Source organism: Halichoerus grypus, chromosome X, assembly GCF_964656455.1.
Source record: "Halichoerus grypus chromosome X, mHalGry1.hap1.1, whole genome shotgun sequence".
NCBI lineage: Eukaryota > Metazoa > Chordata > Mammalia > Carnivora > Phocidae > Halichoerus > Halichoerus grypus.
The window spans coordinates 40,727,733-41,016,090 of record NC_135727.1 but is presented as its reverse complement, the minus strand read 5'-3'; the positions used below and the strand labels follow the sequence as shown (position 1 = coordinate 41,016,090).

Sequence of the window (288,358 nt, the reverse complement as noted above, 5' to 3'; positions counted from 1 at the left end):
AGAATAGCATCATGGGAACTGGAACCTAATGCTAATGAAACTGGATTTGACACTGTGAAGGCTCAGACCACATTCCACTTCAGGGGGATGTTGTGCAGAGGTGCAAAGTCACTTTCTCTGGAAAATAAATTCAGCCTGAGGAATATTGTAGCTCTGAGAACTACACATTTGAACAGCCCAATTGGCCTTTCCCCTAAATTCATATATGGATAATTTCACTGTGTTCATTTTATTTCAGAGACCTGAAAACCTTATTCAAAAGCTGAAAACCTTATTCAACCTTCAAGTCAGAGATTTCTGCATGCCTTGTTTTAGATTATACATGACATCCATGAGAAAAAGTGGCGAAGAAATCAAGGAACAATAAGTCAGTTGAGCAATCTTACATTTGCATTTTCTTATTGTGTAACTTCAGTTGGAAGGCGAGAGAAGTTGTTGGTGGTAAGAGGCCCTTTTAAAACAGATTTTAGAAAAAAAAGATTTTGGAAAAATATCTGTAATCTTACCTCCCAGATAATTCATATTGGAAAAAAGAGTAATTTATATGCAAGGCTAGAAAGTTCAAACAGAAGAAGGTAGGTTATGATAAGTGGCAGCCTTCCCTTTCCCCTCCACCAGAACCTCTTCCTGAAAATACTTTTTATCAGTTTCTTATAGTTCTTCTCAGAAAAGAAGTATTTTATTCGACTTATTAGCACCATTTGTCTTATAGTTGCTTACTTCCTCCCCCTTAAAACATGTATTCACTTAGCTTCCAGGCTCCCAAGCCCCTGTGGTTCTCTTCCTCTCTCCTGGGAGGCATCTTCTCAGTTTCTTTTGTTGTTTCTTTCATCTTTCCCACACATCCTTGCCCAAAACAAACTTGATAATGTTCTGCTTCCTCATCACCCGGGGACTAGCAAATGGAAATATAGTCACATCCAGCTCTAACAAAGATAATTGGGTTCTGGGTCCAAAAGCTCACAATCTATCTATGGTACATTGTTTCCAAAGATGATTATGACAGTCCCTTCAATCCTGCAGCCTATTTGCAATGTGACTTTGCTGCTCCTCCAACAAGAAAAAGAGTCTATTTTCCTTGTCCTTGAAAATAGGCTGGCCCGGTGACTGGCTTTGACAAATAGAATGCCGCAGAAGTGATGTTGTTTAATATCTGAGACTAGGCCTGAAGAGGCCTTAGTAGCTTCTGTTTTTGCCTTTTGGAGAGCCACACTACTGGAAAGAGAAGCTACATGGAGAACCAAGACATGCCACTCAAGAATCAGAATCAAGATCCCAGACATGTGAATGGGGCCATCTTGGGTCCTCCAGCCTCAGCTGAGCTGCTTCAGCTGACACCATGTGGAATGTAGGCAGCTTCCTGAGCCCTGCCTGAATTTCTGAGCTTTAACATAGCAAATAAATGGTTATTTTGTCACTACATCTTAGGGTTTTTGTTATGTAGCAATTGATAACAGAAATAATAGTGCAAAGAACCCATATTCAACCAACTGAATATTAGTCTGATTCTTACAAGATACGACCTATATGCAAGTCCATACATTTTACCACAGCTAGCCAGATGAGCCCTGACCAAAGGAGGAATCATTAGTCCTATTTGTGTTGATACCAGCTAAACAGAATTATTTCTCTTTCAATCTCTGCTCTTCAAAGTAATCAAAGTCAAGTTCTTAAAAGTTAAAGATTTGAAAAGTAATTTTGGTGAGTTCATTGTATTCTGTTTAATCCAAGTGAGAGGAAAAAATAGCCCATTAATCAGGACCAGTGGTAATGCTGGGCATATTTCAGGTCCCAACTTATCTAACCCCCCAACAACTCACTTTATTTTTTTTTTCCTTTTTTAAACTTTATTTTATTATGTTATGTTAGTCACCATGCAATACATCATTAGTTTTTGATGTGGTGATCCACGATTCATTGCTTCTGTATAACACCCAGTGCTCCATGCAGTACGTGCCCTCCTTAATACCCATCACCGGGCTAACCCATCCCCCCAACCCCCTCCCCTCTAAAACCCTCAGTTTGTTTCTCAGAGTCCATAGTCTGTCATGGTTCATCTCTCCCTCCAATCCCCCCCCCATTTTTCCCTTCCTTCTCCTAATGTCCTCCATGCTATTCCTTATGTTCCACAAAGAAGTGAAACCATATGATAATTGACTTTCTCTGCTTGACTTATTTCACTTAGCATAATCTCTTCCAGTCCCATCCATGTTGGTATAAAAGTTGGGTATTCATCCTTTCTGATGGCTGAGTAATATTCCATTGTATATATGGACCACATCTTCTTTATCTATTCATCTTTGAAGGGCATCTCGGCTCTTTCCACAGTTTGGCTATTGTGGACATTGCTGCTATGAACATTGGGGTGCATATGGCCCTTCTTTTCACTACATCTGTGTCTTTGGGGTAAATACCCAGGCGTGCAATTGCTGGGTCATAGGGTAGCTCTATTTTTAACTTTTTGAGGCACCTCCACACTGTTTTCCAAAGTGGCTGTACCAACTTGCATTCCCACCAACAGTGTAAGAGGGTTCCCCTTTCTCCACAACCTCTCCAACATTTGTTGTTTCTTGCCCTGTCCATTTTGGCCATTCTAACTGGTGTAAGGTGGTATCTCAATGTGGTTTTGATTTGAATTTCCCTGATGGCTAATGATGATGAACATTTTTTCATGTGTCTGTTAGCCATTTGTATGTCTCCTTCAGAGAAGTGTCTTTTCATCTCTTCTGCCCGTTTTTTGACTTGATTATTTGGTTTTTGGGTGTTGAGTTTGAGAAGTTCTTTATAGATCTTGGATACCAGCTCTTTATCTGTAGTGTCATTTGCAAATATCTTCTCCCATTCTGTGGGTTGCCTCTTTGTTTTGTTGACTGTTTCCTTTGTGTGCAGCAGCTTTTTATCTTGATGAAGTCCCAAAAGTTCATTTTCGCTTTTGTTTCCCTTGCCTTTGGAGACGTGATTTGAAAGAAGTTGCTGTGGCCGATGTCAAAGAGGTTACTGCCTATGTTCTCCTCTAGGATTTTGATGGATTCCTGTCTCACATTGAGGTCTTTCATCCATTTTGAGTTTATCTTTGTGTACGGTGTTAGAGAATGGTTGAGTTTCATTCTTCTGCATGTGGCTGTCCAATTTTCCCAGCACCATTTATTGAAGAGACTGTCTTTTTTCCATTGCATCTTTTTTCCTGCTTTGTCAAAGATTATTTGACCATAGAGTTGAGGGTCCATATCTGGGCTCTCTATTCTCTTCCATTGGTCTGTATGTCTGTTTTTGTGCCAGTACCCAACAACTCACTTTAAATAATTAATGTTATTCCCATTTTACAGATGAGAAAACAGAGACTTAGGTTAACTAAGTTGTGCTCAAGGTCACACACAGCTGGAAAAAGTTGGAGGAGAGAATCATACTAGGTTTTCTAACTCCAGATATTTCACGCTCTTAATCAGTATATATCATACTTCTCATTCATTAAGAAGGTGTCTGATCTTGGTCCTTAGGATATCAAGACTGTGCTATGATGAAAGGTGTGTCAGGATAGAGGGAAAGAAAGGGTCGTAGCAGCCTCACCTTGACCCCTCTCCACTATTATTCTCACCTCCCTCTCCCATCCCAGATGACAGATGAAAATTTCCTCTCAGCTATACACACTCACAAGGCTTCTTTTTATTTGAGTTGACTCTGAGCTCACTCAGTGTGAAAAGCCTTTTCCCCTGTCGAAAATAATCAGTGGCAATTGTTCAACATAGCAGTTGCCTGAGGCAGTGACAATAGTTGGGGCAAACAACAAACTGTCCAAAAACTTAAAAGAAAGAGCTGGAGAATGAGATGTACAAGGGAGCTTTGAAGAGTGTCAACACATTCCTGGGAATCTATAAAGCCATGCACATGTTTAGGGCTGTGTGCATGCCCAGGGAAGACACGAGGAGGCTATAAGTTCTCACCTCTGGCTGTCCTTGAGGTTCTGTATAAGTAGGAAGTGAAAAAAAAAAGAAAAAAAAAAAGTAGGAAGTGAAGCCTAAGACATGGTTGTCAGTTGCCTGACTGAGTGTCAAAAGTTGCCCCAACATGCACAAAGAGCCCCATAGCAAAGACTGGGAAGCTTATTTATCCCAAGCATTTAAGGAAATCATTCTCTAATCAGTACCTGACCACTAATAACTAAGCAGAGACTTCATTGCCATACATAACAAAGAATACAGACCTCACAGAATCTGTTCAGAAAAGTCACTAAGCAAACAAACAAAACAACAAATACTGTGGAGTGAGGGATCCAATTTCCAAAGCTGTCACACTATATTATTTTAAATGTCCTCTTTTCAACAAAAATATGAGGAATAAAAAAAAAAGAGTATAGTCTATACATAGGGTAAAAAGCACTAATTAGGAGCTGTCCTTGAGGAAGCATAGGCATTGGATTTAATAGATGAAGACTTTAAACTATTTTAAATGTATTCAAGTAACTGAACTATGTCTAAACTAATGTATGAGAATGATGTTTCACCAAGTAGAGAATATCAATAAAGAGATAGAAATTATAAGAGTCAAATAGAAATTGAGTTGAAAATTATAATAAGTGAAATAAAAAATTCAGAAGGCTCAAAGTAGATTTGAGCATGTAGAAGGAAGAATCAGTCAACTTAAAAGAGATAAATTAAAATTATCCTCTGTGAGGATCAGCAAGAAAAAAGAATAAATAAAAGTAAACAGAGCCTCAGAGAAATGTGGGAAACCATCAAGCATACCAATATATAAATAGTGGAATTCCAGAAGGAGAAGAGAAAGAGAAAAGAGCAGAATATATATATTAGAAAATGTCAAAAAAAATCCTGAATGTGATAAAAAAAACAACCCAACAACATCTTAATCTACACATCCAAAAAGCTCAACAAACTCCCAAGCAGGATAAATTCAGAGATACATCATAACCAAACTGTCAAAAATTAAAGTCAAAGGGAGAATCTTGAAAGTAGGAAAGAGAAAAGTGACTCACACATACAAGGGAACTTCAGTAAGATTAACAGCTGATTTCTCATAAAAAACCATGGAGGCAAAAGGCAGTGAGATGACATATTCAAAGCAATAATGAAAAAAGATCGTCAGTGAAGAATTCTATATGCAGCAAACCTATCCTTCAAAAATGAAGAAGTTAAGACATTGCAAGATAAACAAAAATGGAGAGAATTATTTGCTAGCTGATCTGCCCTACCAAAAATACTAGAGGCTGAAATGAAATGAATAAATACTTCAGGCTGAAATGAAAGGACATAGACAGTAACTTGGTTCAACATGAGGAAATAAAAAGCATAGGTAATGGTAATTACATAGGTAAATATAAAAGATAGTATAAATTTTGCTTGTAACGTTTTCTCCTACCTAATTTAAAAGATATCTGCATAAACCACTAATTATAAATCTACATTAATGAAAATACAATGTATAAAGGTATAACTTATATGACAATAATAGTACAAAGGAGAGGGAGAGAGAATGGAGTTACATAGAGGCAAAGTTTTTGTAAACTATTAAAATTAAATTGGTATTAGTTCAAACAAGATTGTTATAAAATAAGATGTTAATTTTAATTCCCAGGGCAAAGGACACTATGCAGAAAATGAAAAGACAACACACAGAATGGGAAACATTTTTGCAAACTATATATCCAGAATATATGAATATGCAACTCAATGAAAACATGATAAATAACCCAATTTTAAAATAACCAAAGGATATGAATATACATTTCTCCAAAGGAGATATACAAATGGCTAATAAATGCGTGAAAAGATGCTCATATTTTTATGATTATTTTTCATCCCTAATTATTCCTGGGGAAATGCAAATCGAAATCACAGTGAGATACCACTTCACGCCCACCAGGATGGCTATAATGACAAAGACGATAACAAGTGTTGGTAAAGACATGGAGAAACTGGAACTCTCATATACTGCTGGTCAGAATGTAACAGGGTGCAGCCACTGTGTAAAAATGGTTTTGCAATTTCTCAAAAGGTTAAATATAGATTTGCCATATGACCCAGAAATTCCAACCCTAGGTATTCATACTCAAGAGAAATAAAAATATTTGTCCATACAAAAACTTGCACATAAATGTCCATAGCAGTGTTATTCATAATAGGCAAAAACAACACAAATGTACATCTACTAATGAATGAATAATCAAAATATGTTATATTCATACAGTGGAATATATTTCGGCTATTAACAAGGAATGAAGTTCTGATATATGCAATAACAAACCTTGAAAATAACATGCTAAGTGAAAGAAGCAAAAAAAAAAGACCACGTATTATATGATTCCATCTATATCAAATGTCCATAATAGGTAAATCTCTAGAGATGGAAAGCAGATGAGTGGTTGGTTAGAGCTGGGGTGTGGAGAAGGGAATGAGGAGGGGAATGCCAATTGGTATGGGGTTTCTTTTGGGGATAAAGAAAATGTTCTAAAATTGTGGTGATGGTGTATTAATTATATCACAAAAAATAGAACAATAATTACACAGGCAAAACTCTCAATAAAAGCAGGATTTCCTGGCATGCCAAAGTGAAGTCGGGGCCTTAGAGACCACAGCCTTCGTGCAACTGACTATGCCAGTATAATGTCGATTTCACCGCTACCTCCTTCGCCATCCCAAGAACGGAAAGAGCTTCTGGCTGAGGACAGGCTGATACTTTTTGAAATGTATTTCTGCTACTCACTCTAATGACAAAATAAGGTATAGAGTCCCACTAAGGAAGGGGGGAAGTAGCCCCTGTCACAGAATTGCAGTCAGTTCCCTGTTAATCCTAGAGCTGTAGGGTCTTTTGACTTTGCTGGACCAGCCCAGCCATTTGGCAGGTAAAGCATAGTCAGCCTCTTTACCAGTGGGGCTGAGGCCCAGGAGACAAAAACTTGCCAGAGTTAGCTATGTGCTATGGAGTGGAGATTGCCAGGGTTCAGTTGAGTCCAGGCTGAGCTAGGATTCAGATCTTGGTTGTCTGCCAGCTTCTTGGGAAAAATAGATGTTTTCAGCAGTTCAGTTAAAAATGGCCCCTAGGCGAGGAGCCCTATGGGAAATGAGAGGAAGCTTTCAGACAAAAATGGGTAAGAACAAAGGGAAAAAAAGCATCTCTTCTGTTGTAGCAGGAAGAAGCCTAGAGAGCTGGGAGACCTGAGTTACAGTCCAGTCATATTACTTCAGGAATGCCTCAGTACTTTTCTGGGCCTACTTCTTCATAGGTAAAGGAAGCAGGCTGAGTGAATTAGATTAGGTTTTTTTTTTTTTTATTTCCTCCAACATGTTTCAGGGAACCTTAGGGCATTGTTACAGACTAAATTATGGCAACAAAATCCTTATGTTGAAGTCCTAACCCCCAATGTGACTGCATTTGGAGATGGGGCCTATGAAGGTCTAATAAAGTTTGAATGAGTTAATAAAGGTGGGGCCTTCGTTCCAAGGACTGGTGTCCATATAAGAAGAGGAAAAGACCCAAAATATCATTCTTTCTCTCTCTCTCTCTCTCTCTCTCTCTGAGTGCACACAGAGGAAAGGCCATGTGAGGACACAGTGAGAACATGGCTATCTACAAGTTAGGAAGAGAGTTCTCACCAGAAACCAACCCTGACCGCACCTTGGTCTTGGACTTCTAGCCTCCAGAACTGTGAGAAAATAAATTTCTCTTGTTTAAGCCACCTGGTCTGTGGTATTTTGTTATGGCAGCCTGAGCTGACCATTACAGCTATAGTGAAGGTCCATCAGTTCATAACCTTTTATTTGACTTAATTTTTTAAGAGTTTATTTTAAAAGCTTAGTAAAAGTCATGAAGACATAGTGTCGTATGCCAAAAGTGTTAGAGACCACAGATTTTTGTTAAATTCTCCTGCCAGGTTAGCTCATTTTTAGAAAGCTCTTTGAATGAAGCTTCTTTTCCTATCAGCTTAAATGAAGAGTAAAGGCTATTTCGGGGTAAGCTGTTTTATTTATTTAAAGATTTTATTTTTAAGTAATCTCTACACCCAACATGGTGTTCAAACCCACAACCCTGAGATCAGGAGTTACATGTTCTACTGACTGAGCCAGCCAGGTTCCCCCAGGGTAAGCAGTTTTAAATGAGTGAGTTACTAAGCATAGATTTAAGGAGAGGGAGTATAGACCCTTCCTATCAATGGGAAAAATGTGAAGTAATTTGCACACATCGTTTTAAACTACCACAATTTTATAAATATTTATCTGTGTAAGTTTAGTATTTTTTCAATACTGTAAAACCAAATTCAATAATAAATTCAATCCTGCACCTGAAAAGAAAGAACTACGGCAATAGAACAATTTTGCCAATGAGAATATTAATGAAATCAATCCAGCAATGTATTCAAAACCATTATATTATGACGCAGAAAGATTTACACAATAAATCTGAGCTAATCAACACAAAGGAATCTACTTATGTTTATGGTAATCTCTGGATGGTAAGAATATGTAATTTAATTTTCTTATTTTTGCCCTTTTATGTTTTCTAATTTTACTACAATGCAAATGTACTGCTTCAATAATAACAAAAGATTATACAATTTTTTAAAAAGACAATCTGGGAGAAATAATTTACAAAGTTTATATCATAGTAAAAGGGCAATATTCCAAAAACATGAAAAATGTTTTAACAAAGGACTAAAAGACCAAATCTTCTATAAAAAATGATTCAAAAGACATTCATAAAAGAGATGTTAAAATGCCATTTAAACATATTAAAAAGTTTTCCACTTAACTCATAAGAGAAATGCATTTTGTTTATTTATTTATTTAGACTTTATTTTCTAAGAGCAGTTTTTGGGTTTGCAGCAAAACTGGGGGAAAGGACAGAGATTTCCTCTGTACCCCTGCCCCCACGCATGCATAATCTTCCCCATTATCAACATCCCACATCAGAGGGGTACATCTGTTACAATTGATGAATATACACTGACAAATAATAATCACCAAAAGTCTGTAGTTTGCAGTACATTTCACTCTTGGTATAGTACAGTAGACATCATCTTCAGTATTTAAGCGTCAGTGTTCTGAAATATAGCCACTCTAATAGGTGTGTAGTGCAGAGTGGCATCTCATTGTTTTAATTTGCATTTTCCTGATGAGATATGCTGTAAAGCATCTTTTCATATGCTTAATTGTCATTTGTATATCTACTTGGGTGAGGTGTCTATTGAGGTCTTTGGCTCACTGTTGAAATGAGTTGTTTTCTTATCCTTGAGTTTCAAGAATTCTTCATACACTTGGGGTTTTTTGTTTGTTTGTTTTCTTTTCAGTTTTTATCTTAATTCTAGTTAGTTAACATACAGTGTAATGTCAGTATCAGGCATACAATATAGTGATTCAACACTTCCATACATGACCCTGTGCTCATCAGGACAAGTATACTCCTTCATCCCCATCACCTACTTCAGCCCCCCCCCCCACACTTCTCCCCACTGGTAACCATCAGTTTGTTCATTACAGCTAAGAGTCTATTTCTTGCTTTGTCTCTCTCTATCTCTTTCCCCTTGGCTCATTTGTTTTTTCTTAAAATCCACATATGAGAGAAAACATATGATATTTCTCTTTAACTGCTTGACTTATTTCACATAGCATGATACTCCATAGTTCCATCCATGTCCTTAAAAATGGCAAGATTTTATTCTTTCTAATGGCTAAATAATATTCCACATATTGTCTCTCCATTCACGAATCAATGAATACTTGGACTGCTTCCAAATTTTACCTACTGTAAATAATGTTCTCTATTTTTTTTCTAATTTTTATTTAAATTCAGGTTAGTTAACATACACTGCAATATTGGTTTCAGGAGTAGAACTGAGTGGTTCATCACTTACATACAACATCCAGTCCTCATCATAAAAAGTGCCCTCCTTAATGCCCATCGCCCATTTAGCACATCCTCCCATCCTCCTCCTCTCCAGCAACCCTCAGTTTGTTCTCTATAGCTACGAGTCTCTTATGGTTTGCCTCCCTCTCTGTTTTTACCTTATTTTATTTTTTCTGCCCTTCCCCTATGTTCATCTGTTTTGTTTCCTAAATTCCACATATGAGTGAATCATATGGTATTTGTCTTTCTCTGACTGACTGAATTCACTTAGCAAAATACACACTAGCTCCATCCATGTCATTGCAAATGGCAAGATTTCATTCTTTTTGATGGCTGAGTAATAGTCCGTTATATATATATACCACATCTTCTATATCCATTCATCAGTGGATAGACATTTGGGCTCTTTTCATAGTTTGGTTATTGTTGATAATGCTGCTACAAACATTGGGGTGTATGTGCTCCTTCTAATCAGCACTTTTGTATCCTTTGGATAAATACCTAGTAGTGCAATTGCCAGGTCGTAGGGTAGCTCTATTTTTAACTTTTTGAGGAACCTCCATACTGTTTTCCAGAGTGGCTGCACCAGTTTGCATTCCCACCAACAGTGCAAGAGGTTTCTCCTTTCTCCGTATCCTCACCAAGACCTGTTGTTTCTTGTGTTGTTAATTTTAGCCATTCTGACAGGTTTCTTGTGTTGTTAATTTTAGCCATTCTGACAGGTGTAAGGCGATACCTCATCATGGTTTAAATTTGTATTTCCCTGATGATGAGTGATGTTGAGCATCTTTTCATGTGTCTGTTGGCCGTCTGGATGTCTTCTTTGGAAAAATGTCTGGTCATGTCTTCTGCCCATCTCTTGACTGGATTATTTGTTTTCTGGGTGTTGAGTTTGATAAGTTCTTTATAAATTTTGAATTCTAACCCTTTATTATATATGTCATTTGCAAATATCTTCTCCCATTCCAAAGGCTGCCTTTTAGTTTTGTTGATTGTTTCGTTGGCTGAGCAGAAGCTTTTTATCTTGATGAAGTCCCCAAAGTTAATTTTTGCTTTTGTTTCCCTTGCCTCCAGAGATGTGTCTAGTAGGAAGTTGCTCTAGCCGAGGTCAAAGAGGTTACTGCCTGTGTTCTCCTCTAGTATTTTGATGTTTTCCTGTGTCGCATTTAGGTCTTTCATCCATTTTGAATTTATTTTTGTGTATGGTGTAAGAAAGTGGTCCAGTTTCATTCTTCTGCATGTCACTGTTGAGTTTTCTCAACACCATATTTTTAAAGATTTTATTTATTTACTTGAGAGAGAGAGAGGGAGAGCACAAGCAGGGGGAGCAGCAGAAGGAGAGGAGGAAGCAGGCTCTCCACTGAGCAGGGAGCCCGATGTGGGGCTCGATCCCAGGAGCCTGGGATCATGACCTGAGCCGGAGGCAGACGCTTAACCGACTGAGCCACCCAGGCACCCCATCAACACCATTTGTTGAAGAGACCGTCTTTTTTCTATTGGATTTTCTTTCCTGCTTTGTCAAAGATTGGTTGACCATATACTTGTAGGTCCATTTCTGGGTTTTCTATTCGGTTCTATTGATCTATGTGTCTGTTTTTGTGCCAGTACCATACTGTCTTGATGATGACAGCTTTGTAATAGAGATTTAAGTATGGAATTGTGATGCCTCCAGCTTTGCTTTGCTTTTTCAGGGTTGGTTTGGCTATTCGGGCTTCTTGTGGCTCCATACAAATTTTAGGATTGTTTGTTCTAGCTCTGCGGAAAATGCTGGAGTTATTTTAATTGGTATTGCATTGAATGCATAGATTGCTTTGGGTAGTATAGACATTTTAACAATGTTTGTTCTTCCAATACATAAGCATTGGATGTTTTTCCATCTCTTTGTGTCCTCTTTAATTTCTTTCATAAGTGTCCTATAGTTTTCAGAGTACAGATCATTTACCTCTTTGGTTAGGTTTATTCCTAGGTATCTTATGGGTTTTGGTGCAATTGTAAATGAGATCTATTCCTTCGTTTCTCTTTCTACTGCTTCACTATTGGTGTATAGAAATGCAATAGATTTCTGTATGTTGATTTTATATCCTGTGACTTTGCTGAATTCATGTATCAGCTCTAGCAATATTTTTGGTGGAGTCTTTTGGGTTTTCTACATAGAGTATCATGTCATCTGTGAAAAGTGAATTTTTGACTTCTTCCTTGCTGATTTGGATGACTTTTGTTTCCTTTGGCTGTCTGATTGCTGAGGCCAGGACTTCCAGTACTATGTTTAACAACGGTGGTGAGAGTGGACATCCCTGTCGTATTCCTGACCTTAGGGGAAAAGCTCTCAGTTTTTCCACATTAAGGATGATATTTGCTGTGGGTCTTTCATGCATGGCCTTTATGATGTTGGGGTATGTTCCATCTATAGCTACTTTGTTGAGGGATTTTATCAAGAAAGGATGCTGTATTTTGTCAAATGTTTTTTCTGCATCTATTGAGAAGATCATATGGTCCTTATGCTTTCTTTCTATTAATGTGGTGTATCACATTGATTGATTAGGGAATATTGAACAACCCCTGCACCCCATGAATAAATCCCACTTGATCATGGTGAGTAATTCTTTTAATGTACTGTTGGATTTGATTTGCTAGTTGTTGAGAATTTTGTTGAGAATTTTGGCATCCATGTTCAGGGATAATGGCCTGTAATTCTCCTTTTTAGTGGGGTCTTTGTCTGGTTTTGGAATCACGGTAATGCTGGCCTCATAGAAGGAGTTTGGACATTTTCCTTCCATTTCTATTTTTCAGAACAGCTTCAGAAGAATAGGTATTAATTCTTCTCTAAATGTTTGGTAGAATTCCCCTGGGAAGCCATCCAGTCCTGGGCTCTTGTTTGTTGGGAGATTTTTTGGTTACTGATTCAATTTCTTTGCTAGTTATGTGTCTGCTCAAATTTTCTATTTCTTCCTGTTTTGGCTTTGGTAGTTTGTATGTTTCTAGGAATTTATCCATTTCTTCCAGATTGCCTAATTGTTGGGCATGTAATTGCTCATAATATTCTCTTATAATTGTTTGTGTTTCTGTGCTGTTGGTTGTGATCTCTCCTCTTTCATTCATGATTTTATTTATCTGGTTCCTTTCTCTTTTCTTTTTAATAAGTCTGGCTAGGGGTTTATCAATTTTGTTAATTCTTTCAAAGAACCAGCTCCTAGTTTTGTTGATCTGTTTTGCTGTTCTTTTGATTTCTATATCATCGATTCTGCTCTAATCTTAATTATTCCCCTTCTTCCGCTGGTTTTAAGCATTATTTGCTGCTCTTTTCCCAGCTCCTTAGGTGTAAGGTTAGAGTGTGTATTTGAGACTTTTCTTGCTTCCTGAGGAAGGCCTGTGTTGCAATATTCTTCCCTCTTAGGACTGCCTTTGCTGCATCCCAAGGTTTTGGACTGCCATGTTTTCATTTTCATTTGCTTCCATGTATTTTTTAATTTCTTCTTTAATTTCCTGGTTAACCCATTCATTCCTTTTTTTTTTTGTCTCTTAAGTATTTTATTTTATTTTTTTAATTTTATTATGTTATGTTAATCACCATACATTACATCATTAGTCTTTGATGTAGTGTTCCATGGTTCATTGTTTGCGTATAACACCCAGTGCTCCATTCAGTACGTGCCCTCTTTAATACCCATCACCAGGCTAACCCATCCCCCCACCCCCCTCCCCTCTATAACCCTCAGTTTGTTTCTCAGAGTCCATAGTCTCTCATGGTTCGTCCCCCCTCTCCGATTCCCCCCCAATCATTCTTTAGTAGGATATTCTTTAACTTCCTTGTATTTGTGGTCTTTCCAAATTTTTCCCCGTGGTTGACTTCTAGCTTCATAGCGTTGTGGTCTGAAAATATGCAAGGTATGATCTCAATCTTTTTGTACTGGTTGAGGCCTGGTTTGTGACCCAGTATGTGATCTATCCTGGAGAATGTTCCATGTGCACTCAAAAAGAATGTGTATTCTGCTGCTTTAGGGTGAAATGCTCTGAATATATCTGTTAAGTCCATCTAGTCCAGTGTGTCATTCAAAGCCATTGTTTCCTGGTTGATTTTCTGCTTAGATGGTCTGTCCATTTCTGTGAGTGGAGTGTTAACGTCCCCTACTATTATTGTATTATTAACGATGAGTTTCTTTATGTTTGTTATTAATTGATTCATGTATTTGGGTGCTCCCATGTTGGGGGCATAAATATTTACATTTGTTAGATCTTCTTAATGGATAGACCCTGTTATTATGATATAGTGCCCTTCTTCATCACTTGTTACAGTCTCTGTTTTAAAATCTAGTTTGTCTGATATAAGTGTGGCTACTCCAGCTTTCTTTTGATTTCCATTAGCGTGATAGATGGTTCTCCACCCCTCACTTTCAATCTGCAGGTGTCTTTGGATCTAAAATGAGTCTCTCATAGGCAGCATATACACAGGTCTTGTTTTTTTTTTTTTTTTAATCCATTTTGATGCCCTATGTCTTTTGATTAGAGCATTGAGTCCATTTATATTCAGAGTGATTATTGATAGATATGAATTTAGTGCCACCTATAAAGTTGGTGTTTCTGGTGGTGTTCTCTGTTCCTTTCTAGTCTTTGTTGCTTGGTCTTTTTTCCCACTTAAACAGTCCCCTTTAATATTTCTTGCAGGGCTCATTTAGTGTTCACAAACTCCTTTAGTTTTTGCTTGTCTTGGAATCTCTTTATCTCTCCTTCCTTTCTGAATGGCAGCTGGATAAACTATTCTTGGCTGCATATTTTTTCCTATTCAGCATGTTGACTATATCATGTCACTGTCTTTTGGCCTGCCAAATTTCTGTGGATGGGTCTGCTGCTAACCTCATGTGTCTACCTTTGTGGGTTAAGGACTTTTTGTCCCCTAGATGCTCTCAGAATTCTTTTTCTTTGTGTTTTGCACATTTTACTATGATATATCTTGGTGTTGACCTGTTTTTGTTGATTTTGAGGGGAGTTCTCTTTGCCTCTTGGTCTTGAATGCCTGTTCCTTCCCCAGATTAGGGAAGTTTTCAGCTATAATTTGTTCAAATAACCCTTCTTCCTGCTCTTCTTCTGGGACTGCTATGAAATGGATACGATTGTGATTTATGGAATGGCTGAGTTCCCTAAGTCCATATTCATGACCTAATAATTTTCTTTCCCTCTTCTTTTCAGTTTATTTATTTTCCATAACTTTATCTTCTATATCACCTCATCAATCCTCTGCTTCTTTCATCCTCATTGTGATTGCAACCAGTCAGTTTTACATTTCAGTTATACCATTTTTTAATTTAGCCTGACTAGTTTTTAGGTCTTTTGTCTCTGCAGCCTAGATTTCTCTGGTGTCTTCTATGCTTCTTTCAAGCCCGGCTAATATTCTTATGACTGCTGTTCTAAGTTCTTGTTCAGATATGTTGCTTATATCCATTTTAAGCAAATACCTGGCTTTGATTTCTTCTTGCTCTTTCTTTTGGGGAGAATTCCTCCATCTTGTTGTTATGTCTACGTTTCTGTCTTTTGAATCTTATGAAAGCTTATTATATTTTCTGCTCCTGAAACTAATACTATATTAAGAAGGGGTCATACACTGTCCAGGGCCTGGCACTTCAGAAGTGTTTCTGGTGTATGCTATGCACATTCTGCTGTTGTGTTTTAGCTGCTCTTTCCCACAGGTCAGTCCTCTACAGAATTTCCCCTTGCTTGCAGTGCGGAGTGTTTGGACCTTTAACTAGGTGTGCTTTGGTTTATTTGCTAAGATAAGCCTGATTAATGGCATCTGGGTGGCTCAGTCAGTTAATTATCTGTCTTTGGCTCAGATCAGGATCTTGGGCTCCTGAGATTGAGCCCCATGTCAGACTCCCTGCTGACCAGGGAGCCTGCTTCTCCCTCTCCCTCTGCCTTCCTCCTGCTTGTGCTCTCTCTCTCTCTGTCAAATAAATGAATAAAATCTTAAAAAAGAAAAGCTTGATTAAAAAAAAAACCTGATCCAAGAAAAGAGAAAAGGAACAAAAAAAGTGAACACACAAACAAAACACTATAAGCCTGATTCTAAAGAAAAACAAAGAAAAAGGAAAAAGGAAAAGAAAAAAAAAAAATGAAGCCTGATCCAGAAAACAAGAAAAGGAAACAAACAAACCAAAAAATGAACAAAAACTGTAAGCCTGATTCTGTTGCTTGCATACAAACAGGGGCACTGGTTGAGGGCAGTGAGCCTTGGGACCAGCTTTCTGCTGCACTTTGCCATAAATTCTGAGCCACTGCACAGCCATGTGGTTGATTTCTGTACAAACCGGCAGGTGTCCACAGTGCAGAGAAATTCTCCCCCAGGGAAATGGCGCAGGTCCGTGACCACGTGGATCTCTAAAATTTGGAGTTTGGGAACTCAGCCACTCGCCTGAGATAAAACACAAGAGTGCTGTGCTGCCTGCGAGGTGGACAGCTCAGATGCACGCAGGGTGAAGGCAGGGCTGTGATGGAGGCTGGGGACCCAGGAGAGGTGATTATTTTCTCTCTGTGAGGGCTTCCTGAATGGTGGTGGGTATGAGCTGCCTGCTCCTGGTCAAGAGAGCTGGGTAACACATTTTCACCCTGCCCATCCTGTTGAAATACTTCAGGGAGCAAAACACGACCACCTACTGGAGGGCAGAGCTGCTTATACCAAGGCCTGCCTCCCTGAGCCCCCCAGGTGCATCTCCACTAGGGCAAGTTGGCCTGAGAATCATTCCATCAGGCCATCCCCCAGAAGACCAGCAGAAACCCCTCTCATGCACCAAGTCTACTGATCATAGAGTGCCCCAAAGCTTCAGCTCTATGGCAAATAAGATCCAGCTTCTTTTTTATTTTTATTTTATTGGGTTTTTTATTATTTTATTATTTCTTTTATCTTACTTTTTCTTTTTTGTTTTTATTTTAAAATTTTTAAAAATATTTTTTGTTAGCTTCTTTTAACAAACAAACCAAAATACACCTAAGATCTAGCTTTCTTTCATATATATATATATATATATATTTAACTATTTTTTATTTTTTGGATCTGGCTTCTCTTAACAAGTGTACCAAAACACACACCTAGGATATAGCTTCCTTTTTTTTCTGGACAAAGTGAGAAGATGGAGGAATTCACCCTAAAAGAAAGAACAGGAAGAAATAATGGCCAGGGAGTTAATCAATACAGATACAGGTAAGATCTCTGAACTGGAATTTAAAACAACAATTATAAGGATACTAGCTGGACTTGAAAAAAGCATAGAAGAAACTAGGGAATCCCTACTGCAGAGATAAAAGAACTAAAATCTAGTCAGGACAAAGGTAAAAATGCTATAACCAAGATGCAAACCCAAATGGATGCCATAAAAACGAAGATGGACAAGTAAGAGGAACAAATCAGTGATATAAAAGATAAAATTATGGAAAATAAAGAAACTGAAAAGAAGAGAGAAAGGAAAGTAATGGATCATGAATATAGACTTAGGGAATTCAGTGACTCCTTAAGGTGTAATAACATTCATATCATAGGAGTCTAAGGAGATAAGAGAGAGTAAAAAGGGCAGAAGGTTTACTTGAGCAAATTATAGTCAAAAACTTCCCTAATCTGGGGAAGGATACAGATATGGAAATCCAAGAAGCACAGAGAATTACAATTAAATTTTAAAAGAGCCAGCCATCACCAGGACATATCAGGGTCAAATTCACAAAATAGAGACAAAAAAAGAATCCTGAAAGGAGCAAGTGACAAAAAATCCTTAACCCACAAAGGTAGACACATGAGGTTAGCAGCAGACCCATCCACAGAAATTTGGCAGGCCAAAAGACAGTGACATGATATAGTCAACATGCTGAATAGGAAAAAATATGCAGCCAAGAATAGTTTATCCAGCTGCCATTCAGAAAGGAAGGAGAGATAAAGAGATTCCAAGACAAGCAAAAACTAAAGGAGTTTGTGAACACTAAATGAGCCCTGCAAGAAATATTAAAGGGGACTGTTTAAGTGGGAAAAAAGACCAAGCAACAAAGACTAGAAAGGAACAGAGAACACCACCAGAAACACCAACTTTATAGGTGGCACTAAATTCATATCTATCAATAATCACTCTGAATATAAATGGACTCAATGCTCTAATCAAAAGACATAGGGCATCAAAATGGATTAAAAAAAAAAAAAAAACAAGACCTGTGTATATGCTGCCTATGAGAGACTCATTTTAGATCCAAAGACACCTGCAGATTGAAAGTGAGGGGTGGAGAACCATCTATCACGCTAATGGAAATCAAAAGAAAGCTGGAGTAGCCACACTTATATCAGACAAACTAGATTTTAAAACAGAGACTGTAACAAGTGATGAAGAAGGGCACTATATCATAATAACAGGGTCTATCCATTAAGAAGATCTAACAAATGTAAATATTTATGCCCCCAACATGGGAGCACCCAAATACATGAATCAATTAATAACAAACATAAAGAAACTCATCGTTAATAATACAATAATAGTAGGGGACGTTAACACTCCACTCACAGAAATGGACAGACCATCTAAGCAGAAAATCAACCAGGAAACAATGGCTTTGAATGACACACTGGACTAGATGGACTTAACAGATATATTCAGAGCATTTCACCCTAAAGCAGCAGAATACACATTCTTTTTGAGTGCACATGGAACATTCTCCAGGATAGATCACATACTGGGTCACAAACCAGGCCTCAACCAGTACAAAAAGATTGAGATCATACCCTGCATATTTTCAGACCACAACGCTATGAAGCTAGAAGTCAACCACGGGGAAAAATTTGGAAAGACCACAAGTACAAGGAAGTTAAAGAATATCCTACTAAAGAATGATTGGGGGGGAATCGGAGAGGGGGGACGAACCATGAGAGACTATGGACTCTGAGAAACAAACTGAGGGTTATAGAGGGGAGGGGGGTGGGGGGATGGGTTAGCCTGGTGATGGGTATTAAAGAGGGCACGTACTGAATGGAGCACTGGGTGTTATACGCAAACAATGAACCATGGAACACTACATCAAAGACTAATGATGTAATGTATGGTGATTAACATAACATAATAAAATTAAAAAAATAAAATAAAATACTTAAGAGACAAAAAAAAAAAGGAATGAATGGGTTAACCAGGAAATTAAAGAAGAAATTAAAAAATACATGGAAGCAAATGAAAATGAAAACATGGCAGTCCAAAACCTTGGGATGCAGCAAAGGCAGTCCTAAGAGGGAAGAATATTGCAACACAGGCCTTCCTCAGGAAGCAAGAAAAGTCTCAAATACACACTCTAACCTTACACCTAAGGAGCTGGGAAAAGAGCAGCAAATAATGCTTAAAACCAGCGGAAGAAGGGGAATAATTAAGATTAGAGCAGAATCGATGATATAGAAATCAAAAGAACAGCAAAACAGATCAACAAAACTAGGAGCTGGTTCTTTGAAAGAATTAACAAAATTGATAAACCCCTAGCCAGACTTATTAAAAAGAAAAGAGAAAGGAACCAGATAAATAAAATCATGAATGAAAGAGGAGAGATCACAACCAACAGCACAGAAACACAAACAATTATAAGAGAATATTATGAGCAATTACATGCCCAACAATTAGGCAATCTGGAAGAAATGGATAAATTCCTAGAAACATACAAACTACCAAAGCCAAAACAGGAAGAAATAGAAAATTTGAGCAGACACATAACTAGCAAAGAAATTGAATCAGTAACCAAAAAATCTCCCAACAAACAAGAGCCCAGGACTGGATGGCTTCCCAGGGGAATTCTACCAAACATTTAGAGAAGAATTAATACCTATTCTTCTGAAGCTGTTCTGAAAAATAGAAATGGAAGGAAAATGTCCAAACTCCTTCTATGAGGCCAGCATTACCGTGATTCCAAAACCAGACAAAGACCCCACTAAAAAGGAGAATTACAGGCCATTATCCCTGAACATGGATGCCAAAATTCTCAACAAAATTCTCAACAACTAGCAAATCAAATCCAACAGTACATTAAAAGAATTACTCACCATGATCAAGTGGGATTTATTCATGGGGTGCAGGGGTTGTTCAATATTCCCTAATCAATCAATGTGATACACCACATTAATAGAAAGAAAGCATAAGGACCATATGATCCTCTCAATAGATGCAGAAAAAACATTTGACAAAATACAGCATCCTTTCTTGATAAAATCCCTCAACAAAGTAGCTATAGATGGAACATACCCCAACATCATAAAGGCCATGCATGAAAGACCCACAGCAAATATCATCCTTAATGTGGAAAAACTGAGAGCTTTTCCCCTAAGGTCAGGAATACGACAGGGATGTCCACTCTCACCACCGTTGTTAAACATAGTACTGGAAGTCCTGGCCTCAGCAATCAGACAGCCAAAGGAAACAAAAGTCATCCAAATCAGCAAGGAAGAAGTCAAAAATTCACTTTTCACAGATGACATGATACTCTATGTAGAAAACCCAAAAGACTCCACCAAAAATATTGCTAGAGCTGATACATGAATTCAGCAAAGTCACAGGATATAAAATCAACATACAGAAATCTATTGCATTTCTATACACCAATAGTGAAGCAGTAGAAAGAGAAACGAAGGAATAGATCTCATTTACAATTGCACCAAAACCCATAAGATACCTAGGAATAAACCTAACCAAAGAGGTAAATGATCTGTACTCTGAAAACTATAGGACACTTATGAAAGAAATTAAAGAGGACACAAAGAGATGGAAAAACATCCAATGCTTATGTATTGGAAGAACAAACATTGTTAAAATGTCTATACTACCCAAAGCAATCTATGCATTCAATGCAATACCAATTAAAATAACTCCAGCATTTTCCGCAGAGCTAGAACAAACAATCCTAAAATTTGTATGGAGCCACAAGAAGCCCGAATAGCCAAACCAACCCTGAAAAAGCAAAGCAAAGCTGGAGGCATCACAATTCCATACTTAAATCTCTATTACAAAGCTGTCATCATCAAGACAGTATGGTACTGGCACAAAAACAGACACATAGATCAATAGAACCGAATAGAAAACCCAGAAATGGACCTACAAGTATATGGTCAACCAATCTTTGACAAAGCAGGAAAGAAAATCCAATAGAAAAAAGACGGTCTCTTCAACAAATGGTGTTGATGGGGTGCCTGGGTGGCTCAGTCGGTTAAGCGTCTGCCTCCGGCTCAGGTCATGATCCCAGGCTCCTGGGATCGAGCCCCACATCGGGCTCCCTGCTCAGTGGAGAGCCTGCTTCCTCCTCTCCTTCTGCTGCTCCCCCTGCTTGTGCTCTCCCTCTCTCTCTCTCAAGTAAATAAATAAAATCTTTAAAAATATGGTGTTGAGAAAACTCAACAGTGACATGCAGAAGAATGAAACTGGACCACTTTCTTACACCATACACAAAAATAAATTCAAAATGGATGAAAGACCTAAATGCGACACAGGAAAACATCAAAATACTAGAGGAGAACACAGGCAGTAACCTCTTTGACCTCGGCTAGAGCAACTTCTTACTAGACACATCTCTGGAGGCAAGGGAAACAAAAGCAAAAATTAACTTTGGGGACTTCATCAAGATAAAAAGCTTCTGCTCAGCCAACGAAACAATCAACAAAACTAAAAGGCAGCCTTTGGAATGGGAGAAGATATTTGCAAATGACATATATAATAAAGGGTTAGAATTCAAAATTTATAAAGAACTTATCAAACTCAACACCCAGAAAACAAATAATCCAGTCAAGAGATGGGCAGAAGACATGACCAGACATTTTTCCAAAGAAGACATCCAGACGGCCAACAGACACATGAAAAGATGCTCAACATCACTCATCATCAGGGAAATACAAATTTAAACCATGATGAGGTATCGCCTTACACCTGTCAGAATGGCTAAAATTAACAACACAAGAAACAACAGGTCTTGGTGAGGATACAGAGAAAGGAGAAACCTCTTGCACTGTTGGTGGGAATGCAAACTGGTGCAGCCACTCTGGAAAACAGTATGGAGGTTCCTCAAAAAGTTAAAAATAGAGCTACCCTACGACCCGGCAATTGCACTACTAGGTATTTATCCAAAGGATACAAAAGTGCTGATTAGAAGGAGCACATACACCCCAATGTTTGTAGCAGCATTATCAACAATAACCAAACTATGAAAAGAGCCCAAATGTCTATCCACTGATGAATGGATATAGAAGATGTGGTATACATATATAACGGACTATTACTCAGCCATCAAAAAGAATGAAATCTTGCCATTTGCAATGACATGGATGGAGCTAGTGTGTATTTTGCTAAGTGAATTCAGTCAGTCAGAGAAAGACAAATACCATATGATTCACTCATATGTGGAATTTAGGAAACAAAACAGATGAACATAGGGGAAGGGCAGAAAAAATAAAATAAGGTAAAAACAGAGAGGGAGGCAAACCATAAGAGACTCGTAACTATAGAGAACAAACTGAGGGTTGCTGGAGAGGAGGTGGATGGGAGGATGTGCTAAATGGGCGATGGGCATTAAGGAGGGCACTTGTTGGAATAAGTACTGGGTGTTATGTATAAATGATGAATGACTGAATTCTACTCCTGAAACAAATACTGTACTAAATATTAAGTAACTTGAATTTAAATTTTAAAAAAAAGTGAAATGGAAGGCTACTTTTTATTATTTATTATTTTTTACAAGACTCCATTACCCTTTTTACTGATTTATTTATTTATTTATTTATTTATTTATTTTAGGGAGAAGGAGAGAGAGAATCTCAAGCAGACTCCCCACTGAGCACAGAGCCTGATGCAGGGCTTGATCTCACGACCCTGAGATCATTACCTGAGTTGAAATCAAGAGTTGGACTCTTAACCAACTGAGCCATGCAGGCACCCCAAAAGATTTTATTTCTTTAGGGAAGGTTTTGGTTCACAGCAAAAGTAAGAAGGTGGCACAGGGGTTTCCCTTATACTCCCTGCATCCACACATGCATAGCCTCTCCCTTTGTCATTATCCCCCCCCCGACCAATAAATTTGTTATATTTGATGAACCTACACTGATACATCATAACCTGAAGTCCATAGTTTACTTCGTAATTCATTCTTGGTGTTGTACATCCTATGAATTTGGACAAATCTGTAATGACATATATCCATTATTATATTATCATACAGAGTATTGTCACTTCCCTAAAAATCCTTTGTGCTTCACCTGTTCATCTCTTCCTCCTCACAACTCCTGGCAACCACTGATCTTTTTACTGTCTTCATAGTTCTGCCTTTTCCAGAATGTTATATAGTTGGAATCATTCATTAGGCAGATTTTCTGATTGACTTCTTTCACTTACCAATACACATTCAAGTTTCCTCCATGTCTTCTCATGGCATGAAACTTTTCCTTTTTAGTGCTGAGTAATATTCCATTCTCTAAATGTGCCACAGTTTATTAATCCATTCACTTACTGAAAGACATCTTGGTGGCTTTCAAGTTTTGGTAATTATCAATTAAGCTGCCATGAACATCTGGGTGCAGGTTTCTGTGTGGATATGTTTTCAACTCATTTAGGTAAATACCAAGGAGCATGACTGCTTGATCACATGAGAAGAATATGTTTGGTTTCATAAGAAACTGCCAAACAATTCCAAATTGGCTATACCATTTTGCATTTCCACCAGCTATAAATGAGAGTTTTTGTTGTTCTACATGCTTGCCAGCATTTGGTGTCATCTTTTAATTTTTTTAAAGCATTTGTTAGCTAGGTTTTGGAGGCCAAGGGAGCTTCTCAAGAGGATTGTATTTTTGCTTTGAGATTATTCTCAGTCTCCCAACACTCAAGAAGAAAAGGTTAAGAATTCTCCTAGTGCTACTAATCTTTAATTCCTTGACACCTACATTTAAACCTTTATGATTTATTTGTTTCAAATGCTTGAGAGGCAATGTTCAAATAAACAGAATACTGATTTATAAATACTAATTGAGGTAAAAGATTGAAGAGACACTACAAAGAGTGAAAAGACAAGACACAAACTGAAGAATTCTAAAATCATAGACTAGATTTATACACAGAATATATAGAGAAAACAAATCAATAGGACAAACAGACCAATAGGAAATTGTGCCAAAGTTGAAATTTGTTATTTCATAGAAGATGCACAATGAGACAAGAAGCATGTAAAAAAATACTCAACCTTGCTACTAATTGGGTAAATGCATATTAAAATGATTGTTCATTTTATAGCCATCACCGAAAAAAAAAATGACTGATAACATCAAGTGTGGTGACCAATGTTGGGAAGTAGGAGCTCACACACTCCGTTTGAGAGTGTAAATTGGTTTGACCTCTTTAGAGAGCCATTCAGAAACACCTGATATGCATTCCTAAAGTTCAGCAGTTACACTTCTAGGGGTAAACACTCCTTAAGTCTCAGTATTTTTACTTTTAGATGTGTGAATATAATTTCTAGATTATAGACAGGGGATGCCACTGTGAAAAAGTGAGGAAAACAGAGTAGGCAATTACAACATAGTGTGATCAATACTAAAATGAAGGCAGTACAAGACGCCCTTGGAGTAGCCAAGAGGAAAAAAACCTCCATTTTACAGATGAGAACATTGAGATTTAGGTTAACTAAGTTGTGCTCAAGTTCACATAGATGGGAAGAGTTGCAGGAAGGAATTCCACTCAAGTTTTCTAATTCCAGGTATCCTACATGTTTAACCAGCATGCATACTATCTCCTATACATTAAAGGCCTTCTTTATTTAAAATAAGCCTGTTACAGTCTTATATTTTTCTCTAAAATCACCCAAGTGTGAATGCACCAGTTTCTTCTCGACTAAAATCTATTAATATGAGTATTTTCATTCTACCTTATTATGACTAAATTCACTGTTCTCTTGGTGTGCTCAAAGGGTTCCATACAAGATTTGATAATACAATAATCTCAGGTGGGGACGTTGGCGGAGGAGTAGGGGACCCTATTTCAACTGGTCCCCGGAATTGAGCTGGATATCTACCAGACCACTCTGAGCACCCACGAAACCAGCCTGAGATGTAAGAAGATCTGGATCTCTACAAACAGAATATCGCAGGCAGTTGGTTTTGAGGTACGAAGCAGGGAGCCGTGATTCTGCGGGCAGATATCGGAGGATAAACGGCAGGGGGAGGGAGCCTGGCCGTGGGGATCCTACACCGCCGGTGAGTGACAGCCTCGCGCCCTGGGGACGGGGCTCAGACTCGCAGCCCGGTAGCGGGGGGGGGGAAAGGACTTTAGGGCAGCCCCTGGGGCGGAAACCCGGACTGACGGGGTCGCGCCTGCGAACTGTAGCCCCCTGGACGGAAACCCGGAGCGGCGGGGTCGCGCACGCAAACTAGGAGCGGCTGGCGGTTTTAGAAGCACAAAGGGCAGAGACGTGCCCCGACCTGGAGGCAGGACTGGGGGCGCTGCGGAGGGGCGCACAACCCTGGCCGCTGCAGTTTATAGCAGCACGGACAGAAATGGAGAGTGTGGCCTGGAGAGCTCACTGAAGAACAGACTGCGGTCTCTCTGCTCTGAGGCAAAGGGTTGGAAACGGTCTCTTCTGCTCTGACTCGCGGAAGAGACGCAGAAAGCCGCCAGGGAAAGCCGCCAGAGAACAAAAGCCCCAAAAACTGATTCTCGCTGAGCCCATCCCCCGCCACAGGGGCTCAGGGCAACTCCGCCCAAACAGGGTTGCCTGAGTAACAGCGCGGCAGGCCCCTCCCGCAGAAGACAGGCTGGGAAAACAAGAGGCCAGCAACACTAAGGTCCCAAGAAAACAGGTGCATCTTGCTTGGGTTCTGGTCAATAATTTGGACTCTATACATTCCCTCAAACACCCATCAACAGAATGACTAGGAGGAGGAGTCCCCAAAACAGAAAAGACTCAGAGATTATGACTTATGCTGCAGATTTACAAATGGATGCAGATATAACCAAGATGTCGGAGATGGAATTCAGGCTAGCAATTGTGAAGACAATGGCTAGAATGGAGAAATCAATTAATGGCAACATAGAGTCTCTAAGGGCAGAAATGAAAGCTGAATTGGCAGAACTTAAAAATGCTATCAATGAGATCCAATCCAATCTAGATAATCTAACAGCTAGGGTAACTGAGGCAGAAGAGCGAATAAGCGACCTGGAAGACAATATAATAGATACAAAGGGAAAAGAGGAGGCCAGGGAAAAACAACTCAGAATCCATGAAAATAGAATCAGAGAAATAAGTGACACCATGAAGCGTTCCAATGTCAGAATAATTGGAATCCCGGAGGGAGTGGAGAGAGAGAGAGGACTAGAAGATGTATTAGAGCAAATCGGAGCTGAGAACTTCCCTAATCTGGGTAATGAAACAAACATTTGCATCCTAGAGGCAGAGAGGACCCCTCCCAAGATCAAGGAAAACAGGCCAACACCCCGGCATGTAATAGTAAAACTTGCAAATCTTAGAACCAAGGAAACCATCTTAAGGGCAGTTAGGGGGAAGAGATTCCTTACGTACAGAGAGAGGAACATCAGAATAACGTCATACTTATCCACAGAGACCTGGCAAGCCACAAAAGCCTGGCAAGACATATTCAGGGCACTAAATGAGAAGAACATGCAGCCAAGAATACTTTCTCTGGCAAGGCTGTCATTTAGAATGGATGGAGAGATGCAGAGCTTCCACGACCGGCAGAAACTGAAAGAATATGTGACCACTAAGCCGGCCCTGCAAGAAATATTAGGGGGGGTTCTATAAAAGGAGAAAGACCCCAAGAGTGATCTACAACAGAAATTTACAGGGACAATCTATAAAAACAACGTCTTCACAGGCAACATGATGACAATTAATTCATATCTTTCAATAATCACTCTCAACGTGTATGGCCTAAATGCTCCCATAAAAAGGCACAGGGTTGCAGATCGGATAAAAAAGACAGGACCCATCCATATGCTGTCTACAAGAGACTCATTTGGAACCTAAAGATACATCCAGACTGAAAGTGAAGGGATGGAGATCCATCTTCCATGCCAGTGGACCTCAAAAGAAAGCTGAGGTAGCAATTCTTATATCAGACAAATTAGATTTTAAACTAAAGTCTGTAATAAGAGACACAGAAGGACACTATATCATTCTTAAAGGGTCTATCCAACAAGAAGATCTAACAATTGTAAATATCTATGCCCCCAACATGGGAGCAGCCATCTACATAAGCCAACTGTTAACCAAAATAAAGAGTCATATTGATAACAGTACGTTAATTGTAGGAGACGTCAATACTCCACTCTCAGCAATGGACAGATCATCTAAGCAGAAAATCAACAAGGAAACAAGAGCTTTGAATGAAACATTGGACCAGATGGACCTCATAGATATTTACAGAACATTCCACCCTAAAACAATAGAATACTCATTCTTCTCGAGCGCCCATGGAACTTTCTCCAGAATAGACCACATACTGGGTCACAAATCAGGTCTCAACCAATACCAAACGATTGAGATTATTCCCTGCATATTCTCAGACCACAATGCTCTAAAACTGGAACTCAATCACAAGAAAAAATTTGGCAGAAATTCAAACACTTGGAAGCTAAAGACCACTCTGCTCAAGAATGTTTGGGTCAACCAGGAAATCAAAGAAGAACTTAAACAATTCATGGAAATCAATGAGAATGAAAACACATCGGTCCAAAACCTATGGGATACTGCAAAGGTGGTCCTAAGGGGGAAATACATAGCCATCCAAGCCTCACTCAAAAAAAGAGAAAAATTCGGAATTCACCAACTAACTCTACACCTTAAAGAACTAGAGAAAAAGCAACAAACGATGCCTAAGCCATGCATTAGAAGAGAAATAATTAAAATTAGAGCAGAAATCAATGAATTAGAAACCAGAAACACAGTAGATCAGATCAACGAAACTAGAAGGTGGTTCTTTGAAAGAATTAATAAGATCGATAAACCACTGGCCAGACTTATCCAAAAGAAAAGAGAAAGGACCCAAATTAATAAAATTATGAATGAAAAGGGAGAGATCACGACTGACACCAAGGACATAGAAACAATTATTAGAAATTATTATCAACAACTATATGCCAATAAACTGAGCAATCTGGATGAAATGGAGGCCTTCCTGGAAACCTATAAGCTGCCAAGACTGAAACAGGAAGAAATGGACAACCTGAATAGGCCAACAACCAGTAATGAGATTGAAGCAGTGATCAAAAACCTCCCCAAAAACAAGAGTCCAGGGCCTGATGGATTCCCTGGGGAATTCTACAAAACATTCAAAGAAGAAATAATACCTATTCTACTGAAGCTGTTTCAAAAAATAGAAACAGAAGGAAAACTTCCAAACTCATTCTATGAGGCCAGCATTACCTTAATCCCCAAACCAGGCAAAAAGACCCCATCAAAAAGGAGAATTTCAGACCAATATCCCTGATGAATATGGATTCAAAATCCTCAACAAAATCCTAGCTAATAGTATCCAACAATACATTAAAAGGATCATCCACCACGACCAAATGGGACTTATCCCCGGGATACAAGGGTGGTTCAACATTCGCATATCAATCAATGTGATAGAACACATTAATAAGAGGAGGGAGAAGAACCATATGGTCCTCTCAATTGATGCAGAAAAGGCATTTGACAAAATACAACATCCTTTCCTGATTAAAACTCTTCAGAGTATAGGGATAGAGGGAACATTCCTCAAGTTCATAAAATCCATCTATGAAAAACCCACAGCGAATATCATCCTCAATGGGGAAAAGCTGAGAGCCTTTCCCTTAAGATCAGGAACACTTCAAGGATGCCCACTCTCGCCACTATTGTTCAACATAGTACTAGAAGTCCTAGCAACAGCAATCAGACAACAAAAAGAAATAAAAGGTATTCAAATTGGGAAAGAAGAAGTCAAACTCTCTCTTTTCACAGACGACATGATACTTTATGTGGAAAACCCAAAAGACTCCACCCCCAAATTACTAGAACTCATACAGCAATTCAGTAATGTGGCAGGATAAAAAATCAATGCACAGAAATCAGTTGTTTTCTTACACACTAACAATGCAACTGTAGAAAGAGAAATTAGAGAAATGATTCCATTTACAGTAGCACCAAAAACCATAAGATACCTCGGAATAAACCTAACCAAAGAGGTAAATGATCTATACTCTAGGAACCACAAAACACTCATGAAAGAAATTGAAGAAGACACAAAAAGATGGAAAAATATTCCATGCTCATGGATCGGAAGAATAAACATTTTTAAAATGTCTATGCTACCCAGAGCAATCTATACCTTCAATGCCATCCCGATCAAAATTCCAATGACATTTTTCAAAGTGCTGGAACAAACAATCCTAAAATTTGTATGGAATCAGAAAAGACCCCGAATCGCCAAGGAGATGTTGAAAAAGAAAAACAAAGCTGGGGGCATCACATTGCCCGATTTCAAGCTATATTACAAAGCTGTGATCACCAAGACAGCATGGTACTGGCACAAAAACAGACATACAGACCAATGGAACAGAATAGAGAACCCAGATATGGACCCTCAACTCTATGGTCAAATAATCTTTGACAAAGCAGGAAAAAATATGCAATGGAAAAAAGACAGTCTCTTCAATAAATGGTGCTGGGAAAATTGGACAGCCACATGCAGAAGAATGAAACTCGACCATTCTCTAACACCATTCACAAAGATAAACTCAAAGTGGATGAAAGACCTCAGTGTGAGACAGGAATCCATCCAAATCCTAGAGGAGAACATAGGCAGTAACCTCTTTGACATCACCCACAGCAACTTCATTCAAGATACATCTCCAAAAGCTAGTGAAACAAAAGCAAAAATGAACTTTTGGGACTTCATCAAGATAAAAAGCTTCTGCACAGCAAAGGGAACAGTCAACAAAACAAAGAGGCAACCCACAGAATGGGAGAAGAATTTGCAAATGACACTACAGATAAAGGGCTAGTATCCAAGATCTATAAAGAACTTCTCAAACTCAACACCCAAAAACCAAATAGTCAAGTCAAAAAGTGGGCAGAAGACATGAAAAGACACTTCTCTGAAGAAGACATACAAATGGCCAACAGACACATGAAAAAATGTTCATCATCATTAGCCATCAGGGAAATCCAAATGAAAACCACATTGAGATACCACCTTACACCAGTTAGAATGGCCAAAATGGACAGGGCAAGAAACAACAAATGTTGGAGAGGTTGTGGAGAAAGGGGAACCCTCTTACACTGTTGGTGGGAATGCAAGTTGGTACAGCCACTTTGGAAAACAGTGTGGAGGTGCCTCAAAAAGTTAAAAATAGAGCTACCCTATGACCCAGCAATTGCACTTCTGGGTATTAACCCCAAAGACACAGATGTAGTGAAAAGAAGGGCCATATGCACCCCAATGTTCATAGCAGCAATGTCTGCAATAGCCAAACTGTGGAAAGAGCTGAGATGCCCTTCAACAGATGAATGGATAAAGATGTGGTCCATATATACAATGGAATATTACTCAGCCATCAGAAAGGATGAATACCCAACTTTTACATCAACATGGATGGGACTGGAGAAGATTATGCTAAGTGAAATAAGTCAAGCAGAGAAAGTCAATTATCATATGGTTTCACTTCTTTGTGGAACATAAGGAATAGCATGGAGGACATTAGGAGAAGGAAGGGAAAAATGGGGGGGGGGGATTGGAGGGAGAGATGAACCATGACAGACTATGGACTCTGAGAAACAAACAGGGTTTTAGAGGGGAGGGGGGAGGGGGGATTGGTTAGCCTGGTGATGGGTATTAAGGAGGGCACGTACTGCATGGAGCACTGGGTGTTATTCGAAAACAATGGATCGTGGATCACCACATCAAAAACCAATGATGTATTGTATGGTGACTAACATAACATAATAAAATTAAATAAATAAATAAATAAATAAAAATAATACAATAATCTCTATTTGTATGGCAGAGATCCATTCCATTGGACAATTATGTATTCAGGGAGTATCACAAACATGGCAGGTATTGTAGTAAATATATTTGGGTCTCAGTTCTAGAAGACTACATGGGATTCTCTAGAATAGAATGGCTCTTTTTATTTTGAGAAAATATAGTTTCCAACAAAATATACAGCTTTAGGAGGCACACAAAGAGCTCCTGATAAAGAAAGGGGATTCCTCCCTGGCCATCTACCGTAGCCAAATCTTGTTATCAATTGGGAGACACAGGTCCTCACCAAATCACCTCAAAACCTAATGGTCTAGTAGCTTTTATACTGAATTGACATGACCGTCATGTCCAAATGCCAGCTATGACACACTTCTAGAACTAGTCTCATTCCTATCATACCAACATGGACTGCTTAATTGTTTTGTGAGTTTTTCATTCGAATTCTCCTTCAGTTTTCCATTTAAAAACACATGAATCAATAGACAGGATGTGTTCATTAATTTTAGTTGTGGTTTCTTTTCCATATGTCAGTGATACCCAGACTCACTGAGTTGAGTACCTGTAGGTGCTGCATTATTGAAATTTGTAGTCAAATTTTTATTTGGTTAAAAAACATAGTTATGCAGGGCTCCATCTCATCTGACATGGGAATTACAGAGAAGATTTCTGAGTGTTTGATGTAGGAGGCCAAGGATGGTGAGTGAGGAATGATGCAGCTGTAGTTGTGGATTCAGGAAGAGGAAATAAGTTTGAAGATCCCATCTCTGAAACTGGTAATTCAGGTGGATGGCATTTTATTTATTTATTTTTCATATTATACTTGTAGGTTTTTTAAAAAAAGATTTTATTTATTTGTCAGAGAGAGAGAGAGAGAGAGAGCACAAGCGGGGTGGGGGGGAGAGCAGAGGGAGAAGCAGACTCTCCACTGAGCAAGGAGCCCGATGCGGGGCTTGATCCCAGGACCCTGGGATCACGACCTGAGCCGAAGGCAGACGCTTAACCAACTGAGTCACCCAGTGTACCAGACTTGTAGCTTTATTCAGGTTTGATTTTAATAAATGTGTTAGAGAGAGAGCCCACAGGAAATGGTGAGGCCCATGGCAGGTGGATGGAATTTTAAATCTTATTTATTAGCCTGTTATTTGCCAGAGTATGAGTGTCTTTGGAGAAAGGATTTCTAAGGTGTAAATGGACTCTTTAAGGTGTATGACCAGAAGAACCCTCAACACTTGCAATGTGGAACATGTTGTCTCTGTAAGGATCATTTGATTGGAACCAAGGAACCAAGACCCAATCAAGCTAGTTGTGGGAAGAAAGTGGCTGGCTATAAGGATACTTGTAGAGTCAGGGTTCAAATTCCATCCTTTTCAGGTGAGGCCTGGAGTACAAAGCCTAGAAAGTCTGCTCTTAAGTTCCCCATAACTCTCTCAGACTCAAATCTGTTCTTTAGTCCAGCATCCACTGTGTCTGAACCTATGTCTCTTTCTTAAGAGTCTGTCTTCCATCTGACTCCACTGCACCTTTGTGAACCTCTGCCTCTCTTCACAAAAGGAACTGACCTTGATGTAGGAATTGGCTCTGCTCCAAAGGCCAGGGCAGCTGTGTCACACCTCTGAAGGGAACACAGCCAGGTTTCCAGAAGATTTGTCTCGATTCAGTGTCCAAATACCAACAAAAACTGGCAATTCAGTCTAAGACATCCCTGAGAAGCTAATGGAGTTGGTTAGCAGATAGGCATCCACAGAAGTGTTTTGGAAATGTTGGGAACATGGGGTTTGTGTTCTAATTGTCGGTCTTCTTGGTCTCTTTTATTTTTTTTAAAAGATTTTATTTATTTATTTGAGAGAGAGAGAGTGAGAGAGAGTGCACGAGAGGGGGTAGGGTCAGAGGGAGAAGCAGACTCCCCACTGAGCAGGGAGTCCGATGCGGGACTCGATCCCGGGACTGCAGGATCATGACCTGAGCTGAAGGCAGTCGCTTAACCAACTGAGTCACCCAGGTGCCCTTCTTGGTCTCTTTTAGATTCAATCTAGAAGTATAATATGAATAATAGTTATACTTTCTATATGTTCTAATAGGCAAAGCACAGTTCCCAGTGTCTGGCACATAAAAATTGCCCAAAACTATGGGGTATCACTTATGCTTATGCACAACAATGGCCACAAACCAAGAAGGACATCTTTCAGATCAAGACTGCCAACTTTCTCTTCATCCTTCCCACTTCATATCCAGTAGCCAGAATCTACTTAGAATTTAGTCATACACATGTACCTAATTATAGGTCATTTCTCATCATTACTGTTTGTCTTGGTTTTGTGGTTTTTGGAATTGAGGCTGTCAGCTGTTCCTCAACAAAGTGCGAAGCTGACTGGTTTTCCCATACCTTTTGGAAGACTGTCCAAGGTCTTTATAACCTAAAATTGACCTTGAGCCCAGTGAAAACAGCCTGCAATGGCAGCTTTATGTGATCCAAACCAGCTTTCCTATCAGTGGAGCATCCTCTTCCACGTGCCAACATCTTACTTTTATAGACAATGCCCCTAATTACTACAACTTTACTGGAAATTCTAAAGCTGATCAAATAATAAAGTTACAGTTGGTAGGGACATAAGGTAGTTGTGGATTTCCTCAAGCTTGTGTGTGTGTGTGTGTGTGTGTGTTAGCAATTTTTTAATTGAGATTCAAATAACACAAAATTTATCATTTTAATGTGTACAAAGTTTTTAGTATGTTTACAGAGTTGTGCAATCATCACAACTATTTAATTACAGAACATTTTCATCACTCCAAAAAGAATATTTTTTACCTATTAGCAGTCACTCTCAATTCCTCCTACCCTCATTCCCTAGAAACCACTAATCTACTTCTTGTCCTTATGGATTTGCCTATTCTGGACATTTTATATAAATGGAATCATAATATGTGGCATTTTGCATCTGGGTTCTTTCATTTAACTTAGTATTTTTAAGGTTAATCCACACTGCAGCATGCATCAGTACTTCATTCCTTTTGATGGCTGAATAATATTTCATTGTACAAACACAACACATTTTGCTTATCCATTCATCAGTTGATGGACATTTGGGTTGTTTCCACTTTTTTAGCTATGAATAATAATGTTTAATTCTTTGTGAATACAGTCCTTTTTGCTCCCTCTGATATTGGGAATGTGGGGTGGTATTTTCAAGGCAACCTAGAGGATGAAGGATAGGGCTAGAGTAAGTTAAAACACCACAAAACTTGCTGTTCTTACTAAAAATCAGCTGTTTTTCTTGCATAAGTGCTCCCCATGTTGCTGAAAGCCTCTGGTTAGTTTTGAGATTAACTAAAAATTTGATTCTGACAGTTTTGCCAGTTTTATAATTGTTTTTATGGAGGGGCAAAATTCCAGTTTCATTTTTTGCTGATATGCCACATCACGTGTCAAATAAAAATAGTTCACTTCTACCTGGAGAAGATTTGGTAACTGGACAAGTCAAAGAAATCAAGTTCTTTTGTCCTCAAGGTGCAAATGCCCCAAGTATCATACTCCTTTTTACTGTTGGGGTTGGTAGTAAGTTCAGCTTCATCTCATGCTGGAAATCCAACTGGTACAAGCCTGCAGAGAACAGCCTTTTTTCAGCTGGCATAAAGCACTAGGAAAGGGATAACAAATATGACCAGCTTGAGAAGCCCCGAATCTCAACTTTCTTCAGGGCACAGTCTACTGCTGCAACCTGGCTGACTTTGAGCCTCTTAGGAAACTGCTGAGTCATAAAGTTGGCTCCATTAATAAGTGAATTTCGAGCAAATAACTGAGGAGATGTCATCAAGTCAGACAGGCAAAGCCACACAGCAACTCTGTGGGGATGATGAGGCATACATTTTGGACCCACACTCATATCAATAGTCTCCACAGAATTTATCTGGTATCAGCATTTGACTGAGAATTTATAAAACTAAAAATGTAGAGGGGATTTCTGTGGAATATACTGAGCCAAATTTAAGGATTAGGGCCCCAAAGTTCTTGGCTCTTCTGCAGGTTCTTTGAAAGTGAATTCAACAACTAAAAACTATAGGAAAAACCAGAAAGCTGTCCAAGTGTATTTCATGATTTGGGCAACTGATGCACTAGACATGGGGTTGACATTGGATCTGCAGAGACAAGAATATAACCCAGCAAACAACTTGAGCTATCACTGCTCAGTATTTAGATAGTCATCATAATGTAATGTTGGTTTGGGTTTTTAAACTTTAGAATCTACCCAGAAACAAAGCATGTAAGACTTAATCTGGTTATAAAGCAGAATATAATGTTATCAGTTTTGCCAAGACAGTTGGGGGGGCTGGGAAGGAGTAGTAGCAGGGAGGTAAGCACAAGGTAAGAGCCTGCATGCCAATATTTTCATTTCACAGAGTGGGGGTTAATAGGTAGTGTTAAGAAAAAAAATGAGATAAGGAAGGTCAAGTATATATTATTTACTTTACAAAGAACAAAAATAATAAAACATCAAAATTAAGAATGGGATTAAGGAATTAAATCATCTTCATAGGCTCATAATAATATCATAATTATAATATCATTATATCATAATATGTAAAATTGATAAAAAATAGAATAGATACAGCATTAAGAGTTATAAAATAGACACCAGAAGAAATAAAAAAGGAAAATAATAACTCTGGATTGTGCACCTGGGGTTACAGAGTGGTGGCTATTTCCTTAACTATGAATAAATATGTAGAAGTAACCTATGGATATGTTGTAAAAAAAAATCTTACGAGCACTTCCCAGTTGCTTTTAAGGTATAATCCCAAGTCTTCACTATGGCTTCATTCGTGTTTATCTTTTGCTAACTTCCTCAGCTTCATCTTTCTTCATTTTTCTCCTCCCAAGATAGTTCAGCCATGCAGAACTAGTCTTAACTTTCCCTAGCACACTAAGTGTCGCTCATCTTCAAGTTTGCAAGTCTGATGTTTTTTTTCTGCCTGAGGCGTTCTTACCTTGCTTTTCCTCCTCCTCACTAATTAACTACTCAGGCCGGTGGCTTTATTGTAGACCTCACTGCCTCTGAGAAGCACCCATGATCCAGACAGGATGGGAACCTTTCCTACATGCTCCCATAGAATCCTCAAATGTCATGCCCAGTGCTCAGGTGGACACCAGGAGTAGATGCACAGTTCCCTGTCCTACTGAAATCCCGAGGAAAGCTGTGCAAGGGCCAGATGCAGCTGGACACATTGAGTCTGTGCTACAGGAGAGGGACCCAGGCCCCTGTGGCTCTCCCTTTTTATAGAGCAATTGAGAGAGCACCTTTGCCAGAAGAGCAAAAAGAACTCGAGTTTTGACAACAAATGATCTGAGCCTGGGTGTCAATTTTCCTGGGAGTTGCTGGTAATGCCAACTTCTTAGTATCTGGAGGCCTTGGGAGAAGTTGACGTCAGGTGCAGCTCCTATCATTGAGGGCAGAGGGGTCCAATATAGCTCATCACCAGGCTATCCTGAGAGGACTCCTGGTGTCATTCATCTCACCACTATTTTTAGTAATTATCATACTACATTAAAATTGGGTATTTACTTCATCCTTCCAACTAGTCTGAGTGACTTTTGAGGCCAGGGACCTTGTTTATTGATCATTATGTCTCCAGCACTGAGTCAGGTTTATAAGCTTTGGTTCCTTTGAATGAATCAATGAATAAATGACATGCCTTCTGAAATTATGCTTGGAAAGAGTTGTCCAACTACCTTAGTTAACAGGCCCCTTCTGTTTACATGTATGTTACTGTCTAAGCCTTTAAAAGAATACCCTGGTGATTGGAAAACTTCCTTAAGAGCCAAGTGAGAAAATCTCAGAGTTGGCAGAACTCCTTGGTATTATTAAGATGGAGAATGATGTTCCCTTGACTCCTTACTTTGTGTATGTGAATAAACATGCATGCATCCATCATTCTCCACCAGCTCCCATCATAATCACAGAGAAAGGGAAAACACTTATATTAGAACTTGAACTGAAGTCTTTCTAACTCCAAGCATAGTCTCTGAAGACATAAAGATAATGTAAAACATTGGCCCATGTAATGCAATAGAATCTCCCTTATGAATAAATTTAAGACTTTTTTTTAACATCTCTAAACTTTTTTGGAACATGCTGCTGTCTTTCTAGATGTTTGTTGGGTAAATTATAAAGCCATAGCAACAGAGGAACTATTTATTTTAGTACAGAACAGGGTTCTGAATGGTTCTTCTCTTATCACCATGAAAGCTCCAGCCAGGTCTATTTTCCCTTTCCTTCTGGGTAAAACAGAATGGCACCCCCTCCTTGAAATAATGTAGGAAAGGAGTCTTTCATCTGTGCATTGCTTTGACTCTCATATAGTTTTCTCCTGATCCTGATGTAAACCTAAGAGTCCCCCAGGGAGCTAACAGATAATTCAAGGGCTATTTATGGTAAAAAAGGAAGCATAGATCAATAGTAATACTTGAAGTCTAGTCAACTGCAGTGAAGAATATCATGAAATTGCTCAACAAAAAAAGTAAGTTTGTGAATATTAAGGCCCACCTAAAAGAAGTGTCTCATTTGCAAATTGGCTAGTGGGGACCTACCCTACTTCATTGAAATTCAGGGATTAAAAAGGACAAGATTGGTTTTGTTCTCTCTTGAGAAAAATTAATTAGACATATTTTCAATTTTTGTTTAGTGTGGAGAAACACTAATTTAAAAGTAATGAAAAAATTCAATTTATTTTTTCTAAAAAACTATTTCATTATGAACTCAATTGCTTCTGAACTTAAAACTCAATGAAATGAACTTCATTGCTTTTAAGTCTCTGATAAAACTGTTCACTTGAAGAGGTTTTACCTTCACTAGTCAGATAGGCTTCCCACTGTAAATGGGCTGATTTCTACAATGTGTATCTTATCACAAACCTACCAAAAAAACCTACCGTAATTAACTTATACTTGGTAAATATTTTACTTGGGTAACATATGTGCTACTCATTGCAAATATGTGGATAAGATCAAATTGTTAAATAATGAAAACCCTATAAATAAGTTATTCTAATCAGGTAGTGATATCTCAAAGTACTTCTTGGTCTATGATTCATTAAACATCTAAATATGTCATCTAGAGACACATGCAGAAAATATCAAAATAAATCATGACTAGCACATGAGGGGTTATCTGGTTTGACATATATATATGCATCTATCATTGAATTAGAGTTACACAATGTTGTATGAGCCAGGAATCTATCTCTTACTCTCAGATACTTGTAAGAGGAAGTGACCAGGAGTAACTTACATAATGAAAATGTTAGGGGTTAGTTATACTTGATCTAGGTCTTTGTGAAGAATATTCTTCAGGAAGACACACATGATACTTAAGCACCACAGGGACTATTCTCTTTCAGCACAAATGTTAGCTTACATTCATCTCTTTCAAACTAAACCCTGGTTGGAAAAGGCTGAATACTCTGCAGAGAGAGACCATGAATTTCTCAATTTTACCATTGAGAAAAGGTAATGAACCATTCTTTTTCTTTACATTAGCTGTACACAAATTCGGGGGGCTTTCCTTCTGTGATCTACCTATAAGTAGCCAGAGAAACTAAGATATCTGGCCTGGAATAGGTACGTGTATGTTTTTCTTTTAATAACTGGAACTTCAATAGTTTAAAGTCACTTTTTCTAACCACTAGAAAATTCTAGAACATCAAAATGAAATAAATATTCTCTTTTCTGAATTATAAGAAATGCAACTTATAGTATTTTTTAATTTTTGTTAAAGATTTCATTTATTTATTTGACAGAGAGAGACACAGCGAGACAGGGAACACAAGCAGGGGGAGTGAGAGAGGGAGAAGCAGGCTTCCTGCTGAGCAGAGAGCCCGATGTGGGGCTCGATCCCAGGACCCTGAGATCATTACCCAAGCCAAAGGCAGATGCCTAACGACTGAGCCACCCAGATGCCCCGCAACTTATAGTATTAATTAAATGTTTACTTTGCCATCCATGCACAATGATTATTTAAAAATGGAAAGCACAGCTAAACAGTTAAGTGACACAGATCATATTTGGGTCTTGCAAAGTTGTTTGCCTTAATGAGCCTTGCTCTCCTTGGGAATAAGTTGGCACTTAAATTTCTTCTATACCACACTTCATAGGGCGTATAATTTCACACACAATCAGTCGTAGTTGTTAGTGTGTAATTTATCGGCAATTTTCAGAGCTGTTTTTGCTTTTTCCTACAGAGAGGAGAATGGAGCCCACTAATACATACTATTTATAAAGTACCTTTTTCATTCCCCAATGGACATTGCTATTTTCTGACTTTGTACTCTCCCTTTCCCTACTTCACTATATTATTCTGTAAGCTTCCTCTAATATTTCTATTTTGCACTATGTAATAGTACCACTTTACAACAACCTTGGACCCAGAATTGTCCCCCTTGAGCTCCTCTTGGCTACTTTCCAAGCACACAGTGAACCACTGTCATCAAATGGTCTCAGTTTCTTTTTTCTACCTTTTCTGCCATGTGTTTAATGCCAGTTGGTTTGTATCATTAAACTTGTAATTAAAACCCTCCTTCATTGAACTTATAACCTTTGCACCTCCCTGAGCAACACATTCTTTCTGATCCTTTGAAAGTGATTCTCCTGATCTATAAGTCTTGCATCATTTCTGAATTTCTTTGATCCTCAAAAATGGCTTTCAGGTTTAAGGGGAAAGGGCCACCTCCAAGAGGTAGGTTCATTTATTTCAATAATAACAAGGTTATAATACTTATTAAACATGGTGGGAATAATAACAGAACCACCAATGTGTGACAGGATCCCCATGGGCAGCCCTTGCTCTTACTCACAGTCTACCAGTGCAAATCCTAAATAAATGCAATCCCACACAGCATTAATAAAACCGTATTTCTTGTGGGAGTTTTCTTTCTCTCTCTTCTCTTTCCTCTTCTTGGGAGCTTGGGACAGGTAGCATGTTAGCATATTAGCGAACTGTCAGAAATATCAACTGAAGGTCTGTTTACTTCACAGACCTCTAAGGATCTAAAGCACCTACATAAAGTTATCACAGGTGAAGAACTCAAGAGTGAAAGGTAGGGGGTAAGAGCAAGACTTAAGGATCTCTTGGAAGTAGCGGAGGTGGAGGGAAAAGGTGGGATTCCCAAATGCCCATTAGAGGAAAATTTTGGATTGACTGATGATTTGATGGGGAAAAATAAAGCAAGGTTGGTTTCATCCCCTTGACTCTGCTCATGATGATTGGCTAGCAGTAAAATCTGATTTCTAGTAATGATCTTCCTTATACCTTCCCAAATGCTGTTTCAAAAAAAAAAAAAAAGGGCTATAGATTCTTTACCAAAGATATTGGGGGAACCAAAGAAATAGTTTATATCATGCATCTTTATGAGACTTCATAAAGATAGTTTTGGAACATTCTTTCAGTGAAGAATTCTTCTCATCTGTTAACAATCCTTCCTTCTCCTTCACAGAAATTATTTCTCAAAATTACACCAATTTTCCATAGATACCCAGCTCTTATCTTCATATTGGCACCCCACTTAGCTAAAAAAAACAAAACAAAAAAAACCTGACAGTCAAAAAGCAACTATCTACTCTTAGAAGCCATGCCCCATGAGAATCTTTCTCTAACCCAACTGGCTTTTCAAAGTACTTTATCCGGGAAAACCTACTCCCATTTACCTTATACATCATTTTATTGAAAGGTTACAGTAGTTCTAGTCCTTTTATATACACTTGTAATATTCACATGTTCAGATTTAGTACAGAATGCCAAAGTTGTACCAATTTACATTTTTACCAGCAATATATGAGAGTGTCTGTTGCCCCATATCCTATTATTTGCTGTTGTCACTCTTTAATATCAAGCATTCTGGTGGGTGTGTAGTGATATATCTTTGCAGATTTTATTTAAACTTCTGTGATGACTAATGATGTTGCATACCTTTTAATATGTTTAGTCATCGTTTGTGTATCTTCTTTTATTAAGTGCCTATTCAACTCTTTTGCCCATTTTTCTATAGGGTTTTCTCTCTTTCTTACTGATTTGTAGTAGTTCTTTATGCATTTTGTATACGAGTCCTTTGTCAGTTTTATATTGTGCAAACATCTCTTATTCTTTGACTTGCTTTTTCACTCTCTTCATGGTATAATTTGATAGTCAGACATTCTAAATTTTAATGTATTCCAATTTATTAATCTTTTAATTTAATGGTTAGTGTAAAATTTGTGTTCCATTTAAGAAATCTTTGATATTTCAAAGTCATGAATATATTCTATATACTATGTTATGTTCCAAAAGCTTTAGTGTTTTAACTTTCACTTTAGATCTTTCACATTTAGATCCACCTTGAAATTATTTTCATATAAGTGTGTGGTTGAGGTCTAGATTCATTTCTTCCTTTATGGCTATTCTATTGACTCAGATTATTAATTTAAAAGAATTCCTTTCCCCAATGCCCTGCAGTGTCATTTTTGTCATAAATCAAATGTCCATACATATGTGGGTTTATGGGTTTATTTCTGGACTCTACTCTGTTCTATTGCTTTATTTATCTACACTTTTGAAAAGACCAAACTATATTAATGTAGTTTTATGAGTCTTGCTATCTGATATTGTCAATCTTTCAACTTCGTTCTTCTTTAGGATTGTCTTGGCTGTTCTTGGCTCTTTGTACCACTCAGCATCTATTCTGTTCTTTCTTCCTTTTCTGGATCCCATTTGTCTGTATCTGCTACCATAAAGCTACTCAGAAAAGCATCACCACTGATATTATGTGTAGTCCCAAGTAGACTGTCTTTAGATGATTCTAAAATGCCCATCCTTGGGATATCAGACGTGTATTGGGTCCCATGAAAAGGCAAAAGAAAGGGCTTCTCTACTCTGTGTTGCCCTGTGTTGCTGGGTTCTAAAGCCAACTTGCTTGTGCCCAGAGTTTCAGAGACTTTTTTGAATGCCCCATCTCTCACCTTTCTCTAACTACAAAGGGTCACTCAGTTCACATGGCTGGGGACACATCCTGTATCATCATCTTCATTCTCTATTTTCATCTTTTTGAGTTCCTCTCTCCAGAATAAAAACAAAAACCTCTCCTAGTTTATGAATAGAAGCAAATGGATACTGGTATGTAGAGGGTGGAGGGTGGACCGGGACCTCATTACACTATCTGCAGACAACATAAATTTCCCGTTATAATTTCACAATAGTAAAATCTTTGTAGTCTCTTGATTTAACTGATTCTTTCTTAGAATGTTGTGTGTGTTTTGGTGAGGTATTGGGTACAAATACAGAGAAACTGGGATAATAGAAAGAGGCTATTTGAAATGCAACTGTAAATAGACTAAAGAGACAGAATTTTTAGCATAATATCTCATAGAAGTTATGTTCAAATCCAGACTGACAGGGGTAGCTGTTCTTCATCCCATCCTCCATCCACATGGATTTAAAGACCTTTCCATCTTTAATGAAAGAGTTAGATGGAACAAATGACAACCCACCTGGGTCAAAGACTGAAACAAGCAAAATGTAGGAGCTCAGAAGAGGGAAACAGAGGTTTAACAACAGGAGAAACCTGTGGAGGAATGAAGAAAGAGATAATGACTCCAAAGAGGGATGAGTTTCCCTAGGAGAAAGGTGACTATATAGGTGGCTCAGTAATGACAGAGATTCAACACACCTGCAGTGGAGCAGGCAGGATGAGCTGCAAAGTGTGGAAAAGTTACTTCCAGTTCTCCCACAAAGGTAACACTCTCTTGCACATTCTTATGGATTCTGAGCATGTGGCTGATTGGCGGAGAATAGGATTTGTCTCTTTGGGAATGCATTTTATTGTGCTCCATTTGGCTATTCAGGGCACAGTAAGGAGGCTACACTCTCTAACTCTCATTGTATTTGGCTTTGAATGGCTTCCAGGAAAGCTGGGTGTTGGCGACATTTTTTTTTAAATGCAAATTAGAAATCTCACATTTGACTTTGGTGCCCTTAGTCATCTTCAGCCCCAAAATAGATTCTGTGTATATAGTTCTTTCCTTCCCCAAACAGCTAATGCCACCACATAAAACTCTCACAACCATGGTAATAGCATTCTTGAGGTTTAACCAGTTGTTCCCATTGTTCTTGCACTGGGTATAATGTAATATACCATTAATCAGTTCTCATGCTATTCTTCAAGCAAACTTCAAGATAACATGTAGTTTCTTCTAGGAGGCCTTTAGTTTTTCCTTTAATCACCCATTTTAGCTTGCATTTTGTCCATTGTCCTTTCCTTCAGGTCTGACTTCTAGTTGGAACATTTGACAAGTTTCCATGACCACAGAGTTGATCCCCACCATAGACCAAGTTTCTGGAGGCAGCATCAATCTTTTGGCTATATTTAACTCAGGAAAGTTTCCTATACTTTGGCAACTACAGATAGCTTTGAATGCTTCATTGGGGATAGTTTCAATAGCTTGTTGGTATGTGTTATGAGAGACAGCATCAATATCTTAATCTTGATCCCAGGTTTATAGAAAATATTATATTGAATAATAAAATTAAATTTTATTAGTACTACTGCTGATAGTACTGAGCTTCATATTGGTAAACAGTACATCTGAAAAGGCACACCATAATTAAGGAGGGCACTTGTTATGATGAGCACTGGGGTTATATGCAAGTGATGGACCACTAAATTCTACTCCTGAAACCAATATTACCCTCTATGTTAACTAACTAGAATTTAAATAAAAATTTGAAACAAAAAAAAATGAAAAGGCACACCATAAATGTATTCTCTGTAAGAGCCCATTTTAAAGTCAAGAATTTTATTTTGCAAACAGGATATTGAGTCTCAGCTTCAGAAAGACTCATATAGCAATAACTATATGTATATATATATATATATATATATATATATATATATTATATCTTCATAATTTTCCTGACAAACCACAATATTTATTTTAAAAGGATGTTAAATACAGGGTTTGATGAGGCCAACAAACATTAGGACAGGAGCTTAAGCAAGTCTCAATGATTAAAGTACCTATATATAGGCTTTTCTAACCAATGTCTAATAAAGGAGTAAAATACCAGCCAACCCTCTGTCTGATCATTGAACTTTCCCACTTTTTAAAAATTTATTTATTTTTATTTCAATTCAATTAACATATAATGTATTACTGGTTTCAGAGGTAGAGGTCAGTGATTAATCAGTCTTATATAATACCCAGTGCTCATTATATCACATGCCCTCCTTAATGTCCATCACCCAGTTACCCCAATAAAACAAGATGAAATCAGAGAGGGAGACAAACCGTAAGAGACTCTTAAGCATAGGAAACACACTGAGGGTTGCTGGAGGGGACAGGGGTGATGGGGTAACTGGGTGAACTTTCCCATTTTTAATCTGACAACTCTAAGTTGGTTTGTGAAGGGGTTTCACAAATCTACAGTGCCCAATGAAACCCAAGAAGATCCTTAATTTCCTATAATTTGTGAACAGGGCTAGTTAATAAGAGTAAAACTCTTTTTAGAATTTGTGATCACCTCCAGTTATGGCAAAATATACCCTACATGATCCAGGACTGGTAGAATTGGCATTTGTCAATGGATACTTCCAGGCTTGCATCTTCCAAGTGGTCTCATACCAGAAACAGTCCTCATGTTTCTCCAAGTTCTTGGCTAATATGATTGTGCCTTCTAAATAAATTAACAACTCCAGGTAGTTCAAATTACCAGTCATTTTTTTTCCCCCATCAACTGCTGGAACATAGCAGCCTCTCTCCCAAGATAATTTAGGGCATCCTTTCATATTGGTAAAATCCCACAAGGCAGAAGAAATCTTTCTCTTTTTTGCTCACTTCATCCACAGGGGTTTGATAATACTTGCACCCCCAGACCAATACACATTAACTCATTACAGCCCTATGTGGTAGTTGTTAGATTAGGAAACTGAGGTATTGAAAGGTGAATGAACTAGCTCAAGCTCACACACTAGTTAATGGTGGAGCTGAGATTTGAACCCAGATCCAGAGTCTGCACTTTTAAGTTTGAACCCATTCTTTACTCCTCTCCCTCCCTCCAAGTTTTAGATATATGATGTCATACTTTATATCCTTTTATTTTGTAAATTCCTTGACTGATTTTTATAGATATACTTAATTTTACTGATTTTGTGCTTCCTACTTTTCTTACTCTTACTTATGGTCTTTCCTTTTCACTCAGAGTCCCCTTTAACATTTCTTGTAGGTCTGGTTTAGTGGTGATGAATTCCTTTAACTTTTGTTTGGGAAATTCTTTATCTCTCCTTCTCTTCTGAATGATAGGCTTGCTGGATAGAGTATTCTTGGTTGCAGTTCCCCCCCCCCCCCCCCGGCACTTTGAATATATCATGCCAATTTCTTCTGACCTGCAAAGTTTCTGCTGAAAAATCATCTGATAGCCTTATGGGGTTCCCCTTGTATGCAACTGTTTTCTTTGCTCTTGATGCTTTTAAATTTCTCTATCACTACTTTTTACCATTTTAATTACTATGTCGGGGCTCTCTTGCCTCCTGGATCTGGATTTCTGTTTCCTTCCCCAGATTTAAGAAGTTTTCAGCTATTATTTCTGGTTTTATGTTATGTTAATCACCATACATTACATCATTAGTTTTTGATGTAGTGTTCCATGATTCATTGTTTGCGTATAACACCCTGTGCTCCATGCAGTACATGCCCTCTTTAATACCCATCACCAGGCTAACCCATCCCCCCACCCCCTCCCCTCTAGAACCCTCAGTTTGTTTCTCAGTGTCCATAGTCTCTCATGGTTTGTCTATTATTTCTTCAAATAAAATTTCTTCCCCCTTTTCTCTCTCTTCTACTGTGGGATCCCTATAATGCAAATGTTATTATGCTTCATGGTGTCACTGAGTTCCCTTGGTCTGTTTTCATTTTTGTTATTATATTTTACTTTCTCTTGTTCAGCTTGATTGCTTTCTATTACTCTGTCCTCCAGGTCACTGATCTGTTCTTTTGCTTCCCCTAGTCTATTTATTCCATATGGTGTATTTTTAATTCAGTTATTGAGTTCTTCATCTCTGGTTCTTTTTTATGTTTTCTATCTTTTTGTTGAGGGCCCCACTGAGGTCCTCCACTCTTTTCTCAAGTCCAGTGAGTATCTTTATGACCATTACTTTAAATTCTCTATCAGTCATATTACTTATTTCCATTTCACTTAGGCCTCTTGCTGTGGTTTTGTCCTATTCTTTCATTTGGGACATATTTCTCTGTCTGTTCATTTTGTCTAACCCTCTGTGTCTGTTTCTATGTGTTAGGAAAGTCAGCTTCATCTCCTGCTCTTTAAAGTAGTGGTCTTATGAAGAAGAGGTCCTATAGTGTCCTTCAGTGCAATGTCCCCTGTTCACCAGAAACTGGTGCTTCAGGAATGTCTCCTACATGTGCTGCATGTGTGCTACTATTGTGGCTGAGCCACTTTTGCCTTCAGTCCAGTCATCTACAATGACCCTCTTTGTCTGTTGTGGGCAGTATCTATGTTGTTAGGGTGTTAGTCCGGGGCTGCCTTGGGCTTGAATTGAGTCAGGCCAGGCATTTGCCAGAGATGCAGTACCACAGAAATGCAGGGCACTTTCCTGTGTTGTCCCCTGAGAAGCTTTTGTTGATGGACGGGGCCTGCAGTCAGACCCAATGTATGCCCCCAGTCCACTGCTGGGGCCACAGTTGTACTGGTATTTGTGGTTATCTTCCTCTCTCTGGGGCAGAAGTCACTTTGGAGTGGTGATGGCCTCTGTCAGGGCTACTTGCACACTGCTAGGCTTGTGGCACCACTTTGGATGGGCTCCAGCCAAGGGTGTATTGGAGAGGGCAGGTCTGCAGGAGAAGCTGGGGCTGAGGTGCATGGTGCCAGCAAAGTCCATGTTGGTACACTGTGGGAGGGGATGTGCAGCCACCTGGGAAACTTCTGCCAATGTGGGCTGGTTTGGAGGGGGCAGAACCACAGAAGCAGGCAGAGGCAGGATGCACTGTTAGTAAGCTAGGTGGAGAGTGTTGGGTCTGGGCTGGTTCCTGCAGGTGTCCCTGTATTTAGGCCAGGGGTCAGGGGATAGAAATGGCACCCACCAGCTCTTTTGTTCTTGGAGAATTCTCCCAAAGATCCCTGCCCCTCCAGCACATGCTCTGAGATTAGTAAATAAATCTATTTCCTGTATACCTCAGGCATTTTTCAAACTGCTTCTGTGCTGTATCTTTGCTGTTTGTTTTGTTATCTCCTTAAGGACAGGACTCAGTTTCCTACCACCCTCCAGACTCTCCCAGAGCCAAGTTTACTGATTTTTAAAGTTCCAGGTGTTAAGCCACACTAATTGTAAGAACTCATGAAGCCAGGCCCCTCTGGTTTTCAAAGCCAAATGTTATGGAGATTTGTCATCTCCCTGCAGGTCCCCCATGTCTGGGGTGCCTGTTGTGGTGGTCTGTTTCTTTCCCCTCTCTATGTCTGCCACATCCTTCCCTCCTGTGAACAGTACAATGGGCCCTTTCAGCTCCCAATTGTTTCTTTGCCCTTCCTTCCCTCTTTAATGTGGCCTCTTCTTTACATTTAGCTGAGGAGAGCCTGTTCTGCCAGTCTTTGGGTCATTTCTTGGGTTATTTACACTGATATTGGTGTTATTTAGTTGTACCTATGGGATGAGGTGAGCTTAGGATCCTTCTACTACACCATCTTCTTCCTCACTGCTGAGTCTGCACTCTAAATATCTACTTTTCAATCTTTCTAAATAGTTTCTCACATGAGAAAAGATTCCTGTAACTCAATCTTATGCTTATCATCTTAAGCACAGCCCCCACCCAATTCACAGAGGGAGAAAATTCTAGATTTAGAACTTCCTCCTCAATCTCACCATTCTCTCTTTAGGTATTAGTAGGTCCTCCTAATTAAAATTCTGGATTTCATATCATGGAAAGAACCCAAATATCCATTGACTGATGAATGGATAAAGAAAACATGGTATATATATATATATATATATATATATATATATATATATATATATGCAAGGGAATATTACTCAACCATAAAAAAGAATGGAATCTTGCCATTTGCAGTGATGTGGATGGAGCTATAATATTGTGCTAAGCAAATTAAGTCTGTCAGAGAAAGACAAATACCATATGATTTCACTCATATGTGGAATTTAAAACAAATGATCATAGGGGAAAAAGAGAGAGGCAAACTAAGAAACAGACTCTTAACTGCAGAGAACAAACTGATGGTTAGCAGAGGGGAGGTGGGTAGGGGGATGGGTAGAATAGGTGATGGGGATTAAGAAGTGCACTTGCCGTGATGAGCACCAGGTATTGTATGGAAGTGTTAAATCACTAAATCATACATCTGAAGCTAATATTACACTGTATATTAACTAACTGGAATTTAAATAAAACTAAAAACTAACTAACTAACTAAATAAATAAATAATAAATAGCATTCTGGATTTAATTTAGGAGACCAGGGAGTATTCACTTCTAGGATAGAAACATGGGGTGAGGCAATGGGACAATGCCAGAAGAAAGTCATGAAAACCATCACTACACTCAAGCCAAAATTGGAAATGGTAAAGCCCTACACATCAATAGGCTTTGGCATATAGGCTTTGTCAAGTCTATCACTACTGGCCATATGGTTTACAAATTTGGTGTAATTGATAAAGGTGCATTGATAAGTTTGTGAAGGCAGTAGCTGAAATGGGAAAAATAAGCCTAGTTCCTAGATAACCTGAAGGTTAAGCATGAAAATGGTGGCACCGCTAATATCTTTCAGTGGAAATTTGAGCACATCAAACCTTATGTGATCTTCTTTGATGTTTCGGTACAGAAATATTTTATTTTAAATACACACACACACACACACCTCAGCCTGATGGAACTGCCCAGTATGAAACAACTTGTTGTCAGTTTTAATAAAATGGATCTTACTGAGGCACTCTACAACCAAGAAATATTTGAGGAAATTGTCAAAGGATCTAGCCTCTACTTTTCAAAAATTGGATACTGCCTAGACACTGTAGCATTTGTTCTAACTTCTGTTTAAAATGAGGGAAATATGTTGGAGTCAAGCTCTAACATGACTTCATCAAATGGATGGAAATTCATATATAAGGATAACATTGCTGGTGGAAATACACTGCTTGTTTTGTACTTCATATTAAAGGAGGAAATATCTCAAACTGTCTAATTTAGCCTAGCCATGGAAGTTTAAGTGTAGGACTAATTAATGATAATAGTACATTGTAAAAGCTTCAGATGGAAAGAAATGTTTTGTGGATCATTTGTTTCTGGAAATTTGCAGCAGATTATGTCAGCTTTCTAGTCAACATCCATTACTTCTGTTCTTTGGTGGCAGAGGTATCAATTATATATAGGCCAAAAAAATTATATATAGGTCAAAACACCAGATATTTATTTTTCTAACTTCCTTTGAAGTAGGTAATGAGCATGTGATTCAATTTTGATGAGGTTTTTAGTAAATATTCACTCCTATAAAAATTTATGCTTTGGATCATAGAGTAGCTCTATTTTTAAATTTTTGAGGCACCTCCACACTGTTTTCCAAAGTGGCTGTACCAACTTGCATTCCCACCAACAGTGTAAGAGGGTTCCTCTTTCTCCACAACCTCTCCAAAATTTGTTGTTTCTTGCCCTGTCCATTTTGGCCATTCTAACTGGTGTAAGGTGGTATCTCAATGTGGTTTTGATTTGGATTTCCCTGATGGCTAATGATGATGAACATTTTTTCATGTGTCTGTTAGCCATTTGTATGTCTTCTTCAGAGAAGTGTCTTTTCATATCTTCTGCCCACTTTTTGACTTGATTATTTGTTTTTTGGGTGTTGAGTTTGAGAAGTTCTTTATAAATCTTGGATACTAGCCCTTTATCTGTAGTGTCATTTGCAAATATCTCTCCCATTCTGTGGGTTGCCTCTTTGTTTTGTTGACTGTTTCCTTTGCTGTGCAGAAGCTTTTTATCTTGATGAAGTCCCAAAAGTTCATTTTAGCTTTTGTTGCCCTACTGGGTATTTACCCCAAAGACACAGATGTAGTGAAAAGAAGGGCCATATGCACCCCAATGTTCATAGCAGCAATGTCCGCAATAGCCAAACTGTGGAAAGAGCTGAGATGCCTTTCAACAGATGAATGGATAAAGAAGATGTGGTCCATATATACAATGGAATATTACTCAGCCATCAGAAAGGATGAATACCCAACTTTTACATCAACATGGATGGGACTGGAGGAGATTATGCTAAGTGAAATAAGTCAAGCAGAGAAAGTCAATTATCATATGGTTTCACTTCTTTGTGGAACATAAGGAATAGCATGGAGGACATTAGGAGAAGGAAGGGAAAAATGGGGGGGGGAATTGGAGGGAGAGATGAACCATGACAGACTATGGACTCTGAGAAACAAACTGAGGGTTTTAGAGGGGAGGGGGAGGGAGGATGGGTTAGCCCAGTGATGGGTATTAAGGAGGGCACATACTGCATGGAGCACTGGGTGTTGTACGAAAACAATGGATCGTGTATCACCACATCAAAAACTAATGATGTATTGTATGGTGACTAACATAACATAATAAAATTTTTAAAAAATTAAAAATTAAAAAAATTTTAAAAAAATTATGCTTTGGAGAAAATACTTTTCTTCTTTTTTGAAAGTGGTTATGTCTGCATGTGATGGGTAGAACTGCTGTAGCATTCTTGCAACCATGAAGGAAGATATCACTGATATACTTGAGGATGACAAAGCTTAAAAATGGAGAGCAACTGCTCTTTTTCCGGCTGGAACCATGGAGGGTGCAGAAGAGAAGCAAAAGAAGGTTCCTGCTGTGCCAGAAACCCTTAAGAAGAAGCGAAGGAATTTCGCAGAGTTGAAGATCAAGCGTCTGAGGAAGAAGTTTGCTCAGAAGATGCTTCGAAAGGCAAGAAGGAAGCTTATCTATGAAAAAGCTAAGCATTACCACAAGGAATATAGGCAGATGTACAGAACTGAGATTCGAATGGCAAGGATGGCAAGAAAAGCTGGCAACTTCTACGTACCTGCGGAACCCAAATTGGCATTTGTCATTAGGATCAGAGGTATCAATGGTGTGAGCCCAAAGGTTCGAAAGGTGTTGCAGCTTCTTCGCCTTCGCCAGATCTTCAATGGCACCTTTGTTAAGCTCAACAAGGCTTCAGTTAACATGCTAAAGATTGTGGAACCTTATATAGCATGGGGGTACCCAAACCTGAAGTCGGTGAATGAATTGATCTACAAGCGTGGTTATGGCAAAATCAACAAGAAGCGAATTGCCCTGACAGATAACACATTGATCGCCCGATCTCTTGGTAAATATGGCATCATCTGCATGGAGGACCTGATTCACGAGATCTATACTGTTGGAAAACGTTTCAAAGAAGCAAACAACTTTTTATGGCCCTTCAAATTATCTTCTCCACGAGGGGGAATGAAGAAAAAGACCACCCATTTTGTAGAAGGTGGAGATGCTGGTAACAGGGAAGACCAGATCAATAGGCTTATTAGAAGGATGAACTAAGGTATCTACCATGATTATTTTTGTAATCTGGTCAGTTAATAAATGGCTACACTCAAATGGAAAAAAAAAAAATGGAGAGCAACTGAATCTCTGATAAATCCACTGAAACAGTACACCAATCCAGGAACCATCATATATCTGTGCTTTTTGTTACGTGAGATAATAAATGCACTTATTATTTAAGCCACTTTAGATGGGTCATTATCTTATTTCCTTTTATGGGTTGAATTATGTCCCCCCCCCTTAAATTCATATATTGAAATCCTAACCCCCAGTACTTTAGAATGTGACTGAATTTGGAGATAGTATCTTTAAAAAGGTAATTAAGTGAAAATGAGGTCTTTCAGGTGAGCCCTAATACAATATGATTGGTGTCCTTTTAAGAAGAGGAAATTTTGACACACACAGATACAGAGGGAAGACCATGTGAAGACACAGGGAGCAGTCAGCTATCTACAAGCCAAGGAAAGAAGACTCAGAAGAAACTAACCCCACTGACACCTTGATCTTGGATGTCTAGCCTCTGAGACTGTAAGAAAGTAAATTTTTGTTGTTTAAGCCACCTAATTTGTGGTTTGATATGGCAGCCCTAGGAAACTAATGCATTACCCTCTAAATCCTAACTTGTATATAGTTCATAAGATTGACACTTTAAAAATGAAAACAACTTGACCAAAAGCCACCACAGATTTTTTGAGACAATTTAAACAAAGTTAATATAAAAACAAAAATAAATAGAAGACCAGGTGGTGGGTTTCTGGCCAGATTTACCTTTCCAACATGAACAACTATAAAACAGGACAAAACACACAAAAGAATGGTCTTCAGACATTGAACAATAGTCACCACAGGATAGTTATCTCCAAGAGAAGGAAAAAAAAAGAGGAGCCCTACAATTGCCCCAGATTTCTGCCTGGTAGTATCTGAGTATCTGCTCGAGTTGAAGATATAGAGAATTTAAGGAGGCTAAGACACCTAGAATTTACAAGGCAGATTACTGGAGGTAAGAGAGCTACAGAGAGAAAGAGACATTCATCAATCAACGGATACTTGGTCCAGTTCCGTATCTTGGCTATTGTAAATAATGCTGCTATAAACACAGGGGTGCATTATCCCTTTGAATTAGTGTTCTTGTATTCTTTGGGTAAACACCCAGTAGTGTGATTGCTGGATCGTATGTAGTTTTATTTTTGACTTTTTGAGGAACCTCCATACTGTTTTCTGGAGTGGCTGCAGCAGTTTGCATTCCCACCTGGGGACTCTCTCCACATCCTTACCAACACCTGCTGTTTCTTATGTTGTTGATTTTAGCCATTCTCATGGGTGTGAGGTAATATCTCATTATAATTTTGATTTGCATTTCCCTTATGGTAAGTGATGATAAACATCTTTTCATGTGTCTGTTGGTCTCTTTTGGAGAAATGTCTGTTCATGTCTTTTGTCCATCCATTTAGGCTATTTTTCATCAGAGACATTTAATTTTTCTGAAGTTTACATTGGGTCTTCCATGTCTCTTAACATATTCATGCTTTCTTCTACCTTTTTGAACAGATGGCATATAGCTATAATAGCGGCTTTCATGTCTGTGTCTAATAATTCTATCATATGTTTCTCTTATGTGTTTATCTATTGATTCAATTTTATTCTTATTATGGGTTGCATTTTTATGCTTCTTTGCATGCCCAGTAATTTTTTATTGGATGTTTTCCATTGTGAATATTTCATTGATGGGTGTTGGAGTTTTAAAAATTTCTTTTTTGAGCTTTGTGTAGGCTGATGTTAAATTATTTGAAAATCATTTGATTCTTTTGAAGATTGCTTTTAAACTTTGTTATGTGGAATGACGGGAGCAGCTTCTAGTCCAGAGCTAGTGTCCTCACTACTGAGGTAATACCTTTGTGGGTACTGAACCTGATGCTCTGGAATTATGGAGTTTTCCACTCTGGCTGGTGGGAATACAAACTATTCCTCACCCTGTGTGAGCTCTGAGAATTGCTCTTCATACTCCTTTCCATTGTTTCCTTAATCCTCCCAGGCACAGGTGGTTTCCTTACATGAATGTACTGATCAGTAGTCAGCTAAAGATTGACAGGAAACCCTCTGTAGATCTTGAGTGCTCTGCTCTCTCTTCTGTTCTCTCTCCTATCCTATCTTCCCTTTCTCCTCTCCACTCTCCCCATTTCTCTCTCTCTCTCTCTGTAGCTCTCTTACCTCCAGTAATCTGCCTTGTAAATTCTAGGTGTCTTGGCCTCCTTGAATTCTCTATATCCTCAACTCGGGCAGATACTCAGATACTACCAGGCAGGAATCTGGGGCAATTATAGGGCTCATCTTTTTTTTTTTTTTAATAAGGGAATTTAAGAGTGCTCATGTATACTGGGAAATTTGGAAAGCCACACACATGCCCAGGAAAAGACCATGCTTAGAGAAGACCTTACAAGACCCTAACTTTTCACCACTGGCTGATCTACAGGTTCTGTGAAAGTAGAAAACAAAGGCTGAGGCAGAATTGTTAATGGCCTAGCTAAGTGTTAAAGGAGTGTCCCAGCAGAGAGTCAATCATCTATAACAACTGGGATTGGGTGTTTTTTTTTTTTTAAAGCTCCTAGCATTCAAGGAAATATCAGTCAAACACTGACTGCACATAAGCTAAATTTTCAACAGTGAAGAAAAACAAACCCTGGGAAAGGGGAAGAATTTAATCTCCAGAGTTATCACACAATATTCAAATGTCCAGTTTGCAATAAAAAGGTACAAAACATATAAGGAAATAGGAAATTATGGCTCATTCAAAGGAAAAATAGAACCTGTTCCTGAGGAAGCCTAGACATTGGACTTACCAGACAGACTTTAAATCAATTGTCTTAAATATGCTCAAAGAGCTAGGAGAAGCTGTGGAAAAGAACAACAACAACAACAATAAAAAACCCGGGAAACAATGTATGAACAAAATGAAAACATTAATAAAATGATAGAAAATATTAAAAGGAGAAAATAAGAAATTCTGGAGCTTAGAAATACAATAACTAAAATGAAAAATTCACTAGGGAGGTACAACAACAAACTTGAGCAGGCAGAAGAAAGAATCAATGAACATCAAATAGGATGATTGAAATTATCCAGCTTGAGAAACAAAAAGAAAAAAAGAATGAAGAAAAATGAACAGCTCCTAGGGAACCTGTGGTAGACCATCAAGTGAGCCAAAGTATGCATTATGGGAGTCCCAGAAGAAGATAGAGAAAATGGGTCAGAAAGGATATTTGAAAAAATAATGGCAGTCAAAAACTTCCCAAATTTGATGAAAAACATGAATCTACACACCCAGGAAGATTGACAAACTCTAAACAGAAAAACTTAAAAAAGATCCACCCAGAGACACATTATAGTCAAAATTCCACAAGCCTAAGACAAAGAGTGAAGTTTGAAATCAGTAAGGGAGAAGCAGACTCTCACATACAAGGAATCCTCAATAATATTTACATCTGAGGAGCACCTGGGTGGCTCAGTCGGTTAGGCAGCTGACTCTGGATTTCGGCTCAGGTCATGATCCCAGGATCCTGGGATCCAGCTCTCTGTCGGGCTCCATGCTCAGTACAGAGTCTGATTGAGGATTCTCTCCCTCTCCCTTTGCCCCTCCCCCTGCTAGTGCTCTCGCTTTCTCTTTCTCTAAAGTAAATAAATAAATCATAAAAAAACCACTAATAGCTGATTTCTCACCAGAAACCACAGTAGCCAGAAAGCACTGGGATGACATTCTACATCCAACAAAACTATCTTTGAAGAATGAAGGAGAAAATAATAACGCAAAAGCTTGGGGAGTTTATTACTAGTAGACCTGCTATATATTTAAAAAAAGCTAAAGAGAGTCCTTTAAGCTGAAATGAAAGGAAACTAGACAATAACTTAACATCACATGAAGAAATAAAGAACACTGGTAAAGGCAACTACTCAGGTAAATAGAAAAGCCATTATTACTGTGCTTGTGGTTTGTATCTCCTCTATTTTTTCCTGTGTTATTAAAAGACAAATGCATAAATCAATATTTAGAAATTTACATTATTAGGCACACAGTGTATAAAGATGTGATTTGTGGCAACAATAAAGGGAAAAGGTAGAGACATATAGGAGTGGAGTGTTTGTATACTATTGAAATTAAGTTTGTAGTATTAAAACTGGGTTGTTATAAATTTAGGATGTTTACTGGAATCCCCAAGATAACTATTAAGAAAATAACTAAAAAGTATACAGAAAAGTAAACAAAGGAATAAAAATGGTACACTAGAAAACATCAACTAAATATGAGAAATGGGCAGTAAAAAAAAGAATTGGGAACAAAAAAGTATATAAGACATACATAAAACAAATAGCTAGATAACAGAAGTTCTTCCTTATCAGTAATTACTTTAAATGTAAATGGAATAAGTTCTTCAATTAGAAAATATTTGAAGATTGGAAAGAAACACATGATCCATCTAAATTCTGTCTAAAAGAGACTCGTTTGAGATACAAAGACATAAAAAGGATAGGAAAAGATAGACCATACAGATAGTAACCATAAGAGAGCCAGGGTACCTATATCATCATCAGACAAAATAGAATTTAAGTAATAAAAAGTAATAAGACACAAAGAAAGACATTATATATTGATAGAAGTTTCAATAATTCAAGAAAATATAATAATTATAAACATACATGTACCTAAAAGCAGAGCCCCTAAATATGAAACAAACATTGATATAATTGAAGGAAGAAATAGACAATCTACAATAATAGTTGGAGACTTTAGTATCCTACTTTCAATAATGGATAGAACAACCAGACAGAATAAGAAAGCAGAAGACTTGAACAACACTGTTAACCAATTAAATCTAGCAAACATATACAGAACACTTCACCAATATAAAGACAGAATTTGCATTCTTCTCAACTGCACATGAAAGATTCTCCATCATTGACCATATATCAGGCCACAGAAAATGTCTCAATAAATTTAAAAGATTGAGATTATAGAGTATATTTTCCAATGATAATGGAATAAAGCCAGAAAATTAGAAAACTCATAAATATGCAGAAGTTTAAAAATACAGTCTTACAATGAGTCAAAGAATAAATCCCAAAAGAAATTAGGAAACACCTTGAAGTGAGTAAAAATGAAAACACAACATAATAAACTTGTGGGATGCAGTGAAAGTAGTGCTTAGAAGAAAATTTATAGCTGTAAACATCTACATCAAAAATTGAAGACCTCAAACTAATAACCCAATTGTACACCATAAGTAACTAGAAAAAGAAGATTAAATTAAACCCAAAACTAGCAGTGGGAAAGAAATAATAAAGATTAGAGCAGAGATAGATGAAATTGTAATTAGAAAAACAATAAAGAAAATATGTACAGGATCTATATGCTGAAAACTGTAACATCTTTATTCACCTTATACAAAATGTATCTCAAAATGGATCATATAACTTAATGTAAAATGTAAAACTATAAAACTTTTAAAAGAAAGTATAGTAGGATTTCATAACCAGGGGTTGGGAAAAGAGTTCTTAGACATGATAACAAAAATAAGACCCATATGAGAAAATCTTGATACATTAAACTCCATCAAAATTGAAACTTTTTCTGATAAAAAGCAATGTAAGGAAAATCAAAAGACAAGCTAAAGATTGGGAGAAAATATTTGCAAATCACATATGTGGTCAAGGACTCATATAGAGTTGTTAGAAGGTGATCAAGATTAGCATCAACATTGATAAGTCTTGCTGATAGAATGTACCCTTGATGTGATGTGATGAAATGGTATTTTACCTCTCTAGTCTTCCTCCCCAAATTCTATTCTAATCATAAGAAGATCATTAAAAAAGTAAGTTGAGGGACAATCTACAAAATACCTGACTAGTACACCTCTAAACTGTTAAGGTCATTGAAAACAGGGAATGTCTAAGAAACTGTCACAGCCAAGAGGAGCCTAAAGAGACATGATGATTAAATGTAAAGTGTATCCTGAATCGGATCCTAGAACAGCAAAATGACATTAGGTTAAAACTAAAGACATCTGAATAAAGTGTGAATTTAATATATCAACATTCTTTCATTAATAGTAGCAAATGTACCAAACCAATGTAAGATGTTAATGATAGGGAAAACTAGGTGGAATATATGGAACTTCTCTATATCAACTTTGCATTTTTTTCTGTAAATCTAAATACAGTCTAAAATTTTAAAGCTTATTTAAATATTAAAAAATAAAATAAAAACCACAACAGGAAGAAAACCAAGAATCCAGTTTTAAAATAGTCAAAAAACGTGAACAAACACTTCACCAAAGAGGATATATGGAGAGCAACCGAGTACATGAAAAGATGCTCAACATCATTAGATTTATAGAAAAGTTGCAAACACAGTACATAGTTTCAGTTTCTCTTAATGCTATCACCTTACATTATTGAGGCATATTTGTCAAAACTAAGAAACCAACATTGGTAAAGAATGAACTAAGCTCCAGACTTTAATCATATTTTGCCATTTTTTCCCATTAATTCCATTTTTCATTTCCAGGATCCAATCCAGTATACTACACTGCATTTAGTTGTCATGCCTTCTTAGTCTGCTCTAGTCTGTGATAGTTTCTTTTCTTGTTTTTTCATGACTTTCACAGTTTTGAGGAGTATTGGTCAGGTATTTTGTAGAATATCCCTCAATTTGTATTTATCTGATATTTTAATCATGATTACACTTAGGGTTATGAGTTTTTGGGGGAAATACCATAGAAGTGATGTGCTCTTTTTGCACATCATCATATAAGGAGTACGTAAATAACATGACTTATCATTGCTGATGTTAACCTTGATCACTAGGTTAAGGATGTGCTTCCCAGGGTTCTCCTTACCATTTTTTCCCTTTCTAGTATGTATTAGTTTTATAAGATAACTAATAACATATTTTTTTTAAAGTAGAAAAATTATTCAAAGATCAAATGGTTCCTTGCAGATTAGTGGGTTCCCAACCTGTCCAGAGCCTTTTTCAGGAGAGTCAGACTGAAAATGTTATTTCCCAGAGAACAGAGGAATATGACTTACTGGAAATTTTCTTTTTTATTTACTTTACTGGCAAAATTAAATTTTACTCATATCCTTTCTATGCTTCCCCCAGGAATATAAGACTTGCTTTGTTGAAGCAGTTTGAGTAGTAATGGAAAAAGAAAGTTTCCACTTTGTTTTATAGCAATCTAAAAAGAGATGATTTGACTTGATTCTTGGAAGTAGCTTGAAGTGTTCTACGAGGATCCCAGGCCACAGCTGTGCTGAACGAAACTTTACACTTAGGGTATGGTATCATAGAATGTTTTTCTGTTACCTTCACAACTTAAAAGACATAAAAAGGCCTCATTCTGGTTGAAGTTTACATTTGAATAATTAATGCCTTTGTGGAGAAACTGCCCTGCTTCCCTAAAGAAATATAGAAAAGTGTCATTGTTCCTTGGATACTGCAATCCTTTAATTTCAATCATGAAGAGAAATGGTCCTTTTTTTAAATTTTTTAAAGATTTTATTTATTTATTTGACAGAGAGAGAGAGATCACAAGTAGGCAGACAGGCAGGCAGAGGGAGAGGGAGAAGCAGGCTTCCTGCTGAGCATGGAGCCCAATGCAGGACTCGATCCCAGGACCCTGGGATCATGACCTGAGGCGAAGGCAGACACTTAACCGACTGAGCCACCCAGGCACCACGAAATGGTCCCCCCCCTTTTTTTTTTTGCCAAAGAATACTATATAGTATTTAGAAGCATAAGCTTGTTCTGGACCCATTATTTACTACCTGTGTAAGTCCCACAATGTTTCTGTGACTTAGATTCCTCATTTGTAAAAATTGGAATAAAAAATAGTATCTACTTTGTAGTATGAGGACTACTGCCCTTTTGAAGGCATTATGAAATGTGTTTCTTTATTTCCAGTAATACTTCTTGCCTTAAAGACTATCTAACCTAACATTCATATAACCATGACAGCTTTGTTGTTGTTGTTGTTAGTGTTTGCCTGGCATATTTTCCATCCTTTTACTTTCAATCTATCTGTATCTTTATATGTAAAATGTCTCTTGTAAATACCATTTAGTTCATTTATATTAATGTAATTAATGATATAGTTGTATTTAAGCTGACCACCTTGCTATTATTTTCTGTTTGTCTCATTTGTCCATTGCTTCTTTGTTCCTCTTATCCTGCCTTACTTTGGTTGAATCAAGTTTCTCATTATTATTATTTGCATTTTGACTCTTCTATTAGCATTTTGTTTACATCATTTTCTATTGTTTTTGGTAGTTATTCTAGAGCAGTATTTCTCAACCAGAGTGATTTTGCTACCCTGGGGATATTTGGCAATGTCTGGAAATATTTTTGGTTGTCACTCATGGGGGGAAAGTGCTAGTGGCATCTAGAGGATGAGTGAGTCCAGGGATACTGTTTAACATCTTGCAATACACAAGAGAATCTCCCACAACAAAGAGTTATCAAGTCCAAAAAGTCATAAAGTTGAGATAAGGTTGAGAAATCCGGCTTCAGATAGCTAGAGGTTACATCACGCATCCTTAATTTATTACAGTCTACCTTAAATTAGTACTTTACCACTTCATGATAAGTGTAAAAATTATACATCAGTAAAACTCCATTTACCTGCTCCCATACTTTTAGCTATTATATTTCGCTTCTATATACAATGTAACTCCACAAGGCACTGATATTATTGTTATTTTAAATAATAGGCATTTCATCCATTTTGATATTTTTGTGTGTGGTGTAAGGAAATTGTCCAGTTTCATTCTTCTGCATGTGGCTGTCCAATTTTCCCAACACCATTTGTTGGAGAGACTGTCTTTTTTCCATTGGATATTCTTTCCTGCTCTGTCGAAGATTAGTTGACCATAGAGTTGAGGGTCCATTTCTGGGCTCTCTATTCTGTTCCATTGATCTATGTGTCTGTTTTTATGCCAGTACCATACTGTCTTGATGATTACAGCTTTGTAAAAGAGCTTGAAGTCTGGAATTGTGATGCCACCGGCTTTGCTTTTCTTTTTCAACATTCCTCTGGCTATTTGAGGTCTTTTCTGGTTCCATACAAATTTTAGGATTATTTGTTCCATTTCTTTGAAAAAAGTTAATGGTATTTTGATAGGGATTGTATTAAATGTGGATGAAAAACCTAAATGTGAGACAGGAATCCATCAAATCCTTGAGGAGAACACAGGCAGCAACCTCTTTGACCTCAGCTGCAGCAACTTCTTCCTAGAAACTTTGCCAAAGGCAAGGGAAGCAAGGGCAAAAAGGAACTATTGGGACTTCATCAAGATAAAAAGCTTTTGCATAGCAAAGGAAACAGTCAACAAAACCAAAAGACAACCGACAGAATGGGAGAAGATATTTGTAAATGACAGATAAAGGGCTAGTATCCAAAATCTATAAAGAATTTATCAAACTCAACACCCAAAGAACAGATAATCCAATCAAGAAATGGGCAGAAGACAGACATTTCTGCAAGGAAGACATCCAAATGGCCAACAGACACATGAAAAAGTGTTCAACATCACTCAGCATCAGGGAAATCCAAATCAAAACCTCAATGAGATACCACCTCACACCAGTCAGAATGGCTAAAATTAACAAGTCAGGAAACAACAGATGTTGGCGAGGATGCAGAGAAAAGGGAACCCTCCTACACTGTTGGTGGGAATGCAAGCTGGTGCAGCCACTCTGGAAAACAGTATGGATGTTCCTCAAAAAGTTGAAAATAGAGCTACCCTACGACCAGCAAATGCCCTACTGGCTATTTACCCCAAAGATACAAATGTAGTGATCCAAAGGGGCACATGTACCCCAGTGTTTATAGCAGCAATGTCCACAATAGCCAAACTATGGGAAGAGCCTAGATGTCCATCAACAGATGAATGGATAAAGAAGATGTATATACACACACACACACACACACACACACACACACACACACACACACACAGGAATATTATGCAGCCATCAAAAAATGAAACCTTGCCATTTGCAACGAAGTGGTTGGAACTAGAGGGTATTATGCTAAGTGAAATAAGTCAATCAGAGAAAGACAAGTATCATATGATCTCACTGATATGAGGAATTTGAGAAACAAGACAGAGGATCATAGGGGAAGTGAGGGAAAAATGAAACAAGATGAAACCAGAGAGGGAGACAAACCATGAGACTCTTAATCTCAGGAAGCAAACTGAGGGTTGCTGGAGGGGAGGAGAGTGGGAGGGATGGGGTGGCTGGGTGATGGACATTGGGGAGGGTATGTACTATGGTGAATGCTGTGAATTGTGTAAGACTGTTGAATCACAGACCTGTACCCCTGAGACAGATAATACATTATATGTTAATAAAAAAAATTAAATAAATAAATAAATAATAAATAATCTTTTATATTTACCCACATATATATCCCTTCTGGTGCTCCTCATTCCTTTCTGCAGTTCTGTTCTTCAAAGCAGTATCATTTTCCTCAGTCTGAAGGAATTGGTATTTCATATAGTTCATTTCTGATGGCAATGAATTCTCACAACTTTTACTTGTTCAAAAACACCTTTATTTTACCTTCTTTTTTGAAGGATATTTCACTGGGTACAGAGTGGAAGTTTTCTCTTATAACATTTTAAAGATGTGACTATGCTATATCTTGGAATCCATGGATTGTGTTGTGTTGAAGGGTATGTTGTTAGTCTTGTTTTCACTTCTTTGAAGGCAATTTGTCTTTTTCCTTCTCTGGCTGCTTTTAGGTTTTCCCCTGTATTCTTGGGTCAGAAGTTGGACTATGACATACCTAGGTATGATTTTGTTGTTTATCTTGCTTGGGCTTTACTGAGATTCTTGTATCTATGGTTGATGTCTTTTAAACTTTTTTTTTTTAAGCGGAGAGAGAAAGCACACGCAAGCAGTTGGCGGAGGAACAGAGGGAGAGAGAGAATCTCAAGCAGGCTCCATGCTCAGTGTAGAGCTCGATCCCATTACCCTGAGATCATGACCTGAGCCTAAATCAAAAGTTGGACACTTAACCAACTGAGCCACCCAGGCACCCCAATGTTTTTTACCACTTTTGGGTAATTATAAGCCATTACTTCTTCTAATATATTTTTCTGGCTTATTCTTTTGCTCTTCTCATTCTGGGGTTCTAATTACACAAATATTAGACTGACCAACAATTTCCCAGGTATTTCTTACACTTTTTTCTCTTCTTTCCATAATTTTTTCTGTTTCAGTTGGATAGTTTCTATTGAACTATCTGAGTTCTCTATTCCTCTCTTCCGCTGTATTCAGCCTGCTAGTAAACCCATTCAAGGAATTATTTTTTAATTGAGGTGAAATACACACCCATAAAATTAATAATTTTTTTCAGAGTAAAATTAATATTTGCTATGCAAAAAATCTCAAATATGGTCAAAAGAAAAAAATAGATACAGTGAGAATAATTACCCCTCTTCAGACATCCATCTCCCCTTCCACCCTTTTAGGCATATGAACAAATACAGTTGACCCTTGAAGAACATGGGTGTGAACAGTGTGGGTCCCTTATACAGATTTTTTTTTCATTATGTTCAATCATTGAACACTACAACAGAAACTTATATACTATATGTTGGTGAAAATTAATGATTTTAAAGTATAAAGTTCAGTGGCATTTAGTACACTTACAATGTTGTGCAACCACCACTTCTAGTTTCAAAACATTTTCAACACCCCAAAAGAAAACCCCATACCCATTAATTAGTTACTCTCTATTCTCCCCTCCTCATAGACCCTGGCAATCACTAGTTTGCTTTCTGTCTTTATGGATTTATCTATTCTGGATATTTCATACAAGTGTATTCAAACAATATGTGATACTTTGTGTCAGGTTTCTTTCACTTAGCATAATGTTTTGAGGTACAACCACATGGATCACCAGTGGGTCTACTTCTACTGATTATTTTTCCTATTGATTAAGAGTCACAGTTTCCTGTTTCTCCATGTCTCATAATCTCTGTATGCTGAACATTGTGCATAAAGTGACTATAAATTCTAATGTCAAAGTTTTTTTTTCCTCCAAGAGAGGGTATGGTCATTGTCAGGAAAATTAGTAAGGAGCTAATCATCTCAAGCCAAATAGGACTTGAGCTAGGTAACACTGGGTTGTGGCTTTAGTTGCCACTAACTAAGTCTCAAGGGCAAAATTTAAAAGCAGATCCTTCCCCTTTAATAGAGAACCTTTTCTCTACCTAGACTTTCTCTCTTATAAATCATGAGACTGCAATGGATCTGTCTCTGACTTCCCAATCCAATTTCTTAGTCTCCAATGTCATTCCAGCACTGAGCAAAAGCCTATAGAGACAAACCAAGGTGAGTTCTGAATGTGGATTTGAGGCTCCTCCAAATTCTGACCTGTCATGCCAACCAATGAGGCTGTAAAAGGTTCTGCTGCTTCCCTCCCCACCAGCAGAGTGCCTCTGTCTACAGCAAAAACAAACCTCACTTCATATCCAGACTTTCCAGATGCCCACAGAAGGAAAGAGGTTGTTAATTTCCACATACATATAGAGGAATCTTCCCTTGTTGGGTGATTGATAGATAGATAGATAGATAGATAGATAGATAGATAGATAGATGATAGATAGATAGCTCCTTTTTTCTTAGCTGCTACAATGGGAAGGAGGTTTGTTCCTACCTACTATATCCTGCAGGGTTGAGCTCCATCACATCACGTGGAGAAGAGTTTATGAGGATTATATTAACTGATTTTATTAATTTATTCAACTAATATTTATTGTTCCCTTTCTTTGTGCTATGTATTTTTCTAGACTCTAGATGTATTTTAAAGATTTATTTATTTATTTTAGAGAAAGAGAGAGAGGGGGAATGCAAGAGAATGGGGGGTGGGGTGCAGAGGGAGAGGGAGAATCTCAAGCAGACTCCCCGCTGAGTGCAGAGCCTGACACGGGGCTCGATCTCATGACCCTGAGATCATGACCTGAGCCAAAATCAAAAGTCAGATGCTTAACCAACTGAGCCAGCCAGGCACCCTTAGATGTATGCTAATGTACTTAGCTTTAGCAGTTATGTAAATGGTTATACCATTTAGGGGGATGTATCATTGGTAATGGAACCAGTTGTTGGATATGAAGTGTATCAAGAGTTCTGTTTTGTATAAGCTTAGTTGAGATTCCTATTAGGCATCCAAGTGGAAATATCATGTAAGCCGATGTATACACAAGTCTAGAATTCAAGGGAGAGAGCCAACCTGGAGTTATAAATTTTGGGGCCATCAGCATATAGATGAGATTCAAAGCCATGGGTCTGAATGAGATTATCCAAGAATGAGTGCCTATTAAGAAGAGTTCTATAGTACTTACACCTGGGGAAATCCAATATTTAGAGATGTGAGAAGAGGAATAAGTCAGTCAGCAAAGGAAGCAGTGAAGGAGCAGCCAGTGAGGAAGGAAGGAATCTAACAGTAAGGTATCACAGAAGCCAAGTGAAGATAACATTTTAAGAGGAGGGAGTGATCAATTGTGTCGAATGATGTGGAGAAGTTAATGAACATGGAGACAAAAATATGACCTTTGCATTTGACAGCTGGTGACCTTAACAAGAGCGGTTTCAGTAGAGTGGTAGGGCCTAAATCCTTGTTAAAGTGGAGAAAAATTGGAAATAAAAAAGTATAAACAATTTTGTGTGAATTTCACTGTTAAGGGGAGTGTAGAAATGGGATCATAGCTGGGAGGGCATCAAGAGATCAAAGGAGGGTTTATTTTTAAAGATGTTACTTATATAAACCATTTCGCATAGTAAAGGTAGGTAAATTATATTTATTATTATTATGTCAGTATGAGAATCCCTTGAATTTTTCTGTACTAGTCTAGATAATTTTAGGACTTTTATTATTCATGTTCTGATTCCTTAAGTTTGGAACAAAAAGGAAAGTCAAATCTTCAGAACAAGAAACTTGGAATTTTGTGAGCATACTTGTGGTGACAGACCACCCTCTCACTATACATGAGCTCATCCCACCAGAGACCAGAAGGCATCCATAGCTGCCCAGTTATTATAGAAGACATAATTTTTGGTGTGTGACTTTCACACTAGAATCACTGTAGTAAACAGAGAAGCTCTGAGAATTAGCTAATGTGTCAAGTATATCTTTTCATTCACTAATTCAATAATTACTTATTAAACAACTATGTGCCAGACACTATTCTAGATGCTTGGATCACTGCAATTAAAAAAACACACAAAATTTCTGCTCTCTTGAAGGTTATATTTTAATGGGGGGAGATAGGTAAACAAGTATGCAAATAATTGGTAAGATAATTTCATATAATGTGTGGTATGAAGAATATACCCAGGGTAAAGAGATAAGAAGTATCTAGGAGTAAGGTGAGTGAAATTCTCTTTAAATAAGGTAACCAAAGAAAGCTACTTTCAGAAAGTGACATTTGTTCTGAGAAAGGAAGCAGCCATGTGCAAATATGGGGAGGGAGGAATTTTCTAGGCAAAGGAAACAAAGATCCCTAGGTAAGGAGAAGCTTCAATTGTATGTAGAACAGAAAGAAGGCTGGCATATCTGCTGTATAATGAGCAAGAGCAGTGGTATGAAAAGAGTTCAGAGGTAGTCAATAACCAGATAGGGTATAGGGCTTTGTAGATAATGGTAAGGAGTTTGCTTTTTCAAAAATTGTGACAAATACACATAACATAAAATTTACCATTTTAAGAATTTTGAAGTGCACAATACAGTAGCATTTAGTATATTCATGATGTTATGCAATAATTACCTCTATCTAGTTCCAGAACATTTTCAATATGCCAAAAAGAAACCCTGTAACCATTAAGCAGGAACTCTCTATTCCCTCTCCTCCCAACCCCTGGAAACCACAAATCTTTTTGTCACTATGGATTTGCCTATTCTGGATATTTCATATAAATGGAATCATATAATATGTGGCTTTTTGTGTCTAGTTTATTTCACTTAGCATACTGTTTTCAAGGTTCATCCATGTTATAAAGCCTGTATCAGGATTTGTTCCTTTTCATGGCTAAATAATATTCTATTGTATAGATATACTATATTTGTTTCTTTATTCATCAGTTGATGGATATTTGGGTTGTTCTCATTATTTATCTATTACAATAGACTAGTAGAAACAGTAGAGTACAAATTTTGTTTGAACAACTCTTCATTTGGTCCAGCACATGTTAATTCTGTTTGAACAATGGCCAAACTATTTTTTACAGTGGTTTCACCATTTTACATTCTTTCCAACCATGTATGAGGATTTCAATTCCCACACATTCTTGTTTTCCTTTAATCATTTTCCTTTGATTATTTATTTACACTTATTTTCCTTTAATAATAACTATTATTACTTTTATATCCATCCTAGTGGGTGTGATTTAATATCTCATTGTGTGTTTTTTTTAATTATTGAAGTGTAATTGACACATGTTATATTAGTTTTAGGTGTACAACATATTGATTTGACAATTCTATACATTACTCAATGCTCACCACAATAAGTGTAGTCATCATCTGTCATCATACAACATTATTACAATATTATTGACTATATTCCTTATACTATACTTTTCATCTCTGTGACTTATTTATAACTGGACATTTGTACTTCTTAATCCCCCTTATCTATTTCATCCATCCCCCAACCTACCTCCCCTCTGGCAACCAGTTTGTTCTCTGTGTTTAAGAGTCACTTGTTTGTTTTTTAGATTCCACACATAAATAAAATCATATGGCATTTGTCTTTGTCTGACTTATTTCAGTTAATAAAGTACCTCTAGGTCCATCCATGTTGTTGCAACCTTCATGCCCTCATGGTGAGGGTGTAAATTGGTGCAACCATTGTGGAAAATAGTAAGGAGGTTCCTTTAAAAATTAAAAATAGAAATACCATATGATCCAGTAATTCCACTACTGGGCATTTACCCAAAGAAAACAAAAACACAAATTTAAAAAGATATATGCACCCTTATGTTTACTGCAGCATTATTACAATAGTCAAGATACAGAAGCAACACAAGTTTCTACTGATAGATGAATGGACAAAGATGTGAGTCCTCCAACTTTATTACTCTTTTTTAAGATTGTTTTGGCTATTCTGGGTGCCTTACAATTCCATATAAATTTGAGTATCAGTTTTTACATTACTTCAAAAAAGGCTATTTGCATTTTGACATGGATTGCATTAAATCTGTAGATTGCTTTGGGGAGCATTGCTACCTTAACAGTATTATGTCTTCTACTCCATAAACACAGAATGTCTTTCTATTTATTTAGGTCTTTTATTTATTTCAGCACTCTTTTATAGTTTAAATTTTACAAGTCTTGCATCTCTTTGGTTAAATTTATTTCTAAGTATATTATTCTTTTGGTGCTATAATAAATTGAATTGTTTTCTTAATTTCCTCTTTGGATTGTTCATTGCTAATATATAGGATATACAATGAATTTGCTAAATTCACTTGTTGTTTCTAACAGTTATTTTGTGTGTGGATTCTTTAGGGTTTTTTAAATATATAATACCATACCCCATCTGTAGAGATATAGTTTTATATCTGTGTTATACAGATGGTTTAACTTCTGTTCCATTTGGGAAGCCTTTTTATTTCTTGTCCAATTGCTTTGGCTAGAACTTCCAGTACATTGTTAAAGAGAAGTGGCAAAAACAGGCATCTTTTTCTTGTTCCTGATCTTAGAGAAAAAGCTTTCAGTCTTTCATCATTGAGCATGATGGTAGCTGTGGGTTAGGTTTTTTTTTTTTTTTTTATGCTATTATGTTGAGGAAGTTCCTTTCTATTCCTAGTTTGCTGAATGTTTTCATCATGAAAGTGTATTGGATTTTGTCAAATGATTTTTTTTTTTTGGCATAAATTGAGATAATCATGTAGTCTTTTTTCTTCATTCTATTACACTGGTGTATTACATTGATTTTATTTTGTTTTAAATATTTTATTTACATGAGAGAGAGACAGAGAGAGAACAAATGAGTGGGAGGGGAGCAGAGGGGGAGAGAGAAGCAGACTTCGCGCTGCACAGGGAGCCCGATGTGGGGCTTGATCCCAGGACCCTGAGATCATGACCTGAGCCACGGGCAGAAGCTTAGCCGACTGAGCCACCCAGGCACCCCTGATTGATTTCCACATGTTGAATAAGCTTTTGTATTCCTGGGATAAATCCCAGTTGGTCATAGTGTATAATCCTCTTAATATGCTATTGGATTTGGTTTGCTAGTATTTTGTTGAAGAGTTTAGCATCTACATTAATAAGAGATGTTGGCCTATAATTTTCATTTCTTGTGGTGTATTTTTCTGGCTTTGGTGGCAGGGCAATAGTGGCCTTGAAAAATGAGTTAGGAAGTCTTACCTCCTCTTCTATTTTTGGAGGTGTTTGAGAAGGATTGATAGGTGTAAATTTGTCTTAAATGTTTGGTAGAATGTATCAGTGAAACCTTCTGGTCCTGGGCTTTTTGTTGTTGTTGTTGGGAGGTTTTTACTTAACTGTTTCAGTCTCTTGGTATAGGTTTGTTCAAATTTTCTACTTCTTTTATTTTTTTATTTAAATTCAATTAGCCAGGGGCGCCTGGGTGGCTCAGTCGTTAAGCGTCTGCCTTCGGCTCAGGTCGTGATCCCAGGGTCCTGGGATCAAGCCCCACATCGGGCTCCCTGCTCGGCGGGAAGCCTGCTTCTCCCTCTCCCACTCCCCCTGCTTGTGTTCCCTCTCTCACTGTGTCTCTGTCTGTCAAATAAATAAATCTTTAAAAAAAAAAGAAAGAAAATTCAATTAGCCAACACAGAGTGTTCAATAATTTATCAGTTGTGTATAACACCCAGTGCTCATCACATCATGTATTTCTTTTAAAATCAATTTTGGTAGTTTGTGTGTTCCTAAGAATTTGTCCACTTCATCTAGATATCTGATTTGTGGTTTATAATTATTCATAGTATTCTCTTTTAATCCTTTTCATTTTTGTAAGGTCAGTGGTAATGTCTCCACCTTAATTTCTGATTTTAGCAATTTGAATCTTTTTTCTTAGTCTAGGTAATGGCATGTTAATGTTGATCTTTTCAAAGAACCATCTTTTGGCTTTGTTGATTCTATTGTTTTTCTATTTCTGATTTTATTTATCTTAACTCTAATCTTTTTATTTTTTTCCTTCTGCTAAATTTGGGTTTAGTTTTCTCTTCTATTTCTAGTTCTTTAATGTGTTAAGTTGGATTATTTATTTTAGATCACTTTTTAAAATGTAGGTGTCCACAGCTTATAATATTCCTCTGAGCACTGCTTTTGATACATCTGATAATTTTTGTTATGTTGTGTGTTTGTTTCCATTTGTCTGCATGTATTTCTAAGATTTTTTTGAACCATTGGTTGTTTAAGAGTTTGTTTAATTTTCACATATTTGTGGATTTTCCAGTTTTACTCCTGTTATTGATTTCTAGTTTCATTCCATTGTGGTTGGAAAAGATACTTGATATTATTTTAATAGTTTTAAATTTACTGAGACTCATTTGTGGCCCAATATATGGTCTACCTTTGAAATTTTTCAAGTGCACTTGAGAAGAATGTGTATTCTGCTATTGTGGAATGGGGTGTTCTATAAATATCTGTTAGGTTTAACTGGTTTGTAATGTTGTTCAAGTCTTCTATTTTCTTAATGATCTTTGTCTAGTTGCTATATACATATCATAGGTGCGATACTGAAATATCCAACTATTATTGTAGAACTATCTATATTTCCCTTTAATTCTGTCAACTTTTACTTCATATATTTTGGAGCTCTGTCGTAAGATGTATATACATATATAATTTTTATATCTTCATGAATTTATCTTTTCATCAGTATATAATATCCTTCTTTGTATCTTGTAACAATGTTTTGACTTAAAGTCTATTTTGTCTGATATTAGTATATCCATTCGAGCTTTCTTTTGGATATTATTAGCATGTAATTTCTTTTTCCATCTTTTACACTTAACCTATTAGAGTCCTGGAGTCTAATGTGAGTCTCTTTTAGACAGCATATAATTGAATCATGTATTATTATCCATTCTTCAAGTCTCTGCCTTTTAATTGGAGAGTTCAATCCATTTACATTTAATTTCGGATAAGTAAGGACCTTGCTGCCATTTTGGTATTTCTTTTCTATATGTCATACCTTTTTTGTTTCTCAATCCCTCCATTACAACTTTCTTTTGAGATTAACTGATTTTTTGTAGTGTACCATTTGGTTCCTTTCTCATTACTTTTTTCTGTATATTTTTAGTTATATTCTTAGTGGTTACTTTGGTAATTATAATTAGCATCTTTTTTTTTCTTCCCAGTATATTATAGCTTGATTGACACATAGTTCACATGCCATACAATTGCCCATTTAAAGTGTACAATTAGCTTCATAATTTTATAAAAACCTAGTTTAATAACCAAATTTTTTTATGATTAAACATTTTTTATATTTTTTATTGTTAAAAAATTGATGTAATATGTAATCACCATACATTACATCATTAGTTTTTGATGTAGTGTTCCATGATTCATTGTTTGTGTATAACACCCAGTGCTCCATGCAGAACGTGCCCTCTTTAATACCCATCACCAGGCTAACCCATCCTCCTACCCCCCTCCCCTCTAGAACCCTCAGTTTGTTTTTCAGAGTCCATAGTCTCTCATGGTTCGTCTCCCCCTCTGATTTCCCTCCCTTCATTCTTCCCCGCCTGCTATCTTCTTTGCTTCGATAGTATACAAAACTCTGCTCCTATACATTTTCATCCCACCCCTTTGTTATTACTGTCACAAATTACATCTTAGTACATTTGTGCCTATTAACATAAATTTATAAGTACTGTTTAAGCATTTGCATTTTAAATGATATCGGAAAAAAGAAGAGTTACAAAGCAAAATTACAACAATATGAGACTTATATTTATCTATGTAATTATTTTTCCAGTGTTATTTATTTCTTCATATGACTTTGTGTTGCTGTCTAGTATCCTTTCATTTCATCCTGTACGACTTCCTTTAGCACATTTTATAGGACAAGTCTATTAGTAACAAATTCCCTCAGCTTTTGTTTATCTGGAAATGTCTTCATTTCACCATCATTTTTGAAGGATTGTTTTGTTAGATCTAAAATTCTTGATTGATAGGGTTTTCCTTTCAGCACTTTGAATAAGTCATCCCATAACTTCTGATCTACATGGTTTCTGATAAGTAATCAGCCATTAATCTTATTGAAAAACACTTGTACCTGATGAGATGCTTCCCATGCTATTTACATGATTCTCTGTTTTTGAACAGTTTGATTATAATATGTTTCATTGTGGATCTCTTTGAGTTCATCCTACCTGTTTGTTGAGCTTCCTGGATGTGTAGATTCATATCTTTTATCAAATGTGAGAAGTTTTCAGGTGCAATTGATCTTCAAATATTCTTTCTGCCCCGTTCTTTACCTTCTAGGACTCCTATAATGCATATGTTGTCCACTTTGTGGTATCCCACAAGTCCTTTAGGCTCTGTACATTTTTTTCCATTCTTTCTTTCTGCTCCTCAGACTAGAATTTCAACCATTGTGTCTTTAAGTTCACTGATTCTTCTGCCTGTTCATATTTGCTGTTGAATCCTTCTAGTGACTGTACTCTTTAGTTCCCGAATTTCTATTTGGATCTTTGTAATAATTTCTTTCTCTTTATTGATATTCTCTATTTGATGAGACCTTGTTCTACTTGTTTCCTTTGGCTCTTTTTACTTGGTTTCCTTTAGCTTTTTGAGCATATATAAGACAGTTGTTTTAAAGTTTTTGTCATAAGTTTAATGTCTGGGCTTCCTCAGGGGCAGTTTGTATTATTTTTTCTCACACTTTCTTGTTTCTTTGAATGTCTTATAATAAAAACTGGATATATTTAAATATAACACGACAACCTTGTAGAGATTTCCCATGCACACATCAGTTTGTTGATGCTGTTCATTGTGTGCTGTTTATTTAGTGATTTTTCTAAGCTATTTTTTATAATGACTGTGTTCTTTGTCACATGTGATCACCGAAGTCCCTGTTCTGTTACCTTAGGGATTTCTTTAAACATCTAGAGCCAAAAACAAAGCAAATAACAAAAAAAATACTGTTTTGGTTCTTTGTAGATTGGCTTTAAATTGGAGCATTCCTTCAATATTTGGCCAGACATTTACAACTCTGACTTAACCTATATTTCCCATTTGCACAGAGGCTAAAGACTAATCAAAGGTGAAAACTTAGGGTCTCTGAAGTCTTTTCTGAGCATGAGTTTAGCTCTGAGCATTCACATGGTCTTCTAGGTCCTTCAAAATATGCAGGAAATTTTCAAAGTTCTTATTACCTTCTTGTACCTCATTCCCAAGTCTCTTCCTAGTCTTTTCAGTCTGTCTGCTAATTGTCCATTTGCCCCTGCTTCAAGCAACTGCAGGCTTTAAATACTTTCAAAAAGTGCCACCTAAAATAAAAACCACAATGAGGTACCACTTCCCATCCATTATGTGGACTATCATTAAAAAAAAAAAAGGAAATAAAAAAGAAAGTTTTGTCAAGGAAGTGGAGAAAATGAAACCCTAAGTACATTGTTGGTGGGAATGTAAAATGGTACAGCCACTGTGGAAAACAGTTTTCTGGTTCCTCAAAGAATTAAAAATGAATTATCATATGGTTCAGCAATTCCCCTTCTGAGTATATACCCCCCAAAATTTAAACTATTGCTTTGAAGAGATACTTTTACACACATGTTCACAACAGCGTTATTCACAATAGCTAAAAAGTGGAGGCAATGCAAGTGTCCATTGATGAATGAATAGGTAAACATAATGTGGTATATACATACAATGGAATATTATTCAGCCTTTAAACAGGAAGGGGATTCTAACATATGCCAGAACTTGGATGAAGTTTGAGGACATTACACTAAGTGAAATAAGTCTGTCACAAAAATACAAATATTTTATGATTCCACTTATATGGGGTACTTAGAGTAGTTAAATTCATAGAGATAGAAAGTAGAACAGCAGTTGCCAGGGGTTGGGTGGATGGAGGAATGGGGAATTATTGTTTATAGAGTTTCAGTTTTGCAAGATGAAAGACTTCTGGATATGAGTGGGTGGTGATGGCCCCACAATACGAATGTATTTAATACTACTGAACAGTATGATTAAAAATCGTTAAGATGGTAAATTTTGTTATGTGTATTTTTTACCCCAATAAAAAAATTGAGAAAAAATGCTGCCCAGGAGGCTACTCCATCCTGCGATAACTTGGGGTGAGGTGGGAAAAACAAAAGCAAGTTCCTGAGCTGATCCCTTAGGGAGCCACCAAGCAGGTCAAAATGCAAAACTACAACTCTTTGAGAACAAGGTCAGCATTGCCTCCTTTGGCAACTGTAAGCTGGCAGTTCCATGGCTGTCACTGAGCTATTGAGGGATGGTAGGCAGGCAAGTAAAAATGTCATAATGCTCTCTTACTGAAATTCAGGAGCCTCTTTCTTCATAATCACTACCCTGGTTGTTGTAAGTTGTTTTCTTTTTAATTTCAGAGTTCCAAAAATGTTGATTCTGACAGTTTTTTCCTAAACATTGCATTAGTGAAAGGATAAACCCCTGGCTTTCCCTACTCCTCTATTTTCAGTGACATCACTCTCTGGAGTTTGCTTTTCTTTCTTACTAATGTGGAAATTTGTTAAAGGGTTTTAAGCCAGTTAGTTATAGGATTACAATTTATATTTTTAAAAGATTCCTCTTGGGGTGCCAGGGTGGTTCAGATGGTTAAGCATCTGCCTTTGGCTCAGGTCATGATCTCTGGGTCCTGGGATCGAGCCCCACATGGGGCTCCCTGCTCAGTAGGTGAGTCTGCTTCTCCCTCTGCCTCTCCCCTCCCCCTGCTCATGCTGTCTCTCTGACTCAAATGAATAAATAAAAAAAACTTTAAAAAATTTTTTTAAAAATAGAAGATTCCTGGGGCGCCTGGTGGCTCAGTTGGTTAAGTGACTGCCTTCGGCTCGGGTCATGATCCTGGAGTCCTGGGATCGAGTCCCGCATCGGGCTCCCTGCTCAGCAGGGAGTCTGCTTCTCCCTCTGACCCTCCCCCCTCTCATGTGCTCTCTCTCTCATTCTCTCTCTCAAATAAATAAATAAAATCTTTAAAAAAAAAAAAATAGAAGATTCCTCTCCACACTCTTTGGAGAATGGATTGTAAAGAGGCAAGAGTGGAAGAAAGGACACCAGTTAGGAGGCTTAAGTGGTGTCCATCCAATTATAGGTTGGTCTAGGATGGATTGGATTGGTAGTAAAGTTTTTAAAAATGGGTGATTCTTCAGTCAGAATGGCTAAAATTAACAACTCAGGAAACAACAGATGTTGGCAAAGATGTAGGGAAAGGGGAACCCTCTTATACTGTTGGTGGGAATGCAAACTGGTGCAGCCACTCTTGAAAACAGTATGGAGTTTCCTCAAAAAGTTAACAGTAGAGCTACTCTACAATCCAGCAACTGCACTACTAGGTATTTATCCAAAGGACACAAAAACACTGATTAAAAGGGGCACATGTACCCAATGTTTATAGCGACAATATCCACAATAGCCAAAATTTGGAAAGAGCCCACATGTCCATCAACAGATGAATGGATAAAGAAGTGGTATATATATATATATACAATGGAATATTACTCAGCCATCAAAAAGAATGAAATCTTGCCATTTACAACAACATGGATGGAACTGGAGGGTATTATGTAAGTGAAATAAGTCAGAGAAAGACAAATACCATACGATTTCACTCATATGTGGAATTTAAGAAACAAAACAGATGAACATAGGGGAAGGGAAGGAAAAATAAGATAAAAACAGAGAGGGAGGCAAACCATAAGAGACTCTTAACTATAGGAAACAACCTGAGGGTTGCTGGAAGAGAGGTGGGTGGGGGGATGGGGTAACTGGGTGATGGGCATTAAGGAGGGCACTTGATGGAATGAGCACTGTGTGTTAAATGCAACTGATGAATCACTAAATTCTACCTCTGAAACTAATAACACACTATATGTTAACTAAATTGAATTTAAATAAAAAATTAAAATAAAGAAAAAATAGGTGATTTCTGATATATTTTTGGAGATCACCTCTAGGTAATCTCCAGGATTGCTTATGGATATATGTGGAAAGTGAGAGGACAAAAGGAATGAAGAACATACTTAGAACTTGGATGATAGTGCCATTTTACCAATGAGGGAGACTAGAAAAATGATGGGTTGGGGAGGTAAATATTCAAGTCTTCTATTTTGAAAATGTGACATTTGAGATCACTTTAGACATTCAACCAGCCTTGTCAGGAAGTCAGTTGGTATAAGAATCTGAAGCTCAATAGAAAGATCTGAGCTGGAAGCAGATTTGGTAGTCATAAGCCTATAGGTAGTAATATAAATTCATGAAACTAGATAAGAACTGTTAGGGAGAAAGTAAAATCAGAAAAAAATAGGCTAGGTAAGGAGCCCTGGGGCCCAATAACATTTAGACAAGCAGAGAAGGAGCCATGAAACAACTGGGAATTTATTACTGAAGTAGGAAGAAAATCAGGATTGTGGTGTTACAGAAGCCAAGACAATAATGTTTCAAGAAAGAGAAAGTGGTAAACTGCATTGAATGCAGCTGAGAAGTTGAGATATAATGAGGACAGAGAAATTACCATTGATTTGGCAAGATGGGGTGGGGGGTGTTACAAAAGACCTTGTCAAGAGCAGTGCCTTATTGAAACAGATTTAGGAGAAAATGGGAAATATGGATACAATGACTATAGAAAACTTCAAGAAATTCTGCTGTAAAGAATAGAAAAATGGAACAATAGCTTGATGGGAATGTGAAGTCATGGAAGTTTTTTTTAAATAAATAGGTTGTACAAGAATATGCTTATATGCTGATAGAAGTGAGACTAGTGATGCAGAAAGAGAGTACACTTATATGTGTTAGGTCCTTGAGAAATCAGGGGACTGGAATCCAAAGCACAAATGAAGGGGATGGCCTTTGATAGGAGCAAGGATATTTCATCCATTGTAATGATAATCTAATATCTATTGAGCTCTTACTATGTACCAGGTACTACTTAAAATACCTTATATATATTCACTTAATGCAACAAGACTGTGAGGTAGGAACTTTTACTGCCCTCATTCATTTTAAAAATGAAAAAAACTATAGCATAGTCAGTTTAAATAGCTTAGTCAAGTTCACACAACTAGTAAATGGTAGAGTCATGATTTGAACACTGGGAGTATGGCATTAGATCCCACACCCTTACCCACTATTCTATACAGTATATGGAGAAAGCTAGAGTGTAGACACAAATTAAATAGATGGTAGATTTGGTTATAAAAAGAGGAGGAAGTTCTCATCTGATTGCTTTTATTTTCTCAATGAAATATGAAACAAGATCCATATCAATATCTATAGATCTGTCTCATTCCTTTTAATGCCAACATAATACTTTATCATATAGCTGTACCACAATGTAGTTATTTAACTAATCAGTTCCCTATTGATGAAATTTTGTTTCCAGGTTTTTGTTATTACAATGCTGCAATGAATATTTCTGTGCATATATCTTTGAGCATATATATATTTCTGTGTAATGGATTTCTAGAAGTAGATTTTCTAGATCTTCACAATTAAATTTTTAATAGAGACGGCCAAATTGTCCTCCCAAAAGGTTACACTTATTTATACTCTTATCCAAAGTGTATGGGGTGTCTATTTTCCATACCCTTGGAAACATTTGCTGTTATCAATCTTTATAATATTTGATACTCTCATAGGTTATAAAAAGAACACCTAGTGCCCAGGTCTTTGTTTCTAAATACTATTTTCCCAATAAAATGAACTAGGGCTCCATGTAGAAATGGTTGATTCCAGTACTGGAATAGGAAAAACAAGATTAATCTTGAACAACTTGTGGTGCCAGAAAATAAGGAAGTAGTCAAACAATGGGGATCTGTCAAAATGATATAGAAGCTCTCAATGGTCAAAGTTGAAACAATTTGAACAACAAAATGATAGTATTAGGTTATAAGTCAGAATAAAATAAACATCCATTAGTCCATGCTGATATAAATAAATGAGTAAATAAATGGGGAAGATGAGATATCTTCCTTATAGAATTTCAATTAATACATATAGAAGGAATGAAAGAAAAAATCAACATTAGGTAAACACCACAGTAGTAACTGTCACTATCAAGAACAATTGATGAATGCTAAAATTAGTGGGCAAAAGTATGATGAGAAACAGGATATTTAAATAGTCTCAATGTACTTTCCTACAAGATATTTATTAATTATAAAGAGGAAAATAGTAACTTTATAGTGAAGCTTAGCAAACACCACCTTAACCAAGTGATCAAGGTTAATATCACCAGTATTAAGACATATCAGCATTAGCTATCTTCTGATATGATGCACTAAAAAAGGCAAATCATGGAGAGGAGTTGAGATGGCAGAGGAGCAGGGAACCCTAAGTTTGTCTGGTCCCTAGAATTCAGCTAGATAGTTATCAAATCATTCTAAACACCTGCAAAATCAATTGGATCTGAGAAAAGAAATGCTGCAATTCTACAAATAGAAAAGTGATCACTTTTTGGAAGGTAGGAGGTGCAGAGACTTGAATCTGGGGTGATATGTCAGAGGATACTGTGGAGGGGAGGGAGCCAGCTTACGGAGGCTACCGCAAAGTAATATAAGCAGCGGAGTGCAAAGTTGGAATTTTTAGAAGTCTGCTGGGGCGGGGGAGGGGGACATCCCTGGCTTAAAGGTGCTTAGGTGGCGAAGCAGGGTGGAATCCCAGGTGGGACAGCGTGGTCTCAGGATCCCCAGCGTCACAAGAACAGGGGTGCCCGAGTGCGGCAGAATTTCCAGGCATCGGAGCAGGGAAGCTGGCTGAAAACCACAAGTCTTGGTGCGGGATTTCTGCTTGGTGTTGCCATAAAATGCAAACTGCTGCACGGTCACGTGACTGCTTTCCTGGCAGGGGCCCAGCAAAAGGCAGAAGCCTGGTGAGACTCCTGCCTTCCCCAGGGAGGAACAGTGCAGGTGTGTGCTCCAGGAGTCCATGAAATTTGGTCTTGAAATTCAGTCGAGTGCCTGAGATTAAAACGCTAGGTCATAAGCTGGGTGAACAGAGTTAGGATGGAAACTGAGGAGACAAGAGTGATTGCTTTTCTATGAGGGCTCACTGAAGAGTGGGGGGCACGAACTTTCAGCTCCAGGGCTAGAGAGCGGTAGGCAGCCATTTTCATCCCGTCCCCCACAACAGTGCTGAAAGTCTTCAGGGAGCAAAACAGTGCCACATAGTGGAATCCAGAGCTGCTTACACTTAGCCCAGCCCACTAGCAAGAGCAAAGAAAGGCACCTGAGAATCAGCGGATCAGGTGCCTCCCCTAGAAGACCAGTAGGAACAACTGGCTAGCACCAAGTCTACTGATCATAGAGAACCAAAGCTTCAGCTCTTGGGGAAAACACTATATAGCATTTGTGGTTTTCTTTATTCTTTAGTCTCTCAGTATTATTTTCTCGGCAATTTTCTTATTTTTTCAATTCTTTCTAAATTCATTTTTAATTTTTGTTTATATATATCATATATATATTTTATTTTTTTATTTCCTTTCATTGTATTTTATCTTATTTCATTGTATTTATCTTATGTATATTTTTGAGTATATATAAGTTGTTCTTTCTTTCCTATTTGGGGATCCAGTTTCTTTAACAAGCAGACCAAAACACACCCAGGATCTAGGTTTTTTTTTTTGTCCTGTTTTGTTTTTTGTCTGCTTTTTTCTTATTTTGTTTTGTTTTGTTTTTCTGTTGTTGTTATTATTGTCTTTTCTCTTTCTTTCTTCTATTCTTTTCTGGACAAACTTATGAGATGGAGAAATTTACCCCAAAAGAAAGAACAGGAGGTAGTACTCACTGCCAGAGATTTAATCAATATGGATATAAGTAAGATGTCTGAACTAGAATTTAAAACAACGATTATAAAGATACTAGCAGGGCTTGAAAAAAAAGCATAGAAGACTCTAGAGAATCCCTACTGCAGAAATAAAAGAACTATAATCTAGTCAAGCTGAAATTTAAAATGCTATTACCGAGATGCAGTCCCAAATGGAGGCTCTAAAAGCAAAGATAAACAAGGCAGAAGAGAGAGTCAGTGATATAGAAGATAAAATAATGGAGAATAAGAAAACTGAAAAGAGGAGAGAAAGACAACTACTGGATCATGAAGGGAGACTTAGAGAGCTCAGTGATTCTATAAAGCAAAGCAATATCTGGATAATAAGGGTCCCGGAAGATGAAGAGAGGGAGAAAGGGGCAGAAGGTTTATTTGAACAAATTATGGCTGAGAATTTCCCTAATCTGGGGAAGAAAACAGGCATTCTAGTCCAGGAGGTACAGAGAGCCCCCCTCAAAATCAATAAAAATAGGTCAACACCTCGACATATAATAGTGAAGCTTGCACATTTCAAAGATAAAGAATCTTGAAAGCAGCTTGGGACAAGAGATCCTTAACCTGTTACAAGGGTAGAAACATAAGTCTTGCAGCAGACCTGTCCATAGAGACCTGGCACCCAGAAAGGACTGGCATGATATATTCAACGTGCTAAATGGGAAAAATATGCAGCCAAGAATACTTTATCCAGCAAGGCTGTCATTCAGAATAGAAGGAGAGATAATATCTAGGACAAACAAAAACTAAAGGAATTTGTGAACACTAAATCAGCCCTGCAAGAAATATTAAAGGGGATCCTTTGAGCAAAGAGAGAGCCCCAAAATAACAAAGACCAGAAAGGAACAATCTATAGAAACAGTGACTCTACAGGTAATACAAAGGCACTAAATTCCTATCCTTAAATAATTATTCTGAATGTAAATGGACTAAATGCTCCAATAAAAAGACATAGGGTATCAGAATGGATAAAAAACAAGACCCATCCATATGCTGCTTAAAAAAGACTCTTTTTTGACACAAAGACACCTCCAGATTGAAAGTGAGCAGTGGAGAACCATCTATCATGCTAATGGAAATCAAAAGAAAGCTGGAGTAGCTGTACCAACATCAGACAAACTAGATTTTAAAACAAAGACTGTAATAAGAGATGAAGAAGAACACTATATCATAATAAAGGGCTCTATCCAACGAGAAGATCTAACAATTGTAAATACTTATGCCCCAACTTGGGACAGCCAAATATATAAAGGAATTAATAACAAAATTAAAGAAACTCATTGATAATAATACAATAATAGTAGGGGATTTTAACACCCCACTCACAGCAAATCATCTAAGCAGAAGGTCAACAAGGAAAGGATGGCTTTGAATGACACATTGGACCAGATGGACTTCACACATATATTCAGAGCATTTCATCCTAAAGCAGCAGAATACACATTCTTCTTGAGTGCACGTGGAACATTCTCCAGAATAGATCACATCCTGGGTCACAAATCAGGTCTCAACTAGTACAAAAAATTAAGATTATACCATGCATATTTTCAGACCACAATGCTTGGAAACTTGATGTCAAACACAAGAAAAATTTGGAAGGAACACAAATACATGGAGGTTAAAAAGCATTCTACTAAAGAATGATTGGGTCAAGCAGGAAATAAAAGAAGAATTTGAAAAACTACATGGAAACAAGTGAAAATGAAAACACGACAGTTCAGAACCTTTGGGATGCAGCAAAGTGGTCCTAAGAGCGAAGTATATAGCAATACAGGCCTTTCTCAAGAAACAAGAAAAGTCTCAAATACACAGCCTAAACTTACACCTAAAGGAGCTGGGAAAAGAACAGCAAATAAAGCCTAAATCCAGCAGGAGAAGAGAAATAATAAAGAATAGAGCAGAAATCAATGATATAGAAATAAAAAAAAAAACAGTAGAAGAGACCAACGAAACTAGGAGCTGGTTCTTTGAAAGAATTAACAAAATTGATAAACCCCAAGCCAGACTTATTATAAAGAAAAGAGAAAGGAACCAAATAAATAAAGTCACGAATGAAAGAGGAGAGATCACAACCAACACCACAGAAACACAATTATAAGAGAATATTATGAGCAATTATATGCCAACAAACTGGGCATTCTGGAAAAGATGGACAAATTCCTAGAAACATACAAATTACCAAAGCTGAAACAGGAAGAAATAGAAAATTTGAACAGACCCATAACCAGCAAAGCAATGAAATCAGTAATCCAAAATCTCCCAACAAACAAAAGTCCAGGGCCAGATGGCTTTCCAGGGGAATTCTACCAAACATTTAAAGAAGAGTTAATACCTATTCTTCTCAAGTTGTTCCAAAAAATAGAAATGGAAGGAAAACTTCTAAACTCCTTCTATGAGGCCAGCATTATCTTGATTCGAAAACCAGACAAAGACCCCACTATAAAGGAGAATTATAGGCCATTATCCCTGATGAACATGGATGCAAAAATTCTTATCAAAATACTAGCCAATAGTATCCAACAGTACATTAAAAGTATTATTCACCATGACCAAGTGGGATTAAGGTCAGGAACACGACAGGGATGTCCACCCTCACCACTGTTGCTCAACGCAGTACTGGAATTACTAGCTTCAGCAATCAGACAACAAAAAGAAATAAAAGGCATACAAATCAGCATAAGAAGTCAAACCTTCACCCTTCACAGATGACATGATACTCTATGTAGAAAATCCAAAGGACTCCAGCAAAAAATCGCTAGAACTGATACAGGAATTCAGCCATTGCAGGATATAAAATCAATTCATAGAAGTCGGTTGCATTTCAGTACACTAACAATGAGGCAGAAGAAAGAGAAATCGAGGAATCTATTCCATTTACAATTGCACCAAAACCCTAAGATACCTAGGAATAAACCTAATCAAAGAGGTAAAAGATCTGTACTTTGAAAACTATAGAACAATTATGAATGAAATTGAGGAAGACAAAGAAATGGAAAAACATTCCATGCTCATGGATTGGAAGAAAAAATATTGTTAAAAGGTGTATGCTACCCAAAGCAATCTACATATTCAATGTAATCCCTATCAAAATTCCATCAACATTTTTCACAGAGCTGCAATAAACAATGCTAAAATTTGTATGGAACCAGAAAAGTCCCTGAATAGCCAAAGGAATGTTGTAAAAGAAAAGCAAAGCTGGAGGCATCACAATTCTGGACTTCAAGCTGTATTACAAAGCTGTAATCCTCAAGACAATATGGCACTGGCACAAAAACAAATACATCAATGGAACAGAATAGAGAACCCAGAGATGGACCCTCAACTCTATGGTCAACTAATCTTCAACAAAGCAGGAAAGAATATCCAATGGAAAAAAGACAGTCTCTTCAACAAACGGTGTTGGGAAAATTGGATAGCCACATGTAGAAGAATGAAACTGGACCACTTCCTTAACCCATACACAAAAATAAACCCAAAATGGGTGAAAGACCTAAATATGAATCCATCAAAATCCTAGAGGAGAACACAGGCAGCAACATTTTATTTTTTATCTCAGCTGCAGTAAGTTCTTGCTAGGCACATCTCCAAAGGCAAGGGAAACAAAAGCAAAAATGAACTATTGGGGCTTCACCAAGATAAACAGCTTTTGCACAGCAAAGGAAACAGTCAACAAACTAACAGGCAACCTACGGAATGGGAGAAGATATTTGCAAATGTCTTATAAGATAAAGGGCTAGTATCCACAATCTATAAAGACCTTATCAAACTCAATACCCAAAGAACAAATAATCCAGTCAAGAAATGGGCAGTAGACATGACCAGACATTTCTCCAAAGACATAAAACTGGCCAACAGACACATGAAAAACTGCTCATCACTAGGCATCAGAGAAATAGAAATCAAAACCACAATGAGATACCACTTCACACCTGTCAAAATGGCTAAAATTAACAACTCAGGAAACAACAGATGTTGGTGAAGATGCAGAGAATGGGGAACCCTCTCTTACACTGTTGGTGGGCATACAAACTGGTGCAGCTACTCTTGAAAACAGTATGGAGTTTCCCCAAAAAGTTAAAAATAAGAGTTACTCTACAACCCAGCAACTGAACTACTAGGTATTTATCCAAAGGATACATAGTGACTTAAAGGGGCACATGCATGCAAATGTTTATAGCAGCAATGTCCACAATAGCCAAAATTTGGAAAGAGCCCAGATGTCCATTGACAGATGGATGGATAAAGAAGAACTGGTATACAATGGAATATTACTCATCAAAAAGAATGAAATCTTGCCATTTGCAATGACATGGATGGAACTAGAGGGTACTATGCTAAGTGAAATTAGTCTGAGAAAGACAAATACCATATGATTTCACTCATATGTGGAATTTAAGAAACAAAACAGATGAACATAGGGGAAGGGAAGGAAAAATAAGATGAAAATTGAGAGGGAGGCAAACCATAAGAGATGCTGAACTCTAGGAAACAAACTGAGGTTTGCTGGAGGGGGGAGGTGGGCTGGGGGATGAGGTAATTGGGTGATGGGCATTAAGGAGGGCAGTTGATGTAATGAGCACTGCGTGTTAATGCAACTGATGAACACTAAATTCTACCTCTGAAACTATAAAAAAGGGGGGGGCACATCACTTCTCTGGTATTCTTAACAAACACATATAATCTCAGTCTAATCATAGGAAATCATGAGACAAACCCTAATTAGGGACATTCTACAAAATAACTACAATAATAAATGCAATGTGGGATACTGGATTTGCACCTGGATCATAAAAAGACATTAGTGGCACAAGTGGAAAAAATCAAATAAGGTCTGTGAGTTAGTTAATAGTACTGTAGTAATATTATTTTCCTGTTTTTGATAATTATACTATGGTTATATAAGGTGTTAATATTAAAAGAGGCTGGGTGAAGGATATATGGTAACTCTTGCTATTTTTGTAACTTTCCTATAAATCTAAATTTTTTTTAAAAAGAGAGCTCATTGTCCTAATTTTTATTACTACTCTGAATATTTATCTTAGTTTATTAGTCATTTATATTTGTTTCTATAAATTTTCTTTTTTACCCATATTTTTCTTGCATTATTGACTTTTGTATATTAAGAAAATTATATATATTGTATATTAAGGAAATTAGCTCCTTGTGCATGGCAAATTATTTTCTAGTTTGTCTTTTGACTTTTTTATGGTGGGTTTGTGTGTGTACGTATATGTAGATGTTTTTAACTGATGATTTCTGCTGACCTGTGTGCAGAAAATAAGGAATAGTAGCTAAGTGGCTTTAAGTCTTCCATGTAATTAAAAGACCACAGAATAGGAACAATACTTTATGACTTCTCTCCATTAAAAATTACATTTATTAAAAATTCACATATAGTAAAATTCATCCTTTCTGGCATATAATTCTAGTTTTGACAAATGCATACACTCAAGTAACTATAATCAAGACACAGAAACTTTCCATTATTAAAACAAATTCCTTGTGCTACCATTTTGTAATCAGTCTGCCATTTTTAACCCCTGACATCCACTGATTTGTTCTCTGTTCCTATAGTTTTGCCTTTTCCAGAATATCATATAAATGGAATCAAACTGTAAGTAGCCTTTTGAGTTTGGCTTCTTTTATTTAGCAAAATGCATTTGAGATTCATCCAAGTTGTTGCATGTATCACAGTTCATCATAGTTTTTATTGCTGAGTAGGATTCTATTGTATGGATATACTACAGTTTGTTTATGCACCAGTTGAGGGACATCCTCCATTTTTATTTTCCTCTGTTGTTAGTGATCTGCAGGTCTAGCAAAGGGCAGAAGTGAGATTTTCCACTCAACAGGACTAAGTTTCTTCTGAAAAGTCCAGCTTAGAAGTATGTCCCTGGGTAACATGTGCAAGAGGTTATACCAGGATAACTTACTTCTTCCCCTCACACTATATTTAAAATTGGAGAGTTAATCCTAATTGAGCACTATATCAAAGGAATGGGAGTTTGTCCTGAGTACAGTTAGATGATATCCTCAGAGCAGGCCTGACAAATATTCTGGAAGCCAAATCATTTGTAGAGTATTAAAAAAATTTTTTCTAATTAAAAAAAACTGAAAAAAGTAAAAATCGCCCCAAATCACACCACTTTAAAAATTTTATAAAGCAAAAGTCCCCTTTCAGTCTATCTAATCCTACTTCTAAAAGGTTTACAATTTGGTATATATATTTCCCAGCTTTTTCCTAAATTTATTCAGAAATACCTATATACACATGTATCATACATATACAAATGCTTTTGTTTACAAAATGCATTCACATTATACCATTTCTTGCTTTTTAAATTAATACAAAATTCTGTACATCATACAGATCAGAATGTATTCACAGATAATACGCCATTATTTTAATGGATGTATAGTATTTCACTAAATGAATGTGTCATGATTTATTTATTCATTTTCCTATTGATGGACAGTTGGGTTGTATCCAATTTCTTTTTTTGGTGACTCTGAGATATAATTCATAAAAATACAATTCACCTATTTAAGGTACACAATTCATTATTTATAGTATATTCATAGAGTTGTACAATTTTCACCACAGTCAATTTTAGAACATTTTAATCAACCTCTAAAGAAACCTCATACAATCCAGCTATCACCCCCAGCCCTGAGCAACCACTAATCCACTGTCTCTATATATTTACCAATTCTAGACACTTCATATAAATGGAATTACATAATTATATAGTCTTTTATGACTGGCTTCTTTCATTTAGCATGTTTTCAGGGTTCTTCCATGTTTGTAGCATATATTAGAAGGGTTCCTTCTACTTTTTGGAAGAGTATGCAAAGAATTTGTATTAATTCTTCTTTAATGTTTGCTAGAATTTATCTGAGAAGCCATTCGAGGCTAGGCTTTTTCTTGTGGGTATTTTTAAGAGTTATTAATTAACCTCTTTACTTGTTATAGACATTTTCAGATTTTGTTTTCCATTGGTTCCAGTAGTTTGTCGGTTTCTAGGAAATTTTCCATTTCATCTAAGTTATCTAATTTATTGTTATATAATTGTTCATAGGGCTCCTTCATAATACTTTTTATTTCTAGAAGGTTGGTAGTAATGTTGCCTCCTTCACTTCTGATTCTAGTAATTTGAGTCTTCTTTTTTCCCTGGTCAATCTAACAAAAGGTTTGTCACTTTTGTTGATCTTTTTTTATAGAACCAACTATTAGTTTCATTGACATTCTCTACTCTTTTTGTATTCCCTGTCATTTATTTATCTAATCTTTTTTATTTTCTTCCTTCTGCTTACTCTAAGTTTAGTTTGCTCCTCTTTTCCCAGTGTCTTAGGCATAAAATGAGGTTATTTATATGTGATCTTTCTTCTTGTTAAATATAAGCATTAGTATTTATAAATTTTTCTCCAAGCATTGCTTTTGGTGCATCCCACATTTTGGTATGTCATGTCTTCATTTTCATTCATCTCAAAGGACTTCCTAATTTCCCTTGTGATTTTTTATTTGACCCATCGGTCATTTAAAAGTGTGTCTAATTCATGTTTATGAGTCCTTCAACTTTATGTTATTGATTTCTAACTCTATTCCAAGGAGTCAGAAAACATACCTTGCATGATTTCAGTCCACTTAAATTTACTGAGGTTTGTTTCATGGTCTATGATATGATCTATTCTGGAAATATTTCATGTGCCCTTAAGAAGAATATGCATTCCATTCGTGCTGGGTAAAGTGTTTTATAGATCACTTTAAGGTCTAGTTCATTATGGCACTGTTCAAGTCTTCTATTTCCTTGTTTATTATCTAATTGTTCTATCAATGAAAATGGGATACTGAATACCCCAACTCTTATTGTAGACTTGTGGATTTTTCCCTTCATTTAATTCAGTTTTTGATTCATGTATTTTGGTGCTCTGCTGTTAGATGCATATATAATTTTGCTCTATCTTTCTGATGGGTTGATTCTCTTATCATTATAAGATGTCACTCTTTATGTCTAATGACATTTTTTGTTTTAAAGTCTATTATCTGATATTAGTATAGCCACTCCAGCTTTCTTACAGTTGCCATTTGACCGCTATTTTTTTCTATCCTTTTACCTTCAATCTGCTTGTGTCTTTAAAAATAAAGTGTGACTCCAACAAATAGCATAGAGGTGAATCTTGCTTGTTTTTCCCAGTCTGACACTCTCTGTCTTTGATTGGTTTAATCCATTCATATTTATTGTTATTATTAATATAGGTGGACTTAAGACTGCCATTTTACTGTTTGTTTCCTATATATCTCTGGAGTTTGTCTTTGTTTCTCTTCATCCTTTTGCACTGAATATTTTCTAATGAAAAATTTAAATTTCTTTAATAATATTTTCACTATATATTTTCAGTTAGTTTCGTAGTGGTTGCTCTAGGGTTTACCATACAAATCTTAACTGAATTGGCTTCAGATAAATACAAACTTAATTCCAATTATATAAACAACTTATTCCCATATAAACCTATTTCTTCCCCCACTTTTTTGTACTATTATTGTTACACATATTATTTCTACACATTATTAACCCAACAATACACTGTTATAATTATTACTTGGTATAATTTTATGTGTTTTAAAGAAGCTCAGAGAAGAAAGAAGAGCAAATAAATATTTGATGCTTTTTTATATTAACTTTCTTATTTCCCACTTCTTGTTTTCTTCACTTGTTCCTGTAGATTTGAGTTACCATCTGGAGTCATTTCTATAGTCCAATACAGCTTTGCCTCCACCCACCTCCTATGTCCTATTATTGGCAAATATACTGCATTTTTATATGTTATAAACCCAACAATGCAACTATGTACATATTGCTTTATAAAATTACTTTTTAAATCAATTAAGAGAAGAAAAATGCATTTAGACTGTCTCTTCTTATTATGCAATTACTTTTACCTGTGCTACTTTCCTATATGTGTAGATTTAAATTATTATCTGAGGTCACTGCTTTCTGCCTGAAGAACTTCCTTTAATGTTTCCTGTAAGTCAGGTCTGCCAGCAACAACAGTTTATGATTATGTGGGAAGACTTACATTTTATCTTCATTTTTTAAAACACAGCTTTATTGGATATAGGATTCTATACTGACAGTTGTTTTCTTTGAGCACTTTGAATATGTTATTCCACTGCCACCTCCATTGTGTCTGATGGGAAGTCAGCTGTTAATCTGATTGGGGTTCTCTTGTAAATGATGCTTCATTTTTCTCCTGTTACTTTCAAGAGTTTCTCTGTCTTTGAGTTTTAGCATTTTTATTATGATGTGTCTGTGGATTTCTTCTTTATCCCACTCGGCATTTGTTGAAATTCTTGGATGTGGGACATTGACATCCATTATTTATTGGAATATTTTTTCTGCTTCTTTCTCTTCTCTTTTTCTGGTCCTCTCATTACAAGTATGTTGGAGTGCTTAATGGTCCTACTCTCTGTTCAACCTTCTTCATTTTCTTCCTTCCTGTTCTTCAGCCAAAATAATATCATCTCATTTAATACTTACAACCCAATGAGGTAAGTAGTATTATTATCCTCATTTTATAGATGAGAAAAACTGAGGCTCAGATTAAGTGACTTGCCAAGGTCACGAAGTGATAAGTGTGGCTGTTAAGTTCAAACACAGGTCTGATTCCAAAGTTTGTACTACTTCATCCATGTATTTTCTTTTTATTCTCGAGCAACTACAAACAAACCGAGGGATTTGGGAATGGGTGGCTCTCTTCTAGAGAATGCTTTCTTCCCACCCTCCTTTTGTATTGTTTGCTAGTATGTTCCTCTTCTAAAATTCATATACCTAATATATAATATATATTAGATAGTCATTTAATGTTTATTGCTTTGAATTCAGTGATTACTCAATGGTAGCTAGCTTAAATGACTATGAGAACATCAATATTTTGACCTAAATGCTTTCATTAGAAAAATATATAGCTTTTTGAAGACACTGATAACTTTATGGGGAAGCATTCATTAAATATGTGGACTGACTTATGAAAATACATATTGTCACTGCTGATAGTTCTCATTCAACAGCATTTGTTGATGTTTAGGCCTGGAGTGGTCATTTATTTACTAGGTGGATATAATTAGGGATAAATGAGCTCTAGTAAATAAGTATTTCAACATTTAATTAGTGTTTTAGTTCTGCATATAGGAGGCAATCTTGGAAAGAATGTTATCTTTACAGACAAATATTGAAGACCCCAGATAAATTATAAAGATCTTAAAAAATCCTTAGAAATAATCATTTGTAATTTATCCTGAGAAAATGATACTCTTTGTACCCTATGCTTCATACTTGGCAGATGTCTGTCCTATATTGTCTTTGATTATAAAATATGTTTTCTACCAATTCATTCTGAAACTGAGAGGGATTATCTTAGTTTTTCTCTCCCTCAGTTAGTTTCTCTTCTTCAAATCCAAACAAATTGCTATCTATACACAAATTCTAGATCCAAGATTCTGATGCAGGGAAGACCTCCTGGGACTCACCATCTATATATCTTTTAGCTACCACTGATTTCTGCTGTGTTATCTGGAGCAGATGATATGAGAGAAGTGGCCTGGAGGTCTGACCGTTGCTTTTTGTTCTTTCCAAATTCTATCACCAGTATTTTCCCACGTAGTTTATATCCATTTACTAGATATAATGCTTGCCTTGCTATCTCCTTATCTAAAAGAGAAAGAAAAAAACATCAACTTACATTGGGCTTAATAATTCAATTCTATTCCAAGTCTAGTTTATGTTGTTTTGCCTTGGAGTTAAATATAGGCTATAAGGCTATATAGTTATTTAATTTTATTACCTTTTCCATAATCTCAAATTCGTACAACTCAGCAAGATTAAACTAATGGCTAAGAATAATGACAATAAAAACTTAAAATGGATGTTTAGAGTGTCTCCTAATTCAAAGATAAGGTTAAAGAAACAAGAATATAGACAGTGTGCCAAAGAAAGCTAAGCTATAACTAATAATATATGAACCTCTATCTTAGATAACAGATTACAGGTATTGTGATAATGAAATAATTTTCAAATTGGATGACATGAATAAAAGATGTTATCATGGTACTGAGGACACTGTTACTTTTTTCTTTTGATGGGAGAGTGGGAGCCCTCATTGAGATAAATAAGTTTGAGAATTCCTGTAGGCATATGGATGCTTGAGGTATGGGAGTATACAGTGTATAGCAGGAGTTTTCCATTTATGGGCCTCAGAGCCTGGATGTGGGAAATTTGGAAGTGGAATTATTGCGCAGAGTCTGTGAAATCACAGGTAGACAAGCACTGTCTTTAGACTAAACCAATTTATGTCTCACATATGTATATACTACAGATTTTCAAATTGTATACTACTGTTATTAGTAAAACAGCTGTTCACTTTAAAGTACTTCGTTTATAAAATCTTTTTATTATATAAAAACCACTAGTATAGAGGATCCACAAACCTTTAACATGATAGGAAAGATGGCATAAGAATGTATGAAAAAAGTGGAAGGGAGTTTTGGTACTGCTTACATGTAAAAGTACTTGTCTAAACATAGACTACTAGGCTATAAGTAATGATAGTTTAGGGATAATGAAAGGTGTAGCTCCTACCCAGCTACCACCAAAAGACAGTCTGGTCTGTTATAGAAAATGAAATTCCTATATCATTGTTCTCTTTTAATTAGGATACTGAAGTCATGTATTAAGATAGAAACAACTGTTAAAAGAATTTAACATCATTCACTAATTATGAATTACTAGTGAATTAGCATGTTAACTTATAGTCTCTTAGTCCCAAAGGAATAGGGCATAAGGCAAGTACAAGTATTCTGACCAGAATACCAATATATTAATAAGTAATATAATTATAACTTGAAATACTGTCATCAGCAAAGGGAAAAGGTACATTTTGATAGAGAGAAGGAAGTGCCAAGATTGGGGAAAACTGAGGACAATGGGATAAGGCGGTCAGTCAAGTATTGTCAATGGAGGAGAGGAAGCACAGAAGGGAGGATAGAGAAATACTGAAAACATAGTTTCCTTACTTCTCTTTCCTTCTTCCCATGCGCTTGTTCAAGCACATGCTTCTTATGTACTATGGAGAAATCAAAGGGCTAGATTTAAATTAGAGAGGGTATAAATAATCTCCAGTGAACTGATGCTACAACTGATTATCCAGAAGAAGCTACTTACTGGGAAAGGTGATAAAAGCCTGCCCCCTCATTCGTCCAGTCATCATTCGGAATTGAATTGGTGGTCCTTTTTTCTCCTGGAACCGAGCGAACAATGAGACAAGATCTCTTTCGGTCACCCGAGGGCTAAGGTTCTTCAGGTATAACACCTAATATAAACCGAGGATCAACAGAAATATCACATGAGGAAGGTAAGGCAACTATTTCACTTTGGTTAGAATTAGTTTCAGATAAAGATGGCAGACTGAATACATGCATCTAATTTCACTCCCTCCAGAAAACTCTCTAAAACTATAGGGACTTAAAAAAACCCACAAACCCACAAGATAAGAAAGAACAAGGAAAGGAGGCAATAGCAGCAATATTCTGGAAGCTGGAAAATAATTAGGTAAGTGTACTCGAGAAAGGTGAATCTTAAACCTGCAGTGGGGAAAGCCAGGAACCAACCCAGTATACACCTAAGAATCCTCAAACAGTTTAGGAACTGATAGCTTCAGGTACCTCTGAGAATGAATGTAAAGGGATAAGGTTAAGATAAGGTGGGTAGGTTGAAAGTTGTTTAAAAACCAACTAGATCTTAAATATCTTCCCCTAAAATTAGCTACCAGGTAAAGGCCAATCCCAATCCCGGTGAATAGTGGTAGTTCACTTTCTGAATATGGGAAATGCCAGACACAGATGAGGGTGTAAATACTATATCTGAACACAAGGAGATTAAGAGAAATAATGCACACTAAATATGATTAGCCCCTAGAGAAAAGATAAAAAAAAATACTGGTTTGGCATTGGGAATTTCTCCAACAAATGGACCAACCAGATGACTTTAAAATGAAGCTAAAAGTCAACAAGGGCCGCTCGTCTGCTTTTTGGCCCCTACTCATAAGTATGGGCACAGATTACCAGGCATCTGAGGAAAGCCTCTAATGTCAAAGAAAGAACAGAACAAACAGAAATGAAAGCAAATGGAAAAAAACAAAAACAAAAAACAGACCATGCAGGGTGAAGAAAACTTCAAAAAATCATCACTAATACTCTGAGGAATGAGACAATATTCTATTAGGAATGGGATGCTATAAAAAAAAGAACATTCAAGAAAACAACAAAGAGCCCTCAAATGCAATTAAATTTAAGTTCTTACCAGCTTAAAATAGATTTTTATAACTATAAGATGTTTTAAGGAAGCCCCATTGTAACCCTAAAGAAAATACCTATATAAGATAAACAAAAAATAAGAAAGGAAAAAAGCACATCACTACAAAAAATCAATGAAACACAAAGGAAAACTTCAAGAGAGGAAAAGAGGGACAAATGAGCTACAAGACAGAAAAGAAATAATAAATGGCAATAGTAAGTCCTTCCCTATCAATAATTACTCTACGAGTAAGTAGTATGTTAAACTCTCTAACCAAAGACAGAGTGGCTGAATGAATAAAAAAACAAGTTCCAACTATAACTCTCTACAAGAAACTCACTTTATATTTTAAGGCCACATATAAGCTGAAAATGAAAGGACAGAGAAAGATATTCCATGCAAATGATAACCAAAAGAAAGCAGGGGTGGCCATGCTTTTATCAGACAAAATAGACTTTAAGTAAAAACTGTCACAAGAGACAAAAATGGACATTATATAATGACAAAAGGGTCAATTCACCAAGAAGATATAACAACTATAAATATATATGCACCCAACATCAGAGCACCTAAATATATGAAGCAAACATTGAGAGAACTGAAAGGAGAAACAGATAGCAACACAGTAATAACTAGGACCTTTCAATACCTCACTTCCAATAGCAGAAGGAAAACTAGAAAATTCACAAATATGTGGAAATTAAACATCATACTCTTGAACAACCAATGGGTCAAAGAAGAAATAAGAAGGGAAATTAGAAAATATCTTAAGACAAATGAAAATGAAATGACAACATAACAACATTTATGGGATGCAGCAAGAATAGTACTAAGAGGGAATTTTATAGTCATAAATGCATACATTAAAAAAGAAGATCTCAGCGGTACCTGGCTAGCTCAGTCGGTCAAGCATGCAACTCTTGATCTCAGGGTCTTGAGTTCAAGCCCCACCTTGGGCATTGGAGACTACTCAAAAAATAAAAGAAAAGAGAAGAGAAGAGAAAAAGATCTCAAACAAACAACTCTACAACTTAAGGAACTAGACAAAGGATCAAACTAAGCCCAAAGTTAGTAGAAGGAAAGAAAGAAAGATTAAAGCAGAAATAAACAAAAGAGATTAGGGAAAAAAAAAACTAAGAGCGATTTTTTTTTAAAAAAAAAAAGATCAACAAATCTGACTACCTTTAGCTCAACTGAGAAAAAAGAGAGAAGTCTCAAATAAAATCAGAAATAAATGAGGAGCTGTTACAACTAATGCCACAGAAATAAAAAGGATTACAAGAGACTACTATGAGCAACTATATGCCAAAAAATTGGAAAACCTAGAAGAGAAGGATAAATTCTTAGAAACATACAACTACCAAGACTAAATCATGAAGAAATAGAAAACCTAAGGAGATTTAGAACTAGTAATGAGATTGAATTAGTAATCAAACACCTCCCAGCAAAGAAAAGCCCAGGACCAGATGGGTTCATGGGTGAATTCTACCAAACATTTAAAGAATTACTGCCAATCCTTCTCAAACTCTTCCAAAAAACTGAAGAGGAGGGAACATTCCCAAACTAATTTTAGGAGGCCAGCATTACCCTGATACCAAAAGAAAAAAAATGACATTATAAGAAAACTACAGGCCAATATCCCTGATGAATATAGATGCAAAAATTCTCAACAGAAAAGTAGTAAAATGAATATAGAAGCACATTAAAAGGATCATATACCATGACCAACTGAATTATCTCTGAGATGCAAGGATGGTTCCACATACAAAAATCAATGTGATATACCACATTAACAGAATAAAAGATAAAAATCACATGGTCATCTTAATAGATGCAGACAAAGCACTTGACAAAATCCAACACCCTTTCATGATAAAAATGCTTAAGAAACTAGGAATAGAAGGAATTTATTTCAACATAATATAGGCCAAATATGAAAGGCCCACAGCTAATGTCATGCTCAACAGTGAAAAACTGGAAAGCTTTCCCCCTAAGATCAGGAACAAGGCCAGGATGCCCACTCTTGTCACTTCTATTCAACCTAGTTCTCCTGGCCAGAGAAATTAGACAAGAATAAAGAAGTAAAAGGTACCCAAATGGGAAAGGAAGAAGTAAAATTATCTGTTTGTATATGACAAGATATTATGTGTAGAAAACCCTAAAGACTCCACAATTAATTGTTTTAACACAGGTAAAACTAATAAATTCAGTCAAGTTGTAGGACACATACAAAAATTAGGAGCAAAAAAAAAAAATCAGCAAAGTGAAAAGGCAATACACAGAATAGGAAAAAATATTTGCAGATCATATATCTGATAAAGGATTAATATCTAAAATATATAAGGGGCTCCTAAAGTGCAGTAATAAAAAAAAAAAACCTCAAATAACCCAATTTTAAAAATGCGTAAAAGACCTGAATAGTCATTTCTACAAAAAAGGCATACAAATGGTCAACAGGTATATAAAAAGATGCTCAATATCACTAATCATCAGGAAAATGCAAATCAAAACCTCAATGAAATATCACTTCACACCTGTTAGGATGGCTATTAACAACAACAACAACAAAAATAAGTGTTGGTGAGGATACGGAGAAATTCTGAACCTTGTATGCTGTTAGTGCGAATGTAAATGGGTGCACCCACTATGGAACGCAGTATGGAGGTTCCTCAAAAAATTAAAAATAGAGCTAAAATACAATCCAGCAATCCCACTTCTGGGTATATATCCAGAAGAACTGGAATTGGGATCTGGAAGAAATATGTGTATTCCCTTGTTCATTGCAGCATTATTTACAATAGCAAAGACATGGAAACAACCTAAATGTCCACTGACAGATGAATGGATAAAGAAAATGTGTATAAATACAATGGAATATTATTTGGCCTTAAAAAAGAAGAAAATCTTGCCATTTGCTACAACAAAAACTTGGAAGACACTATGCTAAGTGAAATAAACCAAACACAGAAGAACAAATACCACATGAGAATTTGTAGAATACCAAATGGGAATTTATATCAGGCATCTAACACAGTCAAACTCATAAAAGCAGAGTAGAATCATGTTTACCAGGAGGCTGGGAGGAAGGGTAACTGGGGAGATGTTCATCAAAGTGTATACAGTTTCACTTATGCAAGATGAATAAGTCCTATACATCTACTGTACAGCATAGTGCATACAGTTCTCAATACTGTATTAGATATTTAAAATTTATTAAGATGCTAGATCTTATGTTGAATGTTATTATCAAAAGAAAAAGGACGGAGGAAATTTCTAGAGGTGATGGTTAAGTTTAGGGCATTGTATATGGTGATGGTTTAACGGTGTACACTTATTTTCAAACTCATCAAGGTGCATACATTAAATATATACAGCTTTACTGAGTATTATATGTAAGTGATGAATCACTAAATTCTACTCTTGAAACCAACATTTCACTATATGTTAACTAACTAGAATGTAAATAAAAAATTGAGGCACCTGGGTGGCTCAGTTGGTTAAGTGTCTGCCTTTGGCTCAGGTCATGATCCCAGGGTCCTGGAATCAAGCCCCGCATTGGGCTCCCTTCTCAGCAGGGACCCTGCTTCTCCCTTTCCTCCCCACTCATGCTCTCTGTTGCTATCTCTGTGTCTCTCAAATAAATAAATAAATTCTTTAAAAAAACTGATACTAAAAAACCCAACCAAACAAAAAATATGTACAGCTTTTTATATGTCAATCATACTTCAATTAAAAAAAATTAACCAAGGAAGTTAAGGACTTGTACACTGAAGACCACAAAACATTGCTCAAAGAAATTAAAGATGCAAATAAACGCAAAATTGTCCCATATTCATGGACTGGAAGACAATACTGTTAAAATTTACACACTACCTAAAGTGATCTACAGATTTAATTCAATTCCTATCAAAATCCCAATAGTATTTTTATAGGGATAGAAAAAAAATCCTAAAATTCATACGGAACCACAAGAGACCCCAAATAGCCAAAGAAATCTTGAAAAATAACAATACTGGAGACCTCACACTTCTTAATTTCAAAACATATTACAAATCTATAGTAATCAAAACAGTAAACTACCATAAAGACAGTTATATAGACCAATGGAACAGACTAGAACCCAGAAATAAACCCACACATATACAGTCAACTGATCAACAGAGAGGCAAGAAACACAATGGGGAAAAGATAGTTCCTTCAACAAATGGTGTTGGGAAAAGTTGGTATCCACATGCAAAATAATAAAATTGGACTCTTATTTTATATCACATACAAAAATCAACTCAAAATGTTATTAAAGTCTTAAACATAAAACCTGAAGCTCTAAAACTCCCAGAACAAAACATAGGTAGGAGAAAAGCTTCATGACATTGCCTTGGCAATGATTTCTTGAATATTACATCAGAAGCACAGGCAGCAAAAGCAAAAATAAAGTGGGACTATATCAACTGAAACACTTGTGTACAGCAAAGGAAACAATTAGCAAAGTGAAAAGGCAACCTACAGAATGGCAGAAAATATTTAGAAACCATATATCTTACTAGAGGTTAATATCCAAAATATATAAGGAACTCTTACAACCCAACAGCAAAAAGACAACTCAATTTTTAAAAATGGGCAAAAGACCTAAATAGACATTTTCCCAAAGAATACATGTAGGAAATAAGTTGATAAGGATGTAGACAAATTGGAATTCTTGCACACTGTTGGGAGAATGTAAAATGTACAGCTGCTATGGAGAACAGTATAAAGGTCCTGCAAAAAATTAAAAATAGAACTACTATATGGTCCAGCAATCCCACTTCCAGATATTTATCCAAAAGAATTAAAATCAGAATATTTTAATACGTTTGTTGCAACACTGTTCACAATAGCCAAGAGGTGGAAACATCCATCATGGATGAATGGATAAAGAAGATGTGGTATACACACATACAGTGGAATATTATTCAGCCAGAAAAAGGAAGGAAATCTGGTCATATGGTACAACATGAGTGAATCTTGAGTGCACTATGCTAAGTGAAATAAGCCAGTCACAGAAGGACAAATACTACGTAATTTCACTTATATGTGGTATCTGCAGTAGTCAAACTCATTGAAGCAAAAAAAAATGGTGGTTGTCAGGGGCTGAGGGGAAGAGGGAAATGGGAAGCTGCTGTTCAATGTTTATAAAGTTCAGTCATGCAGGATGAAAAAGTTCTAGAGATCTGCTATACAACACTGTGCCTGCAGTTAACAATATTGTAATGTATACTTAAGATTTTGTTAAGAGGGTAGATCTCAAGTTACGTGTTTTACTACTATAAAAAAAGATGGAGGGAATCATGGAACACTATATCTAAAACTAATGATGTAATGTATGGGGATTAACATAACAATAAAAAAATTAAAAAAAAAAATAAAATAAAATATTATCCTGAAAAAAAAAAAAAAAAAAAAAGATGGAGGAAAAAAAATCTCTATATGTTAGCTGGAATAAATTATATCCTTTATAGTTTAATGGAACTTTAGAAGAATTCAGACAGAAGCAGCACAAGCAAAGAGCCAGAAAATAGAGCCCACTTAAATAAGTTAACCACTGAAACATGAATAAATATATTAAACACAATGATAAGCAGGAGACTCTATGTCTCAAAGAATTTAGGAGCTAGATTTCACATATTTAGCATTTAACTATACTTGTATCTTAAAGGCAAAGGCACAGATTAACTGACATATGGTTCACTTAAGTAAATTCAAGTGATCTAGAGTTTTGGCTCTGAAATACTTAACATAAAAGCATCGTCAAATTAAATAACTGTAGAAAGGAGTATGTGGAACATACTACAAGTTTCTCACCAAGTAGGAAAGATCCATACTAAGATCGTTCGCTTTGATATGAACACTTTTAAAAAATCAAGACAACTTCTGGTCGAGGTGGCTTGGTCACTTCTTGCTTGGATGCATCTTCTCTACTCCAAACACACACACACACACACACACACACACACACCACACACACATCCATATACATGGGTATATATGTATGTATTTATCAACAACACACATATATATTCATATATATAAAGGTATGCACAAAGATACAGCTAGGCTCAAAAACAAGATAAACATTTCTATGAAACAGAAAAACAGATACTCCAAGTGATAATACAAGATGAAACTTCCTGGCATCCTTCTGCAATATACAGCATTATTTTGTATGTTTTGAACTTTATATAAATAGTATTATATTGTATGCACTCTTCTGCAGGTATCTGTTTTAAATGTTTAAAAAGGAGACTATTTTTTTAGAATAGTTTTAGATTTACAGAAAAACTGAGAAGATAGTACAAAGAGTTCCCGTGTACTCCACACCCAGTTTCCCCTATTATTAACATCTTACATTACTATGGGGCATTTGTTAAAATCAGTGAATGAATAGTGATACCTTATTATTAACCAAAGTCCATACTTTATTTAGATTTCCTTAGTTTTTCCCTAACATCCATTTTCTGTTCCAGGATTCCATCCAGAGTACCACAGTACATTTAGTTTTCATGTGTCTTTAGGTTCCTCTTTGGTTGTGGCAGTTTCTCAGACTTCCCTTGTTTTTTAAAAATCTTGACAGTTTTGAGGAGTACTGGTCAGGTATTTTGTAGGATGGCCCATTACTAGAATTTTGTTGTTGTTGTTGTTTTCCTCATGGTTAGACTGGGGTTACGGATTATGAGAAGGAAGACCAGAGAGGAAAATGCAGTTTTGATCACATCATATCAAACATGCATGCTATTGACATGATTAATGACTGTTGATGCTGGCCTTGATTACCTAGCTGAGGCAGTGTTTGTTAGCTTTCTACACTGCAATATTACTCTTTTTTCCTGCCTTTCCATACTGTACTGTTTGAAAGTCACTCAAGAGCTCATAACTAAGGAGTGGAAGTTATGCTCCCCTAGTTTGAGATGGAGCATCTATAGAAATTATTTAGAATTCTTCTGTGTGGGTTATTTGCCTTCTCTCCCCCAGTTATTAGGTTTACTCAATCATTTCATTATCAGTATGGAGTCATAGCTATTTATTCTATACTTTACGTTATAATCCAATATTAATTTACCTAAGTTTGTTGCACAAATTGTTCCAGTTTTGGTCACTGGAAACTCAGTTGGCTCCTGTGCTCCTTTGACATATACCCAACAATGTTTTTATGTTGGTATTTCCAGCACTTTTCTACTTTCTGTCACTACAAAATGCTCAAGTTTCATCTTGTATATTTCCTGCCCCAGTACTAGAATCAGTAATTTCTCTAAGGAGCCCTGGTTACTTTTTTTTTTTTTTTATACAGAGAGTGCGAGCCGGGGTGGGGGGGTGGGCGGGGACAGGGACAGAAGGAGAGGGAGAGAGAGAATTCTAAGCAGGCTCCATGCTCAGCACAGAGCCTGATGCAGGGCTCAATCTCATGACCCCGAGATCATGACCTGGGCCGAAATTGAGTTGGGTGCTTAACCAACTGAGCCACCCAGGTTCCCCCTTGGTTCTTTCATTAGAGAATGGTATTACAAACTAAGATTTGGGTGCTGAACATGCTTGTTGCTACTGGAGTATCACTTCATTTAGATCCTCTCAGCTGACAGAGAAAAAAATTATGTTTATATGTTTATACTAACCTGTGTTAGTATAATAGATATACATATCTATAAATATTTTATATGTAACTCTTTATAACTATGTTAAGTTAAACATGATTTTATACTGATGTCTCTAACTCTAAACCATTAAATGGATCATTCTAGCTTCTTTCTTTTGCTTATCTGTAAATTCCACCAGTGAGAAACCTGGCTCCCACCATCTGCCATCCATTTACTTAATTGCTCCATCTCATTATACATATATATCAGTATCAGGATTGCTAACCAGTACCCCCATGAGACAAAACCTTATTAACTAGGGTACAGTGAACAGTGATTATGTGCAGTTCTGTTTTTAGTCTTCTAGACTCCACATATTTCCAAAGATACTTAAGTCAGTACCTTTCACCCCCCATACCTTCACTGAGGTTGCTTCACATATTTGTAACAGATTCTCTTGTCATAGTCTGCATTCTTTCCTGGAGTTCCCCCACTTCTCAAATGATTTTTTAATATTTGTGTAATTAAGGGTCACTCTTTATGCTGTACAGTTTTATGGGTTTTGACAAATGTGGATCTTGCATCCACCATTACATTATCATATAGGATAAGTTTGCTACCTTAAAAATCCCCTGTGCTTCACCTATTCCTCTTTCCCAACCCCCTTAACTCCTGGCAACCATTGATTATTTACTATATCTATGTTTTTGTGTTTTCTGGAATGTCATATAATTGGAATTACACAATATGTAGTCTTTTCATACTGGTTTTCACTTATTAATATACTTATAGTTCCTGTATGTCTTTCTGTAGCTTGCCAGATCATTTCTCTTAACTGATGAATTATATTCCTCTGTATAGATGCAGCACAGGTGAATGTACCCATTCATCTATTGAAGGACATCCTGATTGCTTCCAGTTTTTGGCAATTATGAGTAAAACTATTATAAACATTCACATGCTGGTTTTTGTATAAATATCGGTTTTCAAATAAATTGGGCAAATAACTAAAAGTGTAACTTCTGGATTATATGGCAAAACAATGTTTAGCTTTGTGAGACTGCCAAACTGACTTCAAAGAAGTTGTACTATTTTGGATTCTCAACAGCAGTGAATGAGTTCCTGTTGCTCAGCATCCTCAATAGCATTTGGTATTGCCAGTTTTATTGTGAATTTTAGCCATTCTCATAGGTGTGTAATGGCATCTCACTGTTGTTGTTTTTTTTTTTTAAATTTATTTATTTGAGAGAGAGAATGAGATAGAGAGAGAGAGCATGAGAGGGGTAAGGGTCAGAGGGAGAAGCAGACTCCCCGCTGAGCAGGGAGCCCGATGTGGGACTCGATCCCGGGACTCCAGGATCATGACCTGAGCCGAAGGCAGTCACCTAACCAACTGAGCCACCCAGGCGCCCAACTGTTGTTTTATTTTGTAATTCCCTGATCACAAATGATGATGAGCTCCTTTTCATATGCTTATTTGACATGTACATAACTTCCTTTTTGAGGTGTCTGTTCTTATATTTTGCCCATTTTTTAATTGGGTTGTTTGTTTTACTACTGTTGAGTTTTAGGAGGACTTTGTATATTTTGGATACAAGTCCTTTATTAGACATGTTTTGCAAATTTTTTTTCTAGTCTATGGCTTGTCTTTTAATTTTCTTAAAAGTGTCTTTCACATAGCAGAAGTTTATAAATTTAACAGTCTGATTCTTCAATTTTTTTCTTTCACAAATCATGCTTTTGGTGTTGTATCTATAAATGTATCACCAAATACAAGGTCATTTAGATTTTCTATTTTCTTCTAGAAGTGTTATAGTATTGTGTTTTACATTTAGATCTATGATCTATTTTGAGTTAATTTTTTAATTAACATATAATGTATTATTTGTTTCGGGGGTACAGGTGTGTGATTCATCAGTCTTACACAATTCACAGTGCTCACCATAGTACATACCCTCGCCAATGTCCATCACCCAGCCACCCCAACCCTCCCACCCCCTCCACTCCAGCAACCCTCAGTTTGTTTCCTGAGATTCAGAGTCTCTTATGGTTTGTCTCCTTCTCTGGTTTCATCTTGTTTCATTTTTCCCTCCCTTCCCTTATGACCCTGTCTTGTTTCTCAAATTCCTCGTATCAGTGAGATCACATGATACTTGTCTTTCTCTGATTGACTTATTTCATTTAGCATAATACCCTCTAGTTCCATCCATGTCATTGCAAATGGCAAGATTTCATTTTTTGATGGCTGCATAATATTCCATTGTAGATATATACCACATCTTCTTTATCTGAGAACGTAAGATCTGTGTTTAGATTCCTATCTTGCATGTGGATAACCAGTTAGTTATTTAGCACAATTTCCTGAAAAGCCTATCTTTCCTTCATTGAATTGCCTTTGTTCCCTTGTCAAAGATTAGTTCATTATATTTGTGTGAGCTTATTTCTGGAGTCTCTATTCTGTTCCATTTCTGGAGTCTATTTCTGGAGTCTCTATTCTGCTCCATTGATCTATGTGTCTTTTTTTTTTTTAACCAACACCACCCTTCTTGATTATAGTAAATCTTAAAGTTGGGTAGTATCAGTACTCCAACTTTATTCTTCTTCAGTATTGTGTTGGATATTCTGGGTCTTTTGTTTTTCCATATAAACTTATAATCAGTTGGTCTATATCCACAAAATAGCTTGCCAGGATTTTACTGGGATTGTGTGGAATCTACATATCAATTTGGGGAAGAACTGACATCTTAACAATATTAGGTCTTCCAATCCATGAACATAGGCTATCTCTGCATTTATTTATGATCTTCTTTAATTTTTCAGCAGAGTTTTATAGTTTTCTGTGTATAGATCCTGTACATATTTTGATAGATTTATACCTAAGTATTTTACTTTTTGTGATGCTTTTATAAAACAGTATTGGGTTTTAAATTTCAATTGTTCATTTCTTGGTAGAAAGAAAAGCATTTGGCTTTTGTATATAAACCTTGTATTCTCCAACCTTGCTATATTCCACTTATTAGTTCCAGTAGTTATTTCACATTGTTGTTGTTGATTCTTTGGGATTTTCTACATGGACATACATGTCATCTGTGAAAAAAGACAATTTTATTTTCTCCTTCTCAATCTGTGTGCTTTTTCTTTCTTATTTTACTGCACTAGCTAGCATTTCCAGTACAATACTGAAAAGAAGTAGGGAGGTGGGTACATCCCTGCCTTATTCCTGATCAAAGGGGAAAGCACCCAGTTTCTCACCATTAAGTACAATGTTAGCTGTAGGGTTTTGTAGATATTCTTTAGCAAATTGAAGAAGTTTCCTTCTATTCCTAGTTTGATGAGAGTTTTTTGTTATGAATGGTTTTTGGATTTTGTCAAATGCCTTTTCTATATCAACTGAAATAATGGTATAATTTTTCTTCTTTAGTTTGTTGATGTGGTGGATTATATTAATTGATTTTCAAATGTTGAATCAGCCATAGACATCTAGAATAAATCCTACCTGATCAAGGTACATAATATTTTGATACATTGTTGGATGTGATTTCCTAATATTTTGATTTTTCAATCAAAATGTTTTAATCAAATATTTTTATTTTCCTAAAATTTAGGATTTTTGCATTTATGATCATGAGAGATATTGGTCTGTAGTTTTGCTTTATTCAATGATTTTATCTGGTTTTGGTATTAAGCTAAGACTGGTTTCATAAAATGAGTTAGAAAGTGTTCCCTCTGTTTCTATTTTGTAGAAAAGATTGTAGAGAATAGGTATCATTTTATGATTCCATTTTCACCCTTCTCAGCATATCAACTATACTTCATTTTACAATATTTAGTGGTTACCTTAGAGTTTACAATATCCATTTACAACTAATCTAAGTCCACTCTCAACATTATACCACTTCACAGGTACTAAAGATAACTTATAACAGTTATATACACCAAATAATTCCTCCCTCCTACCCTTAAAACATTCCTGTTTTATAAAATTCATTTACCCATATGCTATAATTGCCTAACATATTATTATTACTTTGAACAGTTATCTTTTAAATCACTTAAATATAAGAAAATAAAAGATTTTATTTTACCTTCATGTATTCTTTCTCCCATACTCTTCTTTAAAGAGATCTAATTTTCTGACCTATATCATTTTCCTTCTCTCTGGAAAACCTTTTTTTGAAAAATAAATATTTCTCACAAGGCAGATTTACTGCTGACAAATTCCCTCAGTTTTTGTTTGTCTGACAAAGTCTTTATTTTTTGTTCACTTCTGAAGGACTGTTTTGCTGGATACAAATTTCTAGGTGAGTGGTTTCTTTCTTTCAATACTTTACACTCTTCTCTTGCTTGTATGGTTTCTGATGAGAAATTCAATGTAATTCTTATGGTTCCTCTATAGGTAAAGTGTTTTCTCTGGGTGTTTTCAAGATTTTCTCTTTGTCTCAGTTTTCTGTGTTTGAACATGATATGCGTAGGTGTATTTTGGGGGTATTTACCCTGTTGGTATTGTCTTTCTAGATCCTGGATCTGTGGTCTGGTGTCTGTCATTAATCTTGGAAAATTCTCAGCCATTCGTACTTCAACTATTTCTTCTGTTCCTTTTCTTTATTCTCCTTCTGGTATTCCAATGGCATGTATGTTAGAGCATTTGAAATTGTCTCATAGTTCTTGGATATTATTTTCCATTCTTTTACAGTCATTTTTCTCTTTGCATTTCAGTTTGGGAAGTTTTTATTGACATGCCTTCAAGCATACTGATTCTTTCCTTGGCCACTCCCAGTTTACTGATGAGTGTATCAAAAGCATTTCTTTTTAGTGTTTCTGATTTCTTGTATCTCCTTCTGATTCTGAGTTTCTATCTATCTGCTTACATTACCCATCTGTTCTTGCATATTGTATATTTTCTCTAATAGATTCTTTAGCATATTAATCATAATTATTTTAAATTCCATATAGCTGGTAATTCCAAAACCTACAGAGCTTGAGTTTGGTTCTGATGCTTCCTTTGTCTCTTCAGAGTGTGGTTTTTCTTTTAGCATGCCTTGTGATTTTTTTTTTTTTTTTGAAAGCTGGACATGATGTATAAGTTAAGAGGAACTAAGGTAAACAGGGCATTAGTATAAGGTTTTATGTTAATCTGGCCAGGAGTTGGCTGTGTTTAGTGTTTACTCTAGCTGTAGGTGTCAGAGGTTTCAATTTCTTCTAATATCCTTGTTTTTTCTCCTCTGTTTTTTTAGGTTTCCCTAAAAACTCCATAAATAGAGTCTGAGCCTTGCAAGTCTTCCAGCTGTAATCCATAGTTATTGTATCAAAGCCCTATTGATGTGGTGGGAAAGTGTGGGGCAAGGGAAACATTCTGTAATCTCATAATTAAGTCTCAAGTCTTTTAGTGTGCCTGTGTCCTCAGCCTATAACCTTCACAAGTGTTTCACAGCTTTCTTATTTTATCTCTTTCTCTCTTAGATGAGATAGGAAGGCTAGAGTCATCTGGAGTTGGATAATTTCCCTTCTAGCAAGCTGGAGAAGGATTTGGTAAAGTTGTTTCACTTGCTGGGTGTCCCTTTGTTAGGTAGACGCTCTGTATATATTTCAAAATGATTACTTTTCCCTTCTCCATGCCAGGAACAGGAGATTTTTTTCTTGGCCCTTCCCCTTGAGAACCTAGTGGAATTCCTGGAGTTAAAAGTAATGCAAATGTGAGAGCCCTCATAGACTGAGGCCCCTAGAGTTTGTCAAACAATCTACACTCTGCTTCCAGAAATTTGTCAAGGTTACCACTTGTCCCTACCAGTTCATGGCTCCAGTGTTTTTTGTTCCTGATAAGCAGATCTGGGCTGTGATTCTCTGTAATCGCCTGTCTCTCCAGATTTGGGGGTTGCAGTTTACTCTGTGACTTCAGTTCTCTGATGGGTCCAAGAAAAGTCATTGCTGTTTCCTTTGTTCAGCTGTTTTTCTTGTTATAAGACAAGAGTGACAACTTCCAGGCACTTTAAATATTGGAGCTGAAAACAAGTAGCTTTTTTCATTCAATATTGTTTGTGAGTTTCATGCATGTTGATACCTTTAGTTCTATTTTATTCATTTTCTATACTGTACAGTGTTCTGTTTTATGAATATACCATGCTTTATCCATTCTCCTGCTAATGAACAAGTGTGTTGTTTATAAACAATGCTACAGTGAGTATCTTTATAATCTCCTAATGTGCATGTGTAAGAGTTCCTCTAGGATAGATGCCTAGGAGTGGGACTGTTGACTTTTAGTGTATGAGCATCTTCTATTTTACTAGGAATTGCCACAATGTTCATAAAAGTGACTGTCTTCATTTATATTCAACCAGCAGCACATGAGAATTCTTACTACTCTGTATGGTCACCAATACTTGGCAGTGTCAGGCCTTTAAAGGTATGCCAACTTCCTGGGTATTAAATAGTTTTTCACTGTAGTTATATTTAGCATTTCTTTGATCACTAATAAGGCTTCATGGTTAATTGGCTCTTCATGTTTTCTGCCCTGTGAATTGCCTGTTCACATCTTCTGGTCATTTTTATTGGGTTGTTTGTATACTTCTTATTGGTTTGTAGGGAAAGATTTCCTTAAAATGACTCAAAAAGCACAAACCATCAAATAAAATACTGATGGCTTGATTACATTAAAATGAAAGGGGCACGTACTGCATGGAACACTGGGTGTTATATGCAAACAATGAATCATGGAACACTACATCAAAAACTAATGATGTAATGTATGGTGATTAACATAATAAAATAAAAAAATTAAAAAAATTAAAAAAATGAAAGACTTCTGCTTAACAAAAGACGTCAGAAATAATGTTTAAAAGATAAGCCATGCACTGGACAAATACATTTGCTAAATAAGCAACACGTGTTTATATCCAGAATTTAAAAATAATTTCTTGGGGCACCTGGGTGGCTCAGACGGTTAAGCATCTGACTCTTTATCTCAGCTCAGGTCTTGATTTCAGGGTCCTTAGTTCAAGCCCATGTTGGGCTCCATGCCGATGCGTGGAGCCTATTTAAATTATTTTTTTCTGTAAATAATATGACAAACTAAACAATCAAATAATGGGCAAAGAAATGGAACAGGCAAAACACACAAGATTACTGAAAGGCTAACAAATGTATGATTACAAGCATAACTTCATTGCAAATCAGAAACATGCAAATTAAATCAATGAGATACCTTTAAACATTTTATACTGGCAAAAATAATAAGTCCAATACTAAAGAGTCTTGGCAAGGATTGAAAGAAATTTCTGAAACCCTGCTCATGGAGTTGAATATATACATACCCTATATCACAGTAATTCCACTCCTAGGAATGTAATCTAGAACAGTAATTCTTTAAATGTCACTCTTAGACCAGCAGCATCAGCATCTCATGAGAACTTATTGGAAATGCAAATTCTCAGGCCCTACTCCAGGTCTACTGAATAAGAAATTCTGAAGGTGGAGGCCAGCAATCTGTTTTTAACAAGACTTCCAGGTGATTCTGATGCATACTAACATTTGAGAATCACTGCAATAGGACAATATTTTTCCAACATTTTTGACTGAAATCTATAGGAAGAAATGCATTTTACATTCTGGCCCACATACATAATCACACACACACACACACACACACACAAAACCAAACCAAAAGCTCTTTCCAGAAACAGTAATCACTGCTTAGAATATTTTCTATTCTATTCCATTTTGTTTCATTAAAACAAATTGCTTGTTGTGACCTACTAATTCCAACCTAAAGTTTTGATAACTGTCCTAGAGAAACTCTTGTACATATACAGCAGGAGATATGTACAATGCTTGTTGCAGAATTGTCTGTAATAGCAAAAATAAAAAGAAAATATCTTTTCTTGGTTTGGCCTATACCTTGTTTGGCTCCCCTGGATTATATGAAGAGAATGGATAAATTATAGCATATTTCTACAATGGAATACTACATAGTTCCTTATATTATTAAAATAAGTTTCAAAAACATTATGTATATTGAGTCAAAAAAGCAAGTTGTAGAAGGATATATAGAGTATGATATCATCTAGTTTTAAAATATGTAAAACTATATGCTGTTTCTTAATATATAAATATGTAGTAAAAATATAAAAGCATGCATCAGAATGATAAGTAGCAAATTCAGGATAGTAGTTACCTCTGGAGAGGAGAGAGGGAAATGGGATTGGTGAGGGATACATGGAAGTCTTCAGGTGTATCTATAAGGCTCTATTATTTTCCTAATTAAGCTGCCCTTGAACTAACAGCAAGAATATATTAGAATTGCAATCACTCAAAGGAAACTGCTTTAATATCCCTCATCTACAATGCATTTTTTTTAAATTCAGGGATAGCCAGAAGCTAACATTATTTTGTTTTGTTTTTTAAATTAAACACAACCAAGTATATGCTCCAGGGGCTTGTGTTGCCTCTTTGAGTGACATGACAATAAAGTTTTCCATTCTGGATGTAACATATACCAATAATGTGAAATAATGATGTGCTCAATAAAACAAGGACTGTTTACCACTCTACTTATATATTTGTCAATTTCTCAAGACTTAGACACCTTCACTTTGCTGCTTAGTATCAGCAATTTAAAGTCATGTCGTATGAAAGCCAGGTGGAGCATTCTAAAGAAAAAAACTCATGTAATAACAGTAAACCCTACTCACAACCAGGTGGCCAATTATTTATTGACTAATTGCAGAGGCACTATGGCTACCTGATAGGGTGGTCTTACAAATATTACTTGATTTATTACTAGCCTAGGAAACTGGAGGTTACTTTTCCTTCAATTCAGGACCTCTAGTAGATATGGACTAGAGTCTCATCAAGATTTCTTTAAAATTCTAAGGGTAGCTTAGGACCTTAGGAAACCACAAAGAACATCATAGGAAATATGCTACTTATATAGTACGCAGAGAATTAATAGTCAAAGTCAAGGAAAAACACAATCACAGTGCCTATGTCACGATTCTTTGGTATAATCAAAGCTAATTTAAAAGTATTAATTTAGGTAGAGGTAAAGAAAAAAGAAAACAACCCATGTTTTTTTTTCTTGGTTTGGCCTATACCTTGTTTGGCTCCCCTGGATTATATGAAGAAAACATAGGAATTTTTCGGATCTCTTCCTCTGACAAACGATTTCTCTGGATCTCATCTTCTGGGACAAATTCTATTGGCTGCGTCAGCTTCTTAGGCCCAGTCCAACACTGCTCAGGTGAATTATCAATAACTTTTGCCACATGGAGACTGGGACCTTTACCCTGTGCTGCCTGTTTTCCCTTGTCCTGGAGTAATGACGGGTTCTCAGCTGTGCCACTATCTCCCACTGATGTAGCTGAGACCAGTGAGTGGGAAGCAAAGGGTTCACCTCTCATAAGTTGGAACTCTTCAAGACGTTTTTTCATTATCATCTCTTGGTAAAAACTTTCCAGGTTGTTCATGGGATCACCTTTGTTCTTCTTTTGGGGTTCATCTAGATCAAGACAAAGAGATAGGGAAGTTCTACAAAGCCTACCAACACAACCTTTGACAAATAAATAAAAATTAAATCTTGGATCTCAGATACAGAAACTCTGCTGGGGCAAGTTTGACAAATGACAATCGTATACAGCTATTTTAATGTAGTGCATCTCAGGCAAGACTGGAACTATGGTGAAGCAAGTGAGGCACCTGAGGTGCAAAATTTAAGGAGGTGCTCACTCTCAGAATCATGCAAGTACATGCACCCAACTGATAAAGACATTAAAAAATGTAACTAGTATGGCATTATCCCACTTGACAAAATTAATAATAATCCTTTTAGTATCATCTACTACGGAGTTCATATTCAAATGGCTCTGATTATCTCAGAGATATCTTTTTACACTTGGCTGTTCAATGCAGAATCTAAACCAGGCTTTGGCTGTTTTATCTTTTAAGGCTCTTCGATTTTAAAACAGTGCCCCTTCTTTTCCACCCCTCCAACTCATTTTTTTCTCCATCCCATTGAATTATTAGAGGAACACATCATTTGTTCAGAGAACAAATGAAATTTGACTGATTATTCCTCATGTTATTGTTTAACTTGTTCTTCAATCCCCTCTCTCTCTTACAAACTGGCAGTTAAAATTAGAGCTATGCTATCTAATATAATAGTCACTGGCCACACAAATCTACTTAAATTAATGTTTTAGATGTCAGTTCCCCAATTAAACTAGTCACATTTCAAATGCTCAACAGCCATATGTGGCTAGTGGATACCATAATGGGCAGAATACATAGAAACCATTTACATCATTGTGGAAAGTTGCATTACGATAGTGCTGATCTAGAGGTTTGATTAGATTCAGGTTCAATATTTTAGGCAACAATCATACATAGATAGATGTGTACTTCCTATTACATCATGTCATAAGACACATAATGTTTGGTGGTCCCACTTTAATGACGTTAAAGTTGATCAGCAGATTCAGGTGGTGTTAGTCTGATCCCTCCATTATAAAGTTTTCCCATTCACCTAATGGGTTTTGCATCCATTGATGACCATTGCCTAGATCTGTTAATTTATTAAGAAGTTGCAAAATGGAGCTCCCCTAATTATATTATTTATTTTGAATTTATTAATCCTATTATTTCTTTTGTATTTATTATCTGGAATTCTATAATGAACTTACCGTCAACTATTTGGTTTCCCCATATATAGTTCATACAGGAAAGGCAGGAGAAATGCTTGATTTTTTCCCAGTATTTACCAACTATGAGAGTAATGAGTTGGTACCTTAGAAATTTCCAGTGGTGACCAATGATTATTTTTAGTATAATTGTGAGATCATTTTCATATGTTTGATGTGTTTCAATTAAATGTAATATTTATTCTTTTTAGTGGACAAATTATCCTACTTGGGACCAGTAAGTCCCTTCAAATTGGCTCCTGTGTTGCTTTCCAGTTTTTTGGCACAGCAAGATGTCACAAGTTCATTTTGAATATTTCCTGACTCAAACCTGATTATCTCTCCAAGGACCCCTGGCTCCTTTTAATGGGAAATAGTATTTAGAAACCACAATGTGTTGAGAGGTGTGTTCATAGCTGTTGAGTTGTTGTTGCTTCTAGGCCTTTTCAGTGGACAAAGCTAGGAAATTCTTTTAAAAGAAAAATAAATCATGAGTTCATACTGGTATTTCCACTTTAAATTTAAGATTACAAGTTTTTTACTCAAACTCCTTGATTTTAGACTTATATCTCTTTTCACATATGCTTAAAATATTGGCTCGATGATATTAACAAAATTATTTATTAGCTTTTTCCTATAACATATTTATAGAATTTTAAAATGTCAGTAACAATACTAATGTAACTATTAATGATAAAACTACTGAATACAGTTTTATATGTCTTTGCAGTTATTTTTGTCCTTAAAATATATCCCATTAGGAATGTACAAATGTTGTTCTAAAGTCACTTCACATAATTGTTTTTTTTCTGTATGGTTATGTTACCAACTTTATTTATAGTTAGGCTCATGTACTTCAGATTACTTATGAATTTTAGGAATTGATTTTTTTCCTTTTTTATTATTTTTTATATTATGCAGAACATTTATATGAGTCTAAAGTGAAAACTGTGTTATACAGTACCTTCAGAGAAGTCTCACCTCCATCTCTGTCCCCTTATCCCATTCCTTTCCTTTTCCATAAGTATAATTTTTATTAGGTTTTGACATTATGGTTCCATTATTTCTTTTTTGAAAATATAAGCAGATAGGTGTGCATACACAACACATATATGTGTGTATCTATATAATTCATTATTTACACCCCTTTTCTATATAAAAGGTAACTTACTATAAACACTGTTCTACAACTTACATTTTTACACTTAACAATACATCCTGGAGATAACATATTAACGTGTAGAGCTCTTCCCCTTCCCCTTGATAGCTTCACAGTACTCTACTGTGTGGATGTACTAATTTATTCAACTACTCCCCTACTGAGGCACATTAGTACTATATCCAGTCTTTTTTGCTTTTATGAATAAGACCTTGGCAAACAGCCTTGTGCATACAGGATTTTGTATTTTTCCAGTATGTCTTTGAAACAGATTACAAGAGGTGGCAGTGCTGAGACAAAGGGTAAATGTGTATGTAATTTTTCCTAATATTGTTAAATTCCATTCTGTAGTTGTATTATTCTGCATTTCCACCAGCAAGGTATAAGAATATTTATAGAAGGATTTCTTAAGACCCCAAAAGCATTAACCTAAGGAAAATATTGACAAATTCAATTACATTACAATTTAAAACTTCTGTTCATTAAAAATATCATAAAGAGAAAAGTCATAGAATGGGAAAAGATATTTGCTGCACAAATAACTGGTAAAGAACCATTAAGAAAAGGGGCAGACAACTGAAAATATGCCTCACAAAAGAGGAAATATACATGGCTAATAAATATATGCAAAAATGTTCAACCATATTAGAATTCAGGGAAATGCTAATTAAGAAGGGGTTGGGATATTAATAGAAAACTGCCATACTGGCAAAAATTAAAAAGAACACCAATATCACATGTCAGTGAAATTGTAGAGCAAATGGAACCCTCATACATTGCTGGTAGGACTGTGCACCCATAGTGCAAATCACTATAACATTATCTACTGATGTTGAATATATGCTGGTAATATGACCAATCAGTTCCACTCCTACATATATACCCTAGAGAAGCTTAGGCATATGTGTACCAGGATAAAATAATAATAATGTTTAGATCAGTACTATTTATAGTAGCCTGATACTGGCAAAAATATAAATGTCCATCTAAGAATCAATTATAAAATTGTAGTCAGTTTATATAATGAAATACTATATTCTAACGAAAGTCAACAAATTTCAGCTATATATGACCAAGTGGATAAATATTCTAATGTATACATTCAAAAATATATATTCAGTGACTATTAAGATTCAGATACTATTCTAGGTTCTTGGGCTATATCAGTAAATAAAACAAAGATCCCTATCTTCATAGAGCTCAGTGAATTATACAGTATGTCAGAAGGTTATGAGTGCTATGAAAAGAAATATAGCAGTGTAATGGGTGATTGGAAATGCTAGGGGGTTGTAGTAGTGGTAGTTGCAATTTTAATGTTGGTCTTGGTAAGTCTCATTGAGAAAGTGACATTTGAGAGATATGACTTAAAGAAAGTGAGGGAATCTATCATGCTGATATTAGAGTGAGGGCCCCAAAGTGGGGACTATGTCTCAAAAAATTTAAAAAGTCTGAAATCATACAAACTATCTGACCACAATGGAATTACATTAGAGATCCACTGCTAGAAGAATTCTGAGAAAACACAAATATTTAGAAACTAAACAATACACTTCTAAATAACTCATAGGTCAAAGAACTCACAAAGGAAATTTAAAAAATATTTTCAACTAAATGAAGAGGAAAACACAGCATATTTAAATTTATAGATGTAACTAAAACAATGTTAAAAGAGAAATTTGCAGTTTTAAACACCTATATCAGAAAAGAAGAATGTTTTTAAACCTATAATCTGAGCTTCCAAACTAAGGAAACTAGAAAAAGAGCAAACTAAACACAAAGCAAGGAAAAAGAAGAAAATAATAAAGATTAAGGAATAAATCAGTGCAAGAGAAAACAGAAAAACAGAGAAAAATCAATGAAACCAAAAGCCGATTCTTTGAAAAGTTTAACAAAATGGCAAACCCTTAGCTAGACCAACCACAAAAATAAGAGAGAAGACAAAAATGACTAAAATCATGAATTAAAGATGGGGCATCATTACTGACACTACAGAAATGGAAATGATTATAAGGGATTACTATAAATAACTTTAGGCCAACAAATTAGAAAGTTTAGATGAATGGACAAATTCATAGAAAGATACAAATTACCAAGCAGACTCAAAAATAAAGAGAATAGCTGAATAAACCTATAATAAGTAAATCAGTTGAGTCAGTAATCAACAGTCTACCCACAAAGAAAAGTCCAATTCCAGATGTCTTTACTGGTAAATTCTATCAAATATTTAAAGAAATAATATCAATCATGCACAAACACTCTCAGAAAATAGAGGAGGGAATCTTTTCCGACTTATTCTATGATGTCAATACTATACTGAAACCAAAGCTAAACAAAGACATCACAAAGAAAACACAAATATCCCTCATGAACAGACACAAAAATCCTTAACAAAATATTAGCAAGTCTGCCTAATTCAGCAATATATAGAAATGATGATACACATATAAGTGGAATTTATCCCAGAAATGAAAGATTGGTTTATTATCTAAAAAAATCAATGAATATAATACATCATATTGATAGATTAAAACATTAAACCACATGATCACTATAGGGGAGTGTAGCAAAAGCATTAAACAAAATCCAACACCCATTCATGATTTAAAAAAAAAAAAAACTTCAATTAAGTAGGAATAGAAGGGAACAACTTCAGCCTGCATATGTTAGGCTGAATGACACCCCAAAAATGTCCACATCCTAATTCCTGGAATCTATGAAAATGTTACATGGCAAAAGAGACTCTACAGATGTGATTAAATTACAGATCTTGAGTTAGGGAGATTATCCTGGATTATGCTGGTGGGCCCAATATAATCAAGATGGAGGCAGGAGGGTCAGAGACAGAGTAGTAGATGTAGTAATGGAAGTAGAGGTTGCTGTAATGTGAGGAAAGGGCCATGAGCCAAGGAATTACAGGTGGATTCTAGACACTGGAAAAGGCTCCCCTAGAGAACTCTAGAAGGAAGGCAACCCTATGGACAACTGATTTTACAACTTCTGACCTCTAGAACTGTAAGAGAAGAAATTAGTTGCTTTAAGCCACTAAGTTTATAATAATTAGTTATAGCACCCACAGGAAAGTAATGTACTATAATGCTAAAGATCATGTACAAAAAATCTAGAGCTAAGATCATAGTTTATCGTTAAAAACTGAATGTTTTCCCCCTAAGACTGGGAACAAGGCAAGGATGCTTGCTCTCACCACTTCTATTTGACACTGTACTGAAGGATCTAGACAGTGCAAGGAGACAAAAAAAAAAAAGAAAAAAGAAAAAGATATACAAATTGGAAAGAAAGAAGTAAAACTGCCTATTCATAGGCAACATAATTGTCTATGTAGAAAATCCCAAGGTATCCACAATAAAGCTACTAGAATAAAAAAATTACAAGATCAAGAATGCAAGATAGATATACAATAATCAACTGTATTTCTATGGACATGTATGTAACAATCAGAAAATGAAATAAAACAATTTTGTTCACAAGAGCATCAAAATGAAAAAATATTTAAGAATTAGTAAAAATATAGTATTTGTAAACTTAAAACTATACAACATTGCTGAAATAAATTACAGAAGAGCTAAATAAAGGAAGAGACATTCCATGTTCATGGATTAGAATATTCAATATTATTAAAATGGCAGTTTTCCCCAAGTTGAATTATAGATTCAATACAATCCTAACCAAATATCAGCAGGCTTTTTTATAGAAAAACTGACAAGCTGCTTCTAAAATTTACATGGAAATACAAAGGGCCTAGAATAACCAAAACTATTTTGAAAAACAGGAATGAAGTTGGAGGAATTACACTACCTGATTTCAAAACTTATATAAAGATAAAGACATTCAGAGTATAAGGATAGGTGCATACATCAATGGAACCAAAACAAGTGTCCTGAAATAAACCCTTACATTTATGGTCAATTGATTTTCCAGAAAGGTGCCAAACAATTCAATGGGGGAAATAATAGTCTTTACAATAAATAGCGCTGGGACAGTTGGATATGCATATTTAAAAATATGAACTTAGAATCTTTATCTCTCACACAAAAATGAACTCAAAACAGATAACAGATCTAATTGTAAGAGCTAAAACTATACATATTCTAGAAGAAAACACAGGAGAATATCTTTCTGACCTTGAGTTCAGCAACAATTTCTTAGATATGATACCAAAAGGAAAAAATCGATAAATGGAACTTCATTAAAATTAAAAACTTTTGTCCTTCAAAAGACACCATTAAGAAAATAAAAAGGCAAGCTACAGACTGGAAGAAAATATTTGCAAATCATATAACTTATAAAGTACTTGTATTCAGAATATGTAAAGAACTCTTACCACTCAATACTAAGAAAACAACCCCATCAAAAAATGGGTAAAAGATTTGAATAGACACTTCATTAAACAAGACATAAGAAAGGCTGATAAACACATGAAAAATATTCATGAATATTTGTTATTATAGAAATTCAAATTAAAGCCACAATGAGATATTAGTACACACCCACTAGTATGGCTGTTAAAAAAAAAAAAGGGAATAACAAGCATTGGCAAGGATGTAAAGAAGTAGGAATGCTCATACATCACTGAAGAGAAAGTAAAATGATGTAACCACATTGGAAAACAGTTTGGCAGTTCCTCAAACAGTTATACAGAGTTACCATATGACCTAGAAACTCCACTCACTCAAGAGAAATGAAAACATATCTACTCAAAAACTTGGACATGAATGTTCGTAGTATTATTCACAGTAGCCAAAAAGTGGAAACAACCCAAATGCCATCAGCAGTGAAAAGATAAAGAAAATGCAGTATATATCTATAGAATGGAAAATTATTTAGTAATAAAAAGGAATGAACTGCTGATACAGGCTACAACATGAACGAACTTTGCAAACACGTTACCTGAAAGAAGCCAAATTCCAAAGATCCCATATTGTTAAGATTCCATTTATATGAAACACCTAGATACAAGTTTATAGAGAGAGAAGGCTTGGGGTAGGCGTGGGAGTGATCTACTGCAAATACGCTCATGGGAATTTTGCAGAGTGATGGAAATGTCCTAAGATGGGATTGTATTGATGATTGCATAAGTCAATAAATTTACTAAAAATCACCTAACTGAACACTAACAATAGGTGAATTTTACCACATATAAATTACATACCTCAATGAAGTTGTTGAAAAATCAAGAAAAAAACTATTCGGTCTCACAAAATGTTAGAACAGAAAATAGGAAAAATATATTAAAAGACATTAAAGAATAATTAAATGAATGAGAAGATATAGCATATTCACCTTTGAAGAGCTAAAGATTCATACTGTAAATATGTCAATTGTCCTCAATTCATTTAAATACTCAATGGAATCTCAGTCGAAATCATGTAAGAGAAAGGGTGTGTGTGTGTATGTGTGTGTGTGTGTGTGTGTGTGTGTGTAACTTGACAAGCTGATTCTAAAATTTCCATGGAAAAGCAAAGTATCAAAAGTAGACAAAACACTTTTGAAGAAGAACAAGGTGGAAGGAATTTTTTTTTATTGTATCAAGACATTAAAAAGCTAAACTGTCATACTGGTTCTGATATACTGATAGCCGAAAAGACCAAAAGAACAAAAGAGAGAACCCATAAAAACACCCATGCATACGTGAACACCTGATAGATGACAGAGCTAGCAATACAACAACAGTGCAGGGACATTTCCAAAATATAGTGTTGGGATAGAGGGTTATTTATATGGTAAAAAACAAAACAAAACAAAACCTGAAATCCTACTTTATACCATATACAGAAATCAATTCCAGGTGGATCAAAGACTTAAATGGGAAAGGCAAAAACATAAAGCCTTCAGAATAAAGAACAGTATCTTCCTGAGCTCATGTAGGGAAGGATTCATTAATCAAAGCGCAAAAATCACAAAGTAGAAAGAAAAATTAATAGATTTTATTACATACAAATGAAGAACTTTTATTCATCAAAAGACACCGTAAAGGGAATGAAATGATAAGCCACAAAATGGGAATAGGCATTTTCAACACATATAGCCAACAAAGAGCAAGTATCCACAATAATAAAGAACTTGTACAAATTTATAAGAAATGCATGTAAGATGAGAGACGAAATTTGGAGATAGAATATTCAGGACATATAACCACAACACTTTCCTACTAGCTCCCTCTTGTCTGTAGCACTACTGAAGGTAAGTAGTGATCATTGAGATCTGCCATATCCCAGGGTTTGGGAGCTGAGCTACTGCTTCGATACATGCCTAAAGTGACCTCTGAACCAAGACTGCAACTGGACACAGATATAAACAGATGGAAAGATATTCAGGTAACATTTGCTAAACGGGCAAAAGAACTGAATAGCCATTTCACAAAGGAGGTTATCCAAATGGTCAATTATGTGTGAGAGGGTTTCCAACCTCATTAGATATCAAGGGAAGGAAGTTAAAACCACAATGAAACAAACAAAACAAATTGGACTTAGATTCCTGAAAAATATCAATGCCTGCAAGACAGAAAGACAGACAGACAGACACACACACAAAAAAACTGTTATAAAGCAAACTAAATGCAATATGTGATCCCTGACTCATCCTGGATTTAAAATTGAGAAATCTAATTAGAAACTGTATATTAGATAGTATGTGTAACAATGCTAAATATCTTAAGAGTGATCATAATACTATGATTATACAGGAGAATGTCTATGTTCTTAGAAGATACATAAGGAAGTATTTAAGAGTAAAACTTCTTGGGGCGCCTGGGTGGCTCAGTCATTAAGTGTCTGCCTTTGGCTCAGGTCATGATCCCAGGGTCCTGGGATCGAGCCTCACATCGGGCTCTCTGCTCAGCGGGAAGCCTGCTTCTCCCTCTCCCACTCCCCCTGCTAGTGTTCCCTCTCTCTCTGTCTCTCTGTCAAAATAAATAAATAAAATCTTAAAAAAAAAAGAGTAAAACTTCTTAATGTCTGAAATTTACTTTGAAATTGTTTAGCAATACACAAATCACACACACATTCTAGTGTAGAGGAAATCAGAGGTATAGCAAATGTGGCAAAATGCCAGTAGTTGGTAAATGTATGTGAAGGGTGTGGGTGTACTATTCTTTCAATTTTTCTCCATGTTCGAAATTTTTCAAAATAGAAGGTTGAGGAAAACAAGACTTTACTAAACCCTAGACAAATAAGAAGTAATATAAACGAATGTTAGTTATTAAGAAAGGGAAAAGATAATATACTGAAATGTAAGTAAATACCCATTAGATTGGAGTCCGACAATACCCAGTGTGAACAAAGATATGGAGCAACCTGAACCTTCTTCACACATGGTTGGTGGGTTTTTAACTTGGGACAATCCCTTCACAAAAGAGGTAACATCTATAAAGTTGAACAGGTAGGAATTCTTCACCCCTCAATTCCACTCCTAGGTATATATCCTGAGAAACTCCTGCACATGTGTCCCAGGATACATTTACAAAAATGATCACAGTAGCAGGACTGATACTTACAGCTCCCCCAAGTGGAAACAACCCATATGTCCAACTACAGTAAAATGGATAAATAAATGTCAATATGTTCATATAAAGGAATACTATACTACAGTGAAGGTGAACAAACTATGGCTATACATTGTAATATGGCTGAATGTCACAAATATAACAGTAGGTAGAGAAGGAAGACCCAATAGAATACATACAGCACAATTCATTGATATAATGCCTAAAAACAAGTAGAACTAACCACTGTCTAATGATGTATGTATGGGTGGTAAAAATATAAAGAAAAGCAAAGAAATTATTATTTTTTTAAAGATTTTTATTTATTTATTTAACAGAGAGAGAGAGCACAAGCAGGCAGAGCGGCAGACAGAGGGAGAGGGAGAAGCAGGCTCTCTGCTGAGCAGGGAGCCCGATGCGGGGCTTGATCCCAGACCCTGGGATCATGACCTGAGCCGAAGGCAGCCGCTTAACCGACTGAGCCACCCAGGAGCCCCAAAGCAAAGAAATTATTATCACAAGTCAGGACAGTGGTTATATCTGGTAGGCAGGGAGATGTGATTTCTGAAGAGCATACAAGGACTTCTGGAGTATCGGCAACATTTGATTTCTTTTTTTTTTTTTTTTTTAAAGATTTTTTAATTTATTTGACAGAGAGAGACACCACGAGAGAGGGAACACAAGCAGGGGGAGTGGAAGAGGGAGAAGCAGGCTTCCCGCCGAGCAGGGAGCTGGATGCGGGGCTCGATCCCAGGACCCTGGGACCATGACCTGAGCCGAAGGCAGACGCTTAACGACTGAGCCACCCAGGCGCCCTATCGGCAACGTTTGATTTCTTTTTTTTTTTTTTTTTTTTTAAGATTTTGTTTATTTATTTGACAGAGAGAGATACACAGCGAGAGAGAGAACACAAGCGGGGGGAGTGGGAGAGGGAGAAAGCAGGCTTCCTGCAGAGCAGGGAGCCCGATGCGGGGCTCGATCCCAGGACTCTGGGATCATGACCTGAGCCGAAGGCAGACGCTTAACGACTGAGCCACCCAGGCGCCACCGGCAACGTTTGATTTCTTGACTTGACTGACCATATGTGTTAAGTACTCTCTGGCATGATCTTTATTAAAAATATTTTTTTAGGGGTGCCTGGGTGGCTCAGTCAGTTAAGCGTCTGCCTTCGGCTCAGGTCATGATCCCAGGGTCCTGGGATTGAGCCCTATGTTGGGCTCCCTGCTCAGCAGGGAGCCTACTTCCCCCTCTCCCTCTACTGCTCCCCCTGCTTGTGCTCTCTCTCTGTGTCAAATAAATTTTTAAAAATCTTAAAAAAATATTTTTTAAAAAAGTGAGTAGGAGGTAAGGAGGAGATAACTCAGTATACTGGGTTGAATAGTATCCCCCCAAAATTCATGTCCATCCAGAACCTCAGAATGTATTTGGAAATAGCATATTTGCAGATACAGTTAGGTAAGATGAGGTCATACTGGATTAGAGTGGGCCCTAAATCCAACGACTGGTGTCTTTTTAAGAAGGCCACGTGGAAACACAGACACACAGACATACGTGTCACGTAATGGTAGAAGCAGAGATTGGAGTGATGTATGTACAAGGCAAGGATAGCCAGCAACCACTAGAAGCTAGAAGAAAGGCACGGAACAGATTCCTCCTCAGAGTCTCCAGAAGAACCAACCCTGTCAATATCTAGATTTGAACTTCTAGCCTCCAGAACTGTGAGAGAATGAATTTCTGTTGTTTTAAGTCACCTAGTTTATGGTACTTTGTTACAGCAGCCCTAGGGAATTAATACAGATTTTGTACTGGGAAATGGGGTGCTGCTATATCAAATACCTAAAAATGTATTTGTTTTGGAATGTATTTGGCTTTGGAAATGGGCAATAGGTAGAGGCTGGAAGAATTTTTGAATTGCTTGACAGCAAAAGGTTGGTTACCTTGAAGAGACTGTTGGTAGAAATATGAGTGTAAATAGCAGTTCTGGTGAGTGCTCAGAAGCAAAGAGGACAGTAGAGAAAGCTTCTATCATCTTAGAGAATATATATATCATCATGAATAGAATACTGCTAGAGATACAAACATTAGAAAATATACTTATGGTGAGGCATTAGAAGGAAATGATGAACATGTTATTGGATGCTGGAAGAAAGGCAATCTTTGTCATCAAGTGGCAGAAACTTGGCTGAATGGAGTTTTGCTGTTGGGTGGACTTAACTTATAAGTGGATATTTAGCTAAGGAGATTTCCCAGCAAAGTGTGGAAGATGCAGCCTGATTTCTCTTTGGTGCTTACAATAAAATGAAGAGAAAAGAGAGATAAATTGAGGAAGGATCTGTGAAAAAAGAAACCAGCACTTGATGATCTAGGGAATTCTCAGTGTATCTAACCAATATGCTCTGGAAACAGGGCCAATGGTGTGGCTGGATAGACTTTCACTGAAGAGATTAGGTGTGTGACTCATGGATGCAATCAACCATCTCAGCAGAAGCCAAGAAGAAAGGAGGGATTAACCAGAAAGGACCTGTGGAAAACCCTTATAACTGATTATATGGGTCTCTTGACAGGCATGAGACCAACAAGGTTTTTTTTTTTTAAAGATTTTATTTATTTATTTGAGAGAGAGAGACTGAGAGAGAGAGCACATGAGAGGGGGGAGGGTCGGGAGGGTCAGAGGGAGAAGCAGACTCCCTGCCGAGCAGGGAGCCCGATGTGGGACTCGATCCAGGGACTCCAGGATCATGACCTGAGCCGAAGGCAGTCGCTTAACCAACTGAGCCACCCAGGCGCCCAGAGACCAAAAAGGTTTTTAGAGAATTGTATACCAGAAGAAATAGTGCCAGCCTGGTGTGAAAGTGACAAAGACAGGACAAAATGAAGGATGACTGTGAAGGCAAAACCACAGATGCAAAAGCCAGTGAGGGTGGGGCTGCAGCTACCCTGGTAGGCTGAGAAGGTGGGGCTATCCCAGAGGACCCAGAGAACAAGACCACCCCTGGGGGCCAGAGGGGAGAGCACTGAGCCCAGAGCATTACTCTCAGGCTCTGAGACCTAACAGAATTTTCCCTGCTGGGCGGTTAACTTGCTTTAGACCAGTAACCCCTTTATTCCTTCCTTTCTGCCCTTTCAGAGTAGGAATGCCTATCCTATGCCTGTCTCACCATTGTATTTTGGAAGCAGATAATTTGGTTTCACACGTCTCTGGACAGAAAGGAATTTTGCCTTAGGGTGGAAAATACTCAGGGCCTCGCTGACACCTGGTTTTGATTATTTAGATAATGACACTTGAGACTTTTTGAGTTGATATTTAGATGAGCTTTGGGACTTAGACTTGATGCTGGAATAGGTTAAGACTTTTGTGAGTATTGTAAAGGGGTCAATGTAGTTTGCGTGTGAGATGGATTTGACTATTTGGAGGCCAGAGGGCAGACTATACTGGGTTGAATAGTGTACCCTCAAAATTCATGTCCATCCCGAGCCTCAGACGTGACTTTATTTGGAAAGAGAGTCTTGGCAGATGTCATGAGTTAGGATGACACTACACTGAATTAAGGTGGGCCCTAAATCAAATGACGTATGTGCTAATAAGAAGGCCAAGCGAAGGCACAGGGACACAGACACACACTGAGACCGCCATGTGATGATGGAGGCAGAGACTGGAATGATGCAGCTAGCTATAACACCAAGGAATGCTGGCAAATGCCAGAAGCCAGAAGATACAAGGAAGCCTTCTAGAGACCTTCAGAAAGAGTATGGCCCTGCCAACACCTTGATTTCAGACTTCTCACCACAGTGAGAGAATAAATTTCTGTTGTTCTAAGCCACTAGATTTGTGGTCATTTGTTAAGGCAGTCCTAGAAAAAGAATCCAGTGATGTTAGAAAATTCTTCTAAGAAATTTTGTTGCAGAGAGAAGGAAAAACGATTGACATACACATACAGGAATGAATCTCAAAAACATATGCTCAGTTAAGGAAGCCTTACAGAAAGAATACAAAGGATAGCATTTCAGTTATCTGAAGTTCTAGGACAGGAAAAACTAATCTATAGTGGAAAAAAACCAAAACACCAGTTGCCTCTGGGAAATTGCTGACAAGAAGTATGATAAAACTTTCTGGAATGGAATGGTGGTAATCTTCTATGGATTAGGTTACACAGATGCAATGGTATGCTAGAAATGGCCCATTGATTATACACAAATTTTCCAGAATCCATGTTCAGTGATAACACTTCGGTAGCTTGAAATTTGCCATGGTGCAAGTATGTACACCATGGAAACTGGCAAATGATACAAATCAGAGCCCTTTTACTTTCTGGAGAGCCAGCTGTTAAACATTTACCAACACATCACTACAAAAATGTATACACTGGTCAAAAGTTCGCAAATGAACACAAAATTCATGCATTTTATGGCATGCAAATTTTACATCAAAAGAAAAAATTGAAATATTTAATTCTAGCTAACAATATGCATGCTGAAGTATTTAGGGGGATATTCATTTACATTGGCAATTTATTTTAAATACATCAATAAAATAAGATGGATTGATAGATGAGTGGAGGGATAGGTATGTGATAAAATAAAATATTAATGGTAGAATCTAGTTGGTGATATAATGGGTATTTGAGATAAAATCTTTCAACCTTTCTGTGTGTTTGAAAATTTTCATTAAAAACTGGGGAAACATCACTTCCTATACGGATATCAAAAAAATATTGACATATGTACTTACTTCTATCATTCTGATATTTCATTTTTAAACCAAGTGCTACTTATTATGGTTACAGTGAAGGGAGAGAATCTAAACATACTGTTTGCTCAAGTAGCTAAATAACTGAAGGGCATTTTTTGTCTTTATCATTGTTTAAAGATAATTCATGGTAGGACTGTGTACACTACGGAAACTGGCAAGTAGTAAAAAGCATGTTAAAATCCTGAAAGGAGGGGCTCCTGGGTGGCTCAGTCAGTTGGGTGTCTGCCTTCGGCTCAGGTCATGATCCCAGGGTCCTAGGATTGAGCCCCACTTCGGGCTCCTCACTCAGCAGGAAGCCTGCTTCTCCCTCTCCCTCTGCCTGCCACTCCCCCTGCTTGTGCTCTCTCTCTCTCTCTGTGTCAAATAAATAAATAAAATCTTTTTTTAAAAAATCCTGAAAGGAAAGAAGCAATACTGGGGATAACTGACTGAGGTCCCTGGGGAGATAATAGGGCTAGGATCCAGCACAAAGGTGTAAAGATTAATTTCAGGCATGAAGGATATACCTACCACTGAGTTGAGATGGAAGAAAATAAGACTCAGGATGCAGAATTAGCAGAGTCAGGCAGAAAGCAGATGAAGGCTCTTGTCAATGACAATGTTTCCTTTGAAACAGGAAGCCTATCTGCTAAAAATAATCAAACAGTAGGATGGAAAGAATAATGAAGATCTAAAAGAGGAAGGAATGAAATGGAGAGCTGACAAGGGACCAGGAGATAGACTGCTGAACGAGGAAGAAGGCTCTAGACAAGACCAGACATGAGGAAACTGTAGAGGCATTATCAACAAAATTATATGATTGTTCTCTAGTAATGCTCAAAAACTATCCTGCAGAAATAAAGAAGGCAATTAGTTGGATTGATTCAGGGTTGAGGTTTTGCCGGGTAGGTATGGCACACAGACAAGGAAACAAAAAGAATGCTTCACTGGCAAGAACATGAGTAAATAATGGGTGATGGAGTCTAAGTAAGATGTGGAAGGAAAAGGAGACAGGAAGGGGATGACAGATTGGGAGAAAATAAAAAGGTCAAGGAACTGGACATTTCAACAGGGTTGAAGAGATGGAATAATGGCTGCAAGAGAGTTGCAAGGGCCAGAAGTATAAGAAAAAGGTTGTGGTCAGGGTAATATACTGGGGCTTAAGATTTCAGAGGAAGTTTATTTCTAGAGATAATGTATGTTTTCCCACTGATTTAAGGTTAGAAGATGGGATATGTTTTACTCCCCCAAAAATGTTCATCTCAAGATATAGCAAAATCAGGGGCGCCTGGGTGGCTCAGTTGGTTGTGCATCTGCCTTCAGCTTGGATCATGATCCCAGGGTCCTGGGATGAAGTCCCACCTCATGCTCCTTACTCAGCTCCTTCTCCCTCTCTCTCTGCCACTCTCCCTGCTTGTGTTGTCTCACCCTCTCTGTCAAATAAATAAATAAAACCTTTTAAAAAAAGATATAGCAAAATCACACTTAATAAACCAAAAAATCTTCTCAAATCCCATATACAAATGCTATGATCAAGACCACTGATGTTCATGTAAGAACAGACCTAGATTTAAGTCCTAGCATGGCCACTTAGTTGACCTTGAGAAAGTAGCCTACCTCCTCAGAAGCTCAATTTCGTTATCTGTAAAATGGGTATAATACTGCCACTGTCTTGTAGGGTTATTATAAAGGTTAAATGAGCAAACACAGAAAATGCTTACTTAGCACAAGGACTGGCACAAATAAGCCCTCAAAAATTATTAGCTATTAGGAATTCTGTTTCCATGTAAGAAGTAAGCATACTTCATCCCTGCCTCTCCCACTGAATACAATTCTAAAACCTGGTGAGAATTCATGGAACATTTGAAGACTGCAAAAAGTACATAGTAGCAGGTGGAATAGGTGAGAATTTGAAATAATAAAGAACTCATGCCCAAACGCAGCACGATCAGATTGCTGAAAAGTAAATAGAAAGAAAAAAAAAGAGTAGAGTAATAAGGAGAGAGCATTTAAAAACCCTTGTATTTATAGTCCACTGGTTTTCCACAAAAGTACTAAGACAATTTAATTGGGAAAGGATAGTCTTTTCAACTAAAGATGTTAGGACAATTGGCTATCCATATGCAAACAGACTAAAGTAACCCTAACTTTACATTACGTGTAATTCAGCAATTAATTCAAAATGGTTCATAGACCTAAATGTACAAGCTAAAACTATAAGTTCTGCAAAAGAATACATATGAGAAAATCTTTGCAACCTTGGGTTAAAAAGAAATCTTAGTTATAGGACCAAAAGCAGAAATCGTGAAAAAAAGTAAATTTGACTTCGTCAAAATCACAAACTTTCAAGCTTCAGAAGATACTGTTAAGAGAGGTGACATCAGTGCAAATGGCAGAGTACGGACCTCTTGAAATTCTCTCCTCCATAAAAGCAATGAGAACACTGGCAAAAACTGTCAGGATCAGCTTCTCCAGAACTCTGGAACAATTAACCAAAGGCCTGCAGCAATCTGGGAAATATTTATTCAATAAAAATAGCTAAATCTCAATAAGAATAATAAATTTTGTAGCATTTTAACTAGCCCTTTTCTCATCCATTTCTCCCAGGTCTGTGGTAACCTTGAAAACCAACAACCTGAAATCACAGTGAAAACCAGCAGCCTGGCAGCTACCAGAGAGGGAAGAACGAGGCTGGAGTTTCTTCAAAGCACTATTGTCAGAGAACAGTCATCTAGGTGGCCTTTCTAGTGGTTCCCTGGAAGATTCCACAGGCAATGCTCTCCATGATGTAACTCAAAGCTCGCCACCCAGTGCTAAGAGCCTTTTTCCCGAGAACTTTTGTCAAAAATAATCAGAGGAAGGGGATGCTTGGGTGGCTCAGTCAGTTAAGCATCTGCCTTCAGCTCGCGTCATGATCCCAGGGTCCTGGGATCGAGTCCCGCGTTGGGCTCCCTGCTCAGCGGGGAGCCTGCGTCTCCCACTGCCTGCCCCTCCCCCTGCTTGTGCTCTCTCTCTCCCGCTCTCTCTCTCTCCGACAAATAAATAAATAAAACCTTTAAAAAAATAATCAGAGGCAGTTGGTGAATTCTTCCCCTGCCTGAGGTGGTGGAGTTGGGATAAACAATAGGTTAACCAAAAAGCCTAGAAGGAAATCTTGGGGGATGAAATGTCCTTAGAGGGCACTGAAAAGCTCTAACATACTCCCAGGAATCTAGAAGGCCACACATGTGCACAGGCCTGTCCTCATGGCCGAAGTTGTATGCATGTTCAGGAAAGACTAGAAAAAAACCTAAGGTCTTACCTCTGACTAATCTTAAGTCTCTGCACAAGCAGGAAGTGAGGGCTAAAATGGAGTTGTAATCTGCTTGGCTGACTACGGAAGATGTGCTCAGCTTGCATACAAATCCTTCAGTACTAGGAAATCCCTCAGTTCTGGGAAGAGTACTAGTTCTAGGAATAATTAAAACACTGTGTTAAGTAAGTTAAAGAAGGCCACATGTTATATAGTCCCATTTATAATGAAATGTCCAGAATAGGCAAATCCATAGAGAGGGACAATAGAATAGTTGCTATCTGGGCTGGGAGAAGAAAAAGGGACTGAGAACCATCTCTCGGGTGATGGGCATGTTCTAAAACTAGATTGTGATGATGGCTGACCAAATCTGTAAATTTACTATAAGTCACTGAATTGTACATTTAAAATGAGTGAGTTTAATGCTATGTCAATCATAACACAATAAAAAAGTGGGAAAAAACAACCCAACTACATTCTATAAGAAACTCATTTTTTAAAAAAATATAAAACTCACTTTCAAATATAATAATATAGATAGGATAAAAGTAAAATGGAGAGAAAGTAGTTCTAGAATGTTGGAGTAAGGACCTTGAAAATCCGCTCTTCCATAAAAAGCAAAACTCATTAAAAATTAAATTTTGATAAGTCTGGAAATTAAATAGAGGCATACAACAATAGGAGGAACAGTTATTCAAGAAAAACAGCAGAGTCTCACTAAGACTATAGTAAGATTTATTGTATTTCAGCTTCCCGTAATCATGTTTCCCTCTCTCCAACTTTGCAGTAGCCTTGAAAACCAACAATCTTGCAACTGTGGTAGTTGTAAATAAAACAGCAGCCTAGCTGATATTATAGGAAGTAGAGCAGTTCTGGAGTTCACCAAAAGCCCCATCCTAAGAGAACTGTCACTGCTTGACCAGCCTAGTACTTCATTGAAAAGCTACAATCCTAGGGCTTGTCTTTGACTTGGTTCATATCCCACTCTGTAGAACAGCCCAGCCTTAAGGCATTTGTCAAAACCAATTGGTGAGGGTTAACACTGTAGCTGCTTGAGACAGCATTACCAGTTGGGGCTAACAAGAGAATGACAAAAAAATTAAAAGAAGACATAGGAATGAGCATACACTTACGGGTTTCAAAATATACTACAAAGCTATAGCAATGAAAACACTATGGTACTAGCATAAAGACAGACATACAGACAGTGGAACAGAATAGAAAGCCCAGATACATGGTCAACTTGGTTTTTGGCAAGAACGACAGGAATACACAATGGAGAAAGGATAGTCTCTTCAACAGATGATGCTAGAAAACTGAATCTTCACGTGGAAAAGAATGAAATGGGACCCTTATTTTATACCAGTCATGAAAGTCAATTAAAAATGGATTAAAGGCTTAAAAAGAAGACCTGAAACTCTAAAACTCCTAAAAGAAAACACAGAGGAAAATCCACTTGACATTGGTATTGGCGATGATTTCTTAAATATAACTCCAGAAGGCAGGCAACAAAAAGCGAAAATAGAAAGTGGAACTATATCAAACTAAAAACCTTCTGCATAGCAAAAGACACAATTAACAGAGTGAAAAGGCAACTACAGCATGGGAAAAAATATTTGTAGACCATATATCCAATAAGGGGTTAATATCCAAAATGCATAGAGAACTCCTACAACTCAATGCCATAAAAACGAAACCTATGAAACTAATATAACACTGTATGTTAACCATACTGGAATTCAAAAATTTTAAGATTTATTTATTTATTTGAGAGAGAGAGAGACAGAGAGAAAGCATGAATGGGGGGAGGGGCAGAGGGAGAGACTCTTCAAGCAGATTCCCCACTGAGCACAAAGCCCAATGCAGGGCTCAATCTCACAACCCAGGAGATTACAACCTGAGCCGAAAGCTAGGGCTAGACACTTAATCAACTGGGCCACCCAGGCACCCCTGGAATTCAAATTTAAAAAAAATAATTTAAAAACTAAAAATAAAACCTGACTAAAAAATGTGCAAAGTATTTGTATAGACATTTCTCCAAAGAAGACATACAGATGGCCAACAGTATATGAAAAGGTGCTCAACGTCATTCATCATCAGGGAAATGCCAATCAAAACCACAATGAGATATCACCTCACACCTGTTAGGATGGCTAACATCAAAGAAACCAAAATATAACAAGTGTCGGTGAGGATCTGGACAAACTGGAACCTTTGTACACTTTCGGTGGGAATGTAAAATGATGTAACTATCACAGAGAACAGTATGGAGCTTCTGCAAAAGGGTTTAAAGATTAAAAATAGAAATACCATGTGATAAAACAACTCCACTTCTGAGTATTTATTCAAAGAACTGAAATCAGAGCCTGCAAGAGATATCTGCACTTACATATTCATCGCAGCACTGTTCATGACAGCCAGGATGTCATTATGTCATGGACATTATTCAATGTCCATGAATGAATGAAGAAAATGTGGTATATACATACAGTGGGGTATTATTCAGCCTTAAAAAAGGAAGAAAATCCTGCCAACACAGATTAACCTTGAAGACATTATGCTAAGTGAAATAAGCCAGTCACAAAAGGACAAATACTGCATGAAACAACTCATGTAAGGTATATAAACTAATCAAACACAAAGAAGCAGAGAATATAATGGTGGTTGCCAGGGGCTAGGGGAAGGGGAAAATGGGGAGTTATTATTCAAAGGTTATAAAGTTTCAGCTATGCAAAATGACTAAGTTCTAGAGACCTATTGTACAACATTGTGCCTATAGTTAATAATACTGTTTTGTACACTCAAAAATTTGTTAAGTGGGTAGATCGCATGTTAAGCATTCTTATAAAAAAAGAAAGAAAAATAGGGAGTGAAATGTCCGTAAGGCGTTTGAAAAGTTCAGACATACTCCTGGGACTCTAGAAGGTAACAAACATGTGCTGGACTATGCGTATGCCCAGGAAAGTTAGAGCTTGAGAAGTCACTAATCTCTCACCTCTGGCTGACCTTGAGGCTCTGAACAAGCAGGAAGTGAAGTCCAAGGCACAGTTGCAAACTGCCTGCCTGGGCATTGAAGGAGTGACCCAACACACACACATACACACACACACACACCTTCAACAAAGGAAGGAGTGACCCAACACACACACACACACACACACACACACACACACACACCTTCAACAAAGGAAGGAGTGACCCAACACACACACACACACACACACACACACACACACACACACACACCCCTTCAACAAAGGCTGGTAGAACTTGAGGCTCTGAACAAGCAGGAAGTGAAGTCCAAGGCACAGTTGCAAACTGCCTGCCTGGGCACTGAAGGAGTGACCCAACACACACACACACACACACACACACACACACACACACACACACCTTCAACAAAGGCTGGTAGAACTTCTGGTTCAAGGTATTTAAGGAAAACTTTCTCCAAGCATTAGTGGACCACTCTGCTAACTGAACAGACTTCAGCGGCTGCACATGACAAAGAATTCAAATTTACAGAATTAGTCTAGGACAGTCACTATACAAATAACAAGAACAATAAAATAAACCCTGGGTGTGTGGGAGAGAATGATTTTCAGAGCTGTCACATTACATTATTTTTTTAAAGATTTTATTTTATTTATTTGAGAGAGAGAGAACATGAGCAGCGGGGGGAGGGACAAAGGGAGAGGGAGAAGCAGGCTCCCCACTGAGCAGGGAGCCCGATGTGAGGCTCGATCCCAGGACCCTGAGATCATGACCTGAGCTGAAGGCAGTGCTTAACCGACTAAGTCACCCAGGCACCCCCACATTACATTATTTTAAATGTCTCATTTGCAACAAAAAAAATTATAAGACTGTTATGGACTAAATATCTGTGCCCCCCCCCAATTCGTATGTTGAAACCCTACTGGTGATGTGATGGTAATAGGAAGTGAGGACCTTTGGAAGGTAACTGGGATTAGATGAGGTCATGAGGGTGAAGCCCTCAGGAATGGGATCAGTACCCTTACAGAAGTCATGAGAGAGCTTGCTTCCTCTCCCTGCTCTCTGACATGTGACAAGAAGTTAGTAGTCTGCAACCCAAAAGAGGGCTCTCACCAGAACCTGATCATACTGGAACCCTGATCTCAGACTTCCAGCCTCTAGAACTGTGAGAAATAAATCTGTTGTTTATAAACTACCCAGTTGATGGTTCTTTGTTATAGCAGCCTGAGCTGATTAAGACAAAGACATTGAAAAAAAAAGGAAAGAAAAGAAGAATAGGGCCCATACACAGGAAAAAAGAAACAGTCAATAGAAACTTTCCTAAGAAAGCACACTGGGCTTCTCAGACAAAACTTTTAATCAGTTATTATAAGTTCTTCAAACAGTTAAAGAAAACCATGTATAAAGAACTAAAAGAATGTTTCAGAATGCCTTACCAAATAGGGAATAAAAATAAAGAGACAGAAAGTATAATAAAGAACAAAATAAAAATTCTGGAGTTGAAAAGTACAATAACTGAAATGAAAACTATTACTAGAGGGGCTCAACAGAAGATCTGGACTGACAGAAGAATCAGCAAACTTGAAGATATGTCGAATACTCATTTACAGATTACTCAATCTGAGGAGCAAAAAGAAGAAAGAATAAAGAAAAAATAACAGCCTCAGAGACCTGTGGGCAAACATCAAGCATACCAATATATGCATAATGGAAATCTCAGAAGAAGAAGGAGCACAAATAATATTTGAAGAACTAATGCCTGAAAACTTCTTCAAATTGATGAAAAACATTAATCTACACATTACAGAACCTTGATAGAATCCAAGTAGGACAAACTCAAGGGACCTACTTGGAGTCTGTCCAAGAGACATCCAGACATGTAGCCAAATTGTCAAAAGCAAAAGATGAAGATTGAACGCTGACTGTAGCAAGAGAGAAGAGACTCATCATGGACAAGGAGTCCTAAGTAAGGTCAACAGTTGACTGCTCAACAGAAATGACAGGCGCCAGAAGGCAGTAAGATGATATATTTGGTGGGCTAAAAGATTGCCAACCAAAAACTTCACTGTCTGGCAAAAAACTACACTTTAAAACTAAAGGAGAGGGGCACCTGGGTGGCTCAGTAGATAAAGCGTCTGCCTTCGGCTCAGGTCATGATCCCAGGGTCCTGGGATCAAGCCCCGAAACGGGCTCTCTTTTCAGGGGGGAGCCTGCTTCTCCCTCTGCCTACTTGTGCTCTCTCTCTGTCAAATAAATAAATAAATAACAAAAAAACCCTTAAAAACAAACAAACAAACAAAAAAAACTAAAGGGGAAACTAAGACATTCCAAGATAAGCATAGACTAAAAGAAGTCATCACTATTAAGACCTACCCTATGAGAAAAGCTTCAGGCTGAAATAAATGGACACTCTTCACTAACTCAAAGAAAGAACACTAGTAAAGTTGACCATATAGGTAAACATAAAAAAAGACAGTATAAATATATTTGTCTTTGTAACTCTTTTTCTTGTCCTGACTTAGGAAATAACTACATAATGTAATAATTATAAAACTATGCTAATGAGCTTAAAATCTATAAAGATGTAATTTGTGTGACAATAATAGTACAAAGGAGGAAGGAGAGGGATGCCTAGGTGGCTCAGTCGGTTAAGCATATGCCTTCAGCTTAGGTCATGATCCCTGGGTCCTGGGATGGAGCCCCGTGTTGGGCTCCCTGCTCAGCGGGGAGCCTGCTTCTCCCTCTCCTCCCAGCTCGCTCGTGATCTCTGTCGCTATCTCTGTCTCTCTCACTCTCAAATAAATAAATAAAATCTTTTAAAAAAAAGAGATACACTTTAGATTTTTAAAAAAGTTGAAAGTAAAAGGATGGAAAAAGATGTTCCATGCAAAAAAGAATCAAAGTAGAGCAGGGTATGAGAAATTTGTCCTTTTTCTTATTTCCTTGGTAAGTCTAGCTAAGGAATTCTGAATTTTGTTGATCTTTCCAAAGGACCAACTTTTGGTTTTACCGATTTTCTATATTTTTTAAATTTTCTATTTAATTTTTTTTATCTAATCTTTATTATTTCCTTCCTTCAGTTTGATGTGGGTTTAGGTTGCTCTTCTTTTTGTAGTTTCTTTTTTTTATTAGGACTTAATGTTTTTAGAGCAGTTATAGGTTCATAGCAGAACTGAGGGGAAGGTACACAGATTCCCCACATAACCCCATCCCCACACATGTATGGCTTACCCCATTATCAATATCCCCCATCAGAGTGGTACAGTTGTTACAATTAATGAATCTACATTGACCCATTATGATTACCCAAAGTTTATAGTTTACAGTATGGTTCACTCTTGACATTACACAGTCTAAGGGTTTGGACAAATTTTTCTAGTTTTTAAAAAAAATTTCTGTAGTTCTTAAGGTGAAAAGTTTTTGGTTATTAATTTAAGACCTTTCTTCTGTATTAATATGGGCATTTATAACTATAAATATCCCCCTAAGCACTGCTTTTACTGCCTTATATGTTTTGGTATGTTAAGTTTTGTTTTCATTCATCTCAAAGTATTTTCTAATGTCCCTTGTGACTTCTTTTTGATCCATTGGTTATTCAGTAGAGTGCTGTTCAATTTCTGCATATTTGTACTTTTTCTAAATGTCCTTCTATTATTGATTTCTAATTTCATTCAACTGTGAATGGAACTGTCAAGAGTGCACATCTTTGTCTTATTCCTGATACTGGGGGAAATATTTCACTCTTTCACCATTTATTATGAAGTTAATTATTAACACAAACATATGGCCAATTTATTTCTGACAAAAAATGCAAAGGCAAGTAAATGGAGAAAAAATACTCTCTTCAACATATGGTGCTGAAACAATTGGAAATTCATAGGCAAAAAAGTGAACCTTAACCTAAACCCCACACTTTATATAAGCATCAAGTCAAAATAGATCATAGATCTAAATGTAAAATATACAATCATAAAACTGTTTAAAGAAAAAATCTTATTCATAATCTGCTGTCAGACAAAGAGTTCTTCGATATGGGAAAAAAAGCATAATCCATGAAAGAAAAAAACCCTGATAATTGGATAACTGGATTGTATCAAAATTTTAAAACATTTGCTCTGAGACAAAAAACTTGTGTACTAAAAACTACAAAATGGTGCTGGAAGAATTAAAGATACAAATAAATGCAAAGACATCCCATGTTCATGAACTGAAGACTTAATATATCGTTAAAATGTCATTATTACCCAAAGTGATATACAGATTCAGTATAATCCCTATCAAAATCCCAATGACATTTTTTTCCAGAAATAGAAAAATCCATCCTAAAAATCAAATGCTGTCTCAAGCGTTCCTAAATAGTGAAAATCTTGAAAAAGAAGAACAAAGTTGGAGGTCTCACACTTCCTGACTTCAGAACTTACTACAAATCTATGGTCATTAAAACAGTGTGGCATGGCACTGGCATAAAGACAGACATGTACACCAATAGAATAGAATGGAGAGCCTAGGAACAGACCGATATATTTATGGTCAAATGATTTCTGGAGAGGATGCTAAGAACATTCAATGGGTAAAGGACAGTCTTTTCAACAAGTAGTATTGGGAAAACTGGATTATCAACATGCAAAAAATAAACTTGGATCCTTACCGTATGACATATACAAAAAGTTAACTCAAGATGGATCAAAGACCTAAACATAAGAGCTAAAACTACAAAACGCTCAGAAGATAACACAGGAGAAAACCTTTATGACATTAGATTTGGCAATGATTTATTGGCCACAACACCAAAAGCACAAGTAACAAAAGAAAAAACTGACAAATTAGACTTCTTCAAAAATATAAACTTTTGTGCATCAAAGGACACTATCAACAGAGTGAGAAGGCAACTCATGAAATGAAGGGAAATACTTGCAAATTATTTATCTGATGAGGGAATCAATATTTAGAATATACAAAAAAAATTCTACAACTTAATAATAAATAAACAACCAGTTTAAATAATGGGCAAAGGACTTACATAGACATTTCTCCAAAGAAGATACACAAATGGCCAAAAAGCACATGAAAAAGATGCACATCACTAGTCATTAAGGAAATGCAAAACAAAACCACAATGAAATACCACTTCACACCCGTTAGGATGGCTGTCACAAAAAAGAAGAAAAGAAACTAAGTGTTGACAAGGGTGTGGGGAAATTGGAATCCTTCTTCATTGCTGGTGGGCATGTAAAATGATATAGCCTCTGTATGTATGCAGGTTCCTCAAAAGATTAAACACAGAATTACCATACAATCCAGCAATTCCACTTCTGGGTATATACTCAAAAGAAATGAAAGCAGAGACTTGAGCAGACACCTGTACCTCCAGTTCCATAGCAGCATTATTCACAACAGCCAAAAGGTAGAAGCAACACAAGTGTCTACTGACAGACGAAGGGCTAAACAAAATGTGGTACGTACATATAATGGAATATTATTCAGCCTTAAGAAGGAAGGAAATTCTGACACATGGATGACCTAGAAGACATTAAGTGAAATAAGCCAGACACAGAAGGCCAAATACTGTATGATTCCACTTATATGAGGCACCTAGAGTAGTCAAATTCACAAAGACAGAAGGAATGGTGGTTGCCAGGGGCAAAGGGGAGGAGTATAAGGGGAAATGGTGTTTACTGGGAACAGAGTTTCAGTTTGGGAAGATGAAAAAGTTCTGGAGATGGATAACGATGATGGTTGCAGAACAATGTGAATATACTTAATGCCACAGAATTGTACACTGAAAACTTGGTTAAAATGGTCAATTTTATGTTAGGTATATTTTACCATGATAAAAAAAAAAAAAAAAAAGTTTGTTCTGCAAAAGACACTGTTAAGAGAATGAAAAGATAAGCTACAGACTGGGATAAAATATTTGCAAATCATATATCCACCAGAGAATTGCATTTAGAATATATAAAGAACTCTCAAAAGTCATAAAGAAAATAAACAACCCAATTAAAAAACAGCACAAGATTTGAACAGACACTTCAGCAAACAGGATAGAAGGATGGCAAATAAGCACATGAAAAGATGCTCAACATCATTAGCTATTAAGGAAAAGCAAATTAAAACTACAATGAGATACCACTTCACAGCTACTAGAAGAACTAAAATAAATACCAACAATACCAAATGCCAACAAAGATGTAGAGCAACTGGAACTCTCATACATTGCTGGTGGGAATGCAAAATGGTTCAGCCACTCTGGAAAATGGTTTGGCAGCTTCTTATAAAGTTAAACAGACACTTACCATATGACCCAGTAATCCCACTCCTAGATATTTACCTTAGAGAAATAAAAATTTATGTTCACACAAAAACCTGTACAAAAATGTTCATTATCAGTATTATTCACAGTCACCATAACCTGGAAACAGCCCAAATGCACTTCAATGGGTGGATGGATAAACAAACTTTGGAATAGCCGCACAATGGAATGCTACTCAGCAAAATGAATGAACTATTGATACACACAACTTGGATGACTCTCAAGGCATTACACTAAATGAAAGAAGCCACACTTAAAAGATGACGTATTGTATGATTCCATCTTTATGACATTCTTTAAAAGACACAACTACAGTGATGGAGAACGAATCAGGGATTGCCAGAGATTATGGGTGGAGTTGGGGGTGACTATCAATGGATGGGATGAGGGATTTTTAGAGTGATGGAGCTGTTCTCTATCCTGATTGTGGTGGTTACATGAATCTACATGATTTACATGATTTACAATTCATAGAATTGTACACCAAGAAAAAAAAGAAAGAAAAACAGGCAATTTTATTGTAAGTTCATTTTTAAAATAAAAGAAAAAATTGCTATTATATCATCATCATCAATAGTTATACTTTAGTGATTAATAAAAATATTCAGAATTAGTTGTGAAATAGGATCTAAAAGTCATTAAGGTCATTTTATATCTGGTACAATAACGTAAAGGTAGAGAGAGAAAAAAAACAACAACACTAAATGTAAAAGTTTTACAACTTCTACTGACTCCTCCCTTTAATATTCTTTATCAGGATAAATTGCTCCCTCTGGATCATTTCCTACAAACATTGTCATATACTGAATATGGAATTAAATAAGCACTCGACTCAGAAGTCTGGGACCCTATGTTACATTCCTAAATCTAACACTGTAAGAAAACTCTCGACTTGCCTTTTGTGCCTAATTTTATCTTCCTCTTCATTGAGGTCATGTACTTGTCTGCACTTGTCTTTTTGTGGTATGCTGTGAAGGTTTAAAGCAAGGAGTTTCAAAGATAGGAAACAGAACAGATTCATACACCACCCACCCACCCCAAATACCAGGTACTGCTCTAAGTGATTTACATGTATTACCTCACTTAATCCTCCTAACAACCCTATAATGTAGGTATTATTAATATTCTCATTTTACAAGATGAAGAAATTGAAGTGTAGGGTGGTAACTTGCCCAACATCTTATAACAAGCTAGTTAAGTGGGGGAGCCAGGATTTTTCCAGCAGTCTGCCTCCAGAGCCCATGCTCTTAATCAGTATGCTAGGTCTCTCCACAAGAGGCTGTTCACTGGTTCTTTTATTCCTTCCTTCACCACTGCTGTTCCATGTCTATGGTCTGTCTCTAACAAAGCATTCATTCATGCTCATGGCTTTACCTGCCACCTGAGTGTCCATGATTCCCACTTCTGTGTATGTAGCCAGCTCTGACCTCTCCCCTGAGCTTCCCTGCTGCATTTCCTACTGCCTCCTCAATATGTGCATTTAATGATCCTGCCATTCTTACCAATTCAACATGTTTCAAATTGAACTTATCATCTTTTGTCAGAAACTCCCCATAAAGACTTTCTTAATTTTGCCAGTTGTTAGAAAGTCACACAGACTTGAAAACATCTGGGTTGTCTCTGACCTCTCCTTTGACCCTCCTACTTCATTCTCAGTCAATAAGTCTAACCAGTTCTTCCTTTGTGATGTCTCTTATAACCACACCTACCTCTCTTTCCGATACCACTGCCATCATTCTAGTCTAGACCTCCGTGCCTATACGACTGTAATGCCTCCTAAATCATTCTCCCTGCTTCCAGTTCTTTCTCTCTCTCATCCTCTTTCTTGGCCACCAGATTCATCATTTTCAAATACTGCTTTTCAGGTTACTCCTGACTCAGAATCCTTTCACCATATCCAAACTAACTGAATAACTAACTCTGTATAGGTCTCTACTACCCACCAAATGAAGTTCAAAATTTTTAGCTACCTTTCTAACCTGGTCTTTCACAACAGCCCCAAACACGCCATAGTGCTCATACCATCTGCTGCAAATGAACTGCCTTTCCTTCTCCTTACTATAGAATAGGTAGTATTAAAAGAACATTGAAATCTTACCTCCTCTGAGAGGCCTTCTTCAGTCATGCCAGTGCACAGTGGCCTTTCCCTCCTCTGAACTCCTACAGCACTTAACAACTACATCTAGTGTCGTCACTAAATGTTACATGGTTCTCTTTCCAACCAGACTGTAATTGCTACAAAGTCAGGAACGATTTCCTAAACTTCTGCACACCTCCCACAGTGCCTAGCAAAACTTATCTCTTAAACCAGTGCTTTCTGGTTAAGATGCATACCATTTATCTATATATTTTGTGCTCATTTACAGTTCGGCCCAAAGACCCTTCACAATCTAGCCTCACCTCCCTTTCCAGTGTCACCCCCTCTCATCCCCTGCTGTGTCCTATACTTCCTGCCACAATGAACTTCTTATTGTTCCCTAGATGCACCAGGTCCTTTCACAAACCTGTTCCTGTTCACCTACTATCTGTAATGCCCTCTGCCCCGTATTTACCTGACAAATGACTGTTGCTCTGTCAAGACTTAGTACAAATATCAACTCCTGACTCCCCCTGCAAACTAGGCTTCGATGTTCTATGTTCTGTGCTCCCTTAGCATTTTATTCACATCTCTGTAACAGTGATTTCCATGTGGTATCACAACTGACTATGTACATATTCGTCTCTATCACGGGCCTATATACATTCCTCAAGGAGAGTGATCGTTTGTCTTTCCCCAACTCCCTTCCCTAACTCTTCATATTTAATGTCCTGCTGTTAAATCTTTCTCTCAGTGAAAGAGCACATCAAAGTCACTGGCGATCACATACCTTGGTAATAAAGAGCCTTGAGGAAGGAGTGCCGATCAGCTCCCTGAAATAAAGACTTTTCTATTTCCATTTCCCGCCGGGTCAGCTGTTTGCTCTTGGCAAATCTCTGTGGCAGGCAAAGGATGCGCTGACGCTCTGAGATCCTTTCTTCAATATCTTGAAGACGGTTCTGTATTGCTTCCGGGGTTGCCCTCAGTCTTGTCCTCTGAAACCAGAGAAATGAGATGGCATGTATCATAGACGACATAGCCTGAAAGTGATAATCTAATGCCTCAGATAAGAAAGAAGCTGGTGAAGGACCAGAGGTGACCATTCATAGACATGTTAGCTAAAAAGTCAAGAAAGAGCGTCTCTTTACCAAGGTCCCTATCGCAGAAACCAAAGAAAATTCAGATACAGAGCTCAGTTTTGTAAGAACTAAAAATGAAAAGGTTCTCGGTGTCAAAGGAAGCGACCTCGCCCTTTATTCTTCAGAAAAAAAAAAAAATGGCCCCACTCACCTTTTCACCTGAAACATGGCTCTTCCAGATCAAGATTTCTGTTTCATTGAGCCCTAGTTCCCTAAGAGAAGCAGTTTCCTGGTCCTTCTCATGCAGTGTCTGGAACTGGGACAAAGTCATAGTCCCAGCTGCTTCCTTCCCAAAGGGCTTGTACATAGTACCAGGAGCAAAACTCTCTTTCTTAGACACACATCTGCAAGACAAACAGGAAGCAAGTAAGAATATCTTCAAGTTACCACAATTTACAGAAATGGGGCTCGCCATTAAAAGAGGCACAATGAAACGCACTGGTAATTTCTCTCTCATGTCCTTTTTCTAGGCTGTAGCATCACTGCAATGACATGGAATTCCATTGCTATTCCCCTCACCCAGGACCAATAAATGACTGAATCAAATATTTATTTACTGAGTACCTACTATGCATCAGACACTGGGCCAGGTACCGAGGATTTAACAGTAAAATAAGATAAAAATGGTTTCTGCTTTTGTAGAAGAGAAGCAAGTAAACAGGCAATGATCCTGTTGGGTTGTAAGTGCTATGTACATTAAGGGAAGACATAGGAAAGGCACTGGCCCAGACTTAGTGGGATACAGGAAGCTTCCCAGAGTAAGAGACACAGAAGCAAAATGCTGCCTAATAAGTAGACGTTGACCAAGGAAAGAGGGGTGGGAGAGGATTGTTTCATCCGGGCTTTAAGAGGGGTCGGCCACCTGGAGGTGAGGGTCTATGATACTCTACCTGTTTGCAAAATCAATACCTACTCCTCAATGGAGACAGAGGTATCAAGTTGATGCTGAAGGAGGCTTTTCAGCTGCCTCTCCCCTTCTGTTTCCAACTCCTCCAGGACATGCTCACCACTCTTCACACAGCTATTTACCCTGGAGTAGATATAAGAATGTATACAGAAAGTAGAAGAGACAGTCAATCTCAAAACATATTCTTTAGCTATATTATCTACCAGTAGTGACCCCATTTGTTTGAAGACACTTTTCTGTTTGTTGCCCTTTATCATTCATCCCACAACCAGTTACTAAATACCTACTTACACGCAATGCACTGTGCTAGGTACTGATGGAGTCAAAGATATTCAAGACACAGTCCCTATCCTTAAGAAGCTTGCAATTTATTTAGGGTATGTGTGTATGTGTTGTTGTGTTGTGTGCCTGTGCGGGGAAGGAGGGAAGGGAGAGAGGGAGGGAGGGGGAGAGAGGGAGGAAGAGAAAAGAGAGAATTGGGAGCTAGGGTGGTAAATGAAGACTTTGGAAAGGTAATTCTTAAACTGGCATTTGAAGGACTGGGTATGATGAAGGATAGAACAGCGAGACTGAGTAGAAAGAGAAATATGTTCTGGGGCATAATAAGTTCACTTTAGTTGGCATTCACATATGAGAGCACTAGGAGATTATCTTGGAGGGGGTAATTAGACACAGATTATGAATGGCCTTAAATATTCCAACTAAGGGGCCTGGACCTTCATGTATAGGTATTAGAAAGCAATTTATTAGGCAGTTAAGTGACACAGTACAAATGATGGTTTAGGAAAATGAATGTGGTTATAATATGTCTTGTAGATTCATAGGAAAGAAACCAGAAGAATGAGTTAGGAAACTCTTTAAATTTATCGAGCATAATGTGATGAAAGTCCAAACTGGAGTGGTAATAGTGGAAACAGAAAGGAAGAGTTAGATGAGCAAGGCCTTTTGAAGGTAGGGGTAAGGAAGAAGTCAAAGATAACCCTGAAATTTCAAGCTGTGTAACTATGAGAATAATGGTACCAATGAAGGAAAGAGGAAGATCCAGGTGGAATAAATGGTCTGGGAACAGGAAAGTCAGTATTGTCTTAGCCATGCTGAGTCAACTACCTATTACAACTGAAACACCAGTACAAAATATCAGAATACTTCAAAGACATATTGAGTCTGAGGTGACAGTGTAAATGATATTGGCTAATAGGAAAGCAAGAGATGGAAGAATTGTATAGATGAGAATCTGAGGCTGAACATGGAAATCTCGAGTCATCTGTGTTAGCAGAATCTGGAGCTGTGAAAAGAGGAGGAGATTTCCAAAGAAGAGAGTATAGAAACAAATGGGAAGAGGATCTTGACATTTTATAGCTAAGGCACTACTCTGTAGAAATCTAGGTAATGCTATAAGCTACCCAACCCTAAATAACTGAAAAACTCTTATTAGAGTGTAAAGAAATAGCAGGACCAGTAGAGCATGCAACAACAGGTGGCAAGAGACAAAAACAAAATGAGTTAATTCCATGAGAAAACCAAATATGAAATACCTTCTTTATAAAAAAAAATCCCCTACTATTCGGGTTATGATGTATCTCTCATAATTATAAGCAAGATTCCCATGCTCTAGAAAGACTGAGACCTATTTTTAGAAAATTTTAAAATATCCTTAGGCCCAGGGTTTTAAAAAACTTCCTTTTAAGTATCTCAATTTGTATTTATTATTTAAAATTCTGAAGGTTCTTGCTACGTTTAAAGTGGCTTTGAAAGGAAAAACCATAGCTAACTACATTAGTACACATGAATCTCAAAAAGAAATGCTGAATGAAATAAAAGCAAGTTGCAGAAAAATTCATACAATATGTGTCCATTCATATAGAGTTCAAAAATGGATAACACTAGCAACATTTTGTTTAGGGATAAATTCATCTGTGGTGGACCTATTTTTTTTAAAAAAAAAAAGCAAGGGAATGATTAATGCCAAATTCTGGACGGTGGTCCCCTCAGGGAGAAAGGAGGGAGGAGAAGCAATCAGGGAGGGGCACACAGGGGACTTCTAAGACACTGCTAATGTTCTATTTCTAAAGCCTGTAGTGGGTCCGAGTCTATTATTATTCTTTAAACTGTATATATACATTATTTTGCATGGATGAAATATCACAATAAGCATGTTTTAAAAGTCATTTTGAGGCAGGGAAACGGTTTTTTAAAAGATGCAGAAACTGACAGTACAGGAGAGCATAATATCAGAACTTTCAATGCACCGCCCTATTCCAGAGTGATTATTCTACTTTGCAGTGAATCCAAAACTAATTTAATGAAGATCCTTTAAAAAGCCATTGTGTACTGTCAACAACTGTGAAGCTCAGGCTTTCAACAATGACCAGCCAAGTTAAAACTGCCATTTCCTGCAGAACCGGTAGGGGGAACTGCTTACAGCAGTGCTTTTCTCTTCCTATGATACATTGAGCCCGTTTTGTACTTTCCGTCTAAATTTTTAGAAACAAAGTATCAGTAGCTTAGGTTAAGATCTGAAAGCGCTACATGCTCTCAGGGCCCGAGAAAGTCTTCCTCAGTAAACAAACACTGCAAAGAAAAACAAAAACAAAAAAGGCGCCGACCCTGTGCCCCTTTCCGAGGATGAGGTGGAGGTAGGGCGGGACGGGGAGGAGCTGGCCTGGGTCTCTCCCGGCGCTGGGCATCAGTCGGCCAAGACCCTTTTACCTGGGTGGGTCCGTCTGAAGCAGTAAGAAGCCACGGCATCCGTGCAGCTCCCGGGGCCGGCGCCGTGGCCTAGATGCCCGTGCGGGTAAGGCATTCCTACGGGAGCCGGCGGCGGCGGCCCTTCCTGAACTTCGCCCCGCAGGCCTGTCTAGCCCGACTCCCCTCCTCCCTCCTCCTTTGTCTTCCCGCTCACACGAAACCGCATCCCGAGAACGTGACATACCCCAAACACAAAGTCATAAAAGCCATTTTCAAAGTTAAAAGGTAGAAGAGAGCTCCCTTCGCCGCCTGCTCTCAGACAAGCCCTTACCTCTTCATGTTTCCACAGGCCCCTATCTCTAACTTGGATGAATAGGCCGCGGACTTCAAGTCCCAGAACTCTGTGCGGCCGACTCTAAGGGGATTGTGGTGGAGTGCGGGGCTCTGGGAATTGTAGTCGCTCAGAGCTAAAGAAACGGAAAGAGAAAATACCTACTGAGTAAGGGGTATGTTGTAAATTGTTCAAATGTTTCTCCTACGGGTTAACGGCAGCACCCAAAATATCCAGCTCATAAAGCTAGGAGTCACCTGAGACTTCCTGACTGTCTCATCCAAATCCTGGCTCCTCTACTTTTCCTCCAATGTATGCCTATTTACCCTGCTTCTGCTTTCAAGGACTTACTATCCGGCCTACCTGCTGTTTCCAGTTGGGCCCCAGGTCCACCTTCTGCAGTGTAGCCCGTGATCAGACACAAGTTTGACCACATCACCTGCATTAATGGTTCTCCTCTATCTGTAACAGAAGCTTACGAGACATTGTACTTCCTACCCTGAGAATCAGAAGTTCGTATGAATGTTTTGTTGATAATTATGTTGAATCAAGAGAGAGGTATAGCATAGTGGTTAAGACCATGGGCTCTGAGTTCCCAGAAATGGAAATACAAATGTCCCTAAGTATATGAAAAGAAGTCCAATCTCACTTATAAGTGCGATGGAAATTTCAAAGTACACTGACTATAAAATACATGACCTGTACTCCTCAAAACTGTACAGGTCATCAAAAACGTGGCAAGTCTGAGAATCTGTCAGCCGAAGGAACCAAAGAAGACATAATGACTAAATGTAATGTGGTATCCTGCATGGGACTCTGGCACAGAAAAAGGGCTCTAGGTAAAAACTATAAAAATATGAATAAATTATGCACTTTAGTTAATAAGATTCATTAGATGTGACAAATATACCAGAGTTATGTAAGATGTTAACACTTAAGGTTAACTGAGTGGAGGTATACAGAACTCTGTACAACTTTTATGTATATCTAAAACTGTTCTAAAAAATAGTTTATTTTTAAAAAGTACACTAAAATAGCATTTTCACCTACAAGATTAGTAAAGATCCAGAAGTTTGAGGGTACATTACTTTTGTTGAGATTGTGGGAGATTAAGCACTCTCATTACACTGTTGGTAAGAACATAAATTGGTACAACCTCTATGGAAGGTAATGTGAGGATACAATTGAAACCATAAATCCCCATTCCCTTTAGAACAGAAATTCAACCTCTATGAATAGTATCCTCAATACTATATATCCTCAAGTATGTGTGTGAGTATGTATAATATGTATATGTACATATGTATTTTATGTGTATTTCACACACATATACAGATACATATGTATATATTTTATATATAAAATTATCTACTGCAACATTGTTTATAACAAAATGTTGCAAACAATTTAAATACCCACAAATGTAATAAATCCATTCGATGGAAAACTATGCAGCAGTCCCAAAGATGACTAAGTTCTCTATGGACTGCTACTGAACAATATAAACTATATTTAGTGCAATAGCCAGGTGCAGAACGGTATCTATAGTATGCTTCCATTTGTGTAAAAAAAAAAAAAATGGGGGGGATTATATGTATGTATTTGCTTGTGTATGCATCAAATACCTCTGGGAAAAGGTGATAAGTGAATGCTTCCAGGTAGGGGAGCTGGATGGTTAGCGAAAAGGATGGGGAAAAACTCACTTTTTGTACCCTTTGATTTTTGAATCACATGATTATATGTATTACCGAGTCGATAATATTTTTTTATTAAAGGGAATGCTTCTTGTACCACAAAGAATTAAAAAAGAAAAAGATCATGTGTTTGGGGAACACACTGTTTGGATTTCTCAGTTCCCACAGTTAGAGACAACATAGCAGGCAGTCTGGACTTGAGCGTTTGCTTTGGCAAGTTACAAGACTATGTAAGTTTCACTAAGTTTCTTTAACTGGCCTAGGCCAGTTTCCTCATCTGTAAAATTGGGATAGTACCTCTGAACAGGGTGACTGTCAAGTGTTATGTAAAAGTATGGTTTTAAAGTCACTTGATAGGCAGTCATCTATGAGCAAATATTCTGTTATCCGGTAGAACTTATCCAAACTTTCTGTACTTCCATGCTCAAGTTAGAGGGTAAGACCAAAGAGCAGTTACTGGAAGACATCGTGCTTCCTATCCTAAGAACTTCTTACAGATTGAAAAGGTCATGGAAAGCATTTGAGTTATCCAAAACCTGTTATATGCAAATGACTGTGTTCTTGAAGTGCACGGGTGAACGAATGCTGATATAACATGTACTATTTTGTGGCTTTGGCACAAGAGCATAGACAGAATGTAAGTATACACAAAGCATGGATCACACCAAAGCCTGTACCAGGTAAATCCTATATGGTGGTGAGGCTGAATTCTGCTGCTCAACCAAACTGTCCAACTGACGCATCAATCACTAAGTAGATGGGAAAACTGGCCGAAGTTGCTGGTGTGTTTTGCCCCCTGGGGAAGTGGCAAAGGGTGGAACAAATACTACACTGATCATCACACCAGACATGTACACACCTTCTAATAAGACAGCCATCCTATTGGCACAGAAGTGATACACACTTTATTAGGAATCCACTGGGTGGGATGAGTGGAGAATAAATGGCTAAAAAAACATGTAGGATGGAATTGCAACTTGAAAGCAAGGTCATGAGGAAGTACTCTCTGTATCTGTGTATAACTGTAACCAGTCCAAGGGACAAACATTCAGAAAACTGCACTAGAAGGAAAAACAGGCTATTTCTAGCTCTGCCAAACTTATTAACTGTGGAATAATAGCTATTCCATTTCCCACAGCATGCCTTTCCCTGCTTTAAAAGGGAGACAGTGTATAAAAGCTTTGAGACAGTTTATAAAAAGCTTTGAGAGTTCTAGATGTTATTCATGAGTACAGAGATCCTACCATGAGGTAATTTCACAATTTCACCCCAGAAGAATTTGTGACAAACTGAAAAATATGCCTCATTTGTCTTTCTGACAATTTAATAAGGTTCATTTAATTAAGCCAGAAGTTCTTCCTTAACATAGACATATTTTCAGTGTTTGTCCTTTTTAGGTGCTTTGTTCGCAGCACACTTCTGATGAATACATTATGAAGCAATTATAATTTCCAGATATGGAAGAAGATGCTAAAACCAAAAATCTTCTCTAGAAGAGGGATAGCATCACTCATCCAATATTAAGAGTAATCAACTGTGCATGTCTTTCAAATTCCCCAAATGAGATAGCATAAATGCTATTATAGAGAAAATAAATATAGCATCTTTTTCAAAGGGCGAAGAAAAGTCTAAAAGTGTCAAATTTAAGAACACAACAAATTTAAGAACTCTTCCTTCAGCTAATATCCTAGCTGGTCTTTAATAATGGTTAGGAGAGGCTCAAGACTCCAGTACCTAACATGGTAATGTTGCCTTAACATGGATTATTTGTGATCTTTTAATTAATATTTGTTCAACAGTGTCATGTCTTCTAGACACATGTTAGAACCCAAGTCAGAAGGAACCTTAGAGATGAATTAGTCCAAGGCTCCAGATTCCAGACAGTACACTGAGATCTACCAGTAAATCTTACATTGTTAACTGTATTGATATGGAAGCCACTCTCCACCCACTGTTCTTCTATGTCCTGGAAAAAAAAAAAAAAAACCTAGAACTCCCCGTGCAAATTCAGTAGGAGTACTTGAGCCTCTCTGATTTTACTGAGGAACTTTAGAGTAATGTATCATTTGTGAAAGGACATAAAGGAATCACAAAACTTCAGAGAAATGAAAACTTGTTTCTTTTACTTGGAGAGACCTTATTCATATGGTTAAATGCTTTCATGGGATAGATGAAAGATGATGCCCAAAATGAAATTATTTGTCCAGTTAATTAAGTAGGGACAAGACTAAATCCGGTGTTTCCTCTAACATACCATGTACCTTTTACTGAATGTAGAACTTAATTCATACACCAACTACTTTATAAGAGTTAAATCTCCAAAAACAATAAGGAAAATGTCTTTATCTAGGGTATAACAGAAATAACACTAGGCTCAAAAATTGGAGATTAACCAAAATTATAGTCAAAAGCTCTTTACCTACAGAAATCATCCACAAAATTAAATGATCTCTGGATTATTTTCATATTCTAAAGTTTTGAGTGGTAACAAAAACTTACCTGATAAACTGCTACTTTGAGAAGTTTGGGTAGGAATGAAAAGGCCATGTAAACTGATATTTAGTTTACATATAAGGTGGTAAAAATCACTAATACTCATTTCAAGGATATTTTCTTCCTGTAATATGTACCCCTCAGGATGGTCATGTGCAGTCAGTATTACAGAAATTTAGCTCAGTAGTTACAGGCAACTAAGCTCTAGTCACTCACGAACTTTTAAATAAGTTTGCTTTCATGTTATACATTTATTTTTTAGAATATCACCTTTATTTATGACTTAGGTAAAACATGCAACACAAGAGATCAGACTGTTCCCAAGCTAAGAACAAGGCTTTTTCTTGAAAAACAAACAAATACACAAAAGCCAGCAACTATAAGTCATATGCTAAAACCAAATAAAATACCAGGTTATCTGTACATCAAAAATAAATGAATTGCCTGAACCTTACCCTTTTAAAAATAACCTAAGACCTAAATCCACTCTAATGTTTCTTCTTCTCTGAATTTCTACAGCACACTTTCTGTAATTTATAACACACTTCTTTGTATTATCTATTTCATACAGACAGGCATTAATTATATCTCAAACTAGACAGTAAGTTCCTTTGAGGAAAAAGACTACAGTATCTAGCACTATATGTTGAAAGTTAACAGGGACCCAGTAAAGGCTGGCTGGCATCTATTTCTTGGCAAACATTTCTTGATGATCCGTTTAAAGGAAGAAGGACAATGTGTGCTGCTGGTAGAATATGGAATCTAGGAGAGTTTAAGATACGAATTACACACACAGAGTCAATATCTAATAGGTTGCTGCCTAGAGCCAAGAGGGCTAACATAGTTATGATTTGCTAATACTAAAAGCCAAACTACAGTTTAATTCTCAACAGCACAATATTTAAATGGAAAAAAAAAAAAAAACCAACCACATGCAAACTTCATTGCAACCAAAGATTAAGTAGTTAATTGTGAATACTACTCTATTTCACACCACCACAATTTGTAGATAATGTATAATCCCAAAACAACATGCTGAAGATACGGTCATTCAATCAAAAGCAATTCTGATATTGTGTTCTTGCTCTGCGCGACGATGATCCTCAAAAACCTGTGTTACCTCTTCTACTTTCCTTTGCAGCATGCCTACAGGAGGAAAAGTCATGCATCATTAATCCGAGCTCAAAATGTCCCAGGAATCTAATAGCTTACATTCTCACTTCAACATGATTTATAAAACATCAATTTTATTTAATAGCTTTGAGTATTAGAATATACAGGGAAAAAATCATCTATCTGTTTAGAAACTATAAAAACAGTGAACAAGACTCTTCTTGATTTGCTCTAATTTTCTGGTAAATAACCGTCTACTTGACATTTATGTTTTGTTGAAGAGAAGTGAGAACTGCTTTTTACTCATTACAGCTTCAAAGTGCTATACAAGGTGGTCATTAAATTGAGGGTATAGATTTTGGTAGAGGTCTTTGCTGTCCATAAGCAAATTAGTACACATAGTATATTCACATTTCTGTCCCTTTCTAATGATTTACTTAACTTGGTGGTCCTCAATTTGCTCAGGGGCAGAGCAACACAAAATACCATTAATTTTACCATATAAAACGGCAGCATTCTGTAGTAAAAATAAGCTGTCAAAGCAAGCATGATAATCTAGATTTTTCTATTAAGGTGCAGTTGGTCATTTGTGTTAGTGTTCATTAATGCTTACTAGTCAATAAGCAATAGCTGGTGCCAAAGATTTAAAATAAAAACTTTACAAGAGAAAAACTAAAAATTTGAAACAATATATACTTTAGTTTTCTTCAGCCAATTGGAAAAGCCCCAATGTTACTCAGTTTTAAAATATAAGAATACATCATCCTATCTTATGACATACAGGCATTTTGCAAGATCACACCTTAAGAACAAGTATTTTAAATGATGGTTGTCTACTGAAAGGCTAGAAAAACAGTGTACATTGAGCCTGGCAAAATACATCTCCTTTTTCTTCTAATAACTGCAGGGTGTAATTTTTTTTTTACCACTAAATAACATTTTTCAATGTGACAGAAGCACAACGAGCACTATAACAAACCATTAACTTGAGGCCAGAAGTGTCAACATAAGCAAAATCTACTTAATTTGCTGATTGATAATGTATTAAGTGCAAAGGAGTACATTTATAAAAATTTTAAAAATCAATGAAATGTCGAGCAACACAAGCCAGCATTATTAAGAGAGCTCTACTATAAACATTTTGTCATGTCTTCAAATTGAATTCTCAGGACTATTTCTATATTAACATACTTTAGATTTTTTAGGAGTTTCATTATTTGAGGGCAAAAACTGCACCTAATGACATGCATCGGTGATTGGTTCCTGTAGGCCTATGAAATAATACACCATACTAGAAGATAAATGCCAGTAATAGTCAGAATTTGGGGGAAATACACCATACACATTTTGAGATTAAAATGAACTGTACTGGACAATATGAAAATGAAATTAAGAAAGCAATTCCATTCACAACAGCATCAAAAAGAATTAAAACACTTAGAAATAAACCTATCAAATGAAGTATAAGACCTGTACACCAAAAAATACAAAACATTGCTAAGAGAAATTAAGAAGATCTAAAGAAATGAAGAGAGATCCCATGTTCATGGACTGAAAGACTCCACAGTGGTAAGATGGCAATCCCTCACAGGTTGATCTACAAATTCACTGTAATCCTTATGAAAATTCCAGCAGGCTATTTTTGCAGAAATAGAAAAGCCTTAAAATATACATGGAAAGGACCCAGAATAGCAAAGCAATCTTGAAAAAGAAGACTAAACTGCAAGAATTACACTACACAATTTTAAAACTTACTACAAAGCTACATTAATCAAGATGGTGTAATACTGGCATAGGATAGCCATAGAGATCAATGCAACAGAAAGTCCGGAAATAAAACCTTATATTTATGGTCAATCATTTTTGATGAAGGTGATAAGGCAATTCAGTGGGGGAAAACATAGTCTTTTGCAACAAATGGTGCAGGGACAACTGTATACCTACATGAAAATGAAGTTGAATCCCTACCTCTTAACTATGCACAAAAATCAACTCAAGGTGCATTATGGACCTATAAGAGCAAAATTATATTTGGAAAATAAAACCCAAATGTCAATCGACTGATGAATAGATAAGCAAAATGTGGATATCCACACACTGGAATGATACACAGCAATAAAATGGAATGAAGTACTGCTACATGTTACAACATAGATGAAACTTGAAATCATTTAGCCAGACAACAAAGGCCACATATAATATGATTCCGTTTATATAAACTCTCCAGAAAATACAAATCTCTGAAGACAGAAAAAGTAGACTAGTGGCAGGAACAGGGATGAACTACCAACAGGCAAGAGGGAATTTTTTAGGGTAATGGAAATGTTTTCAAATGGATTGTCTGATGTTTGCACAACTCTGAGCTTTAAACAGCCATTGGTTAAGATGATAGTCTTGTGTGTTTAAAATATTTCTTAGGGGCACCTGGGTGGCTCAGTCATTGGGCGTCTGCCTTCGGCTCAGGTCATGATCCCAGGGTACTGGGATCGAGCCCCGCATCGGGCTCCCTGCTCCGGGGAGAGCTTGTTTCTCCCTCCCCCACTCCCCCTGCTGTGTTCCCTCTCTTGCTGTGTCTCTCTCTGTCAAATAAATAAATAAAACCTTTAAAATACATAAAATATTTCTTAAAAACCACTTCCCCCCAGAAGATTCTGGTAAAACTGCTTCCAGCCAGTCCTATTCTGTGTATGGGACAGAAGTTTTCTTCACCTAAGCCTACTTGCAAATATTTTAGGTAAAGATTAAAGACTTTCATATAAAGTTATGAAAATAAGCAAGTTGGTCATTAAACCCTGACACAGCTTTCTACTATAACTATTTTTATTTTAAGTTATATATATAAATATTAATAGACAATATTAAATTCATGGTCAAAGGAAACAATGTACTTTCATAAACACTGCTATAGTATACCTCTTATTTTCCTTTTAGAAAAACAATTGGGGCAGTTGGAGAAAAAAAATATCCTGAAGAAATAGTCAAAAGACACAAATAAGCAACTCAGAAAATGAAATACAAATTGTTTATAAATATTTTTAAAATACTCATCCTCACTGGTAACCAGAGGAATGCAAATTAAACAAGGGAAATATTTTCAACTATAAATTTTAGCAAGGAATGATGATGGTGGTGGTAGAATGCTAAAAGGATTTAGAATTAGCACAATTAGGTAATTCAAAGTGGTGCTGAAAGTGGGGCTGTAAGCAGAAATATGAATGATTAAGAGGCAGATCCCTCTATTCCTCCACATTCTACATCTGGGTGATTCTCCCTACCCAAGCCCAGCAGAGGACTTTTCTTTAGAGAGGGTAAACCAGATGGGCTGTGGCTCAGGGACACCAGGGAGAATTGAGGACAAGGAATCTGTACAAAAATAGGGATTAAGTGAAAGTTTGTAAGGGATGAAATAAAAGTCTACAAGCTGAACATTGAGCCCCAATCCCTTCTCTAACAGCCCCAAGAACTTACTGGATTGCCACTAGGTTTATTAATCTCTAGCCAAGAGTTGGAAGATTCTTCTTTGGAGAATATGACCAACTGAAGAGAAAAATCCTAAAAATCCTAAAGGTAATGGTTGGAGATCCTCCAATAAAAAGGCCTTGCCAATTTATCCTATAGTAAGTTAGCAAGACCCACCTACAATTTAGTGTCTATTCCTGAATATAAATGGACAACCAAGAATCACCAGATAGTTGAGGAATATCTCTAATAGAAGAAAGACCAGGGGCACCTTGGTGGCTCAGCAGGTTAAGCGTCTGACTCTTGGTTTCGGCTTAGGTCATGATCTCAGGGTTGCGGCACTGAGCCCCATGTTGGGCTTTATGCTCAGCACGTAGTCTGCTTGGGATTGTCTCCATTTCTCACCCTCTCCTTGCTCTCTCTCTCAAATAAATAAATAAATAAATAAATAAGTAAATAAATAGTAAGACCAAAACAAAATTGAAAGATAAAGAAAGCTGGAAGAAACAAACCAGGAAAACTAAAATATTTTTTTAAGATTTTATTTATTTATTTATTTGAGACAGGGAGAGAGCATGAGCAGGGAGAGGGGCAGAGAGAGAGGGAGAAGCTGACTCCCCACTGAGCAGGGAGCCCGACGTGAGGCTTGATCCCAGGACCCTGAGAATATGACCCAAGCCTAAGGCAGACGCTTTACCAACTGAGCCACCCAGGCGCCCCAGGAAGAATAAAACATTTTTAAAAATCATTAATATTGTCAGAGAGAAGATACTGTATCCATGAAATAAGAACTGGATGCTATTTAAAACACACATACACAAATCATAAAACAATACAACAAGCTCTTGCAAACTAAAAATTATGACAGGAAGCAAAGATCAACAGAAAGACTGGAATAAAAAGCTGAGTACTTATCGGAGAAAATTTAACAAAAATACAGCAGAAACCTAATTCCAGAAAATTCCCCCAAACTAATAGAAATTAGTTTCTTGATTGGAAAAGCTCACTGAATACCACCTCAATGGATGAATTAAACCTACACGAAGGCACACCATCTGATATTTCAGTATTGTGGGGAAGATCCTGAAAACTTCCATAGGAAAAAAAAACCATGAAAATGAAGGGGTCACATAAATGTTCAGGAGTCAGAATGGACCTCAATCTAGAAGACAATGAACAACATTTTCAAATGTTTAAGAGAAAATTATTTCCAAGCTAGATTTTGATAGCCAATACTATCAATTGTGAGGGTAGAATAAAGACCTTTCCCCAAAGAAAACAAAAACAGTAATTTGAAAAGACATATGCACCCTTATGTTTATTGTAGCATTATTTACAATAGCCAAGATGTGGAAGCAACCCTAGTGTCCATCGATAGATGAATGAATAAAGAAAATGTGGTGTATATATACTATGGAATATTACTCAGCCATAAAAATGAAATCTTGCCATCTCCAACAACATGGATGGTCCTAGAGGGCATTATACTAAGTGAAATCAGTCAGAGAAGACAAATAGCATATGATTTCATTCATATGTGGAATTTAAGAAACAAAACAAATAAAAAGAAGAGACAAAAAACAAGACTCAACTACAGAGAACAAACAGGTGGTTGCCAGAAGGAAGGTGGATTGGGGGGAGGGATGGGTGAAACAGATAAAGGGGATTAAGAGTATACTTATCTTTTTTAAGATGTTATTTATTTATTTGAGAGAGAGAGCATGAGCCGGGGAAGAGCAGAGGGAGAGGGAGAAGCAGGCTCCCCACTGAGCAGGGAACCCAATGCAGGGCTCTATCCCAGGACCCCAGGATCATGACCTGATCTTAAGGCAGTCGCTTAACCAACTGAGCCACCCAGGCACCCCAAGAGTATACTTATCTTGATGAGCACTTAGAAATATATATAATTGTGGAATCCTTATATTGTACACCTGGAACTAATATAACGCAGTATGTTAATTATTCTTGAATAAAAAAAGACCTTTTCATACATGCAATATCTCAAAAAATTTACTTCCCATGCACTCTTTCAGGAAGCTGATGGATTACATGTTATACTAAAACAAGAGAATAAACCACAAAATAAGAAGTATAAGAACCATGAAACAAAGAAATAGATGGAATACAAGATTGCTATAGAGGGAAGAACCTAGCTGAGTAGTAAACCAAGAGAGCAACAATACCAGATAATAGATTAGAGATTAGAGGGCTCTGGGAGAAAGGAAACCAAGAAGGTGAAATTGATGGATTTAAAGAAAAAGCACAGAATTAGAGAATGAACTACCTACTGGTAAGTATATAGAAAGTTTAGCAAATGATGAAATAAACTTCAAAGGAAAACAAAAACTTGTAAAAAAAAAAATTGAGACAGGAGCGCCTGGGTGGCTCAGTCGGTTAATCGTCTGACTCCTGATTTCAGCTTGGGTCATGATCTCAGGGTCCTGGTATTGAGCCCCACATCGGGCTCCATGCTCAGTGTGGAGTCTGCTGGAGATTTTCTCTCTGCCCCTCCCCCTGCTCTCTCTCTCTCTCTCTAAAATAAATAAATAAATAAATCTTAAAAAAGAGAAAGAAGACAACATAATATGCTATATGGCTGGGCTGTGAATAACATTTATGCAATCGTAACTCAAACAAATATTGTTCTATGTGTAATTTATGATATGGCTGTATTGGTAAGATGACAGAAAAGTGTGCTTAAATGCATATATTTATCTACTTCTCTATATGTAATATGCATATATACTGGGGGGCAGTATGGTGGTATATAGTATTGCACACACACACACACACACACACACACATATACATAAAATGAGGTGGTATTAAAGAGTTAAATTCTTACCTCCCATTTGGGGAAGCCAGTACAGAAGGCCTAAAATGGAAAAACTAAAAAGTAACAGTATACATGGTATTTAGAGATACAGAAATATTTTTAAAAAACAGGTGAAATAATTGAAAGTGATTGCTTCTAGGGGGTGGGAAATGGGGTGTCGATAGGGAAGCTGATATTTTTCATAAACCTTATTAAAAAACTTATACTCTAATTTCAAGGTGGTAGATGAAGAAGACCTGAAATAAGGCAGTGAGAGGAATCTACTGAAAAGAAAAGATTCAGGAGCTACTAAGAAGTATAATCATCATCACTTACTGAAGAAATAGAAATTGTTTACCTTAAGTCCCTGAGTAAATAATAGCAACTGTTAGCTGAGAAAAAGAAAAGTTGAAGGAGTTACTGATCTGGGAGGCCCAGGAGAGAGTGAAGATAATGAGTTTAGTTTTACACAAGTTTAATTTGAGGTGACTTTGGGGTATCTATGTGCAGATGTTTGTTAACATGGAGCTTTATCATGGAAAGTAAAAGAACCATTAGTAAAACTGATGGTTAGAGATGACAACTGAGGTTTAAAAACTGCTGATTTTCAAAAAGCCCTTAAAAGAGAACACTATTAGAGACAAGGAGAGATCTCAAATCAATAATCTAAGTTCCTACCTTAAGAAAATACAAGACAAGCAAAATGAACCTGAAGCAAGCAGAAGGAAGGAAATAATAAAGACTGGTTATCAATGAAATTGAAAACAGGAGCACTATAGAGAAAAATCAATGAAACAAAAAGCTGACTCTTTGGAGGAAAAAAATCAATAAAATTGATTAACCTCTACCAAGACAGAAAAAAATTAAAATAGAAAAAACACAAATCACCAATATAAGGAATGAAACGGCAGATCATCACAGATCCTGTGGTCATTAAAAGTACCAAAAGGAAATTCTAAGAACAACTTTATGCTTATAAATTCAACAACTTAGAATTGTACCAACTCCTAGAAAACCATAAATTATGAAAATTCAACCAAGATAATCTGAATAGTCCTAGAAGCATTATAGAAATTGAGTTTGTAATTAAAAACCTCCCAAAAAAGAAATATCCAGGGCCATCTGGTTTCACTGGAGAATTCTACCAAATACTTAAAGAAGAATCAATTCTTCAGACTCTTCTAAAAAAAGAGGCCAGTATTACCCTAATAACAAACCAAGAAATGATAGTACACAAAAAGAGAAATTACAGACCAAAATCTCTCATGAACATTTAAAAATCTCTCGCTTAAAAATCCTCCAGAAAATTCTAGCAAACTGAATCCAACAGTGTATAAAAGAAACTATAAACCATGACCAAGTAGAAGTTACTCCACAAATTTAAGGCTGACTCAACATTAAAAAATGTTACCAACGTATCCTTTTGGTAAATACCTAGTAGTGTAGTTGCTGGATCTTAGGGTAGTTCTAATTTTAACTTTGTGAGTAACCTCCATACTGTTTTCCAGAGTGGCTGCAACAGTTTGCATTCCCACCAACAGTACAAGAGGGTTCCCCTTTCTCCACAACCTCGCCAACACCTGTTGTGTTGTTCATTTTAGCCATTCTGATAGGTGTGAGGTGGTATTTCATTGTGGTTTTGATTTGTATTTCCCTGATGATGAGTGATGTTGAACATCTTTTCATGTGTCTCAGCCATTTGGATGTCTTCTTTGGAAAAGTGTCTATTCCTGTCTTCTCCCATTTCTCACTAGGTATTTACCCAAAGGATACAAAAATACAGATTCAAAGGGGTACATGCACCCCAATGTTTATAGCAGCATTATCAACAATAGCCAAACTATGGAAAGAGTCCAAATGTCCATCAACTGTTAAATGGATAAAGAAGATGTGGTATATATATACAACAGAGTCTCACTCAGCCATTAAAAAGAATGAAATCTTGCCATTTGCAATGATGTGGATGGAGCTAGAGTGTATTATGCTAAGTGAAATAAGTCAGTCAGAGAAAGACAAATACCATATTATTTCACTCACTTGTGGAATTTAAGAAACAAAACAGATGAACATATGGGAGGGGGGAGAAAAGAGAGAGGGAAACAAGCCATAAGTGACTCTTAACGACAGAGAACAAACTGAGGATTGATGGAGGGAGGTGGGTGGGGGATGGGCTAGATGGATGATGGGTATTAAAGAGGGCACTTGTTGTGATGAGCACTGGTGTTGTATGTAAGTGATAAATCACTGAATTCTACTCCAGAAAGCAATATTGCACTATATGAGAACTAACAAAATTTAAATTAAAAAAATGTATCAATGCAATCCACCATATCAACAAGTTAAAGAAGAAAAAACACACAATTATAGCAATTGATGCAGAAAAAGCATTTAACAATCCATTACCCATTCATGATAAAAATTCTCAGCAAGTCAGGAAGAGCATGGAATTACTTAAACTTGATAAAGAGCATCTACGAAAAGTCTACAGCTAACATCATACTTAAAGTGAAAGAGTGAAGGCTTTCCATGGAAACTTAGGAACATGACAAAGATGTCTGCTCTCATAACTCTTACTCAACATAGTACAGGAAGTTCTAGCCAGTGCAATGCGAGGAAAAGAAATAAATGGCATACAGATTGGAAAGGAAGAAATAACTTTCTCTATTTGCAGATGATATAACTACCTATGTAGAAAGTCCCAAGGAATGAAAAAACAAAACAAAACGAAACAAAACAAAAATTCCTAGATCTAAGAAGTTCAGCAAGCATACATACAAGAAAGCATACATACAAGAAAGGCTAAAATTAACAAGACAGGGAACAACAAACGTTGGCGAGGACGTGGAGAAAGGGGAACCCTCTTACACTGTTGGTGGGAATGCAAGCTGGTACAGCCACTCTGGAAAATAGCACAGAGGTTCCTGAGGAAGTTAAAAATAGAGCTACCCTATGACCCAGCAATTGCACTACTGGGTATTTACGCCAAAGATACAGATGTAATGAAAAGAAGGGGCACCTGCACCCCAATGTTCATAGCAGCAATGTCCACAATAGCCAAACTGTGGAAAGAGCTGAGATGTCCTTCGACAGATGAATGGATAAAGAAGATGTGGTTCATATATACAATGGACTATTACTCAGCCATCATAAAGGATAAATACCTACCATTTACATCGACATGGATGGAACTGGAGGGTATTATGCTAAGTGAAATAAGGCAATCAGAGAAAGACAATTATCATATGGTTTCACTCATATATGGAACATAAGGAATAGCGCAGAGGATCATAGAGGAAGGGAGGGAAAACTGAATGGGAAGAAATCAGAGAAGGAGAAAAACCATGAGAGACTCTTGACTCCAGGAAACAAACTGAGGGTTGTGGAAAGGGAGGTAGGTGGGGGAATGGCGTAACTGGGTGATGGGTATTAAGGAGGGCACATGATGTGATGAGCACTGGGTGTTATACGCAACTAATGAATCACTGAACACTACATCAAAAACTAATGATGTACTATATGTTGACTATTGAATTTAAATAAAAATAAACAAAAACAAAATTGCATTTTTATGTGCTAGCAATGAACACACGGAAACCAAAATTTAAAACATAATACCATTTATCATCACTACAAATAAAATGAAATCGTTAAGTATAAATCTAATAAAACCAAAACATATATAATGTGGGTGCTGGAAATTACAAAATGCTGATGAAAGAAATGAAAGAAAACCTAAATAAATGGTGAGTCATGCCACATTCATGGATGGGAAGATTCAACATAGTAAAAATGTCAATTCTCCCCCAAACTGATCTATAGGTTTAATGTAATTTCTGTCAAATCCCAACAAATTTTTATGAGAGGGCAAAGGAATTAAAATGGCCAAAACAATCTTGATGGAAAAAAAAAAATAATGTGAGAGGGATCCCTCTATCAGATATTAAGGCTTACTATACAGCTACAATAATGAAGACAGAGTGATATTAGTGGAGGGAAACACATATAGATCTATGGGATAGAGAGCCCAGAAAAAGACCCATATGTCAAACTAGTAGCTGACAAAGGTGCAAAAGCAATTCAATTGAGGAAGGATAGTCTTTTCAACAACTGGTGTTGAAACAATTGGATATCCATAGGCAAAAAAAAAAGGAAAAAAGAACCTTGATCTAAACCTCACATCTTAAAGAAAAATTAACTCAAAAATGGATCACAGCCTTAAATGTAAAAGGTGAAACAATAAAACTTGTAGAAAAAAATAGGAGAAAATCTTTGGGATATAGTACTAGGCAAAAAGTTCTCAGATTTGACACCAAAAGCATAATCCATAAAAAAATGGAGAAACTCAAAATTAAAAACTTTTATCCTGTGAGGAATAGACAAATGACAAACTAGGAGAAAATATCTGCAAACCACAGAGCCAGCAGAGGACTAGTATATACCCTAGAATATATAATAAAGTCTCAAAACATTAAAACAAAAAAACAAGGGGCGCCTGGGTGGCTCAGTTGGTTAAGCCTCTGCCTTCGGCTCAGGTTGTGATCTCAGGGTCCTGGGACTGAGCCCCACGTCGGCTCCCTGCTCAGTGGGGAGTCCACTTCTCCCTCTGTCCTTCCCCCTGCTTGTTCTCTCTCTCTCAAATAAATAAAATCTTTAAAAAAAAAGCAAGCCAATTAGCAATTAGCAAATGGACAAAAGACAAGAACACACATTTCACCAAAGATGATACGCTGATGGCAAATAAGCATATAAAAAGATGTTCAACATCATTAGCTATCAGGGAAATGAAAATTAAAACTGCAATGATATCACTACATATCTATCAGTATGGCTAAAAGGAAAAAAAATCGTGAAAATATCAAATGCTGTTGAGGACCCAAATTAGATGTATCATACATCACGGGTGGACATGTAAAATGGTATATCCACTCTGGAAAAAAGTGCAGCAGCTCCTCATAAAACTAAACATGCAACTACCATATTACCAGGAATTGCACTCTCAGACATATATCCCAGAGAAATGAAAACTTCTGTTCATATAAGAAATCTGTACATAAATGCTCACAGAAGCTTTACTTGTGACTAGCCAAAAACTGGAAACATCCCAGATGTCCCACAACCCAGTAAATGTGTAAAACAAACTGTGGTGCATACATGCTATGGAGTATTAGTCAGCAACTAAAAGGATCGAACCATTGATACACGTAATTTAGATGGATTTCGGGGGAATTACACTGAGCGAAAAATAAATAAATAAAGCCAACATCAAATGGTTATATGATGTATGATTCCATTTATATAGTATCTTGAAATGATAAGATTTTAGAAATGGGTGAACAGATTGGTGGTTTCTAGGAATTAGGAACTGGGTTAGAGATGTGGGAGGAAGGTGGGTGTGACAATAAAGGGGGAATATGAGGAATTCTTACGGTAATGGAACTGTTCTGTATTTTGACTATGGTAATGGATATACAAACCTACACATGTGATAAAATTGGGTATAATGAAACACACAAACACAATACAAATAAAACCGGGAAAATCTGAACAAGACAGATTATGCTAACGTCAATATCCTGGTTGTGTTACTGTACTACAGTTTTACAAGACATTAGCACTGGGGAAAACTAGATAATGAATAAATAGGACCTCTGTATTATTTCTTCAGCACCTCTATATGATCTCTTACTAGTACATGTGAATGTACAATTAACTCAAATAGTAAAATGTACAAATTTCAATGATGAAGACTAACACACACAAATAAGGTTTGGATTCCCAACCTCTTTTCCCAGAAGTGCCTGCTCAATAGAATAGGCACATAATATGGCCCCCAGTTTATATGACGTGATAGTTTTAACAAATCTGTTCTCACTACTTAATATGGTTGGCCATCTTCTAGCTTTACGATCTAGGTTTCCTCATTGTTGCATGCCTGTTAAGCTAAAGCCATATTTTAAGGTTTTGTATTCGGTTAGGATGCTGTTTAAAAGCAACCTTGAAATCTCAGGAGCTGAATATAATTAAGGTTTATTTTTCATTCAGAAAGGGGAAGAAAGAGATAGGAAGGGGGCAAGGAAAAAAGAAAGAGAGAGAGAGGACACTGTCCTCCTATTTGTCTTAGCTACTTTTAAGAAGATTCCTAGCTTATTAAAGTTAAAGTAACATTCAGAATAAATATACGTGAATTCTCAGTACTAACTATGGTCTGATGGGAAGAAGAGTGTTTCTAGAGAATGGACAAAGCTCTCACCTCTGCCATGGGAATGCTCATCCTGGTCTTGCTAATGACACATTAAGTTGGTGATGTGAAGATACTGCTTGTGTACAGCACTACCCCTCATATAAAATTAATAAAATATACATTTCAAGGAAAGGCATAAAAAGAAAAGATGGTGAAGCTATCCTGAATTCTTGGAGACAACATGGTGGAAACAAGGTAGTAGAATTATTACATTATATCTTAAGTGGTCCTCAGACAGTCATCCTACTGAAATATCACTTACTATTCAAGTCTCATTTCAATTCTACCTCTTCCAGGAAATCAACTAAAGATTAGGTTTCTCTTTCTTTGCTGCCCCCACCCCACACTTTGAACCTGTTCAAGGCAGTGTGCCGTTGATGTTTATACCTCCTATACCGATCAACAGTGCCTTGGCCCATAGTAGGTGTTTTGTATTTAACAGTCACAGCTACGTGGTTTTGACTTGTATCTGAGAGAACACATTCCCATTATACAGTACTTCCGTTTTCAAAATGGCTATACATATTATTTTATTTGAGTCCCACAATATCCATCAGGATAGACAGAATTAAAAACTCAAGAAGGTAAGGTTCAGTAACTTCCCAAAGGCCAAAGCTAATGAAAAATGATACCAGGATTCGTATCTTCAGACTCCCATCTCCGAGTGCTTTTTCTATTACAGTGTGCCTGTTTGTCAAATGCTGTGAAGAGTTTAAAGAAAAAGTACTATGTTGAGCTAATAATTGGCACCACAGAATAATGCTATTTGTTGTCCTTTCAAACACTGAAGTGCTCAAAATAAGGCAGGCCTATCTGAACCCCATCTAGGGAGATTTCATGGGTGAAATACTATCAGGCCATTTTATCTATGAGGTGGCCATACAGCATGGGCCCAAAAACAGCATTATAGCAAGACTCCAGCATATTTATAGTTTTTAGTCACTAGCAGGAAGAAAATTGCTTTGGAGAAAAATCTGTATATCTCACAAACAATATAAATCCTGCTATTTGGGAGTGATTTAAATCATGTTACATATAATTCATCTGGGGAGGCTCTCCAGCTGAGGAAATTCACTTGGGCACAAAATGTACATAAGCAGGATTAGTGAGAAATCTAATTTTGCAGATGCATTGAGTGTATTTCAAATCTGGATTTACATATAGAAAAGGAATGTTAGAAGTGGAGCTCCGAGAATGTTAACCATCACGCACTATTTCCTAACAGGAGCTGAAGACTTCATCATGTTTAACCTTCGTACCCTAATCTTACCTACAAGAGATTATTTAGAATCAAGGAACAATAATGTGACGATAAATCTATCTTGTCTGTAAAGGCGAGCGGAGACGAGGAGGTAGCTCATTAAACAACGGAAAGACATAAAATACCTTTCAGTTAACTGCAATGGGAAGAAGCGAGTACCTGTCTCTGTTGAGCTTGAGAGACCCTTAGAGTGAGCTGCCACATCTCTGGCAGATCAAGAGCATTTTCTTCTCAAGTATCAGAAGTGGAACACTACACTCCAGAACACAATAGATGACCTTGCTGATCAACCAATGTCACCAAGATTTCTCAAAGAATTTAAGAAAAAGAGGAGGTAAAAGAAACCACCTTAATCAGGAAATCAGATTTTATTTTAGAGGATGAAAAAGAAGACATTTTATTTGGAATTCAAAGGCATCTTTTGGCATCTCAGCATTTGATGCTCTTCAGATATAAGAGGGATGAAATAAACTAATAAAAATATTTTTAGGGGCGCCTGGGTGGCTCAGTTGGTTAAGCGACTGCCTTCGGCTCAGGTCATGATCCTGGAGACCCAGGATTGAGTCCTGCATCGGGCTCCCTGCTCAGCAGGGAGTCTGTTTCTCCCTCTGACCCTCCCCCCTCTCATGTGCTCTCTCTCTCTCATTCTCTTTCTCAAATAAATAAATAAAATCTTTAAAAAAAAAATATTTTTAAAGCATTTACCTGGACCAAGCTTCTTAAAAAAAATATGGCACGGTGACTATAGTTAATAATACCGTATTGCATATTTGAAAGTTGCCAAGAAAGCAGATTTTAAAAGTTGTCATCACAAGATTCTTGTGATGAGAAAAAAAATTTTTTTTAACTGTAAGGTGACAGATGTTAACCCGACTTATTGTGGCAATCATTTCACAATATATACAAACATTGAATCATGGCATTGTGCCCCTGAAAATAATATAATGTTATATGTCAAATCTACCTCAATTTTGTCTTAAAAAAAAAGGTTTAAAAATATCCAACCCTGAAAACTCTAATTTAAAATAATCCCCTCAAACAATAAGTATTAACATTGGATAAAAATGAATTATAGTTGTGACATATCACAAAAAAGCTGCTTCTCTGAAATGATCCTGAAGGTATTTTATGCAAGAGTTAGTCACACCACACTAGACAGCTAAGAATGTTTTACATCAAAAAGAAAAAATAAGGTGATCAGAGACCGGTGCTAATGGGAATGTATTTTGGAAACATCACAAAATTCCTTCTGGCATTTTTAGTTACTCCAAGGAGTCTTCTCTTTCTTCCCTAAATAGCAGTCAAAATGTTGTAAGCAGCTATTAAATAATTATGGGGCTGTAACCCATAAGAGACGGCAAAGATCATGGATGAAATATATTTTAGTCATGATGCTTTCGGACACTTCACCAAAAAAGCAAAATGTCATGAAAATACTCAAGGAACTTCTAGAACTTATAAAGAATGATAAGTTTAAGATTTTATGCTGCCCATCCCTTTATTGTGGCATGTGACAAATATTAATGTTATGGACCCAACAATGGTTTGGTATATGGAGAAACAAAAAATGCCTGTCCTTCGCCCCTACCTCCCCCGCTCTGTAAGAGAAGTAGCTCCATATATTTAAAATGAATAGCAAATTAGCTCAGATTGATTGTCAACTCTGTCCTAAGTGGTCCCAGAAGAGCTGGAGCTGCTGCAGTTTCAGTGACTGCCAACTCAGAAGACAGATGTGTGACTGCAGCATTGCCATCAAGCAAACCTTGAAATAAGGCTGTAAATTTTTACAGAGAAAGACAAAAGAGGAAAGTGGTATTTGGCTATCGCTACTATTAACTCTCAATTATCTATACTGATCAGGAGGAAAAGAGGCAGAGATAATGTTAAACAATGGATGAGTATCAAATTTGAGAACTGGTCAATATCAGCACATGTTCAGACATTCCCTGATTCAATGCTCTCGTATTTAATCTCTGACCACTTTCCAGCTCAGTCCCATCACAGTCAGTTCTATGGAGTTTGGAGAAGAAAAGGGGCCGGCTTCTCTCTAACTCATTCATGAATACTGAACAGTTGATTGGACAGTGCAATCTTTTAACATATTTAAAGTATACTGTGTGGTTTCTAAGTCACTTTTAAAGATACACTGATTTTTAAGTTAAATACATGATCCTATTAGCATTACAGTTGCTATGTCTTACAATAGGAAAAAAATTCGTACCAATGTTAAGGATATTAAACCACAAAAACATTCCCCAGAAACCTTTTAAAATACAGATTTTGACATTAAAATCATTTTTAAAAACCTATACAGTTACGGGCGCCTGGGTGGCTCAGGCGGTTAAGCATCTGCCTTTGGCTCAGGTCATGATCCCCAGGACCCAGGGTCCTAGGATGGAGCCCTGCCTTGGGCTCCCTGCTCAGTGGTTAGCCTGCTTCTCTCCCCCTCCCTCTGCCCCTTCCCCTGCTTGTGCTCTCTTTTTCTCTCTCTCTCTCAAATAAATAAAATTTTTTAAAAAAAAAAAACAAAACTATACAGTTAGAGATTTTTCTTCAGGAAAAAATATATTATTTCCATTGCTAAGATAACACATGAATTAGTTTTTCTAAAACTATTATTTGCATGTGAGTTTAACCTTAAACTTCTCAGGTCACAGACCATTTCAGCAGATGTGATCTCATTAACTATTAAAAAGCAAAATAAACCACCACCACCACCACCAAAAAAAAAAAACAAAACTAAACTCTCTTAGCATAATTAAAGCCTGACACTCTCTATTACTTGATCATGTTATTTCCTGATATGAAAAGGAAAGATTCCTTGGATGGGAACAGCAAAAAGAAGCCCACAGCAGCAGGAATTACTGGGCTTTTCCCTCTCTCTTCATCATAACCTCCACTGTCTCAGTTGAGAACCTACAGGAGACCTCATTGCATCTCCAGCTCAACTGAATTTTAAGCAAAAAAGTAACTCCCAGTAATCATTACTATCCATAGTCTTACTCTTTTTACCCTCTGTTGACTAAGAAATTTACCCAGTTAGAAAATATGTCCGACACAAAGTACTACGATTATCATACTTTGAAAACCCTTGTCCTCTACTGTTGGTACATGATTAAGATTTTTTTTTTTTAACATCCAGTGATGCCTACATTAGAATTGTTTTGAGAGCATACCAGGAGAAATAATACTGTTCTGGTAATCAGGAAATTTGGATTCTGGTCCTAGCTTTGCCAGTAATTAGCTGTATGTTCTTAGGGAAGTCATTTAACCTGTCTGGGCCACGGTTTCTTCATTTATATGAAGTAAGTCCTCTGTAGCACTAGCAGGAAAACATTGGCTGAGAGCCTTGATATTTCACTTATGACAAAGAAGATCCTAGCCAAGAGAAAAAAATTACTGTAATCTTTCTTTACAGCATATTTACATTTTGACATCCCCCTAACTCCACCCAAGATGCATTGCTCACTGTAGGAAAATATGCAACACACAGGAAGACAACTGAGTCAAACTGCATAATCTCATTCCTCTGTGTTTTCCAGTCACTGGCATTCCATCTCAGCCATTCTTACAACTTCTCCAAGGTAAGTAATTTTCAGTGATAATCTTCCTGGAAATGCCTTCCCTAGACCAATTTAATAGCTACTTTTTGAATCAAATGGCTTTGTTGTCTTTCTCCTCTCTCTCTCTCCTATACACAGTAATCTCTGATAAAGAGTTCTGCCATTGTTATTTACTAACCACCAACCTGGGCCAGGCACTGCTTCAGGAAAGTTCAACATTGTTTCTTTTAGTCCTTATAAAAAGGACCCTGAAAGGTAAATATTCTTCCTCATTTTTCAAATGAGGATATAGACTCAGGGAGATTAAGTAACAGTTAAGGTCACACAACTATTAAGTGGTAATGCCTTGACTTGAACCCGTCCATACTTATCAGACTCAGAAACTTCTCCCTATCAGGTAATTAATGCTAAAGCAATATAGAACTTAACATCCCTCTGATGGTTCAAAAGAGTTTAGAAAGGGAGAGGACACTTCTTCTGAGAGAAGGAAGCAAAGGTGGAGGATGGTACAGGTATGTCTAGAAGGGAAAAAAAGGTAAAGAAGTTCATGGCTGATGACCTCTATTAATGAAGAGAATAAGGAATCTGGAAATGAGAAATGAGAAAAGTTGTATTATTTTCATACTACATCTTTAAAAAGAGTAACAACTAATTGCCTAACTAGCCCCCATTTATCTCAATTACTGAGGTCTCACTAATACTCCTTATTTTAGGCAAAAGTCTATAAAAATTATTTTCCCTATATTTTTATTTTAAATCCATAGAAAGTTGAGAGAATAGTAAAAATCACAAACTTGTATATCCTTTATGTAGATTAACGCCCTGTTATTATTTTGCCTCAAATTGCTCAATCTCTTTCTCTTCACAAGATTTTGGTTGAACCACTTGAAAGAAAACTAGTCATGACACTTCTCTAAATAATGTAGCATAAAGCTTCTAAGAATAAAATGTTTTCCTACACAACCACAGTAACACATGTAAAAAAATAAAAAATTCATTAATATCATTTAATATACAGTTCTTATTCAGTTTCCCCAATTGTTCTAAATAACATCTTCTTGAGAAAACATAGGTGATAAGCTCCTTGGCATCGGTCTTGGCAATGATTTTTTGGATCTGACTCCAAAAGCAAAGGTGACAAAATTAAAAAACAACAACAACAAATAGGACTATATTAAAAAAAAAACCTGCACAGCAAAGGAAACCATTAACAGAATGAAAATGCAACCCACTGAATGGGAGAAGATATTTGCAAATGATATATCCAATAAGGGGTTAATATCCAAAATATATAAAGAACTTATACAACTCAATACCAGAAAAACAATCCAATTAAAAATGGGCAAAAGACATGAATAGATATTTTTTTCAAAGAAGACACACAGATGGCAAACAGACATATGAAAAGATGCTCAGCATCAGTCATCATCAGGGAAATGAAAATCAAATTCACAATGAGATATCACCTCTACCTGTCAGAATGCCTATTATCAAAAAGATAAGAAATAACAAGTGTTGGTGAGAATGTGGAAAAACAAGGACCCTCATGCACTTTGGTGTAGGCACTATGAAAAACAGTATGGAGGTTCCTCAAAAAATTAAAAATAGAACTACCAATGACCCAGCAATTCCAGTACCATGTATTCATCTGAAGAAAATGAGAACACTAATTTGAAAAGATGTACATGCCCTTTGTTAATTGCGTCATTATTTACAATAGCCAAGATATGGCCCTAATCTTTAGTGTCCATTGCTGGATGAATGGATAAAGAAGATTTGGAACACAGAGAGGAGGTGGATGGGGGGATGGGTGAAATAGGTGAAGGGGATTAAGAGTACACTTATCATGATGAGCACTGAGTAATGTACAGATATTGTTGAATCACTATATTATACACCTGAAACTAATACAACATCATTAATTATACTGGAATTAAAAATTTTTTAGAAAAAGAAGATTTGGTATACACACACACACACACAATGGGATACTACTCACCCATAAAAAAATGAAATCTTGCCATTTGTGACAACAAGGATGGAACTAAAGGGTATTATGCTATGTGAAATAAGTCAGACAAAGACAAATACCATATGATTTCACTTATATGTGGAATCTAAAAAACAAATGAACAAACAAAACAAAACAAAACTCATAAATACAGAGAACAGCACAGTGTTTGCTAGAGAGGAGAAGGCGAAATGGGTGAAGGGGGTCAAGAGGTACAAACTTCAATTATAAAATAAATAAGTCATGGGGATGTAATGTACAGCATGGTGACTATAGTCAATAATACTTTCGTGTATACTTGAAAGTTGCCAAGGAAGTAAATACGAAAATTTAATATCACTAATCATAAGAAAATAATCAGACATTCTACAGCTAGAGACATTTTGGAAGATAATGTAGTATTCTTATAAAAAATGTTTAACTGAATAAAATCACAAAATAATCAGACACTCTATGTGTAACACATTGTGAAACATAATTGGCTTGGGACTTTTTAAAAAAAGTCAGTCATGGGAAACAAAAAAAAATTCAAGAAAAATTTTTTTTGTAATTCTGTATGATGATGGTTGCTAACTAGACTTATTGTGATGATCATTTCACAGTGTATATAAATGTTGAATCATTATTTGTACACCTGAAGCTAATACAATGTCATAGTTCAATTATACCTCAATAAAAAATAAAAAGAAAGGAAGGCAGGCAGTAAGAAAGGAAGGAAGGCAAGGAAACAAAGGGGGAAAGAAAGCGAACGAGAGAATGAAAGAGAGAAAGAACAAAAGAATGAAAGAAAGAAGGAGAGAAGAGAAGAGAAGAAAGTCTTCTTGGTTTTGATCCAGTATCCAAAATTAACATAGTAGACGACTTAATTGTTAGGTTTCTTTTAATCTGAGACAATCCCCTTAACTTGGCTTTGAATTTTTTTTGTTTCCCATGACTGACTTTTTAAAAAGTCCCAAGCCAATTATGTTTCACAATGTGTTACACATAGAGTGTCTGATTATTTTGTGATTTTATTCAGTTAAACATTTTTTATAAGAATACTACATTATCTTCCAAAATGTCTCTACCTGTAGAATGTCTGATTGTTTTCTTATGATTAGATTCAGATGAACCAGTTTTGATAAGAATATTACATCTATGATATTGTATATTTCTTATCATGTCAGATCAAGAGGCACATGGAGTTATCCCACTATTAGTGATATTAAATTTTATCACTTGGTTAACGTGGTACTTGTCAGATAGTTCTGTTGTAAAGGCACATTTTCTTCTTTAAAATTTTTAAGTAATGTGTGGAGTGATACTTTTGAGACCATGTAAATATCCTGTTCCCCAACAATCTTAAACTCAGTGGTATTAGCATTCACTGATGACCCTTGCCTGAATCATCATGATGCTGGGGAGGCAAAATGGTGGCTTTCTCACTAAACTGTACAATTAAAATGGGTGAAATTGTGCTCGCTTAGGCAGCACACATACTAAAATGGGTGAGATTTATGGTATGTAAATTATACTTCAATAAAACTGCTTTTTTAAATTAACCCAGTAACATGCAATCTGTATTTAGTCCATTCCTTCTAGCATATTTTTTCTGCCAAGAAATGACTGACAGCTGAAACATTTTATAAATGAGGCAAGGTATTCAAGATCAGGGTAAGCTTAATAATGCTCTGTTGAAATTTTTTTAATTGTGATTCTCTGATTCTATCATTCTCTCCACAATTATTAGCTGTCACACTTCTATAAAGGCTTTTCCCTGCACTTCCCATTTCTCTCTCTCTCCCTCCCCCTCCCCACTCTCTCCCTCTCCTCCTCCCTCTCCTATCACTGCAGATTCATGGATTTCCCCCCCTCAGTGTATTATAATAATCCATTACTGATATTCTTTTTGATGTTCAAACCATCCTAATTTGGCCAATAGAAGCCCATTCAAGCACAATCTTGTGTCCTGATATAACACCATTAGTTTTGAACAATCTATTTTCTTCTATGAAAAGTTCCCGGGGTGCCTGGGTGGCTCAGTTGGTTAAGCATCTGACTCTTGATTTCTGCTCAGGTCATGATCTCAGGGTCCTGAGATCAAGCCCCAGGTCAGGCTCTGTGCTGAGCATGGAGCCTATTTAAAATTCTCTCTCCCTCCCTCTCCTTCTGCCCCCCTCCCCCATGCTTGTACTCTCTCTCTCTCTAAAAAAATAAAAATAAAAAAGTTCCAAACTCAACCTGCACATTCCCTGCCTGAAACCTGAGATTAGATATTTCCCCAAGAAGCCTTGGTTACTTTTAATGGGAATGGTTTTTAGAAACCAAGATTTAGGTGCTTGATGTGCTGTTCATTGCTATTGGGGTTAGTCATTGCTTCTTGGCCCTTTCTATAAATAGAACAAGGGAACAGGAAGTCATACTAATATTTGCACCAAATTTACAATACAAACATAAAAGAAGGAACAGAATAGTATCTTCTATTTTATCTTGTCTTCCATTATCATCACTATCCTTATGCCTCTGCTTTATCCTACAATATATAGGATGGCAAAAATATCATTATATTAGAATATATATAAACGTAATATAGTATAATTCTGAAACTAACAATAACCTATTAAGAAAGTTTAAGATTTCTTTGCAGTTCTTTCTGTCCTTAAATTATATACTAGTAAGAATGTACTATCAAGAACACCATGTTCAAAAGTTATCTGAGCTGGATGATTATGTTATAGTTACACAGGTTTGCTTGGTTTCAGTTTGTATGTATCCAATTTTAGCATTTGTCTTTCTTCCCAGTATTTCTGGCTTAATTCTAGTTTTTGAGTATTTAAACTTTTATGTGGGCCAAAAATCAAAACTATATTAAGAGGTATACATAGAGAAGTCATGCTTCTGTCCCTATCTCCCCAACCTCATTCCTATACAGCCCCTATTTTCATTAGTTTCTAGTTTATTCTTACTGTGTTCCATTTTATAAAAACAAGCAATTATAGTTCTCCAGAATTAATGTATACATACTATAAGTTAAGTAATACCCCTATAACCAAGCTCTCATTTGAGTGTGGTCGTGGTGCACAAAACCTGACTTGTGTCACATTTTCTACTTGCAATAACAGATAGCTTCACATACAAATAAACTCCCACCTGAATTCCGATTAATCCACTGTAGAGAGTCCATATGAGCATTCAGGATCCTGCAGATCTGCTGAAGCTAAAAACACATACAAAATTTTTAATTATGATAATTCTGATATGGTAAACAAAACAAACATAAAAAATTGAAATTAGGAAATGACTTTTCATTTCTTTTGGTAAGAAATGGACTGAGGATATATAAAGTATTAATGGCTTTTTTTTGCTATTTCATATTTGTAATGTTCATTACATCTTTCTATTATTTCAATCTAACTATTTTGTAACTGTCAAGAATTTGACTCCTGTAATTCAATAAGACACTGACTACTACAGTACAAAAATAAGTTAAAAAAACACTAAGAGACATTTCACAAGACACAAAATTCATGTAAAATTTAAAATACTACTTTTTCCAACCAAATCAGCAATTTTTTGTTGAGGTATAACTGACAAATAACATTCTATTAGTTTCAGGCATATAACGCAATGGTTTGCTATTTGTATATATTGCAAAATGATCACCACAATATGTCTTGTTAACATCTATCACCATATGTAGTTAAAAACTTTTTTCTCTTGTGATAATAACATTTAAAGATCTAATCGCTTAGCAATTTTCAAATATGCAATACAGTATTATTAACAATAGTCGCCATGCTGTACATTACATCCCCATAACTTATTTTATACCTGAAAACTTGTACCTTTTGACCACCTTCACCCATTTCACCCACCACCCAACCCCTGCCTCTGGCAACCACCAATCTGTTCTCTGTATCTATGAGCATGTATTTTTGGTGTTGGTGTTTTTAAATACCACACATAAGTGTGATCATATGGTATTTGTCTTTCTCTGTCTCACTTAATTTCACTTAGCATAATGCCCTCAAGGTCCAACCATATTGTTGCAAATAGCAAGATTTCCAAGTCAGCAATTTTTAATAAATGGTAATACTCAGTTGTCAACTGTGTGGAGAAAATAGGTACATTCTTATACAGCCTATAGTAATAAAAATTGACCCAACCCTTCAAAATGTAAATTTTTACAATATATATCAACAGTCTTAAAATATTCATACCTTTTAACTCAATATATTCTACTTCTAGGAACCTATCCAGAGGAAAAAATCAGATCTAAACATAACTGGTCATTACAGAGTAACTGTATAATGGCAAAAAATTGGAAACAGTCTCTCCACCAATTTAAAACAGTAATTCAACATATTATGGTAAAATCACCTCTAATGAAATATTATAAAGTCATAAATATTTTCAAAGATTTCCAGTTTTCAAAGAATGCTTAAAATTTTGAGAAAACACTGTGAAAGAATATGAAATGAAGACAGAATACAAAACTCCATATACGTATGCTTCCAATGCTATTTAAAACAAAAGGAGAATTTTTACCAGCATAGCAAAAAGACTTGGAAAAAATATACCAATATATTAGCAGGGTACTGGTAATAGAGGTGATTTAATTTTCTCCACAGATTTCCGTATTTTCCAAGCTTAATACATTGAGTAAGTATATGTATTAACTTTGTAATGAGACACACTAGACATTTAAAATTTCTTAGAATACTTTTGAAGACTATTCTAGTAAAGTCCAGGATAATAATGAAAGTAGGAGGAAATGAAAATGTTACCACACTTAAAAGAACAGTATGTAATGAAAACAGAAATTTCGTGTATTTTAACATAACAAATAGAAATACAACTTGCAGTAGGAACAATGAGTTTTTGTAAGAAAATGTAACTGAAGACCATATACCACAATATGGATCTGCTTAATAAAAATTTTAGGTGTTAGGTGGTCTCTCCTATCTCCCCCACACTCCCCTACTCTCTACCCCATCCCCCACCACCACCCCTGCATACAAACAGTAAAAATAAACAGGTAAATCCCAACATTGTGAATACTGTTAAACACTGTGGCTATTTTTCTACCCTGGTGTATGGCCCACAGTAAGGAAGCTTTGTTGATCTGGTTACAATAAATTATCTTCAAGAATATTATTGTTCAGCAAATGTTTTCTCTGCTTCTTGCCCAGTGATTTATGCTATCTGAGAAAAGAGATGAATTGTTGCTGATCTCTTGCTTCTTTTGTCCCGCTATTGAGCAGCAATTATCTTTAATTCACTCATCTTAAACATCTCAATCACCCTTGTGAGGAAAAACAAAAACAAAACTCACACCATTTACTCCCCACTACCAAAATAAAACAATCCAAGTAGAAAAAAAAGATAAGGATAGGATTACAGTCCCTTTTTACTTACTCTGTTCAGGTTTTCTTATTTTATTTCAACACAGAGAGACTAGATTTCAGCTCTGCCTCATGTCTAAATCTGCATGTATTTATTTATGCATAAAAATTCTTTTATAATTGTGGACTTTATAATCACAATGGTGAGCTAATATTTCATAAAAAGAAAACTTATATTCTGTCAACTCTTGATCATCTATGTGAACACAAGGAGATGGTAGCATGGATAATCCCAGACTAATTTGTATTTGTCTTTGTTCAATTTTAGATTCACCCAAAGTAGAGAATGGCATAATTTTTATAGCTAGAGGGGACTTCAAGATCATTTAAGTCCACCCTTGACATTTTGCAAAAGAAGGAGCTAAGATCCAGAGAGATTAAGTGACTTAAATAAAATTCTAATGCTTTCTCAACTATACCATGCTGTCTCTTTATAATTAAAAAAAGCTAGTAATGTGTACATAGATAAAGAACTGTCTGTATGATTGGACAAAGAGCTTACTAAAGAATAATCACGATATATATTCTTTGTCCTCACCTACCCAGGTCCTGGCCCCACTCTGAATTATACTCAACAGACAGAGAGTACAATGGGAGTTCCTACAATGGGAGATTCCTCTTACCATTACTGCCAGGGAGTGAGAAAGGGGAAAAAAGAGAACTCCCATTTAGTTGCTAAGACAATTGGGAAAGGTAGAGGAAAATAAGCTCTTTAATTAGAGCATAGATAAAGGGGAAAAGTACCAATCCTTTCTTATGGCCAAATTAATTCAAAACATCTCAACCCTCTAATTGGAGCCTCAGGTTTATTTTCCCATGCTAAAATACACTGACATTATGAGGTAGGTAGATTGTACGAGGCAGGGGGAAACCTAATAATCACATCTAACAAAGTTTCTATGGAAAAATATATTTTAAGACTCAAATAGTTGACTTATTAAACTTTTAAGACATAACCCAGTCATAAGTTAAGGATTGCCTGGATATACCTAATAAACCCAAACATATATACTCACAATTACACGAATCCATAGAAAAACATGTAAAAGGAAGAATGAATTAGCTAATGAGTAAGGCAACAGAAAAGTAAGTACAGGGACATACTTAGCTATGTGAAGAACAGGGAGAAAACCCTGAACATTTAAGGAGGAAAGTCGTCTTTTTTTTTTTTTTTTTTTTACCCTCCTGAGAATAATCACAAAAAACTCAAACTTTTCTGCTCCTAAATCTTTCCTGCCCCACTTAACCATACCCCAAAGTTCATATCTGTAGAGGCAGGTAAGGAGCACAAGAAGACAGGAGAACGCCACTAGCTAAAGGAACTCACAGAATGTTAATTTCACACTAAAATCTTGGTTGTCTAAAGAGATAAAGCAGTTCACACACCGGGTCAGTAGTGTCAGCAGGACTTCCAAATGTATTCAGGTGCTCGATAATGTCCTTGAGATCTTGGGCCATTCGTTTCAGCTGAGCATCTATATTTTCTGCTAATTTATAACTGAAAAAGCAGGTAAAATAAAGAGATTAACAAGAAATGCTTTCGCCGCTATGTCTCGTTACTGACATACAAAGATGATCCTGCCAGCTGGATTTTCACCAAGTCCCCCTGCCTTCTAAGTAGGTCTCGGTTATGACAAATGGCACATTTTTATGTAGGCGGCATTCATGACCTTATTATTACCATATTCTAAAAAGACTCCATAGGTGAAGGCTTTTAAGCATCTTGGCATTTTTATAGTCACCTATTTACCCTCTGGATAATGTCCTGGGGAGCTCTGAAGCAACGAAACTCTTTTTAGCTCTTACAATGAACTCATAAGACATTTAGATACATGATACAGTTATTCGGTGTTTAGGAGTATTCAATAAGTGCTGAGATGTCTTCAATGATTTTAAATACGTAAATTTTCAAAGTAAAACCTTATATAAATATACTCCATCATCCAACAAAAGATATTTTGAGAAATGAGATTAACAATAATCAAAGGCAGATAAATCTGCTAAGTTCATAGCAAATATTAGTTGGCTAAATTCTCAAGATTTCCACCTGAACTATTTACACACATACATACATACACACTTAACCTAGTCAATAATATGTTTATGAATTAAAGTGATCAGAGTTTTTCAACCTTAATGTCTATAAAGATTAAAGGATTCAATGAGATTTATTGATAACTATCTATCGCCTTTCTGTCCCAGAGTATTTAAAGGTAATTGGTTACCTTGATTGGTGAAGGTCCTACTAAAGATTCCATCACAATATAAATCTGACTACATAAAAACAATTGGAAAGAACTATGTTTCATTATTCCTTCAAATTACAGTTAGGTACTCATGGCCAAAAGTGTAAGTCTCTAGGTTTCAAAAAATGATAGAGTGCATAGAAAGCAATGCAAAGAAAAAAAAAGATTCACAAAGGCTGAAATACAAAAGCAGAAATAGAACTAGGATCCATACAGATTATTTAATGCACCTACAAAAAAGTTAATTCGCAAGCCTTTAGAAAATAAGCTCAGTCTTAACTCACTAATAATTCAGTACCAAAGGGAGTCTGATTTGGTCTCAGTCTGGTTTATGTAGCACATTCAGACAAGTTTTCCTAATAACACTTTATTATTTGGCCTGATTACCAAATTTCAGTTCTGGAGAGATAAAGTTACTGTGGGGACACTTGATAATATTATCAACAAAAAGACTGAATCTCACACACACACACAAAAATATATTCAGCCCAAGACACTGACAAAATCATTCCATTTTTGAAAGCTGTGCAGTCTGTCCCCAGATTAACAAATTGCCTTTAAAATAGCCAATGATTTATCACTGAAGCAATTGCATGAACATTAGGTTTAAAAGAGTCAATATAAACAGGAGACCATAAATATCCCACGATACTATGACACCACACACATAAAACTTGTATTTCTAATTTAAGAACAAACTTGACAAATATAAAAACTTTACAGTGGTCATGTATAAGCCTGAGATTAGTAAGTGTACAAAATGCTATAAAACAAAACTGCCAGAATGATTACTTCATTTTCAAGCATCCTGAAAAGTTAAACGGAAAACAGCCAAATAAGTTGATAAATGGCAACTACAAGAATTTGTCCTTTTCTACCAATTTTTATTCCCTGCCCTTCAATTCTATTTTTTCCCTTTTTTTTAAAGTAGCTAAGTTTTGTCCCATTCCTTGATCTTTATTCAGTTACTTACGTCTTTCCATGCTCCTGATCTGCATGCTGCAGATAAGCAGACCCACTCTGGTCCTTCACAAACTCCTCTAAAGGGGTCAAGAGATCTTCCAGTTCCTTCTGCTGTGACAGGATAAAATCCAATTCTTGTTCCAGCCTAAAAAAAACAAGTCAACGGAAGGGCCGATGAAAGGAATCTGGAGTGTCAAAATCAATGTCAAAAATTACAACAAGGAAGAAAGAATGGACAAAGAAATAGATCTTTAATCTTTCAACCTAGGGAGTCTAAGGCTCTACCTCTGCTGATCCAGTTTCACTTTTTCCACTTCTCCATGTAAAGTAGTAATCTATAAAGGAAAACAAGAATACAATAATGTAAATATTTGAATTTATGTTGTAATTTTAAGGCAATATTAATTTTCTCATATACACTTCAAATATGAACAATTTCCTAATTCAACTCGTTACAAAGGAAAATATTTTTCAGTTGATCACCAATATTGGGATAGAAAATTAACCACAAAACCACAGGTCTGTGTACAATGCTCTTGTACAATACAGGTAGATTAATGAGACTTTGAAAATACTTGTACAATACAGGTAGATTAATGAGACTATCTTCTTACCTTCTCACCATTCTCAATCAATGTACGGTCCCAAGCATTGACCTGAGTGGCCTGGTGAAGAAAGTACCTCTCTTGATCCTCTAAATCAAGGTTCCATTTGTTTATCAGACCCTCCAGCTGACCGTATGTCATTATGGGAGTTACAATTGCACTAAAAAAAGGATATAGTAAGATCATATGATCACATTTTTAAAAGTATAACTGTATTTTTTAAATGAATAACATAGGAGGACTTAGAGAAGAAAATAACACATGAGTTTTTCAGACCTGCTCCCCAACAAAACCAGCATAGGTGGTCAAGATTATTTTAAAAACAACCATTTCAAAATCTTTGGAAATTACCCTAAAGGAATATAGCAAATAAAAAAAAAGTCTATTAAGAAATCTACCAAATTTCAGTAAGAACAGCTAAAGTCTGTGCCACAGCTGCTCCCTTCCTTCACCCTCAGCTCAGCACGATGCAAGCTCCATCTTGGGTGCATGTGGCCAGAGATAGGACTCCCTCTCCCCATAGCTTTTAGTCAAAATGATCCATTCCCAATCTAAGTAGCATCCACAAAACAGAGTAGGCAGCTGATCTTCCATCCTCCACTGGGCAGAACCGAGGAGAACTCTGATTCCCCTGCTAGGTAGTATCAAATAGGCTAAGCAGGCAGCTGATTTGCCAGCCCGTGACTGGCAGAACCAGGCAATGCTCTGATTCCTTTGCTGGGGCAGTGTCAGCAGGACTGAGCAGAGAGGTAATCATCAATTCTCTGCTCAGTAGAGGCAGGTAGTGTTCTCTTTTCTCTACCAGGGTTCTGTCAGCGAAGGCCAGTGACAAGCTGAATCTAAATACCCACCCAGCGGCAATAAGACTTAATAAAGCAGAGCGAGAAAGGATTAGTTACCGTTAGGCTTCACCGCTTGTCTTCAGTGTCAGTGGGACCCAATGGGGAGCTTAACCTCTATACCACCTGGCATCACTGAGACTGAACAAAGTAATGCAAACTGGAGCTAGTAAGGACTCCACTTCCCACAACCCGAGTGTCAGCAAGGCTCAGTGGGGAGCTTAACCTCCACACCTACTGGAGAAATCAAGACTGAATGAGGCAGGGCAAAGCAGGGCTAGTCAGCACTCTGACCCCCTTTCTCCCCAAAGCCTGTGTCAGCGAGACCCAGGAGGGAGCTAAGCTTCCATACCAAACCAGCACCAAAAGGCTGAATGAAGTGATAAAAGGCAGAATAGTTGATATCCTGCTTCCTCACTCCTTTTGTGCCAGTGGTGCCCCAAAGGAAGTTGAAATTCTGCCTCTACCCTGCAGCAACTAAGCAGTATGAGTTAGTACCCCACTTCCTCTTGTTCTGGGGTCCCAGGGACCCAGCTGAGGGCTGAGCTTACATCCCCACTTGAGGCAATGAAGTGGTGTGACCCATTGCCCCACTTTCATGGGGAATGAATCAGCAGGGCTTAGGGGTAGCTGAACTTCCATACCATTCATCTGCATCGAGGCTTTACTTGTACTGGGGTGGTATGGGCAGGGTCTAGTAGGAAGCTGAAGATACAAACATGCCCAACCCTTGTACTACACCCCAACAAAAGGACTACTTGATTTGAAAAAAAAGACTCCCCTAACATAATAGACATAAATGTCCAGAATACAACTGAAAATTATCTGTCCTATCAAGAACCAGGAAAATCACAACTCAAAAGAGAAAAGACAATCCAAAGGCACTGACAGTGAGAGGTATCAGACATTGGAATTCTCTGAAAAGAATTTTAAAGCAACCATCAAAAAATACTCCAATAAGCAATTATGAATTTTCTAGAAACAAATGAAAACTAGAAAATCTCAGCAAAGAAACCGAAGTTACGAAAAACAATCAAATGGAAATTATAGAACTGGAAACTAAAATAACTGAAATTAAAAGCTCACTTAGAGGGTTTGATACTAGAGTGAAGATGACAAAGGATAGAATCAACAAACTTGAGAGTAGATCAATAGAATTTACAGAACAGCAAAGAGAAAAAGACACAAAAAATGAAAAAAAAAATCTAAAGAACCTAGAGGACAATAATAAAAGAGGTAACATTCGTACCATCGGAGGATGATAGATTAGAGAGGAAAAGAGAAAATGGGATTGAAAAAGTATTCTGAAAAATAAAGGTGAAAACTTCCCAAATTTGGCAAATGACATAAATCTACAAATTCAAGATGCTGAGCAAACCCCAAACAGAATAACTCAAAGAAATCTGCACTAAGACACATAATACTTAAATTTCTGAAAACTAAAGATAAAGGAAGAAAAAAAATCTTGAAGGTAGCCAGAGAGAAACAACACATTACTTAAAAGGTAATACCAATTCAAATGACAGCATATTTCTCATCTTAAACCATGGAGGCTAAAAGGAAGTGTCACAACATTTTTCAAGTACTGAAAGAAAAAAAAAAAAAAAAACTGTTGACCACAACTTCTCTATCTGGTGAAAATGTCCTTTAGAAATGAAAGGAAAATAAAGATATTCCCTTGCAAGATTTTTTTGTTGCTGGCAAACCTACCCTCAAAAATTAGCTAATCAGGAAAAAAAAAAAGAAAACAGAAGAAGGCTTGGAACTTCTTAAAGGAAAGTCAAAATGAACAAAAAGGATAAATATAATAGACTATCCTACTTCTCATGAATTTTTTAAGTCATATTTGATGGCTGAAGCAAAAGGTGTAACACCACATAATGTGGTGTTCAATGTACACAGAGAAATACTTGAGACAATTAAACTTAAAAGGTAAGAAGAGTTAAGGGAGCTAAATGGAATTACCAAAGTGGTAAAATGTCAACATGACTAGACTATTAGAAGTTACATATGTATACTGTAATACCTAGAGCAACTAGTAAGAAAATTATACAAAGCAATATACTCAGAAACACTATAAAAATAGAACAAAATGGAACCCTAAAAAATGTTTGAGTATCCCACAGGGAAATTAAAAAACGAAAGAAAAACAAAAACAGAAGTAATAAAAGAGCAGACTTGAGCCCTAACATATCAGTAATTAGCTTAAATGTAAATGTGCTAAATATACCAACTAAAAGGCAGAAATTGGCAGAGCGGATAAAAATTATGATCCATCCATATGCTATCTACAAGAAACTCATTTCAAATACAGACACAAATAGATTGAAAGTAAAGCGATGGAAAAAGATATAATGCAAGATTAATTTTTTAAGAGATGGCTATATTAATACCAAATAAGGTCACTTTCTTAGAGCAAAGAAAATTACCAAAGAGGGACATTGCATAATGATAAAGGAATCAAAGCACCAGGGAAGGCCAACAATCCTAAACGTGTAGGCAACCAAATAGCAGAACCTCAAAATACAAAAAGCAAAACAGATAGAGCAAGGTAGAAACAGAGGATTTCACAATTCTAGTTGGAGACTTCAAACTGCCACTCTCCACAACTAAAAGAAGCAATAGAGAGAAAAGCTGCAAGGATACAGATCTGAAAATACAATGAAGTAGGAACTCATCATCATATATAAAACACTCCACCCAACAGCAGAAAACACAACTTTCAGGTGCCCATGGAACAGCCACCAAGAAAGACTCTAACTTCATTATAAAACGAACCTGAACAAATACAAAATGACTCAAGTCATACAGAGCATGTTCTTCAACTATAATAGAATCAAATTAGAAATCGATATTGAAAGAAAACATGAAAATCTGCAAGCACTTGGAAATTAACATACTTCTAAATAATCTATGGGTTAAAGAGGAATTCATAAAGGCAATTTGAAAAGTAGACAGAATTGAATGAAAAGGAAAATAAAACACAATAGAACATGTGGTACATACAGGGGCACTTGGGTGGCTCAGTAGTTTAAGTGTCTGACTTTGGCTCAGGTCATGATCTCAGGGTCCTGGGATCAAACCCCATGTCCGGTTCCCCGCTCAGCGGGGAGTCTGCTTGTCCCTCTCCCTCTGCTCCTCCCCCCCACTCATGTGCTCTCTCTCTCTCTCTCCCTCGCCCTCTCTCTCTCAACTAAACAAATGAAATCTTTTTTTTTTTTTTTAAAGGACATGTGGTACACAGCTAATGCAATGGTGAGGATATTTATAGCATTAAATGCTTACATTAGGAAAAGGGAAAGGTCTCAAATCAATAATCTAAGTTCATACCTCAAGAAACCAGAAAAAGAGCAATATGAACCCAACACAATCAGAAGGAAAGAAATAATAAATAGTAGATATCAATGCAATTGAAAATGAAAACAATAGAGAATAATCAGTGAAACAAAAGCTACTTCTTTGGGAAAGGATGAATAAAATGGATAAAAGAAAGGTATGGAACACCAATATAAGAAATGAAACAGCTATTAAAAGCGCAAAGAGCAAATACTACAAACAACTTTATGGTCATAAATTTGACAACTTAGAAAACCAAACCAATTCCTTGAATACCACACACTACTAAAACTTATCAAAGATGAAACAGATAATGAATAGTACTAGAACCATTAAAGAAATTGATTTGTAACTTAAAAGCTCCCAAAAAAGAAATACCCAGGCCCAGAGGTTTCACTGGAGAATTCTGCCATACATTTAACAAACAATTTTTTATACAATTTTATACAATTCCTTTTATAAAACAGAAGAGGATACTTCCCAGATCATTTTATGAGGCTAGTATTATTCACATATCAAAAATGAAGACAGAATAAAAAATGAAAGAAAACAAAACTATGGACTAATATCTCTCATGAACTTAAATATAAAAGTCCTCAAGCAAAATACTAGCAAACTAATCTAAAAATGTATAAAAAAAAATTTTACACCATGACCAAGTCGAATTTATCCTATGTATGTAAGGCTGCTCAACATCTGAAAATCAATCAATGTAATTCACTATATCATTAAACTAAAGAGGAAAATTCCCAAAATATTGTATCAATTGAAGCAGAATAAAATTTGACACAAATATGTCCAATTGATTTTTGACAAAGGTGTAAAAGTATTTCAATGGAGGAAGTTGAAGACTGCCTTTCAACAAATGATGCTGGAAAAATTGGACACCCAAGACAAAAAAAAAAATGAACCTTGCTCTAAAACTCACACTTCATACAAAAATTAACTCAAAGTGGTTCCTGTTTTAAATGCAAAATGTAAAACTGTAAAATTTTTAGAAAAAAACAGAGAATCTTTGGTATCTAGAGTTAGGCAAAGATCTCCTAAACTTGACATTAAAACATGGTCCATTAAAGGAAAAAGTGATAAACTAGACTTCATCAATTAGAAGTTTTTGTTTGGCAAAGTACCCTGTTAAAAAGACAAAAAGACAAGTTACAGATTTAGAGAAAATATTTATGAACCACATATCTGACAAGATTGAACCTAGAATATATAAAACTCTCAACACTTGAAATTAAAAAAAGAAATTCAAGTAGAAAACAGACAAAAGACATGACATAAACAGACACATCACCAAAGAGGATATGCTGGTGGCAGATAAACACATAAAAAGATGCTCAACATCATTAGTCATCAGGAAAATGCAAATTAAAACCACAATGAGATAACATTTCACATCTATTAGAAGGGCTAAAATAAAAAATTGTGACAACACCAGATCCTGGTGAGAAGGTGGACAAGCTGGATCCCTCATACATTGCTGTCAAGTGTGTAAAATGGCACAGCCACTCTGGAAAAGAATTTGGCATTATCTTAAAAAAAATAAACATGCAACAATTCTACCACCCAGTAACTGCACTCTGGGCATTTATCCCAGAGAAATGAGACTTACATTCACACACAAAAAAACAAAAAAACAAAAACAAAACAAAACAAAACAAAAACAGCTTTATTCATAATAGCCAGAAACTGGAGACAACTTAGAAGTCCATCAACAAGTGAATAGTTAAACTATAGTACATCCACAATACCATGGGCTACTACTCAGAAATAAAAAAGAACAAACTACTGATGCACATGACAAACTTATCTCAAGGAAGTATGACTAAAAAAAAAATAATAATGCCCAAAGATCACATAATATAGAATTTATTTGTGTAACATTTTTAAATGTCAAGATTATAGAAATGGAGAACAGATTCATTGTTGCCCAGGGTCAGGGAAAGGAGGGATTGGTAGTAAGTGTGGCTATAAATGGGCAACAGGAAGGATCCTCATGCTGATAGAACTGTTCTATATCTTGATTGTATCACTGCACCAATAGCATTGCAAGATGTTATTATCGGGAGATAGTAGGTAAGGGACACACAGGATTTTTTGTATTATTTCTTAGAAGCACATGTGAATCTACAATGGTCTCAAAATAAAAGGTTTAATTAAAAACAACAATTAGAGAAGAACATGGCATAGATTCTAAGAATACAGCCTCTGGAGTTCAACTGCCTGGATTTTAATCCTGGCTCTACCATTACCAGGGGCACAGTAAAAAATTTCTACGTGCTCCAGTTTTCTCATCTATAAAATGGGAACAAAAACAGCACCTACCTCATAGAGTTATTGTGAGGATTAAATGACATGATGTTTGTAAAGCACTGTCACATTGCTAAACATATAGTAATTGCACAGTAAATGCTAGCTGTTATTAGTAATAGTAATAATCATATTATAATGGTAATAAAACAAAGGTGTGCTATTAATCGTTCCACTTCCTAAGCTACAGAAATCCTTTATCTGCTCCTTCGGCTGGGTCATTTACCTAACTTTCAAACACTATTCTAAAGCTATACAAGCAAATTATACCTTGTGCATGATAAATAAAATGAAATCCACGCAAATTTTCAAAGAAACAGGCTTACTTAACAGTCGAAGTAAATGGTAGGGAATTAATACCGACTGGAACAATGTTATTAATCCCAGATGATGTCAGTGACCTTAGGTTCAAGGTAAATCCACTGGTGGTTGTGGTAGTAGTGGTGGTGGTGGTGACAGTGGTGGTGGTCGTTGTTGATGTTGTAGCTGGAAAATAAAATGCACGTTAGTAAGAAATGAGAGATTTATTTTATTTAGTCCTTGATCATTCAGGATAAAAGCTAGAGAAAGCATTTTTTAAAATGTGAAATTTAATTCAAAGTTGTGTGAATTAGCACTCAATACTGTTGTAATATGAAGTGATATACAGCAGGCCAGACATCTGGATTAACCTTTCTGCTAAAAATTAAAAATCCTGGATGTGTGTGTAGAAAAAGAAAATTTACAACTTAACCAGACCTATAATCATTAAAGAAATTGAATCAAACCTCAAAACTCTTCCCATAAACAAACCTCCAGACCTAGATGACCTCACTGACAAATTCTACTAAACTTCTAAGGAGAGAATAATTAGAATCTTATACAAACTCTGTACACATCTATATCTTTGCATACTTACATGAATATTTCTTGTAATTAATTCCTAGAAATGAAATTGCTGGATCAAAGGGTCAGCATGCTATAAATTTTAATATATCTTGCCAAATTGTCCAACCAAAAAGATTTTGCCAATTTACATTTCTATCAGTAGGGCAGAGTCCCTGTTTCTCTATGTTAGAGCCCATACTGTTTCTCTACGATATAGCCCATACTAGGCATATATCTTCGCCAGTCTAATAGGTGAAAGAAAGCTTCTCAAGGTTTCATCTACAGCCCAGACCTCTCTCTTATGTGTCTTTTTCCATTGTACCCCTACTAAAAACCTAGCCCTCTCTAGATGACATCCTCACTATATTTCATGGCCTAACTCACATTCTTTCTTCCCCCATATTTGCCACCCACTTCTCTTCTACTCCATCATTATCCCTTGGTTTTCTGAACTTCTCATAGCACTTTCGGTTTTTCCTACACACTGAGCACTTAAAAATTCATAGAAAACTGTGGCTGGTGGGGACTGGAAATGTTTTCTTCTTTTTGGTTCTCTGTGTTTTCAAATGTTCTTGGTAATCAATAGATGCTGCTTCTGTAACAAGAAATTTGTTATAAAAATACATTATAACATGTACACAATTGTTTCTTTTACATTAGCCTTGCTTTCCCAATTAGCAATATTTTCAGGTTAATGGCCTTACTAGATAAATACATAATTATCGTGCTGCCTGCCAAAACATGCACAGCCTATACTGAGGGAAACTGGCCTACTCCATTCCTGCTGAGGGATCAAGCTAAGATACTCTTTCTTTATTCCAATAATTCTGTCCTTTGCTCCTAGTTCACAGTTGATTGGGACAAGGTGGGCATCCGGAGTATGGTCTCCATTTCATATACTACTGGCAGCCTATACAAGGGTCTGGCATAGAGAGCTCTAGCCAAGCAGGGATAAAATAGGTCAGAATCTCATTTTCAAAAATTTAGAACTATGGAAAGAATCAGACTATAGGTAGAAATATGGAAATATTTCCAGAAATATGGAATCAGACTGTAAGCAGAAATTTGGAAATATTCCCAAATGTGTAGAAAGAATCAGACAATAGGTGGGGGGGGGGGTTGAAAGAACCAACAGAGGACAGATATGAAGTAGAATTGAGGAGTCTGAGCAACTCAAAATTAAGAATAAGCTAAGGGGCGCCTGGGTGGCTCAGTCGGTTAAGTGCGTGCCTTCTACCTTCAGCTCAGGTCATGATCTCAGGGTCCTGGGATCCAGCCACATCAGGCTCCCTGCTTGGCGGGGAGTCTGCTTCTCCCTCTCCCTCTGCCCCTCCCACCCTTGTGCTTGTGCTCGTGCATGCACTCTCTCTCAAATAAATACAATCTTAAAAAAAAAAGAATAAGCTAAAATAGTAAGGTAGAAAAAGAGGTAAGGAAACCAATGGGAAGTCAGAAAAGAGAAGACTAAGGGAAAAGAGCAGAATTATGTTTATGCAATAGATTTAGGTCCCTAAAGCTGCCTTTAGAACAACTCTTAAATTCCAATTTCTTTAAAGTTCAGTGCCATGATAATACCTGTGTTAGATTTCCAAAAGATTCCATTTCCCTTTTGGCCACAAGAATCCTTACAAGAATTCCCTAATTCTTTGGGTTAGCCTTTGTGAGGGTGGAATGAACACCACAGGGAAAGAGCGTACCCAGTCACAAAGGATTCCCTGGGGTCATTTATCACTCAAAACACTGGGAAGATTACAGATTGGATCCCACGTGGCATTCTTTACAATCCTATGTCATCACAATCTTCATCGGAGAATAAAAATCTTATCTGAAAAGAAACCCTTCCTCCAGAAATACTGAAACTTAATCACACTATGGAGACCCCTCCTTTATTGATTAATTCATTCAAACACTGTGTTAACTACTACATTCAAGACAGAAAACAGAAAAACAATTAAGAAAAAGAAAGAGTCCTTCTTATAAAGCTTTTCTTCACCCAAAGGTTGTTTGTTTTGTTTTTTTTTTAAAGTAATCTGTATTTCCTAGTATGGACAGATGTGCAAAGATGACATATAAGAAAACAGCAGATTCTAGGATTACATGTGTGTATATTTATAATGATCCCATTTTTGTAAAACAAATAAATTCAATGTATGTTTGTATGTGTTTGGAAAAAAAGGCTAGAAAGATAAACACCAAACTGTTCACTCTAGAGACAGTGAAATATGTATATATTATATATACATGTGTGTATGATTTTTATAATAAAAAAAAGCAGCTACCATCACTACCAAAACATCTCCACAAAGATGAGGAAAAATACCTTTAGGAAATTAATACCTGTCAGCCTAAACATAAAAGAATCTTGAGTCATAAAAAAATGGTATGATTATTTTAACCTTTTTAAACAGTATTTATCTTTGTTCCTTATTTTTTACAGTATTTTAAAAAGGTGTAAATTAGCTCTGGCATAGGAGATAATACTCAAATAACAATAGCAATTCAATTAATACCAAAAAAGCAATGGATTTGAGAACGAAAGGTTCCCTCACAGTTTGATTTTGCAAGTTATGACTTTGGTCTAAACTAAATACAGTCAACTCTACATTATCTGTGTAGTAAAAAGGAAGCACAGTTCTATAAATAATACAAAATAACTGCATGCCACATTTGCATTTAAATAAATCTCATTCTGATGGTCTTAAAGATCGTTATATAAAATAGTGAAAACATCCTTCAAAACATCCTACTACCCAATTTTCCTATCCAAGCAAACATTTTCCATACAAAAGATATAAGACTGATAACAAGCAAGCTTCTCTTAAAACTTGCTGATTATACTTAGGGCAGAGAATAATCCCAAATGACAATAAATCTGCAGACACAGACACTTGAAAGCTGCCCTACAAGGCTGATTTGTGAGGTGAAGAGTCTGAGCAAGTAAATATGCTTGGGGAGAAGGAAAGGTGAGTAGGGGAGAAAAACCAACGCTGGGTTAAGGGTGTCAAGTTGAGATACATCTGATGAGGAGATGGGTATATAAGGTAATGGTAGATGGAATGGCCAGGAGGGATGGCTTAGTAGCAAAGGTACCAGTTTGCAGGAAGGAATTTGAGACCTAGCTGGGGAGGGGATGGGTTATGGCAGAGTCACCAAAGAGCCTGCCAATTCATACTTCAGTGACTCAACCCACGGCTGAAAGAATCAGTTCTTTGTTCAGCATTTTACGGGGGGAATTATGGGTTATGGTATTTGCAAATATGGTGACCTGTAAAGTCCTCAAGACACACTCTTCACAATTCTCATAGGTTGGCCAGTTGCCTCGTACACAGCAGAAACTCAGTTAAGCATCATTCATGCAAAAGAATACATAAATAGATGGCGGACATCTCTGTTTAGGAATATTACTTTAAATTTAAAAAAAGAGTGACTTTTAATTTATACCAGGTTTGAGGAAAGATTTGTTCAGCCTTACGTAAACTTTTAAAATAAAACAAATAAGACTTTCCTAGAATGGAGTCTGACTTAAATGGTAGGTTTAAGTAGCAACTGACCCCTAACCACCCAGCTCACCATAAGATATAAGGCTATGACTAGCCAAGTTCTCTTCAACCTACAACCTAACTAGCTCTTAACCGGCAGAAACAAATTCAGGATGGAAACTCCTGTAATCAGCTTTAGGATAGGGTCAACTTTAATACAGGTCAAAACTTAAGTTTTAGGGAAAAAGAATTATCAATCCCAATATATTGGGTCAATGTAGACACTATGATCAATAATAAAAATTCTTAAATTTAAAAGTTGACAAGAATTTGGTAGCAGTGTTGATTACGGTCATCTCAAAGAAGTAGCTTCATTGGTATCAAATGTCTCACTACACTTTGGCAATCATCACTTTTGGTGTACCTTTTGCATACTCTGATGAAATGATCATAACTTACTTAAACAGTCCTAAAAGCTATGGAATACTACACTCTCACTGCTTGTTACACAGCACATTTCCACTGAGCATCCAAACACATCACACACCCCAATAATTCTCAAATCTTACTAGAAGCAGTATGAGCTGCTCCACCTGCTCCAGGGAATTTTAATCCAAATCCCAAAGTTATGCCACCAAATGTTCCAGTCGAAGTTGTTGGAGCACCAACTGCAGAGAATAACATAATATTACCTTTTATACTTTAATTTAAAAACAGTGAGTAATTTAGATAAAGTTTCTTTGATCTGAAGAGTCCTTTAGAAACTTTTGGCTGAACTCCAAAAACCTACAGTCAATCCATTTATAAGAAATGTCCAGAAAAGGCAAATCTATGGAGACAGAAAATAGATTAGTAGTTGTCTGGGGCTGAGAGATCTTATTTGGATGAGAGAAGTGTTCTAAAACTGGATTACAGTTTTAGTGGTAGTTACGCAGTTCAGTAATCTTATTAGAATCACTGAATTGTATACTTAAAATAAGTTAATTTTATATGTAAGTTTTACCTCATTAAAGTTAATTTTACAAATACTATGAGTGAGATTTCTTTTCATTTGGTAGGCAAGGACATCAAAGACAGGAATGAAAACAAGCCTTTCAAAGGTCAGAGGGCAAGTCTTTGATTGAAAATGGAATGCTTTCAACAATCATAACTTCCAACCTCAGACGTGGTCATATTCACGAAATCTGTTGTTTGTAGTTGCTTACATATATCAAAAGGCTTCCAGAATCCCACTCGTGTCTCAAAACTGGAAGTCTATTTGGTAGAAAATACAACTCAAGTGGTAACCAGCAATTTTAACTAATGTTTGCCTATTCCAGCTTCATAAGAGGATAGGGATGACAGACCACTATTTTTTACCCTGAACTAGGCATGAGCAATTCCTGGCAAGTTTTATTCCCAGGAATGGTGACAATCTTGCTATAATAGGCCTGTGGGGGAACCATATTACAGCTAGGGTTACAATAACAAAGTCTAATGATAAATGTCATGGCACTGTGAAGATATCTCAAAAGCAGAGTCAGCTTATATGGACCTGTAAGAAAGAATTGCTCAACATTTGCTGTTATTGTACTAATGGAAGATACATAGCAAAGAAGTTGGGGTTACAAGATAATTAATATCCCACTTCTCAGATCAACGCATCCAGATGTTCCTCTTTAAGGAGAGAAGCCACAAGGCAACACACGGTGTCAATTAAGACCCCAAACTGGTCCTTTTGTCATCCATCACTTCCGATAGGTAAAATGTAAGGACCACAAACCTGGTCTATCTAGAAGAATACATGATAGCAAGGCTCCAACATTTAATTCCCATTTTATCTTATTCACATGGATAATAAGACTTCTTCCCGTCAGATATACTTGGCAAGACTCCCACTCTTCCTATTCCCATTAGCTTCAAGAAGTTGTTTCAAAACATTACAATGTTAATGAATTAAATGCTTAAAATTATCATTTTAAGCTGGAATAATCATGTTAACATAAAATTCACAGCTAAAGCCATGACAATTAGGTTCTTAAGCAAAGCTACTATTGATAGCAGCAGTTACAGATGGGTTTGAGCATAATGATAATTTATGAGATGCAAGAGATCCATAGCTTATATTGGCAAATTGAGTTAAGTGGCCTGATGCGAAATAATGGTATTTTCTTTGCAACCAGTAACTTACAAGAGAGCCCAGTAGCAGCAGCAGAAGTAGAAGCATTTGACATTGAAGTAAACAGCATGGTGCTTGAACAAGTAGTGGCGTCAGCAGTCGATGCTGAAGCCAAACCTAAAAATCAAAGTAACAAGCAGAAAAATATGTCACCAAAGAACAATTTTTTAAAAATAAAACATCATTATAACAAGGTTCATTTATATAGAGAAACTGAAACAAAGCAAAGAAAATCAGATACTCTTGAGATCTAACAAATAAAACATAATAAAAGCCTGATTTAAAAAAAATAGTTTATCAGTACTGCTTAGTATAGTCAGCCTTCTAGCACCATCATAACCAAGAAATTCTACTTTACTAAAAAGGTAACGTTAAGAGGGGGATCCACTTCTAGAACTGCAGCATAAGAAGTCCTGGGGACCTATTCCCCAGTGAAACAACCATAACTGGTATAGAAAACAATCTGAAATCTCAGGAAATCATCCAAAATATATACAACAAATAAAGAACATTTATTCAAGAAAATCTGCTGACTCAGTTATACCAATGAGAGTCTAGCATATGAATCACAACCCACTCCCTTCATTCCCTCTATCCCCCTGCTCACCTTGAAGGAAGCCACACTCCAGGCCAGAGTGGCCAATAACACTGGCCCCAGCTCCCAACCAAGGGACACAGTATTTCATTGGGAAAGGCAAGCAGCCAGCAAATCACCTCCAACACATAGTGTTAACGTGTTGAAATTCCTGGTGAGTACAGCCAAGAGTTGAGGGACTCCCTTCCTTTAGTCAGCCCTCATTCATAGGGCAGAGGTACTACACCAGGCCCAACAGGTTAAGAATACGGGGGCCCCATCACCCCTACCCTGACTTCCTTGTCCCAGCTCACTTATAGGGCTGAGGTTCCATGCCTGAAGCAATAAGCAAGAGGGTCAGAGGAAACTAGCCCTATACAGCACCCACAGCACTGTTTCAAAGGTTTTGCCCAGGGGTAAAGGAAGCCCATAAAAACAGAGAGCTCCCAAGCTATACCCAAAAGTATTGCCTTTTTTGAAAAGGAGTGTGAGGAAATTCAAGCCGAAGGACTCTCTCTCAAGAAAAAAAAAAAAAAAAAAAGAATGGAGATTTTGGTGCTAAGCAATTAAAAGGAAGCAAGTAGTTTTGTGAGAGTAAAAATTTAGACTGTAGGCCAGCTAGTTTACCAGGGGTAACTAGGGAAAGAGGAAGCTGAAGAGTCTTCCTCCTGAGATCAGAAGAATCAAGTACTCATACGTGCTACACCCTGCATGAATCTTGAAAATATTACCCTACATGAAAGAAGCCAGACACAAAAGGCTACATACTGTATGATTCAATTTATATGAAATGTCCAGAATATGTCCAGAATAGGCAAATCCATAGACAGAAAGTAGATTAGTGGATGCTAGGAGCTGGGAGGAGGGGGTAATAGGGAGTGACTGCTAATGGGTACCAGGTTTCTTTTTGGGGTGATGAAAATATTCTGGAATTATATAGTGGTTATGGTTGCACATGCTGTGAATATTTTTTAAAAACACTGAATTGCACATTTTATTTTATTTTTTAAAGATTTTATTTAGTTATTTGACAGAGAGAGACAGCGAGAGAGGGAACACAAGCAGGGGGAGTGGGAGAGGGAGAAGCAGGCTTCCCGCAGAGCAGAGAGCCCGATGTGGGGCTCGATCTCAGGACCCTGGGATCATGACCTGAGCCGAAGGCAGACGCTTAACGACTGAACCACCCAGGCGCCCAGAATTGCACATTTTAAAAGGGTGAATTTTAAGATATGTGATTTATACCTCAATTATGATATTATGTGAAAAAAACAGGATCATCTCAATAGAAGTAGAAAAAGGATTTGAGAAAATCGAACATAGCTTCATGATGAAAATGCTCAACAAACTACGAAGAGAAGGGAACGTCTACAACATGATAAAGGGCATTTATGAAAAACCCACAGCTAACGTCATATTTAATGGTGAAAGACTGCATACTTTCCCACTATCATCAAGAACAAACCAAGGATGTCTGCTCTTCCCAACAATACATTAGAAGTTCTAACCAGAATAATTAGGCAGGAAAACAAAATAAATGGCATCCAGGTCAAAAAGGAAGAAATAAACCTATTTCTATTCACAGGTGACTTGATCATGAATACAGAAAACTCTAAGAGAGCCACAAAAAAAAAAAAAATCTATTAGAACATTAAACAAGTTCAGCAAATTTGCAGGATTCAAGATCAACACAGAAAAATGAATTACAATTCTATATGCCAGCAATGAACAACCCACAAATGAAATTAAGAACATCATTCCACTCAAAAAATACTTAGGAGCAAATCTAACAAAAGAAGTGCAAGATTTATACCCAGGAAAATATAAAACATCACTACAAGAAATTAAAGACATCCTAAATAAATGGAAAGATCTCATGTTTGTGGATCAGAAGATTTAGTATTGTTAAGATGGTATGGTAGACAGAAAAATGGTCCCCAAAGATAGCTGCCTCCTAATACCCAGAGCCTGCAAACATATTACCTTACTTGACAAAAAGGCCTTTACAGATGTGATTAAGGTTCAGTACCTTGAGATAGGGAGATTATCCTGGATTATCCAGGTAAGCAAAATCTAATGACGTAAATCCTTAAAAGTAGAGATTCCTTCTAGGCTGTGGCCAGAGGGAGAGGCGACTACAAAAGAATGGTCAGAAAGATGCCAAGTTGCTGATACAAATGGCCATCTAACACATGAAAACAAACTCAATGTCATTAGTCATTAGGGAATTAAAAATCGAAACCACAATGAAAGTCCACTTCATACCGACTCAGATGGCTATAATCAAAAAGCCAGATAATATCAAGTGTTGGTGAGGATGTGGAGAAATTGGGAAGCTCATACAATGCTAATGGGCATGTAAGATGGTACAGCCACTTTGGAAAACTGTCTGACACTTCCTCAATGTGTTAAACATAGAGTTACCGTATGACCCAGTAATTCTACTCCTAGGTATCTACACAAGAAAAATTAAAACATATATCTGCACAAAAACATGTGCGTGAATGTTCATAGGAGCATTACTTATAACAGGCAAAAGGTAGAAACGACCCAAATGAACATCGACTGATGAATGGATAAATAAAATGTGGTATATCCATACAATGGAATTTTATTCGGCCATAACAAGGAAAAGCAGTACTGATATATGCTAAAACATGGATGAGCCCTTAAAAACATTACACGGAGTGAGAGAAGTTAATCACAAAAGAGCACATATTTTATGACTCCTTTTATATGACGTGTCCAGAATAGGGGAGTCTGAGCCAGAAAGCAGTTTCTTGGTTGTGAGGGACTGGAGCAGGGAGGAATGGACAGTGACTGCTAATGGGTATGGAGTTTCCTTTGAGGGTGATGAAAATATTCTAAAATTGACTGCAGTAATGACTGCACAACTCAGTGAATATACTAAAAACCCAATTAATTGTACATTTTAAATGGGTAAATTATATGGTATGTGAATTACATAATAATAAAACTGTAAAAAAATAATAAATAGAAGTCTGGGATAAAGTTTCAGAAAACAGATTACCTGCCTCTTGCTTTAAAATTTCAAATAAAGAGTACATAAAAAATAAAGCTAAAGAAATGAAGTACATAAAGACACAAATGAGATTCATTGGTTAACTGAAAACAAAGTTTATCTTTTCATCCTCATTCTAGATCACTGTACATGGCGCATGGTAATAAGTACTCAGTCAAAGTTTCTGCTGAATTGAACCCACTTTTTCCAGACTCCAATACATAATGACATTCTATTTCCTCTTCAAAAGGAAAAAAGTACTTAATAAGTAACTGCACTTGAATCTGTTGCTGCCTACATCCAACTGTTGAACAACTCTTGGCAATATATAATGTAAGACTCTGCTATCCAAAAGATCTAGGGCCACTGAGGGTGAAGGGGATAGGGAGATGCTGGGAAGGAATTGGGAACACTACTATATACCTTCAACTATCTAAAATGTGTATCGTGGAATAGCCCTATGTTTCATCTAGAAGAAGCACCACATGTAGTATACTTTTAAAGAGATGATCAGTTTTACAGCAAAGGTGTTTTAATATTTATAATTCATTACCAACAGGTGAGGCTAAATTTTTACTACGGGTTTAACGGCTACTTTAATTTCCTCATCCGAAATTGCCTATTTATGGCATCTGCTGATTTTCTCACTAGAGTATTGTCTTATTATTGAAGTGTATATTAAGGCTATTTAGTCAAATGTTGTGGGGTGCCTGGGTGGCTCAGTTGGTCGAGTGACCACTCTTGATTTCAGCTCAGGTCATGATCTCAGGGTTGTGAGATCGAGCCCTATCAGGCTCGTGCTAGGTGTGGAGCCTGCTTATAATTCTCTCTCCCCCTCTTCCTCTGCCGGCCCTCCTCCCTCCCCCTCTCTAAAAAAAATGTTGCAAAAACATCCCAGCTCCAGTTTGTCATTTGTTTTTTTATTTTGGTTTTATTTTTTATGTAGTCAAATCTTTCCATCATTTTTTTTCCTTTATGGTTTATGTCTCCATAATTTGTTTCAAAAGGCTTCCCCTCTTAAACATATAAAAGGTATTCAACCTCATTTTTAGGAAAAAGTCACAAATTATAACTATATTGAGAACAATTTCACCAAACAGATGGGAAGAAATAAAAAACTAGTAACACACTCCATTAAGGACACTGTGAACAAACAAGCAGCCTCTGAGGGTCCTAATGGGAGTGTAAATTGGGTATAGTCCCTCTAGAAAACAAGTGCCGATGTTTGAAAAATTCCAAGTGAACCTATCTTTTGAACCAGTAATATTTCTTCTCAAAATTTATCCACAAAGATGTACTTGCACACCTGTAAAATGACATGTAAAATGAGAGCCGTGACATCACTGTTTGTACTAACAAATGAGGAAACACCTAAATGCCCACCAGCAAGGGACTAGATAAATTATAGCACATCTAGACCATGGAATTCTATGATGCTACAAAAAAATACTGAGGGAGCTGTCTATATACTGATTGATGTGAAAAGATCTCCAAAATGTTTAAAGTAAGTGTGTAAAGTTTGTGAGTTTAAAAAGCAAGGTACAGAGCACTGTGTATACTATCATTTATGTAAAAAAAAAAAAAAAATAAAGGTAGAGGGCTAAGAATATTTTTTTTTATTTGCTAGCAAATCCATGAAGAAACTCTGGAAGGATACATAAAATTACAGTGGTCAGCTGAATGGAGGGGGTGGAGCGGGTAGGGGTAATACAGGGTAGATGGGGGACAGTATACCCATGTATACTATGCATGGTCTAATTTTTGAACCATCTGACTGAATATATTATAAATTTTTAAATTATACATAAATAAAGGTCCTTTCCCCAACCCAAGATATATTATTTACATATTTTCATATTTACCTGTGCTTTTTAAATGTTTATGGCTTCATTTTCTACCTTTAATTTACCCATATTTCTTTTGGTTGATCTTGTTAAAATACAAAACTCAATGGAGTAAATTTGAAGATCTAACTGGCTTTATTAAAGAATTCATGAATCCGGAAGCATCCCATCTAGCAAGTAGAGGGGAGCTCATAGGAATTATACAAAAATGGAAGGTTTTTATAGGAAGGAAGGTGGGGCAAGAAAGTTATAAGCAAAAGAAAGAATTGTTTCAGGCAAGATCACCTTCTCTTAGGGGGAAGGGCAGAGAATCTTATTATGCAGATGACCTCATCTTCTTTTGGGAGATGGAGAGGACCCACGTGACAGATTATTACCTCATTGGTGCTTATCAGAAAATTCCTGACTGACCAGTTAAGACTTACATTTCTGGGGGAGTTTGAAACTGCAGTTAGATTAGGTATTAAGCCCTAGTTTACTGACTTGGGGCCTTAACCTAAATGATACCATTTTGGACCCATGGTTTTCTTTTTAATGATCTTCTTAGGTAAAAATTCATCCCCTTTCCCCCAAATCAGCTGGTTAGCCAGCCACTGCAATTCATTTACTCACTACCCCATCCTCTCTCCCCACAGATTTGAAATGCCATCTTCACAGACCCAGGTTTTGTTTCTGTACTTTAAAATTTTTCTGTCACTGTTCTGCAAGAAAGTTTCAATTATTATAGCACTAGAATTCATGTGCTCTTATATTACACAATATTTTAAACTTAAAGGAAGAGAATAAAGTTAACATACATTTTCATGTATTTTCCTACAAGTACTCCATCATTACTTTCCTTAAAAAACAAGAGAGTTGAGGGGCGCCTAGTAGCTCAGTTGGTTAAGCGACCAACTCTTGACTTCGGCTCAGGTCATGATCTCAGGGTCATGAGATGGAGCCCCCACACTGGTCTCTGGGCTGGGCTGGGTGTGGAGCCTGCTTAAGATTTCTCTCTCTCCCACTGCCCCTCGCCACCTCGCTCGAGTGCACTCTTTCTCTCTCTGGGGGGGGGGGGGCGGGTAAGAGTTGACTAGTCTCATGCATTTATTCCCCCATTTAAACTTCTGACTCAACTATAGTCAAGTCCCTCTTTTCCTTTCCTTCCTCAAAAAAAATTCCATTTTAAAAAAACAAGCCCAATTTGGGAGTCATTTGTCCCCCACCACAGGGAACCACAACTTAATTACAGTTTCAATCTATTCCAGAAATGTGACCTTTCAAAAATTAATCTGAAATTTCCTGATCAGCACCAGGGAGGTAATCTGCATGATAAAAAAAAAAAAAAAACCCTGCTGTTCCCTTCCACCCAAAAGATGTCTGGCCAGAAACAATCCTTTCTTTTCTTTTGCTAATAACTTCTTGCCCCACCCTCCTTCCCATAAAAACCTTCCATTTTGTACAATTCCTCAGACCATCTCTCTACTTGCTAGATGGGATGCTGCCCAATTCATGAATCACTTAAAAAGCCAATTAGATCTTCAAATTTACTCGGCTGAATTTTGTTTTTTAACAATTCCCATTGTGATTTTATAAGAATTACATTAAATGTGTAGGTTAATGTGGAGATAAATGACATTCTTATATATTGAGTCTGCACATTTAGTGGGTGTCTTCATTTATTCATGTCTCCTATTATATTCCTCAGTAGAATTTTGGAGTTATCTTCATATAGGTCATGCACATTTTAAAAGTTTATTGCTAGGCACTTTGAATTTTTGGTTGGAATTGTTAATGGGACCTTTTTCCATTATATATATTTACCAACTACTATTGCTTAAACATGGGAACACTATTGATTTTTGTATTTATAACCGGCCATATTATTGAAACTTCTTCACTAGTGCTAATTGAATTTGCACTTGATTTATGCCCATATTTTAAAAATCCTGATCATTTGTCTAGGGTACTGGCATAATTTCAGGGCCTGACCTTAAATCACATATGCAGAGGTAACCAAGGAAGCAAATGCCATTTAATATGATTGCTTTTAAGTTAAAGGAGTCTTACTCTTAAATAAGAAAGGATTTAAGAGTCTTGTTTTCCTAATCATAGAACTAGAGCAGGGTTTTTCAACATTTGGGGCCAGGTAATTCTTTGTTGTGGAGGACTAGCCCATGCTGGGATATAATAAGAAATGCATATTTGGTCTGTGTCCCCTTTCCTGGACAAATCCTGAAACCCTTGTAATTTCCTAAAGTGATAGAAGTGTTAGGGACATCTTTTGTTATAGTTTTTGGTTTTTGTCCCCAGTTCCTAAAATAGCTCCAGGAGCAATAAAGGTGAAAGGAGCCTCTGATCATTTATAACAAGCCCTTAACAACCACACCTGATTTATGTTAATAATGTGAAATTTAAAGAGCCCTTAAAAATGAGCACTGGTTACCAGAGGGACCAACCAAGTGATTACAGGGTTAGAACTTTTATCCCACCCTCTGACCTCTGGAAATGGGAGGGGCTGAAGATTGAGTTCAATTACCATTGGCCGATGATTTAATCAATCATGCCTACATAATAGAACCTCCATCAATACCCTAAATGAAGGGGTTTGGAGAACTTCTGGGTTGGTGAACACATGGAGGTGCTAAAAGGGTGACCATGCCTGGAGAAGACATGGAAGATCTGGGCCATTCCACCAAACCTTGCCCTATGCATCTCTTCCATTTGGTTGTTCCTAAGTTGTATCATTTATAATAGACCAGTAATTGTAAGTAAAGTGTTTTCCAGAGTTCTCTGACCTGTTCTAGCAAATTATTGGCCCAAGGAGGGGGTCATGGGAACCCCCAACTTCTAAGCAGTTGGTCAGAAGTACAAGTGATAACCTGGGACTCACAATTGGTATCTGAAGCAGTAGATAGTCTTGTGGGACTGAGCCCTTAAAATGTGTGGTCTGTGGTAACTCCAGGTAAAGAGCATCATAACTGAATGTAGGAAGCTGAAACCAGCTGGTGTCCAGGGTTAGAGAACTGGCTGGTGTGGGAAGAACCCCCCATACTTGGTGTCAGAAGTATTGAATGTAGGGGACACAAGGTTTTCTTTTATGTGCACTGCAGGTTATTTTGCCGTGGGAAACTGAATAAAGGAAACCTCATTTAAAATGGGGTTGGGAGGCCAGAAGGGGGAGCTCTCACACCATACCACTTGTTGCAGCCTTCTGCAGGCCCAAAAGGAAAACAAAAACAAAAACAAAAACAAAACTATTTTACTACCCCAGCAGGAAGAAGATTTTCTCCTGGCTCAGCAACAGCCCGGCCAATGAGACACTGTCACAACTCAGCCAATGAAAAGCCACTACACTTCAAACTCCCAATTTACTCCAATGGACTTTTTGTTTACAACAGCCCCTCCCAACTCCCTCCTTTCCTCTATAAAAGAGCTTTCTTCTCTTTTGTTCTCCAGACTTGCCGGTGGCTTTGCCACAGCTTGCCTGTCCCAAATTGCAATTGCTCTGCTATTCAAACAAACCCATTCTGCTAGCAAAATAACTGGCTGTTTTATTTTCAAGGTCAAAAGCAGCATCCCCGGGCTCTACCCACTAGGTGCCAGTAGTACCTCCCCAGTCTCAACAACGACAAATGTCTTCAGACATTGCCAAATATCCTCTAGGAGAGGGGGCAAAATCATCTCCAGTTGAGAACCACTGGACTAGAGGAAGGTTTCAATATAATTTTCTCCAACCAGTGCTAGAAGGATACCCAAATCAGCCTTAATTCCTTGATGTTTAAGAACATAAGAAAATGCCAACTATTTTGAAGATTTTATTTATTTATTTATTTATTTGAGAGACATGAGCGGGGTGGGTGGGCAGGGGCAGAGGGACAAGCAGACTCCCCGCTGAGTGGGGAGCCCAACGTGGGGCTCAGTCCCAGGACCCTGAGATCATGACCTGAGCCAAAGTCAGACAGTTAACTAACTGAGCCACCCAGGCACCCCGCCAACTATTTTAATAAATTGTTGGCCCTAGAAAATAACCATGAATTTTTTTAATAGGATTGGGAAAGGTGGTCCTATACTACAAGATAGTGGGGCATGCTACAATAACTAAGATGGTGATATTAGAACAATAAAGGGCAGATCAATAGAACAGAATAGGCAGTCCAGAAGCAGAACTAATCATATATAATAATTTGTTGTATGTGGAAGGCAGCATCTCAAATCAATAGAAAAAGGATGGCTATTTAATGAAATATAATGGTTTTACTCACTAATCATTTAGAAAAAAATGATTCCTAAAAATATAAACCATAATAGAAGTACAAAAAGAATTAAGAATCTTGAGATGGAAAAGGACTATTTGTCCAGAGAGAGGGAAACTCAGAATAAGAGATGTGATAATATAAAAATTAAATTAAGGACTTCCAGGAAAATGGGATACATGCACTTTTCCTTATTCAAATAAAACCCTTATTCAACTAAAACATTATATATAAAACAAACCTAAGAAGACCCTGAAAAGTGGTGAGAAGAAGGCAAACCAGATAGGGATCTTGAGACCCAAGGAATGATACGGTGGTGGGTCCACAGGTTTTCTTTTTGCTTTGTATTTCCCGGGCTTGTGGTTGAATATGCCAGTAACCCAGAAATACCAATGGATATAGACCCTTCCCATAAAGGCCCCAACAAAAGCCTGCTCTGTAGACAAAAGACAAGGACAGGGACAGACTAATAGGAAAGAAAACTTTTAGACAATAACCACTCTAGTACAACCAAAGACCACAACAAAAAACTATGGTCTCATTTTCTACCTACTAAGCACTAAACACTAAGCAAGAAGCCTAAACTTCTACCCATGTGAGACTGTAATGAGGTGTCCTAATACCCCCACCGAAGTGGTATCAGAGAAGTTCAAGTAGGGAGCCAGGTTTTTCATCCCTGCCAGCAGTTTATGAACCCTCTCCTTACAGTGACACTGGAAACCACATTGGGAGCAGGAACTTCCACCCTTGCCCACCAGTAACTAGGAGACCCTTGCCTTGGGTAGCAATGGAGACCAAGAGGGAAAATGAAGTTCTACTCCTACCTTAGGGTAACGAAGCAGCACCCCTTTCTTCCCCTGCTAGAGCAATGTCAAATAAGATCAGCTAAAGAAAAAAAAAAGGTTGGGGCACCTGGGTGCTCAGTTGGTTAAGCAACTGCCTTCAGCTCAGGTCATGATCCCGGAGTCCTGGGATCAAGTCCCGCATCGGGCTCCCTGCTCAGCGGGGAGCCTGCTTCTCCCTCTGACCCTCTCCCCTCTCATGCTACTTCTCTGTCTCTCTCTCTTTCTCTCAAATAAATAAATAAATAAATAAATAAATAAATAAAATCTTTTTAAAAAAAAAAAGGCTTAAATCAGATTCAGAGTCTCATACTATAATAAGAAAATGTCCAGGTTTCAATTAAACACTCATCCTACCAAGAACCAGGAAGGTCTCAAACTGAGTGAAAAATGACATACCAAGATGACAGAAACATTAGAATTAACTGACATGCATCCATGATAAAAATGCATCAGTAAGAAATTATAAACATGCTTGAAACACATGAAAAAATAGCCTTACCAGAAAAAAAATAGAAAAAGAAATGAAAAGAAAACCTCAGCAAAGAAATAGAAGATATAAAGAACCAAATGGAAATTTGAGAACTGAAAAAGACAATAACCAAACACAAAGCTAAGTGGAAGGATTCAAGAGCAGAATAGAGCAGACAGACAAGAATCAGTGAAATGGATGATAGAACAATAGAAGTCTACACCAAGACATATGTAATAACTAAACTTCTGAAAACTAAACATAAAACAGCATCTAACTTATAAGGGAAAAAACTATTTAATTGACAGATTTCTCATCAGAAACCATGGAGGCAAGAAGAAAGTATCACCATATGTTTCAGGTGCTGAAAGAAAAGAAATGCCAATCCAGAATCCTATAGCTAGTGAAAATATCCTTCAGGAATGAAGAGGAAATTAAGATATTGAAAAGGAAAACTCAGAATTTGTTGCAAACAGACCACCTTAAATGAGCAGCTAAAGGAAGTTCTCTCAACAGAAAGGGAATGACAAAAGAAGGAATCTTGGAACTTCAGGATGGAAGAAACAACAAATAGAAGAGCAAAAAATGTGGGTAAATACAATAGGTTTTCCTGTTTGTCTTAAGTTTTTAAAAATTATGTTTAATGGTAGAAGCAAAAATTATAACCCGGCCTGATGTGGTTCTAAATGTATGCAGACAGAATATTTTAAGACAATTACATTACAAATAAGGGTGGGTTAAGGGACATACAGGGAGAAAGGTTTCTTTTTTTTTTTTAAGTAGGCTCCACCAAGCCCTGAGTGGAGCCCAATGCAAGGCTTGAACTCACAACACTGAGATCAAGAGAGTCAGACACTTAACCAACTGAGCCACCCAGGCACCCTGGGAAAGGTTTCTATACTGCACAAAAACAGGTAAAATGACAAGTAAACTATTATATATATACTATATACTATCCTATATATGTTATATTACATATATATGCATATATATATATATATATAATACTTAGAGCAACCACTAAAAGCTATACAAAGAGGTAATCTCAAAAATACTATAGTTAAACCAAAATGGAATTCTAAAACATGTTCAGGTAATCAATAGGAAGGCAGGAAACAAAACAGAAGAATGAAAAATATAAACAAAAAATAAAATGGCAGACTTAAGTCCTAACATAGCAATAATTACAGAAAATGTTAATGGTCTAAATAATCCAATTAAAAGTGAGAGTGACAGAGGGTATTAAAAAACCATGATCCAGGGGCGCCTGGGTGGCTCAGTCGTTAAGCGTCTGCCTTCGGCTCAGGTCATGGTCCCAGGGTCCTGGGATCGAGCCCCACGTCGGGCTCCCTGCTCCGTGGGAAGCCTGCTTCTCCCTCTCCCACTCCCCCTGCTTGTGTTCCCCCTCTTGCTGTGTCTCTCTCTGTCAAATAAATAAAATCTTTAAAAAAAAAAAAAAAACCATGATCCAACTGTATGTTGTCTATAAGAAACTCACTTCAAAAATAATGATAGAGGCAGGTTGAGAATAAAAAGATGGAAAAAATACTATACAACATTAAGTAGGAATGGATATATTATTATCAGACAAAGTAGACTTCAGAGCCAAAAAATTACCAAATAGGGACATATTACATAATGATATAACATAAAGGGCCAATCCCCCAATAAGTCTTAGCAGTCATATATAAGGACTGAACAGAGCTTCAAAATATGTGAATCAAAAATTGACAAAAGTGAAGGGAGAAATAGACAAATCCACTATTCCAGTTAGAGACTCCAACACCCCTCTCTTACCAATTCATAGAACAACTAGACAGAAAATCAACAAGGATATAGAACTCATCAAAACCATTAACCATCAGAATACAATTAGCCTTTATAGAACACTTCACCCAACAAAGCAGAGTACACATTCTTTTCAAGTGCCCCTGGAAGATATACCAAGATAGACCTTATTCTGGTCCATAAAACAAATTTCAACTAATTTAAAAGGCTAAAAATGATTTAGTATATTCTCGAACTACAATGGAATGGAATCAGAAATCAAAAACAGAAAACAACAGGAAAATCTCCAAACATTGGGTAACTAAACACACACTGAAATAACCCATGGGTCAAAGAGGAAGTCTCAACGAAAATTTAAAAAAATACATTGAATTGAATGAAAATGAAAATGCATCATACCATAATTTGTGGGATGTAGTTAAAGCAGTGCTGGCAGGGAAATTTATAGCAGTAAATGTACACATTAGAAAAGAACATGTACAGCATGGTGACTATTTAATACTGTGCTGTATATTTGAAAGTTGCTAAGAGAGTAAATAAATCTTGAAAGTTCTCATCACAAGAAAAAAAATTGTAACTATGTGTGGTGATGGATGTTAACTAGACATATTGTGGTGATAATTTCATAATATATACAGGTATCAAATCATTATGTTGTACACCTGAAACTAATATAAGGTCAATTATATCTCAATTTTAAAAATTAAAAATAGAAGAAAAGTTTCTAATCAATCATCCAAGCTCCCACCTGAAAACCTAGTAAAAGAGCAAAATAAACCCAAAGCAAGCAGAAGAAAGAAAATAATAAAGAGTAAAAATCAATGAAATGGAAAACAAAAATAGAAAAAATCAATAATACAAAGAGTTGATTCTTGAAACATCAATAAAATTAACAAACCTCTACTAAGATTGAAAAAGAAAACAGAGAAGATACAATTACCAATATCAGTAATGAAACAGCATATCATGACACACCATGTAGACATCAAAAGAATAATACTATGCCCACAAATTTGATAATTTCAAAGAAATGGTCCAACTCAAAACATACAAACTACCACAAGTCACCAATACGAAATAGGTAATTTGAGTAACCCTATAACTTAAGGAATTTATTCATAATTTTAAAACTCCTAAAAAGCAAATCTCCCGGTCCAGATGGTTTCACTGGAGAATTCTACCAAATGTTTAAAGAAGAATTTCTTTCAGAAAATAAAACAGGAGAAACACTTCCCAACTTAATTTATGAAACCAGTATCATACCCTGATCAAAACCAGACAGACAATATATAAAAGAAAAACTGCAGGCCAGTATCTCTTATGAATATGAATGAAAGAATAAAAAAAAATCAAACAAAATATAAGCAAATAGAATTCAGCAATGTATAAAAGGCATATAGAATATGACCAAATGGGATTTATTCTAGGGGTGCAAGGTTGGTATATTTGAAAATTCAATCAATGTGATCCACATGACCATATCAACTAATGAAGAAAAAGCTTTTACAAAATTCAACACCCAGTTATGGTAAAAGTCTCAAAAAAACTAGAAATAAATGGGAACATCTTCAACTTGATAAAGGGCATCTATAAAAAACTACAGATAACACCATACTTAATGAGAAACTAGATGTTTCTCCCTAAGATTGGGAAAAAGGAAGGATGCCTGCTCTCATCACTCTTATCCAACATAGTACTAGAACTGCTAGCTACTGCATTAAAGCAAGGGAAAAAATCTAGATTGGAAAGGAAGAAATGAAACTGTTCTATTTTCAGATGACATGACTGTGTAGAAAATCCTAAGAAATCTACAAAAAAAAAAAAAACCCCTCCTAGAATAAATGAGTTCAGCAAGGTCACAGAATACAAGATAAACATACAAAATCAATTGTATTTCTACATACTAGCAATAAGCAAGTGAATATGAAATTAAAAATACAGTACCATTTACAATCACTTTAAAAAAGAGAAATACTTAGGTGTAAATCTAACAATAAGAGAAAAAAAAATCCCAGTTGATCAGCACTTCTGTCTTTTGTAAAACCCTATTATTCACTGACATTTCCCAAGTCCCTATGTGAAAAGGACCCATATAATACATTACTATTTTTTAATGCTTTTTTTCTCAGACTCTAAATGACATGAACAGATTGGATATTCAGATGACAAATAAGCACAGGAAAAGATGTTCGACATCATTAGCCCTTAGGGAAATATAAATAAAAACCACAATATGATATCACTATTTGCAAGAATACCTAAAATGAAAAATAGTGATAATACCAAATGATAGTGAAGAGCAGAGAAACTGGATCACACATACTTGCTGATGGTACAGCCATTCTGGAAGACAGTTTGGCAGTTTCTTATAAGACTGAATATACAACTACCATACAATCCAGCAATTGTACTCCTGGGCACTTATCCAAGAGAAATGAAGACTTATGTTCACAAAAAACCTGTACATAAATGTTCAGAGCAGCTTTATTCATAATAGCCAAAAAGTAGAAACAACACAAATATCCATCCATGGGCAAACAGTTACATAAACTGCAGTACATCCATACCATGGAATACTATGCATCAATAAAACAAACAACTGATACACACAACAATCTGCATGAATCTATGGAAAATTATGCTGAGTTAAAAACAGCCATTCCTAAAATATCTCATATTGTATGATTCCATTTATTAAACATTTTTGAAATGACAAAATTATAGGAACAGTTGCTCTGAAAGGGCAAAATGAAGGATCCCTGTAGTGACAGGACTTGTCTATACCTTGACTATCCATATCAACATCCTGGCTGTGATATGTTACCACTAGGAGAAAATGGGCAAAGGGTATATGGAATCTCTACTTCTTACAACTGCATGAGAATCTACAATTATGTCAAAATAAAAAGTTTAATTAAAAAATTAGGATCTTTTAATATCCATAAAACTTAAAAAAATTAAATGTAAACTGAGAAAAATACTTCTTGTACAAATATCAAAGGGTTAAGATACTGTAGCTGCATTATCAACAAGAAAAAGATAAATACCATATTAGAAAACTGAGCAAAAGATACAAACAAGGAATTTATTCAATTCTCTCTCTCAAACACACACACACACACACACACACACAAATACAATTACTCAATAAATAATTTGAAAAGGAGTCATCTTATTAGTAATTAAAGAAATGTAAATCAAGATAATGCTGATATTATTTCCACTGTTAAGCTATCAAATTAAAAAACAAACACACAAAAAGGATAATATCCAACATATGTAACACTGTAGGGAAATGTACATTCTCATAAAAACAACGATAGCTACCTATGAGTGCCTATTACATGTTAGACAAGGTTCTAGGCATTTCACCTACATTAACTTATCGAATCCCCACAACAACCCTATGAGGTAAGCGCTGAGTGGGCTTAGAGATGAGCAAACCAATCACTGAGAGGTTAAAATAACTTGCCCAAGGTCACAGAACTAATAATGAACAGAGCCAAGACTCAAACATTTATTTCCTAGATGTTTTAAATAACAGATATGTATTATTTCTAACACCCAAAATTCATTTTTATACAATTAAAATGATGCCCCCCCCAAGGTAGTGACCAAATATTTTAGCATCATAATTATTTCAATGTTCCACTTCATCTCTTTATGTCCTACACTGCTATACCAACCAATCGAAATTGGTATTATCACTACCATGAATTATAACTAAGTTAGTTCTATATTATCTATAACTTTAAAAATATTTTTTCCATTTTGGTTGTTTCCAAAAGCTCTCAAATTATTACTATGAATATCTAATTTAATAAAATGCACTATAAAATAATATGTATTAATATCTCAGTGCATTTCCCAAGTTCTAAAATAGCTGAGGCATCTAAACTAAAACCGAGTTTATATGGCTTATAAAACCAGAACTCCTTACTAACTGCATTTTGGTTAAGCAAGATCCTAAATGCCTTCTCATTAATGTTCAATATAGGTTAAATGTATTTTACTGAATCTTAATTATTTGGAAACTGGTAACCCACACATGTAAGCTGTTTCTACCAGCCTAAATATTTTACCATTCCCCAGCCATGCCATATAAGTGACTTATCACATTATTAATATTCTCTAAAATTTTACATCACCCCCAAAGATACTTTCCTGTTCTATTGTACCTCCTGATAAATTTCATTTCGTAAGTTTTATTTTCAAAACAGAAAACAGAACATACAAACAGACTGTGAATAAGAATATATGTGCTAAACACAAGCATTAAACAACTGATCAAAACATTTCAGTATAACTTGCATTACTAAATGAAGATTTGTCTCCACTGCTGGGTTCTCAGAAGGTTGTAACTTTTTCCAAAACAAACATTCTTTGGTTCTAAACCTAAAACTGCAACACCAGAAGGAGCAGTTTGGACTTAATTTCTATCACATTGATCAATAACATTAAACTCCGGCAAGAGAAGTGAGTCATATTTGGATTTGAAGCAATCCAAAAAAGAATCTCAAAATCAGTCTTGAATGCTGTGCTTCTCCGCTGGAGAGCAGAGTTCCAACCTTACCTGTGTGGGCCATCCACCAAGGTTGAAAGGAACAATTGGTTGTGTAGTAACTGTGCCACCAGACGCTGAGTAGCAGGAGTGAGGGGTAATCCTGCAAATGCTATTGGTTGAGCTGCATTCTCCACTGCAGAGACAGCATTGAAACTGGCCCTCCCAGTCTGAGGTGTACTTCCACTGATGAAAGACAAACCTGTGGCACTTGCAGACTGAATAGCAGAGCCAAAAGCAAAAGGCTGGATGCTGTCACCCAGTGCGATGGGACATTGCTTGGTACCCAGCCCCAAAGCCCCTGTAATCACTGAAGGTTGTGTGAGAGCAAGTGTTGCACAAGTGTAATTTTGGTGCATTTATTCTAAATAGAAAAAGGAAAAACAAATCAATATAATAGTTCTCTGACACGTTAAATGGCAGCTAGATAATGTAGCTCCCGCCAGATGAAGTTTTAAATATGAGCAGTTTATGAGATTCTGTTCTACAGGTTTTCATCTCAATACAGAAGGAAAGATGACCAAATATTACAAGTTATTAGATAACTAACAGAATCAGGGAGAACTCTAGAGAAAATACTCCAGCTTTCATTGGACCACCAGGTGCTACCAAAAGAAATGGCTGGATCCATCTGGATTTACATAAAAAGGCATGAAAAGAGTGCTCCCTTTAAAATTCTGAAATGTAGGAGGGAAGAATGTATATTCAAGGTCATTACAATGATCAGTAGATAAAAATGTCGAGATAGAGAGAGAGAGAGAGACTTAATAAGCAAGTAGCCTGATTTCAAGATGATCTATGTCCAAAATTCAGTGAGTACCTTCCATGGCTCACAAAACATAAAGGGAAATCACAGATCAGAATTCAATGTGCCTTGTGCCTTAAATCTCAGATGGCTTCAATTTGTAAGACTATCTTGGGAATGAATGGCATAATTCCAAATAGTTGACTTAGAAACGCCATACCATTTCTTTAGCCTTTCCATTCTCTAAATGGCAAGTTTGTCTTTGAGAGATGATTACCTTTGTCACCACTAAAAGAGTCAAAGGGTACTGCTCTTACCCTACAGAAAACCCAGTTCCTTCTGGGGCAGGATTGATACAACTGGTATTCCAAAGCTGAATCCTTTAGTCTGTGGAGCAGGAGCTGCGTTACTGAATGATGACAGGCCAGTAGAAGAGGTACTTATTTATAACCAGTTGGGGTGGAGTCCCAAACTTAAACCCTCCTGCACCGGGGGTAGAGAATGTAAACCCGGTAGCTGAAGTGGTGGCTATTGTCTTTGCAGAGCCAAAAGTGAACCCACCTGAAGGGGTACCAATTCCTCCAAAATGAAACCCACTTATGACTCCAGACCCTAAATGTGGGTAAGAGAGGAATGTAAGAAAACAAACTTTAGAAATCTCAGTGAGCCCTTCGATTCAAGATGGTGGACAGAAGCCACACTGGAATCACTCTCTTGTACTCCAAACTCCTAGAAGTATCAGTTAAAAAGTACCTCATAAAAACATCTTTAAAAGTACAAAGCAGAGTTTTTGAAGATAGAAGACAATTTTTCCGGGGCCAGAGAGGGAAGGAATTCATATCTATAAGCAGAATCTGAAGCTGCTTAGCCCAAGGGGGAGACCTGAATGAGGTATGTGCCTTAACAGCTGGAAATATGCTGGGTTATGGGTACGATTTGAGGCCACAGGGTAAGGCTCCTCAATCAGCAGAGGCCTTGTGAAACTTAAATCTGGGAAAGATCTACAAGAGAATGGAAAAGGCGATGGAAACATGCAGGAATCGCAAGCTGGTGAAGAAGATAGGCATAGATGGCTCAAATTCCATTTATCTTTATGGAGTAGAAACTTCAAGCTAAAAGGCTAACATAAAAACTGATTAGGAACTGCTGAAACCTTCAGGGCCCAAGTAGGTTGCTCAGGACACTATACAACAGAGGTGCCTCCTCCACTTCCTAGGTCCCACAAGGTCAGAAAAAGCCCCCAGAGAATTAACTCATAGACACGAATTATAAAACATCTAAGTAAGCAGTCTATAGACCTGAAAAATGAGAGAATTAAAAGAAAACAAAAGAAGAGCTTCAATATATATCCAGAAAGAATATCAGAAGGAAAAAAATAGAATGGCAGAGACAATACTGAAAGAGTTAATAAAGGAGCTTGTTAGAACTGAAGAAAAATGAGTCCTCAGGTTAAAAAGGCCACCAAGGCCACCAAGTGCAAGCAGGCAACCCCTCCCCACCACACACACACACACACACACACACACACAAAAGCACACCCTTTATATGCAATATATTGAAATACTAGAATATTAAATATAGAGAAGAAAATCTGAACATTGCCAGAGAGAAAAAAAACAGATTTACCCAATAAGGAGTTACAACCAGTTTGACAGAAGGCTCGTCATTAGCAACAATAAATGTTAGAAGATGATGGAATATCTTTAAAGTGTTAAGGGAAAATCACTGTGTACTTATAATACTATCCGAGTCAAGATTTATAAAATGGGATGTCTCTAAAGATCAGTTTTTTAAACAATAGCTCTGAAAGGTAATTCTAAGAAATCAGTTTCAAAAAATACTTCATCAAAGAGCCCCATTACTTTATGCACCAGTAAGAAAAAAAAAAAAAAAACCAACCTGTCACAATTCCTTATCACTTAAATTTTTTTATAGTTCTTGAAAGGGCTCTTTTCAATGTAGTCATTTTAATCAAACATGCATACCTTAAGAAAAAACTATTCAGAATCCAATTTTCAACTCAAATTTTTTGATGTCTTCTGTGCCACCAGGAGCACTATTGACACAGTATCAAAACCATGAAGACCAGGCACCTGGGTGGCTCAGTCGGTTAAGCATCTGCCTTTGGCTTGGGTCATGATCTCAGGGTCCTGTGATGGAGCCCACATCAGGCTCCCTGCAGGGATCCTGCTTCTCCCTTTCTCTCTGCTTGCTTCTCTCTCTGCTTGTTCTCTCTCTCTCTCTGTCAAGTAAATAAATAAAATCTTAAAAAAAAAAAAAAAAAAAACCCATGGTCAGTGCCTGGGTGGCTCAGCCAGTTAAGCGTTTGCCTTCAGCTCAGGTCATGATCCCAGGATCCTGGGATCAAGTCCTGCATTGGGCTCCCTGATCAGCAGGGAGCCTGCTTCTCCCTCTGCAGCTCCCTCTCCCTCTCCCTCTGCTGCTCGCTCTCTCTCTCCAATAAATAAATAAAATCTTTAAAAAAAAAAAACCCTGGTGACAACAATGAGTTTTTTTGGTCAACATTTATGATATTATCATATAACTTTATATCATAAATCTATATTAATAACTATATATTATATAATATATAATAATATGCTATTTAACATAATTTATAGTAACATAACACTTAAAACCTCAGGAGAGTGGTATCCTTGGGAATTTAAGATTAAATACAGCAAAAGAACTCATTAAGAGAACTAAAAGCCATTTAGCTATGCTTTCAAGTCAGCTTTGCAAATACGTAGACTAGCATCCTTTTGTCTCTCATTTCAGCATAATCAGTAACTAGATCTGGTTAACCATCTCCACCATTCTCTCCCCACAACCACTGGTTTCTAGGAGTTAAAGGTGATCCCCCATTGTCTCAGGGATTCCACCCAAGCCACCCATTAGGCAAGTTTTGATCCTAGACATTTTGATATTGCATGTGCATACAGAACAACTATGATGTCGCAACTGCCATCTGGCTAAAAGGGATCGTAAAACACCATCGACTGTTCAGGCTCTTTTCAATTTCAGAAATGTTAAAATATGAAAAACTGTACCTCTTAAAATGGATGAAATGTGGTATCTTGAGTAGAATTTGTGGCATGAATGTAAGTGAACATCTACCCGTGTAATTCTGAAGGACAATATTTACCTGAATGGGTTAGTTGCAACATGCTTATTTTTAAGTCATACACACATCTTAAAACTTTTTAAATGTAAGCCCCAAATGGTCATTTCAAGTGTGGTAACTTAGTCCTAGAAGGCACAGGAAGACAGGCATCTTGAGCAGAGGAAGAGTTTTTGCTGTATTTACTCTTACATTCCCAAGGGTACCACTCTCCTGAGGTTTTAAGTATTATGTTTTTATAAACTATATTATAATGATATATTACTGTTACATGATATATAGTTATATGTATTATATATTTATGATATATAATTATATGATAATATTATAAATGTTGACAGAAAAATTGTTGTCAAACCATGGTTGTGAGGCTGTAATAGAAATTGACACTTTCAGATTTAGGTATTGTCATCCATGTCACATTGCAGGCCAAAGGAGTCTTTTCTGGTAGGCATCAAAAGGTGGATGTTTCTTCCTGTCCCCTTGCATTTGTGGACCTTCTATTCTTTTGGAAGTAATTTAAGAATCTTCCTGTTAAATGTAGCATGTACCTTTAAATCTTTTCTACCTAAAAAATTTGAGAAACAAAAAAAAAAAGAGTCACATTTGGACTAAAAATGCATTTTTGTCACTAAGAATTTGGCATCAAAGATTCTCTCCCTTCCGTTTCATTTAGATCTTAAGTCTTTCATATTATACTTTTTCATTTTTCAATCTATTTTCCTTAACCATTTTCTGACAAAGGTGTTTAAAAAGTCTCACTTTATTATTAGGGATTGTCAATTTCTCCTTACAATCCCATTATTTTTTGTTTTATATATCTCAAGATTATGTTGTTATGGGCATAGGTTCGTGGTTGATAGTGTCTTGGAAGATTTTCTTCCTTTCATCAGTGTGAAATATCTGTTTATTACTAAATTGCCTTAAATCATATTTTGTCTGACATTAATGCTGCTTTACAATTTTTCTTTTGGTTGGCATTTGCCTCGTGTATCTTTTTCCATCCCTTTGTTTTCAACCTTTCTGAGTCACTTTAAGTATAGTTTCTGTAAACAGCAAAGCTGCAAAATTTTAAATCCAATCTAAGAGTCTTAATGAGTGAGTTTATTCATGTTTATTATAACTACCCATACACTTAGACTTACCTATTCCATCTTATTTTGTGTTTTTTATTTGCCATGGTATACATCTTTTATCTTTGTCTACATATTTGGATTGATGGAATTTTCTTTATTCCTTTTACTTTTCCCATGCTTGGAAATTGCATATTCTATTAATTTATATGAGTTTTTTCCCTTGAATTCTTCCTTTTAACACACAGACTTAAGTTCATGTTTTTCTAACATAGTCTGAAATTAATCCGTATCTCCTATCCTTTTTTTCCATTTTTTTCTTGGATTTAATTTAATTTAAATTCAATTAACATATAGTGTATTAGTAGTTTCAGAGGTAGAATTCAGTGATTCATCGGTTGTATATAACACAGACTGTTCATTACATCACATGCCCTCCTTTTTTTTTTTTATTATGTTCAGTTAGCCACTGTATAGTACATCATTAGGACCTTAGCACACTTTAGCTTCCCCTTGGATATCACTGCTTTATTAAAAAATGGAAAACAAATCCATACACCCTATAGGTGGCTATGAGTGGAGATAGCTGTCTCTGTCACTGATGAGCTCCTCCAGCCAACCTCTCTATTTCTCTTCATCCACACTGCCTGACGATAGGAGCTTAAAGTTGACAAAACTACAGCTTTTTATGCTGAGCCCAGCTCACAGTTCTATCTTGGATTCCTTAAACACAAGCACACACGTTCAAAGAAAGAAATACCGGATAGTAAAGGATTTCTGCAGAAAACCCACTAGGCCCAAAGAAATCATCAGAGCTCACTGAAAAGGTTCCTAGAAATGGGCAGATGTTCCCTGCCTGACAGTCCAATCTCAATGGGGCTTACTGAATTACCTCAACAACCAGATGGGAAGAAAACCATTCAATGAGTACTGCTGCCCATCAGACTGTACTAGTCATTTAAATGCAGTGGAGCCTCAGTTTGCTCACCTCGACAATTCGGGCAGTTCCACTAAATGAGTAACCAATATGGTTTGTTTTGTTTTGTTTTCTTAAAGATTTTTTAATTTATTCATTCGAGACACAGAGATACAGAGAGAGAGAGAGAACATGAGCAGGGGGAGAAGCAGAGGGAGAGGGAGAAGCAGGCTCCCTGCTGAGCAGGGAGCCCAATGTGGGGCTCGATCCCAGGACCCTGGGATCATGACCTGAGCCGAAGGCAGACGCTCAACCATCTGAGCCACCCAGGCATCCCCAAAATGTTTTTTAACAGTAAGTTTATAAAGGGCCCTCCACATATATTACCTTGTCTGATTTAATTTAATGTAAAGGGCTATATGAAACCTTTCCAATATATGATGCTGGTGTTCTCCTCGCTGTCAGTGAAGGATCAGCAAATCAGAGATATCAGCACTCTCATAGCTGGCCCAGAGAGTGAACATAAATCGGATTTCAAATTAGAATTCAAAAAAATTACCACACATCTATCTAACTTACCGGCATAGGAGATTATCTTCTCTATGTACTACCTATCATCATTTATTGATCCTAGGAGTGTTCTGGGTAGTAGAAAAACTGAATGGGGATCAACAAATTATGGTAGGTCACTTCAGGACACATCCTTTACCACTTAAGTTCTTGAATCTCTTATGTAATATGAAGGGGGGAAAAATAAAAGCATTTATTGAATCCGGAACTCTTTATTTTCTAATTACCCACAACAAATCATAAAGGTATTTTGATCTCCATTCTATAGCTGAGGAAACTGAGTCTCTGAAATACTAGATGACTTCCCCAAGGCCAAGCAACTAGTTAGTGAAGGAAAGGGGCACAATACTTCATTTTAATATTAGTGTAAGCAACACATTATGAGAAAGGTAAGTCTTTATCTCAAATGGCAGAACCAAAATAAGTTCAAACTTGAGTACCTGTAATAAGCTATTTCAGCACAAATGTTTAGAGGTTTCTATCTTATAAAGTATAAATGATTTGGGGGGGATCATTCTTGTCATTGTTCCCTGATATTATTTGAAGAAATGATTGTTAAAACAGTGACTAGCATAGAAGCTCAGCCATGTAATTTGTTAAAAACGTCTCCTACCTGCTCAGAAGCAAATAGACTATTCTTCCTTGCAGGCCACATTCCCCCTAAACTGCCTGGTTACTTGACAACCATGGAGTTCCACTAATTCACTTCACCTTCTCAAGAACATCATGACTAAATGATCTGGCATGATTAGTCATGTTATAAAGCCATCCCTATAAATAGCAACTTCTGATAATATATATGATTCTTAAACATATCATTAATTATCAAACTAAGGAGAGGCAGAAAAGCAAAGGAAAAGTACAAATTCACTGAAGAAACCCCTCGTTCCACCAAGAAAGCCTCCCAGAAAGTAGAAAAATGTAAGCCTCAAAGTACAGTAGGGTCCTTATTTGCCACTGATAGCAATGGATACCAACTCTGGAAGGAGAAACTGAGTTACTAATGTTTTATTCTAAATGTTTGAGTCCCCAGAAGAGAAATGGATAGGGAGAGATGAAATTAGCCCATCCATTTTTAGGGAAATAGGAATGGATCAAACTTGTAATGATGATCATTTTATTTTATGCCACAATAAAATACAGGGCTACTGAAAATGGTGTATTAGCTGTGAGTTCATATTAAACATCTTAAGCAGTATAGCTTACCAATTATCTTTCACATTAAGTGCTTTTCTCCCCCTTCATCCAATAACATATCAAAGCTATAAAGGTCAGAATCTTATTTTAAGAGCTAGAAAAAGGTGGGTTTTTTTTTTTAATTCCAAAATTAAGACCAACTTGCCAAATATTAAAAGTGTGACATGGTGGAAGTCTGTAAATTGCCATGAAATAGGTCTCAATTCTCAGTGAATGCCTACAGCAGTTACAAAATTAGAAAAGGGAAGACACCAGGGGTGGGACCAAAGGGGAGGGTGGGCAGAAGGACTCAAGAGAGGAAGAATTTTAGAAGCCCTGAGAAGGATGCAAGAGAGAGCAGGGAGTGTGTGTGCAGGAGGGAGACTCATGAGAGGGCAGGTGTGGAAGGTAGAGACCCTAAGAGAAAGCATGGCTATTGGGAAACTGGGCATCTGGGCAGAGGGACCCAAGAGGGCAGTGCACCAAGTGGGGTGGGAAGAGGGACTGGAGGAAGGGGGAAGAACAGGGTTATGGGGAGGAGGGAGGAGAAAGAGAAGAGAGTAAAACACTTGAGAGAACTAGTCAAAGAAACAGAGGAATGGCATTCAAATGCAAAAAAAAAGCCTCAAAGGCATACCCATCTCCCCAAAACACTGGAGAAGTAGAGCAAAAAACAAACCAAAAAACCCCAGAGACTTCTGAAAAACAGTATGCATAAAAACCTTATACAAGTGTGCAAGTAATAGCAGTCATTTAAAAATTTCAAAAACTATCATTTTACAAAGAAAAATAGATCTGGCTAATATAACTTAATTAAAGTTCATTTTTTAAAAGATTTTATTTATTATTTATTTGACAGAGAGAGAGAACACAAGCAGGGGGAGTGGCAGAGGGAGAGGGAGAAGCAGGCTCCCCACTGAGCAAGGAGCCCCACACGGGACTTGATCCCAGGACCCCGGGATCATGACCCGAGCCAAAGGCAGATGCTTAACCGACTAAGCCACCCAGGCGTCCCAATTAAAGTTCATTTTTAAAAATAAAACTCACTTCTCTCAGTGCTTCACTCCACAAAAAACAAGGCAATCAATTATATGCTTTTGGAAAATAAGCACAATTCTTAGGTTTGTCATTTTTGATCGTGGTAAAATATACATAATGTAAAAATTTACCATTTTAACCATTTTAAGCATACAGTTCAGTGGCATTAAGTATGTTCGCAACGTTGTTCAACTATCACCACTATCCATTTACAAATCCTTCTCAATGCCAGAGTGCGGCACTGAAAAATAACTCCCCTTTCCCCACTCCCACAGCCCCTGGTGACCTCTATTTTATTTTCTGTCTCTATGAGCTTGCCTTTTCTAGGAACTTCATATTAGAACCACACAGTATTTGTATGGCTTATCTGAATATTTGTATACTTGAAACAACCTAAATGTCCAACAACAATAGGGGAATGGAGATTTTTTTTAAAGTGGCATAGTTACATGATGGAATACAGCAATAAAAGACAGCAAACTTTATCTATATTTAGCAATTTGGATAAATCTCAAAAACAATGGTGACCCAAAAAAGTTGCAGAAAAGTAAGTTGAGAAGACAAGTATGGAACACTGTTGATGGAAATGTTAAAGGGCATACAAAATAATAGATTACAAATCAGGGGCGCCTGGGTGACTCAGTGGGTTAAGCGTCTGCCTTCAGCTCAGGTCATGATCCCAGGGTCCTGGGATCGAGTCCCATGTTGGGTTCTCTGCTCAGTGGGGAGCCTACTTCTCCCTCTCCCTCTGCCTGCCGCTCCCCCTGCTTGCGCGCTCTCTCTCTCAAATAAATAAATAAAATCTCTTTTAAAAAAGAATCGATTACAAATCATTTATGGCCATTTATATTTGAACACACTTAACATAGACTGGAAAAATACATAACAACTTCAGAAGAACAATTATCTCTGGGATCGGAAAGAAATGAGACTGGGAAGGAGTATAAAGAGTTAGCTATATAATGTTTTAGTTCTTTAAAAAACAATACCTAAAGAAAATATGGAAAAATGTTAACAACCATTAAATCTTTGGTAGGTACGTGGATGATGGTGTAGAATAGTCTCTGTACTTTTGTCTGAAATACAATTTTAAAAAGAAGGACTAGTTAATGTTTTAGAATGACAGAAAATAAGACAATATGTGCGCTTTGAAAAGGGAGATGTGCTAATAAAGGCCAATTATAGCTTTTATTCTCCCAGTCATCTTAATTGGCTCCTTTATAAAATTTTTTTTAATTACAAATGAATACACACTCATATAATCTTTGGAAAAGATGTTCATAAAGAAAGCTAATCAGCATGAGTGTTATTATGGCACTTGAATCTGCTTGAATCTGCTATGATTCATATATCTTTTAAAGTAAATCATTTGAAAATTTCTATACTTACTACTCAAAAAATACATTCAGTCTAATTCACATGTACAATAGATATCATGGTTGATCACTGCTGCTCTAGCAACAGAAACTTAAGATGGGTAAATTCATACATCTAATTGGGGCCAAAAACTAGCATCTCAGGTCCAGATCCCTGGCCTTCCTGTTAGGATTCCTCTTGAGTTTAATGGATGGTAAAAGTTATATAAATGATTTTAAATAACTCAAACTTTACAGTGTTACTGATAACATGGAATTACTGGAAATAAATGTTCTATTGTTGGATTAGTTAGGCTGAGTAAATTATGGCCATCTCACTCTATGGAACATTAGGATGCTATTACTAATAAAATTTTGAAAACTATCAACCACATAGAAAAAATTCCCAGAACAGTATTAAATAAAAGGAACAAAACTTATATAAGCAAGGAGTAAGATAATTTAAAAATATGGGTACATATGGGGTGACTGGGTGGTTCAGTCAGTTAAGCATCTGCCCTCCTTTGGCTCAGGTCATGATCCCGCAGTCCTGGGATCAAGCCTAAGTGGGCAGACTCCCTACTGAACAGGGAGTCTGCTTCTCCCTCGCCCCTTGCCCCTCCCCCTGCTTGTGCTCTCTCACTGGTTCACTCTCTCAAATACATAAATAAAATCTTTTATTTAATTTCTTTTAATGCTGGCTTAATAAATTAACTAGTGTTTTAAGACAGTTGTTCTACATATTACAGAAGAATTAGGTAAACTAAATCCCTTTTTCATAGCTATAACCCACAAAAACTTCTAGGTGTATTTTTTTACTTTTTAGATCTCTCAAGTTTCATTTCATTAAAGCCAAGTCAGTAGTCAAAAGCCAGAAATTCTATAGCCTCTGCAAGTCAAGAGAAGCTCTCTTCCTATTTCAACTTCTGCCTCTAGATCTGACCTGCTATCAAGAATATTAGACTTCATTAAGTGAGTTCTATCTCTGAGATCCATTTACTGACAATGTGATCCTGGGCTAATCACTGATTAGCTGTAATGTCTGTGTTCTTCTATCCCTAAGTTTCTGTATTTACAAAATTCTCCATGGAAGTCAAGTACTGTAAGATTCATCTCAGATCCAGGGCTCATCCCCTACTTTCCTACCTCCTAAAACCTGGGGAAAATAGTGCTTAGCATCAGATTCCACCTTGCTAGGGGCAGGCCAAACCTTGAAGAGGCAATTATGTCCCCCAAAATAAATAGCATTTGTTTCCCAAGAAGTAAACTATTATTTATTGAATACTTGTATATCTGGCACTCTACCAAGCACTTCAAATATGTTATATGAACCACCTTCCCAACCACAGACACACAGAACCAGTTCCTGGAGCCAGGGAAATCTGTATTTGCAGTTTAGGGGCCAAGGGCAGGCTGCCCCAAGATGAGCCACTTTGGCATGAAGATTATGCTGAGCTGAAAACAAAGTCCAAAGACTCAGGAAAACTGAAACCCCCCTGCTCCCCCCAAAGCTGCCTAAAAGATTTTAGATAAAGGACCTGTTCCAGCAAGAGAGCTATCACCACAGATAACATTATAGTATGAACTAGGTATAGTAGACAGGAAGGAACCTAGCAGAGCCTGTTTGATTAAAGTCTTCTCTATGTCCTACAGTTTCTGAATGGCCCAGCAAACCTTCGTTTACCAAACATTTACTCTTTTTCATCTTCTTGTGAGTTGTGTTCCTTCCCTTTGAAATCCCAGACCCCCTTTTCTCCTTAGTTCAGGATGACTTAAATACCTCATTCTGCCTGTCTGGAATTTCATGTCTGTAGATTCCCCTTATGTACAAAATTAAATTTGATTTTCTCCTCTTAATCCACCTCATGTCAATTTAAGTCTTAGTCCAGCAAGAAGAATCTTGAGGGACAGAGACAAATTTTCTTCCTCCCCCAAAGTGACAAACATCCTATGTGATTCCTAAACACATACAAGTTTGAAAACCAAAGATGGAAGGCCAGTGTTTTTCAAACGGTCAATGAGAATTCATTAGTGGTTTGCAGTCTACATTAAAAATATATATATAATGGAGACTATCAGAGTGAATTGTATGTAGTTAAGTATTGTTTTTGTGAAATGGCTGTCAATTATATATTGTATATGTATATACTTGGCCACAACATAAAATTATTTTCTTACTGTGGTCATAGCTAAAAGGTCTGAAAAGTACTAGCTAGGCATTAATGACTTAGTATAATGCACAATGAGGCAGAATAGTAATAAAAAAGCAATCAAGAAAGAGCATAGCATATAGAACTTAAGTTCCACAAATTTCTAGAGAAATAACAAAATTTAAGACACTTAAACTCTAATCAGCTATAGCCATAAGGGGTATTTTGGCATAATTTGGCCAAAAAGCCAGTAACTTTACTTTTAGCCAATAACTTAAATATTTCTTTTGTTTGCTGTGTAATAACAAGTAGAATGGACAAATTATTCAAGCTTCACTGTCGCCTTCACCAGATAAGGTGGAAGCTAGAAAAACACGATAGCCAAAAGAAGGAAAGCAATTTAGTTAACTCATTAATCGAATTCCAATCCCTGGATAACCAGAAGTAACCATCCATTAAAGCCATCCTATCTCTCTTTGCTTACAACACTCAAATAATGAATTAGGGGCTCCACTATCCAACACAACTAATCAGTTCTGAAAACTCCAAATGCTTATAAAGCCAGCCCCCCCGCTTTTTTTTCCCTTTTGTTTAAAACCAAACCACGGAATTCACGGAAAACCAGTGTCACAACTGTACCTCTAGGTGAAGTGAAGACACTCGGATTGCCAAGCAGTGGCAAGCGGGCGGCGCGTCTGCGTTTCTCCACTCCAAGGCGGGAAAAGCAGGGCACTGGGTCCTCTGTGTTACTGGGAGTGGGACTGTAGCTCTGGCGGCCGCAGGGATGCTCCCCCCAGGGGTTCAGGCCCAGAAGTCTTGCCCACAGCAGAGGAAAAGAAGTGAGATCCCAACCCTACACACACACAAACGCTGAGCCGAGGAAAAGAAGCGCGATCCCACCTTACACACAAACACGCCCCTCGCGCGCGCACACACACACACACGCTGAGCTGAGAAAAGCAGCACGATCCCAACACACACACACACACACACACACACACACACGCTGAGCTGAGAAAAGCAGCACGATCCCAACACACACACACACACACACACACACACGCGCGCGCGCGCGCTGAGCTGAGGAAAAGCGCGATCCTAACCTACCCTACACGCCCCCTCCCCACACACACAAGCTGGGCTGAGGAAAAGAAGCGCGATACCGCCTTACCTGGGTGCGCGGGTATATACACATATACATATACATACACACACACACACACACACACACACTCGCACACAGACGCCGAGCCGGGACGGAACCACAACACGTGTCGCTGTCGCGGGGCGGGGAGGGGAGGGGGCGTGGGGAGCGCGTGCAGAGCTGCAGCAAAACCTCATTCCCCGGGCCACCAAGCCTATCCTTCCACCCCGGCTGTCCCGGATCCACGGGAGCAGTTGTCCGGTTTGGAATTCACGTGCAGGAAAAGCGTAATGAGCGAGCCTGCAGAGGACTGGGACAAACGAAAACCCCGCAAACTTACCTTGGTGTCTGCCGCCGCCGCTCGCCGTCAGGGACCCAAAGTAAATGGATAGGACCTCCGAGACTGTCTTGCGGCCGGCGAGGCGGGCCTGGGCCTAATATGAGCAGAAAAACAAAAAACAAAAAAACAAAAAACGGCCTCTACCGCGGGCAGGTTGCTGATGGAGTGACGCTAACGGAGAGACGCTTAACTGGGGTCCACCTAGTTAACTCGAGAGGGCGGCCATTGACCCTGACTGGCACGCGCTCGGATTGGTTGATTCCGGTGCTGTTTCAAAGGAAACTCTTCTGTGATTGGCCAGGAAAGTCAAGCGGGAACCCGGAGGTGGTGGGTGGAGGGGGCAACAAAATTGTTACCTAGGCAACAGAGAGACGCAGAGCTCTCAGCTGTCTATTTTCGGAGCCCAGCCAGCGACCCGAAAACTGACCCAGGTGAGGAAACCTGAACCTTAGGAAGGGGAAAGAAAGGGTCCTCAAATGTCCTGGCTATCGGGAAAACTAGGGAAAACTCTAGAGTACTTACGACTCTGAAAGATACCCCAAAAAAGCCACAAGTCGCAAATAGTACAGACCTTGTCCCTCAGTTCCCCTGCCCTAGACACTAGAAGCAGGAGGCAGCTTTAACAAAACTCAGTCTATTCAGGATGTGAGTGAGAGATGGGACAGTTTTACCACACAGGGGAATAGATGCTGTTCGACCGTCTGAAGGCCAAAATGGACCCATGAAGGCTTCCCAATGCCTTTGTGAACTCACACACACTTATGGTTTTAACACTAATTTGAAAGTGAAAACTGTGTCCTTATAGGTAGATTTGGGTGCTCCAATTGGAACACCCACTGTTCCTTCTGTTTTACATGTACAGGCATGATTTATCCAGAGTGCCTTTGTTGGGATATAATTTTTTAAGGGGTATAACGCTGTTAAAACTGAAAAAGAAAATGGCGGGTGCCACTTTCTACGTGGACAATGTCCTGTGTGAGAGAATGTGAACTCTGTGACCTGAGGGTTCCAACGGACGTTGGTCAGATCCGTTGAGGACTGAGAAGCAGTCGGACTGTACTTGAGTGGGCTAAAGCGTCGTGTGCAAAGACTACTTGTACTTACCTTACCGAGGCTACTACTCACCGACGGTTGATCGGAGAGTATTATATGTCGTGAGACTATACCTGTCAAAAGGTAAGAAACGGGGTCAAAAAATAAAATCTCCGTATGGGGAGAGAACAGAATTTGACCAGGAGTTAGGGGTCATTTCTTCTAAGAGCTTCCTGTTGTGACAAGGATTCAGAGCAGAGACTGTTTCCCAAAGAAATTAAAACAGGCCTGTTGACTTAGGGAGGAAATTTCAAAGTACTGAAGGAAAATTTGCTGTCTCAGCTCCTTTTTAGATAGAGGTGGAGTATGAGAATGAGAGAGAGAAAAATTACTGCCAAGTGTATTAAGTTTGTCTAAAATAAAGAATAATAGAGGAAGTATTAAATCAAAAGAAGGTCATTTATGAAATATTCCAGGTATTTCCAAAAATCACATTCTATTAAATATATTTTAAATTTGTAAGAAAAACCCTGTTAAGTCCTCATAGTTACTTATGATTTGGTACATTTTATGACATTCCTAAAAAAGGAAATCATTGGGGCACCTGGGTGGCTCAGTCGTTAAGCGTCTGCCTTCGGCTCAGGTCATGATCCCAGGGTCCTGGGATCGAGCCCCGCATCAGGCTCCCTGCTCGGCGGGAAGCCTGCTTCTCCCTCTCCCGCTCCCCCTGCTTGTGTTCCCTCTCTCGCTGTGTCTCTCTCTGTCAAATAAATAAATAAAATCTTTAAAAAAAATTAAAAAAAATAAAAAGGAAATCATTCTTAGTATTATAAAGACAAAGTCAAAATGAATTGTTTTTAATAATCATTGATGTGTATAGCTGTCAAAAATGTAAAAAAATAAATTAACCAGTATACTGTAATTTAATTCAGACATAGGCAGAGATGATGTTTACTTTTGTGTTTTCAGAAGAATTTTAATACAGGAATTGCTAAATAAGAATCATGTAAATAAAGTTGCAGAAGAAATGCCAACTTTATTTAAGAGAGTAAATGGATTTTGAATACTTTGAAATCATTCAGCTGTAAACAGTACTTTACATAGGGGTATGTGTTTACCTGTTAAACAAGTTCCCAAAGGATATATGTTGTGATTCTTTATTACCCTGGCTTTACTTACTACATATACTTGAATTAAGAAAATATTTCCTTTTGAATAGTCTGTAATTCAGGGTTTTCACTAATTTCACCTAGATTTTTCTCCAATTAATTCAAGTCAAAGAGCTATCCCTACTGACACTGTGGATGGAGGCAAATGAAATAGAAGGCACGACCCCAGCCCTCACAACCAGAGTCTGACTTAATCTCTGGTTACTGATACTGCTTCAGTGCCTAGGTCTGGAGCCATCCTGGTTGAGCTTGCTTAGTCCCTAACTGGTTTCTGTGTTTCCATAGTGAGCTGTTTCTGAAGTGTCTGTCTCTTTAGCTCTTTGTGACTAGTATCAAGAGAGATTCCCCCAATCACACCTTTATGTATGAAGGCCCTAAGGGCTCAAGTTGATGTGGGCAAATCATAGGCTCTATCCGGAAAATGCTGCCTTTGGAATTCACCTAGCAAAGGAGAATGAGAGAAATAAAAACAAAGGGCCTAGAAAATTTATTTTCTAAGAACCAAATCTCAAATCGATTTAATAATATATTTTGTTTTTAATGAAATTACTACTTAAATTTTCTTTAATTTCAATTTATTCTTGGCCTATTTAAGTGGTAATGCCAGATTCAGGCAGTGTCGCTCTAGAATCTTCTTCTTTTTTTTAATCACTACACTACACTGAATAGGCAAAAAAAAAAAAAAAAAAAAAAACATTCTAAGGTACAAAGGCAGGAGATTATAGGGTTTTTTTTTTTTTAAGGTTTTACTTATTTGGGGGGGGAGGGGCAGAGGAAGAGGGAGAAAGAATTCCAAAGCAGACTCCTCCCTGAGCTGGGAGCCCAGACAGGCTCAGTCCCACAACCCTGACTTCATGACCTGAGACTAAATCAAGACCCTGGATGCTTAACCATCTGAGCCATCCAGGCACCCCATAGGGTATGTTTAATAAGCAATTCAGTTTTTAACAGAACACGAATTGCTTGTAGGAAAATAAATAGGAAGCTGCAGAAATTTAGGTTGGGGTGATATCTTAAAGGACCTTGGTTCCCAGGCTTAAGACGAACCTAATGTATATCAAATTTACAAGTGAAAGACAGCCCTACAAATAAATAACACTGCACAGTTTGTAAAAAGGCATCTTTCTTTAGTTTGTCCAATTGATCTGTTTCTGTCAAATAAATGTTTTCAATAAAGCTTAATAAATTATTCTTAATTTGTTAGACTTCTAAAAAGGGTGGTAGAATCTGCATTTCCATTAAATTTAGAATATTTTTTTCCAAAAATTCACATGACTGTTTTTCTCTTGATCCTTTGAACTATTTAATTAGTTATTCGCAAAGTACTGGTGATTCATTTATTTCTCAAAATATTATATCAACAAGCATTTCTTGATTTCTTATTTTGTGTTTGCAGGTTATTAATACAGTTGATATGGTAAAAACTATTTTTGCTCAAGTGCCAATTTCATTATGACATCTCTATGCCCATTTAGCTACATACGAATCTATGCCATTTTATGCCGGCCTAATTTGGAATTTAAGAAGTCTAATTCCTAATGTGCTTCAGATATATAAAGTGTTACTATAAATTATTGTGAATGCTTTGTTATATACTCAAACATACATCCCAAGAAGGGGCATCCCCTTTAAAGCAGTCACTTTGGGAGTCTATCCACTTGCTGTTGCTATTGCTCAAATTACCTTTGAAAATACTCTTTTAGAATCGCCTTGAGGCCTGTAGCACATTCTTTTGAATCTCCTCAAAGTAGCAAATCTTCATTTTTTGAAAGTAGATGTGATATCTAGATACATCTAGAAATCACTTGGAGACAAATCTGTTGTATAATCAAACTGAGTGATACCATAATGATACCTGTTTTCTTGGTGATACATATGAAGGCAATTCCAAAATATTTTGAACACTGATAGCGTAATTTACATCAGCGTATAACCTTCCAAGGCGACTACTTTGCAGTACAATATTCGTGTGAATTTAATCATGCTTCATTCAGTATTCATAAACTGCTGACTATGCCAGCTCTGGTTTTTGAGACTCTCAGCTTACAAGGATGGCTTCCCACTGCCCACACTGCCCTGCTTCTCACCAGATGAGAACCAGGCCAGAGCTACTTCCCAACTGGTAGGGATTTAGAATAAATCTGCTTTCCCTAAATCCAGTAGCCACTGTACCCACTGAACGACAGCCTCACTTCATAATGTAGCTGCCCAGAGTAACATGAGAAAGCCTTTGATTTGGTACCTAGTTTTCTTTTCCAGCTGTGATGTTGAGCCCTGCCCTATTCTGAACCTTCATCTAGTTGCCAACTCCCCAATAATCCTCAAGAGTCAGACCCTGCCTCCTCTACCCCCACCTTTGGACCAGGGTTCTGCTCCACCCAAACAGACCTCCCTGTTACCATGATTATTCAATCTTTCTGCCCTGAAACACTGCTCATATCCCAAAATTGCTGCCATGTCCCTGCCAAGCAGATGAAAATATATGAATAGCAGTTCTGACTGCTACCTCAGACACTGTATTTGGGACTTCTGAATACCCTTCTTCTGGGTTAGCTTTACCGGTTCCAGTGTATTCTCCTCTCACCAGCCCACCGTTAAGCTCTCACAAGCCTCATCATCAAGTATCTCTGCGTTCAGGCACTATGTATGTGCCAAATAATAATGATAATTTTATACAGCTTTTCATATTTTAACAAACTCTTTCACCTACATTGCATAATAAGGCCATCACAACAATTTTGTAAGGGAGGAAATGCTGGAATAATAGAACAGTTTCTGCTATATTTGTTTTATAAAAGCCTCATTGTTTGTGCAATCTCAACTCAAAATACTGTGCATATCGCTGCATCTGAGACCTGGATCCATTTCCTCTTTTGTTGTCAAAGGTAGAAAACGTGTCAATAAACTTTTGCTTTTAATGTTCAGTAAATATTTAATGAACACATAATCAACTAGAACTTTCGAAATATAAACACGAGCCTCTTCGTTTAATTTAATACGTGTCAATTATTCATTTCCATAGCAGACTACCAGACCATACTGTGTGAGAAGATTGTTTTATCACCACTTATTTCACCTTTTCCATTTTAATGAGTTTCCAGGGTAATGAGTTTTATCATTAACTTATTTGACATCATTATTAGAAGTGATATTCATGCCCAGCAAAAATTAAATTTTTATTAATTTATAATAATAATAGCTAACAGGGCGCCTGGGTGGCTCAGTTGGTTAAGCGACTGCCTTCGGCTCAGGTCATGATCCTGGAGTCCCGGGATCGAGTCCCGCATCGGGCTCCCTGCTCAGCAGGGAGTCTGCTTCTCCCTCTGACCCTCCTCCCTCTCCTGCTCTCTGTCTCTCATTGTCTCTCTCGCAAATAAATAAAATCTTAAAATAATAATAATAATAATAATAATAGCTAACATATGTTGAGTGCTTACTATGTGCAAGGCACAGTTCTAAGCTCTTTGACGTGTATGAAGCTACTTAATCCTTGTAACAAACCTATGAGGTAGCACTATTATTATTTCTATCTTACAGGTAAGGAAGATGGTGTGTATAGAGTTTAAATGATGTGCCTGACGTCACACAGCTGGGAAGTAAATGATAGATACATATCTAGGCAGCATGACTCCAGAGACCTTACTCTAAACCACTATGATATACTGCCTCTACGCTAGACATACCAGGCAATTTCACATTTGTTTCATACCCTTGACATCTCCAATAGGCATTAAGATCAGTTTTCCATTTAAAAAAGAAAGTCAAAATAATAGTAAAACATAATAAAACAGGTTTGTAAAACACCATCTGCATGCAGATTGATTTTGACAGGTGATTTTGTACCAGCACACATTTGAGGATCCCTTTGTATTACAGTTCTAGGCACATTGCAGAAATTGTAGTGGATCATTTAATAACAGCACTAAAGAAGTGTTTCCTGTGAGTTAATTTTATAAAATCATGTTTAAAAAATATTAGCAGAGATGTAGAAAAGATTGCTTTTATATTTATGCCGAAATCATTAACAATAGGCTTTATGCAGGTTATTCATTAAAGTCTATGACACTTCCAAGATTTTTAAAGACCCTGAATTCCTACCCTAAATGTGACTGTAAGGATTATTTTAAAGGCTGAAGGTTGGTAGGATTACAGGTTGTGGTGATCTTTTCTTATTTATGTTTTTAATGTGTTATTTCCTAAAATTTCCATTATAGACATATATGGTATCACTATTATAACCATAAAAACAGTTCATTTATTTTGTGTGAACTTTTTGCTAAAGCCAATGAACCAACCCACTAGAATTCTCAGATGGCAGTATAATGCTAGGCATCATCAAGGGCTGATTAAAAATTTAATCTTTGGTCTTCGATGAAACAGAAAACCAAAATATCTCTTTCTGATTATCTTCTTTCTCAGAACGTGGATTCTGAAAATATGGAATCTGAAAATGCAGATACTGGAAATATGGAAACCGAAAATCTAAGACATGAAAATCTGGAAATTGAAACCCTTTCTTCAGTTTCAACTCTGCAAGCCCTCTCTGAGCTACTTTATCCTGAAGAAGAGGATGATTTTGAGCCTGAACAGGTGGTCGTATACTTACAGATGAATTAGTTCTATTCACGCTAAGTTGTGAAACTCTATTTGAACAACTCGTTCCAACCTTGCTGTGGGAGCAGGGCTGTGTCATCCAACAGGAGGTTGCAGGACTCATTATGCATGAGAGTATAACCTCTAGTACATTTCAGGCAAACATAATTATATTTTTTCTAAACTACCTGAACACTGAATAGGAAAATAGTTCTGTAACTATGGTAGCAATAGCCACATTTCAAAATGTTTGTCATTTATATTTATGGCCAAAGAATGCTTGACAACCATTGCAGAGTGGTAGCTTGGATTTTTAAGCCTAGACAGTATTTCTATAAAACAAATAATTTCCACTAGACAGTGTTTATTAGGCCCCCACCAACCAGTTCCCTTAATTGTTTAAAATTTGTCTACACATGAAAACAGAACAGAGAATAATTTGAGCCAGATAATGGGACAAACTACCTTTAGCTTACTAAAATTGACTTCCGGGTACATGCTCACACAGAGCTGTGGAATCTAATTTGTCGGATAGCATTTGGGATCAGGGCAGGTAACCCCAGGGAGGCTTGCAGCAGCAAGATGGGCTTCATTTTGGGTAGGAAAGTTCCATGAACTGGCCTCTGTCACTGCCGATATTCCCAGAATAATCAAAATACTTCTACGTAACCCCCTGCTCTCCATTCTCCTGCTCCTTAGGTATCAGCAAACCTCGGCTGTCAGACTGCCTACATGAAGGCAAACAAAATTTGGGCCAGAAATCTCACACAGTAGCAGAATATGTCAATTTGCTTCACATTATCTTAGTGAAGTTGTTATTATGACGAATTTGCCATGAATAAACCATCTCCAGTGAGCATGCATATCAGTTTGCTCCTCCCCCAAAATTCTTTTCTGCCCTTGTGTGGAAAAACAAATGTAATCTGAATAGGCAGCAAATTCAGTGGCTCCGATCAACACTGGATGGAACTTCCACCCTCCAGGAAGAGTTTAGGTAGAAGGCACTGCATCAAGGCAGACGTGCAATGGAAATAAAATTTTTAGATGGAAACTGAATCAGCTTGGAGCCAGGATCCAAGAAGTGTTAGTCAGGGAAAAGTTAGTAGAGGCCAAACAAAAATCAGGACATTAATAATAGCATTGAATATACACAACACACAGGACACTGGAGAAAAATTTAGGAGCAAGGTACCAATGAAGTTGGGAAGGCAAGTTCATTTTTGCTACATTAAGCTGAAATAGAAGGATACATCCTGGGAAGGGTAAGGTTATGTCGTATACAAAAAGCATATTACGTATTTGAGAAACAGCAATCTTGAAGAAAGGGAAGTGGACCTTGTAACTGGGACAGATTCAGAGATAAAAGATTTACCCTGGTTACAAAGCCTGTTCCCTTTGACGTTTATGTATGGAGATCTTTATTTGCATCTAGAGGTGATTCTAGGAGAAAGATGAGTGATTATGAGAATAGAGAGACAAGGATCATTTTACCAAATTGTACAATTCATAGAGGAAAATTACTGTAATAATGTATGATTCTGTATATCTGGGTTATAAGCAATTTTGAGGTAATTGGACATTCAGACACTGCAGTACAGATATCATTAGAGGATATAGAATTGAGTATCAGAACAGTGGGAGAATAATTAATGTTTCTAATGAACTCTTAAATTTTCCAGGAGAGAAACAGCTTTTCATTTTTTAACATGTATTAATCTTGGGAACTGTGGAATGATTACAAGAGTGATGTGTTTTTGAAAATATTCTCTCTGAAAACAGCATTAGAACTGCTGCATACACGTTGGCTTATTTACACCATCCCCACCATGAATTGCTAAGAGTCTGGAAGATTGGGAAGAGAGTGTTTTTTTAAACTCACAAGGGGATCTTAAGACCTGTGGGAAATAAGGTTCACCACTCCACAGACATTGTAACCAAGTTGTTCTAACTCTCTTACTATTGCAAGGTGGCATGAACTGCAACGATAAATTTCTCAGATAATGGGATTTTGATCCATGGTAAAGGCTGAAATGATATTCTCATGGAAAACATTTGCAATATGGTTTTTAATATTTTTATTATCCTGGTTCATCATTCCACTTGAAATTTTTGTTTTTAATCATTTATTTTCATTAAGTTAATAAACTGAGACTCCCCTTCTGTTGTGATGTGCTGACCCAATCATCACTGTCCATAGAGAGCATACCAATTTTTGTCAGGAATGTTCAAGTTATGGATTTTAATTTTCCGTGGAAGGAATCACTCAACAAAACAAGAGGCCCTCGTGTTCCAAGAAATGCTTTGCCCTGATTAACTATTAGTATTCTGGTGATTAATAATTTAAGAAAAGCACTACAAGTTTATATGACTTTAGAGATTAAAACAAACAAACAAAAAAAACATACAGAATACCGTCTTGGGACTTTCACATAAAAATGTCTGTAACACCTTAACTGCAGACATAGCACTTTTGAAACACCTTTTGGAAAGGAATGGTTACTGTCTTAGAAACTGTTGAGATGTTACAGATTAATTTCTGATTTATAGCTGTTGGAATAGTTTAGCATAATAAAGACACAGGTGAGGTTTTCCACCGGCTTTCAAGGACAGACACTATTCCTTTTGCCCAAATAGGACATTGTAACTCTTGTACATGCCTGAAGTCTTGGGAGATCTGGGCAGGGGCCTGAGAAAAGAGAGCTAGATGTGCTAGTTTGCCAGGATCCAAGGAGAGAAGAATGTTTTGACTGCCAGCAATGGAGTAAGTTGGAGCTTCAGAGTCTGGCATCAGCAAGAACATTTAGGAAAATATTGGGATTTTCTTGAGATATCAAAAGACCCTGAGAGGGACCAATGAGGTGGTTGCCACTATTCTGATGGTGTAATATGATTATACTCAGTTGAAAAAAGGAAAATTGTTCTTGTACTGAATAGAAGGGCAGTCCTGTGGGGGTGTGTTTGCTTGCACAGAGGATGGCAAAATGAACTTGCATGATGACTGAAGTGGTTCAGCATATATTTGACACTATTAATTTAGGGTTGCTGTTTAAATCCATTAGTTCAGTGTCATGAGGTGGTGTGACAAGGAAGTGTTTTAGGCCCCCAGTGGAAAGAAGTAAAATCGGTTATCAGGAGTTTCGAATGAGTCCTTTGATATCTAAATACTTGAGACCCTATTTTGTGGTTTGTTTTTGTTTCTATAAAACTTTCCCATCCTTTTCCATCCCTCACCTAACTCTGACAAGACACTGCCAAAACCCAAAAGTGTCGATGCTCTTATACTAATACTTGGTTCTGACCTTCAAAGAGATGAATGCGGTTCATTCCCCTGTCCGCAGGGATACACATTCACTGGGCTGGAACTGGGGATTTAGTCTGATCAAAGATCAGTTCTGCCTTCGGGTCTATTAAACTAAATACTTTTTGAAAGGAAAAGGAAAACACATTCTAAGTAATACTTGGCATCTGTCTCTCTGTTGTATAACGACAATGATTAATTAAATGAGAAGCTCTATGAAATTTTAGATGGAAAGCTTATCAAATTTAAAGTATTACTGGTCATGTAAGTTACACAAGTAGTAATTACAGAATGTTGGACTTTTTCTCTCCCAGCCAAATTGTTCATCTGTTCTTGGAGCCATGGCTCCTAGCAATATTGGACCACTAACAACAAAAGAGTTCCAAGGTAAGTTATTTAACAAAGCATATAGATCAATATAATCAGTATAATCTTTCTTTGGAAACAAAATTATAAGGAGAGTAATACTAACACTAGGATTTGTTAAAGATGAACTCAAATAATTGTGGAAATGATGAACAGCCACATACATATAAAGATGCTGTTTTTACTCTACTGTTATAGGTAAGTCATTTTTATATTAATGGAAATTAACTTGCCTTGAATTATTCACATTCATTTTTTGGTATATTTCCTGAGATGTAAAACCAAGAAAGTCATGTGTGGTTAAATAACTTTTTTATTATTTAAGGTCTAGTTACCAAGATGCTTAGTTTCTTCACTTTCTACCCTGCTATATTCTGGCAATTTCACAGAATTCGTGCAACAAATATTTATTGAGAGCCTGTTATGTACCAGGTAGTATGAGCATCTCTGGAGCTATGATGAAGATCAAAACAGAAAGGTCTCTGTCCCCATCGAGCTAATAGTCTTTTGGAGAACACAATAAAACAAATTACACAATTTTATCTTACATCAAAATGCTTATAAATTAAAGCCCGTGAGGCGATGTAAATAGTCACAGGTCCAATAAACTAGAATAAATATTTGGGGGGGGTATGTTTTCCCAGCAATTTGGCCTATACATTTTCACAGAGTTGAACATTTTACACGTCTTCAAAAATATAGAAGGCTCTAATTCTGTTGTGATGACAGTTACCAGAGGGTGGACAGGGAAAGGAAGTGAAGTTCTTTCATCAGTTTAGCTGATTGTAAAAGATTTTATCTGGAAAAATGTTTAAAATAATGGCTAAAATGAGGTCTGAGGGGATGATTTTAAAATTTCAGTTATTATACTCTACATACTCAAGAGTCTCTTTGCCTTATTCAAGAGATATTGGAAGGCTAGTTCAAATTTTGACGTGTTTCTATGCTGCCTGAATTTCTGATAGTGTATGGCTAATATCCTCTAAATTCTGAGAACAGTGAGTCATATGCAAACTATTTTATATAAATCTGTAATTAGGCTTTACAAAGTCCATGCTAGACAGAAGCAGATAATTACAAAAGAGTTGGCAGTATTTAAAACCTGGTAATCAGGTGCATTTCTGGGGATGCTTAAAAGGAGAACTCGAAATAATGTTCTGCACCTAATGTTGGAACAAATGTAAGCTGGGCTTTTGCATGTCTCATTTGCTTTTAAATATTTAAAGATGACATATAGAAACCCGGGTACATGCTCAGTCCTACATAAAGGACAAGTGATAGAGATTTTCTTTGAGGCTCACTTCTACATGAGGAAAATACTGGATTAAAAAAATGATCAGGGAGTGCCTGGGTAGCTCAGTCGTTGAGCGTCTGCCTTCGGCTCAGGTCATGATCCCAGGGTCCTGGGATCGAGTCCCACATTGGGCTCCCTGCTCGGCGGGAAGCCTGCTTCTCCCTCTCCCACTACCCCCTGCTTGTGTTCCCTTTCTCTGTCTCTCTGTCAAAATAAATAAATAAAATCTTTTAAAAAATGATCATTGGGGCACCTGAGTGGATCAGTGGGTTAAGTGTCTGCCTTCAGCTCAGGTCATGATCTCAGGGTCCTGGGATCGAGTCCTGCATCGGGCTCCCTGCTCAGTGGGGAGTTTGCTTCTCCCTCGGCTTCTGCCTGCAGCTCCCCCCTTGTGCTCTCTCTCTCAATCTCTCTCTGTCAAATAAATAAATAAAATCTTTTTTAAAAATTTTAAAAATGATCATTCTATCCACTGTTTTCAGTTTCTTTAACTGATATTTTTTAAGAATTATGTCATGCTTTCATGGCAAAGGTATCAAAGAGTTTTTAATTAGCAATAATCACGCCTCGGATAAACCTCATCGGCTATGATACTGCCACTGCACAAAGCTCAAAGAGCTTTTAGATAGTAATACACAAAGCAAGATAAGACACTGACTCCCCAAATCAGAGTGATTGTATGTTTGATTGGTTCTTTCACATAAATGTTTTACATATGATCCTATTGATGTTTCTGAAAAAAATGTGTAATATTTCTTTGCATATATATATTATATATGTTTCATATCAAATGCTCTTTCACATATGGAGTCTATATTATACGTTATATATGTACACACACACAGAGGCTGGAAAGATACAGACCAGAATGCTATCATTGATTATCTCTGAGTAGTTGGATTATAGATGATTTTGTTTTCTTCTTTTTGCTTATATGTTGTTTCCACATTTTCTACAACTGTTATTATAATTTTACAATGTATTGGTTGTGGATTGATTCAAGAATTCTGTGTTTTTACTAATTTAGCTTGTTTGGACCAAAACACAAGCTAGTGATTACAAATAGAAAATGCTTTACTTCGATGATCCCAAACTGAGCGTGAAGAACAGACAACAGCCTCAGCTTTATCTTCCCTTTCTCCACAGACATCCCTCAAAGCAGTGATGAAAACGGCAAGGATATCTGGAATCCAGAAGAGGTTCCAGAGGGAGGAGAGCATGAGGACATGTGGGATGTTAGAGAAATACCAGAGTAAGTCAGATGACGCCAGGAATGTGTTTGGGCTTAAGGTAGATGTGTCATCTGATACCGTTCTATTTTTGACAAGATTCATAAAGTAACTTCTACCACATAAAAGAGAAAACTACAGTGACACACAGAAGGCATGTGCAATTTATTATTATTTTTTCCTTCTGGAGCAGAAACAAATAATGAGACATAACACCTTACTTTCAGTTATTATCAAACAAAAACTGAAAAATACAGTCATTTCCATTACAAATTTAAATTTAATGTTGGCTAGTTGTTTAATGTGGAACTAACACTGGGAAAGAAAACAACCCATTAAGTTACAAGCATTCATACAAGCTAAATTATTATACCATATTTATGTATCAAAGACCTGCTTTTAATTACTCAATGTCCCACAATTGTGGTAAAAGCCTGCGTTCTCTCTCAAATTATCTATTATTACCTGGACCTATTTACTAGTTATTTTAGGATTATGTTTAATATATTTTGCAAGCAGGCTTGAAGTCTCACTTTGTAGCTTTTTCAATAGGAATTAGGAATATGAATTGTAAATATGAAATTTAGGATTATTATCATGAACAGCCCTTCACTGATGAAATAAATCGCCCACAGTTTCAAGGAACTGAAAGTGTGTTCACATTCATAATTGAAATTAATGGTTAAATACACTAAGCTTTAAATATATGTATTCTAAAATAAAATCTTGATTGAGTATTTAGAATAGCTTGAAAAACCAAAGCAGTACTTACTAAATTATAAGGTACTTTATAAATTCTTGAAGACTTCTATGGTAAGTGATCTGACAACTTATCTAATTCTGACTATAAAATTGTGTCCAAAACAACCATATGTTTCTATCCCCTACATTGGTTCTGAAAACAGAAGTAGTGGGAGACTGCAGATAATTAATTGGAAAAATGTATCCAGCTTTCAAATAAACAATGTCAAAAAAAAAAAAAAAACCCATAAACCTCATAAAAAAGATCAAAGGGAATTTTAAAACATTTCTGTGTGTACCTTAAAAATGAAGAGAGTAAATCTCAGGTTATGTTTATACAGTGCCCACACATCCATATGAAAGGTAAGAAGTAAGCCACTCATTTGTCATATTGTCTAATGAATGTCAAACATCCAAAGTTCCAAATTTGAGTAAATGTTCACTTCTCATCCTGATGTTTGATGTTCTGTAGAAAGAACATCCATGAAAGTTTTAAATGAATAAGAACTCCAGTCAGGATATGAAGAAAATTACCCTATAAGATTTTTTTAATCTTTATTTTCTATCTTATGCAAGTACATTTTAAAATGTCCCAGTGGATAAAGAGGAAATTGGGAAAAAAAGAGGATAGGCAGCTCACAAAAAAAGAATCACAAGTGATCAAATAAAAAGTAATAAGGGCCTGAGCTAAGTCACTGGCCTTGGGGAGAAGTATGAGGGCCTTTATTAGAGAGATTCTTAAAGGAATATATGTTATTAGATTAGATATAATGAATGAGAGAAAAGCCTCAGAAATGATGCTGAGGGTACCGACTTGGGTGAGCAGGTGAATGGTGAGGCCATTAACTATGATTGGGAATGAAGGTAGAGGGAAAGCAGTGAGTTTGGTTTTGGATGTGTGGACTCTGAGGTGCCTTTGGGACATCCAGGCAAATGTATATAGTAGGCAGTTGGAAAATTGCATCTGGAGATGGGGAGAAGAGCAGCAGTTAGAGCAAATCCATTAGGGAGTCATGGGCATATGGATCGATACATTTCTGTTTTGCTTTAACCTGGCTTCACCTTTGTAAATATCAGGTAAATGTTATAGTCCATTAAGAAAAAAGCGCCCCATATCAAATAGCTACTTATTGTTAGTCCTGTTCAAACTCAGAGAAATCCCTTTTTCATTCTTGGGCATTCCTATTTGCAAGCGGTCAGAAGTTCAAGGTAGTCCTTTAGTCTTCCTATCCAGAGATTTACCATTTCTTCATTAGGGGAGAATTAAATGGGAAAGATCATTTGTAAATGTTTGCTCACTTCATTGCATCCAAAAAGATAGGGTACATTATGGCTGGGTGCTTCTTTCTATAAATGACTCTATCCCTAGGGACCCAAATTTGGGGGCAAAGAAAGATTTGTGAATTGTCGTGTATGAGGTGAAATACCAGGAAAATCTTTCATCGGAGTAAGAATTCTGTAGGCCTAGATTCTAAATACTACAATGTAGTTGTGCTGACCGCATTACCAGTGTTTCTATTATAGACTTTTACACCTAGAAAAAATATTGTAGAGATCACTGAGTTCAAACCTACCCCTATCCCATAAATTGTACAAATCTGGAAGCAGAGAACCCCACAAGTTTGTGATTTAACCAGGGGCACACAGTTAATGACAGAAACAGAACTACACCTGGATTTTCTAACTCTACTCTGTGGCTTAAATTTAACAGATGAGGATTTCTATCTATCCACCAAACCCTGGGTTATGGGCCTACAATTTTTCTGAGCCATCGTTTTCCATGAAAAAAGACCTTTTTTTCTTCTACTTTTAATCTTACTAGAAGTTCCCTCAATCCATTTTATTTGTATACTAAAACAATTAAGCTTAGTTTTTCAAAAAGAAGTAGATACAATACAAATCCTGCTTTACGGTGTTAGGTATATATGTATTTTTTAGTGTTAGGTATTTTTGACTGAATTTTCTAGACTTCTATTCCTTTATGTTCTGCTAATTGCCTGAAGAAACTGTCAACACTTTATTTAGTCTTTTTATTTTTTGTAATAGCATGTCCTCATAAGTTTGTAGTTTTTTTTGTTTTGTTTTGTTTTTTGTTTTTTTACTCTGGGACAGAAAATTGCTTTCTTTTGAGTCTCTGTATCATTGACTTTTTTTTCAGGTATGAGATAGTATTCAAACAGCAGGTGGGAACTGAGGATATATTCCTGGGATTTTCGAGAAAAGACTCTTCAACCGCATGTTGTGAAGATCTAGTGGTGAGCCTCTCCATCTTCCCTATGACCATTATGGCTACATTGACTGACTGTTGTATACATAATACCATAGGCAAAGCAGTAAACTCTTTAAAAGTAGTGGTTGCTATGTTTTAGGTACTAAGGGAATAATGGGATTGACAGTTTAAAATTGGTTAACACGTACAAAACAAACTAAATTTACACATGTGGATAAGATTTACAAATAAACGTAATAGAATCATAGGACATAATACACTATTTCTAGTCCTATGAAAACTGCCCTTCCCTGAATCTCTCTTATCTCTTATATCTGTATTTCTTCTAACAACTCAGCTTACATTGTGCAATTTTAAAAGGGATTTTTTCTTAATTTTTGGATCTGAACTTCTGATTTAAAACTCTAAAAGACATCTAAAATGTTATCTTGGCTCCTTTATCAGAATGACACTATTTCTATGTAATACCAATGAGATCAATGAGATCCCCTTACCTCTGCTTATTTGAGCCTCAGAATGATCCTGTTGAAAAGTCTGGGCCTAACCAAGAAGGTAGGATATAACTTGTTTTGGCAGCATACACTAGTAATTCTGGTGTGAATTCTTTTCCTGAGATCAGCGGCTATGCATCTATCTTTTCCCCTCCTTCTCTCACAACACTCTACAGTATGGAGTACTGAGGTGCCCATTGGAGATGCTTAATCTTTTTTCCTTAAGCAAATGATAAATGGAATCTCTCTTTTGCATGAACTTCAGGTTTTCTTTTATTAGCAAAATCTAAGGCGTTCAATTGAATCAAGTAACATAATGGGAATAGTGAGCTTAAGTACCTCAGGAGATTTTTCAAACTCTAATGAGTTAAGGTTTCAAGTGATTTTGAAGTAATTAGCTTCCAGGGTTTTACCAGTAACATCCCAATTCTTCTTTTTTAAATAACTGTAAAATAACATTTTTGATGTCTAGTATTGAGGATTGCTGTAAACTCTGGAGAAATTCTGGGTCCTAAGTAAATAACTGTTGTGAGCCTTTCTATCTCTCTCCTGTAAAGTGCTACTAGTATTAATAATAAAGGTGTCCTGAATGAAGACTCTTGGAAACCAAATTGTACCTCAGGGTAGGAGTATACAATTTATGTAAAACTCAACACGTATATGCTGAAGAAGACTTGATCCCTCCTTTTAATCAACTTCTAATTGATTGGGGAGACAGAACTCACATAAATGAAATCAGCTTTTTTTTTTTTTTTTAAGATTTTATTTATTTATTTGAGAGAGAGAGAATGAGAGACAGAGAGCATGAGAGGGAGGAGGGTCAGAGGGAGAAGCAGACTCCCTGCTGAGCAGGGAGCCCGATGCGGGACTCGATCCCAGGACTCCAGGATCATGACCTGAGCCGAAGGCAGTCGCTTAACCAACTGAGCCACCCAGGCGCCCCTGAAATCAGCTTCTTAATAACAGTTAAACTCAGTGTTGACAGTCTACCAGGAGTTTAGAGGGTTTGGATAAGGCATGGAATAGAAGCTGCGTGAAATATTTGTTGGTGCTATGGCACTTCGCCTCATGTATACTGTTCTTTTTCTCTTGCTTTTTCTTCATATATTCAGTTTTCTTAATTCAATTAGCCAAGGTATAGTACATCATTAGTTTTTGATGTAGTGTCCAACGATTCATTAGTTGCGTATAACACCCAGTGCTCATCACATCACATGCCCTCCTTATTGCCCATCATCGAGTTACCCCATCCCCCCACCCACCTCACTTTCCACAACCCTCAGTTTATTTCCTGGAGTCAAGAGTCTCATATGGTTTGTCTCCCTCTCCGATTTCTTCCCCTTCAGTTTTCCCTCCCTTCCCCTATTGTCTTCTGCACTATATCTACCATTTACATCGACATGGATGGAGCTGGAGGTTATTATGCTAAGTGAAATAAGTCAATCAGAGAAAGACAGTTATCATATGATTTCACTCATATGTGGAACATAAGGAATAGTGCATATATTCAATTTTTAAATACTCAGTGAGTACTATTACATACCAGACACGGTTCTAAGTACTAGGGATACAAAGATAAGTAAGATACAGTCATCACCCTCAAGGAATTTACAGTAAAGGAGGTGGACGCGTAACAGATCATTGCAATTCAGTATGGTAAGTACATACTTAGAGGCATATATGTGTGACATATATGGTGTCATAAAGCAGAAAGGGATCAACACTGGGTAGACAGGACTTTTCCAGTAGACAACATTCCAAGAAGAGCATTCCAAGCAGAGGTAAAGCACTTGGGGAGGTATCCAGGCATGAAATAGCCTGGCCTGTTTGAGTAAAGTGTGAGCATAAGAAGAAGAAAGAATAGTTGTGAATAGTGGTGTATTGGTAAGCCAACTCTCAAAAAAGAAAAACAATCCCTGATCTGTAGCTTGAATTTTATCTTGTAGGCATATTAATGATGATATCCACCATCATTGCTTAACCCCACTGGTAAGATTCAGACTAAAGAGGTTGTTGACCACATCTCAATTATTTCTTGCTCAAATTTATAAGCTTACTATTGCTGTTGATAATATGGCATTTTCTCAGATCTAAGACATCATCAAATTGCCATTTATTTAATAACAAAGGAAAAATAGGTGTGCTACCCCATTAAATGTTCACATTGATTGCATGATGCATCTCAGTATCAGAAACACTAAAATGTGGGGGGAATTACACCCCAGAACTGGCTAAATTTGTGATTTGGGGGCTGGACCTGGTCTATATGTAACAATCCAACACAGAGACTTTAAGAAAACCTCTGTTTAAGCTGAGGAAGATAGTAGCACGAACAATCTGTTTAAGTACAAGGAGTGATTTGGGGTTTAAAAATTCACCAGGACCACCCTTTCCTTTACCCTCCCCAGACTCCAAATAAGAAAGCAGGATTCATGAGTCTTAAAGCAATTGTCCTAAACAAAATTCTCAGTTACGATTATGCATGTCTTCAGCAAACCTTCCATTCTTTCCTTCTAACGTCAAGCCAAAGAGCTTCATTATCTAAATTCTGCCTGCTGCACCCCTCCGAGTTTGTAGCTACCAAGCTTCCCTGGCCTTAATCTATAATTAGGCATTTTATGTTTTAAGTAAAAATTGTGTATATTTAAAGTGTACAACATGATGGTTTGATACACATATACATAGTGAAATGATTACTGCAGTCAAGCTAATTAACATATCCTCTCCTCACATACTTACCATTGTGTGTGTGTGTGTGTGTGTGTGTGTGTGTGTGTGTGTGTTGAGAGCCCTTGAAATCTACTCTCTCAGCAGATTCCCAGTATTCAATATGGTATTAGTAACTATAATCATCATGATGTACATTTTAGAGCTACAGCTTGGTCAGTGGTTTGCTGGTTTGTTTTGTTTTGTCTTTAGCTGCCAACCATTTTCTTCAAACAAAATTCTATGAGAAAGCCCAACATATAGAACACATACAAGCACCAATGCCTTGGTTAAAAGGGTACGATCACCCATGAGGCAGCTCCTAGGAGAAAAACTGGGGCTCTTTGGAACACGGTTTGAAAGATGCTTATCTAGCCTTTTCTCCTTGTATTACGGTTGAGAAAATAAGGTCAAGCTTGTAAGGTATCAAATACTCATATAAATTAATGGAAGAATAACAAGATAGCTAGTGGGCTTTTTCCTCCTAGGTAACATGTATGTTTTTCTTTAAACCTCATGAGTTTAATGCCTCTGTCTTGTTCTATTTTACTTTATTTGATTTTACTATTTTTTATTTTCTCTCTTGTTCTCTATACTTTCCATCCCTCCCCACAAGGATCCCACTATAAAGGGTTTGATATATATCCTTGACTATATATCCTTGAATACATATCTACCACTGTTTGCTATATTTTTTTAATTCAACAAATACTTATTGAGCACTTACTATAGGCCAGATACTTGGTATACAGTGTTGAACAAAATAGAGATGTTTCTCTTTCTCACGAGGAGCTTACTATCAAGAGATCAGTCTATAAGCAGCACAGACTTCCACAGATCTATCCAATAAGGAGACAGTGAACCCAAATGGATAAAAATTCTTACTTACACAGGCAGGATAAGCTAGATCAGCATGGTGTCAGCTCCGCATGTCCCTTTGCCCCAGAGGACAACATCGAACTAAAGGGACCAGATGACAGGTGACATGAGCAATGGGGCACTCTGTTGCTAAAGAGCCAACTCTAGATTGTAGCTGGACTGTTTTATAGCCGGCATCCATACCCAAGAGGAGGGAGGTAGAAAGCTCTTATGCCTTATTGGAACCAGGGAGGAGGGTGAGAAACTGCCTCATGGTAGCCTCCTGCAAGATAAGGAGCCTCCCACAAGGTAGAAAGACAGATAAGAAACAGCCTTGAGGCAACTCCTCACAAGACTGTATCTTCCCATATTCTAGGAGGATCACAGGATGTTCTGCCAAGACTTGGGGCAGGCTGCAGTTGGGCCTTGCCTATGTGGCCAGTGTAGATAGTGCAGGGTTACTAGAGTGCCATAGCGGAGCCATTTTCCTACATTTACAGTCTATGGATAAAGGTTTTTATCCTGCTCGTTTTCACTTAAAATGATATAATAATAATAATAGCAAATAATTTATAGACTGCTTACTATGTGCCAGGCATTTCTCTGAGAACTTTGCACAGGGTAAATCATTAATCCCCACATCAACCCTATGAAATAGGTGCTATTATTTTCACTTTACAGAGGAGGTTGCTGAAGCACAAAGAAGTTAAGTGACTTGCATTAAGTTCACACACTCAGAATCTGGTAGAACTATGATTTGAACCCAAACAATGTGAATTTGATAGAAGTGTGTATAAAGTGATCTGGTGCAAAGAAGTAGTCCAAGCAGACTTCACAATACAGGTGGCATCTGGCCTGGACATTTGAAGTACATGGTAGTTTGTCAGGGTGGAAAATCTGTCTGAGCAGAATAAACAATGGCATCAGCAAAGGCCTAGTGCTATTAAAGTACATGATGTGTTTTGAAAACTATTTGTGATGTTCTTGGAGCCCCAGAATGCACATGGAGCAATAAAAGAAAACAAAATAAGGAGCTTAGAGCTAGTTGTAAAAGCCCTTGAATGCCACACCATGTGCTATGGATTGAATTGTGTCCCCCTCAAGGTTCATATGTTGAAGCTCTAACCTCCATTGTAATGGTATTTGGAGATGGAACCTTTGGGAGGTAATTAGGTTTAGATGAAGTCACAAGGGTAGGGGCTACATGATGATATTAGTGCCTTGATACAAAGATGCCAGAGAGCTTGCTCTGCTTGCTCTCTCTCTGGACCATGTGAGCACACAATAAGAAGACAGCTTTCTGCAAGCCAAGAAGAGAGCTTTCACCAGAAACCAACCATACTGGCATGTTTGGCATGCTCCGATTCCAGTCTGTAGTATTTTGTTATGGCAGCGCCAGCTGACTAAGACACCATGAGCTGTGGACTTTTGTGGGAATTAGAGTTACAAAATGTCTTCAAGCAGGTGAGTTAAACAATTAGGTGTATATTTCAGAACAACTCTAGTGGCAGATTATGGTGGAGAAATTGGCAGAGATGATGGTAGGAGATGAGTGTGAGTTAGGGAGATTGGTGGTAGGCAAAAACCAGTTAAGAGACAATTGCACTAATTCAGGTAAGAGAGGTAGGAACCTGGAGTGTGGCAGAGGGGATAGAGAACAAAGTAGACATTTCAGAGGTAATACTGATAGGATTTAGAAAGTTCTCAAATGGGATATGTAAGGAAGAAACAGGAGTCAAGAGTTCTAGCTTGGGTGACTGGGTAAATGGTGATGACATTAATCAAGATATGGGAATGTAAAGTGGTTTGTCTCTGGATGATAGTCTTAGAAATGGTTTCTATTTCTTTTTCCTCGTCTGAGTTCCGCCCCCCCCCTTTTTTTTTAACAATTACCATCTATTACTTCTGGAATAAGAGTAAACCAAGGGTGGTTTTGTTTGTGGTATGGGGATATCAGGTAAGAAATGCAAAAGAAGACAAAGTTCTAAGAGAAAAATAATAAGTTTTGGTTATATTGAGTTTGAACTGCCTGCAAGAAATCTTGTTGGAAGCATCCAGTAGGCTGTTAGAAATATAAATCCATGCAGAACTCAAAGACAGGGACTGGAGATGTTGATTTTCAGAATTGGTGTTTGCTCTCTGAGGGATTAGAATATACTACCACTGAGTGCTGGCTTTGCATCAGGCTTAGAATGATGTAGAACTGATTTTAGGTAGCACCTGTATGCTTGGGGGGGTTGTTGAGAGGGACACTAGGAAGCTTGCAGAAACGGGACTGAGGACAGAATACATAGCCCTTGGGACAGGGTCAATATTCAGAGGCAGCGTTCAAACAGAGGCATCAGAAATTCTCACTCCAGTTCCAAGCCAGGTATTGAAAACCAAGAGGAATTGGATCAATGGAGTGAGGTTGAGACTGTGTCATGGCTTTAGAGATAAAAACAATGACGATGGGGGAAGCCAAAAAGCTGTCATAGAAACAAGGTGGGAAAAAATAGGAACTTGCCTACTCCTGAGAAATAGGGCTGACCAAAGTACCTGACCTTTTGGGTGCCAGTTGGGGGGCATGGAAAAAGGAACTTCAGGTATCAAAGATATGTAGGAAGATAGCCTGTCTTCTTCATAGGACTATTTGTGGCGGGAAGGGGGATGGGTGCAATGGGGAAGTAGGTCCGTGGATTCCCATTTTCTCCCATTCGTTTTGAACAGCAGATTATCTCTAAAATCTAAAAGTGAATGGGACTAGGGTTATTGATATTCTGCCAAGTGACCCATCGTTTGTTCTAGAGGAGGGGAAAAGCAGCCTGCACATAGCTTGATATTCTTTTTGAGCTGCAATGGCTTCTTAATATTTTGGTTCTTCTCCTTTAATGCATCTGTATTGATAAGGGGACATTCTGATGTGACCTATAAAGCAAGGCATTAAGCCTGTTTCTCTTTCATCATCACCTCTTCACTGGGATCTGAGCCTCACTCCATCTCTAAATCTCACTGAGAATAGGGTGAGAGTCAGGGATGGGATGGGAGTCAGTCACTATCTGACAGACACAACCAGAAGTCACATGTTTATCATTCTCATCTCAGACAGGGCTATCCCTCATTCTGAGCAAAGTGTCTCCCTATCTTCTGAGAACTCACTTGTTTCTTGAATGGTCTGCTTCTCAAGTCCTGTTTTCTCTCTTAAGGTTAAATCAGTCCTATTCATTGACCTTTAATGAACAAATGGGTTTGGCTGCTTGATAATGGAATAGATTCTCTTTTCCATATAAATTCTAGAGGATGGACACCTTTTTTGCAGGCTTTCTGATTATGCTAACCTTATTTGATTGGTTACCTATCAGACTGTGTGTCAGGGAGAAGGGTATTTGAGCTGTAATACAATTCCTTATTATCAGCTCCAGGCAGCACAGTAAACCTTCAAATTCAATTTCTAATAGTTCTCTCAGTAATATACATACATTTATAGTTAATATCATAACATTCTTTCATAATGATGGTGAGAGGAAGAATACCTCCTTCAAAGCTAATCTAATTGTATAGATTTAATACATTTGTGATTATGAAAGTTAGATGTATTTAAAATTTTAAATAGTACCAAAATTAGTAGAGTTGAAAATACAAGTCCTCCCATAATGAGAGATAGATGCAGAATGCGTGTGGGCGGGGGAGAGAGAGAGAGATGGGGGCAGAGTTTGAGATGGGCTTAGGGTCAGGTATGAAATAAGAGTGAAAAGTGTCTTATCCATATTACTTGGTAAAAAAAAAAAATCAGCAACTTTAGATTTTGATGATACCATTTTGAGGAGGTTTCATTAAAATATCTGAATCACATGGTCCAGAATCCTTGAACGAGTACAGGCAGAAACTTCTGAATCCTTGCGAGCAGGAACAGATTGACCCTAGGAAAATGCCAGTATTTGAGGGGCAGATAAGGGAAGAGGAGCTGAGAAAGATATTCAGAGATGGGAGAAAGCCATAACAGTATCTGCTGCTATAGAAGGGTAAACCAGGATTGGGGTGCAGAAGGAATTTTTAGATTCGTCAGTTAAGAAGTCTTTGGTGACCTTTGGAAGACAGCAGCTTCAGTGGTGTGGTAGGTGCTAACACCAGATTGAAGAAAGCCAAGAAGTGAACAAGAAGTGAGGAAGAGAAGGCAGCAAATGTAGATCATTCTCTGAGGAAGTTTGACAATGAAGGGGAGGAGAGGAGGAGGAGGCAAGATTTAGGGGTATTTTTTAGGATAAAAGAGAATTCAGAATGCTTTTCAGTTGATAACAAATATCCCTTCATTTGCTTAAGTAATATTTATTGAATGCTTAATGTGTGTCACTAGAGTGAATGAACAAATAGTAAAAAAGTAGTCATGGTCTGGGCCCCCAGAGGACTTTTAGAAATGGGTGGAGGCATTTTTGGTTATAGGATGTTATTGGCTTTTAATACTTAGGGGCCAGAGATGCTCTAAATCCTGCAATAAGAGGGACAATCCTAAAAACAAACAGTTGTCCTGCACAAAATTAGAAAAAAAGGGGTTGGAGATATGAGGATGGACCACCCAGCAGTATTCTACCTTTTTGATTACTTCTTCCTTCTTAAAACATGTGTTTCTCTTTACTATAATGACTCCTCTCTCTTCTGGTTTTCCTCCAGAATCACTGGGCATCTCCTCATCTCCTTTGGCCCCAAATCACCGGTTTTTCCTCTCCCGCCTCGAGTTCTCTAGGTCTCTGAAAAAAACCTATGTCTCTTTTTTCTCTATTCTCTTTCCATACAGTCCGATGGCTTTAAATACTATTTCTCTAGTCTTGGCCTCTCCCAGAAGCTTCAGATTCATATAACCAACTGCTTACTTGACATCTCTCACTTTAATAGACAATCCAAGCCTAACATGCCCAAAACAGAACTCTTAATTGTCTTCCCCAAACCTCTTTTTCATTGACCTTCATCATCTCAGGAAATGGCAAGAACATTCACCCAACTGCACAAACTAAACACCTAAATCATCTCTCGTTCCTCTTTATAGCATCAGCAAGTCTTTTTGGCTCTACTTTCAAAATATATTCTAAATCCATCTAATTTTCATTACCACCACAACTACCATCATGTTCCAAACCACCATCATCTTTCACCTGGACCATTATGAGTCCCTCCTCTCTCTTCTCCCTCCTTCAACAATTACTTCCTTGCAGCCTTTCCACAGTGTCCAGAGAGATCCTTTTTTAAAGTAAATCAGATCACATCACTTCTTTGTTCAGAACCTTTAGTGGCTTCCTACAGCACTTGGAACAAAATCCAGACTCCTTATCTTGACCTATGAGGCCTTATATGATCTGATGCCTACCTACTTTTTCAGTTTCATTTGACACCACATTTTCTTCCCTGTTCATTATGTTCTAGCCACCCTGGCCTTAGTAGCTGCAATTTTTTAAAGTAGGCTCCATGCCTAATGTAAGGCTTGAACTCATGACCCCAAGATCAAGAGTCACATGCTCTACTGACTGAGCCAGCCAGGTGCCCCATAGCTGCAATTTTAAATAGTATAGTCAGGGAAGGCATCACTGAGAAGGAAATATTTGTGCAAAGACTTGAAGGACATGAGAAAGTGAGGCTAGGAGGTTGGAAAGGTTATCTAAGTGGATATATAAATCAAACACTGAAGACAGAAATTTAATGTTAGAAATATCAATAGAGAACAAAGAATTATTATTATTATTAAAGATAGGATGACCACCCAGCAGTATTTTACCCTTTTGATTACTTCCTCCTTAAAACGTTTTAAGGAATTGGTAGATGATTCCAACAAGGAGGGTATTTGATGGTATAGTGTGAAGACCTGAGATTCATTTTTAAAAGCTAGAGGAAAGGGGCAGGCCCAGGGATATAAATGCAATGGGAGAAAAAAAAAAAAAACAGGCATCCACTGAGAAGACTAGGGAAGCAGTGTGATCAGGGGAGATCCAGATTTCAAGAAATTGAAAGGAATATTCAGAGGCTGAAGAGATAAAGGGTGATGGACTGTGTGTTCCAGAGGAACTATGGAAGGGTTTCATGAGTTGGTGAGGGGTAGGAAATGGAAACAAAATAGAGGATATGGAGATCTCGATGGTAATTGTTAGGTGATAAGCAAGGACTTGGGAGTCTGAGGCTCCTTGTGTTCTTGACAAATAGTGATAAAAGTATAGTGGATTTTGTTCTGGTAGTCTCCAGACAGCTAGTGGTACTGAGGCTATGAGTGTTTGGGGGTGATTGTGGGGGCCAATAGAGACATGGAGGTCCTATAGATGAGTCTTCTTATTCCAAAATGAGCTGCGCTTACCCTTGATTCCTGTGAGAGAAGAGGTACTATGCTTCCATGATCTCATAAGACAGGCATGACACTATAGTACTGCGATGTTTCAAAGTGGTAACATCAGGGGTTCCTGGGTGGCTCAGTCAGTTGAGAGTCTGCCTTCAGCTCAGGTCATGATCCCAGGGTTTTGGGATTGAGCCTCACGTCCAGCTCCCTGCTCAGTGGGGAGTCTGCTTCTTCCTCTGCCCCTCCCCCTGCTTGTGCTCTCTCTCAAATAAATAAATAAAATTTAAAAACCCCAAAGTGGTAACATCATAGAAAATTTATCCATTAATTTAAAAATGTATCTATTGGTTTTTTGTCCTGGTTTTGGAGAACATATACCTCTATATTTTTATTCTTCAGAGGTAAATATATTATTTCAAAGTAGGGAAACATCACCTTTAATTTTTTTCATTTTCCTATAGATCATTATTACTCATGAGAATTTTTATAAAATACTTAGATGGCTGCAATGTGAAAAATATCTCCAGAGTTAAATGTGGGTTTCCATAGTTAAACAATGGGAAGTTAAACTACCGAAGCAATTCGGAATGAGACCTACCCAAACTTTTTCTGTTAATCAAAATTTCCTAACATTAAGTTTCAAATTGAAACTCAAATAGTCTTAACTTCTTTGCTAAGAATCAAATATATTGGAGATGGTTCCTGTATTTCTGTCAAATAAAAAATATTTTTATAATATCCTGAATCCATAAATAAGAATATCTTTTAAATTTTCAGCCCAAACCCTTCTGTATATCTTGAGCATCAATAGAGTTTCAGTAAATAGCATACATAGACTGGCCAAGTTACATATAAGGTATATTTCATTTATTCTTCCGTTCTGGTTGTCAGGAAGTGACAGCTCAAGAGGAAACATAGAATGGATGACCTCTGTGGAACATTCGCCATTTGGCCTTTTCATTTCAATTTTCCAGCATCTTATAATATGATCACGGACACTTGTCTGAGGAACGGGGGAGCCTGTATATCATTTACAGATTATAGGAATATTATCTCTTCAGGAACCATCTTGTCATATAAATCTCTTGTAACAAAACAATAAAGAGGAAATTTAGAACTCAAAATGATAATCCTACATTAATGACCTCCCCTCCCAAACACTTTGGTATATTAAGCCAGCTCTGTTACAACACATAGAGGAAAATAAACAGAGGACCATGAAAGCAATTTGATCTACCTTTACTTATCTCCAGGAAAGCCCCAAAGTGAATTCCCAGAGACAGACTAAGCAAGTAGTTTTAACTACTTGTCAGAAGACAAGCTGAAAGTGGAAAGAAAGGCTCACACAAACCTTAAAGTAGTGGACCTTTTCCTGCTCTTCTTATTCACAAGGCCAGAAGACAGAGGTTTAAACTGAAGTTAGTGATAGATACTGTGGTAGCCAGCCTACAAGATGGCCCCTAATGGTTTTCACTTCCTGATATTCTTCCCTTTATGTAGTTCCCTCTCACACTGAATAGGGCTGCCCCATGTAACCAATAGGATATCATAGAAATGAAAAAGTACACTTTCTGAGACCATGTTAGGGACGGAAAAAGGGCATTGCTTTTGCCTTGCTCTTTTGGATCATTCACTCTTGGGAGAAGACAGCTATTGTGTCATAAGGACAGTCAAGCAGCCCTAAGCCCTATGGAGAAATCCACGTGGTGAAGAACTGAGGCCTCCTGGCAATAGCCATGTGAGTGGGCCATCTTGGATGCAGATCCTCTAGCCCCAGTAAAGCCTTCAGATGTATGCAGCCTCAGTCAGTATCCTGATTACAACTTCATTTTAGACCCTAAGCCAGAACTACCTAGTTAAGCCACTCCCAAATTCCTAAGCCAAAGAAAATGTGTGAGATAATAAATGTGTATTGTTTTGAGCCATAAATTAGGGGGGAGGTGTAATTGGTTTTGGTTATAAAACAATAGATAACTATAAGCAATAGATAACTAAGAAGTGACAGAAACAGAATTCAAACTCAAGCTTGACTGCAAAGGTTGAGCTCCCCAAAAGTTGAAAGTTTCCCAATGAAATTTTTAGTTTTCCCTAGTTTACCTATTAAAATAAGTAATTATTTGAAATAAATCAATTTGCATCCTATGTAAAGGGAGGAACATCAGTTCATTTAATTGCTTGGTCAGTAACATACTGTACTTACTAATGTTGGACTAGTTAGATCTTGGGTACAATCAGTTAGAAGTCAATAAAAAACCATGTCTATTTTCTGGGAATTCATTAGAAGTATTTCTAAAGCAGTCTGATTCATGTTTCAGGAGTTTTTCTGTTAAGATTCCTATTGAACCTTCTAGCTTATGAGATATTAATGTGTACGATTCCACTTAATTTGTTCCTTCCTGTCCCTCCTCTGAAAACATTTTAGTACACAATTTTAATTTTCTCAAGAGGAAAAATTAGTGAGTTGTTTCTAAATTACCCTTCACTAGAGTTGCAAGTGATTTTAAGAACCGCTTTGACGTTCTACCCAGAAGTTGTATCTACATTTCACATAAGTTATCATTTTTTTCCTTCCTCAAATGTCATTTCAACCTTGAGGAAATAATCTTTTACCTTGAAAGATCTGAACATTTCAGACTAAAGAAATAAATATTTATATCCCTTGGTCCAGGTGATATGAGTCATCCTGTAACTAAAGAACATCTCAACTATCAGATCTGCAAGTTATAATAAAAATGGGTCTTTCTTTGTCCAATAGAATGCTCATTTACTTTGAGGTGGGGCACCTATAACTACCTCTAAGAAATGCTCTATTTCTCTCACTTAAAACATCTATTAATTATGAAGATCTGAGTTTTCAAAATATAAATAGGAGGTAATTCTTTGTTTAATTAAAATATTAGCCATAGGATATATTTAGATAGTAGGACCTCTAGAGCTCTATTTACAAATATTTTTATATACAGATTTAATAAAGTAAAATATAACTACAGACATGTATTGGTCCACAAATTTTATATTGCAAAAACACTATTGCCTACTTTAAGCTTCTTACAAGGAATTCCATTTTCCCCATTACTTATTTGATATGTATTTCCCTCATAACCTGCTGTTTTTATCCTTACCATTCCAGTTCTTTTTTTTTTTAATATTTTATTTATGTATTTGATAGAGACACAGCGAGAGAGGGAACACAAGCAGGGGGAGTGGGAGAGGGAGAAGCAGACCTCCTGCTGAGCAGGGAGCCGGATGCGGGGCTCAATTCCAGGACCCTGAGATCATGACCCGAGCCAAAGGCAGATGCTTAACGACTAAGCCACCCTGGTGCCCCTACCATTCCAGTTCTTAAATCACCGGATGTCTGATATTTCAAGTCTTCTAGCTCATTTTAGAGAAGGCTTCATAATTTACCTTAACCTTAAGTTGTTTTGTTTGTTTATAGAAACCATATGCCATGGCATCTCAGATAGATGGATGGATGGATAGATGATAGATAGATAGATAGATAGATAGATAGATAGATATATCAACTTCCATCAAAAAGGGAATTAATTAAATTAGAGTGAGGGATGAGACTTTGTACTGTGGTAAAATACACAATACAAAATTCACTGAGAGTGACATGTAATACATTGACAATGTTGTGCAACCATCACCAATATCTAATTCCAGAACATTTTCATCAACCCAGGAGGAAATCTGTACTTGTTAAACAGTCACTCCTCTTTTCTCCCTCTCCAACCTCTGGCATCCACCAATCTGTTTTCAGTCTCTATGGGTTACCTACTCTGGATATTTCATATGAATAGAGTCCTACAATATGTGCCTGGCTTCTTTCACTCAGCTTAATGTTTCAAGGTTCATCCATGTAATAGTACTTCATTGCTTTTTATGGCTGAATAATATTCTATTGTATGGCTATACCACAATTTGATTATCCATTTATCAGTTGATGCAAATTTGGGTTGTTTGTGCCTTTGATTCAAGTTATTGTGAATAATGCTGCTGTGAACAAAAACATATAATGTTTTTGTTTGAACACCTGTTTTAAATGCTCTGGGGTATGTATCCAGGAGTGGAATTGCTGGGTCATGTGCTAACTGAGATGAGACATTTTTAAGTAAAATCTTACCAAACCAATCAACAGTCCCATTTTTTTGTGTGTGTAAGGATCATGTTTTTATTTATCTTCTGTTATGTTAACAACTTTTATGGACTCCTACACTTGTCTAGGAATTGTGGTGTGGGAGTTTAGTACTGGGGTACTATAGATGGCATCACCCGCCCACACACACAGGACAACTAACCACTTTTTATTCAAAGTGCCTACTGATATAAAGTCAGTAGAACTGGGTATTTACCCCAAAGATACAAAGGTAGGGATCCGAAGGAGTACGTGCACCCCGATGTTGATAGCAGCAATGTCCACAATAGCCAAACTGTGGAAAGAGCCAAGATGTCCATCGACAGATGAATGGATAAAGAAGATGTAGTATATATATACAATGGAATATTATGCAGCCATCAAAAAATGAAATCTTGCCATTTGCAATGACGTGGATGGAACTAGAAGGTATTATGCTAAGCAAAATAAGTCAATCAGAGAAAGACAAGTATCATATTATCTCACTCATATGAGGAATTCTTAATCTCAGGAAACAAACTGAGGGTTGCTGGAGTGGTGGGGGTGGGAGGGATGGGGTGGCTGGGTGATGGACACTGGGGAAGGTATGTGCTATGGTGAGCGCTGTGAATTGTGTAAGACTGATGAATCACAGACCTGTACCTTTGAAACAAATAATACATTATATGTTAAAAAAAGATAGTAGGAAGGGAAAAATGAAGGGGGGGAAATTGGAGGGAGAGACGAACCATGAGAGACTATGGACTCTGAGAAACAAACTGAGGGTTTTGGGGGGGCTGGGGGATGGGTTAGCCCGGTGATGGGTATTAAGGAGGGCATGTATTGCATGGAGCACTGGGTGTTGTACTGAAACAATGAATCCTGGAACACTACATCAAAAACTAATGATGTGATGTATGGTGACTAACATAATAAAATAAAATTAATAAAAATAAATAAATAAATAAATAAGAATAAAGTCAATAGAAAGCCCCCAACCTTAGCAGGTGCACTAGTATGCACCTTCAGACAATGAAAGTTACAAGCCAGTAACCAACGTGTTTCTATATAGCTTTGGAGTCAGACAGACCTTAGTTCAATTACACACAGTTGCCCTCGGGCCCTTACTAAATTTCTCTGTATCTCAGTTTCATCATCTGTAAAATGGGGGTAATCCTGCCTCTCAAGATTGTTATGAGCAAAGGGCCTAGGCTTGCACATAGCTGGAACTTAATAAATATTAGTTCTCATGTCCCCAAACTTCCTTACACTCTTCACATTAACTGTTCTTCAAGACAGCAGTATTTTTCTTCTCGTTTTCTCTTTCAGGTGAAAATTAAACTGCCAAATACGAACCCTTCTGATATTCAAATTGACATCCAAGAAACGATTCTCGACCTTCGTACTCCTAATAAGTGAGTAAAACTTAGAACTAGAATAATATAATATTAACAAAACTTTAGTCAATATTCTTAAAGTGTACATAGTTATTTTGCATCACCCCTAAAGTCTGAAGAAAAGTGAAAATGTCATTCAGATGTTTGATCTGCATAATATAAATATAAATATATTTGGAAACACCTGATTTTTTTCTGCTTTGCCCCCATGCATTTGGAGTAGGTTGATACTGCCAAAACACAGTCCTTGACATTCAGATACAGTTTGCTTATCTGTGAGGAAAAACAACTAGAGGTGAAAATCTCCTAAGTTTTAAGTCTTTCACATGGTTTTTTGTACAGTGATGGCATAAGAGAAGCAATATCTTTAAACTTTTTGGTTATTGTGGGACTCTAAGGTTCAATTTGATTATATTTCCCTGAAAATTAACGGAAAACTCTTGTCATCAATTACTTAAAACAAAAATTCTAACAATTTATCACTAGTTCCTCAAGTAGTGTGACTACATTGAAAAAGAATACAGGTGATAGTGGAATAATTCAATTAAACATTTAATATTTTCAAAATAGTCTTCTTATTACACAGGTTCGAATTATCTTCCCCAAACACCACACATACAGTAAGATTCTGAGGTAAATGTTTATCCTGAAACCTGGACAAATCAGTCCTCTCTCTCAAAACCAACTCCTTAAAGAGGGAATCCAGGGGACCCAGTGTATACTTGATAAAATATCTAAATATCTCACTGCTTTGTTCACTTTTCATCTGAATGTATAGCAGTGAGCACACTTGGGCTGATTGCAGTGGTTCTTTCTCTGTAACTCATGAACATTTCAAACTGGGCGTGGAGAGTAGTCAACCGCTGACACCTTTTCTTTCTTCCATTATCAGAATCAATACTTCTCCCCTGTTGATCTTAGGACTTCAAAAAAATAAAAAAATAAAAAGTAGATCCTTCATACAAAAGACTTCTATGTGTAAACAACTCAGTGTACCTACGTAGCTTAACCTTGATTTCCACAGTAGAGGCATTTAACCCAAAATGATCTACAGATGAATATATATCAAATATTTTCTCATCACTTATATCATTTCAAAACTACATTCTCACAAGGCATTGTCTCATGTTATAAAAATCCCATCCACTATTCCTACAATTCACTTCAAGGAGTATTGTACTTTTTAAATTCATATTATATATGCTTTTACTCTTCCACACAACCTCTGCGAGGAAAGTTGCTTACGTGAACAGTTAATCTTCCATGATATTGGTGTGCTTGTTAAAAGCACATACGTATCTACACACCATGGAGTTAATTTCCGCTCCCCTTGCAGTTCTCCATCAATCTTCAGGCAGATGCTCTGGCTATGCTATCGTTCCAGATATCTATCAGAGCCCACTAAGTGAAAGACTCACACAGAGATACCTGTCCACATAGAATGTGGGCTACACTAGAATTTTTGGATCATACTGTTCTTATATATTAAATGCTCTGTGCACAGAGGTGCTGTCTCTTAAGAAAAAAAAAATCATGAATGATGGTAGAAGACTGAGGAAAGGCTTATATCATTTTTATCATCTTTCCCAAACACTTGAGCATTCTTTGGAGCCATGCTATTATCTGAAATTGTGTTATTGGAAGTGTGTCTTGTTTTTGAGTTTATTGATATTCATGTTAACTTTCTTTAGTTTCAATTTTGACACCCTCTAACACTGTTTACTTATCCCAAGAAAGGTAAGAGAAAATATCCTGTTCGTGTATGTATAAGGCAGAACAAGTGACTCTATTTTTAAACTGGATGGACTAGTAATATCAGTCAAATGATAGTCAGTTGCATTAGAATTATCAATAAAACCCAGATTTTTAGAATTATACAACCTAAAGAAATAAAGCAATTTCTTAAATTCTTCATTTTTTAAAAACTTGTTGTTTTGGCATGTCAATTCCCAACATGGAGTAGATAGAAAGGAGGAAAGATAGGGGAAATTGGTTAATTTCCCAAGGACTTTTGTCTTCATATGAGATTTCATTATTTTTTGAAGTGAATCCTAAGAATGTCATAAATGAATTCCTTGAATGGGATAATAAGAACATATTGTAAATACAAGTATGAGTTAATTTTTGGTTGAATGCTATTTAGATTATTCTCACCTTTGCTGTGTTCCTTTAATTCAGATTGAGAATTGACTGATGTTCAAACCAAAAAAATGTTTTCAAAATGAAATTGTGAAGTTTAGCTCAGTAGCTATTTCGGCACTTTCTTTGAAAATAGTTATGGCTCCACTAGAAAACCTTTAAAAAGTCCTGTTTATTTTTAACCCAGATATTTAGATAAAATAATTCATTAACTACGTAAAATAAAAACTGCATTATGTGAATATGCACAGAACAAGGTTGTCCTGTATTTAAATCTCTTGCAAGGAATATCACCTTGACTTTGCTAATATAAATGTAAGTATGTAAGTCTCTAAGGTATAGTTCACTTTATAGATAGTTTTTTTGCCTTTACTTTCATATATTATAGTTCACTTTTAAATAATTGCTAATGAAAATTAACACTGGATAAGCATTTGGTCAGTTCCTAAACTGTACCTTCTTAAAAGCAAGTATACTATCAATGTAAAAGCTGAGGGATTGGGTTTAAATGTTTATTCATATATGATAGTACTAATCTATAGTAGGTATTCAAATATTTTGTGGCGACCTATTTGCTTTTCATTCGTTTATTTATTCATTCAACAAACATTTATAAAGTCTTCTGCTAGACACTGGGGGGACACGAAGATAAGATATAGTCCTGTCCTTCAATGAATTGTACATGGATAAGTATTTGTAGAATTTTATTTTGTTTAAATATAAATCTCAATTCAGATATCAGACAGTAAAATAGACTGGACAAAAATACTTCCCTTCTCCTAAGAGCCTAAATAAGTTGCACCATTTCTGTTGTTCAAAATTTTAGTATGTGAAGCCATACTACTAAGGACTAGACAGAAATGCAGGGATAGATGGATCATTCCAGTGGTCACTAACTGTCTCTTCTGAATTTATATCTCTCTGGACAGAGAGGGGCACATTATCATTGGAGCTCCTTCTTCAGTTGATTTATAGTTGTCTTTTAGTGCAATGAAGCTACCACCACTGAGCTTCGCTTTATTTTTAAAGTGAATATATTAACATTTGTAGAATAAGAGATAAAGCAAATCTAATTCCAGCTCAACCTATATTATAAACAATTTTAAAAAGATGGACTCTAAACATTTTTTGCACCCGCTTTCTTGAGATGCCAAATATTACAGGCTATATTAAAATACATCGCGATATTACTTCTGGTGGAGAGAGCTGTTTTTCTTACGCCAGATATCTGGAATGGAACAAGAGTCACAGAAAATTTCTCCTTTTGGTTCCAGAGATTTGTGATAAATACTTTTAATGAGTCCAGTTTCCCGAACTTAGGTCTTTGCAAATGAGTAAAGAGGCAATTGGTTTTCAAAAGTTTGTTTCAAACACTATTTTTACAAGTATTCTATAAGTAGCCATAAAAAAAATACCAGATCCCTTTACTGATTTGGATCTTATACCTTCTAAAAGAGCTTTTCTGTCCACTTTTTATAGAGATACTCAAGCCTTCTCTATGGAGAATGTGAGGTAACAAGAGTTGCATGCATTTAATTTTCTTCAGATACCAGCATGTGCTGACCCCAGGCATAATTCACATTCATACCACTATGACAGAATTATGGATGTCTCATCCCAGCAATGCATCTAAAGCATACAGCTATCCAGTAACTGAGCCACAACTGCAAAATAAACCCAGCAATGTCTCACAGGGCTTTTTGTCAATGTATAGGAGAAAGAACTAGAAGCAAGCACAGAGAAGCACTTTCATTGATCTGGTATTAAAATGATTCCAGGCCTGAATTTCAACAACTATACCTGTAGTAGAGATTCAGCCTGAGGTTGCCCTAGCAGAATTATTATAGAACCATTCCAATTTTCAGATTTGTATCAGTCAGTCACATTCCATCTACACGTAAGCATGGCTGGAAACAGATCTATCCAACCAACTTAAAGTTGCAATGGCTCTATTCCTCTGCCTATAAACCAAGCCTGAGACTATGTGTCTATAATGCAAAATGGGGTCAATTTTGAAAAAAAGAGTGGGGGAACAAAACCCCTGCTTGGATTTTTAAAGCAAAAAAAAAACTGGTATATTATTTGTGTTACTTAGGCATATTTTTGATCCAGTATTTATACTGTCTAAATATTTTTTGGTTCCTAATCTTCTGATGGTATGTATTGCTTTCCATTACCTTATTAAACGTGATATCTTCTTGGGACGTCTGGGTGGCTCAGCTGGTTAAGCGGCTGCCTTCCGCATGGGTCATGATCCCAGAGTCCTGGGATCGAGTCCCACATCGGGCTCCTTGCTCAGCAGGGAGCCTGCTTCTCCCTCCCTCTCCCTCTACTTGTGCTCTCTCTTTCAAATAAATAAAATCTAAAAAAAAAAGTGATATCTTCTTTTTTTATTTAAAGTCAATTAGCCAACATATAGTACATCATTAGTTTTGATATAATGTTCAATGATTCATTAGTTGTGATAGCTTCTTGATATCAGTTTAGGATGCTGATTCTAGGTTTTTATCTTATCTTGTTTTGTTTTGATTTTTAGGAAGCTGTTGATAACCCTTCCCCAGCCTGTGGAATGCAATAGTGCCAAAGCTTTCTATATCCTGGAGACCGAGACTCTTGAGGTCACCGTAGCTTTGAAGAGGGAGTTGGATTTCATTAATTTCTTCTAAAACTTCATGAATAAGGAGGAAAGGGGGTTCATTGGACTGATAAAAAATAAAAGGAAACTTCGGAAAAATTGTTAATGTTTTCTATCTTCTTTATTACTCTGACATATTTCAGAAAGGGTCTAAATTCAATTCTAGTGAGATCCTGATCATTGACAGTCATTTCTATTACTCTGGTCGGAAATATTGTTTTCTCATATTCACTAGGTATTCCATTTTTATAGCAATAGCTGGATAGAACTGACAGGTTATCCAGTTAGATTACTGCATGGTCAATTAAAACTGAAATATGGGAGGGGCGGAGCAAGATGGCGGAGGAGTAGGAGACTTGGATTTCGTCTCCTCTCAGGAATTCAGCTGGATAGGGATCAAACCATTCTGAACACCTACAAACTCAACAGGAGATCGAAGAAAAGAATAGCAACAACTCTCTGCACAGAAAAGCGATCACTTTCTGGAAGGTAGGACCTGCGGAGAAGTGAATCCGAGGCATTATTCGGGAGGATAGACGGCGGGGGAGGGGCCTCCGTCGGCCGCTTCTGGCAAGTGATAGAGCCACGGAGCACAAAATCGGAACTTTTGGAAGTCTGCTCCGCTGAGGGACGTCACTCTGGTGGCGAAGTGGGGGGTGGAACCCTCGTGGGACAGTGTGGTCTCAGGACCCTCGGGGTCACAGGAAGACCGGGGGTGCCTGAGTGCGGCAGAGCTCCCAGGTATCGGAGCAGGGAAGCCGGCTGCAGAGACGGAGCCCAGGCGCGGGCTCTCAGCTCGGGGTTGCCATAAACCGTGATCCGCGGCACAGTCGGGCCACTGCTCCTCCAGCAGGGACCCAACAAGCGGCAGATCCAGGGACACTCACCTTCTTCCCCCGGGAGAAGAGGTGCGGGAGCGCACCGCGGGGATCTGCTGGGTTTGGAGACTCCACCCGGGGTCGGGTGCCAGATAGAAAGGCGCGGTCACAGGCCGGGTGAGCACGGAGTGCGGCCGGAGACCGGGGAGATGGGAGTGACTGACTGCTTTTCTCTGGGGGCTCACTGAGGAGCGGGGCCCCGAGTTCTCGGCTCCTCCAGGGCGGAGATTGGGAGGCCGCCATTTTCACTCTCCGCCTCCAAAGCTGTAGGGAAAGCTTGCAGGGAACAAAAGCTCCGGAGAGCAAACCCGAGCAGATTACTTAGCCCGGACCGGGCAAGGGCGGGGCAATTCTGCCTCCGGCAAAGACATTTGGGAACCACGGCAACAGGCCCCTCCCCCAGAAGATCAGCAGGAACAGCCAGCCAAGACCAAGTTTACCGATCAATGAGAACGGCAGAACTCCAGCGCTAGGGGAATACTGCACATAGAATTCATGGCTTTTTTACCATGATTCTTTAGTCTTTCAAAGTTAATTATTTTTTTTAACTGTCTTTTTTTCTTTTTTCTTTTTTTCTTTTTTTTTGAATTTTTCTTTTTCCCTTTTTCAACCAACATCTTATCAATCCCTTTTTTAAAAAAAAACATTTTTATTTTTCATTTTTAAAGTCATATTCTATCCCTTCATAGTAGTTACCTGTATTTTTGGCATATATATATAAGTTGTTCTCTCTTTAAAATCTTGAGATAGTTTCTTCTAACAGATCAAAATATACTCTAAATCTCTAGTGTATGGTTTTTTTCTACTCCCCTGCCTGGTCACATTCTCTCCCTTTTTTCTTTCTTTTTTTTTTTTTAATCCTCTTCTTTCTTTTTTCAAACAGCTTATCAAATCCTTTTATAAAATTTTTTATAATTTCCATCTTTACGGTCATATTCCATCCCTTCATCATATCAACCCTTATTTTTGTACATATATAAGTTTTTCTTTCTTTAAAATTTTGGGAGGGACTTTCTTTTAACAGACCAAAATACACCCAAAATCTAGTGTGTGGCACTGATCTATAAACCAGCCTGATCATATTTGATCACATTCTATTTTTGTTTTGTTTTGTTTTGTTCTGCTTTTGTTTGTTTTTATCTTTATCTTTATCTTTTTCTTTTTTCTTTTTTTCTTTCTTTTTCTTTTTTCTCTCTTTCCCTTTCTTTTCCCACTGCTTCAGATCTTTTCTGATTTGTTTAGAGTATATTTTCTGGGGACATTGTTACCCTGCTAGCATTTTGTTCTCTCATTAATCTATTCTCCTCTGCACAAAATGACAAGACGGAAAAAATCACCTCAACAAAAAGAACAAGAGGTAGTACCGACTGCCAGGGACCTACTCAATACGGACATTAGTACGATGTCAGATCTAGAGTTCAGAATCATCACTTTAAAGATACTAGCTGGGCTTGAAAAAAGCATGGAAGTTATTAGAGAAACCCTTTCTGGAGAAGTAAAAGAACTAAAATCTAACCAAGTAGAAATCAAAAAGGCTATTAATGAGGTGCAATCAAATATGGGGACGCTAACTGCTAGGATAAATGAGGAGGAGGAAAGAATCAGTGAGATAGAAGACCAAATGATGGAAAATAAAGAAGCTGAGAAAAAGAGAGATAAACAACTACTGGATCACGAGGGCAGAATTCGAGAGATAAACGATACCATAAGACGAAACAACATTAGAATAATTGGGATCCCAGAAGAAGAAGAAAGAGAGAGAGGGGCAGAAGGTATAATGGAGCAAATTATAGCAGAGAACTTCCCTAATTTGGGGAAGGAAACAGGCATCAAAATCCAGAAGGCACAGAGAACACCTCTCAAAATCAATAAAAATAGGTCAACACCCCGACATCTAATAGTAAAACTTACGAGTCTCAGAGACAAAGAGAAAATCCTGAAAGCAGCTCGGGAGAAGAGATATGTAACCTACAATGGTAGAAACATTAGATTGGCAACAGACTTATCCACAGAGACCTGGCAGGCCAGAAAGGACTGGCAGGACATATTCAGAGCACTAAATGAGAAAAATATGCAGCCAAGAATACTATATCCAGCTAGGCTGTCATTGAAAATTGAAGGAGAGATAAAAAGCTTCCAGGACAAACAAAAACTAAAGGAATTTGCAAACACGAAACCAGCCCTACAAGAAATCTTGAAAGGGGTCCTCTAAGCAAAGAGAGAGCCTAAAAGCAACATAGACCAGAAAGGAACACAAACAATATACAGTAACAGTCACTTTACAGGCAATACAATGGCACTAAATTCCTATCTTTCAATAGTTACCCTGAATGTAAATGGGCTAAATGCCCCAATCAAAAGACACAGGCTATCAGATTGGATTAAAAAACAAGACCCATCGATATGCTGTCTGCAAGAGACTCATTTTAGACCCAAAGACACCCCCAGATTGAAAGTGAGGGGGTGGAAAAGCATTTACCATGCTAATGGACACCAAAAGAAAGCTGGGGTGGCAATCCTTATATCAGACAAATTAGATTTTAAACCAAAGACTGTAATAAGAGATGAGGAAGGACACTATATCATACTTAAAGGGTCTATCCAACAAGAAGATCTAACAATTGTAAATATCTATGCCCCTAACATGGGAGCAGCCAATTATATAAGGCAATTAATAACAAAAGCAAAGAAACACATTGACAACAATACAATAATAGTGGGGGACTTTAACACCCCCCTCACTGAAATGGACAGATCGTCTAAGCAAAAGATCAACAAGGAAATAAAGACTTTAAATGACACACTGGACCAAATGGACTTCACAGATCTATTCAGAACATTCCATCCCAAAGCAATGGAATACACATTCTTCTCTAGTGCCCATGGAACATTCTCCAGAATAGATCACATCCTAGGTCATAAATCAGGTCTCAACCGGTACCAGAAGATTGGAATCATCCCCTGCTTATTTTCAGACCACAATGCTTTGAAACTAGAACTCAATCACAAGAGGAAAGTCGGAAAGAACTCAAATACATGGAGGCTAAAGAGCATCCTACTGAAGAATGAATGGGTCAACCAGGAAATTAAAGAAGAATTAAAAAAATTCATGGAAACCAATGAAAATGAAAACACAACTGTTCAAAATCTTTGGGATACAGCAAAGGCAGTCCTAAGAGGAAAGTATATAGCAATACAAGCCTTTCTCAAGAAACAAGAAAGGTCTCAAGTACACAACCTAACCCTACACCTAAAGGAGCTGGAGAAAGAACAGCAAATAAAGCCTAAACCCAGCAGGAGAAGAGAAATAATAAAGATCAGAGCCGAAATCAATGAAATAGAAACCAAAAGAACAGTAGAACAGATCAACAAAACTAGGAGCTGGTTCTTTGAAAGAATTAACAAGATTGATAAACCCCTGGCCAGACTTATCAAAAAGAAAAGAGAAATGACCCAAATCAACAAAATCATGAATGAAAGAGGAGAAATCACAACCAACACCAAAGAAATACAAACAATTATAAGAACATATTATGAGCAACTCTATGCCAGCAAATTAGATAACCTGGAAGTAATGGATGCATTCCTAGAGATGTATCAACTACCAAAACTGAACCAGGAAGAAATAGAAAACGTGAACAGACCTATAACCACTAAGGAAATAGAAGCAGTCATCAAAAATCTCCCAAAACACAAAAGCCCAGGGCCAGATGGCTTCCCAGGGGAATTCTACCAAACATTTCAAGAAGAATTAATACCTATCCTTCTGAAACTGTTCCAAAAAATAGAAATGGAAGGAAAACTTCCAAACTCATTTTATGAGGCCACCATTACCTTGATCCCAAAACCAGACAAAGACCCCATCAAAAAGGAGAATTACAGACCAATATCCCTGATGAACATGGATGCAAAAATTCTCACCAAAATACTAGCCAATAGGATCCAACAGTACATTAAAAGGATTATTCACCACGACCAAGTTGGATTTATCCCTGGGCTGCGAGGTTGGTTCAACATCCGCAAATCAATCAACGTGATACAATACATTAACAAAAGAAAGAACAAGAATCATATGATCCTCTCAATAGATGCAGAAAAAGCATTTGACAAAGTACAGCATCCTTTCTTGATCAAAACTCTTCAGAGTATAGGGATCGAGGGTACATACCTCAATATCATAAAAGCCATCTATGAAAAACCTACAGCGAATATCATTCTCAATGGGGAAAAACTGAGAGCTTTCCCCCTAAGGTCAGGAACGCGGCAGGGATGTCCACTATCACCACTGCTATTCAACATAGTATTGGAAGTCCTAGCCACAGCAATCAGACAACAAAAAGAAATCAAAGGCATCCAAATTGGCAAAGAAGAAGTCAAACTCTCACTCTTTGCAGATGATATGATACTTTATGTGGAAAATCCCAAAGACTCCACCCCAAAACTGCTAGAACTCATACAGGAATTCAGTCAAGTGGCAGGATATAAAATCAATGCACAGAAGTCAGTGGCATTCCTATACACCAACAACAAGTCAGAAGAAAGAGAAATTAAGGAGTCAATCCCATTTACAATTGCACCCAAAACCATAAGATACCTAGGAATAAATCTAACCAAAGAGGCAAAGGATCTGTACTCAGAAAACTATAAAATACTCATGAAAGAAATTGAGGAAGACACAAAGAAATGGAAAAACGTTCCATGCTCATGGATTGGAAGAACAAATATTGTGAAGATGTCAATGCTACCTAGAGCAATCTACACATTCAATGCAATCCCCATCAAAATACCATCCACTTTCTTCAAAGAAATGGAACAAATAATCCTAAAATTTGTATGGAACCAGAAAAGACCCCGCATAGCCAGAGGAATGTTGAAAAAGAAAAGCAAAGCTGGCGGCATCACAATTCCGGACTTCCAGCTCTACTACAAAGCTGTCATCATCAAGACAGTATGGTACTGGCACAAAAACAGACACATAGATCAATGGAACAGAATAGAGAGCCCAGAAATGGACCCTCAACTATATGGTCAACTAATCTTTGACAAAGCAGGAAAGAATGTCCAATGGAAAAAAGACAGTCTCTTCAACAAATGGTGTTGGGAAAATTGGACAGCCACATGCAGAAGAATGAAACTGGACCATTTCCTTACACCACACACAAAAATAGACTCCAAATGGTTGAAAGACCTCAATGTGAGACAGGAGTCCATCAAAATCCTAAAGGAGAACACAGGCAGCAACCTCTTCGACCTCAGCCGCAGCAACTTCTTCCTCGAAACATCGCCAAAGGCAAGGGAAGCAAGGGCAAAAATGAACTATTGGGACTTCATCAAGATAAAAAGCTTTTGCAAAGCAAAGGAAACAGTCAACAAAACCAAAAGACAACTGACAGAATGGGAGAAGATATTTGCAAATGACATATCAGATAAAGGGCTAGTATCCAAAATCTATAAAGAACTCATCAAACTCAACACCAAAAGAACAAAGAATCCAATCAAGAAATGGGCAGAAGACATGAACAGACATTTTTCCAAAGAAGACATCCAAACGGCCAACAGACACATGAAAATGTGTTCAATATCACTCGGCATCAGGGAAATCCAAATCAAAACCTCAATGAGATACCACCTCACACCAGTCAGAATGGCTAAAATTAACAAGTCAGGAAATGACAGATGTTGGCGGGGATGCGGAGAAAGGGGAACCCTCCTACAGTGTTGGTGGGAATGCAAGCTGGTGCAGCCACTCTGGAAAACAGTATGGAGGTTCCTCAAAAAGTTGAAAATAGAGCTACCCTATGATCCAGCAATTGCACTCCTGGGTATTTACCCCAAAGATACAAAAGTAGGGACCCGAAAGGGTACGTGCACCCCGTTGTTTATAGCAGCAATGTCCACAATGGCCAAACTGTGGAAAGAGCCAAGATGTCCATCAACAGATGAATGGCTAAAGAAGATGTGGTATATATATACAATGGAATATTATGCAGCCATCAAAAGGAATGAGATCTTGCCATTTGCAACGACGTGGATGGAACTGGAGGGTGTTATGCTGAGCGAAATAAGTCAAACAGAGAAAGACATGTATCATATGACTTCACTGATATGAGGAATTCTTAATCTCAGGAAACAAACTGAGGGTTGCTGGAGTGGGGGGTGGGGTGGGAGGGATGGGGTGACTGGGTGATGGACACTGGGGAGGGTATGTGTTCTGGTAAGCGCTGTGAATTGTGCAAGACTGTTGAATCTCAGATCTGTACCTCTGAAACAAATAATGCAATATATGTTAAGAAAGAAAAAAAGAAGAAGAAGAATGTAGCAGGAGGGGAAGAATGAAGGGGGGGAAATTGGAGGGGGAGAAGAACCATGAGAGACGATAGACTCTGAAAAACAAACTGAGGGTTCTAGAGGGGAGGGGGGTGGGAGGATGGGTTAGCCTGGTGATGGGTATTGAGGAGGGCACGTTCTGCATGGAGCACTGGGTGTTATGCACAAACAATGAATCATGGAACACTATATCTAAAACTAATGATGTAATGTATGGGGATTAACATAACAATAAAAAAATTTTAAAAAAAAGAACCTTATTAAAAATCAAAAAAAAAAACTGAAATATGACTATGAAATTGTTGGTCCACTTATTTCAGGAGCCTGAAGAACTTAAGCCAATTAAGTATACTACGATACAATCAGTTGCATTGCAGTTGGTCATTTTTATCACCAGAAAAGTTTATTTGGTTGCCTTTTCATTGATTTGATCAAATGATTTACAGTGTTCTCTGGTTGAGCTCTCACAATTCTGGAAGATACAAATAACAAAGAATTATAAATAGTTTGGTACACCATACTAACAACATGTTTTACTTGAATAAGAAATACTCCAGAGCACACAGCATTATTTAGCTTCCCCAGTCCTGCTCTCGATGTTTGGATCTAGTTAGGTTAAAAATAGTCTTCCTTTTGTGCACAAATAATTACTAACAATGCCTTTCGGAGTACTGTGTCTATATTTAGTATCAAAATCCTTGACATTTAAAAGGAATATAAAGAAAAGCGTAGTGCATTTACAAAACCTGTTCTTTCTCATTTCCTATCTTTATTCGTAACTGGCCATACCTATTTTTATGAATTATGTCACTGTCCCCTGCCTCTTCTGGACTGTATTGCCTGTTTATTTCAGAATTATTTATGAATAAATCACATTTTAAAGCTCATGTAACTAGGCCTCACACCTCACTGTAGATAGAACTGTGAAGGTAACTGGGAGTGAAATTTTGAGAAGAGATGAAAAATTGAAAGATGTTTATCACTTCAATAGGAACTCTTAGGGGACTAAATACTCAAGCAGATGTTTTCTAGACTTACTTTCATAGATAACTACCAAGCATCTAGTTTGTGACTAGATCTAATAGAAGGAAAAGACTGAGATTTGGACCAAACCAGTTGTGTTAAAACCTTGAACTCTTGTAGAGAATTTGCCATTGCAATTAGCACCATGACTTTCTCCTCTGTGGGGGCAAAAGTTGAGAGTGGGATTAACTAAAAGGGACTAGGGTCTGTGAATTTAAGTCCACGATGGTGCAGGAACAAAAGAGTGTCCTACTTTGTTTCCTCAGCATCTTTTTAAAAGGCTGTATTTTAAGAATTTAAGATTATACCCTAAAGTGTAAACTTGGGAGCAAGCCTAAGCAGTAACCAAATTTTTTCTTCTTGAGAGCAACAGTGAGTCAGTGGAAAATGTATCTCTTTTTCCTATGTACTGGCCCTAATTACAAAGACCATTATTATTCAAGCTGACTGACTGTGTACAAGTTGTCCCTGGAAGAGAAGATAGAGCATATCCAGGCCAACTTGAATTGCGCTTTGGTTATGTGGTACCGTATCAATTATATAATGAAACAGAGCGTCAAGACAATGAAATGTGATTCAGTAATTTAGACCCATCTGCACATGACCCTACTTCACTGTCCTTGGCCTCAGAAGTAACAACTCTTTTGTCGTTGTTGTTTTGTTTTTAATCTAATTCATAGGACTTCCTTCCTTTAAAGGGGAATATGCCAGTAAAGCAGATGGAGAAAAGAGAATACAAAAGGAAATTTATCTCGTCAGCATTTTTCAACAAATCTTAGCCATAACCAGGAGAACTGGAAGTTAAAACCGTCATGGTGGCATATCATTTGGCCTTCTCATTTATGAACTTCTTGACTTCATTTTTTGGTTCCATAATCTCCAGGAGCACTCGTGAGGATTCAATCGTGCATTCATTCACCCATTTATGCATTCTTTCAACAAATATCCACTGAGCACTTACCACATGCCTGGCACTATATTAGGTACTGGGGATATAGCAATGAACAAACCATCTGTGGCTTACAGAGCAAACGGTTTATCAAGGGAGACACACAATAACCAAGTAAACACATAAACATGTATTTTCAAGTTTCTTTTTACTGCTGTGAAGGAAAAGAATAGATGCTTTGAAAATATCGATCAGAGAAACCAAACTTAGTATGGGGAGTGAGAGAAGAAAAGGCTTCCCTAAGGATTTAATACTTCAGCTGAAACATGAAGGATACTTAGGACTTGGACAGGTGAAGAGAGTGTTGGGGGAAGGAGAACAGCAGGGCTTCCAGGTTCAAGGGGTAGCAAATGGGAAGACCAGATGGAAAGAACCTGGAGAGTTCAAGGAAATGAAAGCCCGTGTTGTTGGATTAGAGTGAATCTGGGGAGTGTGCCCACAAGTAAGGTCGGAAATGTAGGCTGGAGCAATATCATGCAAAACCTTGCAGGCCAAGCTTAGGAAATTGGATTTTATTCTCAGTGCTTTGGGAAAGAGATTCTATTAGGGCAGCATGGAGATGGGGAGACCAGTTATGAGGCTATGGCCAAAAGCAGGCAAGTTATTACTCTACATGTTACCTTAAGTACAATTCATTGTTGATTAGAAAAAGAAAAAAAATATATATATATATATATATATGCTTACATGCTCCAAGCAGGAAAATTTAACAACACAGAAAAGCTCTTTAAAAATAAAGTGAAGCTAAAAAAATAAATAAATAAAGCAAAGCTAAAAATCACCTGTAAGCCAACAAACCATAAGTAACCACTGTTACCATTTTTAGTGCCTCTTTTTGACCTTTTCTTTCAATGCATAACATAGATATTCTTTTTCCCCAAATGGGATAATATTGCACAAACTAGTTTTATAACCTACTTTCTTTTAATTTCAAAGTAAATTCTTTTTTCATTTTTCTTACTTGGAATTCGAATTTTATTGCAATGTGATAAAAGATCTACGTATATATTTTTTTAAGATTTTATTTATTTATTTGACAGAGAGAGACACAGCAAGAGAGGGAACACAAGCAGGGGGAGTGGGAGAGGGAGAAGCAGGCTCCCGCTGAGGGGGCAGCCCGATGCGGGGCTCGATCCCAGGACCCTGGGATCATGACCTGAGCCGAAGGCAGACGCTTAACGACTGAGCCACCCAGGCGCCCCTCTATGTGTATTTTTAAAGAATGAGTATTTTGTAATTATTTGGTATAGAATTCCATATACATTTATTGAAGTGTTGTTAGTTTTTTTTTTTTTTTTTTTAATTTTTTTAAAGATTTTATTTATTTATTTGACAGAGAGAGACATAGCGAGAGAGGGAACACAAGCAGGGGGAGTAGGAGAGGGAGAAGCAGGCTTCCCCGCCGCGCAGGGAGCCCGATGTGGGGCTCGATCCCAGGACCCTGGGATCACGACCTGAGCCGAAGGCAGACGCTTAACGACTGAGCCACCCAGGCGCCCCCTAGTTTTTTTTTTTAATTGGGCTGTTCAAATCTTCTATATTCTTGTTAATTTTTAGTCTGCTTTCTCTATCATCATGGAGAGGTGTATTAACATTTACCTCCAACGAGGAGTGTGTTGGTGGCTCAGTTGGTTAAGCGTCTGCCTTCGGCTCAGGTCATGATCCCAGGGTCCTGGGATCAAGCTCCACATTGGGCTCTCTGCTCAGCGGGGGGGTCTGCTTCTCCCTCTGTGCTCTCCCCCCACCTCTCTCAAATTAATAAATAAAATCTTAAAAAAAATTTATCTCCAATGATTGATTTGTTGGTATCTCCTTGTAATTCTGTCAGGTTTTCTTTTACGTATTTTGAGGCAATGTATTTAGGTGCAGACAGATGTGGAACTGTTATATCTTCCTGGTGAATTCTTTCTTTTATAAATATACTATGACACTCTTTATCCTTAATAATATTTGTCACTTTGTATGTTTTCTATGCTTTCTATATTTTGTATGTTTAACATAGCTACATCAGTTTTGGTTATTATTTGGCCTTTTTCCATCATTTCTTATGCCCTTATGTTTTAGGTAACTTTTATGAAAAGAATTTAGCTAAATTTTGAATTTTTAAAAAATAATTTAAAGATTTTATTTGTTTGGGGCGCCTGGGTGGCTCAGTCGTTGGGCGTCTGCCTTCGGCTCAGGTCATGGTCCCGGGGTCCTGGGATCGAGCCCCACATCGGGCTCCCTGCTCGGCGGGAGGCCTGCTTCTCCCTCTCCCACTCCCCCTGCTTGTGTTCCCTCTCTCACTGTGTCTCTCTCTGTCAAATAAATAAAATATTTTTTAAAAAAAGATTTTATTTGTTTATTTATTTGAGAGAGAGCACAAGTAGTAGGGGAGGAGCAGAGGGAGAGGGAGAAGCAGACTTCCCACTGAGCAGGGAGCAGGATCCTGGGGCTGCATCCCAGGACTCCGGGATCATGACCTGAGCTGAAGGCAGACGCTTATCAACTGAGCCACCCAGGCACACCTAAATTTTGGATTTTTAAATGCAAGCCAGATTCTGTCTTGAAGCTCAGAAGTTTTAGTCCAGCCACATTTAGTTGTGATTAATGATACATTTGGGTTTATTTATATCACCTTATGGGATTTCTCTCTTCTGCTTTTTTCTACACTTCTTTTTTCCCTTTCATGCCTTTTTTCCCATTAGTCAATTTTTTAAATTATTTTTTCTCCTAGTGGTTTGGAAGTTATACACTTTGGTTCTTTCTTATCCTTTTACTTAAAATGTCTGAAGTTTCTCAATAGTTCTGCCCTCCCTTAAAACAATTCAAGGACTTAGACAATTTTAACCAAACCATGCCTCTCCAACTTTGTTTTTATAGCCCCAAATTATTCATCATCAGCATTATTGTTTGTTACAACCAATGCTTATTTAGATCTACCCACATATTTACCAATATTTTTGCTCACAATTCCCTTTCCCACTCAGTGCTTCCTTTCAGAAGTAAATACTTCAGTATTACTTTCAGCAAGGATTTATGAATTCTTGATCCTCTCAGTTCATTTCTGGAAATGTTTTTACTGCCCTCACTCTTGAATAATAATTTAGCTGGGGGGGTTGCCTGGCTGGCTCAGTTGGTAGAGCATGGGACTCTTGATCTTGGGATTGTGAGTTCAAGCCCCACACTGGGTGTGGAGATTTCTTAAAAATAAATTCTTTAAAAAAATAATTTAGCTGGGTTTAGAAAACTAAGTGACAGATATTCTCCCTCAGAACTTTGAAGATATTATTTAGCTGTGTTCTGGCCTACATTTTATAATTTCGAAGTCTGCTGTCTCTCATAGTTTTCAAGAATTTTCTCTTCGTTTTTGGTGTTCTGCAGTTTGACTCTAACATATCTGTATATAGATTTAATTTTATTTATTTTATTTGGCACTTGTACTTCCTAAGTCTTTTATCAATCCTGGAAAATCCTCAGCCGTTATCCCCTTGAATTTTGCCTTTCTCTGATTCCTTCTGGAATGCATCTTAGATTAATGTTTCACCCTTCATTCTATCCTCCTTCTCATTTTGCCTCTCTGTCATACTTTCTATCTCTATTTGTTCTTCATGCTGGGTAATTTCCTCAAATCTAACCCCCCACACACAGCCCAGTGGTTCTCAGGATTCTAAGCTTGCTGGTGTTTGCGTCCACTGGTTCTCACTCATGTTAGATAATTTATTCTTGTAGTTTTTTTTTTTTATTGCGATGTCTTCTTTAATGGGGTTTGTAAAAAAAATTCTGTGAAAATTTTTGTGGTCCATGTGTGGGAACATCCATTCAAAGCAGTTCTACTTTTGCTTCTGCCAAAAGCATCAGGGTAAAGGTTCCTGGTAATGCAGATTGTATAAATTAAAATCTAAAACCCACATGAGTTTTGGGCCTGTGCTTTAATTCACAGATATTTTTTCTTCCATCTAGGACTTAGACACAGACAGATAAACTTCCTTGTAGTTTCCCTCTGTTAAAGATGTAGAATTTTTTCTAGTCCAACCTTTTATGGAGAGTACAGCCCTTCCAGGGGAACTTAATGATGGTAACATTGGACTCAAGATCTCATCTCCTGTCCCTGTGGTTCTTTTTGGTTAACTTTTTATTTTAATTCCAGTTAGTTAACATACAGTGTAATATTAGCTTCAGGTGTACAATAGGGTGATTCAACACTTCCATACGACACTTGGTGCTCATCACGACAAGTGCACTCCTTAATACCCATCACCTGTTTAACCCATCCCCCTTACCCACCTCCCCTCTGGTGACCATCAGTCTGTTCTCTATAATTAAGAGTCTGTTTCTTAGTTCGTCTCTCTCTCTCTCTCTTTCTCTTTTTTCCATTGCTCGTTTGTTTTGTTTCTGAAATTCCACATATGAGTGAAATCATATGGTATTTGTCTTTCTCTCACTGACTTATTTTGCTTAGCATAATACTCTCTAGCTCCATCCACATTGTTGCAAATGGCAAGATTTCATTCCTTTTGATGGCTGAAGAATATTCCATTGTATATATATACACCACATCTTTATCCATTCATCAGTTGATGGACATTTAGGCTCTTTCCATAGTTTGGCTATTGTTGATAATGCTGCTATAAACATCAGGGTGTATGTGCCCCTTTGAATCTGTACTTTTGTAACCTTTGGGTAAATACCTAGTAGTGCAATTGCTGGGTCATAGAGTAGTTCTATTCTTTTTAAATTCATTCTGTGACCTAATATGTGATCTATTCTGGAGAATGTTCCATATGCACTTGAAAAGAATGTGTATTCTGCTGCTTTAGCATGGAATGTTCTGTATATATATCTGTTAAATCCATCTGTTCCAGTGTGTCATTCAAAGCCATTGTTTCCTTGTTGAATTTCTGTTTACACGATCTGTCCTTTGATGTAGTTGGGTGTTAAAGTCCCCTACTATTATTGTGTTATTATCAATTAGTTCCTTTATATTTGTTATTAACTGTTTTATGTATTTGGGTGCTCCCATGTTGGGTGCATAAATATTAATAGTTGTTATATCTTCCTGTTGGATTGTCCCCTTTATTATGATATAGTGTCCTTCTTTGTCTCTTGTTACAGTCTTTGTTTTAGAGTCTATTTTGTCCAATATAATTATTGCTACTTCAGCTTTCTTTTGACATCCATTTGTATGATAGATGTTTCTCCATCCCCTCACTTTTAATCTGCAAGTGTCTCCAGGTCTAAAATGAGTCTCTTGTAGACAGCATTTAGATAGGTCTTGTTTTGTTTTGTTTTTTTTTAAAGATTTTATTTATTTATTTGACAGAGAGAGACACAGCGAGAGAGGGAACACAAGCAGGGGGAATGGGAGAGGGAGAAGCAGGCTCCTCGCTGAGCAGGGAGCCCAATGCGGGGCTCGATCCCAGGACCCTGGGATCATGACCTGAGCCGAAGGCAGACACTTAACGACTGAGCCACCCAGGCGCCCCCAGATAGGTCTTGTTTTTTATTCATTCTGTCACCCTATCTTTTGGTTAGAGCATTTAGTCCATTTGCATTCAATTATTGATAGATATGTATTTATTGCCATTTTATTACTTGTTTCATGGTTGTTTCTGAAGGTTTTCTTTGATCCTTTCTTGTCTTTCATGATTTGCTGGTTTTCTTTAGTGATATATTTGGATTTCTTTCTCTTTATTCTTTGCATATTTATTAGCTTTTGGTTACCATTAGGTTTGTATATAACATCTTCTGCATATAAAAGGCTATATTAAGTTAATGATCATTTAAGTTTGAACCCACTGTTTCTCGTCTCCTCCCTGTGTTTTAGGTATATGTTGTCATGTTTTATATCCTTTTACTTTATGAGTTCCTTGACTGGTTTTTTTACAGAAATATTCATTTTTACTGCTTTTGTGTTTCCTACCTTCATACTGTCACTTTGGGTCTTTCCACTCAAAGGGTACCCTTTAATATTTCTTACTGGGCTGGTTTTGTGGTTATGAACTTCTTTAGTTTTTGTTTGTCTGTGAAACTCTTTATCTCTCCTTCTATTGAATGATAGCCTTGCTGGATGGAGTATTCTTTGCTGTAGATTTTTCCCATTCAGCACTTTGAATATATCATGCTCCTCCCTCCAGGATTGGAAAATTTCTGCTAAAAAAAAAAAAAAAATCCCCTGATAGCCTTATGGGGTTTCCCTTGTATCTACTGTCTTCTTTTGTCTTGCTGCTTTTACAATTTTTTCTTCATCACTATATTTTGCCAATTTAATTACAGTATGCCTTGGTGTGGATCTGCTTTTGATTGTTTTGTTGGGGGTACTCTGTGTCTCCTGAATTTGGATATCTGTTTTTTTCCCCAGATTAGGGAAGTATTGAGGTATTATTTCTTCAAATAACTTTTCTGCCCTTTTTCTCTCTTCTTCTTCTGGTACTCTTATAATACAAAGGTTATTATGTTTGATGGAGCCACTAAGTTCCCTTAGTCTGTTCTAGTTTTGCATAATTCTTTTTTCTCTCCTTTGTTCAGCTTGATTACTTTCCATTTCTCTGTCTTCTAGGTCATTCATTCGTTCCTCTACTTCTTTTAGCCTGCTATTCATTGCATCAAGGGTGATTCTAATCTCATCTATTGCACTCTTCATCTCTGATTGGTTCTTTTTTTATCTCTACATTAAGGATCTCACTGATGTCCTCCACCCTTTTCTGAAGTTCAGAGAGTATCTTTATGATATTACTTTAAACTCTCTATAAGGCATGCTACTTATATTTATTTCACTTAGATCTCTGGCCGTGGTCTTGTCCTGTTCTTTCATTTGGGGCATATTCCTCTGTCTCCTCATTTTGTCTAAGTCTCTGTGCCTGTTTCTGTGTATTAGGAAAATCAGCTATGTCTTCTATTCTTTTTTTTTTTTTTAAGATTTATTTCTTTGAGAGAGAGAAAGTACACCAGTGGGGAGGGGTAGAGGAAGAGGGAGAGAATCCTCAAGCTGACTCCCACTAAGCACAGAGCCCAATGCAGGGCTCGATCCCACGACCCTGAGATCATGACCTGAGCTGAAATCAAGAGTTGAATGCTTAACTGATTGATCCACCCAGGCACCCCACGTTTCCTGTTCTTGAAGGTAATGGCCTTATGGAGAAGAGGTTCTATAATTCCCTGCCATGTAGTGTGCCCTCTTCCCAAGGGCCTGGCGCTTCTGGGAGTGTCTCCAATGTGTGCTGCATGTGCTGTGCTGTTTTGTCTTGGCTGCTTTATTCCTCAGACCAGTCATCTGCAGAGGCTCTCTTTGCCTATTGTGGGCAGTGTTTGGCCCCTGGTCTGAATGTAACTCATAGGTGTGCTTTGGTCTGTTTGTGAAATGAGACCTATTGCCACCTCCACCAGAACTAAGGCTCTGCAAAACTCCTGGGTCAGAAGCTGTGGTATTGGCAGAGGTTTAGGCCAGTCTTCTGGAGAAGGGGGCCCGCCGTGCTGGGACTGAGGCAAACCTGACTGGGAAGGGTGGTTCCACTGGAGTGCAGGGGGGCAGGGCTTGCTGTAAGCAAGTTAGGTAACAAGTGTCAGCACTGGGCTGGTTCCTGCAGGTGGCCCTATGCTTATGCTGAGGGGCAAGGGAAGGAAATGGTGCCTGCCAGTTCCTTTGCTCCCAGAGAGGTCTCTCTGTGAATGCGGCCTCTCTGGGACATACTATGAGAAGAGCAACTAACTTCTTCACTGTGTGCCCCAGGCACTCTTCAGATCACTGTTTCCACACTGTGTGTTCCACAGCCTATTTGCCCTGTCTTCTTTCCAAGAGTAGCCCCAATGCCCTCTGTGTTCTTTTTTTTCTTTTTAAGAGTGGGAATGGGCATTTTAATGTTTGTCATTATTTCTTCTTTTTTGTTTTGTTTTGTTTTGTTTTCGTAGTTTTTAATTTTATTATGTTATGTTAGTCACCATACAATACATCATTAGTTTTTGATTTAGTGATCCATGATCCATTGTTTTCGTATAACACCCAGTGCTCCATGCAGTACGTGCCCTCCTTAATACCCATCACTGGGCTAACCAATCCCCCCTCTCCCCTCCCCTCTAAAACCCTGTTTGTTTCTCAGGTCCATAGTCTCTCATGGTTCATCTCTCCCTCCAATTCCCCCGCCCATTTTTCCCTTCCTTCTCCTAATGTCCTACATGTTATTCCTTATGTTCCACAAATAAGTGAAACCATATGATAATTGACTTGCTCTGCTTGACTTATTTCACTTAGCATAATCTCCTCCAGTCCCATCCATGTTGATGTAAAAGTTGGGTATTCATCCTTTCTGATGGCTGAGTAATATTCCATTGTATATATGGACCACATCTGCTTTTTCCATTCATCTGTTGAAGGGCATCTCAGCTCTTTCCACAGTTTGGCTATTGCAGACATTGCTGCTATGAACATTGGGGTGCGTATGGCCCTTCTTTTCACATCTGTGTCTTTGGGGTAAATACCCAGTAGTGCAATTGCTGGGTCATAGGGTAGCTCTATTTTTAACTTTTTGAGGCACCTCCACACTGTTTTCCAAAGTGGCTGTACCAACTTGCATTCCCACCAACAGTATAAGAGGGTTCCCCTTTCTCCACAACCTCTCCAACATTTGTTGTTTCTTGCCCTGTCCATTTTTGCCATTCTAACTGGCGTAAGGTGGTATCTCAGTGTGGTTTTGATTTGGATTTCCCTGATGGCTAATGATGATGAACATTTTTTCATGTGTCTGTTAGCCATTTGTATGTCTTCTTCAGAGAAGTGTCTGTTCATGTCTCCTGCCCATTTTTTGACTTGATTATTTGTTTTTTGGGTGTTGAGTTTGAGAAGTTCTTTATAGATTTTGGATACCAACCCTTTATCTGTAGTGTCATTTGCAAATATCTTCTCCCATTCTGTGGGTTGCCTCTTTGTTTTGTTGACTATTTCCTTTGCTGTGCAGAAGCTTGATGATCAAGATACCTTGATGAAGTCCCAAAAGTTCATTTTTGCTTTTGTTTCACTAGCTTTTGGAGATGTATCTTGAAAGAAGTTGCTGTGGCTGATGTCAAAGAGGTTACTGCCTATGTTCTCCTCTAGGATTTTGATGGATTCCTGTCTCACACTGAGGTCTTTCATCCACTTTGAGTTTATCTTTGTGAATGGTGTTAGAGAATGGTCGAGTTTCATTCTTCTGCATGTGGCTGTCCAATTGTCCCAGCACCATTTATTGAAGAGACTGTCTTTTTTCCATTGCATGTTTTTTCCTGCTTTGTCAAAGATTATTTGACCATAGAGTTGAGGGTCCATATCTGGGTTCTCTATTCTGTTCCATTGGTCTGTATGTCTGTTTTTGTGCCAGTACCATGCTGTCTTGGTGATCACTGCTTTGTAATATAGCTTGAAATCGGGCAACATGATGCCCCCAGCTTTGTTTTTCTTTTTCAACATCTCCCTGGCAATTCGGGATCTTTTCTGATTCCATACAAATTTTAGGATTGTTTGTTCCAGCACTTTGAAAAATGTCATTGGAATTTTGATCGGGATGGCATTGAAGGTATAGATTGCTCTGGGTAGCATAGACATTTTAACAATGTTTATTCTTCCGATCCATGAGCATGGAATATTTTTCCATCTTTTTGTGTCTTCTTCAATTTCTTTCATGAGTGTTTTGTAGTTCCTAGAGTATAGATCCTTTACCTCTTTGGTTAGGTTTATTCCGAGGTATCTTATGGTTTTTGGTGCTATTGTAAATGGAATCGTTTCTTTAATTTCTCTTTCTACAGTTGCGTTGTTAGTGTATAAGAAAGCAACTGATTTCTGTGCATTGATTTTGTATCCTGCCACATTACTGAATTGCTGGATGAGTTCTAGTAATTTTGGGGGTGGAGTCTTTTGGGTTTTCCACGTAAAGTATCATGTTGTCTGTGAAAAGAGAGAGTTTGACTTCTTCTTTCCCAATTTGAATACCTTTTATTTCTTTTTGTTGTCTGATTGCTGTTGCTAGGACTTCTAGTACTATGTTGAACAACAGTGGTGAGAGTGGGCACCCTTGACGTGTTCCTGATCTTAAGGGAAAGGCTCTCAGCTTTTCCCCATTGAGGATGATATTCGCTGTGGGTTTTTCATAGATGGATTTTATGAGCTTGAGGAATGTTCCCTCTATCCCTATACTCTGGAGAGTTTTAATCAGGAAAGGATGTTGTATTTTGTCAAATGCTTTTTCTGCATCAATTGAGAGGACCATATGGTTCTTCTCCCTCCTCTTATTAATGCGTTCTATCACATTGATTGATTTGCAAATGTTGAACCACCCTTGCACCCCGGGGATAAATCCCACTTGGTCATGGTGGATGATACTTTTAATGTATTGTTGGATCCTATTAGCTAGGATTTTGTTGAGGATTTTGGAATCCATATTCATCAGGGATATCGGTCTGAAATTCTTTTTGATGGGGTCTTTGCCTGGTTTGGGGATTAAGGTAATGCTGGCCTCATAGAATGAGTTTGGAAGTTTTCCTTCTGTTTCTATTTTTTGAAACAGCTTCAGTAAAATAGGTATTATTTCTTCTTTGAATGTTTGGTGGAATTCCCCAGGGAATCCATCAGGCCCTGGACTCTTGTTTTTGGGGAGGTTTTTGATCACTGCTTCAATCTCATTACTGGTTATTGGCCTATTCAGGTTGTCCATTTCTTCCTGTTTCAGTCTTGGCAGCTTATAGGTTTCCAGGAAGGCCTCCATTTCATCCAGATTGCTCAGTTTATTGGCATATAGTTGTTGATAATAATTTCTAATAATTGTTTCTATTTCCTTGGTGTTAGTCGTGATCTCTCCCCTTTCATTCATAATTTTATTAATTTGGGTCCTTTCTCTCTTCTTTTGGATAAGTCTGGCCAGTGGTTTATCGATCTTATGAATTCTTTCAAAGAACCAACTTCTAGTTTCATTGATCTGATCTACTGTGTTTCTGGATTCTAATTCATTGATTTCTGCTCTAATTTTAATTATTTCTCTTCTAATGCGTGGCTTAGGCGTCGTTTGTTGCTTTTTCTCTGGTTCTTTAAGGTGTAGAGTTAGTTGGTGAATTCGGGATTTTTCTCTTTTTTTGAGTGAGGCTTGGATGGCTATGTATTTCCCCCTTAGGACCGCCTTTGCAGTATCCCATAGGTTTTGGACCGATGTGTTTTCGTTCTCATTGATTTCCATGAATTGCTTAAGTTCTTCTTTGATTTCTTGGTTGACCCAAACGTTCTTGAGCAGAGTGGTCTTTAGCTTCCAAGTGTTTGAATTTCTGCCAAATTTTTACTTGTGATTGAGTTCCAGTTTTAGAGCATTGTTGTCTGAGAATATGCAGGGAATAATCTCAATCTTTTGGTATCGGTTGAGACCTGATTTGTGACCCAGTATATGGTCTATTCTGGAGAAAGTTCCATGGGCGCTCGAGAAGAATGAGTATTCTATTGTTTTAGGGTGGAATGTTCTGTATACATCTATGAGGTCCACCTAGTCCAATGTATTATTCAAAGCTCTTGTTTCCTTGTTGATTTTCTGCTTAGATGATCTGTCCATTGCTGAGAGTGGAGTATTGAGGTCTCCTACAATTAACGTACTGTTATCAATATGACTCTTTATTTTGGTTAACAGTTGGCTTATGTAGATGGCTGCTCCCATGTTGGGGGCATAGATATTTACAACTGTTAGATCCTCTTGTTGGATAGACCCTTTAAGAATGATATAGTGTCCTTCTGTGTCTCTTATTACAGACTTTAGTTTAAAATCTAATTTGTCTGATATAAGAATTGCTACCCCAGCTTTCTTTTGAGGTCCGCTGGCATGGAAGATAGATCTTCATCCCTTCACTTTCAGTCTGGATGTATCTTTAGGTTCCAAATGAGTCTCTTGTAGACAGCATATGGATGGGTCCTGTCTTTTTATCCAATCTGCAACCCTGTGCCGTTTTATGGGAGCATTTAGGCCATTCACGTTGAGAGTGATTATTGAAAGATATGAATTAATTGTCATCATGTTGCCTGTGAAGACGTTGTTTTTATAGATTGTCCCTGTAAATTTCTGTTGTATGTTAATCTTGGGGTCTTTCTCCTTTTATAGAACCCCCCTTCATATTTCTTGCAGGGCCGGCTTAGTGGTCACATATTCTTTCAGTTTCTGCCAGTCGTGGAAGCTCTGCATCTCTCCATCCATTCTAAATGAAAGCCTTGCTGGATAAAGTATTCTTGGCTGCATGTTCTTCTCATTTAGTACCCTGAATATGTCTTGCCAGGCCTTTCTGGCTTGCCAGGTCTCTGTGGATAAGTCTGACATTATTCTGATGTTCCTCCCTCTGTACGTAAGGAATCTCTTCCCCCTAACTGCCCTTAAGATGGTTTCCTTGGTTCTAAGATTTGCAAGTTTTACTCTTACATGCCGGGGTGTTGGCCTGTTTTCCTTGATCTTAGGAGGGGTCCTCTCTGCCTCTAGGACTCAAATGTTTGTTTCATTACCCAGATTAGGGAAGTTCTCAGCTGCAATTTGCTCAAATACATCTTCTAGCCCTCTCTCTCTCTCCACTCCCTCTGGGATTCCAATTATTCTGACATTGGAACGCTTCATGGTGTCACTTATTTCTCTGATTCTATTTTCATGGATTCTGAGTTGTTTTTCCCTGGCCTCCTCTTTTCCCTTTGTATCTATTATATTGTCTTCCAGGTCGCTTATTCGCTCTTCTGCCTCAGTTACCCTAGCTGTTAGATTATCTAGATTGGATTGGATCTCATTGATAGCATTTTTAAGTTCTGCCAATTCACCTTTTATTTCTGCCCTTAGAGACTCTATGTTGCCATTAATTGATTTCTCCATTCTAGCCATTGTCTTCACAATTGCTAGCCTGAATTCCATCTCTGACATCTTGGTTATATCTGCATCCATTTGTAAATCTGCAGCATAAGTCATAATCTCTGAGTCTTTTCTGTTTTGGGGGCTCCTCCTCCTAGTCATTCTGTTGATGGGTGGTTGAGGGAATGTATAGGGTCCAAATTATTGACCAGAACCCAAGCAAGATGCACCTGTTTTCTTGGGACCTCAGGGTTGCTGGCCTCTTGTTTTCCCAGCCTGTCTTCTGCGGGAGGGGCCTGCCGCGCTGTTACTCAGGCAACCCTGTTTGGGCGGAGTTGCCCTGCGCCCCTGTGGCGGGGGATGGGCTCAGTGGGTATCAGTCTTTGGGGCTTTTGTTCTCTGGCGCCTTTCCCTGGCAGCTTTCCACGTCTCTTCCGCGAGTCAGAGCAGAAGAGACCGTTTCCAACCCTCTGCCTCAGAGCAGAGAGACCTCAGTCTATTCTTCAGGGAGCTCTCCAGGCCACACCGTCTCCATTTCTGTCCGTGCTGCTATAAACTGCAGCGTCCTGGGTTGTGCGCCCCTCCGCAGCGCTCCCAGTCCTGCCTCCAGGTCGGGGCCCGTCTCTGCCCTTTGTGCTTCTAAAACCGCCAGCCGCTCCCAGTTCGCGCGCGGGACCCCACTGCTCCGGGTTTCCGTCCGGGGGCTGCAGTTTGCGTGCGCGGACCCCGCAGGTTTGGTTTTCCACCCTGGGGGCTGCCCTAAAGTCCTTTCCCGCCGCTCCGGTCTGCGAGTCTGTGCCCCGTCTGCAGTGCGCGAGGCTGTCACTCACCGGCGGTGTAGGATCCCCACATCCAGGCACCCTCCCGCTGCCGTTTATCCTCCGATATCTGCCCGCAGGATCGCGGCTCTCCACTTTGTACCTCAAAACCAACTGCCTGCGATGTTCTGTTTGTAGAGATCCAGATCTTCTTACATCTCAGGCTGGTTTTGTGGGTGCTCAGAGTGGTCTGGTAGATATCCAGCTCAATTCCGGGGACCAGTTGAAATAGGGTCCCCTACTCCTCTGCCATCTTCCCCCCCTCCCTTCGCCCTCTGTGTTCTTATATGAGCCAAGCCCACTGGTCTTTAAAGCTCCAGCTTTTAGCCCCACTGGTTGCAAGAACTCACAAAATTCAGACCCTCTTGCTTTCCAAGGCAATTGCTATGGAGATTTGTTTTCCCCATGCACTCCCCTGTGTGCTAGTCTGTTTCTCACCCTTCTCTGCAACTGTCGCTCCCTCGCCACCACAGTGGCCACAATCCACTTCTCTCCCAAACCATGTCTCTGTACTTCCTACCTTCCTCAATGTGACCTGTCCTCTACTTTTAGTTGTGGAGTATTCTGCCAGTCTTCAGGTCAATTTCTGGGGTATTAGGATGATTTGATAGTTATCTAGTTGTATTCTTTGGATGAAGCTATCCTAGGGTCCTCTTACTCCACCACCATCTTCCCCGACTCCCCCTGTGGTTCTTAAAAGCTGAAACTCCCTTCTCAGGGCAACCATAACTTCCATTCACAAGATTACAACTTTGATTTTCAGCTTCCTCTTCATTTCTGGAACCCAGGGGTTTTCCTTTATTTCTTGTGAGCTCAGTTATGCAATTTATTTCATTTGTGCGATTAAAAAAATGTTTGTATATTTTATCTTGCACTTATAGAAGTTTGTATGAAAAGGTTTTTCAGTTAATTTAGTTGGCCATATTTTTGGAAATGGTCAGTCTGCTTTCTTAACTGAGCAAAATATTTTGAATATTTCCCCATGTTAATAAATATTCTTTAACATAATTGTAGATTTAATTTCCCAGAAATCAGTCTCCAAGCAACACAAGAGTATATGATAGAGTGCTCTTGCTAGAAGTGAAATCGCTAGATAAATGCATTTTTAAATATTTTGATAGACTTACCCAATTTGCCTATCAAAAACCTTATACTTGTGTATACTTCTCCCAAAAATATATGAGTACTTATTTCTCTGCACTCTAAGAAATTCCAAATATCATCATCCTTTTTCATTTCCAATTTCATAAGGAAAAAATAGCATCATATCATTTTTACAAACTACCTTCTTTGACATTGTTTTGTGTTGGTCTCAGCCTATCTATACTAATACTAACAACTAGGAATGCCTGGAGCCACACACACATTTTCCCAACCAATGAGTGGCTGGACTGGCCCTCGTAGTTCTTATTGTGATTGCAAGACATTCCTCCATAACAAGCAGCAGGGAACTTTGGCAAAACAAAGATTATTACTTACATATTCAGGAAGGTACACAGCACGTCAGGGCCACAGAGAGGTCACAGGTAAAGAGTTTGTGTTCTGCTTTTATTGGATCGAGGGTGAGGTGCCTAGTTTCCTGGGTTCACTCTTCATTGGTGAATTTAAAACTTAAAAGTGAGGATTAAAGTGCAGGAAGGGAAAAGCAGTCAGTTACCTAGGTCACCCAGGGCTTTCTAAAAGGGGAACTTCATTGGGGCACCTGGGTGGCTCCAGTTGGTTAAGCATCTGACTCTTGATTTCAGCTCAGGTCATGATCTCCGGGTTGTGAGATGGAGCCCCTGTTGGACTCCATGCTGGGTGTGGAACCTGCTTGGGGTTCTCTCTTTCCCTCTTCTCCTCCCTGTTGCCTCTGTAAAAAAATAATAAAATAAAAGGGGAACTTTGTAGGTGGGGGTGGCCTGTCTCTTTATCTACTTGTGTAGCTAGTAATGTGTTTATTTGAGGTGGGTATCTTTGAAATGGATGCCTCAGCAATCAAAAGTTTAATGTTAGGCACTTACAATCAAAAAAGCTAATTGTCACGTACTTACACTACAGACATACTAGTGAGGTTGAACAATTTCTTATATATTAATTTGTCATTTATGTTCTTGTTTTGAGGACTGTTTTTTTCTTTTGATCATTTTTGTATCAGAATATTTAACTTTTTCTTATTGATTTGTAAAAGCTACTTATATATTAAGAATATCAAATTTGGTTTTCTGTAATATATTTTACAAATATTTTCCCCAGGATGTTCTTTACCTTTTAATTTTGTTTATAGTATTTTTAAGAGGAAGTTTTATTTTTATGTAGTAGATATTTTATGTAGTAGATAATCTGTAGACAGATTATCCACTTATTTTTATTTTTGGTAGTTTTAAGGCTTCATCTTCTACTTTTAACTGTATCCATCTGGAGCTTATTTTAGAGCAATTATTCTTTAGCCTCCTAATACTAGACTTGAGCATTACAAAATACATTTAAAACATTCACTGTCACATTCTGACTTCTTCCATTTAATTTTAACGATGAAAGCATCCATAAATTATACTGTTAGAAGAGCAGTTAATGATTTGTGATATATTATAAAGTAACAGAATTTGAGTGCCACGCACTTTTAGTCAACTCTTCTGACAAGATAATTTTTAAATGTTTCTATTTGACTTTAAAATATGTTTCATATATATGAATAGGTCTTACACTGAATTTATGCCAGTGCAGATTTAAGAACTCTCTTATGAACATCCAACTAGAGATGAGCTAGAAAGCAACCTGTTTTCCTCATCCTGCCGATCTGTTTTATTTTTGCTTGTTTGTTTCTTACTCCATGCAGAAAAAGACAGTATCATCTTTCAACTTAAACAGTGTTTTTATCTAAATATCTTGTCTGAATATTCCCACATTCGGGAGGGGAGTATTAAACAGATGGGTAGTAAGGGCAAAGGTAATTTTTTTGTTTCCAAACTTTACCTTGTGGATAACTAAGAGTACAGGGAAAGGCAAGCCCAAGGTTAACATGGAATCTTTCTGCAAGTAAAAAAAAGATTTCCTCCACCACAGATTGACCAACACAAAAAAGCATACCCCTCAGAGGCCAACTAGGAAGAGGCACTAAACAGTGCCTATGCTGAATTTTGGCTTCAACTTGCTCCCTCTTGCTCAGATACCTTTGGCCCTACACAACTTCAGGCAGTCTTTCTCTGCATCCTCTATTTTTTTCCCCTCTACAATCTTTGCTGCACTACAGACTTGAAAAGTCAGTTGAGGAATCCAAATAAAGTCTCTAGTTTGGTTAGTAGAGTAACATACAATACAAAAGCAAACAAATAAGATAGTATATAAGTGTTAAATTGTGTACCACAGGACAATAACAAAAATGTTGGAGTAAGAACCACCAGAAATCCTCTTCCCCATAAAAGCAATGTGAAAACTAGCAAAAACTCTTAAGAATTAACTTTCCAAGACCTCTGAAAATTAACCAAAAGCTTGCAAGAATTCAGGGAGTGTTTATTCAAGTAAAAGGGCTGAATCTGAGTAAAAACAGCAAGATTTATGGCATTTTAACTTACCTTATCCACCTGCAGTCTCTCCCCAGCTCCATAGTAACTTTGAAAACTAGTGGGCCATGATCATGATGAAATCAAGCAGCCTGGAAATCACTGGAGGGAGCAAAATGAGATTGGAGCTTGTGATGGTTAATTTTATGTGTCAATTTGATTCAGTCACGAAGTGTCCAGATAGATACTTGGCTAAACATGATTTCTTGGTGTGTCTTGTGAAAGTGTTTCTGGATGAAATTAGCATCTGAGGGGTGCCTGGGTGGCTCAGTCAGTTAAGTGTCTGCCTTCAGCTCAGGTCATGATCCTGGAGTTCCAGGATCGAGCCCTGCATTCGGCTCCCTAATTAGCGGGGAGTCTACTTCTCCCTCTGTCCCTCACCCCACTCTCTCTGTCTCTCTCTCAAATAAATAAATAAATAAATAAATAAGCATTTGACTCTGTGAACTCAGTCAAGCAGTTTGCCCTCCGCATTGTGGGTGGGCACCATCCAATCTCTTGAGAGCATAAATAGAACAAGAAGATGAAAGAAGAATTTGGTCCTTCCTGCCTGATTGCTTGAGCTAGAACATTGATCTCCTCTTGCCCCTGATGCTCTTGGCCTTCAGACCCAGACTGGAACCTACATCTTGGCTCTTTTGGTTTTCAAGCATTCAGACTCATACTAAATTACACCACTGGCTTTCCTGGTCTCTAGCCTGCAGATGGCAGATCACGGGACTTCTCAGCTCCATAATTGTGTGAGCCAATTCCTTATAATATATAATTTTTTGTTATATATCTATATATAAGAGATATATCTATTGGGTCTGTTTCACCAGAGAACTCTAACTAATATGGAGTTCCTTCAAACTTCCATACCCAACATTACTCTAATACCTAAATAAGACAAAAACATCACAAGAAAACAAAACTAAGGCCAATATTCTTTATGAATATAGAAGCAAAAATCCTCAACAAAATAGTAGCAAACTAAATCCAGCAGTATATAGAAAGAATTATACACCATGATTAAGTAGTATTTATCCCAGGAATGGAAAATAGTTTCAACATATGAAAAGCAATCAATGTAACACTGCATATTAATAGAATAAAAGACAAAAACCACATGATCATCTCAATAGATACAGAAAAAAGCATTTAACAAAATTAAATACCCTTCATGACAAAAGCACTTAACAAATTAAGAATAGAAGGAAATTTCTTCACTCTAATAAAGGCATCTATGAAAAATCTAAAACTAACATACTTAATGGTGAAAGGCAGAAAGCTTTCCCCCTAAGATCAGGAACAAGACAAGGAGGTCCACTCTTACCACTTCTATTCAACATTTTACTGGAGGTTCCAGCCAGGGCAATTAGGTAAGAAAAAAGAAATAAAAATCATCTAGACTAGAAAGAAGTAAGACTAACTCTATTCTCAGATAACAAGATTTTGTATATTTAAAAAAATCTACAGAGTTCTGCATATAGAAAAACCCAAAGAACCCTAAAAAAAACCTTCTGAGAGCTAATAATTGAGTTTATCAAAGATGTAGGAACAAAATCAACGTAAAAAATCAGTCGTATTTCTATACAAAAATCAGTTGTATTTCTGAAAATGAATTAAGAAAACAATTACATTAGCATCAAAAATAATAAAATGCAAAGCAATAATAAAAGGAATTGTAAGACTTGTACAAGGCAAACTACAAAATATTATTGAAAGGAATTAAAGAAGACCTAAATAAGTAGAAAGACATTCCATGCTTGTGGATTGGAAGACTTAATATTATTAAGATGGTAATATTCCCCCAAATTAATCTATTAGATTCAACACAAACCTTATTAAAATCCCAGGTGGCTCATTTGTAGAAATTGGCAAACTTATTCTAAAATTTATGTAGAAATGCAAGGGACCCAGAATAGCCCAAAGAATCTTGAAGAAGGGGGCGCCTGGGTGGCTCAGTTGGTTAAGCGACTGCCTTCAGCTCAGGTCATGATCCTGGAGTCCCTGGATCGAGTCCCACATCGGGCTCCCTGCTCGGCAGGGAGTCTGCTTCTCCCTCTGACCCTCCCCCCTCTCATGTGCTCTCTCTCATTCTCTCTCTCTCAAATAAATAAATAAAATCTTTAAAAAAAAAAAAAGAATCTTGAAGAAGAACAGTTGGAGAACTCACAATTCCCAATTTTAAAACTTACTATAAAGGTATCATAATCAAGAATGTTTTACAATAGGCAAATACACAGAGATAGAAAGTAGATTTGTAGTTGCCTACATCTAGGGAAAAGCAGAATATGGAGGAATGGGCTAGTGGGCATGTCCCCCCTTTTGGAGGTGACAAAACTCTTTTAGAAATAGAAAGTAGTGATGGTTTGTGGTTCAATATTATGTACTGCTTTGACATCTGAAATGAGGGGGAGGGTGTGGCTTTAGTGGCCTAACTGTAAGCCATCCTCCCAAATCTACTCCTGTGGATAAGGTTTCCTAGCCAAACAACTCTCTTTATCATGGGGACCAGGCAAAATTCCTGCTTATCCTTAAGTAAAAGATTTCAGCTCCCTGCCAGTTTGTGAAATTACTCAAACAAATTAATCACATCCTCTTGTGGGAACCAATGATTACTCCACCCTCCTGATACTATAAAGCCTGCCTCCTGGAGCTCCTGTTTATTCACTCTGCTCCCAAGTATAATTCCTATGTGACCCTGTGTGGCATACTGTGTACTCCCCCCGGGATTTGAGTATACGTGATTGACAAACTGCTGTCAATCTCATCTGTTCAGAGTTAGGTGTCATGTGCTTGGCCATCCCTATAACCTTAAAGTGGGACTCCATCTCTCACCAATGGGATGAAGAGCAGGCAATCAAAATATGACTGCACATCTTTGTGAATACACTAAAAATCACTGAATTGTACACTTTAAAAGGGTGAATTTTATGGTTTGTAAATTATAAGTCAATTTAAAAAATCATGAAAAAATTATTTGCTACAGATGATAAATTCTGCAGATTTTTAGAGGAATAGGAGATTGGGGAAAGCTTCATACAAGAAATGGGTCTTGATCTGGCTTTTGTAGGATGGCTGAGATTTGGGCCCTCCAGGTAAGTGAAGGCACAGAATAAGAAATGAATATGACAGATTTGAAGTTCAGTATGGAAACTAATCTGACTAAATTGGATGATTGCTTTAGGGATTATCAGAGAATAAATCTGGCTAGGTAGGTGGAGTAAAAATTAGAGAGGACCTTAAAAATCATCAGAGGAATTTAGTCTTGATCCAGTAAATCCAAATTGTTATCAGATAATTGACATGATACAGACAGTAAAGGCAATATATAACCTAGTAATTAAAGAGCATAGGATCTATAGTCAGACAGACCTAGAACTGAATTGTGACTCTGACTATTCCATCATGACCACCGTAGCTTTACTATT

At 37.2% G+C, this 288,358-nt stretch overlaps 3 protein-coding genes and 2 pseudogenes across 8 annotated transcripts; 2 read left to right on the top strand and 3 right to left on the bottom strand.

The window, feature by feature from the left end:
* The first annotated feature begins 50,655 nt into the window (after window positions 1-50,655).
* Window positions 50,656-51,488, top strand: LOC118527381 (large ribosomal subunit protein uL30 pseudogene; annotated as a pseudogene).
* Window positions 51,489-84,825: 33,337 nt separating this feature from the next.
* RBM41 (RNA binding motif protein 41) lies at window positions 84,826-144,255 on the bottom strand. Of its 2 annotated transcripts, XM_078065302.1 has the most exons (8): window positions 144,213-144,255; window positions 141,200-141,316; window positions 140,438-140,630; window positions 139,938-140,142; window positions 137,967-138,038; window positions 109,511-109,965; window positions 91,690-91,837; window positions 84,826-90,180 (listed from the first exon to the last, which is right to left on the bottom strand). In XM_078065302.1, exons 1-8 carry the CDS (start codon window positions 144,218-144,220, stop codon window positions 90,014-90,016), a joined length of 1,365 nt encoding a protein of 454 aa, XP_077921428.1. In that variant the 5' UTR covers window positions 144,221-144,255; the 3' UTR covers window positions 84,826-90,013. The 2 variants fall into 2 exon arrangements, with proteins under 2 accessions (XP_077921428.1, XP_077921427.1); XM_078065301.1 differs by lacking the exon at window positions 137,967-138,038 and having other exon boundaries at window positions 109,511-109,914.
* A 4,382-nt stretch (window positions 144,256-148,637) lies between these two features.
* NUP62CL (nucleoporin 62 C-terminal like) lies at window positions 148,638-222,260 on the bottom strand. 5 transcript variants are annotated; one of them, XM_078064119.1, is made up of 11 exons: window positions 222,016-222,259; window positions 221,171-221,384; window positions 191,065-191,169; window positions 189,464-189,562; window positions 184,875-185,034; window positions 178,070-178,220; window positions 177,741-177,790; window positions 177,466-177,600; window positions 175,633-175,744; window positions 171,992-172,058; window positions 148,638-149,545 (listed from the first exon to the last, which is right to left on the bottom strand). In XM_078064119.1, exons 3-11 carry the CDS (start codon window positions 191,120-191,122, stop codon window positions 149,451-149,453), a joined length of 927 nt encoding a protein of 308 aa, XP_077920245.1. In that variant the 5' UTR covers window positions 191,123-191,169; window positions 221,171-221,384; window positions 222,016-222,259; the 3' UTR covers window positions 148,638-149,450. The 5 variants fall into 5 exon arrangements, with proteins under 5 accessions (XP_077920245.1, XP_077920246.1, XP_077920249.1 ...); XM_078064120.1 differs by having other exon boundaries at window positions 221,171-221,346; XM_078064123.1 differs by lacking the exon at window positions 171,992-172,058 and having other exon boundaries at window positions 222,016-222,260.
* Window positions 222,261-228,653: 6,393 nt separating this feature from the next.
* On the top strand, window positions 228,654-258,636 carry DNAAF6 (dynein axonemal assembly factor 6). Its single transcript, XM_036094034.2, has 6 exons — window positions 228,654-228,806; window positions 232,422-232,494; window positions 234,914-235,019; window positions 237,896-237,992; window positions 253,764-253,849; window positions 258,507-258,636. The coding sequence occupies exons 1-6, from the start codon at window positions 228,654-228,656 to the stop codon at window positions 258,634-258,636; spliced, it is 645 nt and encodes a 214-aa protein (XP_035949927.1).
* Window positions 234,255-234,378, bottom strand: LOC118536831 (U4 spliceosomal RNA; annotated as a pseudogene).
* Window positions 258,637-288,358: the final 29,722 nt, after the last annotated feature.

Excerpts from the sequence above, each read along its gene's own strand:
- RBM41 (XM_078065302.1), bottom strand. Across the intron at positions 140,143-140,437 it reads GCCATGTTTCAGGTGAAAAG|AGGACAAGACTGAGGGCAAC; the intron begins GTGAGTGGGGCC and ends CTCTGGTTTCAG. Across the intron at positions 91,838-109,510 it reads ATCCAGGGGAGCCAAACAAG|GTGTTATACCTGAAGAACCT; the intron begins GTATAGGCCAAA and ends GGTTTATATTAG.
- DNAAF6 (XM_036094034.2), top strand. The coding sequence starts at position 228,654 with ATGGAATCTGAAAATGCAGATACTGGAAATATGGAAACCGAAAATCTA. Across the intron at positions 232,495-234,913 it reads AACAACAAAAGAGTTCCAAG|ACATCCCTCAAAGCAGTGAT; the intron begins GTAAGTTATTTA and ends CTTTCTCCACAG. Across the intron at positions 235,020-237,895 it reads GATGTTAGAGAAATACCAGA|GTATGAGATAGTATTCAAAC; the intron begins GTAAGTCAGATG and ends CTTTTTTTTCAG.
- NUP62CL (XM_078064119.1), bottom strand. The coding sequence starts at position 191,122 with ATGCTGTTTACTTCAATGTCAAATGCTTCTACTTCTGCTGCTGCTACT. Across the intron at positions 177,791-178,069 it reads TGATTGAGAATGGTGAGAAG|ATTACTACTTTACATGGAGA; the intron begins GTAAGAAGATAG and ends TTTCCTTTATAG. Across the intron at positions 149,546-171,991 it reads GTGGATTAATCGGAATTCAG|GCATGCTGCAAAGGAAAGTA; the intron begins GTGGGAGTTTAT and ends TTCCTCCTGTAG.